This window comes from Tetrao urogallus, assembly GCF_951394365.1.
Source record: "Tetrao urogallus genome assembly, chromosome: Z".
NCBI classification, from domain to species: Eukaryota; Metazoa; Chordata; class Aves; order Galliformes; family Phasianidae; genus Tetrao; species Tetrao urogallus.
This window is the reverse complement of record NC_136816.1, coordinates 23822738-24066190: the sequence shown is the minus strand read 5'-3', so window position 1 is coordinate 24066190 and position 243453 is coordinate 23822738. Positions and strand designations below refer to the sequence as shown.

The 243453-nt window shown below is 38.7% G+C and overlaps 1 protein-coding gene across 1 annotated transcript; it reads left to right on the top strand.

The window, feature by feature from the left end:
* Positions 1-206: 206 nt before the first annotated feature.
* CHSY3 (chondroitin sulfate synthase 3) lies at positions 207-150604 on the top strand (the record flags this gene model as incomplete). Its single annotated transcript, XM_079548134.1, has 3 exons — positions 207-909; positions 2117-2400; positions 149039-150604. 3 exons carry the CDS (start codon positions 207-209, stop codon positions 150602-150604), a joined length of 2553 nt encoding a protein of 850 aa, XP_079404260.1.
* Positions 150605-243453: the final 92849 nt, after the last annotated feature.

Sequence of the window (243453 nt, the reverse complement as noted above, 5' to 3'; positions counted from 1 at the left end):
GCCAGCGAAGCCGAGGGGACGCTGCTAGGGCTCCACCGCCCACGTCGCCGCCCGCCCGGAGAAGTTTGCCTCGGGAGCAGTGCAACCGCCGGGGCCACCGCGGCCGGGCAGGGGAGCCGCGTCCGAAGCCGCCGCACCCGGAGCCGCGGCGGGACGGGTCTCGCCTCCGGCGGGACGCGGCGGGGGGACGTCGCCCCGCCTGCGCCATGGCAGCACGCTCGCGGAGACCCTGGCTGAGCGTGGTTCTGGGGCTGGTGCTGGGCTTCACTGCCGCCTCCTGGCTCATCGCTCCCCGGGTGGCCGAGATGAGCGAGAAGAAGCGGCGCGGCGCCAGCCTCTGTTCCTACTACGGCCGCGCGGCGGGGCCGGGGGCTGCCGGGGGCGCCGGCGCGGCGGTCGAGCAGCCGGCGGCCGCGGCGGTGCTGGGAGGCACGGGCGTGCGGAGCAGCCCATGGGAACTGCCGGCGGGAGAGGAAGGCACTGTGTTCAGCCCCGCCGCCGGCGGAGAAGCGGAGCAGGAGGAGGAGGAGGAAGGCGGCGAGAAGCGGAGCGGGCGGCCCGGCGGCAGCCGCAACGGGAGCGGTGACTGGGAAGGCGCGGCGGGCTGCGCCAAGCCTCGCAACTTCCTCTACGTTGGGGTAATGACGGCCCAGAAGTACCTGGGCAGCCGGGCGGTGGCGGCGCAGCGGACGTGGGCGCCCTCGGTGCCGGGCCGCGTGGAGTTCTTCTCCAGCCAGGGCTCGGCCGCGCCCCCAGGGCTGCCCCTGCTGCCTGTCGTCGCCCTGCCCGGCGTGGACGACTCCTACCCGCCGCAGAAGAAGTCTTTCATGATGATCAAGTACATGCACGACCACTACCTGGACAAGTACGAGTGGTTCATGCGGGCGGACGACGACGTCTACATTAAAGGTGACCGCGGGTGGCCCGATAGTTGGAGGGAGGCAGGGGAGCACTGGACGCTTCGCGGAAAGAGGCCGTCCCGTCCCACCCGGCAGCGCCCACCGCGGGGGCTATGGTCTGGCGCTCCTCGGAGGCGGTGTCTTCAGTTACAGTGAGAATTCTCACGTGGCTGAGTAGCACTGCAAGCCGAGCAGACGTCAAAGTCTACCTGTAAAGCTGCTGCTGCGCTTCGCAGCGCGTTCAGAAAGTGTTGGCCCAGGTGCCGCGTGGATGTTGTAACACCGTTAGTTAAGGACGTTCTGCAGCCTTCTCCCTTTTGGTATGTGCTTGCCACTGCCTAAGGAAAAAAGTTGCTTTCTGATAACAAGAGAAAAACCGCTGTTATTTGTTATTCCTAGGGAGGTATGGCCAAATGGCAGAGGCATGAGTCTGGGTTATGAGCGTGGTACAAACTGTAGAAATTTAACTTGAGGTAACTGCACTATTTGTCGCTTGGTTTGTCTGAGTCATTTAATAGGTTCCTTACTTGTCAGCTGTCATTCATCCCTGAACTGTTTACACACCACACCTACATGGATTTGGTTGCAGGAGTAAAAGCTGACACTGTTGTCTTTGGGCTTAGTTCTGAGTTGTAGTTAACCTGTCTTTAATCGGGTGCAAGTTAAACCTGTGTGCCAACTTTAAATTTCAGGTAAATGCTGAATTACATTTCTTGCAAAAAATTGGTAAGCCATTTAGAAGAAAACACTGGATTTTTGCCATGTTCCAAGGGGAAGAACAGGAAATTATTCTGTATCAAAGGTTTCTTCTAATTTAGGCTTGAGCTCATCTTTTCCAAAATCAATCTCATTAGAAATAATACCTGACATTTTTCCTCAGTGTCTCTTCCCCCTCAGCTTAGAACTATATTGACAAATTGTCTCGCATTAGAGTTTTAAACTACTGAGGGAATGATTTCCATGTGTTGGCTGAATAGTGTAAGGCTTTGATTATGTTCTCTCTTCAGGCTACATGAAAGTGCCATTGAAATATTAATTGAGGATATTCATTTTAAAAAATAGTCTGAGACATATGAAGTTGCCCAAGGATACTACACTGGAGGTAATTTCCTATGATAGTCTAAGGTGCCTGTTAGATTGCAGAGAACAAGCTTGAGATGCAGGAAAACAGATGGCTGACTAAGTAGACAGATAACAGTGGTTTTTTATTTTTTCAGGTGAAAAATTGGAGGAGTTTCTTCGCTCACTGAACAGCAGTGAGCCTCTGTATTTGGGACAGACTGGTCTGGGTAACATTGAAGAACTTGGGAAGCTGGGACTTGAGCCTGGAGAGAATTTCTGCATGGGAGGGCCAGGAATGATATTCAGCCGGGAGGTTCTGAGGAGGATGGTGCCACACATAGGTGAATGCCTTCATGAGATGTACACCACTCACGAGGACGTGGAGGTGGGCAGGTGCGTCCGAAGATTTGGAGGAACGCAGTGTGTTTGGTCCTATGAGGTAAGTGAAAGGATTTGTCCCACAGGGTTGTTTATTTACAGAGTTTTGCATCTTGCAGAGTATCTGCCATCTCTTTCCACTATAATTAGGTTTTAATAAATGCATTAGAACGTAAACTGCAGACTGCAAGGAAAAGTGGTAGGAAAACATTCATAGCACGTGGCTGCAACCATCTACTATTTCTACTTGTACTTTTTAGTTTTCATTTAGTGATGGTTACTGTAGCTTATATCTGTGAGCAGCCATGTTGTAAGTATTGCTATCTGCTAAGTTGCTAAAGCATTACCTGTAGGTTTTCTATAAATAATCCTTGGCAGGGTACTGCTCCATTTGGTGTATAATGTTGAAGTTGGACCCTTTCAGAAATCATTTCTACATAAGCATCTGGCATATCATATTTTTCTATGGCACAGATTCATAAAATATACTGTGCTATTTGAAGAGGAATTGCCTGTATTTTCTTAATTATTCGGATGCATTTGAATAGAAATCCTGATGGACAAATGTAGAAATTGGGACTAATTTTTTCCTTACACAGATATGAAATTTGTTGTATTGCCTGTGTCCCTGATACACTTTCAACAGTATTTTACTTAGTGAACGTATTTTACTCAGTGTTTAAATTTATGACAGACACATACAGCATAACAAATCTTAGTATGCTTAGGTCCTTCTGGGAAAAAATGACTTCATTCAGTAGCAACATTTTCTGAAGTAATAAAGATGTGTTGCAGTTCCAAAAAAGTTTGTTTGCGGTGCTGAGACTAGGAATCAGGGCTATTTCATTAAAAAACATTGTGGTTAATGGCAACATCATCTTTGCAGATTGAAATAGACTGAGTGTGCAGCTGGCAGGAAGGGTGAAGAGTGATAGCATAAAATTTTAGTTATTTTGACTGGTTCTTTAATATTAATCTTTGCTTGTCCTTGTGACGTTACCTCATAAAGCAGAAAAATCATTTAAATGGGCCACTGAAAGAGGTTATATGTTATTAAGGACAAAAAGTCAAGAAAAATAATTGTTTTTCTGCATTGATTTTTTTTTCGTTTTTTTTTTTTCTGAAAGGCCTGGAAAAAGGTGTCTATTTAAAAATGGGTTTGGTAGGCTGCACTGAATGAATGGTGAGAGAACTGTAAATCTTAAATTGCTAATATGGATTTAGGAGGTGGAAATCTTATCTCTTATTCCACTATAGAAATGTGTTTTTAAAGACTACTTCAACAAGTGGTTTGAATTAAAATGTGATAAAATACACCAGCTGCACTGCTAGACCAGGGAACGTATTTATTGTGCAGGTGAGGATTAATGTTATACTAGTAGTTCTTAGTCAGACTTTTAAGCATTGGTAGCTTAATTCTATATTCTGATGTATTTGGACTTTGCTTGTGAAAGTTCATTTTAAAATTCTTAATTCTTAAATGCCTGCTTATTTATATCAGATATTAGAATTCTAATTCTGGTCTGACAGTAGTATCTTGTTTTTTTTTTTCCTTTTTTCTTTTTTCTGTTTTGTCATCTTGGGAAGAAAAGTGATGATAACTTGCTTATAATTTACTATTGAATGTAAGTGGGATAGAGCAAAATTTGAGTTTGCTTTTTTTCTGTTTTGGAGACTTGTGTCTAGGATGGACTGCAAAGCGTGTTTCACATTTGTCTTGAAGGGGTTTTGTACTGAAGTACTGAACTTAGTCCTGCTGGGCTGCAAGGTTTTTATGAACATCACTACCTTTAGGGAGATTTTGAGGTTTGAACGTACAGCTGAAAACTAATGTGAACTGGGAACAATTCCATTCAGGTTTGTAGGAATAGAAAACCTCGAGAATAAAGTTGAATCTGTGTGACATGATTTTGTTACTGGATTTATTCTCTAGGAACGGGAACTGAAAGTCTTTTTTGTTGTTGAAGTTGAAGGAAGTTGAAGAACTCATGAGAAAACGTGATGTGCTTGATCTTTGCTGGGTGCCTCTGGTGGTGTAGGTGAACCTGACCGCCACTCAGGCTTTGTTTTGTTCCAGGTACAGCCAGAATGTTGTGCTTGCCTGTGTGCCTGTATTGATTTACACTTACACTGGCTGGCAAGGAAAGGACTACAGTGTTATTTTAAGAGTGTTTTTCTCCATCAGAAAGAACAGGAAAAGAAGAGGTATATGAACCTGCAGTAACTGTTGCTTAGAGAGTAATTTTCTGGACTTTAATCCTTCTTGTGCCCAGTAGGAAGTGCATGCCAAGTAAGTTATGGCTGAGGTGATCTGTCTCTCTGTCTCTGCTGACAGCACTATTCCTCTTTAAATCACAAGTTAGTCACTGGATTGCTGAGAAAGCTAGTCTAATAGCAGAATTTTTGGGGCACCTTGGGTGGAGCAGATGAGAAACAAGCCTGCCTTGGGGCTGCTGTTTGTCAAATGCCCACAGTCAGCATTAAAGGTGGCTGTTGCTGGTGTGCAATGGCTGCCCAGTACAGGTGTTCTGCTTCACCTACCATGCTGTGCATGCCTGTGGTGAACTGGATGGAGTGAGGGTGAACCATCCAAATCCATGTCCCTGTGTGACGGAGAGACAAAGGGGCAGTGGTGTTTGGGAGTGTCTGGGAGAACAGCATTAGGCAGGTCAGGAGTAACAGCTGAGCTATGGCAGCAGTGCAGTGCCCCAGCATGGGCAGGAGAGACTGATGGAGCCCTGTGTTGTGCTCAGATCGTTTTCTTCTTGCTTTTTGCAGGAAATCCATCTTTGTTCAGATGTGGTTTTCAATTACGTCTTAACTTATTGTCCAGTTTTGGCAATGCTATAGTGATTAAGGTGTGATTAAAACTGTCATGTTTGCAAAAAATGCCTCTCTAAAAAGTCTCAGAGATTTTTCTTTTTCAGCTTTAGCATCTTCTGCTTTCCCAGATCAATAATAATAGAAATTAAATAGGATCTTTTGTGTTCTCAGAGTCCGTATTTCAAGTGACCAACTCTCCTCCACTAACTTTGAAGCCTAGAAGAGCTTTGCAGTGGATGAAGAGGGTAGCTTGGCGTTAATGATTCACACTTTGTTTTATTCTTTGGAAAATAGAGATACAGTTGAAAAACAGACATTGTGTTCCATGCTTTGCTTTTTATGAGGATCTATTTTGTAAAGGGCTATTATGTAAATGAAAAAAACCTAAAACTCGAGAAGGCCGATTGCTTTATTCTCATCCCTTCCTCTTTTCTTTAAACTGATCTTTATGGTGTTAAAAGATAGCTTTGTAATAAGTAATCTAAGTACATAACAAATCAGAAAAGGAGGAAATAAATAAGGTGACTAACAATTCTAACAGAAACCAAACATCTTCAGAATACAGATACTATCAGTGACCCAGGAGATTTTTTTTGTTTTCCAGAAATGGAAAGGTGAGAAATGCAACATAAAACTAATTAAGATTTTGAGACTTTTATTCTAATGCTAAGTTTGTAAGGGTTGTCTTTTTGTAGACTTCATTCTACTTTCTACAGGAGAAAATAGGCATTAAAACTGCGTTCATAGAAATTGGCCTATACACTTTCAGTGTTTTGGTGATGCATGCTTTGATATTGAAAAAAAGTAATTTGACTGTACATACAAGCAATCCACATTAATGACTGCATATATATTCCCACTGTTTAATAGTCTTGTCTCATCAACTTTTTTTTTAATTTTATTTTAAATAGAGGAACTCTTTAGTATCGTATTTGTTTTCTATTCCCAGTACTTACAGTAAGTATCCTGCAAAGATATCTCTTTATCAAATTGCTTGCCCTGGCACTGTGACTGTCTCTTGAGATATAGGAATGCCTACTAATCATCTTCTGCTGGAAATACTTTCTTTAAATGCTGATTTTCCTTTCTTATGTCTCATGATTTTTGGTGAGGGACTTAGCTGTTTGTGTTTTGGTGGTCCTTTTTGGAGCCAGGGATTGGACTTGGTGATCCCTGTTCATCCCTTCCAGCTTGGGATATTCCATGACTCTCTGACTTTGTCTCTCTCTATTTTGAAGATGTCGGATAAAAGTGAAGCTTTCAGTTGAACACCATACAAGCATTAGGGATGTATTTGTCTTTGGTGAAGATAGGATGGTGTTTTATTGTTAGGATACTGGCATGCTTAATTCTGAAGCAGAGATACCTAAGCAGCTGAGCAGCTTGGGCTGAGCAGCTACATTAGATGTTTACTTAAACGCAACCATTATATTAAAAAGGCATAGAATAAGCTGTCAGTGATCCTAGAGAAAAAAATATATGAGAGTGTGAATAATTAAGGTAGTAGCAGTGTCTGAGGATGTGAGGAAAGGAATAGAATCACAGAATCACAGAATTGTAGGGGTTGGAAGGGACCTCCAGAGATCATCGAGTCCAACCCCCCTGCCAAAGCAGGTTCCCTACAGCAGGTCGCACAGGTAGGCATCCAGGCAGGTCTTGAACATCTCCAGAGAAGGAGACTCCACCACCTCCCTGGGCAGCCTGTTCCAGTGCTCCGTCACCTCACTGTAAAGAAGTTCTTGCGCACGTTTGTGCGGAACTTCCTGTGCTGCAGCTTATGTCTGTTTCCCCTTGTCCTGTCTCCATGTACCACTGAAAAGAGACTGGCCTCACCACTATGGCCCCCACACCTCAGATATTTGTAGACCTGGATCAGGTCCCCTCTCAGTCTTCTTTTCTCAAGGCTGAACAGACCCAGTTCACTCAGCCTTTCTTCATAGGAGAGATGCTCCAGGCCCTTCACCATTTTTGTGGCTCTCCGCTGAACTCTTTCCAAGAGGTCCCTGTCTTTTTTGTACTGGGGAGCACAAAAGAATAAATGATTTAGAATGATCACAAAGGCCTCAGAATGTGCTTTCTTTAACTATTTCTTATTTAAAGTTACCTTGGTACAGCAACATTAATGATAGATATCAAAATTGATCACTCGATATGGTTCTCACCGGATTAGAAGAGTGATTTGTATTTCCATACCATTTTATTACAGTGTTTCATAGAATCACAGAATGGCCTGGATTGAAAAGGACCACAGTGGTCGTCTAGTTCCAACCCCCCTGCTTTGTACAGGGTTGCCAGCTAATAGGCGAGGCTGCCCAGAGCCACATCCAGCCTGGCCTTAAATGCCTCCAGGGATGGGGCATCCACAGCCTCCTTGGGCAACCTGTTCCAGTGCGTCACCACCCTCTGTGTGAAAAACTTCCTCCTAATATCTAACCTAAACCTCTTGTGTCTCAGTTTAAAACCATTCTCCCTTTTCCTATCACTATCCACCCTCATAAACAACTGTTTGCCTTCATGTTTATATGCTCCCTTCAAGTACTTGAAGGCCACAATGAGGTCTCCCTGCAGCTTTCTTTTTTCCAAGCTAAACAAGCCTAGTTTCCTCAACCTTACTTCATAGGAGAGGTGCTCCAGCCCTCTGATCATCTTAGTGGCCCTCCTTTGGACCTATTCCAAGAGCTCTTTGTGTGCTGGGGGCCCCAGACCTGGATGCCTCACAAGAGCTGAGTAGAAGGGGGCAATCACCTCCCTCTCCCTGCTGGTGGCCACTCCTCTTTTAATGCAGCCCAGAACACAGTTGGCCTTCTGGGCTGCAAGTGCACAGTGCTGCTCATGTCCAGCTTCTTGTCCACCAGGACCCCCAAGTCCTTCTCTGCAGGGCTGCTCTCAAGGAGATCTTCTCCCAGTCTGTATGAATACCTGGGATTACGCTGGTCCAAGTGCAGCAACTTGCTCTTGGCTTTGTTGAACCTCATTAGGTTCTCATGGGTTCACTTCTGCAGCCTGTCCAGGTCCCTCTGGATGGCTTCCCTTCCCTCCAATATGTTGGGTGCACTGCTTGGCTTTGTGTCATCTGTAAACTTGCTGAGGGCGCAGTGGATTCCATCGTCTGTGTCTTTGATCAAGTGTTTCTGTGTGTACATGTTATCAGATTTATAAGAAGTCATTGAAGAAATACTGTTTCAGTAACTGTAGCGTTGAAATGACATTCTTCTGTCATTCCATGTGGTCCTCATTTGAGCCACGTGCTCCTATAGCACTGTGCAGACTTTGTGAGAAATCTACAGTCAACCATTCTTCCTGGGCAATTTGGAGACACATGGCTCCCTCCTTTGAGTTCTTCTTGCCCCACATCATTCTACAATGGGAGTTTGGCTGGCAGTTGAAAAGGTTTGTGATGAGAAGGCAAAGATATTCCTAGAATTTTCATTTTCAAAATCTTTTTATTTCTTGTATTCTGATGTATAAACTTCCTTTCCGCACTTGTAAGTTCTATCATGTTTATGGTTTCTGACAAAGTGTTTTGCTTTACTGTGTTACTTGAGCCTTTTTGCAGGTGAGTTATGTGTTGCAGACTGATTTAACTAAATTAAATGGTATAATGTTGCTCAAAGTGTGTGCAATATTTTCAAAGACTCTAACCAATCTGGTGGACTTTTATGATGGAGTGACAGAATTGGTGGACAAAGGAAAGGCAACCAGTGTCATCTACCAGGACTTGAGCAAGGCCTTTGACATGGTCCCCCACCACATCCTTATCTCCAAATTGGAGGGATGTGGATTTGATGGGTGGACCACTTGACGGATAAGAAACTGGTTGAAAGGCCGCAGACAGAGGGTGGTGATCAATGGCTCTTTGTCCAGGTGGAGGCTGCTAACGAGCGGCATCCCCCAGGGGTCTGTCTTTGGGACCAGTGCTCTTTAACATCTTAATCAGTGACATCGATGAGGGAATTGAGTGCACCCTCAGCAAGTTTGCTGATGACACCAAGCTGAGTGGTGCAGTTGACACAGTAGAAGGAAGGGATGCCATGCAGAGGGACCTGGAGAGGCTAGAAAGGTGGGTCCCGGTGAACCTGATGAGGTTCAACATGGCAAAGTGCAGAGTTTCACACTTGTGCTGGAGGAATCCCAGGCATCCATACAGACTGGAAGGAGCAGTCCTTGACAGCAGCCCTGCAGAGAAAGACCTGGGGGTCCTGGTGGATGAAAAACTTAGCATGAGCCAGCAGTGTGCTCTTGCAGCTTGGAAAGCAGATGGTATCCTGGGCTCCATCAGAAGAGGGTTGGCCAGCAGGGCCAGGGAGGTGATTGTCCCTCTCTATTCTGCTCTTGTGAGGCCCCATCTGGAGTACTGTGTCCAGGTGTGGAGCCCTCAGTACAAGAAAGACAGGGAGCTGTTGGAGAGGGCCACGAAGATGATCAGAGGGCTGAAGCACCTCCCTTACAAAGACAGGCTGAGGGAGCTGGGCTTGTTCAGCCTGCAGAAGAGAAGGCTGCAAGGTGTCCTGATAGCAGCATTCCAGTACCTAAAGGAGCCTATAAACAGGAGGGGAATCAACTCTTTGAAAGGGTAGATAACAGCAGGACAGGGGAAAATGGTTTTAAGTTGAGGGATGGAAGATTTAGATTGGATGTCAGGGGGAAGTTCTTAACAGAGAGAGTGGTGAGGTGCTGGAACAGGCTGCTCATAGAGGCTGTGGATGCCCCATCACTGGAGCTGTTCAAGGCCAGGTGGGATGGGGCTCTGGGCAGCCTGCTCTCATATTAAATGGGGAGGTTGGTGTCTGCTGTGGTGTGTGTGGGATTGGAGTTTCATGATCCTTGAGGTCCCTTCCAACCTGGCTATTCTGTGATCCTGTGATATTGTAATAGGCAGAGGCACTATGTCCCTGCTCCCTTCAACTCCAGAATTGATGAGTTTTGTTACTTTTTCTAGACTTTTTTTTAATGTCTGTTTTTGTTTGTATTTAGAAAATCTCATGATAGCTTTATTCTGACTTTCCAGCTTCACATCCTTTGATGAGCTCAAAAGATGTGAGATTCTGCTAAAACAGAAATGGCTCAGAAAAAGAAACTGGAAATTGTAAACAAGGAGAGTTTAACTGAAATAAGTACTAATTAAATGTACTTTTAGTCACTGAGGTGTTTTATATGAAAATATATATTTTGAGTTATTGTCCTTATATGCTGTTATATTATATGTTTATTTAAATATTTCATATTGTGACATAAAATATTTTAAAAGTATCTCTTAATTTGAAGTGTAGCAAAAACTGCTGACTTTTGATGTTTCTTACTAGTTACGACTAATAGTTTAAGCTCAGGACTAGTCCACAAGTTAGTTGCTTTTTCAGTATATATTAGAAGCTGGACAGCAAATAAATGTTGTAAGAAATCTTTCAAAACATACATATACCTAGCAAACAAAGAGCATCTTCAGCTGGAGGTATAATTTTAGGAAGTTCTGGAGGAGTAATGACATAGGCTTTGTGAATGCTGTTTTATGTATAATTTAGTCTTCAAACAAACCTAGGAAAGCAAAGGTTACCTTTACTTTTATTTTAGCTGAGTGCTTTGCAGTCACCTTCCACGTTGCTTGAAGTTTTATCTTTAGTAAGATAACCCCTTTTGAATGTTAAAAAAGAGTTTAAGTCTCTTCTGGGATCTGTAAGTTTAAACAAGCAATTGTAATATTGGGGACTGAGGGACTTAATAAATAGTTAGGTGGTTGTGTTTTTTTTTTTTTGATAAATTATATTGTGGTTAAATATTTTATTTAGAAACTTGCAGCATTCCTTTTAATATTTTTGAAGTAGGATTATCATTTTTTGTATGGGATAGTTTTTTCAATTTTTTTGTGCATTTGATACTGTGAAGTTTTTTTTTTTTTCGTTTTCAAGATGACATTAAAATCAGTAAGTTTTTGTGTTGTTGGTTTGTTGTTTTTTTTTTTATTATTATTTTTTTTTTAAATCAACTGGTCAAGAACAAATTAACATCTGAATGGATTTGCTATTGCCCTTTCTGGGTATGGTGCGCGTGAAGAAGCTCGCCATGTGATGAAAGCAGATAGGCTAAAGAAATATGGTATGTTCATGCCTGTAGTGCAGTGGAAGCTCCTTAAGACCTTTTAAGCTGTTCCAGGTATTTATTGCAGCCTCACTCCTGTAAAGCTTAGGAATTTATCTTTCAGTTTTTCTTTACAGTTATATCAGTGGAATTCTGTTTTTTATGTACATATATATGTTCTGGCTTCCAGATTCATTTTAGCTTTTTGGCTTTTCATTTTTCGTGACCATAGTGTGCCTGGTAGCATAATAACTTTTCATCACCAAAGGGAACTTTCTTACCAGTGAACTGCTTGAAGTACACGACTTCTTATTTTTGATTATGATAAACATCAGTGACTTTTTCAGTAACTTCATATTGGCTGTGCAAAAAATTTTCTGAAGTACACGAGTTTTAGTTATAGAAATCAGGGAATTTAACTAGAATAGATGTTAAGTGGTGACAAAACATTGTGTCAAATGAAACTTTTATTAAGCTTTTCTATTTTTTAAGTTGTTAACTGTTTATTAAGTATAAACCTTTGAACAACAAATGAAAACAGATTTTAGTATTTTCTGTTCTTTTTTTTTTTTCTGTTTTTAATTTGTCTTCATGTGGGAGAGAAGGGGGAAGCAAGGGGAAAATAATTGCACCTAACCAATTTCTGAAATGAATTAACAAGAACACAAAATATTGGAAAATGGTAAAAAGTAATTTTTCATAATATCTGGCCATGGAAATTTTGGAGAATGAGTTTTTAGTATATACGAGAAGGTCATATAAGTGTATATCTTTTGTGGTATCTTGGGGCTTTGAAGTTTGCTTAAAGCTGCAACGTGTGTTTGTTTACCTCTCCCAAACATTGGTTGCTCTTCCTACTTTCAGAAAGAATTCTGCACTGAAACTCTGCATTGGGCATCCTTACACGCATCTTGGTCATAAGTAGTCAGAGTTTGCTGCCCTCTTTGAAGTCAGTAAGCCATCATGTGTAGCATATGAAACATGAGAATGAACCTAACTTCAGATTTGCTTCGGTTTTCCTCTTCTTCTTGAGTGTAAGCATGTATGTTTGGTGATGGAAGCTCTGTGATGGGGACAGACATGGGAGATGTGTCATCTTCCTGTAGTGTCCACCTGGAATGGCTGGTTGTCAGTCTGAGTGTGTTCATCAGCTGTCCAGCCCAGTCCAGGCTTCCTAGTTCATCAGCATGACAATGCTTGGAGCAGCAGTGGTGGTGTTATTTTACTGTGCATGATGGTAGAACCAGGAGAGGAATGTGCTGAAAGAAGCTAAGTTGGAACAGTAGACTGACGTGCCTGCATTGAGGTCGGTGTGTTAGGAAGAACTTCTGTTGAATCAGCACTTTGTGTTTGGGAATTCTATCTCACAAGACTTCTCTTGTGACATATTGCCTTAAAACAGGCACGTTTGAGGAGTGTAAAAGCACTCATGCTCCCAGATTGATCTGAATAGGATTTATATTAGCTGTGGATGCTGTTGATAAAATGCTGACAAAAATTAATTAGCACAGAAGGGGAAAATCTAATTGACACCTTCAAAAGAGTTGTGTTAGTTATTTATGTTCTAAGATATTCTATTATATGCTATTCTTGGTTGAATTATCATTGATAAAATGGGAACTCTTACAGTTTTCTTGTATCTGAACATTGGTGATGCCTACTTCTGCATTTGAAAATACACATTAAGTGTCCCTGCGGGAACTTCCCATAAGGACTTAAAATAACTCAGCTGTTGGCAATTGGATTGTTGAGTACTGCATCATAATCACAGAATCACAGACTGGGCTGGATTGGAAAGGAGCTCAAGGATCATGAATCTCCAAACCCCTGCCACAGGCAGGACCACCAACCCCTCCATTCAGTGCTAGACCAGGCTGCCCAGGGCCCCGTCCAACCTGGCCTTGAACACCTTCAGGGAGGTGGCGGCTTTCTGAGCCGCAAGGGCGCATTGCTGGCTCAAGTTAAGCTTTTCACCTATCTTGACCGGGTCTTTCTCTGCAGGGCTGCTGTCAAGGACTGCTCCTTCCAGTCTGTATGGATGCCTGGGATTCCTCCAGCACAAGTGTGAAACTCTGCACTTTGCCATGTTGAACCTCATCATGCTCACCGGGACCCACCTTTCTAGCCTCTCCAGGTCCTTCTGAATGGCATCCCTTCCTTCTTTTGTGTTCTTTTTTTGTGTTCTTTTGTGTTCCTTCTTTTGAGTTGTGTTGACTGCACCGCTTGGTATCATCAGCAAACTTGCTGAGGGTGCACTCAATTCCCTCATCGATGTCACTGATTAAGATGTTAAAGAGCACCAGTCCCAAGACAGACCCCTGGGGGATGCTGCTCATTACCGACCTCCACCTGGACATAGAGCCATTGATCACCACCCCTCTGTCTTTGGCCTTTCAACCAGTTTCTTATCCATTGAGTGTCCACCCATCAAATCCACATCCCTCCAATTTGGAGATAAGGATGTGGTGGGGGACCATGTCAAAGGCCTTGCTCAAGTCCAGCTAAATGACATTGGTCGCCTTTCCCTTGTCCACTGACGCCGTTACTCCATCATAGAAGGCCAGCAGATTGGTTAAGCATGGCCTTCCCCTGGTGAAGCCGTGCTTGCTGTTCATGGATCACACACCTATTTCTCATGTCATCAAGCATGTCGTCCAGGAGGATCTGTTCCATGGTCTTCCCAGGCACAGAGGTGAGACTCACCAGCCTGTAGTTCCCCAGGTTCTCCTTGCTCCCTTTCTTGTAAATGGGAGTGACGTGACTCTTCCTCCAGTCATCTGGGACCTCACCTGACAGGCACAACTTTTCAAATATGATGGAGAGCAGCTCGGCAACCACCTCAGCCAGCTCCTTCAGAACCCTGGGATGCACGCCATCCGGCCCCATAGATTTGTACACATTCAGTCTCATGAGGCGGTCTCAGACTTGCTCTGCCCTCACAGTGAGTGGGGATTTACCACCCCCGTCCCCACCTAGAGGTTTAGGGATGCAGGGCTCAGGGATGTGAGAAGTACTGGAATCCTGGCCCCCAGTGAAGACTGAGGCAAGGAACTCATTCAGTACCTCAGCCTTCTCTTTGTCCATTGAAGCCAGTTCTCCTGTTACATTTACCACAGGAGGTACACTCGCTTTGGCCTGTCTCTTCTGGCCAGTGTTCTGGCTTCAAAATGTTTTTTAATGTTTTACGGTGTAATTAACAAACATTGTTCACTGAGGGTAAATACTTCATAAGAAGAAATGTTCGGTAGAGCTCTTTTGGCATCTGTTCATCAGCACGGATTATGAATACTTTTGTGTCTAACAGATTGATATTTCTGTTTATACCCGTATTCTTAGGAAATGTTTCTTAGTTGCTTAAGGTCTAGCTGGTTGCTGAAGGACAACCTGATGCAAGAAGCCCAATTTTGGGGGGGGATATTCTTGCACAGCTTACATGGGTTTTACTGTCTAAGCTCATGAAAATCTAGGGCTCTGTACTGATGTATTCCTGATGTATTGTGTTCTGATTGCTTTAAAGGATGTGTACTGGAGCGTATCATCTGACTATGTGTTGGTAAATCTTTCTTTGTAAATATGTTTGCAGCTCCTTACTGGGAGTTATTTAATTTTTCTAATAAAATTATGCATAAATATATAATGTACTGTTTTTAGAACAGTATGTATTTATCACATAGCAGCTCTTTGTTCTCATGAGCAACCAAAACTGACCCAGAAATTATTTACAAATAGTATTTTAGGGGAAAATCATCCATTTCTGAACCTGTATTCTGTGTGTTCTTTTTTCCTCATGTAAACAACAGAAATTCTCTCTCCATCTTGATCTTGAATATATGAAGATATTTAAAGGCATTATCGACTTTCTTGAATAAAATTCAATCTTTAAAATGCTGCTAATTAGTGCTTCTAGTGAGTGCTTGAATTATGGTATAGAGACATTTGTACTATCTTACTGCTTTTGTCTTGTTCATAGCTAACATACACATTTAATGAGTGATATTCTTTCTTTTTCAAAGTTTTTTTCTTGTTCTCTGTTAAGGCACACAAACTTTCCACCATATTTTCAAAAATAAAGAAACCCTCCCACCTTACAGGCTTGCTGATGCATGATTTATTTTTGTGTTCTTGGGCTAAACGCTCTCTAGCATTTACACCTGGAGACTTGTTCTTTCTCTTCGCTTGTGAAAATGAAAGGACTCTTCTGGGAAGACTTTTTATTCAGCTAGTATAAGCACCTCTTCCCAGCCTTCCCATTTATATTGTGCTACATTTAAACAGTAGATTTTCCCTTTTTACTTGTGCTGCGCCACAGGCAAGCTGTGCCACAGGGATACTGTGAAAATCTGACGGCTTCAGTAAGTAGCTTCTTTTCTTTGCCTCTGAAGTTGTGTTTGACAAATACACAGCCGTTTGTGCCTGTACCATGTTTTATTTACCTTAGAAGGCTCTGGTATCTTCCCTTGAGCTTTGCTTTACTTTTTACTGTGGCACTAAATTTTTCTTCTACTGGAATCTGCTTCATTCCTGCAACTCAGGATTATTCATCACATTGCACATTCATTATCATTCTGCATTTGGTTGGTACTGCTAGGTCAGTATCATCTTCAACCATTTTCAAATATTAAGCCTTTCACTAGCAAAGTATTTTATATATGCTAAAATTTACTAGTTTAGGGGTCACATGTTTAGTCATGCCACCATTGTATAACTGTGCTGTCTTCAATGTGATGTTTTATGAGATAAAAACTATATTTCCCTGTATAAAAAGAACAAACTTGGTTAGCCTAATGGCATATGCAGCAAAGGCAAGTGCTGCGGCAGTGGGAGAAGGAGTGTGCTGTGTTGTGTGATCACATCCCTATGGAAAACACACAGTTGTTCCAATTTCTACCTCCAGTGAGAAGAGTGATTAGTGAGTAAGAAAGATGTTAGCTTGCAAAGACTTTAGTCACACATGACATGAGCTGCTAAGTGCTGTTCCTTCTGACTATTCAGTGCATCTTACAGCATCTAATGTAAATCTTCCCTCCTTGAGTTAAAACCATCCCCTCTTGTCCTATCACTGTCTACCCTTTTAAAAAGCTGATTCTTTTCCTTTGGTCTCTGTGATTAGCCATTTCTTTTTAGATTTTGGTTATTGTAGGAAATATATAAGCATGTAACTTACTGTAAATCTTCACATGATCTGAAAGGTCTATCTTTAAACACTGGACCACATTATTAAAGTCAGTTACTTGAATCCAAAGCTGAACATCTATGGAAGATGAACATACAGTAGTTTCCAGTGTTTGCTATGCAGCCATTGCAATCAGGACAAATATTGAATGAATACTGGACCTCATTGGTAGAGTTGATATTTCTGGTTGAAGTATGTCAATCTTGTAGTGCAGAATTTTCCATGCCACAGTTTCTTACCTAATTTGTAAAAAATGAAAATCCTGTGTGTGCTGTTTATGAATTCTCTATTCTTAAATAAGTGGAAGACTCCAATTAATTGTTTAAGGAGCTGTTACTTGAACGAGTGTGTCCATATATAAATACATATGCGTGTGTGTGTGTGTGTGTGTGTGTATATATATATACATAGAAGCTGAGAATACTGACAAAGTAACTTGACGCGCCAGTGAGTTACGTCAAGCAGGTATTCCCTTGATTACAGCAGCACTGGGTGCATGGGCTTTGCTCCTGTTGGACACGCACACTGAGAGAAGCAGCGATAACATATTTAGAGGCCTAACATATGCATATTCATTGCATTCCAGGGACATAGGCAGAAATTCCAAGAAATAATTAACATCTGTGGTGGTTGTAGGATGAAGGATGAAGTCATTCTCTCTGTAAACTTCCAACCTCTTAAGGGGACGTAGCCCAAACCAGTTCCCACTGATATTGCATTGAGCTGAGGCATCTGTCTTGCCATCTTATCTTCAACAACAGGACATCTATTCTACTTTCTTATGTTCACTCGACAACAAGCTCCACGGCTTCCTCTGCATTCTGTTCTTGAGCTTACATTTACACAAGCCTCCTGTCCTTCAGTTTGTATCTGCTCAACTTATGCAAAAGGCTGTTCTTACAATGTAGAAATACTGTTCTTGTGATTCAATATGCTTAGGTAAATATATATAAAAGTTAACTAGGCTAGAAAAGCAAGCCAGTACTTTTAAATGTGGTAGCTAGAGCTAATTTCTTGAAACGTCAACAATGAAATAAAGATGTTATTTTTAAAAGACACTTTTGGTTATTCAAAAGTATGTTCTCTTGAAAACAAGGACTTGATAAATGTGAGCTCAAAAAAAACCATTGTGTATGGGGGAAATCACATCTTGAAAATGCACTGTTTAGGAAAGATGTTACAGCATCATGCATACTAGATGGATAAAATTGAAAGCAGAATGAAAATTTCTAGTCCTGCGTGGGTATGTTCTTCAAGTTTTCTGACTTTTTACATTTCTTTGTAATGACACTTAGCTGAACTTGCTGGCTGTTGTGAATGTGCATTTTCTTTTTACAGCTATACTGAATGAGCATTATGAAGAGACTTGCCAACATGTCACCCTGTAGCTGTCAGGAGGTTACAGTGATTTCCAAAGATTATATAGCCTTTATCTGAAATCAGTACTTTTTTTTTTTTCTTTTCCAACTATTATTTTAAGAGGCTTTTATAGTGTGTTTGTAGCATTTATAACCATTGTATTCAGTTGATCTATGGTCTAGTGCTGAGATCTTTATTCTAAAAGCAGATTTTTTTTTTTTTTTAAGTTAGCAGAATCCAGTTTATTTTTATATAAAAGAAGGGTTTTTTTTATCAGCCAGCAATGGATGATATGTTCCAAAAATAATGCAAGTGGAATATGAATGCCCTCTTTTTAAGTTTAGCAACTAGCTTAAATTACATTCATTAAATTCATTTAAATATGTATGTAATAAAGTATTAATGTATGGTCATGTTAAGCAGATTAGCGTTTGCTTTTAGTGTGAATTTCTTTGAAGTATGAATAAATTATACAGCATTTTGTAGATGGTGCTACACTGAGTAATTTAAGACAGGGAGAATGCTTAAGGAATGAAGAGTCATTCAGGATCTTATCTCAGATTTCACTATGGGAACAAGTCCATAGTTGTACTTCATTTGTAGTTACTTTAGTTTAAACATTTGTTTATATTTTTAAAATTAATTTCTAAAAATGCATACTTTAATTCTGAAATTCGGAGCTTTTCAGCTTCAATAATAAGTTGTAAATATTTTCTGTGCTAAATCTGTACTCCTTAAGCATTTCAGATCATGCCTATGTCTTGAGGGTTTGCATCAGTCCTGGAACTAATATGAAGCAAACAATTTGGTCTGCTTACCGTGTAAGTGATCTACTTCTGCTAGCTCTAGGAACTGTCTTGAAAGAAAAACATGAGTTTTTGCAGAATCCAGCTTTTCCTGAGCAAAAGATTAACTGAAGTTGTAGATATAAAGCTGTAATATCTTTTCACAGTGATGTCTGCTAACTGCTGTTCTGTCTTCAGTTACAAAATTTTGTGTTGTTGGTACCATTTTGGCATTGGAATGGTGACAACAGCCATGAAACTTGGGGTTAGCTCAGAGGCCATAGCACATGTAGGTGTTAAAACTGCTATGTGAACTGAGCAGTCCAACTGCTAGCTTTGCTCTGATCAAAATTTCTGTCTTGTTATGTATTTTTCTAGTAGCTGCAGTGTGAAGCCTTTGGCTTATGGGCCAGACACAGTCAATGAGTTTGTCATGAGCACTGGGTGACTTTTTTGTTTTCTGCTTTTGGGTAGCAGAACATCATCATCTCCTTTGCACATGCAGGAAAGGAACAGTCTTTATTCTTGCTCTTATCTTGAGAAGTCTCTGAAGTTGGATGTGTGGTTATATGCCACCTGTTGAACACAGGGACTGATTTTCTGACATGAATCACAGAATCATAGAATCACAAGGTTGGAAAGGACCTACAAGATCGTGTAGTCCAACCGTCCTTCCATTACCATTGCTACCACAAGCTACTAAAGCGTATCTCACAGCTCCTCATCCTGATGCCTCTTGAACACTGCCAGTGATGGCGACTCCCCCACCTCCCTGGGCAGCCATTCCAGTGCCTGACCACTCTCTGAGAGAAAAAGTTCTTCCTCATGTCTAATCTGAATATCCTCTGGTGCAACTTGGGGCCATTTCCCCGGGTCCTTTTTATTGCCTGGGAGAAAAGGCCAGACCCCACCTCATCACAGCCTCCCTTCAGGAAGTTGTAGAGTGCAGTGAGGTCTCCCCTGAGCCTCCTCTTCTCCACACTGAACAAGCCCAGCTCCCTCAGCCGCTCCTCATAAGACTTGTGCTCCAGACCCCAGCAACACATTCCAGGATCTCAATGTCTTTCTAGTAGTGGGGCCCAAAACTGAAATTGCCCCCTTCTGCAGGACTCCTGCTCGCCTTGTCTTCTGCCCTTTTCTGGGGCTTTGCCCTTCATATTCTGTTGCCACTTGTTTTTGCAATGTCTATTATCTCTGCTTTTAAGGTACTGGGAAAATCTGTAGGGGCATAAAGTATTGTTGTGTGTTACTGTGGGAGCAGAACTGTTTCATTCAGTGGGTTGAACATACCTAGAAAAGGAAAATGACTTTTTCAGTGCCTGAAACATGAGTAATTTCTGGAGGTTTTTGAGGTGAAGGTACTATTTTTTTGGGTGTTTTCGAACTGTTTTTTTTTTTTTTTTTTTTGCCTGAAGTCCCAGAAAAGTATCTCTTTGTCTCTATTTTTCTCTATTTGCTTGAATTAATAACTGTGTTCATGGATACTTCTCAACTACCAACTACATTCTCTTCCTCAAATTTTGGCTTGAGAAGGCTTTTTTTTTTTCTTTTTCTTTTTAAATCTTTCCCAACCAGTATTCACAGAAGAATCATAATATGTAAAATGTATCATTATGTTTCCAGAGCAGCTCTGGATAACAGCAGTAGTGCTGTTCAGTGCTGTTGCTGGAAGATTTGCTTTGACACAAGACATATTCAAACATAAAGTCAGTTGTGCTGACAGTTCTGCATACCTCTATCATTAACTTATTTTTAGTAAAATTTTTCTGAAGTGTAGAATCATACAACTATTGCTAAGTTCAATAGGTCACATAGTTTATATACACCCTTTCTGTTCACTGTCAAAAATTCATCTGTTAACTAGTCATGATAGACAGCATTTGTTATCATGAGTTTTCAAAAACTGAATAGTATGATCATCATGGGGCACTTATCTCAAGGCTTCGTCTAGAATGGGGTTGGGAGGAGCTTTTAGAAAGCATATTTAATGTTTAATAGTTTCATATGCATTAATTCTCTAATGCTCTCTAGTTAACAAAGTCACCCAAGCATGCTTTCAGCATGATAACGTATGTTTTCTTAGAATTTCTTCTTGAGTGCCAGCAGCCATGTTCTGTGTTCCAAATCTTTCAGATTTCATCAGTGAGATGTGGTTTGTTCTCAGCATTAATTGGATGAGAGATTTGTGAAAGATCTTGGGTGTTTGAGAGAAATAAGGTAATATCTTATGAAGTTCTTACTTTCCTGAATCCATTCTCAGTGAATTCTCAGTGAATGTCTTTGGATATTGCTGAATAGTGGGGCACTTAGGGTAGTTATTGTTGAGATGCTGTCTTCAAAAAACAAGCAGAGTTTTGGTTCTGTCAACAAATGATCCAAAGAAACTCCTTGTTAACTTACTTGACAGTCTTTGCCTAACTTGTTTTGTTTTATGGTCAGCTTATGTAAATCTCTCTACAAAGTGATAGACTATAATTATATAACGTTAGGCAGCTAATTAATTTTCATTTTGTATCTGGAGGAATTTTTGCCCTTTAGAAGAACTGAACTGATTGTACTTCCATCCAATGTTTCTGTTTCATTTTTTGTGACCTGCACTTATATATTCATTCTCAGTGAGACATTAAGCAGTCTCTGATAGCAATGTTGTTGTTTGCCAGGTGAGAAGGCCCTGGCCCCATGGGTGTTTTTGCGCACTCAAAACCCCTGCAGCAGTGCACATCTTGAGGGGATGAGCTGAAGATGAGGAAATGGAAGGCAAAACTATAAGGTCAGAGTGAGTGTGCTTGTTTGAAAAGTTTTGCAGGAGCTCTTGAGATGAGAGGACATTAAGAAGAACTTCATGCAGCAACATAAAGAATGTCGCCTTCTTGTCCAGTATGGAGGAGGAGAAAAGTATTCAGAGCAAAGTGAGAATGTGAAAGAGACAAAGAAAGAAGAGAAGAAGAAATATGGTCTTCTAGAAAGGGATGAAAACAAATGTATCAAGTCAGAGAATCATAGAATCATACAATCATTGAATGGCCTGGGTTGAAAAGAATCACAAAGATCTAGTTTCAACCCCCTGCTATGGGGACTGGCTAGAGCCACATCCAGCCTGGCCTTAAATGCCTCCAGGGATGGGGCATCCACAGCCTCCTTGGGCAACCTGTTCCAGTGCGTCACCACCCTCTGTGTGAAAAACTTCCTCCTAATATCTAACCTAAACCTCTTGTGTCTCAGTTTAAAACCATTCTCCCTTTTCCTATCACTATCCACCCTCATAAACAACTGTTTGCCTTCATGTTTATATGTTCCCTTCAAGTACTTGAAGGCCACAATGAGGTCTCCCTGCAGCTTTCTTTTTTCCAAGCTAAACAAGCCTAGTTTCCTCAACCTTACTTCATAGGAGAGGTGCTCCAGCCCTCTGATCATCTTAGTGGTCCTCCTTTGGACCTGTTCCAAGAGCTCTTTGTGTGCTGGGGGCCCCAGACCTGGATGCCTCACAAGAGCTGAGTAGAAGGGGGCAATCACCTCCCTCTCCCTGCTGGTGGCCACTCCTCTTTTAATGCAGCCCAGAACACAGTTGGCCTTCTGGGCTGCAAGTGCACAGTGCTGCTCATGTCCAGCTTCTTGTCCACCAGGACCCCCAAGTCCTTCTCTGCAGGGCTGCTCTCAAGGAGATCTTCTCCCAGTCTGTATGAATACCTGGGATTACGCTGGTCCAAGTGCAGCAACTTGCTCTTGGCTTTGTTGAACCTCATTAGGTTCTCATGGGTTCACTTCTGCAGCCTGTCCAGGTCCCTCTGGATGGCTTCCCTTCCCTCCAATATGTTGGGTGCACTGCTTGGCTTTGTGTCATCTGTAAGCTTGCTGAGGGCACAGTGGATTCCATCGTCTGTGTCACTGATAAAGATGCTGAAGAGCCCTGAAGACCGACCCCTGAGGGACACTGCTTGTGACCGGTCTCCACCCTGACACAGAACCACTGGTCACAACCCTTTGGCTGCGTCCAGCCAGCCGAATCTTAATCCATCATACAGTCTATCCTTCAAATCCACACCTCCCCAATGAATAGAGAAGGACGTGATGAGGGACCAGTCAGAGGCTTGCAGAAGTCCAGGTAGATGACGTTCACTGCCCCTCCCCCATTGACCGAAGCTGTCACTCCATCTTGGAAGGCCACGAGATTGGTCAGGCAAAATCTGCCCTTGGTGAAGCCATGCTGCCTGTCTCAGATCACCTCTTGATCTTATATGTGCTTTAATATAGCTTCTAGGAGGATCTGCTCCATTATCTTCCCAGGCACAGAGGTGCCTGTAGTTCCCTGGGTCTTCCTTTCTCCCTTTCTTAAAAATGAGTGTAATGCTTCCCTTTTTCCAGTAACGAAGGACTTCACCCAACAATCATGATTTTTCAAATACGATGAAGAGCGACTTGGCAGCCACATCTGCCATCTCTTTCAGAACCCTATGATGGATATCATCCATATCACATTCAATTATACACATTCAATTTCATGAGGAGAACTTGGACCTGTTCCACTGTTACGGTGGGACAGAAACCATTCCCCACACCCTCACCTAGAGGTTCAGGGTCCTGGCAGACATGGGAAGCCTGACCACCTGTGAAGACTGAAGCAAGGCACTCACTGAATAGTTCAGCTTTTTCTATGTCAGAGGAAGCCAGCTCCCCATTACTTTTCATCAGAGGGGGAACACTCTCCTTGGCCTGTCTCCTCCTGCCTGTGTACACCTGTAGAACCCCTTCTTGTTATCTTTCACATACCTCGCCGAGTTTGCCTTGGCTTTCCTAATCCTATCTCTACACACATGGACAACATCCCTGCATTCCTCCCAGGATATACAAGCCTGCTTCCACTTCCTGTACATTTCTCTCTTTTCTCTCAGTTTAAGCTGCAGGTCCTTGCACAGCTACAACAATTGCCTGCCTCCCCTGCTCGACTTCATTTGCTGGGGGATGAAGAACTGTTGCACTCTCAGAAGGGTGTCCTTAAAGAGCTGCCAACTGTTCTGTGCCCATGCCCTTAAGAACAGATTCCCAGGAGATTCCACTCAGCAGTTCCTTGAGCAGCCAGAAGTTTGCTCTTCTGAAGAACAGGGTCCTAGCTCTGCTTTTTTTCCAGGCCTGTATTCTTCAGGTATGGGTTTGAGGCAGGACCTTGACATTGAGGACTGCCAGAGTTGATTACAAGACGCTTTCCAGAAAAGGAGATCCAGCTGGGGTTCTTGTAAGTCTATGAAGAAGGCATGCAGCGACTAAATGCTAATAACTTCAAATGGCAGTCAGTTTAAAACAAAATGGTAATGGTGATGGGATGTTCTGAGCAAAACTGAAGTATCTGTAGTTAAGATGTGACATACGTTTTGGCAGACGAAGCTAGTGTGCTGTTTGTTATTCTTTGAAGGACTGTATTTAATGAGGGCATATAGCTAATATAAATGAAATGTGAACGAAGAATTTACTCAGTTGTAGTTTTAAAAAGAAAGTCATTTCCGTAAGAAGCTTTAGTAAATCAGGATTTTTTAAAATAGCTCTCAGATTTGTTCAGTAGAGGTTGTTATAGTTTTTACAGCAGCATTAATAAACACAATAAACACAATATAAACACAACAAAACTGTGCAAATAAAAGCAGTAATCCCTGAATGGAAGTAACTTGTTCATCTTTGAAGGTATGTCTTATAGACATATATATATATATATATATATATACTGTATATATATGCAATATATATACAGTATATATATATATATAAAGACTTGCCTTACTGATGTTTTCATTTTTATTGTTCTTTTTTTCTCTTACATTGCCTTTAATGGCATTTCATTATTAAATAAAAAAATAAAAACATTAATAGCAAGCTCTGTGGTAGGATGATGATGCAGTTTATTTTCTTCACTTTTAGAATGTTCACATATACTCGTTCACTTGTCAACTTTTAGTTTGAAACACCGGGTTGTAGCACCTGGTTATTTCACCAGTCACTGAATGTGTCCATTTTACTAGGTTTGCCTTTATGTGGGTACTGGATGTTTTCTTCTGTAAAAATTCATGGTGTGAGTCCGTTTGTAATGAACAGCAGAGAGAAAAAATGTACAAAATTGCAGCATTGTTGACTTCTAATAAACTCGTGGAAACCATTTGTAGGTAGACATTCTACTGAGTAACACCCATTTAATAAATAGCAGGCTCGTGTTTTCCTTCAGTCATTACTTTTCAGTCATGGTATAGAAATGAAGCTCTTCTGTTCAAATGCAGAGTCTAGGTCAGGAACATCTCTCTGTCAAGCCTCTTAATCCCACAGGCTTCCAGTGGTATGGGGCGTAAGACAGGGCTTGATCTCTGGGGGAAGATCTGACATTATGACGTCTCAGTTTATCCAGGAATTGAGTTAGAAGTGGTGGTTTAATTACTGTGTTTTTCGAAGTACCAGTGTATAGGTTTTCCATCAATGTGCACTTGTAGCCCAGGAGGCCAACTGTATCCTGGGTTGCATCAAGGGACGTGTGACCACCAGGCCAAGAGAGGTGATTCTGCCCTTCTGCTCTCATGGAGACCCCAACTGGAATGCTGCATCCAGTGCTGGGGCCTTCAGCACAAGAAGGGCATGGAGCTGTTGGAATGGGTCTGAAAGAGGGCTATAAAGATGTTCAGAGAGCTGTAGCACCTCCCCTACAAGGACAGGTTGAGAGAGCTGGGGCTTTTCATCCTAGAGAAGGCTCCAGGGAGATCTTTAACAGCCTTCCAGTACCTAAATGGGGGCCTGCAGGAAAGCTGGGGAGGGACTTTTTAAATGGACTTCTAGTGACTGAACAAGGGAAGTGGTTTTAAACTGGAGAGGGTGGATTTAGACTAGGTATTAGGAAGAAATTATTTTCTGTAAGGATGGTGCTCACAGAAACTGGAACAGGTTGCCCAGTGAGGCTGTGGATCCCCCTCCTCACTGGAAGCATTCAGGAGCAGGCTGGATGGGACATTGAGTGACTTGGTTTGCTTTTATCTTTGTCAGCTGTTTATGATCTCTGTGAGCACTGTAGTTATTAAGGCAAAAAAAAATCAAACATGTTTTTTGTCATCTGGATTTTTAAATTCATGTGCTTTTTTCCTCTGCTCATTAGATATGTTGTGCTGTGCATGAAATGTTTTGTTTTATTTTTACCTTTTTTGTTTTCCTCTTTCTATGGAAACTTATTATCAAAAGAATAAAGGATGCAAAATGTACTCCTGTTCATTCTGTCAGTTTTACTGTCTTTGCTGCATTAGCAGTCTCACTGGCAAACTTCATTCAGTTGTTGCTTCTGTGATTCATACTTTTTTGGTCATCATTTATTATTTTTAATCCAGTAGATGTTATGCTGCATGTAGTCCTCTTTCACAGATCTGTAGCGTAAATTACATATTTCTAATTGTTCTTTCAACAGCTACCTTCAGTAAGCTTACTGAAAAGCAGCTTGGATTTTAATAACCTGATATGTAGAACAAGTTCTAAAGTACTCTAGTTTTGGATTTGTTAGTGTGAAGAAATGTTGGGAGATGCAGAGAAGGGATTTTGAAATGCTGATCTTCTCATCTGGCTACAGAATACCAAAGTAAAAGCAGGATTCTTGTTTTTGGCAGCCAAAGAGGGACAAGAACATTTACACCTGGGAGCAGCTCAGGATTTTTTAAAAATCTGAAATTTTAATGTCTGAGTAGTTTAAAGTGTATACGATGTATATGACATGAAATGGTCTTGCTATTCCTTGCAGATCCAGAAAGAACTCTGAGCTGCCTTGTCTCAAAAAGTTTTAACAAAATGATCTGCGGGGTTTTGTTTGTTTTTTTGTTTTTAAATTACAGAAACTGCGTTTCATTGTTCTGGATTTTTATTTTTTTATTTTTTGTGTGTGTGTGTGTGTGTGTGTATAAATCTGACTATGAAACACAAAAGGAAAAAAATGCAGTATTTTGGTCAGCTGTAAGTTCTGATTCCATGTTCAATATTCTGAGCACGTGAGTTCTTCATGGTTACGTTATCTGACTGTTTCATTCATTCGTGTAAGCAAGGTTTTACTTTCACCTTTAATTTAAAGTTCATGTTAATTTTAACTGTGTCAGCTTTGATTTTGTGTAACCATAGTTTTAAATTTCTCTGTTAAGTAATTCAGTGTTTTTTACTAGATGCAGGATTTCTACATCTGTAAGTGGTAGATATTCTATTTTGTGCAGGTGCTGGAGGAGTGTGTATACACATGTGTTTTTACTGTTTATGAACATGAACTTCTCTGAATGCATATATAAATAGTTATTCTGTTATTTCTTCATCCAGCCTCTTGTTCAGACTTCTTTTCCACAGAATTTGCCTTGAACAGACATTTTAGGTAGCTCTTTGTGAAAAATAATTGTCCATCAGCTAATGATACATTGAAACAAATGTGATAATGGAATATATGGAAGAGTTTGGAAGAATCAAAGAATGGCTTGGGCTGGAAGGGACCCCAAGGATCATCAAGTTCCAACCCCTCTACCGTGGGCATGACCACCAACCTCCAGATCTGTTACTAGACCAGGTTGCCCAGGGCCCCATCCAACCTGCTCTTGAGCACCTGCAGGGATTCCATCCTCTCTGAGCAGCCTATTCCAGCACCTCACCACTGTCTGTAAAGAACTCCCTCTGACATTCAACCTAAACCTCCCCTCCTTGAGCTTAAAACCATTCCCCGTTGTCCTATCACTGTCTACCTTTTTTAAAAAGCTGATTCTCTTCCTTTTTATAATCCCCTTTTAAGTACTGGAAGGCTGCAGTGAGGCAAGAGAAGACTCCTTTCAGCCTTCTCCAGGCTGAGCAAGCCCAGTTCCCTCAGCCTGTCTTTGTAGGGGAGCTACTCCAGCCCTCTTTGTGGCCCTCCTCTGGACCTTCTCTAACATCTCCACATCTTTTCTGTACTGGAGGCCCCAGATCTGGACACAGTACTCCAGGTGGGACCTCTCAAGGGCAGAGTAGAGCAGGACAATCACCTCCTTGTCCCTGCTGGCCACCCCTCTTCTGATGGAGCCTAGACTAACATTGGCCTTCTGAGTTGCAAGAGCAAAAAGTTGTGATGTAAGTACTGTATTAATTTTCGCAGCCTTGCTGGTAGACTGAACTGGTGATTGTGGAGAGATTTCCCCCTTTATTAAAAACTATAGTTTTTACTTAACAGTATACTTAATTTGAGTAGAAATTGTGTACATTAACTACTTCAGCTTGTATTCATAGCTTCAGTGAGCTATACCGTAGTGGAATGATAGCTTTTGTCCTGCTTAATACTTAAAAAAAAATTTTATTGCTTCTGTTGACTCCTTAGTCTAAAGAACTGTATCATTTCCCCTCTGCTCCTGGAAATGTTCCTTTTGTTTCTTGGATTATAAATGTTTTCCTACTCTGCTTAATAATTTGATAGTAATGCAATAGCTTGCTGAGATTTGTAGAAAATTGGCTTGGAATCTGTTATTATAGCAATTCAAGCAAGAATGAATATCAAGTAAGATTTAAAAGACTTCCCTTTCTCTTATTTATTTTAAGGATTTATCAGTATTTTAGTTTGGCAGATGTTGATTTATTTTTTTAAACTTGGTCAAAAACGAGAGATGAAATCATTTTGTGATTAAAATGAAAGTGGAGATTGGTGAACTAAAGCCAGTAATTAGCATATATACTTATTGAAGGATACATTGATTCAGTTTCTTAGCTTTGATGGATGGAGAGTAAACTTAGTCATTTCATTAGTATGCAGTGAATTGTTATTAAACTCAGTTGAAAACTACTGGAGTTTGATAGACATTTCACAGTATACCTTCAGTGGTGGTAATCTTTTGAATTCTAACTTCTGCAAATAATGAAATTAATTACTGACAGTGATTTAGCCATTGAGATTAGATGACTTTGTTTCTATTGCATTCAATTCATAATCAGCAATTACTATGTGCCTTTTCCCTTCTGTTCTGAAAGATCACAGAATAGGTGAAATTGACAGGGACCTCTGGAGGCCATCTGGTCCAGCACTCCGTTCACACGGAATCCCCTAGAACACATTAACCAGGCTCATGTCCATATGGCTTTTGAATATGTGCAGGGAAGGAGATACTTACCTGGGCAGCCTGTTCCAGATCTCTGTCACCCTCACAGTAAATATCTTTTTGCTCATGTTCAGTCAGAACAGTTTGTGCCCACTACCTGTCATCCTATCTCTGGGCACCACTGACAAGAGTGTGGCCCCATCCTCTTGACACCCTCCCTTCAGATCCTTACGTACCATCAGTCAGATCCCTCCTGAGCCTTCTCCAGGCTGTTAGATGGTGTTGTCAGGGTGGTGTTATCATGGTGATGTTCTCTTTAAAGGTTGGTAGGCAAAACTATTCTCCTACTAGTTTATTTTCATAATCAAATACAATCAGAAAAGAAAAGATTAAAAGTAAAAAAACATTTTATATGTCATTTTGTGTAATTGCAACTTGTCATCTTGACAATTAATTGTACTTGTTTTAAAATATCCTATCCTATGTCAGTGTGTATGTAGTTCTTGTGTTTGCATGTCCATGTGTTGTTTGAGTAGAACTTTCTCTTATTAAATCACAGCTATGCAGAAAAGCATCTTAAAAAATGAAGAAATACTTCAAAAATACACTTTTGATACATTTTGAATTTTATTATGTTATTGCTGAAGAAGATGGAGATATTTCAGAATTTCAAAAAGAACAGAAAGGAAGATCTCCGACTCAGATTACCTATTTACTTCATGATGATATTCTTTACATTCAGAGAGTAATTGCAAGTGCAGATAATATGCTTTGACTGCATCAGAAATTGACCATGGTTGGGAAAAGTTCTCTTGGTTTCCTAAAGGCAAAGAATATTCAAATTAGTTTCCAAACTGGATTTCTGCATTCTTTGCTATAAACACTGAAACTTGTATTCATTTGCCTGTACAAAATGAATTGTATTTTAGTTCATTAGTAAGGCGAAGGAACAAAATAGATCCAAAAATCATTTCATATAGTGGTTTGAATTGGGACAGTTCTTTGTTATTGCAGGAAATACAGTAAAATTGCCTAATGAAAACAGTAACAAGATAATCTGAGTATTATATGTTTTCTCTAAGTGGTGAAATTGCTTCAGGCAATTCTAACACAGGCTTTAAAAACATATTTCCATTTGGAGCTGGATTGAGTATGCTCTCACTTTAGAAAACTACTTGATTTTTCTGTGTCATTCTCATGCTGAATACGTGATGAACAATATGCTAGGTAGCCTGGAAAATGCCTGAACTACTGTGCCTCATGGGCAGTAACTTATGGTTCTGTGTTTAATTAGTGTTTGGTGAAAAGTGGTGTACTCAAGGTGTCCAATACTGGATCCAGAATTGTTTATCAGAGCCTGGTTGCTGAGGAGGAAAATACCCTCTGCAAATTAGCAGGGAAGGGAAAAAGCGGGGTGCAGTACAGAAGAATTTTAAAGAGAAATGTAATGGCAGTCTTGAGATAGTTGAGGATTGGGTGTTGTGAAATTTCATGAGTTAAACAGAAATTATTGCAAAGTTCTAAGGGACTGGATGAGGAAGAGCCAGAAGAGGACTTCAGGTTTTTAGGGGATCCAAAGTTGAGCCAAAAGTATGCTCAACTTGCAAATTAAGCAAGCCACACTCTGGTTAGGCATGATCATTAGACTTATTGAAGATTTGTTATCCTCTGTTCAGTAGTGGAAAGATAATGCCTAATTTTGAGGGGAAGTGTAGTTGTAACCTATAGGTAATAGAAGGACAGTTACAGAGATGATGGAAGTGGGTTTGTGTCAATAGCTCTAGGCAATATAATGCATCTATCAATGCATTTTGCAGGTACAATGAATTTTGGGTGAATTGAACAGTCAGAAGATGTGTTTCTCCCTCTGTTCAGTATTACTATGGCCTTGCCTTGAATATTCTCTGCATTTCTATTTTCTGCAATGTTAAAAATGTGTTAATGGGTTTGAGTATGTCCAGAGAAGAGCCACAGAGCTGGTAAGAGGGCTGAAAGGCATGTCTTAAGAGGAGAAGCAGGGCATACTTGGCTGTCTAGTTTGGAGGAGGCCAAGAGGAGACCTCATTGTTCTCTGCAGCTCCCTGAGAAAGAAAGTAGAGGGAAATGCTCATCTGTTCTCCATGGGAACTAATAGCAGGATGTACAAAAATGGCAGAGAGCTGTGCCAGCTGAGGATCAGAATGAACATGAGGAGAAATTTCTTTACTGTGAGGCTGGTCAATCTCTAGAAGAGGCTTCCTGGCAAGTGGTTCATGCCGTAGACCTGTAAGTGTTCAAGAGATTTAACTGAGTTTAAATTTTACTCAACTCTGGAGTGTTCTGGCAGTTGGATGTGATGACATTTGAAGGTCCCTTCCAAAGGAAATGTTCTATTCCAAACTGTGGCTTATGAGGTTCAGGTTGTACAAGGGATGCTCTGAAAGTAGTCTTTCCTATTTTATTATGTTGGCCCAAGACGTTAGAGACAGAATGTGGCAGTATAACAGTAGAGGGTGAACCATACAATATGCTATTACTTTTTGTTGATGAGTGACAGATGGCAGCAGAGGAGTGGTCTGGCAGAATGGCATCTGACACAGAAGTGTTTGTGGATCAGAGGTGTGTCATTGAATTTGTCCATGCATAAAAAAATGGCACCCACTGACACTTAGTCACCTGCTGAATGTTTATGGAGACCAAGCAATGCATGTGAGCACAGTGTGACAGACAGTGGGCAATGCATTTCAGCAGAGATGTTAACGACTATGGGTCAACTCTGCTGGTGCAGATGTGTACGAGTGTGGTATGCAGGCTGTTGTTCACTGCTGGCAAAAATACACAGCTAATGGTGATGACTATGATTCTCTAGTTTAATGTAATTTCTCTGCATTTCAAGAAGGAAAATTTATTCTGAAATCTCCATTAAAAATAGTTTTGACTTTGTAATGTCCATTTCCATTCTTTGACAAATATCTATAGCCACTGGATTTCAACATTGAAATTTAGAAGATAGCTAATTTTATGCGCTGTCAGATTCCTGGTCCAGTAAGTAACAGCAGACAGCAGTAAAATTTTCCATACTTCATCAGGAAATGGAGGATTCATGAAAGTGTTCAGGTTCATGAAGTCTACAAAGGCAGAAAGTTTAAGATAGAAGAATGTGTACGAATCAGACTGATAGAATTGCTCAGATTGGAAAAGACCTTAAAGATAATCAAGTCCAACTGCAACCTAGCCATACGACCCTAAGAACCTTTCCCTAAATCATGTCCCTGAGCACCACATCCAAAGGGCCTTAAACACATCCAGGGATGGTGACTTAAGCACCTCTCTGGGAAGCCTATTCCAGTGCTTAACAACCCTTTCTGTAAAGAAGGGTTTCCTGATATCCAACCTAAACCTCTCCTGGCACAACTTGAGGCCATTTCCCCTCATCCTGTCACCTGTCTCCAGTGAGAAGAGACCAACCCTGTCCTTGCTGCAGTCACCTTTCAGATATTGGAAGAGAGCAATAAGGCCTCTCCTCAGCCTCCTCTTCCCAAACTAAACAGCCCCAGTTCCTTTAGTAGCTCCTCATAGAGCATATTCTCCAAGCCTTTCTTCAGCCTTGTTGCCTTTTGGACCTTTGGTCTTGTGTTTATCCTCTTGTATGCAGAAGAGTATAGTATTGGCTGCAAGGAGCAAATTAATGTAATATGGAAAGCACTTTTGACTGTATATGAAAGTAGGCTTGCTCTTTGTGCCTGAGCTGAATTAACTGGTAGAGTGACAAAACAGTAAGAAGGAACTTAAGGTTGCATGGATTGGAAATTAACTAGTGTAAGGAGTGTGAATAAAAGTGTGCAGCAATATGTATCTATTTGTTTATTTTTTGCAATAGTACAATTACTGAGTGTATGGAAAAGGTTTATTCTATTTCTATTACAAATGTAGGCTTAGTGTTTATTATTTAACTGGTGGAGTTACGATAACAGGGGCCTAATCCTCCTTGCTCTCCTCTCCTTGTCTTTTATTTTTTCTTTTGCCTTTCTCAGTAACGGTGGTTTTGAGGAGGACTTCTTGCCTGGATCATCCTCTGCTTACTCTGCTACTTCTTTCTGCTCTAGATGCAATGACACCTGTTCCCATTTCTGTCTCTCCTCAGGGACAACTGGCATTCATACTGGTGCCTCCTATGATTGATCAGGTTGTGCAATTCCAATGCTCTTTCCCTCTAGTTGGGCTTGGAGTCTTCTCCTGTTGGCTTGGATCTCAGCTCAGAAGCGCTCTCTCTCTCTCTCCAGAATAGTTTTATATAGAGCTTGGTAAGCACAAGCCGAACCACAAATAAGTCATGACTCCTCAGATCTACCTAAGATGCAGCATCCCTGACTTAAATACTTTCTTAGGTTCTTGGGGTTCCACAGGTGTTCAAGAATGAAATCCCATGATGTGTGGTCCTCATCCCTCTAAGGTTTTTCCTGAGCCCTTCCGTATTCCCTGCCACTCAATAATCTCTGGGTTTGGAGAAGGCTTCCTCTAGGTGGAGTGAATGAGGAAGAATACAATCAGGGAGGTTGGTAACGTAATCATCAATTTAGCATTCCAAAAATGTATAAGGAACTGAGAGATCCTGGAAACCTGTTTAAACATTGTGTTGTCTGTAAAATTAGCTATTTGCTCTGGGATGTAACTGTCAATACTCTGATCGTACAGCATTGCATACAGGTGCCAGGTAGATGACTCTGTCAGTGCTCTCAATTGGTTATGTTGCATATATAACTCCAATACAGAGAATGGTGAACTTAATAAGAAACCAGGTTCCGAGAGTAAAAATTCTGAATGCAATGGCCTTTAGTCGATTATATACTGTTTCTAAAATAAAGAACTTCATAGTTGGCATGGTACCAAAAGAAAAAGACTCGGTACAGTGTCCAGTGTCTAGCAGACTGCCTGGCCTGTCATCTGATCTATGAAGGTCAGAGCTAGCTACAGCACTATGTGACTCTCTGTATGGCACAGACCTCAATTTTGCTAATGTTAAAAAGCAGTTCTGTAGGCCCACCAGCCCAAAAAGGGGGTGGGGGAGCAAAGGGGAAGGGGAGCAAAGAGGAAAAGGAAGAAAAAAAAACAGTGGCAATGATTTTAGGAGGAAAGCTAATCTACTAATTATAATAGCAGAAATATAAGTTAATTGGGCTTAAAGCTAATCAAATAAATGAGAGAATTTCTGGGAACCAAGGTTCTCACTGTGATCCACCAGGGAGCAAAGAGAGCTAGTCTCATGATCTCCATACAGTTTTACCATTCCCAGCATCTGAAAAACAGAAACAGAACAGCAGAGTTTTCTGGGACTTGTAGTACATTTCTTCTCATCTGAGACTGCCAGTGTACTACGTGATGTGATGATATGGAATACTGATGACGAAGATCATAAAACCACAACGCAAATGAAAGAAGTGCTTCCCTTGATTCCTTACTGGCTTAATAATGTGTATTTATCTGCCTTATATACCGTGACTAGATTTTCAAGGAATGAAAATTAAATATTTTAAATGTTTAATTTGAGCAACTTAATAGCATTCCTTTTTTAGTAGTTCTAATTCTTTAATATTAAAGGATATGAAAGCTTTTGCCTATTCTTACAGGCATGAATAGCAGTTGTAAAGTATGTTCAACTTATCAGACTGTTCTTGCGTCTGTGCTGTATTGCCACAGAATGCTCACAAGTACTGTCTTTTAATTCAGAGTCATATTGTCTTCGTTTCATCTGTGGCAGAATTGTTTCCTTAGGAGTGTCTGGTATGATGCTGTTTTGGTTCTAGGAGAAAAAAAAAAAAAAAACAATGTTGATAACAGACCAATGTTTACAGTTTCTGCTAAGCAGTGATATATAAGGCCAAGGCCATTTGCAGTGAAGGGTCCAAGGAGCTGGGAGGGATCAGAATCAGTACAGCTGACTTAAACTGGCCAAATGGATATTCCATACCATATGACATCATGTGGAAGGAGTTTTGAAGAGGGTGGGAGTGCACCTCCCTCTCTTCTGCTGCTCAGAGAACCTAACTGGGCATTAGTCAGGGGGTGGTGGGCATTTCCTTGTGTATCACTAGTTATCTATATTGATATGTATATTATAAGTATTTTCCTTTTCCTTTATTTTAGTAAATAGTTTTATCTCAACCAGAGTTCTACTTTGCTGTTGTTTTTTTTTTGTTGTTTTTGTTTGTTTTCTCTCTCCCTCATTTCATTGTAAGGAGGGAGTGAATAAACGGCTTTGTGGTGCTGAGGCTCCTGTCATGTTAGACCGCAACACAAACAAGCTGTAATTTCAGAATTTGGGGAATTACATTGACTTGACAACAATTTGTGTTGTAAGAGCTATTTCAGCTTGTAGCAGAAGATAAGAAGGTGCTGACCCTTGCTGTTAATTAATCTAGGATGCTGTGTGTGTTAGTTAGATCTGTCTGGCTTATAAATTATTTGAGTGATGTGTCGTCACACTTATCTCATCTTCTACAAGTTTAGATTACTCCTGGTTATCACACCAGGCTGTAGAAATGTCTATGTAGTAATAGAAGAATTTCCAGAAGCACATTTGTCCTTAAGAAAACTAGTTCTGAATGAAGGTAGGAATTTACTGGAAGACAAAACAGTGGACAAAGTAGATGGTTTACCAAATTTCTAGCACTTTTTGAATATAAACTTACTACAGTAGCATTTTCCATAATATTTAGAAAAATTGAGTTTTTAGCACTTAAGTGACAAAGAAATATCTGACTTTTGACTACAATTTCATGTGTTGTATTGTTTGGTTTTATGATTAGCCATTTCATTTTCAGTTTTGTAACCAGGATGTTGGTACCTTTCAAATGTTCAAATGTGACACTGAGATTCATTATTTTGTATTTTTATCTAAGTTTTAGTAAGGAAAAATATAAAAGTTACATAGTTCTTGGACATGAGCATTTTTATATTGCAAAGTTGTAGCAATATTCTCTCTCTAAAAAGTTGAACAAAGGCTTTTCTTTGCCAGTTTGGTCTTAAGTCATAGAGCCTTGGGAGGATGACTTCTCTAATCTTTTGTAGCTTTTATTTCTGTTCCAGTATAGTGAAGAAACTTATTTAGTTTATAAGATTACTAGAATGGAGTCTGTTTTAAAATACGTTATAAGTAGCAGACACCAATTCTCAATATATGCAAATTCCAATGTATGAAAACGGAAATTGTACAGTTCCCAACTGAGTTCAGTAATGATAGTTGACAGTAAGTACATATTTACAGGTAGTGTGCTCTTACAGTATTTATGATCACGCAGAAGACTAAGAATAGCTGTTCTCTCCTTTTTGAAGTTGTTTTTATTTTCTGCTGATTTGGACCATAGTTAAAGTTCAGCAGACTTGGCTGAGGTTAAAACTGGAAAAAGCTCATGCTCACTGTTTTATAGTAGAAATAGGTATCTTTCAATTCTTTCATAGAGAGATTAACTCTTGATAATTTAGAATAATGATTTGTTGTATAAACTGAAATCTATTATAACTTAATTTCAGATGCTTATAAACTTTTTGAGTATGAATGAGCAAAAAAACTGTCAAATTGACTTGTTGTGCACGTTTCTCAGTGTTTCTTTAATTCATTTATGTGTATTAAAAATTATTGTATGAAGTGAAGAACACAAAGTTCTTTAAATACAGAAAAGAGCAGTTTTTCTGAAAATAGGAGTTGCGATCATTTAACATGTTGGTAGGAAATACTAATTAGTCAGAATATGATTACTGAATAGCTTATAGCTTTTTCAAAGATCATGTCAGTTACTTTTACTTTTCTGAGCTCTTAAATTGTTTGAAGCTGACTATGTGTTATTCATGTTATTATATACCCCAGGTGTAGACTGTAAATTTCAGCTGTTGCTTTCTTAAATTGAGATGAATGATTTGACATTTTTTACCACAGGAAAATTTTCACAGTTATTGCATGCTTTGTGTAATATATTACTTTCAGTAGACTTCAAAAACATTGTGCGCTCTGCTGTTTTCCTCTATTAACAGGTTACCTGCTCTGGACTTACTGGAGCAGTTGTGTAGGCTTGTTGGCTGTGCACAGCTGGTATCAAAGCCCTGACACAGGTCTAGATTTACCAATCACTGGCCTGGCTTCATCCTGTACAGCATGAACGCCATTCTGTCTTCTTCTTAACTCTTTGTAGCAACATAGTATTGGAAACGTTAGAACAGCTGAATGCTCTTACAGCAGAAAAGGAGTGGCAAGACTAGACTTCCTTTTAATGAAGTAAATGAAAGTGTGTGTGCACATATATGTATATATATATGTATGTATGCATATATAAAATACAGAACATAAATTAGTTTCCATACAAAACTTACTATATATCATCTTATGTATATGTAAAAGCATGCAGAAGCTGAGATGTGGTCCTGGTACTTCCAGCTGATATATACTTCAAATTTAGGAAAGTTTTAACAGACCAGTGTTTTAAGAGTTGATCCAACGGAAGGAAACTTTTTAGTATCCTTTTTTAAGCCTCTTGCAAGTAGGAAGTTGTTTGGGATGTATTTGAAATTTGTGTCTCCATTCTTGTTGCTTTCTTATTTGAACATAACATTGTGCAAAAATGTGACCAAGTAAAATGTGACTGAGTAAATCAACTTCTAAAATTATTTTGGAAAGGAGGTAATAGTCTGTTAGAAAATCCCTGATCTGCTACAGTTAAGAATTGTACATGATCTTCTGAAATAAAAACACACAATACAGTAGCTGTACGAACTGCAAGACCAGTAGTAGTAAGCTATCTGTAAATATGGTTAAACAGAAGAATGAACTGTACACTTCTGAGGACAGTAAAACATTTAAGGGATTCCTTTGTTACAGTTGCCTCTCATTATATATAAATCAGTGAAAAAAGAGACCATTTAATGAAGTGTGGTCAAATAATATGTGGATCATCTGACCTAAGGATCTGGAATTGTTTCAGAAATTTATGTAGCTTACTTTTACATTTTAATATAATAATAACTGGAACATTTTATAGGAGATGCATACTCAAATATTGTCCTTTACAAAAACAAAAACAGAAAAAAATGGAAAAGTTGCTTGCCATGCCATCTATGTGTCACGCTGTGTGTCTGGAAGGGGTGTATGTGACTAGAAGACATAAAGTACAGTGCAGTTTTGGAATTCAGTGTTACGAATGTGGTGATTCTGTGATTCTGTGATTGGACTGGAATGATTCTTTAGCACTGCTGCTTGCTTATAAAAGTCTAGAGGTATCTTCCAGGGTGGTTTTGTGCTCCTTAGTGGCAGTGTTCAGTTGCTACCAACCTCTGAGAAGAATCTATCTGAAAAGGCTCGCTTTTTTTGTTTTGTTCTATTTTATTTTTTGGACCTCTACACTAGATCCAGTAATCAGGGTATGTTGTAAATTTGCTGTTTATACAGTGAAAGGAAATTACCTAATGGAACTTGCTTCTGGAACTGTTCTGTGAAATTTGAAATAATTAGATTTCTTTCAAAAATACTTTTTCATTTGTCACTGAATTAAAAGCATTTATATAAAGCAAACTAAAACTGGGTATTTCAAAGCAGTAATGTTACTGTGTCCAGTACTTAAACACTAACACTTACAACACTAGGGTCCAATTTCACTGTGTACTGTTTGTGTTAGAATGATGTCATGGTTTCATGATTTGTGAGGCATTCTACATCACAACATTATGTATGCGCTAGCAATTGAAGAGATAATGCTGTAGTTCTGTAATTGTTAATAGTCAAGTCTGGTCACCTGATCTCAGAAGAGAGGAGTGAACTGCAGCTCCCAGAAAACTGCATTGTTCTGTTTCCGTTTTCTGTTTGGAGGGAAAGACAAAACTTACTGGGAGTTGTGAGACTGTTTCTTTTTGTCTGCTTTGCTGCATCTGCTCCTTGGCTGTTTCACCTTTAGAGTGAGGCCTTTGGTTTCAGATGCTCTGTAATTTTATTTGATTTGTTAGCTTCAGTTCCAATTATATTGTATTATCATAGAGTCGAGGAATCCTTAATGTTGGAAGGGACTCTGAGGGCCATCTAGTCCAGCTCCCCTGCAATGAACAGGGACACCATGGCTAAGATTGCCCAAGGCCTTATCCAGCCTCGCCATGAAAATCTCTAGGGATGGGGCATCAACTGCATCACTGGCAACCTGTTCCAGTGCCTCACCACCCTTACTACAAAAGATTTTATCCTTAAATCTCCCCCACATCTATCTTCTTTGAGCTTGAAGCCATTTCCCCTTGTTCTATCGCCACAGACCCTGTTTGTCCCCTTCTTTCCTGTATCTCCCCTTTAGGCTGCTATCAAGTCACCTTGCAGCCTTCTCTTACTCAGGCTGAACAAGTCCAGCTCCTTCAGCCCATCCTCACAGGTGAGGTGTTTCATTCGTTAGAATATTTCTGCTGCCCTGCTCTGGATCTGTTCCAACAGGTATGTGTCATCTCCTGTACTGAGGATGCCTCACTCCAGGTGAGGCTTCACCAGCACAGTGTAGATGGGCAAGAGCACCTTCGTCGACCTGCTGGTTATGCTTTTGATTTGGTATTATCTCATATTCTATTATTCAGTAATTTGAATTTTTCCCTCATTTTCTTCATTGAGGCCGACTTCCTACCTTTTCTCTTCCTCCCACCCCCCCTTTCCCGGTAGATCCGTGGGCCTTTTGTTCCCTGTCATGAAGTAGGCCCAACCAGGCGAACCATGAGAAGTAGAAATTTTTAGTCACATTGTTGCACATGCTCTTTCTTAATGGCTACATGTAAAACTTTGTTTTAAGGGATGTTTCTAATATTATATAAATGAAGTGAAATAATTGCTGTAAAACAATGTACTGACCTTGCTCATGTTGCAGTCTGTGTTTTCTTCTCTTTAGTCCAATACATATTTTGCTACAAATGAGACTGTGGTGATACTAAAAATGGGGTACTGTGAGGAATAGTATTTAATTCTTCTTTCTAATGCGCATTCCTAATACTCATGAATGTATTTTGTGTTCTATAAAATGGGCTATAATAGCTAAACTATATACTGTGTTTTAGATTTAGGCACAAGAGAGTATATAATGGATAGGTTGGCCTTGTCGTTTGTTTCAGCTGTTACTCTGGAAGTAATGCATCCTATGTATTTCCATGGAAACTACAACAAATGCAATTATGTTACAAGAGAACTGTCTTTTTCTCTGGCCTGAGGCTGTAAGTTTGAGCCTTCAGCTTAGCCAGAATTGTGATGTGGCAGTCAGAATTGATGGGTTTGCCTGGGTTCCAAGAAATCCAGAATGATTACCTTTCCTATACCAAAACACTGCACATCACTTTACATGATGAGGGCTGCATCTTGAACTTTTTCTTTGTATGTGGCCACTCCATGAATTGCATGAACTCTGACTCATAGTGGTGACACCACTTCTCTTCACTGGTGATGATGCGAGCCGGAAAACTATCACCTCTGGTCTTGTATTTGTTCAATAGATCCTAAGAAATATGCATACAATATTCTTTCTGTTCCTGCATGACTATGCGTAGGACTCACCTGGTGCAAATCCGGTGATATTCCAACATTGCCACCATTTTTTCAGTGCATTGAGAACACTGTTCAGATTTGTACACAGTTCCGTGGTGGTAACCTGCTAATCAGAGCGGATGAGCTGATCAAGACACTCTCCATTTCATGGTGTGGCAGTTGTGCATGGACATCTGGAAAGTGGCATGTCTTTCACGTTGCTGTTGCCATTGCTGAAACACACCACCCACTGACGCTTATACTGCTTACATCCACTGTTCTTCATAAACATTCAGCAGGCATCAGTGAATGTGGGTGCCATTTTTTTTCTGTATGGATGAATTCAATGACATGCCTTTGCTCCGTATGCTCTTCCATGTCAGACACCATTTTGTCAGACTATCTCTCTGCTGCCATCTGTCAGACAGCAAAAAAATGTAACAGAATATTGGCAGTAAGATTCAACCTCTACTGCCATGACTCTGATGTGGGCCAACATAATAAAAGAATAGGCATTACTTTTGCAGCTTCCCTCAGATACCTGTGCTTGATAATGACAACATTAGAGAGTGCAGAGTGAGTTTGGGTTTTTTTCGTTTGTTTGTTTGCTAAATGAGTGCACTTTTCTTTTCCTGTCCTGTTACCATTTTGAGATGTAAGCTTTTTAACAAAACTTATTTTCAAAGCCCTTCAACTAATTATGCTGAAACTTCAATAAAATGGCAAAAGGAATAGAAGGAGAGGAAAAATGTCACCTGGAACATATTAATGATACTGTTGAGCATAATAAGATTTGTGTGAGGTGATGCTGGACTACTTTGGAAGTTTTAGTGGATGTAATACTGTATAATAACACTGCAACTCAAAAAAGTGTTATTTTAGAAAATAGTAAGGCACCAGAAAAAGTGATGAATAAAAAGGGACTATGAATACAGTTTTAATGGAACGAATGCATCTTAATTGGACAGAACTGTACTAAAGTAAATCGTGAATTCAAAGTTGAAGATAGAGCACAGGTTAATACATCTTTAAAGAAATGTTGTGAGTGTAGCATTTGTATGTGTGTCTGCTGACTCCAGCTAACTCTGGTGAGGCTAGAGCAAGAAGCATGTAGGCCCTGTGTATGAGATGGCTGTGCAGCATCTTGTGCAAAATAGTTTACCAAAACACGGTGATAAATATATCATGACTTTATGAAGCGTTTTGGAGTAGCTGAGAATGTTGTCATGCAGAAGTGGATGTAGTGGTAGGTAGAGAACAGAGATCTGAGGAATGTCTGTTCTCAACATAAACAGACACAGTTTTGGCTGAATACTACTAGGTAGGTAGTGGATGATGCTCTGTGCTTGATGCCTTTTGAATAGGTTTGATTAACCAGAGAGTTCATTTACATTGGAAAGTGTTCTGATTTCCCATATGTTACATTTACAAGATGTGTCCAGATGTTTGAGATGGGAGAACATCAGACCATTAGGCAAATGTTCTATAGATCATTGGTTGTTTTCTAATCAAGTGCATCTTTGAGTAATAGAGAATAGAGAATTTGTGTAGATTTATCTACATGCATCCTCCTTCATTTCATTTGTATTGATGAACTTGAATGTTTATCTATTACTTTGTTTTGAACTTTGAAAAACATGGCTTTGTTGCAATGATGTGTATCAGGCTATCATTGCTGGCAGTGTAAAACTGAAGTGCTGCAGGTGTCTACATCTCAAAGTTATATGATAAAAACAACTTCTGCTTATATTTAGTTCAACTGAATTGCACTCCAGATCATGCTTTAAAAGTTCAAGAAAAATAATCATTTGTTACCACTGTATAGCATTCTCAAATGGCTATAGACATCACTTCAGAAAGCAGTGTCTTCAAACACATACAGTTCTGTTGCATTTAATTTCAGAGTTCTGTCTATGTCCAACTTGAAACTAAAAAATGATAAAACTTTTTGAGTGAAGTTATGGGAAACATTATCTGGAAAATTCAAGAAGATGGAAATGCATTTTTCCATTTCCTTGCTCATGTGATAAATTTGAAGATAGTTGACAAGGTTGTAGTTTTATTTTCGTCCTGCTTTCAAGCTGTGCTTCAGCAACCTTTAAAAACATGTAATACCAAAGGAGAAAATAGTTTCTTTTAACTGTCTTCTGTGGAGAGCTGTGTGATGACCCACTTGCTTGGTTGACATGACCTCTGTTATCCTGATGCTATAAGTCAGAGCAGATAGTCCTGAGGTATTTTTTAGTTGTTAACAATTTATGTGATTCTGCTGGATGGTAGTTTAGGTATAGATCATTCATTTAAGTAGGTATTGTCTTCACTGCAGCTGAATCACAGAATCACAGAATCACAGAATTGTAGGGGTTGGAAGGGACCTCCAGAGGTCATCGAGTCCAACCCCCTGCCAAAGCAGGTTCCCTACAGCAGGTCGCACAGGTAGGCATCCAGGTAGGTCTTGAACATCTCCAGAGAAGGAGACTCCACCACCTCCCTGGGCAGCCTGTTCCAGTGCTCCGTCACCTCACTGTAAAGAAGTTCTTGCACACATTTGTGCGGAACTTCATGTGCTGCAGTTTGCAGCCGTTAGCCCTTGTCCTGTCTCAACACACTGATGAAAACAGTCTGCCCCCCCACACCTCAGATATTTGTAGACCTGGATCAGGTCCCCTCTCAGTCTTCTTTTCTCAAGGCTGAACAGACCCAGTTCACGCAGCCTTTCTTCATAAGAGAGATGCTCCAGGCCCTTCACCATCTCTGTGGCCCTCCGCTGGACTCTTTCCAAGAGGTCCCTGTCTTTTTTGTACCGATGAGCCCAGAACTGGACGCAGTACTCCAGATGAGGCCTTACCAGGGCAGAATAGAGGGGGAGGATTACTTCAGTCGACCTGCTGGCCACGCTCTTTTTAATGCACCCCAGGATGCCATTGGCCTTTTTGGCCACAGGGGCACACTGCTGGCTCATGGCCAACCTGTCGTCCACCAGGACACCCAGATCCCTCTCTGCAGAGCTCCTCTCCAGCAGGGCATCCCCCAACCTTTACCAGTGCATGCAATTATTCCTCCCTAGATACAAGACTCCACACTTGCTTTTGTTAAACCTTATCCGGTTTCTTACTGCCCAGCTCTCCAGCCTGTCCAGGTCTCGCTGAATGGCAGCACAGCCTTCAGGCGTGTCAGCCAATCCTCCCAACTTTGTATCATCAGCAAACTTGCTGAGGGTGGCCACTATCCCCTCATCAGGATCATTGATGAAGGTGTTGAACAAGACCGGACCCAGCACAGACCCCTGAGGAACACCACTGGTTACAGGTCTCCGACTGGACTCTGCACTGCCAACAACGACCCTCTGTGCTCTGCCAGTCAGCCAGTTCTCAACTCACCTCTCTGTCCACTCATCTATCCAACACTTCCTCAGTTTTGTTACAAGGAGGTCATAGTAGACAGTATCAAACACCTTGCTGAAATCAAGGTAGACTATATCCACTGCTCTCCCCCCACCCACCCAGCCAGAGACAACATCATCGAAGGCTACCAGATTGGTCAAGCACGACCTCCCCCTGGTGAACCTGTGCTGACTACTCCTGATAACCTCCTTTTCTTCCAGTTGTCTGGAGATGACATCCAGCAAAATTTGTTCCATCACCTTTCCAGGGACAGAGGTGAGGCTGACAGGCCTATAATTACCTGGATCTTCCTTCTTGCCCTTTCTGAAAACCGGAGTGACATTGGCTATCTTCCAGTCTTCACGCACCTCCGCCATTCTCTAAGACTTCTCAAAGATGACCGAAAGTGGTTCAGCAGTCACCTCTGCCAGCTACCTCAGCTCCCGTGGATGCATCCCATCAGGTCCCATGGATTTATGAACATTGGTGGTACCTGGGCACTCTTGAACCGCCTCTTCCCTGACTGAAGGGAAGTCTTCCATTTCCCAGATTCTCTCACTAACCTCTGGGGTCCAGGATTCCTGAGGGGGAGCTTTTTCACTGAAGACAGAAGCAAAGAAGACATTCATTATCTCCGCTTTCTCAGCATCCCCCGTTACCAGAACACCCCCTCACTTAGCAGGGGAGCCACATTCTCCCTAGTCTCCCTTTTACTGTTAACGTACTTTAAAAAGCCTTTTTAATTATCCTTTATCCCCTTTGCCAGATTCAATTCCAGACGGGCTTTAGCCTTCCTCATCACATCCCTGCAGACCCTGACAACATTCCTATATTCTTCCCAAGTGGTCAGACCCTTTTTCCACTTTTCATGGACCTTCTTCTTTCCTTTGTTTTTGTGCATGAGCTCCTTGCTCATCCACACAGGTCTCCTGCCACCCTTTCCTAATTTCTTCCTCACAGGGACGCACCGATCCTGAGCTTGGAAGAAGAGCTGCTTAAATGCTGACCAGCTCTCAGTGGCCCCCTTACCTTCTAACACCCAAGCCCACAGGATAGCTCCAAGTAGATCCTGGAAGAGATCAAAGTTGGCTCTCCTAAAATCCAGGGTAGCAATCCTATTTTTTGCTTTGCTTCTTCCACTCAAGATCTTGAACTCCAGCATTTCGTGATCACTACAACCCAAGCTGCCCTCGACCTTTACTTCCTTGACAAGCCCTTCCTTATTAGTTAGAATAAGGTCCAGCAACACCCCTCCTCTTGTCGGTTCTTCCACCACCTGCATCAGAAAATTGTCTTCCAACACATTGGAGGAACCGTTTGGACTGCGCGTGCCTGGCCATGTTGCTTATCCAGCAAATATCTGGATAACTGAAGTCCTCCGTAAGCACCAGCACCTGGCATTGTCACGCTACTTCCAGTTGCTTGTGAAAGGCCTCATCAACCTCCTCCTCCTCATCCGGGAGTACACCCCCACAGCAGTGTCAACCATACCAGTCCTCCCTTGGTTCTCACCCACAAGCTCTCCACTGCTACATCATTCTCCCCTGATGGAGTTCAGTACATTCTAGCTGCTCTCTCACATAAAGAGCAACTCCACCACCCGCCTCACTAGCCGATCTTTCCTAAAAAGCACATAGCCCTCCGTGACAACATTCCAGTCATGTGAGCTGTCCCACCATGTCTCCGTGATTGCAGTGAGATTGTAGCCATGCAACTGCATGCAGATCTACAACTCGTCCTTGTTTGTTTCCCATACTGCGTGCATTAGTGTACATACACTTTAGGGAAGCAGCATCCCCCTGCCACTCTCCATCCCTTTGAACTCCACCCTCATCACCTGTCAAGCTCTGTTTTGAGCCTCGAACTACCTGCTCAATCCCAGTGGCCCTCATTTTGTCCCCTTCCCCTTTCTTACCTAGGGTAAAGACCTTTCAATGAGGCCCACCAGTTCCTGGGCTAGAATCCTTTTACCTCTTGCAGACAGGTGAGTTCCATCTGCAGCTGTCATGCCAGGAGCCAAGTAAATTGCCCCATGGTGTGGTCAGAAAGACTAAAATTCTTGTGCCTACACCAACCTCTAAGCCATTTATTTATGAGGAGGGCCTTTTTTTGATCCTCTCAGTGTCCTTCCCCGCTACTGAAGGAATAGAAGAGAAAACCACCTGCACACCCGCTCCATCACGTACCCTCAAGTCATTTTTGATAGCCCACAGGCTTCTCTCAGCAGCATCATCACTGCCGACCTGAACTACCAGTAAGGAATAGTAATCAGGTGGGCGAATAAGCCCAGGAAGCTTTCTAGAGATATCCCTGACCTGTACCCTAGGGAGGCAACACACTTCCCTCCAGGTGGGGTCATGCCAACATATCAGGCCCTCAGTTCCTTTTAGGAGGGAGTCACCTACGGCTGTCACCCTCCTTTCTGTATTGGAGGAGGCAGTCTTCAAGCATGGAGCCGACCGCCTCTCTTTAGAAAAGCTTGAAGGCTGTTCGTCCACCTCATTCTCAGCCACCTCACCCTCCAGTTTCAGGGCATCAAACCTGTTACTTAGAGGCTTCTGAGGAACCCAGGTAGGTCGGGATGGGCACTGCCTGCATCGCTGAGGTGGGACCTGCTGCCATGCCTCCTCTCTTCTCAAGTCAGCTCTCTCAGGTTGACCACAGCAAAGGAGAGGGTCCACCACAGTTTGGGGGTTGCAATCTCTGCTCCTTTTTCGCAGAGAGTCACACCACCAGCCTATCTCCTTCTCACACTCTCTAATGGTTCTTAGTCTCTCTACCTCCTACCTAAGCTCCATCACCAGGCTGAGGAACTCGTCTACCTGCTCACACCTTGTGCAGGTGGCATCCCTCCCATCCTCCCTTAGCAGCAGCAGGCTCAGGCACTCCCTGCAGCCAGAGACTTGAACCGCCACATTTCTGGGCAGGCCCTCTGGATCACCGCAGTTTTCTTGGAGTAAGCCCACTGTCTGGTAGAGATCATGTTTGAACCTGCGGTCTCTGGGTCAGACAGTAGGAGAGCGGTCTCCTGAGCAAAGACAAGAATATGGATGTGTCCTGCCATAAGACCCACCTCCCACACCTACTGGTGCAGTAATGGGCAGTGTGGGCTGCTCTCACACTCTTCCTTCTCTCCCTTTTATCTGTGGGCAGTAGCCCTCTTTTCTCACCTTTTCTCACTAGGCATATTAGGTGGGCAGAAGCTAGCTTTCTCCCTTCCAAGGGCTGCTTTCAGCCTTGCAGAAAAAGGGTCAAGGTTAATCTCAGAGATAAGAGTGAGCTGTACCAGCTCTAGCCCTGGTGTTTTAGCAGCCCACCCACAAGCTGCCAGCTGCTGTCAGCCCCCAGCACCGGCACACTGCTTTTGCTGGTTCAAAAATGCCCTAAAAAGAGCTTTTTGGTCAGCCTTTTTGCTTTAGGTCCCTCTCCCAGTGCCGTCTTACCTGTTCTGAGGCTGGTCTCTGCAGCTTCATTGTCTTTCTTCAAAATAGATGGTAAAAACAGAGTGAATTCTTAATGACTTTCCTTTAGTAAAGTCGTGAATGTATTGAAGTGTCACTACCTAATGGTTAAAAGGTTTGTGCATTTCTTCAGTTGTAATTTTTTTGTTGTTGTTTTGAATAGTCTTGAAGTTAGATAATTGATATCCCATAATTTTTCTGTTATGTAATTCAGTAACCTGAACCTATAGTGAGAACAGGGAAGTCTTATGGAATCATAGAATCACAAGGTTGGAAACAACCTGTGAGATCATCTAGTCCAGCCATCTCCTCATCACCATTGCCACAAGCACTAAACCACATCACACAGCACATCGTCCAGACGCCTCTTGAACACTGCAGGGACGGCGACTCCACCACATCTCTGGGCAGCCATTCCAGTGCCTGACCACTCTCTGAGAGAAAAAGTTTTTCCTCATGTCTAATCTAAACCTCCTCCGATACAACTTGCAGCCATTACCCTGTGTCCTGTTTGTTGCCTGGGAGAAGAGGCCAAATCCCTCTTCACAGCCTCCCTTCAGGAAGTTGTAGAGTGCAATGAGGTCTCCCCTGAGCCTCCTCTTCTCCAGACTGAATCCCATCTGCCTCAGCTGCTTCTCATAAGACTTGTGCTCCAGACCCCTCACCAGTTCTGTTGCCCTTCTCTGGACACGTTCCAGGGCCTCAATGTCTTTCCTGTAGTGAGGAACCCAAAACTGGACACAGTACTTGAGGTGCGGCCTCACCAGTGCTGAGTACAGGGGGATGATCACCTCCCTGCTCCTGCTGGCCACACTATTTCTAATGCAGGCCAGGAGTATAAGGGCTGAGAAAGTCACAGAATCACAGAATTGTAGGGGTTGGAAGGGACCTCCAGAGATCATCGAGTCCAACCCCCTGCCAAAGCAGGTACCCTACACCAGGTCGAACAGGTAGGCATCCAGGCAGGTCTAAGATCCAAGTCCAAGATCTACTCAGAAGACTTAATGTACACAAGTTTATGGGGCCAGATGACATGCATCCCAGGGTCCTATGGGAGCTGGCTAATATGGTTGCTGAGTCACATCTAAAAAAAAAGTTGGAAAAACTTTGTAGACAGTAATAGGCTGTACACTTTAATGGAGTTCGATTTAGAAGAGTGCTTTGTAAGATGACACCTAATGTCATCTACATAACTGTGTATTTGTTGATGTCTGGATACTACCATAAATCTAAATTGTAAACCTGTTAGCTGGGTTGAAGTCAAGATATGCTGTTTGTTTGATTTTTTTCCTTAAGAATTTCTTTGAAATTAGTGACTGAAAATATGAGGCTCATCTCAGGTTCTTTTCTGCATTAAAAGATGAGTAATTGTTTTTGTACAGTGTATCCTCTAACTTTTCTTTGTATCACCTTGTTATTTCAGAAAGCTGAGATAACAGCATTGCATTACTATGATTAAGAAGATGTTCTGCAAGCGTAGTCTGACTCGCCGATGTTTTTGGCAAGATGAATACTATCATATTAAATTCGAAGGATGTTATCTGATATCGCATTTGTAGAACATCTTGAATGTCCATATTTTTGGAATACCTTATTTATTGGGATGAGCACTGCAGAATTTATTGCATTTTTGTGCAGTCTTCTCTCCCACTCAAATCTTTTGGGATCCTAATTTATTTTAAACAATGTTTTCAGTAGAATTCTGGAAGATGAATGTTCATATCAAATGTTGTGTGAGTCAGTAACATGCAGAAAATTTCTGTCATCTGTGGGAAAGTTTTCAGATGAACCTTTTTTGAGGGAGAGGGAAAATCTTATCAAATCTTAGATAGTCTTTAAATTATAGCAGCCTTAAAAAGAGATTGCCTCAACTAGTTGATTTTGAAGAACAGAGTTTTGCACAATTAGGCTGAACTCGTCAATTATTGATCAGATTACACAATCAGCAAAGCTGTCTATACTGTCTAATATATTCAGTCCCAGTATAGTCCTTGTTCTTTTGTGATAAGCAAACCTTCTCAGTAGGTGCATCAGTAACTCTATACTTTGAGTATTGATTTACATAATTACCAGCAATGTTTTAATATTATGTGAAATGTAAACCATTTCATATTCTGTAAACTGTAGTTAACTCAATCTTTTCTGGGTCCTATATTTAGAATTCTGAAAATACTCATCAGATGCCAAGATTCTGCTTCATCTTCTTTTGTAGACTGTCACTTGAGGCAAGGCTACTTTTTTTTTTTTTTTTTTTTTTTTGAGACATTTCCAGTGAACAAACTTTCAAAACAAACAAACCCATTATTTATAACAGTGGTATATTCACTTTCCTCCGTTTTGATATTGCTATTTATTCATATTTAAATATGCACCTTGATTAGTATTCCTTCATTGCATTTTGAGACAGGTGTGAAAGACACAGAGGCTGAAAAAGATGAGGATATAAATACCAAAATACATGTATGTAGAAAACATAGCCTTTGCATTTTCTTCTACTCTTTTAAAGTATACGTTTATATAATATATATATATATATTTTATAATTAATAAAGTAAAAAAATATATATTTTTACTTCTGTGGGAAGGTCAGATTAGTCCCAATTACTGTTCTTGTAATTAATGATGTATATAGTGATTTAAATATTAATTTTATGTTACATTCTAGCAATTCAACTTTCCTCAAATGCAAGAAGCTTAAAAGGTGTGACCTTTGTAGTTTAAATGTCCAATTTTCAAAGTGTAAGCCAACTTCTGATTTGAACTGATCATTGCAGCCGCAGTATCCCACTGACGCAGCTTATCGCGCATTACCTCCAGAGCTGGAACTTGAGTAGATCAGTCACACATTCATACAGGATTCCATCTACTTGTCCTGTTCACGTGCTTCGCAGCCTCAGAAATTGGTGCCCCTGCCTGGAGAAAGCACAAGTCAAAAGAGGTGGAACAATGGATGAATCTTTAGCTTGTCCCCTAGAAACAACTGAGTTCTGAAGGGTGATGGTTTCTCCCTGGGTTTGGTTGGGGGAGTGACCCCCATCTTGGTTGGGGAGAGTGACTTACCTCTTGTACTTTTGAGAAGAGATGATGAGAGTGCAGAAATATTTGTGGTGTTCGAAATGTGCTTTTGTAATGCACTGTGCTTTTGTAAATACACTGCAGTTTTTCAGAAAGTCTCATTGGACCAATTTGTTCAGCACTGACACATTTCTAGATAGCAGTATTGTAACTCGTAGTCTTCAGTTTGGGCTCCCTTTGATGCCCTTATTTCTCATTATTTTGTGAACTGGCAGAAGGGACCGTTGGCAAGAAAAAAAAAGCAAGTGTGAACAACGCATACCTGTATGATTAGTTATCTGTTAGTAGATTGGTGTATGTCCCAAAGGCTGCTGTAAGAGAGATGTGCTGAAGGCAGGAAATTTAACTGAGGGTACTGTGTTTCATCTGCAGAGCAGTCACACCAGCTTGATAAAATTCAGTGATCCTTATTCTTATTGTATTTTCTCTTGGTCTGCCTTCAGCACTGTCACGTAAATATTTTTTCAGGTTTAATTTTCAGTAAGACAGATAAACTGTGTGAATACTCCTCCCATTTTCTATCACTGGCAAGAGGCAGATAAATTGCAGATGCATCTCAGAACTGTCCAGTCTTCTGTCACTCATTATCTGTTTTGCTGCCACTCTCTATTTGTCTGTCAGCACTTTCTTAAGGTAAATCAAATCCAGTCTATTTTTCCACTTATACAAGCAAGCACAACCTGTATATTTTCTGAACATACAAGCTGCAGTGAACAGCCTGGTGGTTCTCAGAAGAGTTTGATTGCTGCTAGATTTGACTTCCTTTAAAAGCTGTCTGCAAAAATGTTATAGAATGGCAAGAATTAAAATAAGAGATACATCAGTGATAAGATTTATGAAACTCATTAAACTTACATTTTATTTGGTATCAAAGATTAAATTGGAGTTTGCCTCATTTACAAATTTCTCAGATACTATTTGTTCCGGTGAAGTACTTGTCAAGGTGGAACTAATGTTGAAGGTTTGGTAGAATTTGAGAAAAATTCAAGGGAGAGACAACCCTGCTTTGTAACTGGGAGTGTTAGGAAGCTGCTTAGTGTTCAAGCAACTAACTGTTCCAAGCATCAGTGAGTAATTTTGCGTTAGTGTCAGGTAGGCAGGCAGTCAGTTAAGATCTTCACATGTATGTAGTCATATATATATATTATATGTGGTGTAAATATGCTTATGCATACTTCCTTTTAAGAAGGTGCACCTTCTAAAAGGTGCAGGTCAGGTACGTGGCTGTGTATTCATGCCAACTATAAGTGTAACTCTGCTGTACTGGTCTCAGCTTCTGTATTAGCAATTATAGGTTTAATTGCATTTTTTTAATTCATTTATTTATTTGGTTCTATGCCATCTAAGAGAATGGAAGAGAATCCACATTTGCACCACTGGGATAGTTTCAGAGATTTTCAAGCTGCTTCTGTTACTGTATTGGTGTGTCTCAGAGTCATTGTCTGAATAGGTTGTGTGCATGTCTGACATCTGCCACATTTCTCATGCCTCTGACTGTAGTGTTTTGTAAGATGCAGACTTCACATCAAGTTAATATTTGCTGTCACATAATATACAATGTTATTTGTGTTTAGAGTATTTTTAATCAGTTAATGTAATGTTCTGAGTTACTGATTTTTTTTTTTTTTGAAACAGTATTCAACCAAATTACTTTTCCTTCATACTAAAGGTTGTTTTTCAGGCATTTAAAACAAGAGTTTGAGTCAAAGTACAAGAACAAATGTATTTAACTGAATGGTCCCTTTCTAGGGAGTATCTTCAGAGCAATTCAAATAATGAAGAAGGGCTTCAAAGGAACGATTTTTGAATAACTCTTCCAATAAAATTGTGTTGTAGAATCTTTGTTGTTTCAGTTACTGGTGGTAATAAAACAGCTAAGAGTACTTGGCAGAATCCAAACATTTTTTCCTCCTTTTTTTACCAGATGTGTGTTAGTGAGCTATCACTCATTATACACTGCATTTTTATGCAGAGTATAATGAGTATACAATAATAACACAATAACGTATACAGTATTATTATGAGATAAACACAAAACTTGTTCTGTTGTCATGCATAGCTAGCAAGAAATGTATGAAAGGACATGAAATTCTCCAGTAGTTCTCTGTTGTCTTGTGTGGAATATTAGAAGCAGAATTGTACTGTAAACAGATGTTTTTATAAGAAAAATGTAACATGCTGTCTCAAGCAGGCTGTTGCCTTTCTCATCTTTCTATACTTTTCTTGTAGCATTCTGTGTCATTTTACTTGTCCTCTCTCTAGAAACACAACGTAATTCCTCCTGTTGTATCTCTGTGTTAGCTTTTCCGTTGGATTTCTAAACTTCTGGGAGTTATTCATGTGATAGTTTTATTCCCTATTGTGCTATATTTGTAGGATCCCTTTTTCCTCTTTCTCATTCTCCTCACCTTTCTTAGTTAGTGTCTGCACTCTGGATTGACTCAAGAAGCAAATCCTTTTCATTTTTGATATTTCTCTTTATTTCAGTCCCCACAATATTAAATTTCATGAACCAGTCCTGTCTTATATTTTTTTCTAGGCCTATATGAGTGGCAACTCCTTTCATTTCTGTATTTACAATCAATTAACTTAGATCTGATTAGTCTAAGTGCACTGTGTTTGTGCATAGTCTTAATCTGTCTGCATCCTTGTGTTATGAGATGTACTTTTGTGTAATGTTGCAGGGATACTTGAATCTTGCCTCTTTTTGTTCTGGAGTCTAGTGACATTTCTTAGCCAGAGATTTCTAAAGCATTAGAGCTTCTAAAATAAATGTTGACACCCTTCTCCCTTCCAAATGTAAAATGGTTCTTTTTGTTATTCACTGAGGAAAATCTTCTGTATTATTTTCATAAGTGTGATCCTGAATGTTTCCAGAGTCTTTGTATTGTGAAAGTAGTTGTCATTTCCTGAACGCTGCTCTTGATAATTACCTAGTTTAGATTCTTCTGGAATTTGTATGCTGATGACATTTTATAATACGTACTTTCTGTCATCCATTTCCAGACTTCAATTGACAGGTGATTCTGCTGTTTATTAGGGCAAACTTAATGTATTTGGAGCTTCTCAGCAAAAGGATGATTGTCATTATGACAGAATTCAGTAGGGACCTTTAAGCTTTTATCTGCATCTCATTAACTAGCTTATGATTTTCTAGAGTGGCTATTAATTATATAAGAGATGGGGTGACTATAAAGGATGGTTCAAAGACAGGCTGTCTTTAAACTTGTCCTTAAGAATTTTTTCCTATTTTATCCTTCCAGAATTGTACTATCTCTCTGACAGGTCTAAATAGAGTGCTTATATTTTGCAAGAAAAAATGTCTAAAGGACCACACTCAAATTTTTATTTGTATTTGGAATCTCTTAATTTAGTCCACTGCCAAATTCTGTACCTTCAGGTCTTAATTGGAGCCTTAGCGTAGCTGCAAAGCAGCTCAGGATGAATAAAATCTGACAAAAATGGAGATCTCTCTTAATATAAAATCTTACCAAGCTGTAAATGATGCTGGCAGGCTGTTAAAAAGTACCACTGTGAGTTACACTGTAATGTGTTACTGTGTTATAAAGGCATGTAGTTCAGGATATAATTACACATTTTATAAAGATGTGTCAATGAGTATGCTGTGCCTTGTTAACCACATCATTTATGAGAAATTTGTATTTCTTACTAGCTGTGGTTTAATGGCTAAACTCAGTTATGACTACATGCTTTAAAAAGCAAACAGGATACCTTTTCAATAACCTAATGATAAAATTGGTGGAAAATAAAATAAATGGTGTTCAACTAAAATTTAGAGAATATGTGTTGAAGTCTGTTTATCCTCTGCTTGAACTCACTGATGGTATCTCCACACTCTACAGATTTCTCAGAAGGCTCAAGTATTTCAGTAGCATGGCAAAAGGAGAAAGAGGTGAAAGATCTAAAGCGGAGGAGAAAGCAGATTGTTTTTGGTTGGGATCAGTAATGATATTTTATTCCCGCTTTAAGCTTTGATCTGCTATTGCTTTGCTACTCAATGCTTGAGAAGAAGAATCAGGGGAGGGGATGTGACACAGAGTAGACTGCAGCAAGAAACAGAAAATGAACTAATTTAAATTCTGGGCAAACGGAGTCTGTTGAGAAGAAAAAGTGAGGCAGCCATGTGGTCTACCAAAAAGCAGTAAAATCTTAATTAGTTATTTCTTGACAGGTTGAAGTTAAGAAACTCAGAAAATAGTGTATGGTATTCCACTTTGACATGAAAGATGATTTGCTGATGGGTTGTTGGTGGTGGTGGTAGTGGGTTTTTGTTTCGTTGTTTTTTTTTTTGCTATTGTAGCTATTGTAGGGAGAAAAATACAAAAAGTCAAAGAATAAAGAGAAATTCAGTAAAAGATAGGATGGTTTCCCTCTCACTCCTATTTTTTTCTTTTAAAATGAGGGCTGAATGGAAAAAGACTTGCTCATCATTTCCTTATCATAAGTCACTAGTAATGTAATTATTTACATTGCATAAAACATGATGAATCCATGTTTTGAAAGAAATATGCTCATGAATATCCTTGGCTAATGTAGTCTTTATTTCAGAGCCTTTTGTATTTAAATCTCTATAGTATCTTGGATCTTTAAGTTCAGTCAGAATTGTTACTGGCATTTCTCATTGGTTCTAAAGTTGGGAGAGGCAAGTAGCACACAGTCTCTCTCTTGTATCTGAGGTATACGATCATGGCTGGATTTTAGTGCTAGATTATATGTGTGTCTGTTAGGATAGCATTTTTTCTGCTTTGGATTGAGACAGAAGCTCAAAGGCATTGGTGTAGCAGCTGGGAGCTGGATCTGGACTTGCCAGAACTCAGTTATATTGAAGCCATGTCTGTTGGAAGGGTGTTTTAGGTGAAGACTGCTGTGTTACCTGAAGATTTAGGAGAGGTCTCTGAAGGTCAGAGTGGAGAAACAGAACTCTGATTTTAAGGGCCTTGTCCTTGGTGGGAGAAATTATTTTTTGATTCAGTGGATTACAGTAGGTTGCACAAATGTTACTAAATGGATAACTGTACCTTTAGATATTATACTTTGTGGTTACTTCTGAAAAGGAAAGCATTTATTCTGGGTCTGAGGTAAATCCAAATTTGCAGTACTGCCACTCGGGAGTGCGTTTTGTCTGCTACCTCAGCAAATTCTGCATTCACCTCAAATGTGAGACAAGAGAAATGAAAAACCCCTCAAATGCTTTTTATCAAGTATCTTTTTTAAACTAAGTCACATTTAAAGATTATTACTTTCCAAAGCACATCTATTTTAGAGGATTGCAAGTTAATCTTACCTTTCATGCAATAATTATAAGCATGATTCATATGGTCTTCCATTGTAAAAGCTAATATCAGGTTTAGTAATTAATTCTAGAGTATGAGTGGTCCTGTTTTCAAAAGTGCAGAAATGGTTTTAGCAAGCAAAATGGTGTAATTTCTGTTATTTTACATGTACATCTTACATGTATCTGTATGTAAAAAGAAAAAGAATGAATGATCTTACAGTTGATGAATACCTGCATGGGAAAGAGGACTGATGGAATCAGTGAAATGCATCATTGAATCAAGTCTGAAAACAAAATTGTGCAAACTTAGGTTTAAAGTGAGATCTAAAATCACACCAAGAAGGAGGAAAGACAAAGCAACTTAACTATCTCCCTAAGCAGCTGGTGTGTTTTCTTGATGAAAACTAGATCACTTTCTGTTATAGAACATTTACAGATATCTGTAAGCATATGGAGAAAGTGAAATCAAGATTCTAGTAACATTTTATAATCTGACATTGTACAAAAGATCAAGTGAAAGTAATACTTTTTCTCATGCTTTTGCAATTGTGGAAGTCTAATAGTACCTTAGGGATCTAAACTTGGTGTTAGTTTCATTTTGTGAAGAGCAGAGTATTTTCCTGCACTGAAACTTTGTCCTTACAAAGCACAGCCATTTTTTTAAGTTCCTCTTGCTGCTAGGGTGTTTGAGCTCACAATTTGGAACTTGCATAGCTTGTAGGTTCATTGCTCTCATGTTATTGCAAATTTAGAAAGAATGCACAAATTGGTTGTAGTATAACACAGTGCAGAGAAATGAGTATTTATAATTGTGAGTAAAGTTGTCAGAAGGATTTGCATCCTCTGAATTAACGTGTGAATGGTGTTGAAAGAACTACTTTAAACAATTCTATAGTCAGAAAGAAGAACGTTTTGATCAAATTTAAGTCTTTTTTAAGCAAGTCTGAATTTGGTCTGTATGAGGTACATCTGGGAAACAGAAGTAGTGTACTTTGCTTGCAGTTGGTGTCACAATGATTGTTGACTGACCAGGAACAACACGATAAACTTGATTTTCAATGCCGTTTAGTGGGGAATGTTTTTATATTTAAAAATAGGTGTAATATGACCTAAAATAAAGTATATAACCTGCAGTCTATACTTTTCATACAGAACTGGGTCTTTGAAAGACTTGATAAAGAGAGATGAGATTGCAAAAACTGGTTGACATGGAGAATGAGATCATTATGATATCAAAACTTAAATGGATTTTCCTGCCACATTACTCAAAAACTAAGCTGAAAAGTATTAAAATATCTTAAAAACGTTAGAACTGGGTATATTTTTTTTCAGTCAATCAGTGTAGCTACAGATACACAGCTTCTGGAGCATGAAAAATAGTGTGGTTTTCTTTTTTTTGGGCGATAGTTTGGAATGGAAGTCATGAGAAATTGTAAACTCTGTATTTTATTTTTTCTGCCTGTTTGAAAATAGACTTGGCATTAGTTAGATGGGAATTGTAGCAGACCTTTAAAAATATATTTCTGCTGTGCTTTTTTTTTTAATGTCGAAAATTTAATATAGCTAAGCATAAGTAGATTCAAACTTATTTGTGTATGAGAGAGAGAGAGACATGGGAATGAATTATTTCTCTGATGTTACACATCTCAATTGTTGCATTTTATTTTTATACAAAACACAGAACAATTCAGTCCAAGCATATGCAGTGCACGAATGCGTGCACACATATGCAGACATTTGTTTTCTAAATTGTGTATATGTATACATGTATTTTTATGCTTTGCTTGCATTGTTTTGTATGGTCTGCTGAATGGTGTGCAGTGTCTTTGAGATTTGCTTTCCAAAAATCTTAACTGCAGTAATAGACAAATATTATTCTCTAAAAAAGTGTAGAATATGCTAATTGTCCACATCCAGAATCTTCTGTTGTTTCATTGCATATGTGTGAGGTGTTAAAACAGCAACTGTTGCTAAACAAACACATGCATTTAATATTGCATGTGTTGTAATTGACCAGACAGTAGTACATTGCCATCAAACAAACAAACAAAAAGCGTTTATCTATCTTTCCCAGAGAGATATGGTTTTTTGCTGTTGTGTTGTTGCTTCGCTTTCGAAGTCTTCTCGAGATTAACTGGAACAATTTGCCCAGAAACCTGAGTGGTGGTATTATGCTCCAATGCTTGTATCTAGCTTTTACTTCATGGTGAATTTAAACATACTGACAAAGTTTTAGAAGATGGCATGGATGGACTTCATTGGAAACAAGTAAGGATTTGGTTTGGCATTTCAGTTAGAAAATTAGCTCTGGAACAAAACAAATTTGCTAGAAAAAGCTGAAGTGACAGAAACAGACAATGATGTATAATACAGCTGTGTTTGAAGGAGTTGTCTGTCTCAGTGTACCGGATTGCAGTGCTCATAGTTACTTGCGTTTGATGTTTACAAGGCCTGGAGAAATAAATGTGGAGCCATGCTTTCCACATGCTTACACAAAGGTTACCTGTGAAGCTGCTATTAGTGCCTGGACTTTCTGGGCCTGAATAACAGTGCTCAGGCCCAGCCTGTTTGTAGGAGATGCAGTGACACATCAGAAGCCAGCATGGCTTCTGATCAGCTTCATCAGCCTGGGTGTGCAGAACTACACTGGAACAGTACATGGATTGTCTGGGCTTTGTTCCCTCTTGCATTTTACATCTTAAGTTAGTTAGGTGTCAAAAAAAAAGTTGTAATGAGAATGTTTCAGAAAGGAGAAGCACAGATATCCTTTGAAGCCTTGAAGGGCTGCTCCCTTAACAGGGAAATACATTCTTGCATTTCTTTTATGGTCACTTCATTCTTAGTTTTCCTGTGTGGATGATCAGTACTTTACTTAAGTGATAATAAATGATTGAATGCTTTTAGTCTGTTGTGTTGTCAGAGAGTATATCCAAATGTATAGTAACCATGTACAGTCCTAAGACAGGTCAGACAGAAGCATCTCTGCCTCTCCTCCCAGCCAGTTACCCATCCTTGGGAGGACAGGCTTTTATGTAATTTATTTTAAATGTTATTTAAGTAGCCTAATTAAGTAGTTATTTAATGTTATTTAAGTAGCCAGTTCTTAATATGTTCACAAGGACAAGCATACATTCCTGGAAGGGATGGAATCCTGAAATTCCCTGTTGATGGCCACAGTGCTAAGACTCAAGGAGAACATCTGGCAGTATGGAGAGATGGCTCCTGGTGGAACCTGTAGAAGTGGCACAATCATCTTATGTTGGCCCAGGATGGAGGGCTTGGAAACAATCATGAACTGCTAGATTTTATTTGACAGGAATGTCCTTCTGATTAGGATAATCTTATGGTTATTATAAACCCAAAGCCAGCAATAATCAGTTATGTACTTGATTTTCCAAATAAATACATGAAGTACTTAAGAGTGAGTGTAACAGCAATTTTAGTCCTTGAGAAGAATATTGGAGTGCTATATCTGTGTGGCCTGTGTTTTGTTGGATTCAGCTGTTTATGACTGTTGCACTGTCCTATAAAACTCTCACAATAATGGTAGTACTCTCATGTCTCTATTACCTAGAGTAAAATCGTTGATAGCCTATAGGGCTATAGATTTTGTTAACATTAGTAGCTTATGAAAGTATACAGTGAGTGATGGTACATGTTCCATGGTGAATATTCAACATGTTGACTCCAACTTGTGGTAGTCTGTACAGTTGCTCACAGAGATGTTACAGGATTTGGTTTGATAGATCACAGATTTGGGTTAATGTTCAGGCATCACAAATCCAGATTAATTTTCATCCTTGATACAATTTGAAGCATATTGTGCTTTCTTTCAGCAGTGTCATAACAGAGACAAGATACTTAGTATACATATGTAATAGTTAGTCTATTCATATTTTGTTTGTCACAGAGGAACTGGAATATACTTTTAAAGCTTTTTTCATGTTGATTTTGAATGTGAAGTTTATGCTAAGCGAGGCTGTTATCTCTTAATTTTTACAAGTGCCTGATTTTTACAAGAGCATAGAAAACTCCTACACGTTGTCTCTAACCCTGCAGTCCTATTTTTTTTAACTGTTACTGAGGGCTGTAAGAATGTTTACTTGTTGAGACTGAAGGACATTTCCCTATCTTTACCTTCCTCATTTCTTGCTTTCTGATCAACTGACTCCTTGGATCTTATGGTCTGTCTGAATTTTCCTGTGCTTTTAAAGGCCTTTCCTCTAGCTTTGCTTTGCTCTGCTTATTTTACCTAACAGCTAAGTGAATGTGTTTCTTACAATACTGTGTGTCTGATCCTATGAAAATCATTGTTCCTTGTCCAAAACCTGTCAGCAGACACTTGATGAATGTTTTCTGCCTATCAGCACCAACATATTTAGCTTGAGGAGAATATGACATGCATATGGGAAAAGCAGTTGCACCTGTGATGAGTATCCAGTTCTCATAAATAGAAAGTATGTAAGGTCTAAGATTGGCTAAACTATGTGCCTGAAGTAGAGGGAGAAGTTTGGGTCTTCAAGGGATGAAGCTTTCATTTAGAAACAGCTGCAAATCTGAAGGCTTGTTCCTGGAATAGCTCACAGGCTATCAATTGTAGAGCGTTGGTGTCTTGGTCAGAGGTACTGAAATTTTATAGTCCACCCACTTAATCACTTGTGATATTAGAGTACAATATAAACCTAAGAAGGATGTTTTATTTGCAATTGCTGGCTTTAGATGGAAAGGTTACCCTGAGTGGCTGCAAAGAGATGCCTGTTTATGTGTCCGTAATAGTGACTTACGTTTTGCTACTAACTGTAGAGGGAGCTAAGTGAGTCCTGTAAGTATTTCCTGTTTCCAATTCTTTGAAGAGCTTCTTGTCACCTTGGTTGAGCTAACATGTCCAGTGTTTGTTGGTAGTTTGATATTTGTCAAGATGACAAAGGTGTGACTAAAATCTCACATGAAAAATGAAGGAAAAAGGAATGCTAATGCTTTTGTGGTTTTATTGCTAAGTTGTAAGGCCCGATCGCTGCTTCATTACCTATGGCAAAATTAATCTAAAGGTAACACATAGCAAACTTTCAGAGCTGGTAACAGAACAGTTTTCTGAGAAGAGAGGAAGGAGAATATGTATACTAATCTTGGGTAACATGGATTTGCTCTAAGATACTGCACCGTGTTCTGCTTCAAATGGTTAAAATTACAGCTTTGAATTATGGTTACTAAGCCACAACTGACTTTACTGAAGAGGTGTTCAATGTAGAAGTAGTAGTACTTATATATTAAAGTAAATAAATGGCTACTGTAAAAAATTTGAAAATAGAAATACTGTAAGTGCATGTGGCAGTGGAGGTCTGTCCTGACAGCCTCTAAGGAATAATTAACAACCTAAAATAACGATTGGAAGCACAAGCAGCTACTTGTTCTTTCAAGTAGTGCCTAACTTTGCTCAGACAGTTTTGTACTGTTTTGCTTTTAGAAAAGGAATTCTGAACTTAAATTTTACTATGACTTTTATGAAGCAAAATCTAGTTTCCAGCACTTCGATCTTGTATGCAGCAGAAAGAGCACTTGACACAGGATTTGTAAAACATCAGGATTATCCATAGAAGGCTGGAAACAGGTACATGATTGAAATTTTAAATTGATTCTAGAATGGCTACACTGCAAACTCACATTTTACTCTTAAAAGCTTACAGGCTTTGCCTTGAAAATGCCAATCAAACACAATCTCTTGCTTTTAACTGGAATTATCTGTTCTCAGTGATCTATAAATCAGTTGCAAATCCATTGTAATGTGGGCAGTAGAGTTATCTAATCCCCTGCATGATTTGGGTGTATTCAGGAAAGACATCAATTAAAGATCGTTAGACCTGCACGAATCACCGAGTAAATCACATTATTAATTGTGTGAATCATCCATACGGCACTTGTCTTTTATCTGCAGACGTACTGTAACAGTTGGCCATTTAATCTGGAAAAGGTGGCTTTATAAGTTATTTCTTCACTATCAGCCTTAAGGGAACTAAATCATATTCTGGTTTTCTCTGGGCTTTTGAGAAATTATGCAGTAGCTTCCAGACAATATGCAACTTAAAACAGATGGTTAGCAAATTTATATTAAAAATATGCAGTTTCTGTAACTTAATCCAGAAATTTCAGTTAGCACATGCTGTTCCACTGTGTTCAAGCTGTTTTCCTGAACACAGAAGTGCATGAGATATGATGATCAGAATCCAACTTGAATTTTCAATTGCAGTATTTAGTTTTTAAATCAAGTTGAGGAATAATGGGTCATTATTTTGAAATGCTTTGTGCTGAGTTTAAAAAAAAAAAAAAAAGGAACAAAATTAGAGAAAAAAATGCTTTATCAGTTACATAATACTTGTTATCTTTTCAAGCCATAATTGTGTTTCAAGTGTTAATTCCAGAATGTTTGTATTCATTTGTTTAGTACTGTAGATTTTTTGTTTATCTCATCCGTGAGTGGTATCAAATCTGGTATATTCTTTATTGCAGCATAGCTTGTTATAATAGAAAAACATAGAATCTCTGCATCTTCTAGAGATTTTGCTTGGATGATCACTATTGAGGACAAATGTAAGTCTTTGTTTTCAAATCTTTGGCCTAGCTACTTGAGGTTTGTTTGACAACAGATATTTTACATCTGTTGATTTATTTTTTAGAGAGTTTGATGATGAACACTGATGATGACTTTCAGCAAACAAAGCTGAGGTCCAGGTTCTGCGTTGAATGAACTTGGATGCTGAAAACTGAGAAGTACTTAACCTCCTGTGTCAGTGCAACAGCCTAAACACCTTGTGTCCACTGATTTATTATTATGTTCAGAAGATTTATTTTGGCAGACCTTAGCAGACCTGTTCTGCATTTAGGCTTTTTGGAGTTAAAAATGTTTTAACACTGTGAATTTTACATTAGTTGTAATGCGCAATCAGTCATAGAAGCACAGATAGAGGTTACATCTCTGCCTACTCAAATATATATTGTAGGAGCTATGAAGCTATGATCCTTTTCTGTCGTCATCAGTTTTACTTCTCTTCTTTTTCATTTGTTTATTTGTTTTTTGTCTTAATTATTCTTACTGCCCAAATTCCTGTGCAGCAGTAAAATCTCAGGCATATTCTCATTGAGGCCTTTTAGTACTTAAATGGAGCTTATAAACACAAGGGAAATCAACTTTTTGCACAGACAGATAGTGATAGGACAAGGGGAATGGTTTTAAACTAAAAGAGGGGAGATTGATTTAGATACTAGGAGGAAACTTTTTAGTCGGGGTGGTGAAGCACTGGCACAGGTTGCCCTGAAAAGCTGTGGGTGTTTGAGTCCAGATTGGATGGGGCCCTGGGCAGTCTGATCTGGTCATGGCAATCCTGCTAGTGGCAGGAAGTTGGATCTAGGTGGTCTTTGAGATCTCTTCTAATCCAAGCCATTCAGTGATTCTGTCATAATGACCTCTGACGGTGTCATTCTTTTGGCTGACTAAAGAACATATTAATGGAAGAGAAAGCAGGAATATTTTAAATGTTGCTGGTTTTAATTTTCTTTTTTTTTTTCTTTCAAGATATTTGCCTTTTTGATGAATTGTGTAGGGTTCTTAACAGAATAGCTTTGGCTAAGTTGTGTCTTTAGGCTGAAGAATCCTAAGAGTTACGCATGTCTGTGCTCAGTACATTCACGTGTTCATATTCTTTCTCTGTGTCTGATTCTAAAGCTTTATTTGTAGAAATCTGATGGCTAGAGCCTGATAGGGAAAATTTTCTTCCAGGTTTATCTCTTGTGTATTTATGTAGTTGGCACAGATTTCTGTACAGATAGCTACGTTATTCAGAGGTAAGTGATCGGATATCAGAAGTGATAGCTTCTGTTGCAGGAATGCAAATGATAAAGCAGTGAAAACAGGAGGAAGGAGGTAGGAAACTCATTATAGGAATCTTCTGCAAAGGATGAAATAGAAGGCACTTCGGTAGTTTCTCTGGAAGGATGAGATGCAGAAAGAGCTATGTGAAACTACTGTACTTGTAAATTACTGCAAATTCTTCATGACCTGTGGCTTCTTGGCCCTTGTTCTTCTTCTTGCAGGTTATATTTGTTTCTAATGTTTTCCTTTCCCCTCCAACCGTTGTTCTGTTACTCTTTTAATGGAGTGCTTTAGTCTGCTGTCTGCTATCTAAGTTGGAGCTTTTGTTATCTTTAACACTTTTTAATCTTAAATTTTTCTGAAGACTGTGAAACAATTTTGGTTTCCCACAGTATCAACTGCATGTCCTATTGGTGCTTCCAGAGACAGTCTTGAATTCTGCTGTGAAGAATTATGTTCCTCTTTTAGACCTTTTTCATGATATGTTTTATTATCTTTGTAGTACTGTCATGTGTCAACAAATATATACGGTCTCTCGGATAGACATGATCTGATCTAAAACAAAGACTTAAAAAGTGCAGTCTCACAGCCATGTCTTGTGACTGCTGGTTCCTTATGTGATGCTAAAAAAATGGTACGTGTATCTCATAAATGCAGGAAGGAACTGCAAAAGAAAAAAAAGAATATGGTATGTAAAATTTCGTTCTTGATGTTTCAAGGAAAGTATTAATTAACAAGGAGTGAAAAGTGTCTAATTGTAGTTGTTCTTAAATTGTAAATGTTGTAACACTAACATGGAAGAAAGGAAAATCAAAGGAAAAATGTTTACTATATGCTTAAGTTACATCTCTGACATGATTTGTTGATTTTGACCTAAAATATTTCCATTAAGTGAGAAAAAAAAAAAAAGTACTTTTTGAGTTTTGAATTTGCTGAGTGACTTTGTTTTCCATTAAAACTTTGTGCTTGCGCAGGATGAATTTCTTGTGACATACAGCTTACGCTTTTGCTTTCTGGATGGCACTTGATATTAGTACAAAGGTGCTTCCAGAAAAACAAACATGTAGCCTATCCAGAAAGTATAGCTCCAAGCCAGGCCATTTTCCAAAGGTCCACGATTTTCTGTAACATCTTGGATAAATTCATGGGAGCAAAAAATATTTTCATCTTGAAAACTGGAGACATTTTGAAGTAGAGGAGATGTTTTGAATGAAAAAAAGAAAATATTTTGTCTTTTATTCATTAGAGATTTCCTTGATATTAGAATAGAAATGTTTTCAACATGATTTCCCAGTCACAGCAGTGCAACATCATGCTACTACTATTATTTTTTTCTGTTTCATAATGAAAAGAGATTTGAAAATGCAGGGTTTTCATTTTCATCATATTTAGCTTTGTCGCATGCTAGAGTTTGCACACAGATTGAAAGTCCATCTGTGAATTTTGGCAAATAAAATTAGTGTCTAGCAATGGCAAATGAAAAATGAATTTTTAATTCAGTTCAAGAAATCTCAAGATCTCAAGTTGCACTCTGGGTGTATTAGCTTAGTGTTAAACTTTTAAGGGAGATTTAATATATCAGTTGTTTATTATAATTTAAAATAAATATATTAATAGGAGATTTAGCAGGAGTCCTTCAGGTTTTTTATAGAGTGAGATTTAGGATTTTCTTTTAACAGGTATAACATCACTTTCCTGTTTGGATTATAGTAAAGTATAGCTATTGACATAGAGCAACAAGCTGGATCCTCCTTTGTTCTTACTCAGCACATGTAAGTGATGTGGTTTTGATTTAACGTTTTGTTGCATCTCATCATACAATAACAAATAAGCAATAATTCTAGATTTTTCAGAGGAGTAGTTGAATTTTTAAATCTAGATTTAATTTATGGAGTACAGATTCTTTCTAGGATTTGCAAGGAGCTGACACTTCGTAAGCAGCAGAACTTCCTGGGGCTGGTTCTGTAAATAGGGTGAAAACATTCCTAAGTGGTGGTCCCTGCAGGCTTCATTCAGTGGTGTTTGGTTTTTGTTTCATATAAAAAGCACTGGTGAATATTAAGAATGTCATGGAAAAGAAATGAGAGTTGTTACTGTGACAATAAATACAAGATCTCTGAACATTTGTCTGACAGCAAAACACCATAGAAAAGACTGCTGCTAAATCTGTGTAGCTTTCACTGGAATTTGTCAAGTCATTTCCCTTTTCTTAATGTGAAGAAGCAAGTAGTTTATAATTTCAGCTTTGGTAAGTAGAAGGTTAGTCTAGATACTAAGTGTAGTAGTGACTATCATAGGAATTGCTGTTTAGTCTATTTCAGAAGTTTATTTTTCCTTGAACTTTTATTTTGTAATCATAATCTTGCCTACTATTGTTCTTGTATAAACAATTATAGTAGAGCTATGCTGATGGCATTGCTCTGAGCAGTACGATGATGTAATCTACCCTAAGACTAATTGTCCTTGCGCTACTCTTACAAGTGCTTAAGTAGAAATAAAGAGGTCAATTGTTACTAGTTATTTCCTGGCTTGAAGTAATTTCCCTTTTATTGCAATTAGTTGTAATGTTCATCAAGGGATTGCTCTGAATTTTAATGAGCGTTTGTAGAATTGGTAGCAAAATTGCTCACTGAAAGTTATGCAGGTGACTGCAGAATTTATTTTAAATGTGAAAAGTTATCGACTATAACATAGATTTTACAAATAATAAAAAATATTAGTAAAAGTTTCCATTATTTGGTGTAATTTTTTTATATTCATAATGTTTTTGCAGTGGCAGTTTTTTTGTTGATGCAGTTGTTATTACTACATATGAGCTAAGTCAGCATTTCTGCATTTTGAATAGAAAAATAATACTGCTAGAACTGAAGGCTAATCAGAATTAATTCTGTTACATTCTCTTTGTGTATATAAGAGCTTTTTATAATGTCTCCTGATATGTCAGTTTTCTCCTCTATTTACTTACTAATTTTGTTTGAAAATGCTGTGTCATACTAATTTTTTTTTTCTTTAATATCTATACCCTAGGGATTTAGTTGGATAGAGATGGAGTGAGAGTATATTTTTTATTTTCCTTCCTTTTTATTTCCTTCCCAATATTTGGAAGAAAATTTTGAGAGGCTATAATGACTTTTCTTCAAAGAGTCCTCAGTGGTTGCAGCTTGCTGTCCTACAGTAGTCTGTGTGTTTGGAAGTTAATTAGAAAGTTATACAAGGACCATAGACATTGTTTGAAATCAGATAGAGAAGAACCTGAAATCCTGCATTACTCTTGACATTGCTGTCTGGAGGGCAATCTAAGTAAAGTGGATGTTACCTGCACCTCTTAGAAAGAGCTCTGGATGTTTTCTCCTTTTCAGCCTGCTGACTCTCTCTCTTATATTGTCATTCTTGAGGAATTCAGGTTAGAAAGACATCCATTTCATTCTCCAGTCTGATGTATGTTAGCTGTAGATTCAGGATTCTTTTAATAGGCAGCTTCAGCCCTTTTCTGGACTGTATAAGCCAGGGTGAGTAGCTTCTGGTGTAACAATGCTCACCTCTGTACGGGACAATACAATAGAAATTTTGTTCAGTAAAACAGTATAATGGGAACCTGAAATGTTAAATGTATTTCTTCTTTTCTCATGTCAGAAATTAATTTGTTTCTTTAACTTTCACGTGTGTAGTGTGGACACCTGGATTTTGCAAACTCAGTTTTATTTTCAGAAATCTTAAATACTTGTGAGATTCTTTCATTATTCTTGGATGTGACCATCTATTGTTACTACAAGCATGGTTTTCTCTTTTCCCCTTTATTGGTCTTCCACAGATTATCCTGTAGTTGTTCTGTTACTAGCATTTGTGGTCCTTGTTACTTCAGGCATATCCCACTTCAGATTGTGTCAGTTGAGTTGTCTGTGTAGTTTTTCCAAATTAGCAAGGATGTAGATATTGCAGTTTTTGCTTGGTAGTGTATTGTAACTTACGCTATTTTATTTTCTTGTTTTGTTTTGTTTGTTTGTTTTTCTTTGAATGCTCCTCGGTTGAGTTAAAGAATTCGGTTTTTTCAGCTAATCAAAAAATTAATTTTAACAGTGTTTCCCAATTTTTGAAATACTGTTTCTTGAATATTAGTGGTTTAAATTCTGGATGAATAACTCATCAGTAAGAAAAAGATTTAGCAGAAAAATATGGGAAAACATTGCTAAATATAATTAACTAATCCTGTTATTTAATCTTGCTGCAGGTAAAAAATGAAGTAGAGTTCCCTTCTAAGACAGTAGTACAGTTATTATTTTTTGAGAATCTGATAATTTAAATCAGTGCTGAACTGTATGAACAACAGTGCTATAAAGATTATATGTACTGTTGAATTACAGAATCACAGAATCTTTCGAGTTGGAAGGCATCTGTAAAGGTTGTTCAGTCCAAACGCTCTGCAGCAAACAGGACACCCACAGCTAAATCAGGGTGCTTAGAGCTCTGTTCAGCCTGACCTTGAATGTCCCCAGGGACAGGGCATCTACTGCATTTCTGGGCAGCCTGCTACAGTGCTTTACTACCGTTAATGCAAAAAATCCAGCCTAAGTCACCCCACTTTTATTTAGAAACCATTTTGCCTTGTCCTGTCATCGCAGATCCTGCTAAAGAATCTCTCCCTTTCTGTCTTATTGTTCCCTTTTATGTACCGAAAGGCCACTCTCAGGTCTCCCTGGAGCCTTCTCTTCCCCAAGCTGAATAGCCCCAGCTCACTAGCATGTTCAATCAATTCCTTCTCGTGAATCATTTCTGTGGCCCTCCTCTGAGTGCACTTCAGCAGGTCCATGTTTCTCCTGCACCAAGAACTTCACGTTTGGATGTAGTACTTCAGGCAAGATCTCACCACTGCACATTAGAGGGGCAGGATCACTTCCCTCACCCTGCTGACTACACTTCTTTTGACGCAGCCCAGGATAATACTGGTTTTCTGGGCTGTGATGGCACATTGTCCTGTCCATTCACATGGCCTTTTCTGTCAGGGCCGTGTTCTTTTTGGTGTCTTAATCTCATGTAAACATCTTTATTCAAATCACTTCTAAGTTGCAAATATATTATAGTAGTTTTTAGCAAAAAGCTTTTGGAATCATTAAAAAAAATTGTATCTGCAATCTTTCCAGGAAAAATATTCCATTAAGGCTATGCAAGATTTCCCTTTTAAGTGAACTTCCACATTAACTTCACTGGTCAATGTAATCTCCAGGGAAATTAAAAAGCTTTCCCATGGACATACTGCAGAAGTATTTGGAGGAAACCAAGTCACTGAGGAAATTCAGAATTTTCGTGTTGACCGGGAATGTTTATCACTTGGTACCGTATTCTTTTTTTGTCATATACTTCTTTGGTGGCACAAGATTAATTCTATGAAATGTACTGGAAGGTAAGTATATATTCAGTACTCCTTCTGTGAAAATCATTAAAGAATTGCTCACATTGGAAAAAACCCTCAAGACCATCAAGTCCAACTGCAACCTTACCATACTACCCTACCTCTAACAACCCTCTGCTAAATCATGTCCCTGAGCACCACATCCAAATGAATTTTAAACACATCCAGGGATGGTGACTCAACCACTTCCCTGGAAGCCTATTCCAGTGCTTAACAACCCTTTCTGTAAAGAAGGTTTTCCTGATATCCAACCTAAACCTCCCCTGGCACAACTTGAGGCCATTTTCCCTCATCCTATCACCTGTCACCAGTGAGAAGAGGCCAGCCCTGCTCTCACTGCAATCACCTTTCAGGTAATGGAAGAGAGCAGTAAAGTTTCCCCTCAGCCTCCTCTTCCTCAGACTAAACAGCCCCAATTCCTTTAGTAGGTCCTCATAGAGCATATTCTCCAAGCCTTCACAAGCCTCATTGCCCTTCTTTGGACCTGCTCCAGCACCTCAGTGTCTTTTCTGTATTGAGGTGCCCAAAACTGAACACAGTGTTCGAGGTTGGGCCTCACTAGTGCCCAGTACATGGGCAGGATGACTTCCCTACTCCTGCTCACCACACCATTTCTGATATAAGCCAGGATGCCATTGGCCTTCTCAGTAAAATAGTGATCCCAGCAACATTAATATTTTGAAGTAGGTTAGTGAAGTTCAGGTAGCTTACATTTTGCTTGGAAGGATGTCAGAATTAGGTTAAGGTAAACAGTGAATACAAACAGTGATGAGGTGAGTTGTGGAAGGGAAGACAGAGAAAGAGCCCTTGTGTTTGATGGCAGAAAACTGTTAGTTCATTTCAGTAGTGAAGAGTAACTCATGTAATAAAATGAGATTGAAGAATGACAGGATTAAATTTAGTAAGGAAGAAGAGTATGTAGCAAGTCAGAAGAAATGCAGGTTTTAAAATCAATATGTTATTTACAATGACAGTTCATCGAATGTTTCCTAAGAGATTTCTGTATTAAACTGTGAGGCAAGTGTATGAGCTTGGGCACGTTAATAGTAATAATTTCATGTATGTTTCACTTATTTTTACTGTACTAAACTTGTTATGGTAATGTTTAAATTGTTTTAAGATACACTATAATAGTATCATTTATGATTTAGTGAAGATAAAATAACTAAGTATTTTCTTTAGCATTAAACCTGTTTGCAGTGTTACTATTTTAAAAGCAACTTGTCACATTCGGTGTAGTGCAACCTAAATTGCTGAGACTTTCACAGAATCACAGAATCACAGAATCACCCGGGTTGGAAGGGACCTCAAGGATCATGTAGTTCCAACCCCCCTGCCTAGCAGGGCCACCAAACATACACATTTAGATCAGGTTGCCCAGGACCCCGTCCAACCTGGCCTTGAACACGTCCAAGGACGGGGCATCCACAACCTCCCTGGGCAGCCCGTTCCAGGGCCTAACCACTCTCCTTGTAAAGAACTTCCCCCTAACATCCAACCTAAATCTTCCCTCCTTCAACTTGGATCCATTTCCCCTAGTCCTGCTATTGTCAGCCCTTTTGAAGAGTTTACTCCCCTCCTGGGTGTAGGTTCCCTTCAGGTATTGATAGGCTACAATGAGGTCGCCCCGCAGCCTTCTCTTCTCCAGGCTGAACAAGCCCAACTCCCTCAGCCTGTGCTCATAGGAGAGGTGCTCCAGCCCCCTGATCATCTTAGTCGCCCTCCTCTGGACCCTTTCCAAAATCTCTATGTCGAGAGACTTTCTGAAAATGCAAGTCTTCATGGCTGTGAATTGAAAGTAGCAGAGTTCTTGCAAGTATTCTGGTTTTGTAATGAGCTAGTGGATCATTGTGTTGTAGTTCAGTTTTACAGGGCATTGCTTAGTTCATTCAGCAGTTTAGTCTCTTGACTTTCAAGAAAATCATGGTGACTTCCAGTTTTCCTTTTGGTGAGCAGAAGCGCTTGAATACTGGAAAATGAACATGCTTACAAAATACAAGCTAACTGCTTGTATGGTAACTGCTGTCCTTTGTTGTTTCATTGCAAAATGGGGAGTATTTATACAGAAGGCTTTCTATAGTAACTTTTTCAATACCAAAGGTACAGGTAATGTTTGGAAAGTGACTTCATCACATCTGTCAACCTCTGTTTTAAACGTGATTATTTGTGCTGGAGAACTGTAATAAAGCCTCAAAGCAACTGTCAGGCTAGATATTGCAGTGAACAGTACCCATATATAACACTGAAGATTTTGTGTTCTAACCATCCAGAATGACTGTATTGGTTTCTAGTCACAAGGATTTCATACTTATTATGTTGTAGTGTTTTGGAAAGGACTTAGGGACACATGAGATAAATCTGCTGTGAAACATGAGACTTTAGCAACGTAAGACAGTGTAGCATTTATATTACTGTTATACAGCAGGCTATAAAACATAGATTTTTATGAAAATGAACAGTAATTAGATGTTGATGTTCTTAAAGATGACTGAAGCAGTGCAAGCATCATATGGATCTGTTAGTTTAACACTGAATTAAAGGAATCTTTTTTTACAGTTCTTCACTTTGTCTGAGCTACTACACTTAATTTCTTAGCTTTATGTTGTATAACGGCATTTAGTTTTCAAAAGTCTTCAGTATTTTGACTGTGTTAGGCACATTAGGGTTCGTTTTCCTGGATACTGTCAAAATGAAATGGGTAAGAAAATAGAATAAGCTAATATTGGAAAAACAATCTGACTTTTAAAAATCATTTATTTATTTATTTATTATTTTTTTATTTTGGTCTTTTTACCTAAATTATGATGATTTTCTTGACCAATGCTTCTGACTGTTTCTTTGGAAAGGAATGTGTGAACTTCTTCTGTTTCACAGTATGTTAATCACGAGCACAGGGAATTTACATGATTTCATGAAAAGAAGTATGGCTCTATTGGTGTCATCCACTAAAAAATACCACTAAAAATGCTTTTAAAACTTTTTAGTTTATGTAAGTCATTTCTATCATGTTCTGTTCTTACAAAATATGGTTGAAAGTAGGCATATTCTTAGAGACAAAGCTGTGGGGGTTTTGGAATTTCATAGTTCTGAGAGTATAGGCGCTTGCTGTCTATTTGAAGTGGCAGAGAATATGATTCAATGGATAAAGCTTTCTCTTTTGAAGCTGTGTCTATTTCTGTCTGCCCGTTTATTAGAATTTCTACCCATGAAAGGGGCTGCCACACTTATATAGTGTGTGTGCTTTTTCCATCTATTTTCTCATGTAAGCTAAGTTATCTTACGTAATAAAATTTTCCAGGCCATTTATTTTTGTCTTTGATCAGCAAAAGTATGATAATATCCATACTAACTTCCACTACTGTTCTTCTCTGTTTTAATGTATTCACAACTTCTTCAGGTCCACTATTTGTACTCCTTTTAATTCTAGTTGTAGGAGTTGCTTTAAGACTTTATATGCTTCCTTGTTTTTAATCTGTGTTGTTCATCAATTATATTTCCTGTCTCTCTCTAACTTGCCCTTTTTGGTTTATATCATTGTCTTATAAGGATGGGTTGTTTTGCTTAATTATTGCTCTCTCCTACATAGAAACATACCTTTTTTAATACTTTTTAATTCACACTGAATAACCTTTTCCCTGGATATCTTTTTCTCTGATGATTCTTTACTGCAGTCTCAGATACGTTTGTGTCAGAATGCATTTGCCTCAATATATTGTTTTCACCAGGGGTTGATCTTTGAGAAGAGTTGTTCAGAATCATTTTTGGGGTGTCCTTTCTTCATTCAGTTATGTATTTAAATCAGGCATTACTTTCCAATTATCCTGGATTTGTTCTTATTTTTCCTTGAATGTTTTCCTGTAGTTTTGTATTTCTTATTCTATCATACTCCTGTCAGTCTTTTTTGAAACCTTGTCTGTATTCAGTGTCTTGTGATTTCTCCTTTCAGCTTTCTTTAACTTCTCTATCAATATATTTTTCTCTCTTTTGAGTTGAACAATTTACAGTTTTGTATTGTGCCACTGTTTCTAGTAGTCTGCATCAGAATACTTCCTGTTCAGTTCATATTCTGGAAGACATCAGTCTTGTCTCATAGAGTCCATATACTCCAATTTTGAGTTGGAGAGCACAGATAAGATCTGTTCCTCCTGTGTGTTTTCTTTCTTTTTTTCTTTGTTTCATTAAAAGGTAAGAAGATTTGATATAAATTGTGAACATTTTTCATAATGTATATTGAACAATTGGAGTTACTTATATTCTTTGAATGATTTTTCCTTTTTCCTAAATGCTCTGTATTCACAGTACATTTTCTTTTAGTTAATTTGTTTTTCAAGTTCTATTCTAGTTGTGAAGTTTTATCCCTATATATGAAGATTCCTTGTATTGATAAAGTCATCAAAGCCCTTCCTGGAATCAGGGGCTGCTTTGACTTTAATCTGTTATGCCCTGAAGAGTCTGTGTTTATTTTTCACTACTGTCTTTTAATATGTGCATTTTTATGCCTTTTTAAAATTTTGATCTCTAGAAAGACTTTTTTTCCATGAGAGAACAGCCTTTTTTCAATTCTCATATTCTTCCTGTAAAGTGAGTGGAGTTGGAAACTGATTGTAGCTTTTTCGTACTTTCCTTTTAGATCTAATACTTTATAAATGCTTAACATAACACTGAGATCTGACAACGTTTGAACATACTTTCTAATCACTGTTTTTTATGCACATGCTTATTCAACAGGAATCAGAATTTCTATGTAGGCTCTGTAATAGTTTCTCACACTTAGTAATACCAAGAGGCTTAGGGTTTTTCTTTCTGATGCCTCCACTGTGGTGATCACCACTGTTGGTTACAGACACTATGCTACCATCTTCAAACAAGTTTTTTTTTGTGCAAAAATAGCTTATATTTAAATAGATAATTCTAAACTGTTCACACTCTGGATATTTATTGTTTTATTATGATTTTTGTTCCTCTTAGGTCTGATTCATCAGAAAAATATCATCTGTCTGGCTGTTTTTTTGAAAATGTAGCTTTCTGTCTAGTCATAAGTCATAGAGCATAAGTGAGAGACTGAGTGATATTTTTTTTCTGCATTAAGCATTCTAATCCACACCTTTTTCTGAGTTGTCCATTTAATCAGCTCTGACAAACTGCTGCTTATGGGAAATGAATCACAGAAATGTTCACTTTTTTTTTTTTTTTTTTTTTTTTTTTTTTCCCAGTGATTTTGTCAGGGTCATGTTCTTCCCAAATAGCTGATGTCAGAGCAGTCAGATGAGAAATTTAAGAGTTTGTTGCCCAGATACTTCTTCTACAGGATCACTCTGAGGATTTTAAAAGAGTTGTGAGCAGGCTTATCAGTTTCAACCACACACAACAGGGAAAGTGTGTTTGTTTAAGAGTAGTTGTTAAATGACAGATAAGTTGTTCTCAATAATTTAGACGTTCTTCGCTGTCTTCTGCACACACGCACTTGTTTGTTAAACTTTCCAAGATACTATCGTTTAAAAAAAATTCTATAAACAATCACAGAGAAATACATGAATAGATAAATAAATGAATTAAATACTTTGCTAACAATATGTGGTTTCTGGGGAGGCTGAGAGAAATTATTACTGCTTAAAACTTTGTGAATGTGAACAATAATCACATTTTCTACTGTTTCCTACTTTCTCCCTCAAATTTATATTTTTGAAGCATTTTAATAGATAATGTAGTCTCAATATAATATCAAAATACTCAGGTCTTGCTTAGGTAGAAAAAGAAATAAAAAGTTAAAAATATATTTGAAATCCTTGCATGTTGCACTGGAATGTTTTGGGTTTAATTTAATAGAACTTAGCGGAAGCTCCTTCATAAAATGGTTAGACAGTTGTTTTTTACTTCTGTTTTGAGATGGGGGTTTTTTGAACTTCCTTAATTTTTAATTAATTAATTAATTCATTAATTTGATTGTCAGCAACCTTGAGTTTTGGCTGCAAACTGCTTTATGTAGAGACTTTTATGGAAACAAGGAAGGTTGTGTGGAATGCATTTTAGAGAAGATTTTCTTTAAAGCATGCTTTATCTGGTTGTTTTACATAGATACAGCTTTGAGTGCTTTGGTGGGTAGAAGTCAGTCAGATTTTTACTTAATTTTTATTGCTGGATGTTAAGATAGAGCTGGGTTTATTTGTTGTTTCTCCCATTGTGTTTGGTTGTTTGGTTATTTTGTATGGCTATTTTGTAACTTAATTGGTAACTGTGAGATAGCAGACATGAGAGATAGTACTGAAACAAGCTGCACATTGTCTAGGTTGCCAAACACCTTTAAGAGAGTTCTGAATGTTCCTTCAGCAGTGTGACATTCACCTCAAGGACATAGGAGAGTGTGGCTGTGAGCTAAGTTGAGCTGCTGATGAATAGCTGCAGGGTTGGTTGTCTTGAATGGTTCTAAATCTGAGGGTAGACTAAGGTAAACACGAGGAACTGTTTCTGCCAAAGAGTATCTGGAAAGAATATATCATTTAGAATTTGTGTTTGTATCTACTCTAGCATTTGGGGTGCTTGTAGATTCTGTTCTTATTTTTTGAGCTATCAGAGCAGAGAGAAAATGCAATAATTATTAGATTATGATAAAAATCTAGTATTTGTCTTGAATTCTAAGATAAGCTTATACCTTGGACAAACTTGGAAGCTGTCAGCAGTCTTATTTCTCCTTCCTTTGTTGTTTCATATTGTTTTCATGGTACTTGTACATGTCAGAGCAGAAACTGGAAAGGGAAGACAAGAAAAAGTTTTAGAACAACTAAAGCATCTGTTTGATTCCAAACCAAATATTCTTTAATGCTGAGAATGCTGGTTTGAAATTAGGAAATTTCAGGGGTAAAAAAATCACTAAAGAAGTTAGTTGGCAGCATTGAAATGCGTGATTTTGTTCTAATATATCTTGTCAGAATCCTTATGAGCTCAGAAATTAATTTGCCATGGATTTTCTTATTTATAATTCCTGAAAAAGTTTTAGATGGAAATTTCATTCAGTTCAAATGAGAATGAAATTCTCTACCATAGTTGACAATTCTTGAGTAGCACCTTGGTTGAAAACACATCCATCCACATTTTTTTTTGTGTCTTGATCTGTCCTCTGGTAATCTTCTCGTTACAGACTCTGTTATTACTCTTGAAATAGTACTTTTCCTGAAGATTTTTCTGGCACTATACATGGTTACATCAATTCAAAAAAGAAAACATTATCAAGTTATTTTTTCAAATGCTTATTAGTTCTAAGTTGGATTGAATCTTGTTTTGCCTACACATTTTGGGATCCACTTTGTCTCAGCCTTATGAAGTTGAGATCTGCATTCTGTTCCGTATCTGTTTTGGTCTAGTACTACTTTAGTCACATAATCTCATTTCTTCTTATTAAGCTGTTTCCACTCTGGATAATTCAGAGATTCTGTATGTTTAACATCTGAAGTATGATTATTTTGCCATTTACTCTTTCTGTTCTCTTTACTTGATCTTTCTGTATTTTTGGCAGAGAGAAAACACTTACTTCTTTTTTTCCATACTATCAAGGTATGATAAATCATTTTGTGGCTATTTTTTTTTTTCCCAAGTGTTCTTGTATGAAAGTTCAGATAAATGAGCTAAATGGGATAGGATTTCATTCATTAGGTGTTTATTCTGAAAGGCAGCCTGACAGGTATGTCATTTCTTAAATGCTTGTCAACTCTTGTTGAATTTAATGGGAAACTTTTTATGATTTAATTTGGCCTTTAGTAGATATCCTTAAAAATACTAATAAAATTACTCAAATTTTTACATCTTATGTGGATCTGTATTAATATATAGTAAGTAAGATTTTTATGGCACCTACAAGAAAAATTTGCTCTCGCTTCTGGTAGAAGAGCTATTCTTGCACCAGAATTAAATGAGCTGACTGAAACAGGAGAACAATTCATTATTCTGACTGCTGGATTAAATTTTACAAGTGGGTAAAGGGGTAATGATTTTCTGTTGAGGTGTTTTTAGTCTAAATTCTGCCTTCCTGAATGTATGTCTTTAGGGTATTTCTTTAACTCAGTCTTTGCTTTTGTTGTTTCTTTTCCCTTTTATTTAAAAAAAAAAAACAACAACAACAACAAAACAAAATCCTTGGCAAAATGGCCTCGCAAGGATTGAAAAAGTGTTCTTAATTAAAAGCTGAAAAAGAATACTACTGCTATATGATATGTTTCTCCAGGTGATATAGTTAAAGAAGCTCAGAAGCATAATTTTTTCTTACTTCTCAGTGGAATTATTGATTAGAAAGTGCTATTGCCCTGAATTTATTGCAAGACAGAAAAAGCACTTATTAATTTTTTATTGCTTTTCACTTTAGCTGTCATCTTAGTATAATATTCAGATCTCATAGATCTAAAAGTGAGTTTACATATGAGTGAAAATTCAGATGTAATATTTCAAAGCAAAAAATAGTGCATACATTACATATTGTAAACTTCATCTCCTTGGGGTGTCCTCTTGATATTTAAATCCTGATTCAGATTTTTTGTTACCTATCTGTTTCATTGTCCTTTGCATCTTAAGACAGTATGTTGTAAAATAAACAGTGTTCTCCATCAATATTGATGTAACATCAATATTGGAAGAAAATTGAATTCAATAAGCAAGAAAAATGAATTGCCATGTGGAAAGTCAAATTTTCTATCAAGGATGTCAGTAAATAGGAGGTTTCTTTGTAAGAAGCTCTCCAGTTGTTGTCTTATTTTCCACAGGAAAAAAATGCTAATGGTAAAAACTTTTGATGATGTTTCTTACTAAACAAAAGTCTGATTGAACACTCCTTAGCTTAGTTTTGCTTACAGTTGTTGTTGCCTAGTTCTTCATGTTTAATCTGTGGAATGTGTAATAAGTTAGAATTTACATTTTCATTTTCTTAAGTGAAAATGTATGAATTTCTTAGCTCAGAATTGGGAAGGAAAGAACAATGGTGTCTAATGTGTATATATATTTATGGCAGGGTAATGGAGATGGTAGATTGGCATTCTAAGAAGCTATCAGTTCATAGTCAATAGACTTGGAATTCAGTTTATCACAAAACATGGTTACTAATGCGAAGCTGAGAAAACTGAAGAGAAGAAAGAAATGTTTTGGCTTTTTTCTTGCAAATGTATCATTTTATTTTCCCTTCATCCACAGGTTCTCTCTTCTTTCTTTAAGGCTAGGTGCATCTCTAACTATGCCATACCCCACTTCTGAACACCGTGTGCATGGGCACCGTTTGCATGGAAAAGGAACAGTAGCTGCTGGCCAACATCTTAATCAGTGTGCTTTAGGAGACTCTTTATTGTGATTGTCTTCAAGTAATGTGTCAGGAAATGTATCCCAGGTGTTCTTAAAGACATTACAGCTTATTTCTTGGCAGGACTTTTTTCCCCCTGAAAATTTTAGTTGACCTCCTAAGTTGCTCTCTCCAGATCAGTGCAGTCTCTTCATACTGACATAGTTGCGTAAGGTACATTGTTATCTTTTTCAATTACACCTTCCAGACGTTTTTGGTTTTGGGGAAAAGGGATTTCTGACCTATATTCAGTCTGTAGGAGCACGTTATGTTTTAAATAGTATCTTAAAATAAGTTCCAGAAGGAAACAGACTCCACATTTTGCATTGTGCTTCAACTCTTCATTTCACAGAATACTGAACATAAATATGAGTAGTCCCTATGCATTCAGATTCTCCTTCAAAGAATTTACCATTTCAATTTGGTAATAAAGATGATGTTCCTAGTTGCCAGAGTTTGAGAAAATTTTTAAGATGTTGAAAGATAGCACACCTGAATGAAATCTTAGAGAAGCAATGCAGTAAGAAATGAGCATAGTCAGAATCAGACAATAAAGCCAAACTAGTTCTAGAGTACGGCCTTAGAAACACTGTGTATTAACTCACCTTGGATCTCACTTGGTGTTCATACTCTTCCCTTCGCTAGGAAAGGAAAAAAATTAGCTGTGGTTATGTCAGAATTGAGCTGTGGCTACACCAATGCTTTTATAAATATAAAAAAGTTAAACAAGCAATTAATTTAAATTTGATGTTTTAGGTTTTTAATTGATTTGATACAAGTCTAGAAAATTAGCTGTTGTGTATGTCACAATAGCTCTGTTAACAATTGGTATACTTAAAATTTTCTATTTCTGACTTGGATTTGACAGAGTACCTGGTAAATGCAAATCAGCAGTTTATGTTTTAATGGAAAATTAAAACCTAAACCAAGAAGCTCCTGTTGTCTGACTCACTTCTGAAATTAAAACCTGAGTTGTTCCTCTTATTTCTGACCTTGTCCAAGATTTCAGAGCCTGATACCAGCCTGCTTATCAAAATCTTATTTGAAAGAACAGTGAGTTTTGGGTGCTGATTACATCAAGCCGTATATGAGAAAAAAAACCTGAACAAGCATTTTCCATCTGTATAGCCCATGTATGAAGTTTCCCTAAGGAGAAGATTGTGTAATCATGCTGTAGCTAAATTCAGCATCTGAAGGTATGATAATTGTCTCTTGCCCTGATAAGTGCTTTACACCACCTTCCTTTTTTTCTTTTTTCTTTTAATGTGCTTGTGCGTGGAATTTCTGGCTATTGAGACTTAAAGAACACTTTACCTTTGAAACTCTTTAACTTGTTTAAAAGTGCTGTACGCAGCCTTTTGCTGTGCCAAAGGCGAGCTGCAGTGCAGTGAGCAGGCAGGTAGATAAACTGTCAGGAGTTCAGATGTCTGGGCAGTGCCAAGCCCTGGCCTCTTTTCACCATCTTTCTGGATACAGCGGTCTATCAATACATTGATAGAGGCTCACAAAATCTCAAAGGAATCTGAGAGAAGAAGGAGAAGCCTTAATAATTGATATCAGCACTCCATCAGCAAAAATTGGTTCTGGCAGTAAGAAGACGGAATGGAATGAGTAAGTCAGAAAGTGTGTCATATATCATATTATAAAATAATTTATGAACTCATGCTTTTGGAACTACATAGCTTCATTTTATATATATCGGATGATTTTTCTTCCCTGTACACAGTGTTTTCTGTGTCACGTACAAATATTTCAGCAAAGTAATATTCAGAAGTTAAGTGATTTCTCCAACTGATCAAATAAAAGAAAGAATGTCCTTTATGTTAAATAGTTTCTGTGCGATAATGGGAGATGAAAAGGGAACGTGTAGACGTATTAGGTCAGATTTTGTATGTATTGTGTATTGAGTCAGTGGTAAGCTGCTTTTTAAAATATCCTCTATTTCTACCAATAAAGGGGTTTCCCCATTCTGGTAAAAAAGCGAAAATGGTGCCCATTTCTTTAATATTCGTATCAGTAATTTTAACTTTCAAACATGTTTTATTTTTAAGGATGGTTTGCATTATTTTCAGTTATCTTTTACTGTAACATTTTTATTTCCAATACATTAGTTGACAGTGGAAACTGAACTGAATTTCCTTAACAAAAAAGTTGGTAGTTGTATGGAAATGACTTGAAAAATCACGATAAAAGATTATAGAAAGTGATAAAGAAAAGGAACCAAAACATTGTGATAGTAGGGGAAAAAAAAAAAAAAAAAAAAGGATTAAAAGAGAAACAAAAACAACTCTCCAAAATAATATTTGACTTAGGATAATTAATTTATTTCTTATTATCATTTTTCATTATCAGAACTGGACAAAATAGCACTAGCAGACAAAATATTCCAGAGGGCAACTGAGTACTAATCTTGATCTTTAGATCTTCCTAGCAGCTGTCTTATTCAAACAAGTAGGAAATCTTTGGTAATTATCGATATTAGCATCAGGAGATCTGTTCATGAGTGCTTTAACTGTAACTAATATATATGTTTTTCTTGTTGTATAGCTTATTGTGAGAGAAAAAACGTGGAGGTTTTTTTGTATTTTTAATTTCACTTTGATTGACTTGAACAACTTAGCTATCTCAGTGCAACTGAGAATTGAAGAGAGAGTTTGTTACTGTGAAAGAAGCTTTAAGAATCAGCTTACGAAGAGAAGAGAGAGGCTGATGCCACTCTTTGATTGTGTCAAACAATCTGGAGATTGTTGCAAAGGATTATTCTGGAGAGGTCTTGGAATGCAGCATTTGGCTGGTAAAAAAGCAAAACAAAACTTGACAGCAACCCATCAAGTACCATAAAGAAAATAAATTTTGGATTTTAATCTTGAACTTTTGTCTTTTCCAGTAAGTATGTTCTTCACTTTCTGCTTGAAGTTATTAGCTATTGCGCGCAAGGTCAGATAGTGCAGTGGGCTCTTCCTGCTTCTTTCTGCCACCAGAGCTATTACAGCTATAGTTCTTACTTCAGAGAACCCTAAAGGCTTTAAAGCATGTGTGTAGGAATATGTCACAAAAGGATGATAAGGTAAATAGTTTTCATGAATTCAGTAGAATAAAATTAAAAAAAAAAAAAAAAAAAAAGATTTAAGCTTAATAAGGCTTAGGACTTTTGCTATAGAAAAGTTCATCAGCTGTACTGGCAATGTGTTTTCCAAGATAGCCAGCTGAAACTGGTGTGAAGAAAATTCAATTGAGTTTGGCTCTGTGTAGAGATTAAATGGGGAAAAATTCTCAGATCAGTTTTGATTTAAAAATAAACTTTATAAACAGTTAAGTTTGACGTATATACATATAAATGTTGCAAATATACAAAAGAAAAAAATTGCATTACAAAATCCTTAAGCTTTCAGAAGCACTAATTATAGTGATGCAGGCATATGTGGATAATTTCAAAATTTAATCTATATGAGATGAAGAGGGACTGATATGTTTGTTCATCTCTCTATTTTGTTTGTAGATGATCTTATTCTCTAACACTCTAATTTTAAGCAAGCTCATGAAGATTACTTGGATGCACTTAATTTTCATCTAATGGCCTGCATACAGTAATTGAAAGGTGCAAGATTGAAGAGTGTATTGTTTTTACATCTACCTGTGTGGTGTGCAGGATTTCTTAGTCCTCTTGATCTTGAAGCCAGCTGAATATCTACAGATGAAGGGGTATTTTTTAATATAGTACTTTTGTAAAGAGATTTGCAGGTAACAGTGGAGAACAGTCATGTTTACAGTGCTCAGTTCAGTGACATTTCAGTCCTGAAGGAGATGTTTAGGTGTTACCAAAATTGCATGATCTCAAGACTAGCTTCAGAGTATGTAGGAACTCTTTGCAGAACTGCTAGCTGCAGCAATGTCATTGAGTGTGGGTGGTAAGAAAAAGGGAGCAGGACTGCATCTGTTATTGTGTATATTCTTTAAATACTGCAGAGCTTCAGATGAGCTGAGAAAATTCAAATAGTGAATGATGTTTTATAACCTTCTTCTGACAGGTTGCAAGATGAACAAAATTCTTCTGTCTTAATTGTTTACTTCCAGGCTGAGGAATACAGCTTTCAATTGCACTGTTTGCTGAGAACATAGGTAGAGACATAACGATTTTGATATGGGTAAGTTCATTCAGGACAGATCTGAAAAAAAAACACAAGCCTTTTTAACATTCAGGAAAGCAGATCTGTATGGCAAGGGGAGAGGCCACATGAAATGGAAAAGTTAGAGTCCCAAGTCTGGCAAGTTCTGTCTGGAAAAGGTAGAGTCCACATGAAATATAATCACAGTAATATAGTTAGAAAAGCTAGCATTCAAACCTGAAGCATTTCATCATGCCATGTTGTGTTACCGTTGTTCACATGACAGACCACTAACTTCATTTCTACAGGATGGAACCATAAAATATTTTCCTCCCTAATTTATTTGCTGAGTGCATTATATTGATCTGAGGCATTCATAATAGCATGCAAGAGTTAATCTGTCTTCTGTCATGCTTTAATTTCTCTAAACGATATTCCTAGAAATTAATTTTTTTTCCTTCTTATTTTCAGAAGTGATACAGTTAATTTTATCTTCTAAAAATGGTAAGAAATTGTAAGAAATGTATTTATATGTTGTGGATATGTCTATGTACATACATACCTATGTAGGAGGGGAAGTGGAAAAAAATAACTTTTCTTTTAAAATAAAAATAGTCTCTGAAGCAGCTTCTTATGTTCGTTCATCTTGCAGATCATGTTGAGGTGCTGAATTTATTAGGCTTAGAAGTGAGAAGGCATAAAAGGTGAGAATCTGCCTTTTAAATAAATCTGTAGATATGCAGGCATAATGTAGATGTACACAGTGTAAATAATGAGTATTAGTATTAGGTATGAATATAACCTTTAAGAATGCTGACTGCTAATAAAATTTAGTCAGGTTTTATATACTGGTATAATTTTGTTCTTAACTTCCAAACTTGTATTTGTAGAAGACATTCTTCAGTTGTAGCCAGTTTGTGCTGCATGACAGTTAACTGAATGATAGGAACAAAGTGAGGTGAGTAGGTGATTGAGCAATTCCCAGGAATCTCAAATGTCTTAAACAACACAAGTAGTCTTTCCCATAGCAGTTACTGAGCCGTTCTGTAAAAGTTTACACAAAAAATAGATACTTACTTTAAATTCAGTGATTGTTACTTCCTTTAAGTTTTATTTAAATATGAATATTGTGTGGAAAAGTGGTTTGCACAGACCACAAGCTGGGCTATGTTGTCTCATATCTCAGCTTCTCTGGCCTCCTAATGACCTTCTGTGGATCACTGCTGTCCTGTAATGCACTGTGAGTCCCTGAACAGTGTTAGGGAGTGGTTTAAACCCATCACTCTGCCCAGGGAGGCTTACTGCCCTGGTCATGTAGTTTCTCTGTCTCTGGCTTCAAGAAGTGATGCAATGTGAGCATGAAACCACCTCATTCACGTAAGTAGTGAAATTTTATCTATATGTTGACAGTATCCTCTTTTCTAAAACAAGGCTCATGTCAGCAGCCCTACTGTATGTGACCTGGAGATGCTTTGTTGCCTTCTTATGATCGTCCCAAAGTGAGAAAAAAAATCCTGTCCTACTTTCTGTGGCATCTCATAGAGAAATAGTTGCCACAGTGACATTGCACTCCCACGTCATCCTTAAAATCATAGAATGGAATCACAGAATCATAGAATGGCCTGCCCTTTCTTTCCATTGAAAGGGACCCCAATGGTCATCTACTTTCAACCTGTCTGCGATGTTTAGGGTCGCCAACCACCAGACCAGGCTGCCCAGAGCCACATCCAGCCTGGCGTTGAATGCTTCCAAAGATGGGGTATCCACAGCATCCTTCAGCAACCTGTTCCAGTGCATCACCATCCTCTGAGTGAAAAACTTCCTCCTAATATCCAACCTACACCTCTCGTGTGTCAATTTAAAACCATTCTCCCTTGTCCTATCACTATCCTCCCTCATAAACAGCCATTCTCCCTCCTGTTTATACACTCCCTTCAACTATTGAAAGGCTGCAATGAGGTCTCCCCAAAGCCTTCTCTTCTCCAAGCTGAACAAGCCCGGTTCGCTCAACCTTTCTTCACAGGAGAGGTGCTCCAGCCCTCTGATCAATTTAGTGACCTTCCTTTGGACCTGTTCCAAGAGATCTTTATCGTGTTCTGGGGTCCCCAGGCCTGGACGCAGTGCTGCAGATGGGGCCTCACAAGAGCTGAGTAGAGGGGGACAATCACCTCCCTCTCCCTTCTGGCCACCCCTTTTTTAATGCAGCCCAGAACACAGTTGGCCTTCTGGGCTGCAGGCACACACTGCTGGCTCATGTCCAGCTTCTTGTCCACCAGGACCCCCAAGTCCTTCTCTGCAGGGCTGCTCTCAAGGAGATCTCCCGGTTTGTATAAATACCTGGGATTGCCTTGGCCCGATTGCAGCACCTTGCACTTGGCCTTATTGAACCTCATCAGGTTCACATGTGCCCACTTCTCCTCAGAATGGCTTCCCTTCCTTCCAATGTATTGGCTGCACTGCTCAGCTTGGTGTCATCTGCGAACTTGTTGAGAGTGCACTCGATGCCTTCGTCTATGTTGATGAAGATGTTGAAGATAAACCCAAGATCAATCCATGAGGTATACTGGTTGTGACCAGCCTACAACCTGACGCAGCACCAATGATGAAATGATCTAGTTTGGTATGTTCTCTTTCTTAAATGAGTGGCTGAGGATATTCAGAGGGATGGGATGGAAAATGCTAAAAATTTCAGTGTAAAGAAGTTGAAAATGGTAGAATATCTTTATGATTAAATTTGAAAAAAGCAGTATTAAAATCTAGTGAATGTCAATCAAGAATCAGTTTCACATATCCTGTATATTAAGCTTGTAATATCTTGCTGAGTTAAACTGAATAATTTCAGGTTTTGCTTTTTTTTTTTTTTTTTTTTTTTTTTTTTTCTCCCCCAAATCACTTTTTTAGAATATACTTCATGAAATTTTATGGCTGTAATTTATAAGTCACTTATTTTTTATCTTTGCCTGCATTATTTTTTATCTTAGCCTGCATTTTCTCAATTGAGCATGGTGATTATATTTGATGATATGCCAGGAGGCCTAGAATGATTTTTATGTTGACTTTCCAGGCATTGAAGCTTGCCTTTCTTCCACAAGTAAAGGAAAATTCCTTGGAATATTTTCAGAAAAAAATGGGTTTTTTTGGAAATTTTGAATGTATCTGTATTACATCAAATAAGTAAAGTCTGTTCTGCTGACCAGTATTAATTAATACTTGTCATCCATGTACACCGATGTTACTATAAATTACTCTGGAGGTAGGCCTTAGAAAACTTTTGCATTGGAGTGTCCCCACAAATAAACTTGCATACAGTGGAGTGAAAGGAAGGGAAAATAAGATCTTTGTTAATTATAGCCATTGATTTAAACCAAGCATCGTATGAATTTTTGAAATCAGGTCAGTCTTTAGATTCTTTCTGGTTACATAATCATCAAAAACTGGTTACACACAGTACTTCTTAAAGTACCATTACTTTCTGAATCTCTGATTACTGTCTGATTTGAAAATGGAAAATTGACAGTTGGTTACATGTGGGCAGGGACAGGGCTGGAATAGCCTGAGTTAAAGTCAGCCTGCAGTCCCATGGCAGTGTGGCCTCCAGGCCTTGGAGCCAGTGGAGGAAGCCTTCACAGGAATCCTTGGAGATTTGGCTGGTTTTGTCACTCTGGTCTTAGTTAACGTACAGACTTCTCAGTGTAGCAAACGAGCTGTGAAAAGGCCAAAGTGCTCAAGGCTAATAACTGTAAAATTATAAATGATGTGGTTCATATTCAGTTCATTTATTTAGGTGATTCTTAAAGGTAATGGCTGAAGTGAGAATAAATAGAAATGAAATAACTTTTCCTATTTTATTTCTGCTTTTTCAGTCTGCATCTGAGTTAAATGAGTGATTTCCAATGCTGTCAGTTGGAATGCTCCCTGGAGAGTATATTGATGATGCATAGTTGCTTTATTTTGTTATTCTTTTGGTAGCAAACTGAGAAGAATTTTCTTTGAAATGCAGTTAAAATCTGTGAAGAGTGTGCTATGCTGCATCATAATTTCATCTGTTAAAATGATTTGCAATCGTAATATTCATACACTTGCTACATTGAAATCATATTTTGAAATGTCTAATTGCAGGAAACTGTAGAAAGCTGCTGAAATGCTTCACGAATAATATAGTAAATATTGTATTTATTCTGCATCAAATTTTAGGCAGCGTTCCATAAGTCATTGTTTTCTTAAGCTCAGTAACACGTGTTTCAAGTTTATTGTAAGGACTTGCAATAAATGTAACAGATTCAGGTTCACTGCTTTTGATGTTTTCCTTTAGCCAGCTAAAATTTTACTTCGTAAGTTTGTGAGAAAATATATTCTCCTAGACTGTGATGAGTTCAACTTGATTTTTAAGAATCAGATGTAAGAAGATTCTTTCTGTAAGAATTTTGGCTTTCTAAGTTAAATTATCAAAGTGGTAGGAAAGAATTAACAGTACATTTTATATTATATGCATGTTTCTTATATTTAGGTAACTCATCATTCTGATCCATATGACGTTTAGATTTACTACATAAATCTGTAATCTATGAATAGATTTATTTTTTGTTGTGAAAGCAAGTTGTTTTTTTTTTTACACTTTAAAGATATGCAGACCAGTTTTTTTGCTTGTTTTTATTCGGGCAGTATCTTTTTTACATTCACAGAACAAAAAACTTTGAGAATGAATTAGGATAAGATATGTGTCATTTTGAATGGCGCATGTATGGCACCAAGCTGAGTGATGCAGTTGACGTGTCAGAAGGTAGTGAAACCATCCAGAGGGGATCTCAACAAACTCAAAAGGTAGACCCGTGTGAAGTTAGAGAGGTTCAACATACCAAAGTTTTATACTTGGGTTGGAGTAATTCCAGGTACATGTACAGACTGGGAGAACTCCTTGAGAGTAGCTGTGTGGAGAAGGCCCTGGGGGTCCTGGTGAATGAAAAGCTTAACATGAGCCAGTAGTGCGCTCTTGCAGCTCAGAAGGCCAGTGGTATTCAGGGCTCTATCAAAAGAGGAGTGGCCAGCAGGGACAAGGAGGTGATTGTCCCTCTCTACTCTGCCCTCATGAGGCCCTATCTGCCCAAATTTGTCACTGTAATTGTTTACTGTTTTGTTAAGAAATAAACTAGGATATTAGTTATGCTATGAAATTTTAAATTGTGTAAGTATACAAGGAGTGAAACAGAATCACTGAGTGCTGAATACATTACACCTTGAATTGTAATGACACTGCATAAAATATTTCCTTTGCTTTTTATTTCATACATATTTCATAGTGTGAGATTGAGTACTCTTCAGTAGTACTGGCTCTTCTTTAAGTAATTTCTTTGTATTATGCTAACTAATGCATGAAGGAAGTTTTCTTTGATTGGTCTGGCAATTCTGCAGCTACCCAGAGTGTTAGCACCCCAAAATAAGTGCACTATTTGTTGAGTTTGAGATTCGAACAAGGAACATCTTGAACAGATGAGAAGGATATGCTATGTAGATAACTGACATGGGTGAGTTCTTTCCTTGTTCTTAATTCAAAAGGTGGTAACTGCATATGCCAGTATCGTTTTTGTGACTAAGTGACTTCCTCAGAATTTAGAAGAGCCAAACAGCACTTTAGTTCATTGTTACCTTAAATTAGGTCAAGAGTTTCTACGCAAAAAGTTTTCTTCAGGCTGTGGAAGACCTTACTGAATGTTATTTTCCTGCTAAGTTGTGTTGCTATCTTCAAAATCCTGTGGTTTAGTTTAATTTCTGTGCACATCCTGGCATCAGTGTAGTGAACACATTAATTGACCCAGTCTGATGGCAGCCACGGGGCCCTTAGGAAAAACTGTCTGGCTCCACTTGTTAAAGTGTAACGCCTGACAGAATGGTCATGCACTCTGTTGATTTTGGTGCTAAAGGCCTTTGTCTTTAGAATCATATAATCATAAATCACACTGTTGGAAAGGACCTACAAGGTCATGTAGTCCAACTGTCCTCCCATTACCATTGCTACCACAAGCTACTAAACCATATCTCGCAGCTCCTCATCCAGACGCCTCTTGAACACTGCCAGGGATGGCAACTCCACCACCTCTCTGGGCAGCCATTCCAGTGCCTGACCACTCTCTGAGAGAAAAAGTTCTTCCTTATGTCTAATTTAAACCTCCTCTGGTACAACTTGGGGCCATTTCCTCAGGTCCTGTTTGTTGCCTGGGAGAAGAGGCCAAAGTCCTCCTTATCACAGCCTCCCTTCAGGAAGTTGTAGAGTGCAATGAGGTCTCCCCTGAGCCTCCTCTTCTCCAGACTGAATCCCATCTGCCTCAGCTGCTTCTCATAAGACTTGTGCTCCAGACCCCTCACCAGTTCCATTGCCCTTCTCTGGACACGCTCCAGGGCCTCAATGTCTTTCTTGCAGGATTTTAGTTTTTTCTGGTGCTAATTTTACTGCCATGATAGGCTTAGGCTATTAGCATAGTAGGTGTCTGTTCTTAATAATTTATTGAATTATTGAAATGATTACACAGTAACAAAACAATCATCACAGATATTATCTTATCGTTCTGGAAGTTAATCTTAACCATGTCAGTAGTAGAAGTTTGAGCTTTGCTTACAGGAAAATCCCATCTCCTTCATATGTGGAGTTATAGTTTTCTAGTTATTACATTATATTTAAATTAAGCCACATACTTGTGCCCATCCATACAGGTATTCTGTGGAAATGCACAATCTTTATTGAGTACTTCAAACTTAACTGAGGATAGGTTTGTGGAGCATACTTCTGCTCTGCATTTAGATTTTGTCTACTTGGTGAGTCTACTTTATTTTACTCACAGCACTTTTTCATCATGAATTAACTACAAAAAATTTTTAAGAACATAAATAAAATAGATGGTATAGCAAAAACTTCACACTTCGGCCCTGGACAATCATAGAATCGTGTAATAGTTTGGGATGGAAGGAACCTTTAAGATCATCTAGTTCCAGCCCCCCCTGCTATAGGCAGGGATACCTCCCTCTAAACCAGGTTGCTCAGAGCCCCATCCAACCTGGCCTTGAATGCTTCCAGGAAGGGGGCATCCACAACCTCACTGGCCAACCTCTAGGACCAAAGTTTTTGTGACTCTCATGCACGTCCATATTTTCTCTATGCTGCTTCTTTGAAATAGAAAATATACTGTTTTTAGAAGGAAAGTTGAGATTTTAATAAAAATTCAGGCAGAAGTCCATTGCTGTCTATCACTCACATTCTGTGAAATGACCATTCCATAGAAGGTCACTTCTGTCTGCCATTGTTGTCCCTGGAATTGCACTTGTTTTAATGAAAATGAGCTTGTTTAATTTAAATGTAAGGAGCCTGACTAATACATCAAGAGGCCAAAAGTCTGTCATGGTTGTGAACTGTTAAGTCAGCTGTACCTGATCCAGGTCTATAAATATCTAAGGTAGGGGGGCAGAGAGATGAGGCCAGACTCTTTTCAGCACTGTGTGGAGACAGGAAAAGGGGAAATGGCCAGAAACTGCAGCATAGGAAGTTCCGCACAAATGTGCGCAAGAACTTCTTTACGGTGAGGTGACGGAGCATTGGAACAGGCTGCCCAGGGAGGTGGTGGAGTCTCCTTCTCTGGAGATGTTCAAGACCTACCTGGATGCCTACCTGTGCGACCTGCTGTAGGGAACCTGCTTTGGCAGGGGGTTGAACTCGATGACCTCTGGAGGTCCCTTCCAGCCCCTACAATTCTGTGATTCTGCGATTCTGTGAATAGAGGAGAATCCCTTAAGAGGAGAATCTGTGATCCAGCCTTAAGGTGACGATTTGCTTCATCAGTCACAGAACAGTTAATGTGGAAAACATGATAAGTGGATTAGTTTAAATATACTGTGTTTGTACGATGAAAGCACTGATGAATATCTACAGTGCTAGACACTGTAAATATTAAAAAAATCCTCGTTCCTTCTAAAAGGCTGTAGTAAGTGTAGCTGCTAATTTCTAAGAGAAGATTTTCAGACTCTCTTCAAGTTCATAAAACAATGAGAGGGCTGTCTCACTGAATAATTTCTGTTCAGAAACATTGCATGTAACTTGAGATCTTCTCTCACAGGAGCAGGAAAGTTGGCCTTTTGGTGCCAGCTCAATAAACATTTAAATGGAAGCAAATGTATTCTTCTTCCTTAGCCGGGAGCTGTAAGATATCTTAAAAATTAAACATGGAAAATCAAACACTTGGTAAGTTGAATCCCTGCAATGAAGCCAGTTTTCTGTGAATAGCAGTTGGTGACATCTGCTTTTTATCAGTTATGGGTTAGTGCTGTGCTAACTTTACAAATGTAGTTCAGCACATCCTTGTTTAGGTTTCAAGTAATTTATTTAAAATGTCTATATTCTAATCATTAAAACTATCAGCTTGCATGTGGTTCAGTGAGTTATATAAGATAAAAAGTGTTGTAAATTACATAGTCTCTGAATTTGGCAGCTAGTTAAAATGGTAATTCAGATCATGCAAGTCTTATGGATTCCAATGGATGTAAAATATATTTCAATATCTAGAGAAAGATGAATTCTTAATTCTTAATTTACTCCTCCTCATTGTATCTGTGTATGTTTATTTTGCCCTGGCTTGGTCCAGTTTCAAACTGTTTCAGATGAAACTAGGCTCGTATATAAAAATGTGCACAAGTATGTAAGTATGAAGTTGGTACAACTCTTCCTTTTAAAATTACACTCAGTAAGTGACTTACAGTAAATTATGTAGGCAGGTTTCTGTATGGTACTCTGTTCTTTGTTAAAGAGGATCTGATCAGTATCCCATTTCTGTTAATTATTTTGCTTTATTTTGTGGCATTTATAAAAAGTGAGTTTATTTTTGTAAGATGTGCTTGTTTATAAAAAATTGCTAGAATGGATTACCTGATTTACTGTGCTGCTTAATAGAAGATGTTAGTGTTATTAAGATTGTTGCAACTTTCATTGTCTTGATACTATACAGAAGGACTGAGTAAATTTTGACTTTGGAAATTTAATGTTGCAAAGCTTTACCATGGAATAATTTAAAATTCTGTGTCAAAAAGTCAGTCATAACATCACATCATAATTTTTTCACATGCATTCTAATAAATTTTCCTTAATGATTTTTAGGCAAGTAAGTGTTAAGGAAAGTACACAAGCTTAGGATAGGGATTTCAAAATCTAAGAATTAGAACATTGCACAGAACTAAATGAATAATCTTGGAACTATATTCTGATTTGGATGATCTATTTTCATGGGGTTGTACATCTAAACGTTACTGTTGTTTCAGCTATGTTTTTTAACTATATGAGTAGAAAAGCTGCCAAGTGTAGTGTAAAATGATCACAAGTAATTTGCTGTCAGAGTAAGCCTTCATCTGGGCATCATCATCCTGCTCTTATCTAGAGCAGTCCAATTAATATGTGTGAACCTCTCGTTAAATAATAGTAGAAAGCAGTTTTGCTGTTGTATAGAAGATGATGTTCTAATATGTTTTTGCCTGTAAACTCTCTTTATGTTCAGCAACCATTCTGTTGAGATCTGTGGAGCACTTCTGTTGCTGTTACGTCACTACTTTTATTTTGTGAACATCACTACAAGCAGTCATTTCCTTTTTGAAGAATCCTGTGTGCTGAGAAAAGACAGTGTATGTCTAGTAACTTGCAAAGTCAAAAAAAGGGAGAGGAAGAGACAATTGAGAAAAGTAAGAATAAGGTGCTACTAAAGCAAGCGGATGAGAGGAGAAAGTTCAGACTCTTAAAGCTTTTGATGATGTGATGCAGATAGGTCTATGAAAGAAAGGATCTGCTGGGGAAATTGCAGTTATTTAGTTTTATTAATAACTGTGTGTTAATTCTTACAACCCAGTAGAAGTATTTAGTACTCCAGAATTGCAATGTTTTGCAGGTAGAGTGTATGACAAGAAAATCTTTTTTCAAAGGTGATTGAAGTGGCAACAGAGTTTTGTTTTTGTTTTTGTTTTTTTTCCCCTCAGTTTATATTTAAGAAGAATGGCTTTCAGTTCTTTTGGACTAGTTAAGTCTACAGAAATAAGGAGTTTGGATAATGACCTGCTCTATCAATGGTCAGATTTCTCTTCTGAGGAAAGGTACTCCAGCAGCTGTCACCTTTTCAGCAGCATATGGAGTCCAGTTGTATTCTTGTCGGGCTTTGCTGTCTTGCTGTGGAGGGTAAAAAAAAAATAAAAAATCACAACACCTAATGCAAGGTTGTACTGCATCAATTGTTACATTAAGCATTTCCTGATAGCTTTTCAGGCTCCATGACTTAAATACATGGAATATTGACCGTTCCCAAAATGCTGGTCTGCTTTTCCCAGCAAATCTGTCAACAGTTTGTCTTACGTAAGTCAGAGAAGCATGATTCTTCCTATGCTTTGGTGTTAGATAGGTTAAATAAATAAAATACTTGTACCTGTAGGACTAGTCAGTTATTTTTCCTTATTTTATACTGGTTTTCCATTAGTTTGGAAGCTGTTTGACAGAGACCACTTTGTCAGCATTCTATCTGTTCATTAATTTTTTTTAATTTTAAAAAGTGATAATATTAGAAATATGTTGTGGAGAAGGATGAGCTTGCTTTGCTTCTCAGTCTAACAACTGATTAAGAAAACTTGAAGTGATAGCATAAAAACACTGTGTTTATCTTGTTTGTTTGGTGGAGAGAAACTTTGCTTTGTATTTTGCTTATGAGCAACATCACGTCAATCTTTGTATGCTTGTGTGCCTGTGGCAATATTAAAAAAACGTGTCACCAGATTCAGCCAATATAATAAGAGGAAGAGACTTTTACAACTGTTCTTAAAAACGCTATTTTTTTACCTTCATTGTAAAAATTAGTTGTTGTGCTTAAGCAGATTTGAACATGAAATATTCTGTATGCAGTTCTTAATATAAGGTAATTTGTGCAGCATTTCTTCAACAGACAGATTGAAGGGGTCTTTTTAGAAGGTTTTTTAGAAAAGAATCAGATGAATTTATTATCGGTTCTTCTGTATCCCAAATGAGTCTATATTACTATGAAGTGCAAGAACGCCTAATAGAATGAAGTCCCTCAGTATCTTTCAGAGTACTGTTAAAAATTTCAAGTATGCTTTCTTCTCCAATTCATCTGTGAAGGAAATACTAGAAAATCATTTCATAATTAAATTAAGGATGCTAATTGTTGAATGGTACTGTCTGGACTTTTCCTCTATAAGCAGTATAAATATGTAACATTTTATAAAGTAGACCACTGTTCTGCTGCCTGTCAGTATTTTGTTTCTGAAATTGAGACCTTTGACTGAAGCTCCTTCTGTTCTGATGTTCTGTTCTGTTAAACTGTTACACTGTATCTCTCTAAATTTCTTGTTGAACCCTCGTGAGTGTTTGAAGTAAATACTTAGACTGATACATACATAAGGAGATACTACATAGGTTTGTGTTTACTGCCAAGATTTTAACATAATTGTTTCAGTGATGTTGTGAAATAAACATTAAAAAAAAAAAAAAAAATCCATCTTACTCTTCTACTGTCCAAAGCAGCAAACTAAAACTGAAATCATTTTATCATCTCTGGAATAATGCTACACAAATAGGGCCCAGGTTTCTTCTAAGAAACAGTAAAACTTAGAAATTCCCTACTAGCTTAAAGGAAACGGTAATTTATTGTTTAAATATATTTTATCTGTACAACATAAAATGTTCACACAGTAGGTAGTATTTGTTCCATTAGCTTCTATGCTGTGAAAGCTTTTAATGTGTACTGTTATCAAATGTAGAGGTCTTTTTTCATTATTTGTCTTGGGTTATGCTTTCTCTCTGCTTTTAAATACTTTGATATTAATATAGAGTTGGTTAGCCCAAGATTGCAATATTTTCTCAAGCATTATTAGCATGTGTAAAAAACTGTAATAAAATTACTAAAATTTTGCAGTTATATATTTCAGTGTTTTGATAAAATAATGTTAGTAATTTACCTATATTTTTCAGAAGCTTATACTGAATTTTATTTACTTGGAAACTTTTGCTTAAGCATATAACACCTGCAGATAAAGTGTAGAAGTGTGATGAAGATAGTTGTTTGAATGTGTGAATACTGTATTTGAAGATATGGTGTATGTTCACAGTTAAAAACATGTCAAAGTGAAGATTCATTATATCATCTCAATTTGCTTCCCTTTTTTTTAATGTGCATTATGGTGAAATTTCCATTTTTATATCTGTGTACTTCTATGCTTGGATATTTGAAAAACTGCAATTAGGAAATAATTATATGCAGCTCTAGCCTGTGGAATAAGGGATAGTACTTAATGAACGAAAAGTGATTGCAGATACAAAGTAGCTTTACACTCTAAATTGGTAAAAACCTTATCATTAGTTTCTCTGCTGTTCTTCCTTCATAAAAGAGAACACTATCAGATTACTCACATAGGGCATATAGAAGAAACTGCAGATTTCCCCATGGTACTGTCTGGTGTAGGTTAATAAATGTAGTTTGATAAAAGTAATTTTAATGGTGTACCACAGTGAATGTATGCAGTTCTAAATACCAAGAGTCCATTTCTATGGTGATTAACAGTAAGTATTTCAATCTTTCATCTCCTACCACTCAGATCTCTGTCAGCCTTGTTTTGTTTTTTTTTTTTTGTTTGTTTGTTTGTTTGATCGGGTGGTTTTCGGTCTGGAAAACTTTACTGGTCTGTTTAATTATGCAGGTATTATTTATTTCATCTTATTTCATTTTCTCTTATTCCAACTTTTGACGTATTCTGAACCTTTCCTATTTTTGTACAAGTAGTGTAGAAAAAGTGGTCGTTCATTAAAAGAGGAAAAATAGAAAATAGCATTTCAAAGGGAAAGGCCTAAAGGAACACAGAACTCAGTTTTACTTTAGCTATTCAGTTATAGTGTCTTGGTATTGATATACCAAGCACTCGTCAGGCCGCACCTCGAGTACTGTGTCCAGTTTTGGGCCCCTCACTGCAAGAAAGATATTGAGGCCCTGGAGCGTGTTCAAAGAAGGGCAACGAAGCTGGTGAGGGGTCTGGAGCACAGGCCGTATGAGGAGAGGCTGAAGGAGCTGGGAATGTTCAGCCTGGAGAAGAGGAGGCTCAGGGGAGACCTTATTGCTCTCTATAACTTCCTGAAGGGAGGTTGTAGTGAGCTGGGGGTCGGCCTCTTCTCTCGTGTCATTAGTGATAGGACCAGGGGGAATGGTTTCAAGCTACGCCAGGGGAAATTCAGGCTGGACATGAGGAAGTATTACTTTTCAGAAAGGGTGGTCAGGCACTGGAATGGACTGCCCAGGGAGGTGGTGGAATCACCGACCCTGGGGGTGTTCAAGGAAAGACTGGATGTTGCGTTGAGGGACATGGTTTAGTAGGAGCTATTGGGAATAGGTGAACGGTTGGACTGGGTGATCTTCTAGGTCTTTTCCAACCTTAGTGATTCTATGATTCTATGATTCTATGATTCTACTTTTGTTGATAGAAGAAATTTTGAAAATACTTTTTTGAATTAGAGGCCTCTGCTGTTGTGCAAAGAACAAAGTGTTAATTATATTCTTTAGAAGTTGTGTAACATAATTTTTCACAAAATGTTTGAATTCTGCTTTTCCAGAAGCTATTTGTACAGTTCTGACCTTTAGGTACCACTCCAGATGGGTTTTAACAAAATGACACAGGTGAATTTTACACATATTATTCTCCAAAATGCAATAAAGCCTTTCTTATTAAGATTTATGTAGTCTTGGGAATGAGTGTAACATAAATATTCATCTCATTCATAACTCAAAACTTTTCTCTATCCTTTCCAATAAAGAAATATTGTTCTTGCATTTCATTTTTCAATGGCCAGGTTGGAATGCTGTGCTAATGATATATATGATAGGCTGAAACTTTAGTATTTTATGAATTTTACTATTCATTACTTTACTATTTACCAAATTTTATATTTACCGAATTTTATATAGCCTGCTGTCTGTATCCTGTCTGGATGTGTTTTTAAAAGTTGTTCTATACGCAACTTTCACACAAAGTGGGAAATGAAGGTATGATGTAGAGGAGACACTTTAGTTTATGGAATCTCAAGTGTTTATGGGCAAGTCTTTTTTGTAGCACATACAAAGTATATGAGAAAAATAAAACAGCTGGGTTTATCCCAAATGTCATTAAAGCTACAAGTTAATAACCATGTCTCCAAGGATAATCAGGTCCATTTGGTTTCTTGTTGATTCCATCATGTTGATGCCATCTGAATTTCATGGAATACAGAGATTTTCCTGCTGTTCTAGTTTGAATGCATAAATTCAATTTCCTATCATACTTCTCATCTTAACTTGAATAAATATAATTCAAAGGCACTGTGTTTTTGTTAGCTGTCCACCTTTATGACTGGCTATCTGGATTTTGTCATGTTATGAGGAAAACATAGTTTCGTGTATATGACTTTTGTATATTTTCTGCATTGGTAAACAGCCAAATCATGGTTCACATTCTTGCAATCTTTTGTGTAGGAGAAACTTTTTTTTTAAACAAACAAACTTTGTGCTGTTGGATGCAATTTTGAAAAGCTAGATGAGAAAGGGATGCAAATATGGAGAAATTTGTATGTGAAAAATATTAAAGTCATTTGAGGTTTGGAAAACTTCAGAATATGGCTAGTTGGGTGACTTGTGTGATCAGATGTAAAAGAGTATAGGTATAAGTGGCCTGACAGTCTTCCTGTATGTTTCCTTTCCAGTACTGTACTTTCCAGCACTCTTTTCCAGTAAGTGAGGGGGAAGAGGGCTTGTGAGTTTTCAGAAGCAGGGGGTTCTTGCTCTGTACTTCTATCGATGCAGTAGGCTACACTCATGCACGTGATGTTACCTGTCATGACTGAGACAACTGCCTGAGTTTTCAGAAAGAGCAGAGCGCACATTTCGGAAGAAAAGTTGTTTCAGAAATTTCTGCATATGCACTGTTGCATGTCATAGGTGTAACTTTCTGACTACAGCAGGAGTGCTATTAATAGTGTGGTAATTTATCCAGGAGACAGCAAACAGCAAATTTAAAATTTTGTTTTAGAAGTACTAGTAGAATTAGCTGCTAACTGGATCAGTGGAATCCAGTTTTAATTTTTTATAATTACTGCGTACTCATTACTGTAACTTATGGTTGCTTCAGATCTTTTTCTGAGACAGATTTGGAATCAATTATCTTTGCCCTTCTGTGCTATGAATTTGCTGTGGTACAGTGCATTGTTTTCTGAATCTACCTTTGCATTTCAATTGCTTGCATTATCTATGCCTTTGATGGGGGCAAGAATGTAAAAGTTCAGTAAGTGTAAGAGCCCTAATTCAACTCCCGCACAAAGGGAAAGGATAAAAAGTGCTCTCCTTTAATTCACAGTGGAAAAAGGGAATTTCATACACTAAAAAGCTGTACAGTGCCTTTACATAATAACTGATGGAAATGGTTAGCTGGAAGATTTAAACTGTTTTATAATAATAAGGACTCCTAACATATCTAGATTTGTTTTTTAGAATGATTTTCTCAGTTTATGAGGATAATATTAGTTTCCACTGCAAATAGTTCATCAGATTTATCTGCCTCATTAAATCACAGTCCTTGCATGTAAGGAGAGAAGCTGTTCGTATTAAAATAATAATAATAATAATAATAATAATAATAATAATAATAACAATAATAAAAAAAGGCAAACCACACAGATCTGCAAAGACTACCTTGGTCTGTACAGTCAAAGAATAACAGAATGGCCTGGGTTTAAAAGACCACAACGATCATCTAGTTTCACACCCCCTGCTATGTGCAGGGTCGCCAACCACCAGACCAGGCTGCCCAGAGCCACATCCAGCCTGGCCTTGAATGCTTCCAGGGATGGGGCATCCACAGCCTCCTTGAGCAGCCTGTTCCAGTGTGTCACCACTCTCTGAGTGAAAATCTTCCTCCTAATTTCTAACCTAAATCTCCCCTGTCTCATTTAACACCATTCTCCCTTATGCTATCACTATCCAACCTTGTAAACAGCCATTCCCCCTCCTGTTTGTATGGTCCCTTCAAGTACTTGAAGGCCGCAATGAGATCTCCCCAAAGCCTTCTCTTTTCCAAGCTGAACAAGCCCAGTTCCCTCAACCTTTCTTCACAGGAGAGGTGCTCCAGCCCTCTGATCATCTTATTGGCCCTTTTTTGGACCCGCTTCAAGAACTCGTTCTTTTGTTGGGGGCCCCAGGCCTGGGCGCAGTGCTGCAGATCGGGCCTCACAAGATCTGAGTAGAGGGGGACAATCACCTTCCTCTCCCTGCTGGCCACTCCTCTTTCAATTCAGCCCAGAATACAGTTGGCCTTCTGGGCTGCAAGCGCACACTTCTGCTCATGTCCAGCTTCGCATTTACCAGGACCCCCAAGTCCTTCTCCACAGGGCTGCTCTCATGGGATTCTTCCCCCAGTTTATATAAATGCCTGGGATTGCCTTGGCCCAATTGCAGCACCTTGCACTTAGCCTTATTGAACCTCATAAAGTTTTCTCATGGGTTCACTTCTCCAGCCTGTCCAGATCCCTCTGGATGGCTTCCCTCCAGTGCATTGACTGCACTGCTCAGTTTGGTGTCATCTGCAAACGTGCTGAGAGTGCACTTGATGCCATCCTCTATGTTATTGATGAAGATGCTGAAAAGCACAAGTCTCAAGACCAGCCTTTTTAGGAATACCACTTGTGGCTGGCCTTCATCCAGACATAGAACCATTGACTGCAACCCTTTGGCTGTGGCTAGTCAACCAATTCTTAATCCATTGAGCAGTCCATCCTTCAAATCCGTATCTCTCCAACACAGAGAGAAGGATATGATGAGGGACCATGTCAAAGGCTTTGCAGAAGTCCAGGTAGATGACATCCATCACCCTTCCCTTGTCCACGGAAGCTGTCACTCCATCATAGAAGGCCACCAGATTGGTCAGGCAAGATCTACCCGTGGTGAAGCCATGCTGCCTGTCTTAAATTACCTCTTTGTCTTATATGTGCCTTAACACAGTAGCCAGGAGGATTTGCTCCATGCTCTTCCCAGGCACAGAGATGAGGTTCACCAGCCTATAGTTCCCCAGGTCTTCCTTTCTCCCTTTCTTATAAGTGGAATAATGCTTCCTTTTTCCCAGTCACTGGGAATTTCACCCAACAACCGTGATTTTTCAAATATGATGGAGAGTAGCTTGGCAACTGCATCATCCATGTGAACCCTGGGATGCATGTCATCTGGCCCTATGGACGTTCATGCATTCAGTTTCATGTAGAGGTCTCAGACCTTGTTCTTCTGTTACAGTGGGACAAAATCCACTCCTCTCATCCTCACCTAGGGGTTTAGATCCTGGCAGATATGAGGAGTCTGATCACCAATGAAAACTGAAGCAAAGCACTTACTGAGTACCTCAGCTTTTTCCATGTCTGAGGAAGCCAGTTCTCGCTTCTCATTTATCAGAACACTCTCCTTGGCCTGCCTCTTTCTGCCCATGTACCTGTAGAACCCCTTCTTGTTATTTTTCACATGCCTTGCCAAGTTCAGCTCCATCTGGGCCCTGGCTTTTCTGATTGTATCTCTACACATGCAGATCACACACCTGTATTCCTTCTAGGCTACACAACCCTGCTTCCACTTCCTATACATTTCTCTCTTTTCCCTCAGCTTAAGCTGCAGGTCCTTACTTAGCCATTCTGTTTGCCTGACTCCTCTGCTTGATTTCTTCTGCTGGGGGATGGAGAGCTCTTGCACTCTAAGGGCATCCTTAAAGAGCTGCCAGCTCTGTTGTGTTCCTGTGCTCCTAAGGACAGTTTCCTAAAGGATCCCATTGGGCAGTTCTTCCAGCAGCTGGAATTTTACTCTCCTGATGTTCTGAGTCATTGACTGCTTTTTGCTAGGCCTGCATTCCTCAAGATCACAGACTCCACCAAGGCATGATCACTTCAACCCAGACTGCCTCCAGTCTTAACCTCTCTCCTCTGCTTTGCTGAGTGTCAAGTCTAGTAAGTCTTCACCTCGGGTCAGTCCATCTAATACCTGAACCAGGATATTATCCTCAACAGACTCCAGGAATCTCCTGGATTGTCTGCCACCTGCTCTGCTGCTATTTCAGCAGATATCTGAGTGGTTGAAATTCCCCATCAGGACAAGAGCCCATGAGCACAACACCTCTTGCAGTTGAAGACAAAAGGCCTCATCAGCAGGCCCCTCCCCATCAGGTGGCCTGTAACAGACCCCAACCATGAGATGTCCTTTACTGAGCCAATCCTCGATTTTAATCCATAAGCTCTCAACCTGGTCATGGCTGTTTCTCAGACACACCTCTTCACAATCTATTCCATTCCTAGCATAGAGGGCAATTCCCCCTCCTCTCCTCCCGTCTATCCGTTCTGAAGAGCCTGTAGCCCTCAATCACAGGATTCCAGTCATGAGATTCGTCCCACCATGTTTCCGTGATAGCAATTAGGTTATAATTTTCCAATTGTGCCACAGTTTATAACAACTCCTGTTTATTTCCCATGCTGTGTGAATTGGTATAGGAGGTGCTTCAGCTTGGCTAGTGGCCTCATTGCCATTTTGGAGAAGCCCTCTCTAGTACCTCTAGGAGACTTTAATCAAATACTGCATTTGCCATACTTATTTCCTTTAGAAAAAAAAAAAAAATTAAAAGAAAAGTTTTTGGTTTTTTTTCCTATGAATGAACAATTTTCCAATAGCCATATATATCCAAATTAAAATTATTTTCAAAACTTAGTGAAACAAAAATTAAACATCAATGGTATCTAATCACCTCACAAAAACATTCTATGTAAAAATTTGTCCTTTTCTGGAAATGATTAATTGCCACAGATCTTCACAGGGTAGGGATGAATTATTATCAATGCAAAGTAATATTACGTTTGAACACATCTCTTCTTAAGGGATTCTGACTTTTATTCCATGAGATGCATTATTAGGATGAATAAACACTTTGGTTGTTTTGATGGGTTGATTGGTATGTGGTAGAATTGTATTATGGGGTGGAACTGAACATTCTGCTGCAGTTTTTAGCTGAAAATGCTTCTCATGATTCTCACGACTGCTGGTTTGATCACAAGATTTTCCAGTCTTTTAAAAATACTAACTGAATTCACCAGTGCTAAAAGCAGACAAACTCACGATGAAGACTTTTCTGAAAGGCATTTGATGTCAGATGTGCCTGCACATATGAGCATTATGAAGAATTATGCTGCGAGACAAAACTGGTAAAGTGCAAACAGATTGAACACAGCAATGAAAGCCGTTGAGTTATACTGCTTTGTACTCCTCTAGTGTACTAGACATATGTACTTTGCAGATTTTTTAACGCTTTTAGGAAGCTTTAACTACTTGTTTAACATCAGTTTGTTTCCTCTATCTATTTTTAAAGGTTCAGGTGACAATATATTTCCCAGTATATTATTTAAGAAGTCTAAAATGAAACAAAACAAAACAAAACATTTTCTCTGAATAACAATTCTTCAGTTTTCAAATGTGACCTTTCTTTTTTTTAATGTGATCATAGAAAATGAAGAAAGTAATCAACAGCTATTTCCAGAAAGCTTCATGTGCAGTTGTTATTTCTGTTTTAAATTATAAGTAAGCATGACATGTTGTGCTGAAAGCAAATCATATTCATTTAGTTGCAGAGGTAGTGACAAATGCTGCTTCTGCAAAAGTTGTATGTGCAGATCTGCTACGAACTTTCTCCTGCTGTTGTTCCACAGTGCTCTTTTTTTTTTTTTTTTCTAACAAAGATTTAATGTTGTCATCAGTTGATAACTTCATTTGAAAAACTTTCATTCTAACTAGAAGAAAATGGTGAAGGTCATTGACTTTTAAACACAGTGCTGTATCTGTTCAAAGAAGCAATGGGAATTTAAAGTTTTGAAAGCCTAATGTAGCTAGAAAATTTTTGTACAGGAATGGAACTAAACTATGTGACCATGATTTTTACATAAGCCATGATTGTAGAAGTGTAATTATGTCAGAATTCTGTGCTAAGCCTGATTTTTATTATGTTCAAAGTGCTTGGATTTTCATTAAAACAGAATGTCTGAGTAATGACTTACCTCACTAATTGATTGCGTAAAATGCTTGGCTTTATTTAAAGCCCTGATTATGCCATTACTGCTAGCAAATGTGTACAGTTTTTGAAATGTTAAAACAAATTATTTTTGTAATCAGATTCAGTATCAGTACACTGAAGGTTTGAGAACTAATTCTCTTTTATTAGTAAAAGTCTTTGCTATTCCCTAGTGATTATAATATAAATGCCTAAAATTAGGTAGGAATTAATTTGGACATTTTGCTGTTTAAGTCAACATAAATTGTTACTGCTGAAAGAGTAATGCTGTAGTCTCCCAATAGCTCTCTCCTATTTTTCCTGGTTTCAAGTACTATTGTGATATTTTAATTTTGATACACTTGGATCAACTGTAGCAGTTCTAAGACAACTGTAAATTGTGTGTCCAGTAGAGAAGAAAATATATTTTAAGTTTTTAAATCCTGCGTGGAGTCTAAAATAAATTCTCTTTGAATTGGTCTTCTTTTCTAAATTTTTCTCTTATTTTCTCTGTGTAACTGTAACTGCTGAGTGCATGCATATAAAACTATATCACTTATCATCATGTCTTTATATTTTAAAGTTGCAGAAGAGGTCTTTCTGTGTACCCATTTCATGACCTATGAAAGTGCCCTGTATCATTCACTTGCGTTTAACTAATTTTGGATAGCTACTATTATTTGTGTGTTCGGTCATTCCATACTGGAATACACAGATGTGATCTGTAATTCCACCAAAAAGAAACAACATAATCTTTGATGTCAAAATAAGTAAGGATTTAACACTGCCTGGCAGAAGGGTGAAATATTGCAGAAAAAGTACTAAGAAATTCATATACAGATCATGACATTGATAAATGCACATAAAGGTTTGGTGTGTTATGTGGAAACGGATGTTAGAGATTATTGTGACTTTGTTTTGATTCATCCTATTCCAAATGTGTGAGAGCTAATTAGAAGCACTTTTGTATGTTTTTAAAATTTAATAGAATAAATTATATTCTTTATGTATTTTAGTTATCTTAATGTTTCAGACAGACCCAATCTAACCAACAAATAACTCAGCCAACCCTAAATCTAAGTGGACCTAGACATTCTCAGTTGCTGTTGTATCGATTGTGCTTTTCTTGATCATTTAGGACAGTCAACAAAGTATTGCTCTAGCCAAACCATACTGTAGTGTTTCTATGGGTAAAAAGTATTACTAGTGTTTGAGCATTGGAGGTTTTGTTGTTGATGCTGGTGTAGTTTTAGTTTAGGCTATAATGGGAATAGTTACGAATGTTGATATACAACAACACATAGGAAGTATCTCTTGTATGGAATTTAAAATATTTTAAAATTAAATAGTATTTTATTTTAATATAGGAGCAGTTAAGTATCAGCTTTGAAAAAAAAGAGAAATTTTGGTACTATGAAAAATCTCATTGGGTTAAGACAGTTTATGTTGATGCATAAACGTTTATTTTCAATTTCTATGCAAATAGAGAAGTGGTTAAATTTTGGTGGTATTTGATATCCAATTCTCAAAGCCTTTGAAACAGTTTGTTTCCTATCAGGGTATTATTACTGTTTCCCTAGTATGTTTTGCGCATTACTTACTAGTATCCAAACGTTTTTCTAGTTTATCACAGGTATCTGACTTAGCTGTGTACCTCAACAGCGAGTTAATTCTGAAGGCTGAATAACCAGGATAAATTAATGGAGTGATACAATTACTCTTTTAAAACAGTGGCTTCTGTTCCGTTTGTCCTTTCAAAAGTACAGAATGATAGCCTTAATAAGCACATGGTAACACCTTTTAAGAGAGAAAGGTACAGATATGAACTTTGTGCTTACATAGCTGTGAGTCTTCTTACTAGCTTACTGCATATCAGCTTCATTAACTCATTGTCTTTGATCTTTCTATGCTATGTGGAAAAAGATGATTCAGAGATGGAGACTAAATTGGGTTCTTCATTTGATTAATTCAGATATTTGTCTTCCAGTGTCAGATGGTTTTTTTTCTCTCTTTTTTGCACTCCTGTTTTTGCATCTCTGTGTGTTATGATTTCTTCCAGTATCTGTCCAGTGAAGAATAATGAAGACCTGATCTCTTGCAGTGTGCTACTGACTATAATGGACTCTTGCTACCTCTGCTGATCACTGTTGAGTCTTGAAAAAGTGCTTTCTGTATGAACACCACAGTTCTGTGGGACCTCATAAAGTTCATACAACATGCTGTCATGTAGGCAACCTTTTAAATAAATAAATAAATAAATGCCATTTGATTTAGAGGAATTGTCGTTGCCTGACAATATTTTGAGAGTGAATATATTAAGAATTCTGTCCATAAGGATGTTCTATGACTTTGTCATCCAGCTTCTAGGCAAGTATCTTATGACCTGCTGAATTTTAATTATTAATGGTGTAATCCTCTGCTAGTAATTTTCTCCTTTTTTTTTTCACGCTCTTTTAATCCGTATCCCTCATAACTACTATTCTTGTTTATCTCCTCACTTCCTATCTCTACTTGTATGTCTGTCTCTCTTGTGTTCTGTCTCCTTTTTTAAATAGGTAGTGTCAAGCTAGAGAGCACTTACTGATGAGGATAGTTATGTTTTCTATTTTATTTGACCTTGTCCTTTTTGCTTGCTAAAATACCATCTGTTGTGTTTGACCACAACTTAGTATTGAGCTGATCTTTTAGTTGGAGTACCTAGTAGAATGTCAAGATGCTGTCTGTCATTGTTGATCATTGATTGAAAGCACACCAGAGTACTTGAAGACTCTTCTTTGTGATTTGAAAGTAATGATACCATGGTTTTATGATTTCTGGTTGTCGGTACTCCACATTATCACATCATGTAGTGCACTGGGACTTAAAGAGTTAATGCTCCAGTTCCAAGCACCTGTCCCAGAAGAGAAGAACTACATTCCCTAGATAGCTGTTTGCTGTTTCTGTTATCATTTTCGCTCAGAGGGAAAGATAAAAAAACTGCTTGTAGATCACTTGACCTTCCCTTTTGATCTTCTGGCTCATCTCTGCTCTCAGACATATCACCTCAGCTTACTTAGAGTAAGATCTTCAGTGTTCAGAAACTCTGTCTCATTTTATTTATTTGCTTCAATTCCAATAATGTTGTATTATATTATAGCATGTTATCTTGCATTTAGGTGTCTTATTTAATAAATTAGTTTGTTTCTCCTCTGATCGTTGCCACTGTTTTGTTTTTGGGCTCATCTCCTTACCTTTTCCCTTTTCCCTTTCCTAGGACAATGGTCTGGGGGTTCCCCATCCTGCTAGTCACAGAACTGGGCTGAACCAGCCCATAAACTGTTGACACATGGCAGGAAGCAGCCACATGATAGTTTGAAAATCAAGAATAAAAATGAATGAAAATTCTTAGTTTATCATCTGCATAAATAATATAAGTTCTTTTGGAGCTTAAATCTAATACTGAAAGTGTGGATAAAATGGCTGAGCCTTCTTTCATTAACAATCTTTTTATAAAAGAACAAAATGGAAATCATCAGACTGGTGTGTTTACCCTGAGGTGGAGTGACAGTGTCTCTGACTCATGAAATAAGTTTGAAGTGCTGACAAGATAAATGGGATTTGCAGGAATGCGTTCTTCAGTGGTCATGTTTTTTTCCCACCCAAGTGGAATTTAATGGTGCATAATGATACATGAGCTGTGAGTGTCATCCCAGTCCCTGGAAGACCGTTTCCTGTTCTTTATGTTTTACCAGTTCTGTTCAGACCTCAGAAGTCTAATCAATAGAATCTTACTGGAGCATAATGCTGCCAGTCACTTCCTGGAGACCTTGAGCTCTTCTGTCTTCTGTGAGGCGATGAAGTATCACAGCCTGTTTACCAGTTAATTATGTTATTATAACATAATATATTATATATTATAACATAATTATATATATTATAACATGCTGTCTGTCCCTGGGAGTGTTCTGAAAAAAAAAAAAAAAAAAAAGTCATCTTTTTCTCCTCTTTGCAAAAAGCATGTAAACAGTACCAAAAAGCAGTAAGCTTTATAAAATAAATTTTTTCACCTCTGAGCAAGTTCTACAATTATCTTCAAGAGGGCTAGCTTAAGTGAGCAAGACTTTTTGCCAGATTGATAAAAGCTGTGATAATTTCAAGAGCAGATGCAGTACTTCTCAGTTAGTAGGTAATTCTCTGAGGAAGCCATGAATGTTTTGACCTATCTTTGTATTTAGAGTGAAACAAAACATAGCCTTTGAGTTAGAAGTGATTTTTTTTTTATTGTTGAGCATTTGTTTTTGACAGTTTAGAAAAGTCCAAAATTACTATTTTTTTTTTCCCAGAAAAGAATTGATAGCTTTCCAGTTAATTTTGGTCTTGTAAGTGATTATGTTGGTATATTTTGGAATATATTATCCCAGTAATTACAAATTTGGGATTTTTGATTGTTGATACTTTCTAAAATGCAGGGATATTTACATTTCCTGTATATTAAAAGTAGATGTTTCTATATGTGTACTATCATTCCATGAATCTATAAAGATTTTTATAAAGGGTAATTTTTTTATCCTTATTTAATGTGAAATATATTGAATTTCTGATTTGTTCCTTCCAATATGAGTACATAAATCTTTGATTACTGAAGTAGCTATACAGGTCCAACTTGTTCAGGCAACTCAGATATATAGAAATGCAGCTATGTGAAGGTCATCTGGTTGTGCAGTCTGCTTACTGAACTCTACCTATAGACTATCCCTAATGTAAATCTGTCAAAAACATTTTTTAAAACCTCCTGAATGGAGCACTCTGGCATATCTTATTTAACGATGTCAAGAATTTTTTCCAATGTATGTATAGCTAAAAAGTTCAATCACCCCTTCTCAACAGTGATTCCTTGAATACTGGAAGAATGCTATCTTATTTTCCTTCATATTTCATTTTGGAGTTCCTTCATTTATTTTTTTTCCAGATCATTTTTACAGCATTATGTATTTTTATGTCTTTCCCAATCTCTATAAATTTTTGATACCTCCATGAAAAAATTAGGCCCTCTGGCTTCATTCAAATTGGATGATCAGTATTTGATGTGTCATCTGAAAGCTCTTTTTGTAGATGCAATGGCATCTTAGCTGATGATTTGCTTGAATTAAGACCAAATGGAAACAAAGTTTAAATTTTCTTTTGTCCTTTTTCCTAAATAACCAGCACGGATTTTATTTATACATAATCACTTCTTCCATCATTGTTTGTATTTGCTATAGGCCCTGGTAGAAAAAAACACTTAATATTAGCTCTTTGCAAAACAGGTACAGATATTGTAAGATCATCTAGCTCATGCTTGTGTCTTTCCAGGTGAGTCATGGCCTAAGTTCATTTTAGAAACTTATGAAAGTCATAACATCATCTCATTAGGCCATCTGTTTCAGTGTTAACAGAACTTCTTTTCCCTTGCTCTCTCTTGCTGCAGTTTTAGCTACTAATAATTGTGGAATCCCCTGTGGAGACAGACAGTACCACTTTGCATTGAACTGTGTGTTCTCCTTCTGTCTTTTCTAAACAACTTATCACAAACTTTTTCAATCACTTTTTGAATTATTTCTTCTAGACCTAGAAATTCTCATTATTATCCTTTGTTATAATTTCAAGTGCAGTGCCCCAAATTGAACAAAATTTGCAATAATGCTTAGAGAATTATTTACTATTTACATATATGCATTTATTAGTCATATTTACTTTGTTTTCATCTTCAGTATTCTAATATTTTCTGCTGGAGTTACATAACTGAAGCTGTAAAGCAGTTCCTTTTTATGTTCTCAGCACTTTGGATGGAAAGAATTAATAGGCATCAAGTTTGTGACTGTTTCAGTGTTACGAAGAAGTGAAGGAATAGAATCCTCTGAAAAAGGAAGGCCCAAATGTAGAGATTTTGTCTCAAATAGAATTTCTGATGTCTTTTCCTGTAGAAATTACTTTCTGCTCTTTGTCATTTAGATTTTCAAAAGATCTGTTGGAAAACAGATTGGTATAATAGAAAGTACATGATTGTACCTGGATCTCCATGTTGCTTGTTGCTTTCTTCTTCTCTTTCTACTCAGTGGAAAAGTGAGACATGAAGTTTAGTTAGTGAGAAAGTGGGAGGATAATGCATAGAGATCATGCTGTGTCTCTCATTTGGTATCTCATTTTCTTTGATGCAATATCTGACAACCCTGCATCAGCACAGGTTAGGAGATGACCTGCTGGAGAGGACTCTGCAGAGAAAGACCTGGGTGTCCTGGTGGACAACAAGCTGGCCATGAACCAGCAGTGCACCCTTGTGGCCAAGAAGGCCAATGGTATCCTGAGGTGCATTAAAAACAACGTGGCCAGCAGGTAGAGGGAAGTGGTCCTCCCCCTCTGCTCTGCCCCCTGGTCAGGCCACATCCAGAGTGCTGCATCCAATTCTGGGCTCCTCTGTTCAAAAAAGAGGGAAGTTTTCGAGAGAGTCCAGCAGAGGGCCACAAAGATGATGAGAGCCTAGAGCACCTCTCATACGAAGAAAGGCTGGGAGACCTGGCACTGTTCCCAGCACAGAGAAGGCTGAGAGCACTGTATGTAAATGTCAATAAATTGTTTATAAGTATTTAAAACGCAGGAGTCAAGGGATGGGATCAGGTTCATTTTGGTGGTGCTCAGAGACAGGACAAGGGGCAACAGACAAAAACTGGAGCATAGGAAGTTCCATCTGAGCATGAGGAAAAAAGTCTTTTTGAGGGTGACAGAGTCCTGCCCAGAGAGATTGTGGAGTCTCCTTCACTGCTTAAAAATCCTCTGGATGCTTTCCTGTGTAAACCAGTGTAGGGAGCCTGCTTTAACACAGGCTTGGACTTGCATGATCTCCACAGCTACGTTCCAACCCCTATGATTCTATGATTCTGCTTTGGAATTGAGAAGGTACCAATATTGCTCACCTAAACAGCGATTTCCTAAGGAACTACTGGTAGTTTTTACCTGTCATGTTGTATCATTGAATTCTATCTCTGAAGAGTGCTCTGCTAGTGTACCTATTTTGGAGATGAGAAGGTCAGCCCATTGCTCAAAAAACATATTGAGAAGATGTGGACTGAATACATCAGTTTCATCTTTGACTAATTTAAATTTGATTTATGTTTTCAATCTAAAATTTGGGCTTTATTATTATTCATCCCCTAGGTGTATTCTATCAGCCAGGTACTTAATGGGTTGTACTTTGTTCTAGAGCCATTTAGATTATTACTCAGATACTGATTTAGCTATCACTTACATTCTTACGGAATGTGCTCAGCCTAAGGGTATATTCACACTGGTATTCTGATCGTGTAGCTTGTAATTCTGCACTCAAGTTTGTTTGCAGCTTATTGGCTCAATGTCCTTGGCCGTATGTGTCCAGCATCTCTTCCAGACCAAATTAGAAAATTAGATCACAGAACAGGACTTGTAATGAAATATATTGTTGCATCTGCAGTGTACAAGGTGCTTGTGCTGAAAAGGGGCTTGGATATAATTGCTCTGGCTCTTGCCATTATAAAACTAGAAGGTGCTTGTTAAATATTTACCGTGTGGTGGTTTATCGTTGAGTAAGGTCCAAGCTTCCACCCAGCCACTCTCTCACTCTTCTGCCTCAGTAGGAAGTGTGGAGAAAATAGGAAAAGTAGAAAGGGGAAAGCTTATTGGTTGAGACAAGAGAGATCACAATTATAATCAAGGGCAAAACAGACTTGGCAGGCAGAAAATTAATTAAATTTATTGCCAATTAAAATGTCACCTCTTCCTCCATCTTTTCTGACCTTGATATTTCCCGCTCCTCTTCTTTCCTCTTCCTCTCTCTGTCCAGTCTGTGTCTTGTTCAGGCTTTCACAGAGGGGCCATAGACAGGGGTTAAATGATGTGGTTAAGTGGTTCCATGCGTGTGGGAACCAGATATACCCAGGACCCTGAAAACATTCTGTGTGCTGGGAGATACACATCTTATCTGTTGGTAGAATGCCACAAATGTAAGTACTGCCTGTTGATTGCAAATAACTCTTGTTTTACAATTGTTTTTCACTTGTTCAGTGGATTGCAAGCTGGATTGCAAGTCAGCTATGCGCTCTTGCAGCCCAGAAGGTCAACCATATCTTGGACTGCATCAAAAGAAGCATGGCCAGCAGGTCAAGAGAGGTGTTACTGCCCCTCTGCTCTGCACTGTTAAGGCCTCACTTGGAGTGCTGCATCCAGATGTGGAGTCCTCAGTATGGGTGAAACAGGGACTTGTTGGAGCGCATCCAGAGCAGTGCCACAAAAATGATTGGAGAGATGGAACACCTCCCCTATAAGGACAAGCTGAGAGAGCTGGAGCTGCTCATCCTAGAGAAGAAAAGGTTCTGGGGAGATCTGATAGTGGCCTTCCAGTATCTAAAGGGAGTCCGTAAGAAAGAAGGGGACAGACTCTTTAGCATTGTCAGTTGTGATAGGACAAGGGGACATGGTTTCAAACCAAAAGAGGGAGATTTAGACTGGATATGAGGAAAAGGGTAGTGAAGCTCTGGAACTTGTTGCCCAGAGAGGAGGTGAGTGCCCTGTCCCTGGAGATATTCAAGGTTAGTCTGGACTGGGCTCTGTGCACCCTGATGAGTCCCTGTTTGTTGAAGGGCCATTGGACTAGGTGCCCTTTCAGGGTCTGTTCTGACTCTAATGATGATGTGGTAAAAAAAGAAACAACTAGTTAACTGCAGTGGATTTTTTACACTGTGAGTTAATTGCAGAAAAAAAGACTGCACATGGGATGGAATTTTGTTTCAGATTTTTATTCCAGCTTAATCTAAATTTGTGCAATTTTTACACAGAAGAAAGGAAAACTTTTTTACGCATGTGAAGGTATGTTTGATTCTGTGCTTGAAAACTGAGCAAAAATGAACTCTTGTTCATCTTCAACATGCAAGTTGTATGTCAATTTAGAGCATTTCACACTTTCTTCACAAAAATCTATTTCCAGTTGTGAGTGTATTTCTTTCAGTGGGATGAGTATTAGGATATTCTCCACTGGTATCGCAGCTAACAGGGGCTTATTACTGTCTATAAAGTACTCTCTTCTTAAGTGTTGTTAATAACTTTAAGTTACAGTTGGTAACAAGATTAACCTGATTTATCGAGCTCTGTTCTTTATTAACTGAATATCCACTTTGCACTGGAACGCTTCTGCCACTATTGGAAGGCAGAATGAGATTTCATTTTGTCTCTTGTTTGTTATTTCAGTTCATTTAAATAAATTTAAACTTCAATATCCTGGCTGTTTCTTGGCTGAGAAGCCTGTTGTAAGCATGCAGAAATTGGCAGTGCTTGCATCTTTGGCATGTATTGTTATTGTGTGTTGTCATATGTTGCTGGGATCTGCAGATACTGCAGCTGCTGGTCATTCCTGGGGTACTTGCATGCCAAGATGAATGAAATTGAGGGAGGAGAACTGTGATTGGCAGAATCCTGAAAAAGCAGCAACGCAGTAGGATTACAAGACCATAACAGAGGAGGTCTTGTCCAATGATGTATACTTGGCTGATGTATTTCATGACATTGAGGTACAGTGCATAGTGTTTTGGAGGGTGTTGCATGCCATTTAAGACACTTTAGTGATCTGTGAAATTTGTCACTCTCTACAGTGAAACCAAAATCTTTGTACCTGAGAGCAGAAAAACAATCTTATTTATCTGCAGCATAAGGAGTGATATAGAGGAGCTGTGTATGCCACAAATGATATGTGGTTTCTGTGGTTATAAAACTTCTGCTTGCATAGATCATTTACTTTTAAAAGAATTGGTTTTTGTTCCTGTTTTTTGCATAAGTGATGGGTATTCTCTACATCATCATCATATATTTGACAGCAAGATAGATGTGATTATCCATGGATAATTTAAAAATAAAAAGAAATCATATAGGAACATAGAATGGTCTGGTTAGAATAGTACCGTAATGATCATCTCGTTTCAACCCCCTGCTATGTGCAGGGTCACCAACCACCAGACCAGGCTGCGCAGAGCCACATCCAGCCTGGCCTTGAATGCCTCCAGGGATGGGGCATCCACAGCCTCCTTGGGCAACCTGTTCCAGTGTGTCACCACCCTCTGGGTGAAAAACTTCCTCCTAATTTCTAACCTAAACTTCTCCCGTCTCAGTTTAAAACCATTCTCCCTTGTCCTATCACTATCCACCCCCATAAACAGCCATACCCCCTCCTGTTTATAAGCTCCCTTCAAGTACTGGAAGGCACATTGATTTATCTGGTGCTTTTTACAGCAATGCTTTATATATGAACTACAATTTTATAGCTGAAGTATTCTGATTGCCAGGTTCTTATACATGTATTTTTATGTTTAGGATTCTAGGAGCGATTTGTATATGGAAAGGGAACTGTGTAACATAAGTTCATATGTTATATGTACATATGTATTTATATTTGCATATATTTTTCTTTTGAGAGCTGAATCTCTTGGACCCTAGCAATTGTACCTTGAAATAAGCAACTTGGTATCTGTGTTTCCCTATAACGTCAGCTATATTGTTACTGCCAAGTGCTTAAACATATCTGAATCACATGGTAGGGTTAAAAGGTTAAGGTATGACCTAGTCTTCTATAAGCCTGAAATCTAACCTATGCAGAAAAACAAAAGCTGGGGGGAAAGTGGGGATTAGAAAAAACACATTTATTTATTCATTGCCATGGTCTTGGAAAAGAATTAAAATATGGTTTTATCCATGTTGGATGCTGACACTACTGGATGTTAGTTCCAGAAGAGGCTGGTAATCTTTAACCTCAAGGAGATTTATTTACAAGCTGTGACAGGGAAGAACATCTGGTAGAAAATTCAGGCAGAGGTTGCCCTACGTACTCTTGTCCTATGTTTACAAATAGGGCTAACCAAGAATGATTGATCTGTACCCAATCTTTAAAACTATTTTAGTTTTCAATAAGCTGAACAAATGGCAGTGTTTCACAACTTTCCAAAGTACGAATTTCATGAGTCTGTTTATTTTGCCATTTTATGTTTGTATTTGTTTGCTTTTTGTGAAGACAAGCTGAAGTCTGTATTATGCTCTTTACTACAACATATATGTACTAACATTATTCAGAGTTGTTTATATGTAAATAAGTAAGTGTAATGTAAGTGCAGTAAAGGCCAATTTGACTAAGCAGTATTGCATCCTCTTGTTACCTTATTCCTAATGTGGTGTTCCTTTTTTTCTTGGCTCTTTTTTTTATTCAGTATCTTTGCTTCTTCAGTTTCTTCAGTCTTTCTCAATCTTCTGGATGTTAATTATTCCTTATGCTGTTGCCTGAATTGAGTCAGTTTTGATCACTGCAGTAGAGGCACTCATGGCACCTTGTAATCAGTTCAATGTTTGTGACAATGTTTGTGCTTATATGAAACATACTTATTTACAGAAATTATTCCTTTGACATAGTATGCTTTCACAAACACTTATTAAAATTTCCATTGTAAAGGGCTAGCTTCTTAGAATTTGATCTTGGACTTGTTTTGTGTGGTTATAATAGAAGTTATAATTTGAGGTGAAAGTCAGGTGACTTTCCTGATGTCACCTGATGAAAATGTTTTATGCATTTGATGAACATTTTGTGGATTCTTTCTTCACTTCAATTAGAGTACAATTTATTTTAAAAAATCCATTGACTTTTCTGTCTTAGGTAACGTGCAGGAAGCACTAACCATATTTAAATGATTTCTGGTGGCTTAAATGGTGTTTCCTTTTATTTTCTGTGTATCTTATATTTGACACTAACGCTTCATTTATAATGGTATAGAGACCTTTTATATAACTGCATTTTATTATTATTTTGTAGTAATCTATACAGTAAATGGTGAAGTATAAAATGTAGTGTAAGATTTCAGGAAATAACTGCAGATTTTGTAAGAGCACATTCAGTCATTGATTTCAGCCAGGATTTTCAACCAGTAGTTCAAAAACATAGTAATAGTCATTTGGTAATAGGGTCCATAACTGTGAAATGACGTAACTTACTGTAAAAGTTAGTAGACTATTTGGTTATTTTGGCTGATGGCCTGAGCTGGTTATATTCAGACAGAAGGAACTTTGTTCATCTTGAAGGCTTAACTGTTGCAGTCCACAAAATGTGTACTACTTTCTGCTGTGGCTGTTCTGTTTGCTCATCTTTAGAATTCCCTGACGTGGATATTTCATGTTAGTTTTTCAGCAAAAAGTAAGAGATTACTGTGCTTGAAACCCACTTAATATGCACAGTACTCCCTGTAACCATCTACATAGAAGACAGAGAAGAATAATTTTAATCTGAATTTTTATCAGGACTTTTACCTCTTTCTTATTCTTTTGACGCTAGTGGGCATGCTATTGGAATAGCAGTGTAGTAAGACCGTAGTATTTTATAATCGATAACTGTATTAAATATTTTACTGTAGTTGATCACACCATGTATGTCATAGAATGGGCAGTTTTGCATTTGCCAGATAACTTTTTTGTATGTTACAAGTTATTTCCTCTCTGCGTCTCCGTAGAAGGATTCTTTGCTTTGTCCAACTGTTGTAAGATTGCACTTGGAAATCATATGGCTTGCAGCCTTTCAAACGAAACTTGGTAACAGAAAGAGAAAGGCCAAGCATGGATTTTATTTATTTATTTGTTTGTTTGTTTATTTTGCCCTGCTTCAGGGGGATTTTCCATGCCAGCAATTGATGGAGCAGAGTGATCTCACTTACACTAGAGCTGTACACTAGTTGTATGCTAACAAGAGTTAGTGGCTCAGGAATATGGAAAGAAAGCACTTTTTATAAAATGTGGTTGAAGGCTTTCTCTCTGAAAACAAATCTCCATACAGGATTCAGTGATCAGAGCAAGCAGGCAGCTGAGCCTGAACTCACCAGAGTTAGCAAAACCCCTGAAAATGTGCAATAATTAAGTAAAAAGGACGAATTTTTACTTCCAAGAAAAACCAAGAAAACTTGTGATTGGCAATGTTTTATGGGCTGGCTCAATGTAGATCCATGACTAATAGGGCAAGGTGACCCATGGACTCATGCCCCAGGAAAGGGGAATGAGCAAAAAGGGGGAAGGATAGGGAGATGGGCCTGAAAACAAAACAGCTGCAATGATCTGAGGAGGAAAGTTAATTTACTGAATAAAGTATCGCAATGCAAGATAACACAATATGATGCAATATAATTGGAATTGAGGGAAATAAATAAAATGAGAGAGAGTGTCCAAAGTCTAAAGGCCTGATTCTAATGCTGAAAGCAAGATGGCTAGGGAGCAAGCACTGCCAAGAAAAGCAGTAAGGAAAGAGGGACTTCATGTGACTTCTTGTGACAAAGTTCTGTCTTTGTGTCTGAACGGAAAACAGAAATGAAAAGTCCTCTGGGATATCAGGTACTTCTCCTCTGGGTGCCTGGAAAATTGGCAGTCCACAGAACTGGAGCATTATCTCTCTAACTCCCACTGCTCTATGTGATGTTATCATGCAGAATACTGATAACAAAGAATCATAAAACCACGACATTGTCATGTGGAGGTGTCTAGCAAATGCATTTTGAATTGCTTAGGTGTTGGAGAACGTGTAAGTGAATGAAGACAGGAGTTAAGTGATGCATATTCCAGGAAAGAAATGGAGATATGACTGGTTTATTTGAACATATAAATGAAAATGCTGTTACTATATGGGTCTTTTTCTTGTCAACATAAAACAATAATGAAACAAAGAACAACAAAATAAAAACAGAGAAATTCAAACTGAAAATCTTAGAAATTCTTTTAAAGGAAATATATTTAAATCCTGGAAGAGCTATTGAGGCAAATGGCAGGTTACCTTCCCTTTGGTGCCTTCAGATTAGGATTTGCCTTTTGAAAGTTAACATTGCCAGGGATAACACGTAGACTTTAATTCAAGGCTTAACTACAAGGTAGGTGAAAATGTGCTCTGTATAAACTTGACTGTGATGAATATTGTGATTTATCAGTCTGTCTATGAGTCTGAAAATGGATGACCTTTCTTGGCAGGTTGTTTGTTACTTAGTTAAATTAGATTTCTGAAATGAAGAAGATGGTAAGGGCACAATGCTTCCAAAACATGCAGCAGAGAAAAGAGAATGAAAGAATGCAAAATATGGCAGGAAATGAGGATGCAGTACTGATCTGGAAATGGAGTATATTAGAAGGGAAGTTGGCAGTGAGTAAACTATGAGCATGTGAGAAACTTCTAGAGTGAGACTGAGTTCTTGGGAGCAGTGATTAAAAGAAATTCTGAGCAAGAGCAACCAACATTTTTGCTAATGTGAATAAGCAGGACAATGTCAGTAATGTCCAAAGGTGCATACTAGACAACGTAATTGAAGATCTAAATTTACTTGTAGGCTAAAATAACATGACGATTAAAGTAAAATAAAAGAAGGTTGAAATATGTCAACACAAAGGAGAACAATCCAACAAGATTGGTACATGAAAGAAATAAGTGTTTGAACAGAGCAATGCAAATATGACATGCAGATACCATACTTTGGAAAAAACACCTAAACAGAAGAGTCAAAGGTGACTTCAGAGAGAAGCTGAGGCAGGATCTGTCTATTGGGCCCTGTGTGTTGCTGTGATCAACCAAGTGGACAGCTGCAATACAGAGGAGAGTTCTTCAGTTGCAGCAGTGAACTCGGTTTTGTACTGGTGACTTCTTCCAAAGTGTTGCTCTGGGATGATGGACAGCAGCTGATACCCATACTATACTGTTCACTGACATAGAAGATGGATTATGAAGGTGCAATGAGCAGGAAGATTAAATGACTGATAAAATAACAGAGCAGATGAGTTTTCTGTTCTAGGTGCAGTCAGGAGCTAGTCAGCTCAAATCTAGTGTGTGCACAAAAGTGTGTGAAGCAGCCAGTCAGTGACAAAAAACATACCCTAAACAGTGATGATATTTTTCTTCTAAAAGAAACCGTAAGCCAAACTAAATAAAAATTCTTAAGCTTTTTAGGAATATATTCTCTCAAGTCAGTATGTGGACATTTCTCAGTGAGATGACTAGATGAAATTGCAAGGTTGCTTCTTTTATTCTAGTTTTTTTCTTTTTGGATTGAAAAGCAGTTTACCAGGCTCAGGTTCAAATGATACACAGTTTGGCCCAAAACCAGTGCAGAAAATGAGTCATCCCTCCAAAACTGGACAGTTTTCATACTGACTGTATTTTATTTGAGGAGCTCTTTGGTTTCCATGAACTGTGAGGAGGGAAAACATGTCAATTTAAGTATGTTAAAAAGTGAGAATCTCTGGATTTTTCTTGTGTGTTGCAGATAGCAATTCTGTGAGGAAATGGGGGGATTAGCATTGAATGTGCATTTTACTTTAGCAGTCTTACCATTGCTGCTATTTTAAATCACACTTTTATGTATTAAGATACAGGAAGTGAGTTTGCAGATTCAGCATTCTGTATGTAGAACACCTGCTCCAAAAGTAATATCTCCTATTTTATTATGTTGGACCATAACATGTTGCTGCCCTGTGAGAGATGTCAGTAAAGGAGCAGTCTGACATGCTGGCATCTGACATGGAAGTATGTATGAAGCATGTTGTTGAATTCCTCTCTGCATAAAAAAATCGCATTCAGAGATTGTCATCCATTTACATTCATCAGCGCTTGCTGAACTTTTGTAGGGAATGAGCAGTAAATGTAAGCATGGTGTTGGGTGTGTATTTTAACAGTGGCAATAGTGACGTGAAAGACAAGCCATATTCCAGATGGCCATGCACAACTGTCAGATCATGAAATGCAGAACGTCTCGATAAGGTCATGCGTGTGAATTGGTATATTACAACCCAGGAACTGTGTATGGAGATGAATATCAGCTTCAATGCTTTAGAGACAGTGATAGGACTTTGAATATTGTAGAGTTTGTGCCATGTGGGTCCGACTAATGCTCACACAGGAAGAGAAAGATCACCATGTGCAGGTTTCTCAGGACATGTTGAATGAATATGAGGCTGAAGGCAGCCGTTTTTCCTATATTGCATCAGTAACGAGGCATGGTCACCACGGTGAGCAGGATTAAAAACAGCAGTCCATGTAGTAGTGACACGTGAATTCCCCACTGAGGAAATAGTTCAGAACACAGCCCTCACTAGGTAAAGTGATGTGCACTGTCTCTTGCAATAGGAAAAGGCTGATCCTTCTGGATTTCTTGGAACTCAGACAGGCCATCAGTTCTGACCACTACACTGCAGTGTGAAAAAACTGAAGACTCAGACTTCCATAGTCAGGCCAGAAAGGAAGACAGGCTTTCTCTCACAACACAACAACAGGCCCGTGGCAGTTTGAAGATCCTGGAGCACACTGCCAGTCTTGGCTGGACTGTGCTACCACACCCACACCAGATTTGACACCTTCTGACTTTCCTCTGTTCTTACTTATAGATGGTGGATTGTGTGGGCAACTTTTTCAATGCTGTCATAGCAGATGTGAATCAGCAGGTCACCTCTGCAAGCGGTGGAGGTACGACACTTCTTCATCATGGCTGAAAATGAAGAGCTAATGCGGTGACTGTTGAAAAATAGTATTTTAAAGCTGAGAATTTATCAGATAACGTTCTGCTCTCTGTATTGCAGCTTCCATGGTGATAAATAGGAGGCGTTACTTTCAGTGCCACCTATCTATTCTTTAATAATCATGCCAAAAACTGTGTATATTACATATTGCATTTAAAATATACTACAATTTTGTATATACAATTTTATATAGTAAAATAATGCACCTATATAAAATACTCTGTGTATTTGGTATGAATTCATTCATGTGCTTTTCTTACCATCATTAAAAGGAGAATGCTTTTGTTCACAATGTCTAAAACTGTATTTTAACACCTGCTGAACTCAGCTACAGTTTAAAAAAATATTAAAGAAATTATATCTTTGGTGAAGATTCAGTTTATCAAAGTGTCTCCAGTTAAAGTCAGAAAACACAGAAATATCTTGCTGTTTCAATCAAAACTTTCTAAAACAAAGTTCTAAGAAGGGACAGCTTACGTTTCATGTTATTTTTATAACTGCAGGTAAAACTAGAAAAATTTCATTCAGAGCAGTAACACAAACTGTCTAACTTTTTTCCGTATGGAATTGAGTCAATAATTATTAAAACTATTCCTTTATTTCTGTAGTTAATTACCTACGTGTAGTCAAGCCTTCAGATTTAGACACTTCAAATTTTTGACTTCTTTAGAAACTTGAAGCTCGAGCTAGCATATGTAAAAAGGGACCAAACTGAATGGACTACTGAGTGGAATTATTAATTATAACTCTATGCTTTGATTCAAAACGTATTTACTTTTTAGGTACTGGACATCTTGAGGATTTTTGCCTTCAAAAACATGAAATTCTCAGGCTGACTAATGATTAAAAACTTATTAGTTGGTTATTCTACCAGGATTGGCATAGCAAAGCTTCATGGTAGTGATGTAAAAATAACAAAAAGTGTAAATATCCAAATGTTTTCCATAATCCAGTTATTTCTTTTTAACTTGCATTTTTTTATTGTTTCTGTTCTGTACTGCATTGTGGTAATTTTCAAAGAATATTTTACTCTATGAATATTAAGCAGCTAAGACTGTAGAACAGAAACTAATTGTTTTCTACGGATGTGTCATTAGTAGGTTCATGTTTACAACACCAGCATCTTACAATAAATTATATACAGAAACTGTTTGAAGTGAAGTTATTCTTGCAGCTAAAAAGTAAATTTGCATATAAAGATTTTATGAACATTGTTTAGATTTTCTTTCCTTTTTATACACTGAGAAAATACAAAAATAAAGCTAATCTAAAAGAAGATTTTGCTTATTATGCGTGAAATACAAATGTCAAGTTTAAAAAGAAATAGGCCAGAGTATGAGAACAAAACAGCTGCCATTTTATCTAGTGCTTCCTAAGAGTTCTTGCATGTCTTTACAATCGTTTTCTGGGGTAGTTTTATGAATTCCTCTGTCTACACTGAAATGTATTTCTAGCTTCATCCATTTCTGATGTCCTCTTGCATTTTATTCTCCTTTTCTTGAGCTCAGTTTCTCTTCTGAACTAGGAATAGCAAACATTCAACTATTACAAACATTTATCTTCTTATCTTTTTTCCCTATTCCTTTTTTTTTTTTTTTTTTTTGCCTTTGCCTTTGCCTTTGCCGTCATCCCATTCCTGTTTCTTTCACATTGCCAGTACTCTTTTTGTCACAGTGTGATCTTTTGCCAGGTAGCCAGCTTTGTCTGTTACCTATAGAAACTTGAACAAATAGCAAGGTGCAGTCATCCAATATATGGAGTTTGAATAAAGGTTTCAAGAGACCTAAGAACAGTCTTTAGTATACAGTGATCAAAATTCATCCTTTTCTTTCCTGTTTTGAGAAGCATTAATTTTTGTTTACTTGTGTTGCTTCAAAAAATGGCCAAAGACTATTTGAAGACCAAAAGGTTGGCTAAGTCAACAGTGTTATTTTTTGATAAAATTAAAAATGTGTTGTGCTGCTTCCAAGTCATTGTTGTACAGGTTGGGTCAGATCTGAGCTAATGTGGGAAACATTAAAGAGTCTGATTTTTCTGCCTCTCAAATTACTGCTACATGTGGTAAAAAAGAAGGGAGAGGAAGAAAATAAATGATAAAATGTTATATACCCAAGTCTCCTTTAAACACTATAGATTACATACTTATAAGAAAGAACAAGTAGTATGTAAGCCTTATGTCTGAACTGTGAAATAGGAATTTGAACAGGTCTTGTATAGAGGAGAAAGTATAGAGGAGAAATTCTTTCTTCATTCTTCCTTTACCTCTTCACTCGTGCTTCACTACTCACTTCCTTTACTCACTCACTCTCAGAATGCTCAGTAATATTTACTTGTTTTCTGTACATAAAAAATAGTCTTTGTAAGTTGCTGTGGATAGGAGCATTTGAAATCAATGGAACCTCCTCCATGATACATTCTACCTTCCTAATCCCTGTTCGTATTTCAAATTTTGCATGGATAGGATGTTTTGGTTTGGTGAATACCTTTGTATGCAAAGGCATGGCACGATACAAAAGCAAACAGAAGTTGAAACAAGACAAATTTAGACAAGAAACAAGGCACAATCCTTACCATTTAAGACAATTAGCTATTTAACAGTGAAATAGTAGGTATGTAGGCTATTGTCTCTCTGTATCTTTGAACACTGACAGTCGTTTCAAAAGATGTGACTTAATCATAAGTTAAAGGATTGTTTCAGGATATTCACCATTAAAATGATGTATAATATGGCTTTTAACGTGTTTCAGCAAAATAGTACCTGAATCTCACTTTCAGTTTAAAAAGAGTATGTAGCCACAAGGCCTCAGAGTTCTTCACCATCTGTTTTGAAATCCCGTACTGTTTTCTTGTCCACTTCATTTCCAAGTGTGCATGTGATCACGACTGTGTTATAATTGTGGTGATTACCTCTGTACTACAAATAATATTAAGAGGAAAACTATGTAAGATGGTGCTCTTCCAAAAATGACTGTTTTCTAATTTGTTGGCAGAAAAACTGATCTAGAGAAAATGTATGATTCTGGCTGATGTCAGAAAATGCAAATACACCATGAAAGAATCTCAAAGATTCAATACACTGTAAGCCATTGGTTTATGGAGCTTTCTACTCCATTGGAAAAATCTCACTAACTTTTTATGATAACTGGCAGATTTTCTGTGACTTTTGACAAGTATTTTCTTAAAACACTGCATGTATCAAACAATTTACTTCAAATACGTTAATTTTTTTAGACTAAATGAGTCCAGAAATTCAACTGAATTAATGTAACACTCTCACTGAAAAATACTAAGTGGTCACTAAAAAATACTAAGAGTTTGAGATTTCACATGCAGAGACTTTCATCTGTGAAAAAAAATTGCAACGTAAATCTTTAAATTGGCTTCTAAAATAAAGGAAGGGGCAAATCACTGAAGTGTTTGAAAGACGAAGTTTTAAGGAAAGTTTGCATTCTTCACAGTCTCCTACTCTGTATGGTCTCTTTAACTGCATAGGGTGTTGTGAAGTTTTTTGGGTTTTTTGTTTTGTTCTTTTTGTTTGTTTGTTTGTTTGCTTGCTTTTATGAGAAAGACTGCTCTTCACATTCTTTTGGAAAGTTTAGTGGATGGATTTAGTTGGATTTAGTTGAACTGGCACGTGTTTCGATCTTACTTCTTTGAATACCCGTTTCTTTTCACTTTCAGAATAGACAAGGGACAGGCCAGAAAAAAAAGAGCTTTGCACAGTGAGGAAGAGAACAGGAAAGACAGAAAAATGGACCTTCCAAAAGCTGGAGAACGTGAATTGTTTTCAGCCTTTTAAAGATACATCTTTGAGCTGCTTGCTTGGCTCATCAAGTCAAATCCATTTCTTTTTTTCAACAAAAAAAGAAATCTTCTCACTGATGACAGGTGACAGGACGAGGGGAAATGGCCTCAAGTTGTGCCAGGGAATGTTTAAGTTGGATATCAGGAAAACCTTCTTTACAGAAAGGGTTGTTAAGCACTGGAATAGTCTCCCAGAGAAGTGGTTGAGTCACCATCCCTGGATGTGTTTAAAAACCCTTTGGATGTAGTGCTCAGGGACATGATTTAGGGGAGAGTTGTCAGAGTTAGGGTAGTATGGTTAGGCTGTGGTTGAACTTGATGATCTTGAAGGTCTTTTCCAGCCTGAGCAATTCTTTGATTCTGAGATTTTACTGCAGAGTAGCTGCTGGAAAAGCTAACGGTAGGTTGATGTCTTCTGCTAAAAAGTCCCTGGAGTAACACCAAAGCATTCTCTTTCTAAGGAAAAACTCCATAATTATATGTTCAAGGACTTCTTTTTTTTTTTTTTTTTTCCTTTCCTTGCAATGTAGTTAGGGCTCTTCTTTCTTATGTATGTTTTTGGCTTTTCTGAGTTGGAGTGAGTCTTATATAATTAATTTTCAGAATTTCCTTTATGACATGCAATATTAGAGCCCTGTGGGTAGAAAAGGTACAGAATATATGACTAATGATTTTGGGGTACAAATTGTTTATATTTTTTTTCCTCCTGGAAATGTAAGCGAAAATAAGGAATCTTATTTACAGTATTGATAAAGTAAATCAGTGTGGGACTACTCACAATGAAGATCAATTTCCAGATACATTCCAATGTACAGGCAAACAGTGAACCAACAGTTAAAGTTCTGCTCTGTAGAGAAAATGTGCTCATGATGTCCTTGACTGTAGAGAAGTGCAATAGGATATGAGACTAAAATTGATGTCCTCATTATGGCTTTGGTTTCCTATACTCTGCATTTTTTAACTGTGAAACAGTGATCTTCAGTCCTGCAACCTTAATTGCCCCTTCAAATACCCGAGGATAGGCATCCTTTAAAACATGCTAGCAAGTGGAGAGAACTGGCATTTACAAAATATTGTTGAGTGCAATTGAAGGGAAGAGTGATAACAGGAACTGTTCTTTTGCTTAATGTTCTGAGCAGTTCAAGTACTGAAATAGATTTCACATTAGAAGATATTTTCCCATTGTTGGTTTATTTTAGTACAATATATTGATAATGTATGCAATGGGAAGGCAGAATTCCTACAGCAAACAAACTTGAAAAACAGCATACCTTCTGTCTGACAATTTCATTTTGAATTGGCAGTGGACACAAATAGCAACCCTTAGGGTATTTTGTTTTGTTTTGTCTATTCTGATTTACACTTATTTTTCTTGCTGGATACTCTCCTATCAAGTGATGAGTTTAATCTAAAAATCTTTTTTTTTTTTCTTGAAAACTAGACTTTGAGTGTCGGAAGACAAGTCAAATAGCTTTTGATTTCTTTACTTAATTTGGAAAACATGCAAAATGGATAATCAAAATAACAAGAGGAAGGATTTATTTTTCTCTTCTTCCCTTCCACCACATAGATAGATGCTTGTTGCTGCACATTCAGGATTTAAGCAATGATGAGATAGGAGGCCATGAGAGGCAGTTTCCTACATCCCCTCAGTTGATTACACGTAACTGGGGCAGCTTTGCTGGAGAAAGGTATCTGCAGAAACATCTTGCTACCTTGCTTCCCAGTACTTCAGGGTAGCTGTGGTTTTATCCTTAATGCTTTTCACAGAATAGCGTCACAGACTGGCTTAAGTTGCAGGGGACTTCACATAAAGCCCACCCAGTACCAACCTCTTCTATGGGCAGAACTGCCACCCACTGGATGAGGCTGCCCAGGACCCATCCAGTCTGGACTTGAACACCTCCAGACATAGGGCATCCACGGCTTCTCTTTTGCTGAACGTGACCACTCTATTTACAGGAGGAAAATAGAGTGTGAGCCCCAGAGTCACAAAAAACAGTTATGTTTTTCTTTAAGTGTTTCTTGAGGAATGATTTTTAGATTGAAGAGGGATGAGACCTGGCTCATCATTCTTCTCAGATTTTTTGAATGCACAAAAACAAATGGTTGTGGTTAAGTCCTTAAAACCAAGTTTTTGTTAAGGTTTATTATTTTGTTAAGCTTGAAAAATATTTTGTCTACTATGTGTAATTCCCTTATTAGATATATCTGAATATGGGACCAAAGATGAGATACTATTCCATTCAATTCGAGTAATATGAGAACACACAAGAAATTCTAACCTATAACTAGAAAGCAGCAGTTTCTCCCTGAGTAATCCTTATCCTTTAATAAAGGTAGCACGCTTCAGCACTTAATGCAGATATTGTAACAATTTCTCTTCAACATATTTCTCAACCATTTTTTCTATATAGCACATGAATTGCTGTCTTGAGTCACCATTACAATCATTTTAATTAACATGGTTAAGAGCTGGAAGACAATTGTAAAAGCAAAAGTCTATCTCTGCTTCAGTATGAAAACAAGTTTTTTCTGTGAAGCATATTCTGTATGAAGCAAAAGACTATGGAAAATGAAGTAGACAGTCTTGCAGAATTAGTTGTGTTATTTATGAAGATACGACTGTCAATGAACAATTGTGTTGATAATGCAATCTGCAAGATTGCTTATAAAGCAATAAAATAATAATGATGGCTATGTTGTTATAGCTCTCAAACAGATTTTAGCTGAGTGGAAAATTCAGTTTGCAGAAAACTGCCTTTCTTACAGTGTTTCTTAAGTACAACACAAACTGGAAGAAAACATTAGCAGGTGGAAAAATAGGATGACAAAGTTCTGTTTTGATCAAATCTGGCAAATACTGCCATGTATCAGCTCTCACAGTACTGCCTAAAGTTTCTTAAGAAACTGTGTAATTTATTTGTAACAAACTTGATGACCATATTTAGAACAAGGGAACTAAGTAAAACACAACACGATGTATTAAGTGTAGTTTCAAAGGATATGTAAAGACAACTGACTCAGGAGGCTGATATTGCCTTGGTTAGAATTGGATTATTTTGGTCAGTCGAAGTCAAAGTCAAAGTCAGTACAAATTAGAATGATCTGTGCTCATGCTAAGAATGGTCTTAAGCCAATTCCCTAGAAGATACAAGAGTGCATAGCTTTCTATGTTTTTATATTCAACTTCATAGTAATAGCAATCACTAATCTAGTCTGCCTAGTCTGCCTATTTTATTTTGAGATGTTCCTTAAAGGATTTAGTAGTTTAGGGAGAGATTTATAAATACTGATATGTGTGACCCTGGGCTTAACCATGTATTACGGCACTGTTACTCCAGCAGATTACCAGCTCTGATGTTGTGGCTTAATTATTACCAGATAATAAGCAGTAAGTCAAAATAATTCTGTTAATGCTCACAACAAGGCTCCCTCTTCACTTTTAATGAGAGCTTCAATTGTAATTTTCTTTTTAGCATTTTTGACAGATGAAAGAAGAAAAGGCTGTTGAAAAGGCAGCTCAGTTCCAGGAGCCATTTCAAGTCAAAGCGAAAGAAGGGAAGCAGTGGTGAAGAAGTAATGACTTGAAAAGAGATTCATTAACTAGTTAGTATTTTAGACATATTAAAAATTTATCTTCATGAGGTCCGATCATATTTGTCTTGTACTCTGATTGGAAATTTCCTTCCTTCCTTCCTTCCTTCCTTCCTTCCTTCCTTCCTTCCTTCCTTCCTTCCTTCCTTCCTTCCTTCCTTCCTTCCTTCCTTCCTTCCTTCCTTCCTTCCTTCCTTCCTTCCTTCCTTCCTTCCTTCCTTCCTTCCTTCCTTCCTTCCTTCCTTCCTTCCTTCCTTCCTTCCTTCCTTCCTTCCTTCCTTCCTTCCTTCCTTCCTTCCTTCCTTCCTTCCTTCCTTCCTTCCTTCCTTCCTTCTTTCCTTCTTTCTTCCTTTCAAATGTTTTAGTTCCTAGCACAAAATACTAACCTTAGGGGGAAAAAAAATCTGATTAAAATTGATTCCTCCTTCCTTTAGCTTAGGGTTTTATTTTATAATTTTATGTAGTGTGTTCCTACCTGTTTCTAATGTTATCTTTTGAAAGTTTTACCTTTGGTCAAAATACAGTACACACAGTACAGCACAAATATAATGGTGTGAAAGCATGACTTAATCTAAAATTCTTTGGTAATAATTGCAACAAATTACAACAAAAGAGATAATGACTTGGTTAACATGAGTCCTGTCATCTTGTTCATTGATGCATGTTGACATGTGCATTCTATCAGTTCCTAGAGATGGAAATTTGCAACTTCTTGCATCTCACAGCAGTTCTGATCTAAATTAAGTAGAGCTGATGCTTGTAACAGTAGTAGCAAGTTGTTTTTTATTTGCTCCAGTTGTATCAGTGGTGATTATTGGTAGGTCAAATGTAAAAGATACACTTTTTTTTTGCATACTATTTGATCCCACTTGCATCAGCATATTAAAAAGTTACATACATTTGTAAAAGACATTTGAATCTGAATTGCTATATGCATCAGCCTCTGGCAATATTATTGCTTTTCTCTAGGCTTTGCACAAGTTTCTGCTTATAGTAGAATGTCAGCGCTGAAACATACAGTTATTTTTTAGCAGTTGCTCTTGGAGAGGAAAATGATTTATAAACTAGAGCGATAAATGCCTATGGAGCTTTACATTCCATTTGATTGGAAATATCTTATATATGTAGAGAAATTGTGATCTTTTAAAAAGTACTGAAAAGTATTGAATTGCATTTGTTAAAGCAACCTTGCAAGTTATACTTACTCAGGTGATCAATTCTATGGGCTTACAAACACCATTTTCCTAGATTTTTTATATTCACATAGGTAACTTCAATAATGGAGAGCAGGATCAATTGTACTATTTTTTACTATATTCATATGTGTCCTTTTGCTGGCTTAAACATCTGTGCCATTTGGACAGATTTGTGGTAAAATCATGAGAATGATCACAACCAGACTTAAGTTGTGTTTTACTGATGTTAAAAATGTCACAGACTCTTGGGGGCAGTGCTGATGGTTTTCTCCATACGTATAGAATTACATCAAAATGGGTCTGTCCAAGTTTGAACTGGGAAATGATACTGTTTCTGTCTTCATCTTCACTTCAAAGGAGGCTTTTTCAGAGACAACGAAATGGTGTGTGAATTTGCAGAGAAAGTTATAGTGCAGTTCTGAGCAAGAGGTATGCAGAATGAGGTGGAATTAGATGTTGAGTTACACGTCTTACTCTCTGCTGTTTCTTTAATGTTTTGGATTTGTTTTGTTTTGTTTTTTTTTTCATGACCTCTTACCTTTAAATCTTTGTGTTTTTAAATGAGACATCATCCCTTTCATTAAAAAAAAGAAATTATTTGCATTCATTGCTATAGACAGTAATTACGTGTATGGAAATTGATGTTGTACTAAAAAAGGAAATAAATCAGTGATTAAATTGCATAAATGGAATAGAGATAATTAAAATATATATTTAAAATGGTCTTTACAAACCATAAAAAGAAATCCATCTGTTTAAAAGAAAATACAACCAAGTGTAAAATTAGCTTGACTTGTAATTTTTTCTGTAGGCCTTAAACATCTGTGAAAATTACCTTGCTACTGTAAGTGATGGATTTTTGCTTTTATCAGCAAATATTTCATTCATACAAGTAGAAGACTATAAATGCAACAGGCACACTGCTGAGCAGGAAGGTGTAAGTTGGACTTCTTCCATCAAAGGTTGATCAGAGGGGTGCTGCAGTTCTGCTTTGGGGCTCTTATTAGTGCAGGTTCCTACCTTCGTACTGCATCCTTCTGGAAGGTCAGAGAGACAATCACAGTCTGCGTGGTCATGCCTTCTAAAGAAAATCTGCAGACTCAGTGAGGAAACAATAATGTAAGTACAAAATAGTATAAAAAACAGCAGCTTAATTCAGGGAGAGCTTATTGCATTATTGTGCTTTCCAAGTATTATATATATTCTTTTAGTCTTTCTATATGTAAATTTACCTGATCCATAATCCAAAGAATTTCCTTTCCTTTTTTTTTGTTCTTATTTAATTGTCTCATGGCGGGATTTTCTTCTGCGTTTTCAGTGTAGTTCAAATATTTAGTAGTAGATTACAAGAAAGATCCCCAACCCTCAGTTATGTGCCCACAGCACCATGTGTTCACTGTTCTGTAATACTCACCGTGCACCTTCAGCTAATGAGAATAGCTGGGCTGTGTTAGTACCTAATGGGCCTCCTATGAGAAAATGCCTGGCTCATACTGAGACCTAAGTTTTACAGTCAGCAATTATCTGCAGCATAATGCCCAGATATGACAGGTTTTTGGTTGTTAGAGGGAATGCTGAAGAGTGCTAGGTAAAATACAATACTTTCTGCAAATGAACATCTGCCTGCACAGTTACAAATGTCAAACTTAACATTTTTTTTACTAACTATAAATAGAGCAGCATTGGCTAATCTCATTCAAACACGGAATAACAATTTACTTCAAGAATAGTAATAACTTTTCTAATAGAGAAAAATAAATAATGTGCTTTCCTATTCTTCTTTTTGTTTTTTTAATTTCTGATGAGAAAGGAATATCAGATGGAACAAAATTTTGTTAAGTGCCAGAGTTTATTGTTTCTCTAAATGGGGAAAAAAGTCATCCATGGCTGTGGTTGAAAAGTAATAGGAAATGAAACAGTGTAAAATGATGGAAATATAGTTTTAAAAAAAAGTTAAAATTCCATATTTAAGCAAATTATTTAAAATCTGTAACCATGACATTAGTACTCAAACAGCTGCAAATCCCTGAGTAGCAGAACTCATTTATCAGACAGAGATACTATAGTAACAGGCGTGATAGGAAATTGTATAAATGAGAACACATCATAGAAACGTGGCTGTACTTGTAATCAAAGACTTTTATTTGTCTTTTGCTTTAGGGAGCAAAATGAAGGCTTAGTTCAGGGTAAGAAGCTCTGCTCTTCCACAGAGCTTATTTAGTATAGCCTAGACAGATCCTGCCATGTCCCTTACTTTTGATCCAGACATTTCTGGTGAAATAAAAAGTCAGAGAAGAGCAATTGCTCATGTTATAGGGATGGGTTAGCAAGTATTTGGTTTTAATTCTTGATTCTGTCAAGGAAAAGAAAAATTAAATCCAGAAGGCAGTAAAGAATTGAAGCACTGAAACTTCCATGCTCAGAAACTGATGAAAGTTGGGCTTAATTCTTCCCCTCCACCAATGCTTTTGATCTTTTATATGAGAAAAAAAGTGTAATTTACTAGACCTATAAGGTAGAGCTGGAAAAACTAGTATTTGGACATACAAGCTGTCTTCAGGTCTACCTGAATATCCAGTGAAATACAACTTGGTAAGAATTACTTGACTCCTTATTATATGGAATCTCTAAGCTCATCTAAGGAGAAACTGTAGTGAGAGGGAGGAAGCAGTGGCAGGGTAAGGAAGGTGATAAGTAATTTATTCCAATGAGATCCTATGTGAGCAGTGATTTTTGTGGTTACAGGATATGGGATTCAGACTAGGTTTTATTACTTTTAAAATACAATCACTTAGTATTTTTGTAAGGGGTCTTCTTAGTTCTAAGTCTGAATTTGCAAACTTAAAGTTGTTTAAATTTCTTTTTTAATTTCTTTAGTGTTTCTGAGAAACACATATTCTTGTTATTTGTGTTGCTAAATGTGAAATTTCTGAAAGTTTCTATTCTTCACAGCTTAGTTCACATAGAGATATTGAGCTTATTGAATTTGTAATCCATCTCTGGAAAGTAAATCTGTTGGTAATGGAGATACTTTTGAGTGTATTGATATGCTTGTAATTCTCAAGTGGCTGTAAAGAACAGTAGTCTTGGTATCATGAGGTTTAAAGTTAGGTGTACTGCAAATCTATTTGATTATGATGAGCATCCTTTATGTAGTGTCTGACCTGGTACTTGCTGACATTTTTTGCTGATTCCAAGGTGGAAAGATGCTTGTACATTTCAAAGACCTATTTCAGAGACTTTCTGAAGAAACAATACTGTGCTTGTTTGGAAGAACAATAAATGTACTTTTTCTGTACAACTAGATAGTAGATCTGACAAGCAGATGCATTCCGTGTACATTCCATGCAGTAATTATGTAGAAGATGTTTTCAATTGCTAATGAAGCCATTGCATTGACAGTTCTGCATGACTTCTGAATCTTCTGTGTCTGTGCATACAGTCACAAATAAACATTGTTCAGTCTGGAGGAAGCTCATAGGAGACCATATCACTCTCCACAGCTGTCTGACAGGAGACTGTGGTGAGGTGAGGGTCAGCCTCTTCCCTCAGGTAATTAGCAACAAAAAGAGAAGGAACGGCCACAGGTTGCACCAGGGGAGGTTCAGGTTGGATTTTATGAATAATTTTTTATCAGAATGCATTGGAACAGGATGCTCAAGGAGGCATTGGAATCACCTTCCCTGGTGGTGTTAAAGAATAAGGTAGATGTGGCAGAGGTTAGTGGACATGCTGGCAATGGGTCAGTGATTGGACTACATGATCTTAATGCTCTTTTCCAGCCTTAATTATTCTGTTCTATAAAACAACTATCTAACAATCAGATAGCTATCTGATACACTGGTCATGTCATTTGCCTATGAAAAGTGATAAAAAGGAATAATCTACAAAACCAGTTCACTTTGTACCTTGGAATATGTATCTTCCCTTAGTATGTATTCTAGTGTATGTGGAGAAAATGGGCACATTTGTGGATCTAGCCTTCTTAGTTTTGGTGGAGGTTACTGGTATCCAAGAAAAAAATTTTGTTTCAAATGAGAAATACCGATCCTCTGGTTTCTCTGACCTTATTAAGTTAAAGTGGCCTGATTTTTTGGCACATGCTTTTTTTTTATTTAATCTTTCTAAAACTGAGAATGATAATTGAAGAATTTCTGCTTTTCAGTATGGTTTTTGTTTTACAGTTTTGAGGCTTGCATAATGTTTGGAACTTGTAGCACTCCCAGAGTAGCAAAAATAATTTAAATTCACTTTTAAAAAGCTCCTGTGCATCAGCTTCCTGAGAGGTATGAAGATAGTTCAACTCTGTGAAGGCAGACTTCTGTGCCAAGTGGAGACATTTTAAAACTCCTATTCAAGGACCACTAGGAAGTGTATTTCATAAGAAGCAATGATTTTGCATCATTTCCTATTTTAAGTGATTCCATTTCTTCCCTCTCATACTTCTGATCTAAGCCAATTGAATGAAATTAATCTTTCAGACTGCATCAAAAATAAACGTTATATACCAGAAATTGTCCATGTTAAGGCAATGTTTAAACATAATTGTCTGTGGATCCTCCTTGCTCTGGGTGCTGCATCCAAATTATGCTCTGTGCTCCAGGTTTTCTATGGGAGAGATTGGATAAATTGGAAAATGGATATAATTCTGTGATTATCCTTCTGTATTTATTGTATACAATAGATTTCATGTCATTATGAGTCAAGGCTCCTTATGTGACTGTTTTAAAATTTGAGATCACTAAGGAATTACTTCATAGACACCTCTCTTGGAAAGAAAAGGGAGGACCAGTTCATACATTGGTTTCTATAAAGTCTGAGAGGAAATAAAACTGTAATGTGAAGAAACAGCTTTTTCAGTTTGTCACCAGGCAAGAAATGAGTTGATGCAACATACATGCTTCCTAACAATTTCCTTTACATAATTTACATAAATGCAGTAAGATCCTCTTAACTAGATTTTTCTCAAAGTTCTTGTTATATTAAACTACTCTAGGTCACAAGAGGAAGGCTGTATTATAGTTACTGTATAGTTACAGTATAGTTACTTTTGTGCATGTAGGCTAAGTATGTAAAAGACAAAATCTCAGTAACCGGCATTATTTTTGGCTTTTACAAATAAATTAATTATTTAACTTATTTGGTGAAAGACATCACTGCAATTCTAAATGGCGTCATAGCTTTATATTTACATCTGTTTTGGAAAGAAATGGCTTTTAGTGAAGGAAAATATGTTGATAAATGTTTTAGATGCTAAAGCAAATGAACAACAACAAAAACAAAACAAAACTAGCTGAAAGGAAAGAGAGAAGACCAAAGCTTCAAAGTGATAATGGTGAATTGATCAGTTCAGCACATTCACTGTAGTGGCAGCAAAAATAACGTATGATGTCTCCCCTTACTACTTACACTGTTTTTCCAGCTTACTGGAGGGAGATTCCGATACAGTATTTCCTTCTCCCTTTTCTCATAAAATTTGTGAACTCCATATATGAGAGAGGTCATTTGCACAGTATTCTGTTGTTTTTTTCTTTTTTTCTTGAAAGGCAAAAGCTACTTGTTTTTGAGCAAGACCTGGTGACATTTCAACCCACCTTCTTATCACAATGTGAGTGTAAATATGCACATGTCTAACTACTCATATCCCCACATTCCACATCTGTTGGCAGTCACAGAGCAGGAAAATCAATTTTGTTGTCTTCTATTTGAATAATCTCATTTCTTTGAAGTTCTCTTTTATTTTCCCCCGTTTTGTTTGGTGTATTTAATACATGTATAATTTTATTCTTTGATAGGTATTGGTATAAGTATGCTTGTAACAGAAATAACAGCTCCTTGTAGGCATATCTCCAAGAAAACAAATGTAATGGGATTATTAGGTGGGTTTCCCAAGGCTCTATCATGTTTTTTCAAGCTGATCAGAAAATGAAACTGCTTGAGAAAACTTTCCTTTCATTCTGTGTGCTGTGGACATTTCTATGAAACAGCACTTCCTCTGACAGAGGAACTGTTCTCCTTTTGTCATCCTTATTGTTTTGCTGGTTTTGTTGTTTGTTTGTTTTTTGTTGTTGTTCCTTAATCTTTATGGTTAGCATTTATAGCACTCTTTTCTCTGTATTTCAACATGTTGTTACAGTTTTGGCATAAAACAGAAATGTATGATCTATTATACATGATACAGTGTATGTAGATTATGAATACTTAAACAGGTTAATCACTGGGCTAGACATGTTTTATGATTTGTAATAAGTCTGTAATTTATTATTGAGGAGCCAGTAAGTACAGAGATCTTTTATTTTGAAATAAATTAGTTTGAATTTTGTGTCTTGATTTTGAAATTGACAATGGGAGGTAATACTACCTTATTCATAACATAAATATTCAAATGTATATTAGAAAAAATAACATTTTCAGCTGTAAAGACATATGAGCAGTATAAAGTGGATTTTGAATTACCACTCTGTAGCTGGAAGTCTTTTTGGTTTTACTAATGAGCAGCACTTACTAATTCGGAAACTACACAACCAAGTGTCCTGTTAATGAAATTTCATAATACCAAGAAAATGAGGAGTCACTATTTGGTGCAGCATGTATCATCATCATGAAGCATGTAACTCACTACACTTGGATTTTATTTTTAGCATAAGACTAATTCTCAGTAATGTGCAAACATATTCATTTTAATTAATTTCAATTAATTTTAATTAATACTATATTTTCATCTCGTCTAGTTAGAAAACTCTGCTCTGCCTGTGGAAAAGTAGAATGGCAATAAAATTAGGATTTCTTTAAGAAAAACATTGTAACAAACATCCTGCCATGCTTATGTTATTTTAATTGGATGTTTAGCTCAAGGATGGTTCATAACTTGTCATAAACTTTAATGTTAATAAAATCAGCTGGAAGGAAGCACTACTTAAGCTCCTTGATTACACTGTAAGGAGTGAAATCTTAATTTGATTTCATTTTTTTAATTTCTCCCCACCTTTTGTTTGTTTTTTTTTGTTTGTTTTGTTTTGTTTTTTTATTGACAAGGTAGGAAAGGGAAAGTTTGTTCATGAGGAGCTCACGCTATTCAGCTCAGCTGAGTAATGGTTCAGTGCAGTGCAAATGCACGAAATTAAATCAGAAACTAAGGCTGGCCTGTTATGCAGAGTAGCAGAATGCCAGGTGGTGAAGCAGGCTGGTCTTTGTGTCAAGGGACTGAGGAGGCATCACAGAAAATCATCATCAATACCATATTGATTTTGTGTGTTGCTTTTTGGTGGAGAATTCAGGCTGGATGATTCTTAATTTCTCTGCTTCAGTCTTTAATTCTCCAGCAGTTACTTATGGGAAACAACTGTGAGCATTTTATCAGCCACTGGGATAAGGTTTCAGTTGTTCCCAGATTTTGTAGAAGTTGCTGTAAATGTTAGAAGAGAGTATGTGATTGTAAGAAGAGAAAATTTAATCAGAAGAGATCGAAAAGGGAGCCTTGGGCCATGCTATATCAATCTGCTGATGCATGTGTTTTCTTATCTAAAAATGGGACTTGCAATACATTTGTTTCCAGGATGTGCTCACTGAGTTAAAAATAAAGAGTTCTATTTTCACTACTCCACACTGATTGTTTTGTTTTCCAGAGGCACTGAATCTCATTTGCTGAATGTTGGTATGATCTGTTTCACAAAAAGAATACTCGCCTGTCTTTGAAGATCTAGGCTTGCAAAAAGTCTCCACAAAGGAGGGATCTCCAGCAAGAGATCTTTCCTCAGTGGCAGTCAGCCCTGAAGTCTTCCAGTTATACAGGCGAATTGCCTCCATCTGTACTCCCATTTCTCACTGAGTCTCTCCTTCCAGGTGCTCAAACAGTGTTTCAGGCCTTGACTCAGCAGTTCTTATACACTCCATCTCTTTACGGCATGAACCAGTGATTGAGCTAGCTGGAGCATGAGCCTTCCCAAGTACAGGGATCCAAAGCATTGTGACTCTTATACAATTCACGATTGTATAAGAATCGTTGATCTTATATCAACAATAATATATATCGTTTGATCACGATATCAATGATCAAACGATTCATCATCGTTTGATGAATCACGATTCAGGTTGACACAATGTAAGACAATTTATGATCAGTTTGTGGCTGAGGTTCATGTTCTTTCATGGGCCAGTGCTCAGTGGTGTTACCATAGGCATGCTAGTTGTTTGGTGCAGATCCATTTTGTGTTCTGTCAGTCCCACATAGGTCATCACTGGGCGTCATTCTTGATCTCACAGTGACACAGGAATGCTTTGATGACATTTTGCTCCTTCCAGTGATCCTAGAGACTCCAAAGATTCATGGGAGTAGTACAAATGTTTCAGAGATAACGAGAGGGAAATCTGCCCTCCATGACAAGATACAGGCCATATTCCTGTCCTGGGTCAACACTTCACCTTGCACTGGGGCATGTTCCAGGTGTCTGTGTCACACTCTTTGGCCAGATATCTGTGACTGCATAACTTTATCAGGTACCAAAAGTGGGGTCCAGGTCTGCCACAGGGACATGATTAGGGTCCCCTTAGCAATGAAGACTGGAGTGTTGATCAAAGTGTCAGTAGACTGTGTACCAATTACTGGAGGGACTACCAAACTCCCCACCTCCAAAAGTCTCCTTCAAGGTGCACATAGGCCACATCACTTCAGTCCTACATGCACCTTCTAAGGCCATTTTATTCTATGGGTACCAGGTTCCAGATTCTTGGGCAGAGAGCAGGTTATTTTCTTTGCTAGTTTCACCTGATTGATAGTGCCCATAATTTGGATCCTAAGAGGGAAGACCCAAATAATCTGAAGCATCTTTAGGGCAGTGGGTCTACCAGACCTAGATCTTTCATTCAGATCCTACAGGGTTTCATGCAAGCTCTTTGTCCACCCCAGGGACCAAGAGTCTATCTTTAGAGCAGCCTTAAGGACACCATTATAACGTTCAATAAAGCCAGCTCCTGCAGATTATACAGCAGATGTAATTGTCATTCAATGCTGTTCTCTTGTGCCCATCATAGTACCATCATGCCTGTGAACTGTGTACCCTAGTCACTCTTGATGGCCTGTGAAGTCCCATATGCTGCCATTAAGTTATTTAAAGCCTTGATGGTATAGGCCTGGTTTGCTTTTGGTATGAGATAGGCCTGCATCAGTCCACTTGCTATGTTGATGACACAACATATCTAACACATATCTAGATGATATCGGACATTGTTATGGGCAGCCCCATGCTTTGGCTGCTGCCCACATAGTCTTCTGTTCAGCATGTTGCAGCTTCTGGTGCAGCCAGTGGGCGATGTTCTCAGAAGAAGAGTTCTCAATCCACTGTACTCAAGTCAATGTGTCGGTTTCATCATTTCCTGTTGACAGCAAGGGGTGATGTCCAGAAATGTGATAGACACATATGGTTCTGTGTTTAATCACATTCTATACATCTAACCACATCTGCTTGCCCCAAATCAGTCAGGTGTGGATGGTCCAGTCTTGGGTGGCCCACTGTGCAATCCAAAGAGCAAGCCTCTGATACACAGCCCAACTATCTGTGCAGATGTTCAGTGCATTGTCACCGGGTTCCTTGCTGATAACCATCCGCATGGCTTGAAGCTTTGCCCATTGGCTACTTTGACCATCCCCCTCTTCAAACCATAGGGTGTCAGTGGAAGGATGGTATACCTCTGCTCGCCACTTGCTTGGTTACCTTTGCTGGATCCATCTGTATACCAGGCGTCTTCAGGAATGGCATATTTCCCATCCTGAATGGTATTCTTTTCTGGTGGAGTGACCATTGTCTCTTCTGGCATGTCACTATGGTATGTCACTGGGACAAAGGTCTTCTGAAGTTCTTCCTTCAGCAGCGTTGAAGTTGGAGTACTCCTCTGGCTGAGGTAGACAACCCAACATGCCACAGTCTGGACTTGGGCTACCCCTGTCTTGGGAAGGAGGGTTAGATCTTTTACCTACCCCCAGAATGACAGGGAGCAAGAGAAAACATAAGTTTTTTTGGTAACGTTTCTGAAAGCAGTGTTAGAACTGTTATTAAATCATAAAATAAAATATGTATTCTTGTTAGTCAAACTAATAAATGCCTTGTTGTAGCTATGGAGTTTACTTACTTTAAAAAGTTAAAATCATCTCCAAAATAATTCATGTATTTGAAAATGTTTTTTTAGTATTTTTGCTTCTTGATCTTTCAAGATCTTTCTTGATAGTTTATCCCTTCTCATAGTGTTATTAAAAGAAATGAAAATCTGTTATCTAATATTTATTTCCATCTTGGCAAATTGGGATGAGTTGTCCCAACATGCTTTTTAGCACAGAGTAAATTACAGATTCTCTAATTCACAAGCAAAAACATTAAAATCTTTAAAATTAATAGTCACCAACATTTTATGTTAGAAAAAAAATGGAAAAAAAAAAAAACTTTAAAGATCATGCATTTAAACAGAAATATCAAATTCTGTTCATTGGATTCCAGAAAAAATGATGGGATGGTGATGTGATGACTATCAGAATTGTTTCAATGTGTCTTGTGTAATAACCTAGTAATTTTTTTAAATTATAAACTTACTGAAACAGAGTTGGATGACTGTATAGCTGATCAGAGATCTGAACACTGTAATTATTCTCCTGCGTTCATTGTTACCACAGAAGCTGATTTACAATTTACAACTTACAGTGAAAGTGAAAATGTGATATTTTTGTGATTAATAGATAACATTATGTGTAGACACAACATATCCCGTTTTTCAGAATTATACCAGAAACAATTTTTACTCAACAATTGACCTTTTGTTACAGAAAGTTTGAGCAATTACATTATTTTTGTGACAAGTTGGATTTCTTAAGCTTTCGATTTTTCAGTTCTGAGTTTTAATGCAGAGAGTTAAGCAGTGTTCTGTGGCTTGTGATATATGTGATATGTGATACCCAATACTGATGACTTCCAAGGGAGCATAAATCCAGCTGAAGAAGATGCGTTTCTGTATGTTGACTGTTGTCTTCCATGGAAACTGTACATCTTATGTTGCTCTGCAAAAGTTGAAAAGTTCTTCCTTAATTGATTCAATTCTGTATCTCCTTACTTTTGAAACACCTAATTCATCAGTTGTAGAAAACGTTGAGAAAAATAATACATCAGTTGGAAAAATGTAAAACATAAACATAAAATATGAAAGTCAGGTTCAGGACTGCAAACCTCTACTGAACCTACTGAGGTAAATTTCTTTTCTTTATAGGATCATTTTAGATACCTTGCTGTTCCTTTGCATACATTCTTCTGTATTTGAGTGTCAGTGCTGTATGATTTGTCTGCTGATAGGCTAAATTATAAGATTTTATGTCTTTAGCATATATTTTTTGTAACATAGGCATTTTCACTGTACAGATTTACTAGTCTGGTATAGCAAAGCGTTGGTGAAGTATCCGTATGAGGACAGCTAGCATCATGTGCAAGAAAAGCATCTTGAAGCATCCATCTTATAATGTCTGACCTGTGTTGCAGGAGAACTTGGTTTTTGTTTGTTTTGTGTTGTTGTTTTTTTTAATTCAAAGCTTTTCCAAAAAGAGATATAAAAAAAGTACCTGCTGGTACCTGCCAGTCTTAGCAGAGCAGCACTGTTTTATGAGAGCTTGATCTCACATTTTCTTGATAGAACTTGGCTTAAAGAGAGCAGATTTCAAACCAATGTCTTTGACTGTCACAGAGTTATATCTAGATCTGAATCCGTGACAGGGGCACAAGCCCAGAAGGAGACAAAAGAGAGAGGAATAAAAATTACCCTACCTTTTAACGGCGCGGCCGGCCCCGGCCCGTGACTTAATGAGGCATGGCACATTGCGGGCTGTGCGCTCCGGGAGAGGGGGAGAGGGGGAGAGGGGAAAGCGTTGGAAGATAGCAGATGAGTCTTAAAAAAAAAAAAAAACAACAACAAAAAACCCAACGGCAACGATGTGAGGAGGAACTGTAATTTACTAAATCCAACAAAATCCAACAAAATGAGGGAGAAAAGTGTCCAAAATACGAGGTGTTACGCTAGTAGACTGCAGGGGAACCACGTGCTTTTCTCCACGACAAACCGAGAGTCAGCGAGAGGGAGAGCAGCTGGTGTCATGCCATGAGCTACACCTTTCTTCTTTTGCCTCCCAGTCCTCCGGGAATGCCGCTCCTCTCCTCCCCTCCAAGATCCCAAAATACCCAACAAAGGCAGCCCACAGAACAAGAACATTAACTCTTTAACTCCCACTGCTTTACATCATGTTCTGATGTGGAATACCGACAACAAAAATCACAAAATCACAACATCGATTAATGTGAAAAAAAAAGCGGGGTTGATATTTACCTTTATTTTTTAATCAAAGAAGAGGGCAAACGAAAGAGTTATAAGTAATTAATGCACAGTTCTACTTTTTGCAAGAGTCCAAAAAACTTTTGAGCACTGCATGTTTTTTATTTTTATTTTGAACACAGTTTGGTTTTTTTTGTTTGTTTGTTTGTTTTGTTTTGTTTTTAGCTAGAAATTTCCCTTTAATTTTGTACCCATGCAAATATATGGCATGGTAGATTTTCTCTTGTTAATCATAGAATCATAGAATCTTTAGAGCTGGAAGGCCATCTAGTCTAACTCTCCTGCAATGAATAGGGACATCCACAGCTAGATCAGGTTGCCCATGGCCTTATCCAGCCTCACCTTGAAAGTTTAAAGGGACAGGGCATCAACCTCATCACTGCGCAACCTGTTCCAGTATCTTAGTGGCCTCACTGTAAAAGATATTTTCTTTATATATTATGTTTTTCTTAAGATTTTTTTGTTGTATCTACCCTCTTTGAGCTTGAAACCATTTCCCTCTGTTCTGTCACCACAGACCCTTCCGAAGAGTCTGTCCCCTTCTTTCCTGCAGCTCCCCATTAGGTTCTAAAAGGTCAGTATCAAGTCTCCCCAGAGCCTTCTCTTCTCTAGAAAGAATGAGATCACCTACATCTCTCAGTCTGTCCTCGTAGGACAGGTGTTTCACTTCATGGATCATTTCTGTGGCCTTCTCTGGACACACTCCAGCAGGTCTATGTGTCTCCTGTACTGGGGACTCATATCTGAACACAGTACTTCAGCTTGGGCCTCACCAGTGCAGAGCAGAGGAGCAGAATCATCCCCCTTGACCTTCTGGCCATGCTGCTTTTGATGCAGCCTATCATTGCAGGATAGGATCATGCAGGATATCATTGGCTTTCTGGGCTGCGAGGGCACATGGTTGGCTCATGTACAACTTGCCTTCCACCTATACCCCTAGCTCTTTTTCAGAAGGGCTGCACTCAATCCTTTCTTTCCCCAGCTTGTGTTGGTAGGAGGGTTGCCTTGACTTTGGTGAAAGATCTTGCGTTTGGATTTGTGAACTTAATGAGGTTCACCTGGGCCCACTGGTCACATCTGTCTAGGTCCTTCTATATGGCATCCCATCCCTCTGGTGTATCAACCGCACTCCACAGCTTGGTGAGAACGCTATCGACCCCACTGACAATGTCATTGATGAAGATATTAAAGAGTATCTGCGCCCTAAGCAAGCATCACCTGACACTGAGCCACTGACCACCACTCTCTGTACTCAGTGCTGCAGTCGGTTCTTTGTTCATTGAACAGTCCACCCATTAGATCCATATCTCTCCAATTTGGAGAGAAAGATGTTGTGAGGTACCATGTCAAAGGCCGTAGTGAAATTGAGATGAGATAGATTACATCAGTGGCTCTTCCTATGTCGACTGATTCAGTGACACCATCGTAGAAGGCCACTGGGTTGGTTAAGCAGGATTTGCCCTTTGTGAAGCCTTGCTGGTTCTCCCATGTCACCTCTCTAACTTTCATGTGCCTTAGGAGAGCTTCCAGGATGATCTGTTCCATGATAATTCCCAGCACAGAGGTGAGACTGACAGGTCAGTAGTTCCTGGGGTCATCCTTTTTACCCTTTTTGAACATGAGTGTGTGATGTTAACTTTTTTCCAGTCACCAGAGGCTTCACTTAATCTCTTATCTTATATATTTAATTTAATTTATGTATGTATTTATTTATTATTTATTTAATGTGTTCAGAGACAGTGCAATTCTTATCCTTCATTTTGCAAATTTAAACAAGCGAAATAACATTCATCTCTTCTCACAGAACAATTTGCAGTCCTGGCCAATACCATTTGCATTGATTTGGGCCCACATATTTCATGAAGATGTGGATTCCGATTTGACTGTAATTGTCTACTGTGTCTTTCAGAAATATTCTTATTGAAGCAAACACAGGATTTCATTTTTCTTTTTGGTGGAGGAAACACTGATGTTTTCCATTCACCTTGTCTGCTACCATGCTAGTGTACTCTTTATTTGTCAGTTATTTTCAGTTCAAACAAAAATCAGCATTCCTAGGATATTTGTTCACGTACCTCACATAACCATGAATGTACAGTTTTGTGTGCTGTCCTGAATTTTGCCAAGTTCTTTGCTACTTCTATTGGATGTTTCCTCTTCCCTCATTATGTCTGTGACTTTGTGTCATGAGCCAAGTTCTGAACTTTCTGCCACTGTCACTGAGTATGGTAGGGCTCCTTAAGGGCTTCTGTAAATGACTTCCCTCCAAACTAGCAGTTTCCTACTTCCTTGTAACTAGTTGTTGTCTTTCTGTTGTCCATTTACTACTATTTTGTAATTTTTTAAAAAGTCTTACTCTTTCAGTCCTGAACTAAGCTGACAGTTCTTCTCATGATACTACACCAAATTACTTGCTGATATGTACTTTCCTACCCAGAAATGTATGATCACCCACTGGAAAGCTGCAAGTTGGATTTTATTTCACTACAAATTATTGAGAACATTCTACTGCATATGTAGCTTTATCTGAAGCTGCACCATTATTGTTATAATATTTTTTTTTTCTCTTGTCTTTTGATTAAGATACTTAGTATGCTGCTGTTTATCCAGTTATTATCATCCCAGACTTAGATCTTGTGTAGATTCTTCATGTGGATGAAATGCCTCTTTAAGTCACTGGAAAATATTGTCTTCATATTAAGGAGAACAAAATTCTAAAAAAAAAGCAGCATGACTAAAGATCAGCAATAGTTCCTGTTGATCATGTTTCTAATTTGTTTAAAAGCTAAGTTTAGGTAAAATGTTGGGCAGTTTAGTAGTATTGTAGATTTAAGAATAGCTAGAGTGGCTGGCGGATTAAGTAGCATGTCTTTGCTGTTAAATGGCATCAATTGCTTTTAAACAATGCTCAAAGAAAAATTATGTTAATTTAAAATCCACCGTTCTCATTCCATTATTTAATATGCAATTGTCTTGCAATAATGTGTGTTGGTTTGGGCTTTTGTGTGTGTGGAGGAAGAAAATTTTTTTTTAATCACATCAGTAAATCATGAAGATTACAATTTCTGAGCTTGCAATGCAAATTACATTGTACTTATGTATTATCTATTGTTTTTCTCTGCTGCAAAAATCAAGTGTTGCCTTTATTCTAATTTGGTTCATCTCTTCCTTTTCTTTTTTTTTTTTTTTTTTTTTGGCCTTTTCCTTTTTGTTCCTGCTTGCATTTCAGAGTTCCATTGGGCATGATTAGATTATCTGTGTTTCTTGCCAACCTCTAATTTCAGCTGACATTAAAAGAGGCAAGCAGCAAGTCTTGCCAACTCTTCTATCAGTTCTGCTACAAGAATAGTTTAGAAGCCAGCGTACTCTTCAGGAAAATCACAAAGGCATGCAATATGAAAAATTAAAACGTTGTGCATACCTTTGTTGCACAGAAAATAACTTTTTCCATTCACCACTTTCAGTAAGTGATCAGTAAGTGATTGCATTATGTAATGGTTATGTGTTTGCTTGGCCAAATATTCTCTCTCTGCAGTAGCATGTAGAAGAAACCAAGGGAGAGGTAGAAGGGAATAAAGGCATATTATGACTCTGTCTCACCTGATTTGCCATCAGTCTGTAGCACTGAAATGTTCTGGAGAAACTGTACCTTTGTGTTGATCATATAAATGATAGAAATCTCCCATTAGGGTATGTGCTTAGGTTTTGCATGTAAAATTCTAGCATCCACAGCTTGTTGTTCCAGTTAATTCTTGAGTGTGGCAGTCCCCACTGTAAATTCAAGCTAGGAGATGCAGAGATGAAGCACGGCCCTCCCAAAAAGGATTTGAAGACTGGTGGATAGCAAGCTAAATGTGAGCCAGCAATGTGCCACAGCTGGAAGGCCAACCATATGCTGGGCTGCATCAAAAAAAGTGTGGCCAGCAAGGTGAGGGAGGTGATCCTGGTCCTCTAGATTTTGTAATGATATGTCACCTGGAATTCTGTTCCCAGATGTGGAGTCCTCAGTAGAGGAGAGACATGGACCTGTTGGAGTGCATCCAGGGAAGGGCCACAGAAATGATCCAAGGGGTTGAACACTTCCTTATGAGGACAGGGTGAGAGAGCTGTGTCTCTTCAGCCTGGAGATGAGAAGGATCGTGGGAGATCTGTTAGTGTCCTTCCAGTATCGAAAGGAGGGCTATAAGAAAGGCAGGCTCTTTAGCAGGGTCTGTTGTGATAGGACAAGGGGAAATGGTTTGGAACTAAAAGATGGGAGATTTAGCTGGGATATAAGAAAAATGTTATGTGCAGTAAGAGTAGTAATGCACTAGAATAAGTTGCCGAAAGATGTGGTGGATGCCCCATTCTTGGAGACACTCAAGGACAGGCTAGACATGGCTCTGATTGAGATGTAGATGTCCCTGTTGGACTAACTAACCTTCTAAGGTCCATTCCAACTCAGAATGATTCTGTAATTCTGTGAGTCTGTGATCTCTGGTTGATGTGTCAGTACCTTTCTGGTTTTGAGTCTTTTATGTATCAGAGCTCCTATATGAGAACAGATTGTGATTATTCCTATCCCCCTCCCTTGTGGGCCTACCTCAGAGCTACCTTCTCTAGAATACTCCCTTCCATCCTAGTCATCTAGTAATCTAACAGTACACACGAGTGATTGTCCAGTGTTTTTTTCTTCCTAAGCTATCAATTTTATTTGGAACAATAAGGTATTGACAAAGTAACTGCAGATGGTGTTCAAGGTTCAAGTATGCTCTGGACTTACACAGCTTTGCTGTGTAACTGGAAGCACAGTTATGCTTCTGAATCATTCTGGACTTGTTACTGAATCACAAAATAGCAGGGACTGGAAGGGACCTCAAAAGATCATTGAGTCCAGCCCCTCTACTAAAGCTGTTTCCCTTTAGCAGTACATAGCAGGTATCCAGATGTGTCATGAATATTTCCAAAGAAGGAAACTCCACAACCTCTCTGAGCAACCTGTTCCAGTGCTTTGTCACCTTCACTTTAAAGAAATTCTTCACATATTTTGTGTGGAACTTCCTATGTTGACTCTGTAGGTCCTGTTTGCTCACTACTGAACAGTGAAGTTACATTAGCACGTAATTGTCTACTGTACAATTGTGTAACATTACAGAGTCACACAATCAAACAACTGTCACACAATCTCCCATCATTCAGGTGTGATTAGAATTGCTTTCTTCACATGTAGTTTACATTTTTCTGCACGTAATTTAATCTGCTGTTTTATTACCTAGCCATTCAGTATCATGACAGCTTTTGAAGGCAGCTTTACATTTATCTAGCTGAATGGTTTTGATTTGAATATTTCCAAGTATCTGAATTGCCTCCTCCTAAGTAATTTCCTTTTCTAGATCACTTACGATAGCACTGACATGTTTACACCTTGCATAGATCCATTCTCTGAGAAGAATAGCCATCTTTCCCTTTGCTTCCTAGGATCAAACACCTTCTTCAGAAATTTCAAGAAGTTAAGATCATGTTGAGGTGATTTAATCTAGAATTTAATGATTTGAGATTTAAGAAGACTTTTTCGTTTCCTACAGTATTGAAAACAATTTTCTATGTGGAACTAAGATTAAAAAAAAAAAAAAAACTTAAAGGAGAAAAGCATTTTGATAATTTTCATAGAAATTTCAGATCTGAAATTCTAAGAAGTAAAAAAAAATGTTATTAAAATTTTTAAATGAAAATGCCATAGTGGTGTATTAAAAATAAAAAAGAGAAAATTGGTTCCACTGGATTAATTGAAATCAGCTATTTCAAACAAGTTATTGTTACAACTGCTATGGCTGCACTTTGCAAGGGGAAAAAAAGCATCATCTGAAATTTTCAGAAAGTTTATTTCTCTTTTATTTGTTCTCTGCGTTAAAGTGGTGTTTGGGAATTATGACTGGCTTTGGGCAAATAGTGTGTAAGAATGCTCAATACCTTTCTTCACAAAGATTTTATACATTCAGTATTATATATGTTCTCAGTTGTTTTCTTGTTATTGAGATAGATTAAAAATATTCAGTAACAACGATGCAGCTTTATATATGTGCGATAGTACTGTATTACTGAGTTGATAGCAACTTCTTTTCATTGCTGTTGTTAATCTATTGTTGATTATCAAAATTAAGTCATTAATATAATGGAATACATCTCGCTGTGATTTCAGTGGAGCATATCTAATAAAGCAAGGCATCTGAAATTTGAATGCAATAAAAATGCACTATTTATGTAAATAGAATATCCCTATTGAATGAATGCTGCTAGTGAATCTGCTGTGACGCTGAGCTTTTAATAAGTCAAGGTGGGGTTATGAAATGTTTGCACAACAAGAGAAGTGTTTAGTTTTACAGTGACTGTCAACTGCTAAAAGTATTTGTGGTAAAAAAAAAAAAAAAAAATTAATGTTTTTTAATGTTTAAAGCTCCTTTAAATGAAACTTGATGCCATAAGATAAATGTGTAACAGTTGTTATGATTGTTTCAATCTTACTCAAATACTCTTTTTGTGGAGAAAGAAGAGAAACTTGTGTGATAATGATCAGAGGATATTAAAAAAGAGAGGTACATTGAGGATTATGAAGAAAGATGCGGACAACCATTCAGCAAACAGCCTTTACTTCTTTCTTTTGTTTTCAAAGTTATACATTTTCTTTCTCTCCTAAAAGGAAATTTGAATGTGAAGTTCTGAAAGTGAAAATCACAGATTCAACTTTTCCCATAAATAATATAACCATTGGAATATATTTGTGATTAATAAAATACTGTTACTTCTGGTGTCTTATGAAAGCAGGCATAGCTGTTGGGAATTTGTTTCTGAAAGAAGAGTTGCCTTGCAAACCACACAGTAGACAGTTTTAATTAAAATGGAGAAGGAAGAGAGTGGAGCCTGTCACTGGAGAGATGGAAATGTCACCTGATCAGATGTTGTTTTTGTGTGATTAAAAATGTGAATCATAGGGGAAGAAGGGAAAATGACTCTTCCAAAGATAAAGCGTCCTCACCCAGGCCATACCCAGTCCATTCCCAGGAATTTTTCTCTAGAATTCGGTCCTCCATCATGTAACCTTTCTGTTCTGTCATTGTCCATCTCTCATCCACAAGGAATCCATGTTTTGATTTCACCAGTGATGCTGGTAACCCTCTCCCAGAGAGTTTGTGTGCCTACATTCCTGAAGGTCTTCACCTGTTCCAGCTTCCTCTGCTAGATCAGAGATTGAGCCAGATGGACAAAGGTCCCTTCCAGCCTCAACCATTCCTAGATTCTGGGATTCTTTAATTCAGTACTTTTAGTATTGTTGCATATTATCTATGACAGCAAGGAAATCGCCACACCATGCCCTTGGTTCAACTCATCAGAAGTAAGAAGAAAAATGCCTCTCTAGACAGGACAGTTTTAGACAGGAATTCTGTGAATGTGAATTGCATGAATTTTTTTTGTAACTAACATTGTCACTCTGAAATAATATCTGCTAAAGGCAAATTTAAGATTGGTGAATGGATTTTTTCATTATTAGTTCATTGGGGTTTTTTGTTGTTGTTGTTTTGTTGTTGTTGTTGTTGTTGTTGTTGTTGCTTTTCCTGTCATGATTAGGCCTGGTTTGGCCTGGTTAATAAAACCATGACATTTCCAGTGTAGCCTAAACATGCTCACTCGAATAATAGTACACAGGGATTTGCGGCCAAAATGGGATGGGGAGAGACGTTCTATAAATTTGTCGTAAGCCTCTGCATTTCTGAGTATGACATTATCTATTTTTTGTACATGCCAATTGTTTTTTGAATACTTGTTGTAGATTGTAGCTTGGTAAGAGTTACTGTATGCTTATTGCCTTATGCTTATTATTATTTCCTGTAGTAAAGTCTCCATTCTTTAAAGAAATGCAGTAAAATGGTTTACACGTTTTCAATCTGAGACATTGTGTCATTGGATGCCACCTATCTTGATTTCCTCAGTATATTAAAGACAAACTTCAATACTAATCTTAAAATCTGATTATACCTAAACTTACAACACATAATGGAACAAGATTTTCTGTCTCACTAGCACATCTTCCATTTATATTCGTTACTGACCAATCTGGTTTTAGATGAAAAAGATCAGATTCTTTATCTACCATTCAGTGGCAATTTCTATTTTCCTGTGGAATTAACAGGTGTTGTGGATCTTACATTTATTCATGGACTGAATGTTTTACTTCTCCATAATGCTTTTAAAGAATGAATATTCATAACATTAAATATATAGTGAGCCAAGCTTGCTTTTAAGCTGAGTCAGACGAAGTTTTATGATTTCTTTGTAGTTCAGCTGTTTGGACAGAAGCTTACAAAGACTAGATATTTTAAAATCCTAGACTATATATTTCTTCACTATTTAGTAGACATTACAATCAGTAATTTGTCAGAAGTAAGCTTTTCTTGCCACAGAAGTATGTTGAAAGTCAGTTAGGATGAGTTACGCTAGCAGAATCAGTAGTTTATTTGATGTACTATTGTATGTATCTCTCCTGGCACATAAATTCTAATTATTATGTATCTGTCCCTTAATTCTTTGGCCCTTGTTGGTCCCCAACAGAAAAAAAAGAAAAAGAAAAAAAAGAAAAAAAAAAAAGTTGTGTTGAAATGAAGTCCATTTGCTTAATGAATACTGAGTAGTACTATCCATCTGAGTGTGGGTGTAAGAGGTACAAGCACCTATGAGCTCTGTAGATAGAAATCCAGGGTCATGTTAAAAAATGCATCCTTTTAGTAAGGATCTGTGCTAATTAGGTTTTAGATGTATCTGAAGACTTGATGTTTCATGCATAACATCCATAGTTCAGCCTGCACATGAGAACTCGGAAAAATTACAAATAGACCTCAGTTACAGGTTTGATTAGTGTTGCAGTTAAATCATAGACTCGTAGAATGGCTTAGGTTGTAGGGGGTCTTAAAGGCTATCTATTTTCATCCCCCTGCCATAGGCAGAGCTGCCACCCATCAGATAGGCTGCCCAAGGACCCATCCAGCCTGACCTTGAACATCTCCAGGTGTGTTCCAGAAACTGGACATCCCTAGCTTCTCTGGGCAGTCTGTGCCAGTGCCTCACCACAATCTGAGTGAAAAATTTCTTCTTCACATCTAACCTAAATCTCCCCTTTAATGCCATTCCCTGTTGTCCTATCACTGTCACAATGTAAATGAAGTAAAGATGATCCCAAAATATCTGCCCTTCTGTTTAGTTAGGTTTAGTTACTTACTGTGGCTTGTACTGTAACTAAGACCAAAATCAATCAAAACCAGTAGCCTCTTGAATACTTCAAAATTCTGTGCTTAAAGACAGCTGTGATCTGTCAGAATTGCTAATGACCAACGGTACCAATGTAGATCATTCTGTAGGAAGAAGCAGTGTCTGTTAGTTAACGTCTTTCTTTTTCCTCTGTTTTCTAGATGCAGCAATTGTTCCACGAGAACTATGAACACAACCGCAAGGGTTATATTCAAGACCTTCACAACAGCAAAATTCACACAGCTATAACACTTCATCCAAACAAAAGGCCAGCCTACCAATATAGGCTGCACAATTACATACTGAGTCGCAAAATTTCCGAACTGCGCTATCGAACCATTCTTCTCCATAGGGAACGTGCCCTCATGAGCAAACTTAGTAACAGCAAAGTAACGAAGGAAGATCAGCAACTGGGAGTGATACCGTCTTTCAATAATTTCCAGCCACGTGAAAGATCTGAAGTCATCGAGTGGGAATTTCTGACAGGAAAATTTCTTTACTCGATGGTAGAGGGCCAACCACCCCGGCAGAGTGTGAGCAGTGTTCTGCGGGCTGCACTAGATGACACTGTGATGCAAGTCATGGAAATGATAAATGAGAACTCTAGGTCTAGAGGAAGACTGATTGATTTCAAGGAAATACAATATGGATACCGCAGGGTGGATCCTATGCATGGGGTGGAGTACATCCTGGATTTACTGCTCTTGTACAAAAGGCACAAAGGAAGGAAAGTTACAGTTCCAGTGAGACGTCATGCTTTCCTTCAGCAACTGTTCAGCAAACCTTTCTTCAGAGAAGCAGAAGAACTAGATGTAAGAAGCCTGCTGGAGGACACCAATGCTGACACACAATCTTTCTCTTTTCTTTCAAATTCTTTAAAGATTTTTTCTTCATCATTCCAAGGCACCAACGACGTTGTGGGACGCAGTGACAAGAAAATACATATTCTTGTCCCTCTTATAGGAAGATTTGACATTTTCTCAAGATTTATGGAAAACTTTGAGAAGACTTGTCTGATTCCCAGACAGAATGTAAAGTTGGCAATAATTCTCTTCAGTTCTGAGTTAGGACAGGATTCCAGTAAACACATAGAGCTGTTTAAAGAATATAGCAGTAAGTATCCTAAAGCAGATATGACCCTGGTTCCTATGGCAGGAAAGTTTTCCAGAGGTTTAGGTCTTGAAATGGCTTCATCCCAGTTTGACAATGGCACTTTGCTGTTGTTCTGTGACGTTGATCTGATATTCACACCAGACTTCCTACAGAGATGCAGAGAAAACACTATTCAGGGAGAACAGGTTTACTACCCTATCATCTTCAGCCAGTATGATCCAAAAGTAATATATGGAGGCAACCCTCCAGCTGACAGTAGTTTTATTTTCACAAAAAGAACTGGATTTTGGAGGGAGTATGGATTTGGAATTACGTGTATTTACAAAAGTGACCTACTTACTGCTGGTGGATTTGATACCTCAATTCAAGGCTGGGGTCTTGAGGATGTAGACCTCTATACTAAAGTGATAACATCAGGCTTGAAGGCTTTTAGAAGTCAAGAAGTAGGAGTTGTTCATATTTTTCACCCAGTTCATTGTGACCCCAGTTTAGATCCAAAACAATACAAAATGTGCTTAGGATCCAAAGCAAGTACATTTGCTTCAACCATGCAGCTCGCTGAACTCTGGCTAGAGAAATATTTGGGTGTCAGATACAATCGAACTGTCTCCTGACATCCCAACCCATTTGGCCTTTTAAGGGGAGTTTACCTCATTATTTTTTTATTTTGATGTTGTATTTTTAAACTCCCTTCTCTTTGTCTTCCAAAGACTGCTGACCTCAAACAAGATGAGTCTGCTGTTCACTGATGTTTCTTATACCTACTGAACTGATTAGGTGAACTCTTTCAGATTTCTTTTATTTGAAAATCAATCAAACCATGGCAATCACACGATCTCATGGAGCACATCCATCACAAGAGACTACATCAGAAGAATATTCTTTTTGGCTTTAGGATACAGTATCATCTTTGTTGCATTTTTCAGACTTGATGTGATACAAATATTTAAAGTGAAGGTACCACAAAAGTGCTTTATGCTTCTTCTGGGGATGGAACTTTGTTAGATAAACTTGAGTTTTATAATTTATATGAGGACTTATATGTATAAACACTACTTTTCTTCATCTTTAGAATTTTTAAAGTAAGCGAATAACTATGATTGTACCTTTATTTTTAAAAAGAAAGAAAAACCGAGGAGTTGCTTGCAAATGCAACTGGTACTGGCTACCAAGTTACCTTAAACGTCTTATTAGAGCACCAAACTCCTCCATGTTCTTCACTCTAAGTGTAAATGAACTTTATTTTCACAAGGAAAGGAATTTAATCTAATCCTCATATACATTTTAGGAGATTTGTGAACCAATGTCCTTCATTTGCAGACAAGAAGCTATGACATAACATGGTTATTTATGGTAAAGTGCAGGCTAACAACATTCTTTTTTTGAAACATATAAGTTGGTGTTTCTTTTTAGAATGGATCTCTAATATGTAATTTTCTTTTACATTCCTCTCATAAACTGCACTAGATAGAGAGCATTAGAAGTTAAAGCTGTATCTTTTTTTATGTTTTCTGTGAATATTGGTACTCAGAAACAATTTGTTGTTAAAATTAAAGTAATTGTAGGATAATTATTTAAGTTTCAAAATTTATAATTGCTGGTCAAAATTCCTTGCCAATATATTTATATTAGTGGAGGTTATAAGACTGTGTTAAAATCTATCTCTCTGGACAGCCTGATGTTGTCATATTACTGATTTATGGAGTAAAGTATTTAAAATGATATCAACTTAAGAAATAATGGAACCAACTTTTTGTATTTTAAAGAAATGTTTATATGGGGATCTACAAATGTGCAGTGTGTGTGCGGTGTGTGTGTATATGTCCCTCTATATACATACATATATATATATTTATATATGTATATATATATAGAGAGAGAGAATCATAGAGAATCATTTTAAAAGATGTTCCTTTTTTTTCATTTCAGGCAGTGAATTTGTTGTAATTATTTTTACCACATACTTGCAACATTTCATATTATACTGTGGTAAGAGTTCAAAGACATCCAAGAAACCATCAACCTTCAGTCAAACTTAAATACAGCGGGTACTTCTGATCTCAGTACTCTATTACTGAGTCTCTGAGTCTATTCTGATCTCAGTACTCTGCATTTCAAATTGAATTGGTGTCAAAGGTTTATGGGCTGGTTTGGCATGGTCGTGACTAGCGGGGTGGAGGGACACAGGGACCTGCATCCCGCAAAAGGTGTAAGGGAAAAGGGGAAAAGGAGAGAGAGATGGGCCTAAAAATAAACGAGCAGCAACAATCTGAGGAGAAACAAACTATTTTACTAAATAAGATATCAGAATGCAAGATAACACACCATAATACAATATAATAAAATACAGTTGAAACTAGTAAATCAAATTAAATGAGAGAGTGTGTCTGAATGCCAAAGCTCTTACTCTAATGCTGTGGTGAGACAGCACCCGCAACAGAGACTGGTAACCTAAGAAGGCCTTTTATCTTTTCCCGCTGAGCGGAAATGATAACAGAACAGCAAGTAGTTCTCTGGGGGACGTAGTAGTTCTCCTCTTCCAGGACAGGTACTCGGACCTGGAGCATTAGCATTTTAACTCCCAGTGCTATACATGATGTTATGATGTGGAATACTGATAACCAAACATCATAAAACCATGACAACTGGAAAAAAAACAACCAAACAACAACAACAACGAAACGTAAGCAATTGTTGAAGTTTTCTTATGCTTAAATACATTTTTCATAGTGATCCCCCTCTCACTGTCCTCTCTGTGTTTCCTTTCAAACAGCAACCAAGGGGTTGGAATTCATTGTCAAGTCTATTTGTGTGAAGATATCCTGATAAAATTTCTTAAGGCACCAGGAGGATACATAGGTCAATTAACGTCTCTTATTTATGAGTGGCTTGTTCTGGATTTACTGTACAAGGAAAAAGGCATCCCTGAAGGGTAATCGGTGTACTGGATAATAAAGGGCTGGCCGTAGCCTTTTTATATGCTTTTAAAAAGGCCAGGTGCATTGCCTCAGAAAAGCTAGTAATTGTAGTAGGTGAGAGCAGATAACTCATGCATGTCTGCCCTCCCAGAGGAGAGCTTCTTGCTTATCATTCTTCTGGAAATTCCTAGCCCAGTATCAGTAGCTCAAATGTCTGGAGAAAATAGAATTATTAGAAAATAAAAATATTTGTTTTGAAGGAATTCTTGCAGACTTCTCTTTGAATCTGCATGAGTGCAAAGCTCTTGCTTAGTTTGATTAGAAAGCCAAGAGCAAGGAACAGGAAAGTGAATTCCTGCTGATAAATGTTTGTGATGATTTCATAGAATCATAGAATCATAGAATGGGTGGAAGAGACCTTAAAAGATCACCTACTTCCAAACCCTCTGCCATGAGCAGTATTACTAGCCACCAGATCAAGCTGCACAGTGCCTCATCTAGCCTGGCCTTGAGCACCTCCATGGAGGGGGCATTCACAGCTTCTCTGGGCAGCCTGTGCCAGAGACTCACTGCCCTCCAAGTAAAAAAATTCTTCCTAAAATCTGATCTGAATCTCCCCTCTTTTAGTTTAAAGCCATTCCCCCTTGTTCTATCACTACTGGACTGTGTAAAAAGTCGGTCCCACTCCTGCTTGTAAACTCCCTTCAAGCACTGGAAGACTGCAATTAGGTGTCCCTGGAGCCTTCTTTTCTTCAGGCTGGACAAGCCCAGCCTTCTCACACCTTCTTCATAAAAGAGCTGCTACATCTGTGCATCTTTGTGGCCTCCTCTGGACTCGCTCCAACAGCTCTTCTTCCCTTGTGTGCTGGGGGTCCCAGGCCTGGATGTAGTGCTCCAGATGGAGCCTGACAAGGGCAGTGCAGAGGGGGACAGTCACTTCTCTCTCCCTGCTGTCACCCCTCTGTTGATGAACTCCAGGATACAGTTGGCCTTCAAGGCTGCAGGAGCACACTGCTGGCTCATGTCCAGCTTCCCATCTACTAGTAAGGCCTTCTCCACAGGGTTGCTCGTAGGGAGTCTGTATCTGGGATTGCCCTCACTAAAGTGCAACACCCTGCACTTGGCATTGTTGAATCTCATCAGGTTCTCAGGTGCCCACTTTCTAAGCCTTGGACTTTTTGAGTCCAGGTCCCTCTGGGTGGTGTCCCTCCCTTCCATTGTGTCAACTGCACTACTCAGCTTTATATCATCACCAAGGGTACATTTGCTGAGGGTACATTTGATCCCCCTACATACTTTCCTATTCAAAGGAAGATTCTTCTCTGAGGCCCTCTGCATGCTTTTGTGTGTTTTGCTCCAAGTTTCCTTACACATTTCATGCACATGAATGAAAACATGAGTGAAAATAATGTAAATAATGATTACAAACGTGTAAGGAAATCATTATCTGCTGAGGTATAATCCGGTGCTTATTTCAATTTTTTAACTTAGAGGCCAGAAATTATTTGCTCAGTTCAAAGTAAAATAGTAAAATAGAGCAAGAAATTAAAGCAATCATTCTCTGGGGATTGATGTATACAGAGGGCTTGCAGGATCAGGTCCAAAGCAAAAAGTTAGTATCCACCAGTATGAATATTTATTTAATGTCTGACTGGTTCATTTGTTTATATGATGACTTTGTTTAAAAAACAAAAAACAAACAAACAAACAAAAAAAACCCCATTATGTTTATTATGAATTATTGCATTGACTTTTAAAATAACTATCCTGAGATAACTTGAGTACTTGTGTTAGTTTGCTTAAGGAATAAATGCTTTATAAAGAGATCATATTAAAAAGGAAAAAAAAAAAAACACTGAAGTGTTAGAGTAATATTGTGGATGTATAGATTAAAATGGGAATGTCTCTGCTAACCATTTGCTTTTGTCTAGTCTCAATCACAGTCTCAGTTGTAAAATGAAGTTTCTAAATGTACATTGTCCCTTTGTAAATATGTAATTAATGGATTCACAATCGAGCAAAATGACAAGTCTTTCCAAAACCTCCTTACCCTGAAAATATGTTCCCTGAATCTTAGCAACGCATGCCTTAGCCCAATCCTGACATGATTTCCTGTTCACAGTACTTAATTTGAGAGTGCTTGCATCAGAGTATGCTTTTTCTCAACCTGGAGAAAGGCAGAGATGTTGGGGAGTCGCTTTGGAATCTCCGTCTTCTATCCGAGGCACTTCCTGACTGCTACCAGCACTGCTTGAAATGTCTCCTTGGGGCTGCAAGTAGGCAACCCAAATCAGCATAGAAGAGCTGGTTCTGCTGCTGAATTCTTTTGGGAAGCAGAAGGACAATTTTTATCAGGGTTTGTGATGAGTGAATGGAGGAAGTTAAACTGAAGTTTTACTGGGATAGGGTGGCATGGTGTCATGCACATAACCTCCATTTTCCTGTGGAAAGAGAGATGTGATCCCTCTGAAGTTTCTTACTTCCTTAAGGAGAAGGAAAGGAAGGGCAAAAACAGTAGTCCATCCACTCAGTGGGGCTAAACCTTGCACTTGAATACCTACTACATTGTGTGAGACCTGGGGAAAAAATGCCAAAGACTCTGTGCCAGAATTACAGAGAGAAATGCCTTGTGCACTCACCAAAGACTAGAAGGATGCACAGAAGTGCCTTTTGGAGCCTTAAACCACTGTGCAGTTTTTCAAGAGCCACACTGCTCTTGAAAAAAAGTTGCAGCAATGGTAAAATGGCTTAGGAGCGCTTTGTAGACCTTAAGGAAATGTGGAGATTTCCAGGCAAAATAACAGATGATTATAAATAGAGCAAATATTTGATTTAAATATATTTTGGTGTAGTAATTAGTTAACACGTACTTTTCCACACGGGGTATTTTGCACCAAAGAACAAAGCCAACTTCAAGAAACAAACAAAACATATTTATTGTCTACATCCTTTATTTTCCATATTTCCACCTTGAAGACAGTAAAAATTATTGGACAAAGCTAAGAATTTCTAAGTTAGTGATTAGAGGACTGTTTGTTTTTCTACTCCACTTTTTAAAAAGAGAAACAGGTGAGGTTAAAAAAGAGGACTGTAAGGTAAGCCACAATGTGAGGGTAGCAGTGATGATTATTGTCCTGAATTGCAGCACAGAATATTAGATAAAGGTCTAACTATTTAGAATAACTACTTAAAATAACTATTTAAAATACCACTGAAAGTCTTCCTCTGTTAAAAGTCTGCATATAACACATGAAGTTAAATCAATACTTTCTTAATTCATTTCTTTTTTAGAATAATATTCTGTAGTCTTCTTCTGTTGGCATTTATTCAATTGTTTAATGAGCTGGTTTAATATAACTCATCTTCTCCTTTCCATTTTTTCCTTTTCTTAGGTCTTCCCCTTTGCAATATATACTGCTACAGTAGTTGCATGTTTTTGTTCAGAGCCTCCATTTTCCTGTGGAAGGAGGAATACAGTCTCTGTCAAGTACCCTATTTCTTGTCAGGAATCTTAGAATCATAGAATCATAGAATTGCTCAGGTTGGAAAAGACCTTCCAGATCATCAAGTTCAACCAGAACCTTACCATACTACTAACTCTGAGAATCCTCCCCTAAATTATGTCCCTGAGCACCACATCCAAATGGATTTTAAACACATCCAGGGATAGTGATTCAAGCACCTCCCTGGGGAGCCTATTCCAGTTTATTCCAGCTTAACAACCCTTTCTGTAAAGAAGGTTTTCCTGATATCCAACCTGAACCTCTCATGGCGCAACTTGAGTCCATTTCACCTTGTCCTGTCACCTGTCACCAGTGAGAAGAGACCAACCCCGCTCTTGCTGTAAGCACCTTTCAGGTATTGGAAGAGAGCAATAAGGTCCCTCCTCAGCCTCCTCTTCCCTAAATTAAACACCCCCAGTTCCTTCAGTCATTCCTCATGGGGCATATTCTTCAAGCCCTTCACCAACCTTGTTGCCCTTCTCTGGACTTGCTCCAGCACCTCACTGTCCCTTCTGTATTGAGGTGCCCAAAACTGAACACCGTACTCTAGGTAGGGCCTCACCAGTGCCGAGTACAAGGGCAGGATGACTTCCCTAGTCCTGCTCACCACACCATTCCTCATACACGCCTGGATGCCATTGGCGTTCTTGGCCACCTGGGCACGCTGCTGGCTCATATTCAGCTGACTGTCCATCAGTACACCCAGGCACCAAGATGTCAGGCAGCTTTCCAGCCACTCTTCCCAAGCCCATAGGGTTGCCTGGGGTTGTTGTGACCAAAATGCAGGACCTGACAGTTGGCCCTACTGAAACTCATACAGTTGACCTTGGCCCATTGATGCAGTCTATCCAGGTCCCTCAGTAGTGCCTTTCTGCCCTCTGGCAGATCAACACTCCCTCCCAGCTTGGTGTCATCTCCAAACGTACTGAGGGTGGACTCAATCCGCTCATCAAGATCATTAATAAAGATGTCAGATAGAAGCAGTCCTACTACCAAGCGCTGGGGGGACACCACTAGTGACCAGCTGCCAGTGGGATTTAACTCCACTGACGACAACCCTTTGGGCCCAGCCATCCAGCTAGCTTTTCGCCCCATGGAGCGTATGCCCATCCAAACCATGGGCAGCCAGCTTCTCCATGAGGATGTTGTGGGGGACAGTGTCGAAGGCCTTACTGAAGTCTAGGTAGACCAGCCTTACCTTCATCCACTAAGTGGGTAACCTTATAGAACAAAATCAGATTTGTCAAACAGGATCTACCATTCATAAACCCGTGCTGACTGGGCCTGATCCCTTGGTTGACCTTTAATTGGTCCATGATGGCTCCCAAGATCATCTGTTCCACAATCAGGGTAAGACTGATAGGCCTGTACCTATCAGGATCATCTTTCCAGCCATTTTTTAAAGGTCGGCATCACATTTGCCAGTCTCCAGTCCACCAGGACATCCCCAGTTAGTCGGGACTGCCAAAGAATAATGGAGAGTGGCTTGGAAACCACATCCATCAGCACTCTAGTGTGCAAACTGTCTGGCCCAATGGGCTCATGAGCATCCAGCTTTCAGAGCGGGTCCAAAACCATCTCATCATGGATCATGCAGGGCTTATTCTGATCCCCATCCCTATCTACCAGTGCAGAAGGCTGTGTGCCCAGGGAGTAACAACTAGTACAACTCTTACTAATTAAAGACTGAGGCAAAGAAAGCATTAAGTACCTCAGCCTCGTCCTGATCCTTGGTCACCAAGTTGCCCTCAGTGTCCAGCAAGGGATGGAGATTGTCCCTACCCCTCCTCTTACTGTTGATGTATTTATAGAAATGCTTATTGTTGTTCTTGACATTAGTGGCCAAGTTCAGTTCTAGCTGGGCTTTGTCTTTTCTATTTTTCTCCCTGCACAGCTTCACTATGTACTTGTAATCATCATAAGTAGCTTGCCCACTCTTCTAAAGACCATAAACTTTTCTTTTGTTCTTGAGTTCCAGCCAAAGGTCTCTATTCAGCCAGTCTGGCCTCCTTGCTGTTGGCTTGTCTTCCGTGATTTGGGCATGGTCAGCTCCTGCACCTTTAAAATTCCTTAAAGTATTGCCAGCCTTCCTGGGTCTGGTCTCCCACACTCTCCAAAACTACTTCCCAAGGGCCCCTCTCAATGGTGGTCCTAAAGGGGATTAAATCTGCCTTCCAGAAGTCCACGGTGGCAGTTCAACAAGTCCCCTCTGTAGTTCAACAAGGATTGAGAAATCTACCATCTCATGACCACTGTGCCCCAGATGGCCTTCAAACTTTACATCCCCCACAAGACCTTCTCTGTTAACAAACAGCAGGTCCAAGTTTTCACAGAATCACGGGATCGTAAGGGCTGGAAGGGACCTCCAGAGATCATCGAGTCCAACCCCCCTGCCAAAACAGGTTCCCTATACCAGGTTGCACAGGCAGGCGTCCAGGCAGGTCTTGAACATCTCCAGAGAAGGAGACTCCACCACCTCCCTGGGCAGCCTGTTCCAGTGCCCCATCACCTCACCGTAAAGAAGTTCTTGCACACATTTGTGCAGAACTTCCTATGCTGCAGCTTATGTCCGTTTCCCCTTGTCCTGTCTCCACACACTGCTGAAAAGAGACTGGCCTCGCCACTCTGCCCCCCACACCTTAGATACTTATAGACCTGGATCAGGTCCCCTCTCAGTCATCTTTTCTCAAGGCTGAACAGACCCAGTTCACTCAGCCTTTCTTCATAAGAGAGATGCTCCAGGCCCTTCACCATCTCTGTGGCCCTCCGCTGGACTCTTTCCAAGAGATCCCTGTCTTTTTTGTACTGGGGAGCCCAGAACTGGACACAGTACTCCAGATGAGGCCTTACCAGGGCAGAGTAGAGGGGGAGGATCACCTCCCTCGACCTGCTGGACACGCTCTTTTTAATGCACCCCAGGATGCCATTGGCCTTTTTGGCCACAGGGACACACTGCTGGCTCATGGCCAACCTGTCGTCCACCAGGACACCCAGGTCCCTCTCTGCAGAGCTCCTCTCCAGCAGCTCATCCCCCAGCATGTACTGGTGCATGCAATTATTCCTCCCCAGATCCAAGACTCTACACTTGCTTTTGTTAAACCTCATCCGGTTTCTTACTGCCCAGCTCTCCAGCCTGTCCAGGTCTTGCTGAATGGCAGCACAGCCTTCAGGCGTGTCAGCCAATCCTCCCAACTTTGTATCATCAGCAAACTTGCTGAGGGTGGCCACTATCCCCTCATCAAGGTCATTGAAGATGTTGAACAAGACTGAACCCAGCACCGACCCCTGAGGAACACCGCTGGTTACAGGTCTCCAGCCAGACTCTGCACCGCCAATGATGACCCTCTGTGCTCTGCCACTCAGCCAGTTCTCAACTCACCTCTCTGTCCATTCATCTATCCCACATCCCCTTGTTGGCTCCTTCACCAGCTGTGTAAGGTTGCTATCCCCCACACATTCTAGGAACCTCCAGCACTGTTCCCTATCTGCTGTATCCAAGGAGAGAGACCTTGAGACCTCACCCAACCGTGTATAAAGTGTCTTTTCCACCTCTTCATTCTGGTTGGGTGGCCTGGAGCAGACTCCCATGATAATGTCCTATTGGTCTTCGCTTTTATTCTGACCCATAATCTCTCAACCTATCATCACCATCATTAATTCCCATACATTCATATTCTTTCTTAACAAAAGGGCTAAACCACCACCTTTCCTGCCTTGCCTATCTCTTTTGAAAAATCAGTAGCCATCCATCACAGCACTCCAGCTGAGTCATTCCACCATGTTTCCGTGATGGCAACTATATCATAGCATGGCTTTCTGACCTCTCAATGGCTTCCAACTCCTTCTGTTTATTACCTATGCTGTGTCCATTTGTAAAAAAGCACCTGAGATGGGCCTTGTTTTGAGTGGAAGTGTGTAAAACCCTCCTGACCATATACAGGTGTTTCCGTAGCAAGCAACCTCACACCAGCTCTTGTTTTCTTCCTACAAAAGTGTGACTCGTCCTCCTCCTTCACCAGGGCACAAGACTGTGGGATCTATTACATCCCTCTCCTACAAGCACTGTACATACAGGCTTGTTCTAGTGACCCCAGTTACACCCCCACCCTCCTTGGTACCTAATTTAAAGCTCTATCAATGAACCTTCCCAACACCCATCATGAGGCCTCTTTCCACTGGTGGGATAAGGTACTGCTATTTGTTGCCAGCAGGCCTGGTCTTGTGTAAAATGATCAGAGGTCAAAAAAACCCAAACCCGTCAGGCACACCAGGCTCAGAGCCAGGTACTAATCCTTTGGCCCATCATATTTAGTCCCTCATCATTCCCTATAACTGGAGGGACAGAGGAGAACATGACTTGTGCTCCTGAACCCTTGACCTGTCACCTCAAGGCTCTGAAGTCCTTTTTCATAGTCCTTAGGGAAGTACTTCCTATATAATCGCTGCCTACCTGAAACAGCAATAAGGCATAGTAATCTGAGGGCCATACAATGGAAGGAAGTTTCTTCTTTACATCTTTAACCTGGGGCCCCAGGAGGTAGCAGACTCCCCTGCGTATTTGTCCTTCTCTCCCCTTCAGCAGAGAGCCACCAATGAAAATGACCCATCATTTTTTCTTCGTGGGAAGGATTTTAATACTAACTGTGGTCCAGCTGGACTTTGGTGATGTCCCCAACTGGGGAGAACCATCATAACCACCATTGTCCAGCTGCCCCTGCAGAGTACTGTACATGTTCCACAGGGGCAGTTGGGGAGGCAGGAGAATCTCTGGTGCTGGTGCACCTGCATTGCCAAGCAGGGGTCTTTTGCCACTGCCCCATGCCCCCTAATTCTTCACCATTGTTGTTAGGCGGGAAGAGAGGACAGGGGGTTCACTGTAGCAGGAAGACCATCTTCCTGCTGGTTCCTCTCTGTTACCTGTTTGCAAGGTGGCAGGAGGTGATGTGCCCCATGTTGAGCGTCAGCTGGCTGCCAAGATCTCAGGTCGACAAGGACTGGTGCCACCAATCAATCTCCCTCCCATGTTCCCTAATGTTCCTCAGGCTCTCCACCTCCTCCTTCAGGTCAACCACAAGGCTGAGTAAGTCATTTAGCTGCATTTAACACAAGTGCTGTCTCCATCACCTCGCACTGCAAAGGCCAAGCTGTGGTACTGCAGCTTGTGCACTAGCATATTTTTTCGGGACTTAGTCTGAGTATCCACATTTTTCTCAGCCGCAGCTTTCTTTTAATGCGTGTGTGAGACCTCAGTCTGGATCTCCACCTTTCTCCAGGCTTCCTCCGGGCTGCAGCCACAGCAAAACAGCAGAATTAGGGTAGCGTTAATGGGGTGCGACTGATCAGTTCTGCCCGGCTGCCGGTAGTGCTGACACCGCCCTCGCCCCATTACTAGGCTGTTAACAGGTGCCCCCACACTCATCACTGGCTACACAGTGAGATAACAAGCCTTCTCACTGCGTAGTAATGTGAATGGATGGCTTACGGCTTCTCAGCGTTTGAACGGCTCACGGGAGTCACACACGTGAGTCTTCCTCTCTGTCCCTAATGTCCAACGACCCGTCCTTGCCCATCCCGAGGCGTTTTCTCGGCAGGGGGCGTGAATGCAGAGCCGTTGCCGCTCTCCGAGAACTTCTCCATTGTCTCAGGTTTCCTTGGATGAAGGAACTGTGTGAAGCCCCCCTGCACCTCGAGGTCAGTCATTGCGATTCTGGCTGGGACAGCTTCAGAGCAGTAATGTCAGCAATCAAGTCTTGGTGAAGGAATGGAAGGGCATGAACAGTAGCCCATCCACTCAATGGGGCTAGTGAGGTTGAAGCATGCACTTGAAGACAAACCACACTGTGCAAGACAGTACAGTAGCTGAATATTTTGAACATTTAACATGTTATTTCTGTTGTGGTTTTGTGACGTCACTGCCATGAAAATCTGCTGAACTAGAATATTTTGCTGAATAAGTTTCCAGTCCTGCTTCAAATTGTTTCCATTTGCCTATACAAAAATATTTATCACTATAATTTAAAACTGTTCTGAATATGTATTTTTTTCCTTTCGCTGGTCACCTTAATAGAATCAAAGAATGGCTTGGGTTGGAAGGGATCCCAAGGATCATCACGTTCCAATCACTCTGCCACAGGCAGGGCCACCAACCTCCAGATCTGGCACTAGACCTGGTTGTCCAGGGTCTCATCAGATCTGGTCTTGAACACCTCCAGGGACAGAGTACCCACAGCCTCTCTGGGCAGCCTAATCCAGCACCTTACCACTCTCTCTGTAAAGAAGTTCTCTCCCTGACATCCAATCTAAACCTCCCCTCCTTGAGCTTAAAACTATTCCCAGTTGTCCTATCACCCTTGTAAAAAGTTGATTCCCCTCCTATTCATAATCACCTTTTAAATACTGGAAGACTGCAATGAGGTCTCCTTTCAGCCTTCTCTTCTCCAGGCTAAACAAGCCCAGTTCCCCCAGCCTGTCTTCATAGGGCAGCTGCTGCAGCCCTCTGATCATCTTCATGGTCTTCCTCTGGATCCTCTCTAACAGCTCCACATCTTTCCTGTACTGGGGCCCCAGACCTAGATACAGTACTCCAGATGGGACCTCACGAGAGCAGGACAATCACCTCCCTGTCCCTGCTGGCCACCCCTCTTCTGATGGAGCCCAGGATACCATTGGCCTTCTGAACTGCAAAAGCACACTGCTGGCTCACGTTCAGTTTTTCATCCATCAAGATCCCCAAGTTGTTCTCCACAGGGTTAGTCTCAAGGAGTTCTTCTCCCAGTCTGTATACATTTTTGGGTTGCTCTGACCCAAGTGTAAAACCTTGCACTTTGCTGTGTTGAGCCTCATTATGATCACACTGACTCACCTTTCGAGTTTGTTATGGCCCCTCTGAATGCTGTCCCTTCCTTTTAATGTGCCATTCACACCATTCAGTTTGGTGTCATTGGCAAACTTGCTGAGGGCACCCTCAAGCCTATCACTGAAGTCACCGATGAAGATATTGAAGAGAACTGTCCTCTACCTGGATACTGTGCCATTCAACACAACCCTCTGTCTACGGCCTTCCAACCAATTCCTTATCCATTAAGTAGTCCACTCCTCAAATCCCTATCTCTCCAATTTAGAGATAAGGATGTGATAGGAGACCACTTCAAAGGCTTTGGACAAGTCCAGGTAGATGACATTGGTCATCTTCCCTTTGTCCACTGATGTCACGCTATCATAGAAGGCCACCAGATTGGTCAGGCACAACCTTTCCTTGGTAAAGTAATGCTGGCTCTCTTGGATCATCTACTCATTCCTCATATGCCTTAATATGTCATCCAGGAGGATCTGTTCCATGATTTTCCCAGGCACAGAGGTGAGGCTCACCAGCCTGTAGTTCCATGGGTCCCCCCTTCTCCCTTTCTTGTAAATAGAAGTGATGTTTCCTTTTTTCCAGTCCCCAAGGACTTCACCTGACAGGCACAACTTTTCAAATTTGACAGAGTGGCTCACGAACCACAACAGTCAGTTTCTTCAGAACCCTGGGATGTATTTCATCTGGCTCCTCATAGTTTTGCATACATTCAATCTCATTCAGACAGTCTCAGACTTGCTTTGCCCTTACAGTGGGGACTTGAAGGAATTCCCCCCCTCCCAATTCCCACTTAGAGGCCCAGAGATAAGAGCTTTAGGGACATGAGAAATACAGGAATCCTGACTGCCAGTGAAGACTGAAGCAATAAATTCATTTAGTACCTCAGCTTTTTCCACATATGATGTAGTCACTTCTCCTTCCTCATTTACCAAAGGAGGTATGTTCTCTCTGTCAAACCCAGACAGCATCCCTGTATTCTCTCCAGGAGACACACCCTTGTTTCCACAGCCAGTACAATTCTTTCTTTACCCTCAGTCTAACCACCACATCCTCACCAAGCTATACTGGTTTCCCACCTCCCCTGCTCACTTTCTTATTCAAAAGGATGGAGAGCTCTTGTTCTCTCAGAAAGGTGTCGTTAAAGAGCAGCCATCTCATCCAACAATTCCTTAAACAGCCTAAAGTTCACCCTCCCAAAGTTCAGGGTCCTGACCCTACTCTTTGTCAGGCCCACATTCCTTGAGATCACAGATTCAACCAGGGCATGGTTGCTGCAGCTTATGCCTTCTCCAAACTTATTGCCTTTAATGATCTCCTCTGCACTGATGAGCACCAGGTCGAACAGTGCTTCACCTCTTCAATAAATCAGGCACTTGCACCAGAAAGCTATCATCCACACATGCCAGGAGATTCCTTGATCTCTTGCAGCTCACCATGCAGGTACCTGAGTGGTTGAAATCCCCCATCAGGAAGAGTGCCTGCAAGCATGATGCCTCCTGCAGCTAAAGGAAGAAGGTTCATCAGTAGGCTCCCCTTCATCAGGTGGCCGTGGTAAATTCCTAGCAGCAGGTGCCCTTTATTACTCCTTTCCCTAATTCTAAACCAGAAGCTCTCAACCTGCTCCTCACTTTTTCTCAGAGGGAGATCCTCATAGTCTATCTGGTCTTGAACATAGAGGGCAACTCTCCCACCCTTCCCACCTAGCCTCTCTTCTGAAAAGGCAGTACCCCTCTACAGTCTTCATAATCTTTGTAATGGAATCTCTGCAAAACAACAAAATAGAAAAGCTTTCTAATTCTTTAGGAAAATGAATGTAATCATGAGAATTTCCTTAATCTCTTTTTTTTTTTTTTTCCTTAATAATCACTAAACTATCTTGAATTTTACTACTGCTTCCCTCTGTCTCCTTTCCTGACATTTTGAATTTCTTGGCAGTAAAAGAAACACAAAACCTTTCCAAACATCTTCAAAATTAGGTTTGAAGCATGTAAGAATCTCACTGATAGCAGCAGATGCTAAAGGGTTTGGTGACAGAAAAGTGAGCCCTCTAAAATGGAGAAATAAAACATGGAAGAAAGGAGAAGTGCTTCTCTCCTGAGACACATACTTCATGAGATCACGGTTTATAATAGCTTCCAATAAGAAGTAGCTGAAACTCATAACAAATACTTTGATTTATTATAGACTTAACTGCTAAGTATATTCTGACAGTAGAATTTATGCAATAAATTAAAATGTCAGGAAAGGTATTTGGAAGAGAAGCAAAAAGAAAAAAAATACACCCATCTGCCTCTACTCCAAAGCTGGCTCTGCTAGTACTCCCAAAGCAGTGAATCCAGAAAGGCCTCTACTGCTCACCATTCTTTTAAAATGGTTTGTATTTCCTGAAGAAAACTAAGTGCCTTACTGAAAACCCTCAGGCTTCTGTACTGCTCATATTTACGTAATGACACACAATCACAGAATGATTGAGATGGTGAGACCTCTGGAAACCATCAAGTCCAAAGCTCTATCCAAAGGAAAGTCCCAGGGTTGCATTAGACTCTGTTCAGTCAGGATTTGAAAATTTCTACAGATTGAGAGGCCGTAACTCCAAAGGGAAAACTGTGTCCTTTTTCAGTTGGAGCCACAGCAAAGATACATTTTGTTAATTTTCCTGTATTTCAGTTTGTGCTAGTTGCCTGTTTTTCCGTCACTGGACACTACTGAGAAGAGTTCAGTTGTTGTCTCCTTTATACTTCCATGAGGTAATCACACATATGGTTAAGATCTCCACATACATTCTTTTCTCCAGGTTCAACATCCCAACTCTCTTAGACTTTCCTTCTATGACAGGTGCTCCAAGCCCTTTATCATCTTTGTAGCTATTACAGGATTCATCCCACTATATCCATCTCTATCTTTACTGGGCAGCCCGGAACTGAACATAGGACTCCAGATGTTTCTCACTATTAGTGCACAGGAAAGAATGATCACCTCCCTCCTCCTACTGGTAATGGTATTCCAAATGCCGTGCAGGAGGTTTTTGGATTTTTTTTTATAAGATGACAAATTCAGGTTGTTGTCCACCAATTCCCCCAAAGCCTTTTCTGCAGTGGAATTTCAGTCCACACTGGTCTGATAAAGTCAATAAAAGCAATATCTGCTGCTCTCCTCTTGTTTGCTATGTCAGTCATTTCATTGTTGAGGGCTATCAAGTTGGTCAGCGATTTCTCCTTTGTAAGGCCATACTGACTACTCCACTCACCTGTTTGTCCTACATACATTTGGAAATTATTTCTGGCTTTGTTTGCTCATAGTCCATCGCAGAAATCAAAAAGGGACTAATTCTTGTCTGAATTCCCTTGAAATAAATAAATTCTACTGCTTTTAAAAAGGCAGTAAAATAACGTGAGAAAAATTGGGCAAATTCTTCAACATGTTTTATCTTGTCGGAACTTAACTCTGTTGAAAATCTTTTTCAAACACGCTGGCTGCCTCCCAGTGGAAACCACTGAATTATCTCTGAGTTTAGTTGGTAGCCTGAGAGTGAATTCAGATGCAGATGTACTGCTAAAAACTGCTGGCTTGCTAATTAAAAATCATCTACGGAGTAAGTAGATAGGTGCAAATCAGCTACTATAATCTTCTGTTCAGGGTCCGTCTTTTCATTCTGTTGTGCATGGGATACTCTGATACAAAGATGTCTGAGAGAAGACCCAATGTTAAGCAGGCAGAAAAGTTGTGGAATATCTCAGGGTACTTTTTAATTGGTAATTCCAACAGAAACTGCAGTGCTGCTCTTGTTAGGAAGGTAGTTACCTTCTTAACTGAGAACTGAACTGAGGTAGGAAGCTGGCAGATTTGACTCTCAGCATGGCAGAAACAACTGTTATGTGCAATATTGTATACTGATAAACTAAACCATCACGTGTTGGGGGGCTGAATACCTGAGAGAGATCCAACTACTATTCAATTACAAGCTTGCTTTCCTTTTCATATTCTTTCAAGATCGTCTATTATAATGCTAGGTATCCAGAAGCAGCATAAGTTAGGCTTAATTTCATTCCTGCAAGTCTATTCTAAAACATCACAGAGCAATAGCAATATGCTGATTGCCAAAGGAAATGCACTGAAGTCAATATCACTGACGTTGAGGGAAAATATTCTATACACAATATTGCAATTATAGAAAGGAGAGAATCTTCATTTTGGCAGTGCTTGACTTTAATTTTTAGACAGTGGTGCTTCCTCCTACAAAAGGGAACATATGGGTATATAGAATTTCTCACACAGACTTTCTAATGTTACCAGTAGTGGCAACAAGTTATAAACAAAATTGGGTTCATCATAAAGCCGTCAAAGAGATTTGTCCACCAACCCATGATTGTAAAAACTCCAGAGAGCAGCAAGTAGCCAATTAAATTATTGCTGGTGGTGTTCATCAGAAAGAGGTAGAGTTTTTTCTACAAATAAATGTAAATTGACCTTGCAATGGTAAAATGGCAATGATAAGTATCAGTTTCTGAATTTACAAAGTAATATCTGCAATGCAGAATGAGTTTTGCATGTTAATGGATTAAAGAACTCTGTGGCATATTCACACTACCTTTTCACATATGGTTCACATATATAATTTTGACATGAGTCAGACCATAAAAAGATACAATCAAACAAGCTTTGAGAATATATGAGTACTAAAGAAGGAAAGTAAAACTAGCATGATTTCTCTACAATATGGAGTACAGTGTCATAGAGTCGTAGAAACATAGTATAATTCGGATTGCAGGGGACCTGAAAGACCATCTTGTTCCAAGCTCCTGTCCACAGTCAGGGAAACCTTCCACCTAGCTGCCCGAAGATCCATCCAGCCTGGCCTTGAACACCACCAGGGATGGGACATGCATGACTTCTCTGGCACTCTGCTGGACAGGGTCACTACACCCTGAGTAAAGAATTTATCCCAAGTATTTAATCCAAATCTCCCCTCTTTTAGCTGAAAGCCATTACCTTTTTTTTCTATTTGTTCTGTTTTGTTCACTGCACTCCCTGGTAGAGTCCCTCCCCAACTTTCACGTCTTTTTTGTTTTGGGGGTCCCAGGCTTGAACACAGTACTCCAGGTGGGGCCTCACAAGGACAGAACAGAGGGGCATAACCACCTCCTTTGACCTGCTGGCCACCCCTCTTTTGATGCAGCCCAGGCTACTGTTGGCCTTCTGGCCTGCAAAAGCATACCTCTGGCTTATATTCAGTACCCTCAAGTCCTTCTTTGTAGAATTGCTCACAATCCACTCATCCAGACAGTTCCTTTTTTCTGAATTAGTCCATCAATCCAATCTGCGTCTTTCCTGTTTGTAGACAAGGGAGTTGTGTGGGACAGTGTCAAAAATTTTGCATGAGTCCAGGCAGATTACATTGGTTGCACCTCCCTTATCCATCACTTCTGCAACCCAATTGTACAAGGCCACCGAAGGCATCAGGGACTGTTTCCACTACTTTACGTAAGATCTCAATTGGTACCATAGAATCATAGAGCATGACCATAACGATCACCTAGTTTCAACCCCTCTGCTATGTGCAGGGTCGCCAACCACCAGACCAGGCTGCCTGGAGCCACATCCAGCCTGGCCTCAAATGCCACCAGGGATGGATACCCACAACCTCTCTGTTGTTTTTTTCAGCCAGATATATTTCATTGATCAGGCTCATAAGACAGCTAGCAGTAGGCTATATTCTATATAAACCATACTTTTTTGGTTCAATACATTCAGCGTTTTAAAAAATTAGCTTTTAAAAAAAAATATGAAATTTGTACTGCTTTTCTTCAGCTGTATAGATGAAGCATAATTGCCTCTTCATCTACTTTCACTTAGAGAGTAAGGTGGAAAGAACATCTGTTATTATTTCATGGCTCATTTACAGAAAATACAGTTTTGATGTAGGATTTTTGAGATTTTCTGAAGGTGGTTTTTTATTAAAATGTAATTATGCAAGGAAAACTTGAAAATGTACTGCTAACTGATTCGCATGAAAAGATAGGGATACAAATGCAGCTGTGTAACTTTAGCTAAGGAGCTTTTATGAGAAAAAAAAAAAAAAATTCTCCATGGTATTTAAGCTGAAATGGCTCAGAGGATGTTGCTGGCAGAACTTCAGTTGCTAGTGGAAAACTTCTCTAGTCTCAGGAGTTCTTCTTGAGCAAAAGCCAAAGGAATCAGACGTGACTCACTTTGTCAACTAGTATATTTTTGATCATTGGAACAATCAGTTTGCATCTCAATGATTAATCAAAGCAATGTAATTTGACAACCTGCTAAAACCTATGAGATCAGGATTCCTCTCCTAGAAATAGGATGCCATTAAACATCATCATCACCGTCACCACTGTTCCTGCAGAAACCCTAACGGTTTCAGCATTATCAGTATCACTTAACAGTAATAGTTCATGAAGGATACCTGTCTGGCTTATAACCTTTGATTGCTTGAAAACTCCATTTTGCATAATGCAATTCCCTTAACTTTTATTACAGATATTGTAACTCAGTAAGAGTGCACATTTTTGGGAAGGGCAGTTGTATTTATTGTGAAAGGAAAAACCTGGCAAGATTTTTATTCTGGGAGCTATTTATAATGGGTTTAATAAACTCAGAGGCAATGATGTTATAGCTTAACATGAGGATGAAAGCTCAAGCACACTCATACCAGGGTATGCACTAGTATTGTCTTTGTGATGTATTTTGAATAGACGTAAGTTAGAAACTGAGCATCATGCCAACCATCATCTGTATTCCCTACAATAACTACTGCTTTTCTGGGTGTTCAAGTCTCAGCTCACTGCTATACACATTCCCTTTCTAGAACTGAAAAACTATTAAGTTTTATTATTTATTATTAAGTTTTTAAACACGGCTCTTATAAAGCTGCCTGGAGTGGATCCTGCTTGCCACTTCTGATTAGTTACAAGTTTTGTTCCCCTTCTGTCTTGTTTGATACAAGTAGGTCTCTGGGGGTCTATTCAGTTTCTAGGCTTGTGATTGTATCAGACACATTAAGACATGAATGAATTTTTGGGCTCTGATACACACTAATAAAAAAAAAACAACAAAATTAAATGACTTTGCCTTATATTGTACTTATGCTTCATCTTTTATTATGAATATATACTGAATTTCAATCCAGTGCAGCCAGTTTCGCAGAGAGAATACTTTCATCTATATCAATATGATAGCCAAAAGATCTCCTACAAAATATAAATGCACTTTATGTAGAAATATAAGGTTGCATATTACAGAAAATTCCGTTAATTTATAATTTTCTCAGTTAATTTTTTCAGTTAATTTATAATTAGTACAGTAAAGTTTCTTTAATTTACATGTGTTTTCTGTCAGAAGAAACACACACAAAAAATCTCTGAAGAGCTACACACACCTTGAAGATACTGGCCATGCAATTAGCACTAAAATAGGTGAGCTTAGCAGCTAAGTCCCCATGGAGCCCAAAATTCTAATGAACGGTTCTGGTTTTAGAAGTCTATAGCCAGATCATTCAAAGAAAAAACATGCAAATCCAGAAGACTGTTCCTTGGGTCTGCTTAAAAGAGGCACAACCCTACTATTGCATAGATCTCATTTTAAGTAATTAAAGGAAAGGGAAAGAGGGAAGAGGGAAGAGAAAGAGAGAGATCTGAAGCCTATTCAGAAACAGACGGCAGACAACCATTGAGGACACTGAACTGAAGCCATGACCAGGTCCATTAAAAATACTATGATTTTTTTATTATTATTTTTTTTGTTCTTCCTTCCTGCACACGCTGGATGTTGGCCTTTAAAATCTTTAAACTATATCAAAGACTTAAAATAACTACCTGGGAGTAGGTGCAATGATACTGATTAATCATTTGTGTGTCGTTAGCTACTTTAGTCCTGTGTTTTCAAATACGGGAGTCCTCACCTTCAATTCAATAGGATGAAAACAAGAAAAATGGTCACTATGTGAGTTGTCGTGGACTATGGAAAAAAATACTGTAATTAAGAGCCACTGATGAAAGAACAAATGGTAAAACAAATGACAGCCTAAGACGAAAAGCATTTCCACATTCTCAGTAATCTGAGATGAGCTGACAACTGTAACAAAGGGAGAGGGGGAGGGGAAAACCTGTTGATTAGCGCTGCTTCCTGCTGTCATGAATCCCATCTTAGTCTCATCTTCCATGTTATTTCCGCACACAGTAAAGGAAGAAAACACAAATAATGCAATATAGCATATCCTGGTTGCTTTCTAGGCTGCTGTGCAGAACTAGTCACTTCTTTGTGAGTTTTCATAACAAAAACTGTGTGTTCAAAAATTACTTTGCTTGCATGGACCAGTAACTTTTCCCCAGCATTCCCAAAGATCTTGGAGTGCGCTTGAAGCCTGTAAAATCGTAGTCAATTGTAGTCAGCTACTGGGCAGCCTGAGAGGATCTCTTCAGAGACCAGATCTCATGGTGGTGCGTGAAGGAAAAGAAGGCTCTGAGAGAAAGAGCTGCTCTCTCCTCTGATCACTTCACCACTTCTGTGAACACAGCAGTTACATCTGACAGCAGCACTGGGACTCTCTGTGCTACCCTTCATGACTCCATAATTATTTACTCTTCGTTATAGCAGTCATTAAAACGGTAGTGAAGGCTATTTGAAAGTGCCTAGCAGTGAACATCTTTAAGAATTTCTAATACTATTATTTTTACATCCCCTCTTAAATATTAGAATTACTCAGAGTTTAAATTTAAACTGAAGCAGCTTCATTTGAAATCTTGATATTGAGGTGGAATTTCATTGTATGTTATTTCATTTGTTTTTAATTTTTTTTAATTTTTATCCCTCCCTCCAGCCCTCCTCAAATTAATATTTCTTAAAATTATTTTCTCATTCTACACAATCAAAGAAAGTACTCTATACCTTTTAAGTTCCCTCTTGACATTCCTCTAATTGTTTTAATGGAGTACATTTTTCAAGTCTTTACTGATCCACACAAAACGCTGCTGTTTGCTGTTTTGGAAACCATGCATTTTAATTTCAGGTAAGATAAGCAGGAACGGAAAATAATTGCTGTCTTATTTTCATACCATATAACATTCTACCTGCAAGATATACCTATAGTATATTTTAACTTCATATTTATAAACTCTCATGTATTTCAGATCTGAATGAATTTGCTTAAAATTTCTGTCTATGTTTAAAGATTTTCTTTGATAAGAATTTAAGTGTTTAAATATTTTCACTGTAAGTAAGATAAATGAGATGTTGTTATATTTACTTTCTCCCAAGGAAAGAGAAGATGTAACCCAGAGTATTTAATTTCAACATAAACATTTTGAGAGTTGCCATAGTAATTTGTGCTAGCAATTTTAGTGCTTACATGTTCCCCTAAAGTTTGACAGTCTCTGAATTTACCAGAAGTGACTCCTGAGAATAAATGTTCTAAGAGCTGTTGGTTTGACTTTCATTCTTTTCATTATATCACTCTGCCAGATGCGAGACTTCCTGGAGGAAAAAAAGAAGGAAAAAAAAATAGATTTGGGGACTATATGTCCTATATGCAGCATGTAGTTTCCTTGAGATGAGCAGCGGCCACATTTGTAAGAGGCGCAAGGTTCATTTTTAATTCTTTATTAGGACTGGAGAAGTCCTGAACAGTGGGACTCAGTATTCATACCAACCACTTTAACTCCTGAAATTTCAGCTGAGTACTTCTGGATAAAACAGTAAACATTTAAAAAAAAAAAAAAAAAAAAAAAAAAAAAAAAAAAAAAGATAAATCAGCCTAATAAAAACTGTGACTAAACAAACCAATGGCAAAAACAACAACAACAAGAAATTGAAATCTTTAGAGACATTGAGTTGAGGTCAAGTAAGAAAATGTAGCAAATATTAAAGTGGTTATTCAGCATTTTTTTTAATCTTTAACAATCTCTATTCTTCTTGTTGTTTGTTTTATTCACTAGACTGAATAATCATATGAGAGAGGGAAAAGGAATTATGGCATCCTTCTAGTCGCTGATGAGAGCAGGTATTCAGAGAAGTTGTGAACATCAAACATCTGCAACAGCAGGCTAATTTCTGAGTACCAACAAAAGCTTCTGTTATACAAGAATATACAAAATATATTCAAAATATATACAAAATACATATATTGTATATACAATACATATACATGTATATATAATACATATACTGTATATACAAAAGCTATGTTATACAAGGATTGTGTAAGTTACATTCATTGTGGCCACAGAAGGAAAATTTGAGAATATTTAACACATCATGGAAAAATTTGAAATTAACCTCCTATTGTTTATTTATCAGAAAATATTGTATAACATGCAACAGAGAACCTGTAGAAGAAGTAATGTTTCTTTTCTTCTCATACATTTTCTTGTTAACACTTAATTACTTCTAAGTTTCTATTGTATTTAACTGTGTCCTGTTCTTCAGCTGTCCTGAATTAAATTACTTGTACATAGAGGCTGTGTACATATTATACAGGTAATACATAATTCTTAGAGTACCTTGCATATATGCCACTGATCTTCAGTGTCACATTATTTGTCCAGAAAACTCCTGAAATTTAAAAAGAAAAATAAAAATATTCCTTCTTGATTTGATACTTTCAGTTACATATGTCTGTTTAAACTGCTCTGTGTCGCAGCAGAATTGCATGTTAATAACTAGTGAATGGCCAACCTCAAAATGTCACAAGTACAAACCAGGCACCTCATGCATGTTTACATCTGGTGCAAGGAGCTATTGTGCTTGTTTACTTATTTGCAAGGTCATGACTTTCTTTGTCCCACAATTTGTACTTAGTTTCTATCTTGTATGTCTTCATTTAGATTTATGTTGCTTCATAAATAATATTTCTCAAACCTATATACATGTATTTGAAAGATTTTTGTTTGTGAAAGATCATTTTTAGTCTGCAAAATATTTTATAAAAATAATCAAAAAGGAAGTATTAATGTGAGAGCAGTTAATTTCATGTTGTTGCTGAGAACTGACCTTTCCATTTTGGTTGAAACAAGGAGATGTCATTTATCATTGCCTTCTATTTTAAATGAATAATCATTTTAATATAGCAAAAAACAACAAAAACTCCCTTGTTTTTTTGTTTTTTGTTTGTTTTTTGTTTTTTTTGGCACAGAAGTCTGCGAGCAAATGCCCCTTGGACTGCAACCTATCAATAATTTTTCTTACAGAGTTCAGCACCATATGTGACTTGTGAAACAAATACAGTAGGAGAAAAATAATAATAATTTGCCACAAGACCTCATATTGTGCATCTGAAATACCTTCTAGAGCTTTCAACAATCACAACATCCTGTTCTGCAATATGTGAAGAACTTTTTTTCTGAATATCATTTACACATTTGTTAGTCCTGCCAATTTGTTAAGGAAAGTCTGAAACGTTAATTGTTCTGTTATGATACCCTAGAACTACTACAGATACTATATTCTTGATGTACTGTGTCTATTTTTAAATCCTCTTTTTACTGAAAGGAGAAAATATGATAAAAATCACTCCTGAAAAAAAACACCAAACTATCAGTGATTTCTGTCTCAAAGTCACTTCTGGTTTGATTGATTAATCTTTTTAGTAATACAATGTAAATTGCTCTCTCTCTGCTGGAATTCCCAGTCATGGGTACCCTCCGTGTATACATAGGTTGGGCACACTGAAACATCCATAAGATCTCTATAACAGTCTGCTTTCTTCCTATATGGGAGCAGCAGGTAGCAACCTTCTGTTGAAACAAACATGGTGACAAGTCCACACAATGGTGGTGTGGATAATGAGGTGGAAATTCAGATGGAGGGCCACTACCTATCCAGCATCCAGATAGACCTCCTAAGAAGCAACAAAGATGTGCAGATCTCCAGTTGCAAGGAACTCCATAATGAAGTCCTGTCATGGTTTTGTAATTTTTGTTATCAGTATTCCACATCATAACATCATGTAAAACAGTGGGAGTTAAAGAGTTAATGTTCCGGTTCTGTGGACTGCTTTTTTTGGGTATTTGGTTCTAGAAGGAGGGGGGAGGAGCAGCATTCCCCAGAAGACTTCACGCCAAGAGGAAGAAAGCTGGAGCTTTCTGGCAGGTCACGAATCTCTCTTTGTTTGCTGAGGAGGAGCACATGGTCCCTGATTGTTTTCACCTGCAGTGGTAGAGCAAGGCCTCGGTTTCAGACACTCATTTTGTTGAATTTGTTGCTCAATCACAATTGTATTTTTTGCTCTGTATTATCTTGCATTCTGAGATCATAATTAGTAAATTAAGGTTCCTCCTCCGATTGTTGCCACTGTTCTGTTTTTAGACCCATCTGTTATCTCCCTTCCCCCTCCCCCTGCTCCCAGGGCAGGACCCGCAAGTCCCCTGTCTCATTAGTCACTGGGCCAGGCAGGATCAGCTGGTAAACCACCTTTTTCTCTTTTCCCCTCCCTCTCTTTTTTTTTCCTCCTTTTTTCTTTCCAGGTCTGTGTCCCCTGTCACAGACACAGATCTAGAGGAAACTCTGCAGCAAGTCCCCCAAGCGTCTGAGTGCAGACAATGCTCTTGTGGGTGGAAGCGTTCCTAACTTGGTGAACTTTTTGAGCGAATGGACAGGTTGTATGAGGCAATTGCCAGGCAGTGCAGTATTCAGGAATCAGAGATACAAAGTGATGTATGGGTACTGTGCAGTGGCATGAGCAGACCAACAGACCTGTCTTAAGTTCCTGCAACACAGAGAAGCCAGATTTCAACACTGAGGAGACAGGCTGCAAGACAAGAGATACTAGCCCATCATTTCTACTCAGACAAATGCTCCCAAAGTGCCTCTACCTAACAGATATGAAGGTCTGAGGTTGGAAAAAGGAGAGGTTGTGGGTAAAAGTCAAGATTCAGGAAAGGACAACCAAATTAAGTTGGCCCAACCAACCATCCATTTTAGAACCACTACCACACACACACAAAACAAAAAACAACAGCAACAAAAACAAAACAAAACACTTCTCTCTCTAGAGAGGTTTTCTGTCTGCAAATAGACATGACAGGATATGGTATGGAATATCCCTTCAGCCAGTTTAGATCAGCTGTTCTGATTCTGTCCCCTCCCAGTTTCCTTCCCCCCTTAGTGCTTGTTGAGAAGCTGAAAAAAAGAAACATTCTTGGCTCTGTGCAGCACTCTCCAGCACAACTAAAACGTTGGTGTGTTATTAACCCAAAGACAAAACACAGAATCATAACGGACACAATGAAGAAAATAAACTCTGTCCCAACTGAAACCAGGACAAGATGAAATGTTACTGGATCTGGTGCTCACCGCTGCAGATGAACTCACCAAATAAGTTAATATTGTAGGGAGTCTGAGCTATAGCAACCCTGGTTTAATTTGTGATCTTGAGGATTATGGGCCTGGAAAACAGCAAACTGAGGATTCTGATCTTCAGGAGAGAAAACTTCAGACTGTTTAAGGAGTTGTTGGATAAGATCCCTTGGGAAGCTGTCTTTAGTGACAAAAGAATAGAGCAGAGCTGGCAGCACTTTAAGGATGCTTTTCTGAGGGCACAAGAGCTCTTCATCCGCCAGTTCATGAAATCAAGCAGGAGCAGCAGGAAACTGGCATGACTGAGCAAGGACTCACCGGTAAAACTGAGGGATAAAAAGAAGGTGCACAGGCTGTATACGAGTGGCCTAGGATAAACACAGATGTGCCATCCAAACTGGTAGAAGCAAGATCTGGAAAGCTAGGGCAGAAATTGAACTGAACCTAGAAAGGGATGTGAAGAATAACAAATACTCAGAGGGCTCTTGCAGCATAGAACAGCAAATGTGTGCAGAGCTGCATCAAAGGAAGGATGGTGAGGAGGACAAGGGAGGTGGTTGTCCCTCTCTACTCTGCCCTCATGAATCTGCAGTATTGCATCCAAGTTGGGGGCTCCAACACAAGAAAGTTGTGGAGTTGTTGGAACTGTTCCAGAGGAGGGCCACATATGTGGTCAGAGAGCTGGAGCACCTCTCCTATAAAGATACGCTGAGGGAACTGGGCTGATTTGGCCTGGAGAGGAGAAGACTCCAGGGTGACCTCATGTTGGCCTTTCAGGATTTTGAAAACAGGAGAGATATTTTCCAAGGTCTGAGAGTAGTAGAAAGGGGGTACAGTATTAAACTAAGAAATAGGATATTTATGTTAGATATTAGGAAGAAGTTCTTTACCCAGAGTACAGTGAGACACTGACACAGGCTGCCCAGATGAGCTGTGAATGCCCCATCCCTGGAGATGTTCGAGATCAGGTTGGATGGGTCCCTGAGCAGCCTGACCTGGTGAGTGGCAGCCCTGCCAATGGCAAGAAATTGGAACTTGTCCGGCTTTTAGTTGGGACAGAGGCAATTTCCTTAGTAATGATTGATATGATGCTGTATTTTGGCTTTGGGAGAAAAACTATGTTGAGAACACTCTAACTTAGTTTTAGTTATTGCTGAGCAGTGACTGCACAGAGCCAAGGATGCTTCAGGTTCTTTTACTGTCCTGACAGTGAGGCGGTATGGGGATGCAAAAGGAGCTGGGAGGGGACAGAACCAGGACTGCTGACCTAAACTTGATAAGAGGATATTCCATACACATACATCATGTGAAAAATCTAAACCGGGAGGAGTTGGCTGGGGGGAGTCTGCTTTTGCTTGGAGACTGGCTTAGAATTGGTGAATGGTGAGCAGTTTTATTATGCATAACCTGTTCTGTAAATATATGCATAAACATATATTATCTTCACTACTTTTTCTCACTTCTTTTTTAGTGAATAGCTTTTACCTCAACCTACAAGTCCAACTTTTTTTCTGATTCTCTCCCCCATCCCATTGGGAAGGACGGGTAGTGAGCAAAAGGCTGTGCAGTGTTTAGCTGCCAGCCAGGTTAAGCCACAACTGAAATAAACGGTCTTTAAGTCCTTTTCAACCCAAGCCATTCAGTGATTGCATGATGAGTGCATCTTCTATCTGTGTACTACTCAGACCTGACCTAGAACTACTGTTCAAAAATAAGTTGTTTTCCTAACTGCTCTTACCCTGGTCTCTGCTTTCAGACACTTCAGCCAGTGCGAATTTAGAGCTACTGATGACTAAATAAGTCACATGCTAACCAACTTGATCACAGTGGAGAATGGGTGGGTATGGCTATGGCATTTTTTCTTCTAATGTGGGACATCTTAAATAATATGTACTCAAACAGAAGAATATTGCTGCCAGTGTGGTCTGAACTCATAAGCAAAAACCAATGGTTTCTATCTTCTCTGATGCTCCAGGTCAAGGATGATGGTCAGTGTAACAAAAACTGCAAGGTCTCCAGGTTATGCTGTCATGAAGTGTTACATTGCAGGTGGAACCTGCCACTGGGGAAAGCAGATGGACAAGAATGTGTCTCAATAGCTCTGAAAGACCGCTGCGAATGTGGGCAACAGAATGGACAACATTAATTTCAGAAGAATCTTTACAATTAAATCTTCTGTCTTAAAAATGACTAATGACTTACTTCAAGTGCCATATTGCTTTATTGTAACAAAAGTTATGTGTGATTTTTGTCTTAAAAAATGGTTATTTCTGGTAAATTTTTCTTTTCCAAGTGCAAAAGATCCATCTGAATGGCAAAGGAGGTAAATATTATAATTGTTCATGAAGAAAAGCTGAAGAAATTAGGCAGACTACACAATCAAGTAAAGTGGTAAATGCTCTGTAGTATGTCTTACTTTTAACCATCGGTTTATGGGAATACAAGAAAAATTGTTTAGAGCAGCAGATAAACAGCATGAAAACCAAGGACACCTCTAGAAGAAGGAATGGCTCATGGCTCTGATTGGATAAGTGCCCTCATGCAAGGTTAAGCAGAATACTCTGTTGACATGTAATGGTGGATGGGAAAGTTCTAAGGGTGGATGGGAAAGCTGAAAGAAAAAAAAAAGAAAACTTGTGAATGTATATAAGTGATGTGAGAACTTGCAATAAATGATTTGGATTGTTCACATCTGAGTCTGTGCATCAGACACTGCATCAGTGTAACAAGAACTGTTCACATTGAAATTATATTTGAATGTTTGTCAGATCACAGCAAAGCAGTATTTCCAGGTGTATTCCTTGGAAGTATGAGTAACGTAAGCCCTTGTGTCCCCAGTGCTCTGTAGTGTTCATGTAATTCTAATAGTACTCCGTGAGAAAGGGAACAAAATATTGGAGAAGAGGAATTCTCTATTTTTAAATTCAGCATCTTATTGAATCCTCATTAAAAAAGTTCTTGGTGCACACCAGGGCCTATTTTTATGTGTCAGCGTTGATATGATTCTATTGATCCTATGATTGTCTTCTCTTCAAATCTGTTAGAACCAATTCTAGCATTAGACCAGTAATTTTAATTTATTTTGCAGCTGCTCTGGCCAGAAATCCCACATGAGATTTCTAAATTAAAAAATTATTTTCACGGTCATGGTTTGATTTAATGCGTAATCATAAGGAAGAGAGAGTGGTGAAATTTTTGGAAGAGATATTTATTGAAACAAAATTCTTGGCCCAGATGTCTAGGAAGTATTAATTAATACTCTTTACATTTATTGTTCATGGCTGTGGGGCTTCAATGAGGGAGAGTAGTCCATCAGCTTAGATTAATTGAAAGATACATAAAGTACTCTAGACTTTCCTAAGCATCCTCAGTTACTTATATCATATAAAACTTGTGGCCCACCTGTAAAATGCTGGCCACATGATGGGATGTCAAGGAATTTTCCTTCTCATGACAAGATTGTTTTTTTCTAATTTATCCTCACATTCCCTCACCTGAACAGCAACTCACCAGCCTGCCCCATTTAATTAATTAACTAAAGGGAGTGAATTTCAACCAAACAGCTTGTGCTGCCTTCAGTACCTGAGATAATGGCCACCCCTGGCAGAGAAAGGAAGGGAAGTCAGCTAACTAGTTTAGAAGCAATTGTACAGAGAAAAAAATGAGAGGCTCTTCAGCACCTCACACTAGTCCTGCAGTGTGTGGCCTTTATCTACATACCTGGGCATCATGGGCAACATTTATGATCTTTGTTATTGGCATTCCACATCATAACATCATGTAAAACAAGGGGAATTAAAGAGTAAATACTCCTGTTCAACTTTCTGGATGCCTGGTTCTATGAAGAGAACTACATACCTCAGAGGACTTTGCTCTCAGAGGGGAAGATAAGACCTGTAATCACAGGACTCACTGTCTCTCGCTGCCAGGCAGTGTATGGCTGTGCTCCACAGCTATTTCTCGTTCAGCTTAGAGTAAAGCCTTCAGTTTTGGGCACTCTCTCTCTCATTCTTTTAATTCATTAGCCTCAATTCCAATTATATTGTATTATATTGTGTTATCTTGCATTCCAATATTATACTTAGTAAAATCAACTTTTCTCCTCATATTGTTGTCGCTGTTCAGTGCTTGGGCACAGCTCCCATCTTCCTACTGTCCCCCTTCCCCTTTCCTTTTCCCTTTCTGGGCCTGCGGGCCTGCTGCCCACTGTCAAGGACAGAGATTGATCTAGATAACTCTGTGACACCTGGGAAGATGTGCCAGGCTGGAGAAAGGGAAACTCTTGGCACGCCATGCTTTGCAAGAGGCAGTAGTCACTCTCCTGCAGGAGACAGGGTGATGCTTCACATCACAAGGCAGGGCAAGGGGGTAAGGTAAAAATGTTGGTCATTGGTATTATTAATTCACCTAACACTTAAAAAGAAGTATGATGGTATGAATGACTTTCAGAAGACATACAGGAGCTGCCTCATAATTGCCTATCTTCACATACTTATTCAAGCACCAGGAAACCTGACAAAGTGCCACAAATTAAGCAAAACTCCAGATGTGGTGAAATTATCATATCATAAGTTACTTTCATGCAACCCTTACTTACTTTGAGGTCAGCCCAGGGTTATTGACACAATGAGACAGGATGTCGACCTCTGCATTATTACCGTGGCTGACACTGTACTGGATTTCACAACTGATATATGCTTTAGGCTGTTTCTATGGCTGTGGTTGAGGATCCAATGGCCAGGGCTGAATAAATGATTCAGAGACCTCTTGGAAGGTATCTAAAATGTCATATTGTAGACCTGGAGGAGCTCTCTCTGGGTTATGGTGCACAGAAAAGAACACCCGACCTTTAACAAATTAAATGCATGGCATAGAATTGTTAATGAAAAATTGAACTTGTCCTAATATTTTGATAGCATAAATGTACTGGTTATCTTGCCTGTCAGTCTTTATTTGCCATAGTAAAATGTTTATTAACAAAATAAAGCCAGCTGCTAGACATTTTAGTGCAGCTAAAATGGGCTGCTCTGTTGAGTGCTACTTTAAGAAAGGTGATCCTCTTCAAAATGTTTTTTTCTTGGAAAGATCCTAAAATGAAAAGTTACAAAGAATAAATTGTATTTGATCTGCTAGCTGAATTGTCTTTACAGTGGTAGTAATTCATTTAGCAGAAAAAGACACTAAACGGTATTTATATTTCTCTACCTCCTCCTCCCAACTTTGACCATTTGCAGTGATGTCGTAAAGCAGCTATAACACTTTTTTCCTTCTCTTTGCAACCCTGGCACTCATACAACCTAATTTGCAATGTATTCGGAAAAGGCACACTGTAGAAGGCCCTTGCTGCTTCTATCCAGAGCAGTGTCTTTGGAGATCACTCATGATATTGGACATCACTCTTGGTATTCCCACCTGTTTTGTTGTTTTGTCTCTGTTCTTGAAGCAGAATTACTTAAGGCTCCATTACCACTCCAGAGAAGGTTGTAATATTAATTCAAGGTGTGAAATGGATGGTTAATGATAATTCAGCAAACTACAACACACGCTGATCCTGTATTCATTTAATAGCCAAAATTCAATTTCTAGAGAAGTTTTTCTAGGTTGTAGTTTGCCAGTGGATTTAATCTACACTTACACCTTCTACTTTGAAAGTCTGAGGATAGTAGACCATTTCTAATGGGAGATGGAAGCTCAAAAGGATTTTGTATTGAGGGACATGGTTTAGTGAATAGTATTGGTGATGGATGGTTGGACTGGATTATCTTGAAAGTCTTTTCCAACCTTGGTTACTCTGTGATCCTGTGATTCTGTGAAAACATTCAAAATCCTGACATACATTTATTCAAAATACTATTAATCTTCTCACAAATTAATGCTTTTAAATATATATATATGTTTTTGTTCCCAGTCAACTACTTCTCAAATACATTCCAATTTCTTGTTTCCCGTTGTCTTACTTTCCTTTTTCCTTTCTTTTCTCCTTTTGTCTTTTCTCCACAAAAATTTTACTTTCAGTCATTGACTTACTCACTGGAAGGAAGATATTTGTATCCTACATGAAACATTGAGTCCACACTCCTTAATTGTGTAGTTAACTGAATGGTCTGGGGCAGTCGCCAGGGTCGACAGGGGCACCTCGGCCCCTGGGAAACCATGGCAACAAATGACCTGAAGATAAGAGAGAAGTACAGGTTAGACCAAATAAGGAGGAAACAAGAGATGCCACATGTCCATTGGTCAGAGATAACTGTAGTAGCCCTAAGGCATGGGGAAAGTTTTAAGAAGGGTGTACTCCTTGCAATTGACGCCATTTTGCCGCTCACCATATTGGTGTCATGAGAAGCGTGCGAAACTGGCCGGGGCTGTCGGAACACTTTCACAAGGAGACTTCAATCAGGGTCGCCGAAACAAAGGCGACAAATTGTTACCAATTACCTCCAATCCTCCCTTTTTTTCCTGCTATGAAGTGTTGTTACCAGAATACTTGGGCAGTTCTTCAAAGTTAAACTGATTTTGCTTGTTCTGCTTTGGAATGTAGTGAAAATGCTTAGGTTCTAGTTCAGTGAAGCCTTTTATTCAAGATGAAAATCAAGAAACTACATATTTCCACCTTTTTTTCCCATTTTAACAATATATTTTCTCAAAAAACATCAGTCAGAGGCTGCATGTTATGTGAACATGATGTGATAAGCAAGGAAATAATGCTGAGCCACAAATCAGTTTTTCATGAAATAGCGGTTCTCTATCTCTTTGGACTACCTTAGGATACACAATTACTTGTTATATTTGCTATGTAGTGGCTGAAAAGGAGTAACTGTACTTGAGCTGCTAGACAGATGCAATCTACATGGCTGGGAAAATGGTTTAAAAGTGACTTAATTATGCAGCTGCATAATGTATTGGTGGTATCTGAAACAGCCCTCAAACGATACTGGGATCACCATAGATATTAATCCAAAGATAATCCAAATACCTTGTCTCTTTATCTGATCTCTAAAAATGTGTTTTTCCTTCAGTTCAGCTGATAGATTTGGCATGCATTAATTTCGGTTGTATACTCATAATTTGTGTAAAATACTCCTGTTATTCACTGACTGGATTTTGATATAGATTGTAGAGAAATAGAGAGACAGGAGCAGTTGCTGTAACATTGAGGGTACTGGGATGCCTTTTTGATTAGTTGAAACTTGTGACAAAAACGATATAAAGAGCTAAAACCCATATCATTTTGTTCCATCTCTAGCTAATGATATGCTTCTGCAACTGATTTTTGGCAACTCGCTTGGATAGAAGTAGAGAAGCATATTCAACCAGTTTGCTCTTGCTGCATACAGTTAGTGTTTGTTTTATGATGAGAGAGGGCAGGGCAAGAGAAGTGCTATGGAGCTTCTCTGTCATTACCTTCCTTTAAAGAGGATGAAGCCATTGGCAGACCAGTTTATCCTCCAAAATTGAAAGTGATTGGTCATAAAGCATATTTCCAGGGAAATTTCAGGAAAGATTTAGGAAACATAAATGACTTCAGAAATTGGAATTGCTTCTAGTTTCTCTTCCTTTCATAGCTACAGAAGTACTGTGCTGAAAGATTAGAAGACTGAGAAGTCAAAGAACCAACAAGCTGCACCAATGTAGGGAATGCAAAATGCAGAGGAAATGTCAGAGGATAATTTAATTATGGTATTTATTGACTTTTGACACCACTCACCTGCCTCTGAATAAACAGGATACCTGGATGAAGGGAATTATGTAATGGAAAAGCAAGATTTTGTTCCAGAAAATAAATGATCTCCTAAGCTGGACAAAAATTTCCATGGTCTCTAAGATTTCTTTGTGTGCTTGTTTTGTTCTGCGTTTTTTTGTTTGTTTGTTTGTTTTGTTGTTGTTGTTTTTTCTTAAAATTTAATGGTAAGCTCTGAAATTAAAATCATTTTGCTGCTTCTTTGTTTAGTTAGAATATAAATAAAATGTGTAATCAGTATAAATATGATATGTAATCATAAATAAAAAATGTAATCAGTACATTTAATCTCCTTTATTTCATTATTTCTTTCCATGCTCTTGGCAGGAACTTTTTAAAGAGGAAAAAGTGAGATTGCTAATTGTTACAATTAGAATTACTGCTGCTACAGCAGTTATCTCTATAATTAAAAAAACACCCAATAACATTAACATTCCAATTTTAGCAAGCAGAGAAATAAAATTGCCTGAAGCTGCACTTTCGTATGTTCCATAAAGATTTGGGGGTCTGACATTAATCATTGTCACTGTATACATCCAGCCAAACTCCTGTTCACTTTATGAAGAGAAGTATTGTCTGCCTAAATTACACATATCTTTTTATCACTGTTTATTTCAGATTTTTATTATCATAGAAAATAGACAAATTGCTAATGATCTGACATCCCATTTTATTGTATTTTTTTGATGTGTTGATAGTTTATGAGTTGATGGATGAAGCTGAAATAAACATTTTAAACCATTGTTCCTGCAACTAAAGTATTAACTTTTGATTTCATAGAACAAAAAAGTCACGGAGGCTGGAAGAAGCCTCTGGAGACAGTCTAGTCTACCCATCTGTTCTCAAAACAGATGAACATTGGTCAAGTTCTCAGGGCTGTGTCTGGTCAGGTTTGGAATATTTCCAAATATTTAGATTCCAAAACTTCGCTTGGCGATTTGTTTCCGTTTTTCACTGCTTTGAATGCTGCTTTGCTTTTGGTGTACTTCTTTTTGTTGTCGTTGTTTGTGTAGTTTGGTGGATTCTGCCTTTTTTCTGTGCTATGGAGATAAGTCTCTTGTTAACTTCTTCATAATCCCATTTGGTAGTTGCACATGAGGTAAATGATTCCAGCTCTCTCAGCCCCTCTTTTTAAGATAGATACTCCAGGTCCTGCATCACCTTTGCAGCTCTTTACAAGATTCACTCCAGAATGCCCAAGGCTTCCTGTACTGCAGAGTCCAGAAATGGACCTTTGACTCTAGACATGTCTCACCAATGCTAAGCAGACAGAAAGGGCCATATTTTTCCAATGCAGTACTGAAGGCTGTTGGCATTATTTATTAGAAGAGAGCATTTCTAACCTCTGTGAGCATGGTACTGGAGACTGACAAAAAGTCAAAATAAACAACATCCACCACTGTTAATTAGTTACCTCATTATAGGGGGCTAGTTCAAAGATTAAGAAAATTTACCTGATGGAAATCTCTGCTAATTACTCATGATCACATTCTGGTTGTTAATGTGCCTTTATATGCCTGGAAATGGTTTCTGGGGTTAGCTCCATCATATTCCCAGGTGAGGATGACTGGCCTGTAGTCCTCCTTCTTGCCCTTCCTGAAACCAGGAGTGATATTTACCTCTCTCTAGTCCTCAAAATCTCTTCCAGTCACCTTATTTAAAGATTGCCAAAAGTGGCCTTATGATGAAATCAGCCAGCTTCCTCAATGATCTTGGGTGCAACCTGTCCAGGCCTATGGACTTACATGTATGCAGTTTTTAAAGTGCTCCCCCTGCCTATTCTCCCTCTGGAAAGATTGAGCATTCCTTTCTCTGCTTTTCCCCAGTGGTCTCAGGAACCTGGGATTCCTGAAGAACAATTTTTTTCTGCTGAAGTCTGAGGCAATGAACATACTGAATACTTTGGCCTTCTCCATTTCCTTTTTCACCAGCTTCCCTATACTTTTCAGAAGAGGACATACATGTTTTTTTTCTGGTCCATTTTTTTTGTTGTTTTCATACTTGCAGGGCTTTTCTTGTTGTCCCTTATGCCCTTTTTAGTATCAACTCTAGATGGACTTGGACTTTCCTAATCTTATCCCTGCATTATAGGAAAGCAGTTTTACTCCTTCTGAGTCATGCTTCCACCTCTTCTAAAACATTTTTTCTATGTCTGAGCTTTGGCAGGATCTACTTGTTCAACCTTGAGGGTTTCCTGTCACTTTGTGGAACTAAACTGGGCTTATAAAGGACATCTTTAAAATTATCCCTTAATATTGTAATTCACAAGCTAGTTCTTTTCAACACAGTGGTAAAAAGTTGTTTCGTTTTGTTTTGCTTTGCTTTGCTTTTGGTGTAATGGACATTTTAAAAAGTAACATCCCTGTATTTTCACTTTCTAAACATGACCATTTGGAAACTTTTCCAGAAAAAATTATGGCAAAATCACTTTCTGATTTAAATCCCAATCATTGAATAGGTATCTTTTCAGAGTATCTGTATCAAACAAACACACACACACACACAAAATGTTATTATTAAAGCTAGCAGAGGCAGGAAATCTCTCTAAGGTCATACATTGTTCTCTCTCCTTTTTTTTTTTTTTGTTGTTGCAGCAGCAATGTCTCTGACATCCTTGTCCCTAAACCCCTTTACATGTTTTCAAACACTTGTTTCCCATCACCTACCTTTTTTATTTCAAACTGTCAACATTTACTGACTGCATATCCCATTGTATATACACAGACATTGTATGTACATATAATATATACAAGAGTTTTCTAAATAAATTTTTAAAAATCTCATAAATATATCCCTTACCTCCACAATTGGGCCTACCTTTCCCCAAACCTCTGTTTCTCACCATTTGCTCTCTTTCCCTTCGCAAAATATTTACAAATAAATGCAATAAATCCCCCTATGCTGAAATACGACAGTCTGGAATTCATACAGACAGAATTTATGGCAGGTTTCCCATGAGTAAGGCTGGCAATATGGCAGGAAATAGAAAAAATATATATATTTGGTTTTTTCCTGTTAGTTTTAACTATTCATTCCAGCGCAGTCAGAATTTGAGAAAAGCACATCTGACCAGAAAGAAAATAAAGGCTGAACTTGGAAATGATTTTGTTGAGTTCAGAGCATGCTTAACTTCCAGTGAAGGAAGTTTCTATTTTATCTGAGTTTTGTTTCAGCTCTTGCTGTTATAAATTAATGAGTTGGGTAGAGGTGGGAATGAGATTATAAGAAGAGCACTAATACTTCTTCTTAATAATAGCTTACATTAACAGCTAACATTAGCTAATAGCTAACGTTGCCAGACAACTCCATAGTAAATATTCCTGATCTTTGTTTTCTCACATTCGGAACAAGAAATTGCTGTCATTGTACTGAGGGCATACTCTGAAAATAATAAAGCTCAGAAACTGCAACAGTCCTTGCTAAGGTTGTATGCCCAGATATTTTCATTATTCAATCAAATTGACAAGGGAATTTTTTCTCTTCACTCTTCTTGAATTGCCTTGCCTTTTGGTTACAATGCTGCAGCACTGCTGAAAAGATTCTTTCTTCAGCCTTCCCCACATTTCTACATCTGAAAATGAACTCTTCTAAAATGTGTTAACTTCAGCGTGTTGTAACAAATAGTTTAAAAGAAAAGCAGCTGCATTCCATATCTTTGACATAACTTCAATGTGCTATGAAAATGGTAGACATCTTCAGGTCTAGAAGTGCTCTTATTTGTGAAGTAAGATGTGGGATCAGGTGGGCTGGATGCATTCACACAGTTTCAGCCCATGCCCCAAATCTACACATGATCCTTCTCTGTCTTTAGCAAAATTTGCAGTCAGTGGAGGGGAGAAAGATTTTCCACATTTCTGTTGTTTTCCTCTGGGAGCATGTGTTGAGTTAGTTGAACTGGCTTGATGCCTTTCTTTGTAGCAAATACTCCACATTATTTGCACTGTAGTAAGCAGACAAATCAAGGCTGGCAGATTCATATGAAAATAAACCTGATTCTTTTCCCCTAGGAAGAAGAGAAATTTCCTGTCAGGTCAACTGAGTAGCTCTTGAAGAAATGAGGTGAGGGGGAGAAAAGAAAGAGGGAATTCATTGATAATTCAAGGTGTCAGCCTCTCTGGCAGCTTAGGAGCCTGGAGCTACCTGGTTATTTTTGGAAGAGAAGCATAGAGGGGCTCAGCTGTGCAGGACGCCATCTGACAGTGAGGCAGGGATGCCCAGGAAGGGTTCTGCCATTTGTGCAATGACACTGAGGGCAGCACTGGAGATGTAACACCAAGTCATTAAGTTTCAAAGTACTGGAAAGACTGTTAAGTCAGTCTCCTGGAAATTATGTACTGTGAGAATTAAAGATGGACATGAAGTTGTTTCAGCAGTCCTGCCATACTTTGAAGTGCTGTCTTTCTGACATAGCTACCTATTACCTTCTTACATTTCTTTATGCACTTTCCATCATTTTGAAACTATTTCCTTTTGCCTTTTCTACTTAAAAAAGAGACAGAAGGGAGTGGGATAAATTTGTGCGTTCAAAAACATGTAGTAAAAAAGTTGTAAATAGATGCAGGCAGATGGTCCAAGGAAAATATTTGTAAGATCAGAATAAAAGAATGAGTAAACTATGGACATTCTTGATATCTGTTTCTTCTACTTGGTGGGATCACTTAGTGTGAAAAGCAAGTACATTCCCTATTTCTAAGGTTACAGTCCTAGTATATAAGCAGATAGGCACTTTAAGTTTCAGAAGGTTTATTGCTCTGTTGTCATTATTTTTCCATAGACAAATGGGAAACACGTGTTTCTAGGGTGAGATTGTACGTTTTCATGTGGATCTCAGCACTTATCTCAATTGGGGACTGAGTTAAACCAGTACCAGCTCAGGTGGAGGGCAGGGTGGACCAGTTTATGTTAAATTGGATGCTGCTGTAGATGGATTGTCATCAAAACATGAGCTGACTGTTTTAAGGCTGCCTGCTGAAATGCAGAAATAAGAGTAACATAGAGAGGCTGCTCACGTGTATAAAATGATATATAAAAAGAACATCTACATTCTTTTTGTTTTGCTTTGAGAGTCCTTTTTTTTCTGATAAAAAGCTCAGTTTTCATTCTATTTTGCTGTGATTATTAGAAATGTTTTTACACATCTTCTGCAGTTAATTTTGTATATGAAGAAAAATAAATCTGTTTTTGCAAGCTGCTAAGAAGGAAATTTTTTTACTTAAATTACTTAAATTAAAAAATTACTTAAAATCGCGCATTAAGGAAATAAAAAAGAAAAAAAATACAAAAACAAGAAGAGAGAGGGTTAATAAAGCAGGTATTTAGTGGCTAATTGCTTTCCAACTGATACTGGAAAAATTACTGTGAGTCTTTCAGAAACATTGTACTTTTGGTAACATTTGAAATTCTGTGAAGTTAAGGATGAAGATCCTTCTTGTTTACAAAGAATCTGTCAAATCTTTCAGGTGTGTGCCCTTTTATTTCTACATGCTTCTTACATTTTGATTGTTTCACTTTGACATCTTCTCAATCTACCTGTTTTATAAATGGCAAGAACTGCCATCCATTGTGAAGTGTGCTGGGGTTTTAGAAGTAATTAGCCCAACATTAGTGATGTAGTCTTCTTTTCTTCTTGAAAAGCAAAGAATTACTGTTGTGCTGGAGAGCACTGACAAGGAAAAGAAGAGTAGACTTTCATCTCAAAGCTGGCAATATAATGTGTTCTTTTTTACATTGAAAAGGAAATAGGGGACAAGGAAAGGTGACATGAAATAACTAATGCATTTTAGAAAGTCAGTAACAGAAAGAAGGCTCTGTAGCTCTTGTTCACAAGCAAATCTATCCAGAGATGAGCATCTGGTACTGTCCCTACTTCACTGTGCTGAAAGATGTAGTGTCCTGTCATGTCCTTTTAATGCTGAGTCATAAAATCCAACATACAGTAGTACGCTTATGTCTCAGAATGTGATGTCCAATTCTGTGCACACACCAGAGCATTACTTTTTCTGACTAGTTCTGCCACACCAAGTAGCTGCAGCATCTACCACCACTCCACTGCTGAGGGAGTGGGGAGGGGGACAGGACCGGAGAGGAGAGGAGAGGAGAGGAGAGGAGAGGAGAGGAGAGGAGAGGAGAGGAGAGGAGAGGAGAGGAGAGGAGAGGAGAGGAGAGGAGAGGAGAGGAGAGGAGAGGAGAGGAGAGGAGAGGAGAGGAGAGGAGAGGAGAGGAGAGGAGAGGAGAGGAGAGGAGAGGAGAGGAGAGGAGAGGAGAGGAGAGGAGAGGAGAGGAGAGGAGAGGAGAGGAGAGGAGAGGAGAGGAGAGGAGAGGAGAGGAGAGGAGAGGAGAGGAGAAGGGAAAGGAGCCAAGCCAAGCTTCTGGAAGGCTCACACTGCCTCTCTGGACCCAGGAATATCCCTCCCCAGGACAGATTTATTGTAGTAGCACTAATACTGTGTTGGCAGTCACACTCGTGCCCCATCTTTCAAAAAAAATAGTGCTGCCAGGACAGCATAAGTGCTGGAGAGGTATCTCTGAAGCTGTTCATTTAGGAAGTTTGCTATTGAGCATTTGTGGAACTGGCTAGGAAGGGAATGCAAAGGGAAAAGTTTGGTGCTATTGCATTTTCTACAATGGTAGGTTGTCTGTAGTTGCAGCTAAACAACTACAGTTCTGACGATGCTGAAAACTTCTACTTTATTTATCTAGGCTCTTGTTCAGCTAACTTGTTAAGATTTGCCTTGACAGTTAGGGGGGTAATAAGGCAGTGCAAAGGAGCACTGGTGACAGATATATCAGGTGGAATTAAATAGTACAGATGCTCTTCCAATTTGCAATTGTAATAATGGCACTAATGAAAGATTTTGGCAAATTATTAACATCAAAGTGACACACGAGTGTGGGGAAGACAGTCATCATTTGTACGTACATATTTTTTGTGACAAACTTCTTCCACAACATTAAAATTAAAATACTGTTTCCTTGGATATTTGGAAAGGAATATCATGACTCAAATCAGGTCATCGTGGACATTTTGCTGTCTGCTGACACCTCAGAGAAGAGCGAACAAATAACAGAGGTATCTGATAGCCTCTAACGAACAATTTTGCATGTATACCTCATTTAATACTAGTACTAATATGTATATTTTTTCTGTTCACTAAGGTCTTTTTCACAGGAAAGTAGAAGAAAAAGAATAGAGAAATTCTGCTAAAAGAGATTTTACGAACACTATCCTGAGCATATTCAGGAATATTGAAAAGGGAGAGAGCAATAAATACAGACAGCCAATTAAATGCGCCTTTAATTTAGTATGTTTAATTCCATTGAGTGGCCCAACTGCTTTAGTGACTCATCTGTGGCTATGAAAATTGCCTTAAACCTGCATGCTAGCATATTTTATTTCAGTACTGCTCAGTTTTGCTTACTACCTTGCAATACTCTGCAATATATAAATTAAAACATGAATGAATTTCATTTTTCCAGCCTCATTTCAACAGGTTTACAGCAGAGCATGTGAGATTGAATCCTGCAAAGCAACTGAATAGCCATGTTTGCTCTAGTCAATATCTCAAAGCATCATGGTATTTTTCTTGGTTAATCTTTATTGCAACTTTCTTTCCTTTGTTTTCAGCCTTTATTTCTTGGAGATGTGACAGTGAGTTAAGCTGAATGTGTTGAATATATCTGCTCTAAAAGTGAGCACACCCTTTCATCAAAAATCCACTTCAGCTCCCCTTGCCCTTGTTACTTGTCAAATTTTCAGGGAGTAGCAACAGCAAGATTTAATTCATAGGGTGATGTAATTTTTCCCTTGAATTACTCTCAGTCAGATTTTTCAGTCTTTCATCAAAACAGAGAGAGGCTGGCAGGCGCACCATTAATACAAATAGCCAAGGTATATACAGTCTGTTTTTAACAAAAATAATGTCTAATATGTAAAAAAAAAAAGAAACAAAAAAACCAACCAACCAACCAAACAAACAAACAAAAACCCTCCCAGTTTCTACTTGTTTACTCTTTTCAGAACTTCCACTAAATAGTCCAAGACCTCAGCTATAAGGGTATCAGTTCTCTTTTTGTGCCTTGTTTTTCTTTCTAAACTATTACTTCCTTCCCATGGCTGGAATTTTTCTTTAAACGAATTTCCTAAAAAATGAATCTTAACTTTTACTTTGTGTTCCCTAATTCTGAATGAAAGACAATCACAAAAATTTACCAAATGATCGTCAGAAAGTGCAAGCATACATCTCATATAGCTTAGAGGTACAAACTAAGTCTGACAATAATAAAATAAAAGTGAGGCAAAGAAAGCAAGAAGGATCATTAAAATAAATAAAACATACTCTGACATTTGCTCAGGATATTCTTGTCCATTCACCAGACACTATCACAGGAGGAAACTCTCTACAGTCTGAAATCTTAACTGAAAATCTGTAAGAAAATTGAAGAATGAAATTCCTCTCTTTCAGTTGAAGACTTTAAACAATTTCATCCTGTTAGAATGGAGATTTCTCAGGGAATGATAAGCTGACTGGCGTGTGAAATGAGATGATGAGACAGAAATTTATTTGGTTCACCTTCATCATTACCATTGGTAAATTCTGGTGCAGACTGACGCTGAATACTTGACATTGCAGCAGTCCAGTATACCAATATATGATTTTTTTCCTAAGCTTTATATCTGTAAAAGATGTTTAAAACAAATAAGGAAAGAAAAAAAAAATAGGAAGAGGGAAGGAATTATTTTCCTATTCTTATTTTGAAATCCAGTTGTGTTTCATTTTAATCTTCCTGTTCACTAAAGGTTCTTTGAACTCATAGCTCTACTGGCAGTATTTAGATAAACTGGAGACTCCAGTCACTGGAAATCTTACATCTTTCCACCTCCTCATAAAATTAAGATTTACAGCTGCAGTTTTAACAGGTCTGGTTTGCTCTATGAAGATGACAGACTTCTGTTTCTCCAGCCAGTATGCAGTTAGTATGAAATGCCTTGAAACAATAGTTTTTTTCATGGTGAAGCAGGTAATTTAACAATTATTATACTGAAAATACCATATCTTTGATAATAAAGGTCTCTATGAAAGAAACTACTTTCCTTTTATTTATTTATTTTTGCGGGGAATTTCTAGTTTTTGAGTTACAGATTTTTCTGAGAATTCCTGTTTGACATATATAAGGAGTTAAATGTTTTCAACATCGTTTACCTAATAAATACCCATGGTTGCTCACAGTGTTGAAAAGTGTTCGTGGCTTCTACAGACAATGAATATGGAAAATATTATCATGAAGATACAAGTTAGGGAAAGTCGGGAAACTGAAAAGGAGTGACTACACTGGAAGTATTACTTCAGTATTGGTTACAGTGATCTGGTTACAGCAATATAATGATTTGCATAGAAGAACGATTGATGTTTTTTGGTTGTTCATATAACTACTCTCAAGCAAGGTGTTATACTTCATGTCAATGCATTTCAAAGTATAATAGAGAACAACTGTTACAGTTACAGAATTAAAGTTGTTATATGAGATGAACAAGATCTCCTTGACTGACTTTTGTAGTCAGCCCTGTGAGGATGGCGTTTTCACAAGCAGTATGTAGAAACTGGAACAGTATCAACCTCCCAGATATGAGGACATGTATCATGATTTACTTAAAATTAGGAAATTTACATTTGATGAGCTGATGCTGTTCTTTTCAGATTACGTTTAGTGTTGCACAAAGTCATGTTTTGTGCTTCAGCTCTATAACACATTCTGACAAGTGTATTTTCTTATGTCAGTATTGTTGTGTTCTTCTTCAGCTTATTAAAATTAGGTGAAAATGATTACTTTAAAATGCATAGACTGCTCGAAAACAGCAGTCATAGAACCACAGTAGGACAGAATCTCTGGAGATCATGTAGTCCAATTCTCTGACTTAAAGCAGAGGCAGCTGCAGCAGGATATGCGAGTTCATGTCCACTCATATTTTAATCATAGAATCATAGAATCATAGAATCACTAAGGTTGGAAAAGACCTAAAAGATCACCCAGTCCAACCGTTCACCTATTCCCAATAGCTCCTACTAAACCATGTCCCTCAACGCAACATCCAGTCTTTCCCTGAACACCCCCAGGATCGGTGATTCCACCACCTCCCTGGGCAGTCCATTCCAGTGCCTGACCACCCTTTCTGAAAAGTAATACTTCCTCATGTCCAGCCTGAATTTCCCCTGGCGTAGCTTGAAACCATTCCCCCTGGTCCTATCACTAATGACACGAGAGAAGAGGCCGACCCCCAGCTCACTACAACCTCCCTTCAGGAAGTTATAGAGAGCAATAAGGTCTCCCCTGAGCCTCCTCTTCTCCAGGCTGAACATTCCCAGCTCCTTCAGCCTCTCCTCATATGGCCTGTGCTCCAGACCCCTCACCAGCTTTGTTGCCCTTCTTTGAACACGCTCCAGGGCCTCAATATCTTTCTTGCAGTGAGGGGCCCAAAACTGGACACAGTACTCGAGGTGCGGCCTGACGAGTGCTGAATATAGGGGAACAATCACCTCTCTGCTCCTGCTTGCAACACTGTTTCTGATGCAAGCCAGGATGCCATTGGCCTTCTTGGCCACCTGGGCACACTGTCGGCTCATGTTCAGCCGAGCATCAATCAATACCCCCAGGTCCATTTCCTCTACGCAGTCCTCCAGCCACACCGCCCCAAGCCTGTAGCGTCGCCTGGGGTTGTTGTGGCCGAAGTGCAGGACCCGGCATTTGGCCTTGTTGAAACTCATCCCATTGGCTCCAGCCCAGCTCTCCAGCCTGTCCAGATCCCTCTGTAGGGCGTCGCTACCCCCAGGCAGATCCACGCTTCCAGCCAATTTGGTGTCATCTGCGAATTTACTGAGGGTGCACTCGATGCCCTCATCGAGGTCATCTATAAAGATATTGAAGAGGACAGGCCCCAGCACCGACCCCTGCGGAACACCACTCACGACCGGTCGCCAGCTGGATTTGACTCCATTCACCACCACTCTCTGCGCCCGGCCCTCCAGCCAGCTCCTTACCCAGCCAAGAGTGTACCCATCCAAGCCTCTGACTGCCAGCTTCTGCAGGAGAATGCTGTGGGAGACAGTGTCAAAGGCTTTGCTGAAGTCTAGGTAAACCACATCAACAGCCTTTCCTTCATCCACCAGATGGGTCACTAGATCATAGAAGGAGATCAGGTTGGTCAAACAGGACCTGCCCTTCATGAACCCATGCTGGCTAGGCCTGATCCCCCGGTCACCCTGCACATGCCGCATGATCTCCCTCAAGACGATCTGCTCCATAACCTTCCCTGGCACCGAGGTCAGGCTGACAGGCCTGTAGTTCCCCGGATCCTCCTTACGACCTTTCTTATAAATGGGAGTCACATTGGCAAGCCTCCAGTCATCTGGGACCTCACCAGTCAACAAGGAGCGCTGACAGATGATGGAAAGCGGCTCGGCTATCACCTCCGCCAGTTCCCTCAGCACTCTTGGGTGGATCTCATCTGGCCCCATCGACTTGTGACAGTCCAGCTGGAGCAGTAGGTCTCTGACTGTTTCTTTCAGAATCGCAGGGGGGTTAGTGTGCTCCCCGGCCGAGATTACCAGGTCAGAGAGAGGGGTATCCTGAGGATAACTGGTCTGACTTTTAAAGACAGACGTAAAGAAGGCATTCAGAACCTCCGCCTTTTCCTTATCCTCAGTGGTCACATTCCCAGCCTCATCCAGCAAAGAGTGGATATTCTCCTTTGTCCTCCTCTTACTGTTAATGTATTTATAAAAGAGTTTCTTATTCCTTTTCACACCAGCAGCTAGGTTAAATTCAAGCTGGGCTTTTGCCTTTCTGATTTCACCTCTACACATCCTAACAACTTCCCTGTATTCATTTTGAGTGGCCTGTCCCTCTTTCCACAGGCGGTAGATTCTCTTTTTCTCCCGGAGCCTCAGGAATAGCTCCCTATTCATCCACGCCGGTCTTCTTCCCCGCCGGCTCATTTTGCAGCTCAGGGGGACTGCCTGCTCCTGCGCCCTTAAGACTTCCTTTTTGAAGAGCAACCAGCTCTCTTGGACCCCTTTGCTTGCTAGGACTGAATGCCAGGGGACTCCCCCTATTAGTCCCCTGAACAATTCAAAGTCCGCCCTCCTGAAGTCCAAGGTAGCAGTATTACTATTCCCCCTCCAGGCTCCACCGTGAATCACGAAGTCTATCATTTCATGATCACTCTGTCCAAGACAGCCTCCAACCTCCACATCTCCCACCAAACCTTCCCTGTTTGTGAACAGCAGGTCTAGTGGGGCAGTTCCTCTCGTGGGCTCTCCGACCAGCTGTATCAGGAAGTTGTCCTCTACGCATTCCAGAAACCTCCTAGACTGCTTCCTCTGTGCTGTGCTGTACTCCCAGCATACGTCAGGGAAGTTAAAGTCCCCCATGAGGACAAGGGCAGGCGACTGTGCAGCTTGTGCCAGCTGCTTATAGAATACCTCGTCTGTTTCTTCATCTTGATTTGGGGGTCTATAACAGACGCCCACCAGGGTGCCTGTCTTGTCAGCCCTTCCTCTGATCTTTACCCATAGGGATTCAACATTATCATCCCCAGTCATAATCTCAGTAGCGTAAAAGCATTCCCTAACATAGAGAGCTACACCTCCACCCCGCCTTCCTTGCCTATCTTTCCTGAAGAGTTTATAGCCATCCATTGCAGCACTCCAATCGTGGGAGCAATCCCACCACGTTTCCGTTATGGCTACTAGGTCATAGTTTGCCTGCTGCACAATGGCTTCCAACTCTTCTTGTTTGTTGCCCATGCTGCGTGCATTAGTGTAGACGCACCTCAGCTGAGCCCCTCGCCTCTCACCTAATCCCACTACCACTTCCCCAGGCTGCTCTCTAGCAGGCCTGGCTTTATCCCCCTCCCCCTTCCTATCTAGTTTAAAGCCCTCTCTACAAGTCCCGCCAGCTCCTGGGCAAGTATCCGTCTCCCTTTTGGAGACAAGCAATTCCCATCAGACCTCAGGCCAGATGCCGAGTAGACCACCCCATGATCAAAGAATCCAAAATTTTTACGCTTGCACCAGCCTCTCAGCCATGCATTTATAAGATGGCTTTTCCTGGTCATCTCAGCGTTCATCCCTGTCACCAAGGGAATGCTGGCAAACACTGCTTGTATGCCCGCTCCATCAACTAACTTCCCCAGTCTCCTAAAATCATTTTTTATAATCCTCAGGCTTCTAACAGGGATCTCATCACTGCCGGCCTGAACTATCAATAGAGGATAATAATCAGAGGGGCGGATAAGGCTGGGGAGTTTTCAATTTTTTCAATATTTTGAATATCTCCAGAGATAAGAGAAGTCTTTTACGACTTAAATCTACGAATAATTATGAGAAGATTCTTGTTCCTTCATTTTCATTCTCTCCCACCTGGTACTTAGCACATACTTTTGAGCATTCCCTTTTTATTCAGAAAGAAAATGGTATCCCTCCATCAGAAGACGATTGGCCAGCAGGGACAGGGAGGTGATCACACCACTCTTCTCTGCCCTCCTGAAGCCCCATCTGGAGTACTGCATTCAGATCTGGGGCCGCCAGTACAAGAAAGACAGGGAGCTCTTGCAGAGAGTTCAGAGGAGGGCCACAAAGATGATCAGAGGGCTTCAGCACCTCCTCTATAAAGACTGGCTGAGGAAGCTGGGCTTGTTCAGCCTGGAGAAGAGAAGACTGTGGGTTGACCTCATTGCAGCCATTCAGTACCTGAAGGGAGCCTTTAAACAGGAGGGGAGTCAACTCTTTACAAGGGTAGATAATAGCAGGACAAGGGGAAATGGTCTTAAGCTCAAGGAGGGAAGATTTAGGTTGGATACCAGGGGGAAGTTCTTCACCAAGAGGGTGATGAGACACTGGAACAGGCTGCCCAGAGAGGTTATGCCCTGCTCTTAGAGGTGTTCAAGAACTGGTTGGATTGAGCCCAAGGCAGCATGGTCTAGTATTTGATACAGAAGTTGGTGACCCTGCCTGCAGCAGGGAGGTTGGAGCTTGATGATCCTTGAGGTCCCTTTCAACCCAAGCCATTCTATGATTCTATGATTCTGTGATTCTGTGATTCTATGATTCTATGATTTCTCTTCTCCAGGCTGAACAGTCCCAGATCTCTCTACTTCTTCTTATGTGGAAGGTGCTCAAGTCCCTTAATCATATTCATGGCCCTTCACTGAACTCTTGGTAGTTTGGCTCCTTATGTGACTCATGTTTCATAAACTGATTTATGAGGGTGTTATGGGAGATACTGTAAAATCTTACTAAAGTCCAGATAAGGACTTTAAAGTCCAATGTTTTTTGGTCAGCAACAAAACCAGTTATATAGAATGCTGATTGGGGATTGTTTGTCCTTCATTATCCAGTAACTTTTCCAGGGGCTGGTGTGAGGCTGATCAGCCTGTAGTTCCCCATGGGAGAGGTGCTGCATCCCTCTGACCACCTTTGTGGCTCTCCACTGGACTGTCTCCAACAGCTCCTTGTCTTTCTTGTACTGGCAGACCCAGACCTGGATGCAGTACTCCAGATGGGGCTGCAGGAGGGCAGAGAAGAGCAGTACGATCACCTTCCTGTCCCTGTTGGCCACCCTTCTGATGGAGCCCATTCCATCAGGATACCATTGGCCTTCCAAGGTTCAGGAGCACACTCATGTTCAGTTTTTCATCCACCAGGACCCCCAGGTACCATCTAACATTCCTTTGAATAAATTATTTTCTCCTATTTCACTTGGGTTTCTGCTTCTTCCTTCGCACCTCTTCTCCCTAGAGGAGGGAGGGATATTGTGTGATTAACTCTTCAAACTATGACAGGGCCACAGATCTACTTACAGCACATCAAGCTGAGCTTCAAAAGGGTTCACTGTGAACATGTCCTCCTCCCACACATCAATTAATTGGGTACATTTTTCCATGAATCCACATTTCCCCCCGATTTTTTTCCTTATGTACTGATAGATCTGTAGGAACACCTTGATGTCCTTCATATCATTAGCTAAGGACAGCTCCAGGTGGCTTCAGGTGTCAACCTCTATCCTGCACATTTGAACACTTGTTTCCCCATTTGTCCTGATCATCTTGTTACTGCTTCCACTTCTTGAATGCTTCCTTGTCATGCCTGTGTTTAATCAGGAGCTCCTTGTTCAACCATGCTACAGTCACTTGGTACATGCTACAGCAACTTCTACAATCGTTGCTTGATTTCTCATTCACAGAATTCCTTAGCTCAGATAAAGGGTTCCAAACCCTCTGTGGCCATTTTCTATAGGATATTTCCAACCAAATTGCTGCGCTGGACAAAGATTATTCCTTTGAAATCAAGAGCTGTGATCTTCCTATTTGCCTTGTTCTCTCCTGATTCCTGAAATTAATACTTTGTTGCTCCAGTCTATGCTGCTTTTAAATCTCTGACAAATTCTTCTTGCTTGTAAGCATCAGACTCAATAAAGTACTCCTCAGTCTTTATCAAAGTCCTCTCCTCTGTCACTTGTTTTAGGAAGGTATCATTAACATAAGATACCTACAGGACGGCTTTTGTTCTGATATGTTGTATCTGCAGCAGATTATTTGGATGGTTAGAAGTCCCCGCTGAGGACCAGGGCTTCTGAATGTGGAGCTGCTTCTAGCTGGTTGATGTAGGTTCATCTACACCTCCCCAATCAGCTGATCTGTAGCAAATATCTGTAACAACCTCAGCCACACTGGCAATCCCAAAAGGCTGATGCATAAGCTCTCACACCACTGATCACTTGCTCCTTGCAGAGCTCTGCACATTCCTGCTACTTTCCTGTGTTCAGGGCAACTCCATCTTCTTGCCATTCCCACCTATCCTTTACAGCCTAGATCCATCCGCTGAAATACTGCAGTTGTGAGAGTTTTCCTACATGCCTCAGCAGTTACCATGTAGGGCACACAGATCTCTGGTTCCTTCTGTTTGTTCCCTGTCCTACCTGTACTAGTATAAAGGTACTTGAAGTGAGGCACCAGGCTGATTTCTCAGGTGAAAGATAAGAGCTTCTCACATAACGCTTCATTAATGCTCCATGTAGTAAATAAACAAACAAACAAACAAACAAACAAACAAACAAATAAATAAATAAGGTGTGGGGTTTTTTGTTTGTTTGTTTGTTTGTTTGTGCATCCTTTGTAATTAAACAAGTCTATCTAGTTGTAACTTCTGGTAAAGCTTGTACCACTAAGGACTACCATTTAGAAATCAACTCCAAATATCTTAATTTAATGTTGAAACAAATACTTACATAGGTATTTGAAGATGAATCCTGCTACAACACTGACCTGAATCTGTGTGTGTATTTGAGCAGTTGTCCTGAGAAGTACTTGCCACTTCAGTGCGCTCGAGTGCACAGCTCTAAAAAGAACTTTCTATTGTTTCCCGAAAGATACGTTCAGGCAAGAGATGCAGAGGAATTCTATTTTAATGGAGAGATACTAAAAGAGAAATAAGATGTGCTATTACATAAAAAGCAAACATTTTATATTACTGTTTATAGGATGTGATGTGAAACAGCTGCTTGGCACACAAGTCCTGTGCCATTCTTCTTCACTTGGTCTTGGTTGTTTCTATGGCTCCCAAGCAATAAACTTGTATGGAATTACTGTATATTGCTAAAAACTCATGATAGTAGCAAGCAGGAAGCACAAGTTAAGATGCTGAGTCACAGTGTTGACTTAATAAATATGGAAAAAGACTTTCATGGATGAAACTGTACTGTAGAGATGCAATTCTCAGGGCAGAAGAGTTACCTAATGATGATGTTTGTCAAGCAATCTACTCAGACATTGTGTATTTTTTTACAATTGGAGTAAAAATACAAAATAAATTCAGAACCAAAGATCAACTACATGGAGATTACATTTCTTTCATATTTTTGGTAAAATTTAAAATTTATCTTCTATTTACCTGTAGAAGACTGCTCTACATACCTATTTATGAAGCAGAATGGGATACATTTGCAATAAGAAGTAATATCAAATAGATGAATAACTGACATCTTTTGCATGAATTTTGGTTTGGTTATTGATTTTGAGTTTTTTCTTTTCATTCATGTCTCTCTAGAACCTTTTCTAACTTTTTGAAAGGAATAATATTTAAACTAAGATAGATGTGGACATTAAGTGAGACTTACTGTTCTACCAGGTAGTATAAATGTGTACATTTAAACAGACAAACATACAAACAAACAAAAACCATTTTTTTTTAAAACCTTCTTTAACAACCAGTGTGAACTAAATGAGAATTAGATTAGTTTTTTGTATTTATTAGATAATCAGAGAAAAGAGTTTGATGATTTAGGCATTGATATAAAAGTGTCATTGGTGTCTTCGAAGTATCCTGAAGGATAAGGCTTAGTCTAGGCTTGTTTCTTCTTTTAAAGATGATTTATCACACGCAAATATTAAGGTTTTACCATTTGATCTGCCTTAGGTGAGATCCTTGGGCTATAGATATAAAATTATCTTTTGGCCATTTATACAGAAAATGAGTACAGTTTGAGGAAAAGTAAATCTCAGAGAGAAAAGAATTCAGACTTGTGTATGGTAGGACAAATATCATGAAAGAAAGATATATGAACTTCACATCTCCCTGTATCAGTGAAAAAAAAAGAGGTGTTTTCCTTAAAACAAACTAAAATGAAATCCACTACCCGATCCATCATACTAACATCAAAATTCTGTTAACTTTCAGTAGAATAAAGTAGTATGAGGAATTTGTCTTCTTTCTGGCCAGTTTGTAGTCTCAAGTAGACATTTATTTAACCTGAAATACTACTCCAGAACATATTACAACTCAGTGTGTGACCAGACACTGAGACACCATTCAAGTTCTAAAACTACTTTTGAAACAAGTGTTTGATTTAATGCCAAACACATGCTGTCTTCTACAACACCACATAAATATATATTAAAAAAAACTGTCAAAGACTTGTTGGCTGCTCTTAGATTATTTTTAATTACGGATGCCTGGACCTGCAGTGTTGAAATTCAAATTAGAGTAGCAGAAACACAGCAAAACGTATTTTACTCATCTTTGAGGATAGAAATACTAAACAACAGAAGATTTTGTGTAATAGCAATCAGCATTAACTCTCCGCTACACTAGTATTTTTTGACACCATAATCAAAGACATCGCAACTGCAGAAGCTAACAACTTCCATATTCAAAACACTCTCTGCTAGTGACCTGAACACATCCAAAAATGTGTTTGGCCTTTTCCAGGACTGGACATCTATTTTCCAATCTTGTCCAGTTTTTGGAGTGCAGTGTCTTATTTCTGCATGAGAAAACGTAGGCCATTTTATTTGAGGCTTGATATTCCATGAATTAATTTGGATGATTTATGAGAGCTGCTCCAAAGGTAAACTGTGTCCAGGTGGAGTCTGGTAACAAGCAGTGTCTCCAAAGGTTCCATCCTGGGAGCGGTATTCTTAACACCTTTTTCAGTGAAATAGGTTATGGGTTATAGCACTGAGTGTATTGTTAACAAGCTTGCTGATGACACTAAGCAGAGCGATGCAGTTGATACAGAAGAAGGAAGAAATGCCATCCAAAGGGTCCTTCATAAACTCAAAAGATGGGTGGTTGTGAATCTAATGAGGTTCAACAAACCAAAGTGAAGCATTTTGCAGTTGGGTCGAAGTAGTCACAGACATGTATACAGACTGGGAGAAGAACTCCTCAGTCCTTCTGGGAAGGACTTAGGAGTCCTGTTGAAAAACATACCATGAGCCAGCTTTGTGCTCTTGCAGCTGGAGGCCAATGGTATCCTGAGTAAAATCATAAGAGGAGTGGCTAGCTGGGAGAGGGAGGTGATTGTTCCCCTTTCTTGTACCCTAGCGAGGTCCCATCTAGAGTCCGTGTCAAGATCTGGGGCCCCCAGCACAGGAAGGATGTGGAGCTTTTGGAGAGGATCCAGAGGATGGCCATGAAGATGAGCTGGAGCACTTCTGCTGTGAAGTAAGCTGAGGGAGCTGGGCTTGTTCAGCCTGGTAAAGGAAAGGTTTTAGGGACAACACCTTGTAGTCTTCCAGTATTTAAAGCGAGTTTATAAACAGGAGGGAAGTCAGTTTTTTACAAGAGTAGACAGTGATAGGACAAGGGGGAATGGCTTTAAACTAAAGGAAGGAAGGTTTAGATTAGATGTCAGGGGGAAGTTTTTTACTGAGAGTGGTGAGGTGCTGGAACAAGTTGCCCAGAGGCTGTGGATGCCTTGACCCTGAAGGTGTTTAAGGTCAGGTTAAATGGGGCCCTAGGCAGCCTGATCTCGTACTTGATCTAGTGGTTGGCAAACCTGCTTGTGTCAGGGGGGTTGGAACTTTGTGATCCTTCAGGTCAATCTAAGCCATTCCATGATTCTGTGAGACTATGACTCTATAATTTCATGAAGCAAGCACAAAAGTAATGATCCTTCCAGGAGTTTTCCATGGGTATAAGGCCACTCTTTCTATCCTAGCTTGAATTTGGACTGGATAGATTGTTGCTGATGGACCTGGATTCCAGGAGTGCTTGCTCAGGAGATGACTGGCTACTGTGCTGCTGTTTGGAGATGAGCACTGCGTGCCTGAACACAGCGAAAGTGCAGCCCAGGAAATAACCTGCTTCCTCGCTTTCTCTGTCTCCCTCACCTCCTCCTTGCCTTAACACTAACTCATTTTGGGTGTAGAATTGGCTAGCTGGAATGTGCTGGTATCATTTGACTTAATTGGACAGGATAGGTGGAAACCAGGGGTGGACACTGCTGTTGCTGGTGGTGAGGAAAGCTGGAGCAGGGTGTAGAAGGCGGCCTCTCCTATCGGTTCTTCTATGGCTGCGTATGAGGACAAGAGATACAGGCTTGAAGAAGCAGAATAGGAGAAATTGAAGTTGGGAAAGGCGAAACCAAAAGTCTTCCACACTTCCAGAAACCAGAGCTTGGTTAAACCACACTAGTGGATTGGAACAAATGTCATATAAAATGTATGTGTATACAAACTTCTGGACAAGGGCAGAAAACAAAGATGTAATGGAGGAAAGCACAAATTAAAGCAAAAATGCAACTCATTTCCTGCCTTTCCCAGGTTTGGTGAAAACGCTTTCCTTTTTCCTTTCTTTCCTGTCTAGTGAGAGGACTGTGCCATGGATGAATGCTTCCAGAGCATAAAGCCATCTACTGTATGAGTTAAGCCCTGTCCTGACGTGAAGATTTATTTTCCTCTGTGATCAGAGAATGGGATTATATATTCAGAATTGTCTCAAGAAGGTGCGGTGTGGAGCAGAGACTTTTTGCCAAAGGATGACCATAATAAAATATCAGTAGGAATAGTATATCTCATCAAAAGAGTAAGTAATTAAATCTTCTGGCAAGAAGTGTCAAAAGCAAAACTAGTTTAATTATCTCAATATGAGCAAGCATATTTTAAAAACAGCATGGCACACATTTAGAAGAGTGAGTGGGTGAGAAACAGGAGCCAGGCTGCTTCCATAAGAAAATCTAAATTGATAATCAGCATTTCCTCAAATGAAGGGTAATAACATTGGAACATTATTAACAGTGTTATAATTGCTATTGGCAATTACCTGTTAATAAGGAGTTTTTTAACTGATATCATCTTTGTTGACAGTTAACAAATGTTAGCTATGTTAGCACTTAACAAATGATTTTATAAATGAAATGTGGACATGGTATGTTTTTTGATTTGAGTTTTAAATCAGTAGAAGAATATCAACTTTGAAAATCTTTTACTTTTGATGCTAACAGCATTATAAATTTTTGATACTTTAATAAGGCAGATCTTGATCTTTTCCTAATTATGAAAGAAGGGATAATTAAAAATGATGTTGTGAAGAATGGATTGTTCTTTTCCTTCATAGAATGATTGGAAAGTGTTTTTCATATTTCCTGCTGTGCCTCATTGTCTCCTTGATATTTTCCTGGGCACACTAACCACAAAACAAAACCACAGACATCACAGACCAAATGTATAAGCTATGCTTTGCAGGAAGTCCAGTCACTATAAAAGACCGAGGAGGATTCAAGGCACATCCTTGTTTTGTCCCTTGATGATACACTGAACAGTTACAAGACTGGAAGAACGGTTGGACAAACCTCATAAACACATCACATTAAATATATTATGGCTATGACACATCCCACACATCCTGCTTGCTTTGGACATGCATATCTTAGGGAGTTTTAAAAACTTATTTTGGCTGAAAAAATTTGATTTAATCTAACGTATTAAATATTCTTAAATCAACAACTGGAATTCACTCTTTCATGTTCTTTATTACTGGTTGAGACAACAGAATGATTTTATTTATAAAAATAGAAATATCTAGAAATAAGAATTTACAGAAGGAGAGATGCTTCGTATAAATGAGAAAGAATCAAACCATACAATAGAATATAACTGTGAATGGGCTTAGACCTTTCCTTCTAATCTCCTAGCTCCGCAAAAGTACCAATTCTTCTATTACTACAATCATAATAAGATTTTTTTCTTTGCAGAATGTGAACTTGAGTCAGTGCTCTTGCATTTGGAAGTAATGACAAATTGGGTCCTGAGCTCTTACTAATAATTCCTTCCTCAATTGAATGGAGTTAGGAGATAAGTATGCTCTTCTGCCTATTGGTTTACATTAATAACATTGGAGGATTTGGTTTAAATGAATATGAATAATGTAATGCATTAACAGTTCTGTGATGATCTGAAAGTTATTTAAAATTATAAAGTGATAATGATTTCATGATTTAAAATGTCAAGTAGATACATTTTAGGCAACAAGTTGGATACAATTCATCTAAGGCAAATTATCAAACAAATTTTAGTGAATACATCATCTCCCTTTTACACTGATGTGATTTGCTTTATTCAGTGATTTATGGGATAAAACAGACAGCTCTGAAGGTGAAACTTTTATTGTTAGATAAAATCACAGAAGTACAGAATCACAGAAACACCAAGGTTGGAAAAGATCACCCTACCAGATCACCCAGTTCAACCATCCACCTATCACCAATAGCTCTCACTAAACCATGTCCCTCAACACAGAATCCAAACGCTCCTTGAACACCTCCAGGGTCGGTGACTCCACCACCTTCCTGGGCAGCCCATTCCAGTGCCTGATCACTCTTTCAGAAAAGTAGTATTTCCTAATGTCCAGCCTAAATCTCCCCTGGTGCAGCTTGAAGCCATTCCCTCCAGTTCTAAAAGAAGTTACTCTAGTCCTCTAGAAGTTACTCTTAAGTTGGGAACAGTATGTTTTTCTGGAAAACTGATTCACTTAACTGACGGCATCATCTGGTCTCTAATTTTGTTCATTTATTTATTTATTTATTTATTTATTTACTTACTTACTTATTCTGTCTTCTATGCAGTATAAAGACTTCATAATTGCAGATTATTAAATGTAAGTCAGGTGTACATCTTCAGTTCTCTCCTTTTCTTGTAGGACAGAGACATGAGGTTTGGAGTAATACAAAGGTCTTCATTAGCCAATATTTAACGGTTTCTTTTTGTTAGAGCGTTTGATTTATTGGTTGTTTTTTTGGCTTGTGGGAATTGTTTTGTGTATTAGACCCAGAGCAACCTTCCAATATCTACTGGTCTGTTATTCTGTGATGACTAATGGTTTAGAATATTTCTTTGCTTAGTACATATAGATTAAAAAGTTATGCTTTCAGAAGCTATTTCTTGTAAATCTTGTAAATCCATCATATACTGCTGTCATATATCACCCACAACTGTAGACAAAAAAGTTATCTTCAAGATTTTCCAGAATTACTTTTGCCTGTAGGCACCCAAAAGGATTATTTGCAACCGTGGACAATCATTGTAGTACTTGTCATATTTGACTGAATTCAGATTAAGTTCATTTTCAAAAGATCATCAAATATTTGAGCATGAAAGTGACCTCTTGGTGCCCCCCGAAAGGTTGTTATGCATCCTGTCTAGATGAAGAAAAGGTTAAGTTACTGATTATGAAATTGAAAATGGCTTCATATGAAAAAGAACTGTGTTCTTTCTCACTGAGACTCCCCCTTACCTTTAAGAAAGCACAACAAGCTAGCTGGAAGAAAGGTATGGCAGAAACTATGATGACAAACTACCTTTAATTTTCTTCCCTTTATTAGTGTGGTCACTCTTTATTCTCTCCCTTGCCTCCTACAACAAAACCTCTGTGTTTACGTCTGGGCAATGTGAAGGCAGTGAGAGGAGGAGCCCTCTTTCTGTACACTCTATCAGTTCTACTTCATTCTTTATAAGCATCACTGAGCAAGTTCCATCTATCTTAAAGAGCCTTTTTGCTGCCTGCAGGATTTTCTAGGCAATTCCAACATTTTATAAATCATATGTTGTGAGAGATTCACCATATTTGCATCTGTTTCTATTCATAACCTCTAGGTTGTATTTGTTCTCCATGCACTTCGTGTGCGACAGTGATCATAAAAATGCTGCATCTGTCACTTGTATTAGTTTTCCAAAGGTTCCTACTCCTCTTTTGCAACCTACAGTTGTCAGAATATTCCCTATAATCTTGTCCTGAAATCACTAATTTAAATTAATGTGAACTAGGACACTGTAAAATACCTTTTTACTTGAAGCTATAAAAATAAAAAGATATACAACATACAGAGTGACTCTATCCAAAGTATCTACCACAAAGATTCTCCCAATTCCAGATTTCTTGTTATAGAGGAAGTAAATGAAACATATAAATGTCTTCAATTTTTTCTTTCAATTGAGTTTGTACTTCACCGTACTGCTAGCATTTTTTAACTGTAACTGTATCTTAAGAGTGTCTAATTGTACATTTGTACAGATTTTAACAGAAAGATGCTTACCAACAACTCTGAGATGTAGGTCAGTTTCCATCCATGATGGTTATTTGTCATCCGTAACACATTTTCCACTCTGCTTTTTTGTTGTTTACTTTGTTTGCTTAATACAAATTTAATGCAAATCTAGTTTACGAATTTGATACTATGCTTTCAAGATTGTACTAGTATTTGGAACAAATAAATCTCAGGTCCTAGAAGAGAGGTGACTGGGTAAGAAGTTTTTATTTTAACATGTATCCAGGATATTTCGTTTCATTTAACTAGTTGATTTTCAATCTTTGCTCCCAGGCATAACTATCAAAGCTGATAAAACACTCTGCTTACTGGCACTACCAAAACCAGTGCAAACATTGACAAGGGGAGGCCTTTAATCGCACCAGCACCAGGACCAATTAAATTTCAATGACAGTTAGTCTTAACACTGAACGGTTCATTTTTCAGTTGTTTTAAGATCACTGACAGAAGGTTACCATGACTGAATTAAAAGTGTTTGTAATCTTGCAACGATGCATGCTGTTCCTCTTGAATTGGCCATGCTATATTCAACACAGTTTGAGATATTTCAATTATATTAGCAGATTAACATTTAAAATTGATGTAAATCTGTAATTATCACTGCACTTGAATATGTTAGGGAATCAGTGTTCCAGATGGGATAATATTTTTTCCATTATGAAACTATTTACATGTTAGTATTTACTCATTTCTGTGTAACAGTTGTTTATAAAGGCATAGTTTATAAATGGAAAGGGCCTCCTGTCAACAATGGTTAATGTTTTGAGATTTTGTGGCTTTATCTCGTTGGGTCTTCAGAACTTGTTTCTCACAACAAGTCTCCCTTTTGCAGTTACTTCCTATAGGAACTGGTCAACGCAGATCTATTTCATGTAATTTTATTAAATTTCTTCTTATATCAAAACAGGCAAAAGTATTCACAGATAGCTGCCTAATACCTCCAAGGAAATAAGATGCCAGATTTATCACTGAGTTTCTGTGATCCATGTGATGCAGCTTGCTAGGAACATGAAGTCTACCTATGGCAGGGATCGTACAGCAGTATGGTGCTTGTGTGCTTGTCTGAGTATTTGTGTTTGGCCCTGGTAGCACATGTCTGACCAGAATTAGTGAAATGTTCATTCACTTCTGAGGGCAAATACTTTTTACAAATGTCTGTAGCAATGGCCATTTGCTCTCCTTGAGACAGTTTGGATTTTCACCATCCCTGCTTAAAAGCAACTGCTGCATCTTCCCTTTCAAATTCTCTCTTGCAGTGTTTTGGTGGAGTCTGATCTGTATTGAGTGGTACCAGACACTGATAAGATGGTTGCCTGCTATGTGAGGTGCAGAGAGGCAACCATCTTACATAAGTATTGTGCATTGGTCTTCCAAGAGAACCAAGAAGATTCTTCCTCTGCACTGTTCACAGGAACTAGGCATTGTGTGAAGGAGACAAAAATTTCCTACTTCTGAAGACATACGTTCAAACATGTGCTATGGATAAATCACTGAAGAATAATTAATATTCTTGGAATATTATCCACCTAATGCAGCTGATGTTGTTGCAATTTTTTAGCCTATGTCAGACTGAATTAATGACAGTTGTCAAAAAAGTCTTAATGTGAGGAACATTCACTCTCTTTATTTGGTTTTTGTGCAATAAAAACATGCAGCAATTTCAGAGAAATTATGTCAAGGTCATGCAAGACTTTTGATTTAAGAATTAACCTCATTCTATAAAATTGTACTAATATGGACTAACTAGGATCTATTAAGTTTAATTAAACAGTTAATTAGGGTTAACATCTCTTTTCTTTAAGGATATTCATGGTAAACTTAAAGTGCATATTTTTTTTAGTCCTTGGAATCTATTGTTTCTCTAGAAAATACTCCTTAAATTAATATTGCTGAGGCTAAAATTAGAGCATTTTCTCAACAAAGCCACCATGGTTTTTGGCTTTTATTCCAAGGAGGGAGGAAACAATGATTTTTTTCTTGTAATTTCACAAAAAACATATGGTATTAGCTGAAGTGTGCTTCCAGTAAGATGAATGTGAAGTTAACTGTACATCCCCTAGAAGTGAACAATTGCACTGTTCTGATGAATTACTTTACAATATATGCTCAGGAGATAAGAACCATTTAAAAATAAATATATTTTTTTTCTGTGAGTATTGTGGGAGATTATTCAACAGCACTGAATTTTTATATAGTGTGAAGGAAAATCAAATAATTCTTTTAGGGTTAGGAAAACCTAAAGAAATATGGGACATTGTGGAAACCACCCTGCAGAAAGGGACTCTGTGATATGTGTATTCTTCAGCTTGTCAGAATGAATATACATAAAAGAGAAAAGGCAGCTTAAGTACATATTTGAACAAATGTAATCACTTAAAAAGTTAGACACAAAATATTTTATGCTTCCATAGGCAATTAGAAACAAAGTGCTTGTTTAATTTTGAATGACACATTAGACTAGAGTTCAGTGGGCTTTTTGGTATTATTTGTCGTGTTGTCTTTCCTGCAGGACAGGTCAGGATTATGCTGTGCCTATATCAGTTATGATACATCACAGTATGCAGTACACAGGAATGCTCAGGCCCCTGTCCTCTGCACTAGTCACTCACTAAACTGCTACCAAATGGATGAAAATAATCCCATTCATATACAGACCAAAGAAATATAACAAATTATATACTGCCATGTGGTACACAGAGTCAACTGATAAAATAAATTTTGCACTCAGAAATTGCTCTAAAATTAAAAGAAAATCACTTCATATGCTCTTTTGGGTTCACTCATTGCATTTGCTTACACAGGTATGAAAGGAAATGTGGGCAATTGTTGGTATTAAAGGCTTACAGAGAACTGATAGAAAGTTATAACAGCAGCATTTTCACAGTCACAGGACGTCAGGGATTGGAAGGGACCTTGAAAGATCACCTAGTCCTATCCACCTGCTGGTGCAGGAACACCTAGATTAGGTAATTTTATGGTATTCTAGTCAAGTCAAGCTCTTTTAACATCCACGTGATATAATATCTCTTAGCTACTCCTGCTAAATTGACTTAACAGTAAATGAGATTTATTTATACCTATTCCAGTATATTCTGTAAATTTTCTTTAGTTCCCCCACCACTTTTGCAACTAGAGGGATTGGTAAGATTGATTGAATCCTGTGGTTAACATGTAAACTGATATTACATTTTTAACATACCTTTTTAAATATACCCTCTTTTAAATATACACCCTTGATACACTTGAAGGAAAGGACCTTGACAGGCTTAAGAGCTGGGCCCATATGAACCTCATAAAGTTCAGCAAGAGCAATTGATAATCAATAGATCCTACATCTGGTTCAGAGCACTTGCACTTGCAGCACAGGAAACCAACTGCATCCTGGCTGCATAAGGAAAGTGTGCCCAGTAGTTCAAGGGAGGTGGTCCTTCTGCTCTGCTCTGCCCTGGTGGGGCCACATCTGAATTACGGTGTACAGTTCTGGTCTCAGTTAGAGAAAGACACTACTGGAGAGAGGCTGGTGAAGGACCACCAAAGATATTGAAGGGCCTGGAGCATCTCCATTATGAAGAAAGACTGAGTGACCTGGGACAATTCTATCTGCAGAAAAGAAGACTGAGAGGAGATATCAGCTGTTTATAAACATCAAAAATGTGGGAGTCGCATGAATAGGGCCAGGCTCTTTTCAGTGATGTGCAACAACAGAACGAGGGGCAATGGGAACAACGTGGAACACATGAAGTTCCATCTGAACATGAGAAAAAAGTTCTTTACTCTTGGGATGACAGAAAGAACAGACTGCTCAGAGTGTTAGTAGAGCCTCTTTCTCTGGAGATATTCAAACCCCTGGTGGACACTTTCCTGTGCAACCTTCTGTAAGAAACCTGCTTTAGCAGGACATTGAACTGGATGATCTCAAGAGGTCCCTACAATTCTGTGATTGTGCAGTTTTTAGGATTTGTTGATGAGAAAAGGAAGTGAGAGAAGTTTACTTTTATTGTATCATAAGACTCACGGTTTTATGCAATCATACATCAAGTCTTTTCTTGCTGTAGTTCTTAGTATGCAAATCACAGATGAGAATTTCTCTTAAGTAAAGCCACAAAAATGCCTTTGTCTTCTAGACAGGTTACCCTTCTAGTCTTTAATCATTTCAGATCTAAAACATGTGCAGTGCACATGAAAGGATGAGCTGTTTGATTGCCAAATTAAAGGCAGTTTATAATCTTTGTAGAATTTTGCTGCAGAAAAAAAAAGACAAACTACACTGTACCCTCAATTTGTCAGGCTCACGAGGGAGATGTTGGTTCAAATCATAGCCTCACCAGGGTTTTGATTTTTTGTTTCTGATTATATTCATAACAAACTAAACCAGATTGACATTCCCTTCTGACACTTGAAAGCTTAAATGATTCACAGATTGTTTTTGTAACCACTGGGACTACACAGCAAAATTGTGTCATGTGTATGGTAAACGTTTAAAGAAGTAGTCTAATGGTGCTCCCCAAGATATCCAAGAAACAAATTTCTCAGAGATGTATTCTAGAGGAGACTGTGTGCATGTCAACGGATATAGATGTCAAATAGTATGTGACAAGAAGAAAAAGGTAGAATTAAAAAAATGAGGAATACTCTGATGGGAAACAGAGAAATTTGCTGAGAAGACTGTTCGAGGTAATGCTTAAAATAACTTATTAGCAGAGTAAGCATTCTGCAACTAGATTTGCAGCAGAGGAGTGAAGGTCATAAAGCATATTAGTTGAGTTCACAAGAAATATCATTAGGTGAAACAGTAAAAAAAATCAATAAAAGCAATTTATCGAGGAAACAAACAACACACAATGAGAAAGAGAAAGCAGGTTGCAGAAGAACTGCTACTTATTAAATTAAACTGTGCAAATAATGGAGTTTCAAATGGAAGACCAGCTCAGCTTAGCACCTGGTTGAGAAATGGTGAAACTATTTCAGATCAAATCCTTCCCAGACGTTTATTACAGCATGAATGTTGTAAGGTGGTTATAATGCTGACGGTAACTGGTCTCCGCTGAAGGAGAATACACTTCTCCTAAATTTTAGATATAGAGAGCCAAGCGACACTGCAAGAAAAAACATTCTATCTATTCTGTAGTCTTAATATAGCCCCAGTATAGACAACATAGAGTCTCTGTGTACCAAATATTTTCTACCTAATCCAGCATATTATGCTTCCAATTTGATGAGGGACTGCAAAATCAGATCACTGCAGTTCTCCTGAATTATTCACTGTGGAGAGGAAATGCTTCTAGCAGTTGGCAGCCCCTGGGTTCTCAAGAGGGTTTGAGGCTGCTTGTGGCACTTCTAACTTGATGACAGGTGCAAAGCTGCCAGAGTCAGAATGTGAGATGATGGTACCATTGGCAGGGGAACGATGACAGGAATCAGAAGCAAGGTCAACAAGGACTGGGTTCCTCCCTGGAGGTAGAGAGGGGAATGGGCATTTCTTTAAAATGATTGATTTTCAGACTTTTATGTTCCCCAGAGTGTCTTAGAATCACAGAATCACCAAGGTTGAAAAAGACATCTAAGATCATCCAGTCTACTTATCACCAATATTGCCCACTAAATCATGTCCCTCACAACATTTCATGTCCCGTACAACATTTAAGCATTTCCTGAATACCTGTAGGGTTGGTGACTCCACCACCTCCCTGGGTAGTCCTGACCACTCTCTTGGAGAAGAAGTATTTCGTAACATCCAACCTGAATCTCCCCTGCTGAAACTTCAAGCCATTCCTCCTAGTCCAATTACTAGGTTCATGGGAGAAGAGGCTGATCACCAGTTCACCACAACCCCACTTCTGGTACCTATGAAGACAAATAATGTCACTCCTAAGCCTCCTCTTCTCCAGACTAAACAATCCCAGTTCTTTCAGCCACTCCTCCCTGTGATTCCTCACTAGCTTCTTCACTGCTCTTCTCTGAACATACGCCAAAGGCCTCAATTTCATTCTTTCCTTGCATGCTTTGAATCTCTGCAGCTTTTAACGTTTTTTCCAAAAGTTCTGTGACTAAGATATTATTGCTTAAGCAGTGCAGTATGATAACATTACGTACACTTGCTCTAGTTCAAGAAAGTGTTTTTTTCCCATGAATAATTTCATCCAATATTACCAGCTAGAAATTGAAAGTAAACTAATATGTTGTTTAGAGTGAAATATCAGCTGGGGGACATGGGTTATATTAAAGACAAGAGGAAATATTAATTTCCATAAAAATAACAGGAATCCTGTTATCACAAAATAGATAGGGAAGTTTTCTTGACAGCATTAAATTCATGTACCCCACCAGGAATTGTAGTGACTGAAGAACTCAGTTAAGCTTCATCTGAAGTCTCCAGTCTCTAGTGGGAAACAGCCCCCCAAATCAGGACATCCCAGGAGAAAATGGATATCCCATGTGCTTGTACTACAACTATTACAAATGTCAGATCTGTAAATTGCACAGATACCATGCCTTCTTAAAACTGAGCTAAAGTTTACATCACATCACAAGGTCTGCCTGTAGACCTCATTTTATTATATATTACATATCACAGTGTCACTGGTGTAGGCCCAATATGGCAAATTGGGGTTACACAGCTACTTTTCATAAGAAGAAATACAGCCTTGAAACCCGTAATATTCAGCATTTTCTAGCTCAAGCTTTTAAGTTTTGTATAATCTTTTATAAAATATTTGCTGAAAAATGTGACAGAGGAATAAAAACTGATATGATTTAAATAGGAATCACTTTTGATTAAGCTGAATCTTTATTTCTTATTAGCTTTTTAGAAAGCTGTGCTTCTCATTTTCTAATCAAAATCCACTTCTTCCTTGGGCTGCATGTTGTAAAGATAATATTTATTTACATATTTTTAAACCTGATGTCTTCACCTATGAGAAGTCAAGTACTTCTCATTGCATTGACTAGATTAAAAAGAGAACACACACAGGATCTTACACCAGACTGATGAAAGCTACGTTCTTCATGAATGTTCTCTATGAAAGCACATTTGAGCCTGATGTTGAACACTGGATCCTAAGTTTGCTACTGATGAGCGAAAAGGTATAGAAAAGAGCACACATAATAAAGATTGTAGAGTTTTGGAGGTGAAATTTCTTTCTTGCCCTGATGAACAGATAATTTTCTTCCTCTAACTTTTGTCTAAAGCACTGTTTGAGTAATTTCACAGACACCACAAGTCCCAGGAAGGTAATGGTAATGGTGCATTCTCCAACTATGCTTTATTGCTGATTAGGTCTTCAACGGGGCACTGCTTTTGAAAAGTGACAGGGCTGGCTGTAGCAGACAAAAAGAGTTTTGCTGAAGTTTCAAGACAGGTTAACTTGGACTTACTGGTTCTTTCTGACTAATAGGTTCTTTGATTAACAAATCTCAGCATCAAAGTCTATTCAGTTACAACACAGGGTGCAATTTCTTCTTTCAGGTTGGCCATATTACACATTATTTGGATTAAAGCAGACAGAAGGCAGTTAATTGGTATTACATTACAAATATGAAGTGAATTAAAAGCAAGAGATAATCTAATTTTAAAAAATCCCTTAGGAGATTACCTTCAAGAATAATCTTAATACAGAACTATGTCACCTGTGAAGAGTGTTGCCATGAAATCATTCAAAATGTTTAGGGTTTCAGCTACACAGCTGCAGAATTTTGTGCACATTTAGAAGAATTGCACTATGAAAGATAAAAGCAATCAGTTCTGCTAAAAATAAAAGAAATAAAAGAGATATCTCTTAAGTTTAAATGCATGGCATAAATGAATTCATTAACCAGAAATAAAACTACTTTATCTGTAGAAAGACCCTACTTAGGAAATATGCATATGTATTTTAAGTAAAAACTGACTATACCTGTAAAAGTGAGTAAGTAAGAATAGTTTATGCCTTGGGAGTTGTACTGTATGGACTGAATCTTTATAGAGTAATGGAACAAAAAATTCCTGGATTTCAGCCCGAGCCTTAGGGAAGCAAAGAACAAAAGTTCAATTTCCAGCAGCAAAATCTAAGAGAGATGTCCTCATTTTCTGATGAGTCACTGGCACCAATTTTTTTATATTCACTGGCAACTTTTTCTCCCCAAAAGGACCTAGGATCCCCTAAGGTTTAGCCTGGGATCTTCAATAATCTATTTCCTTCCACACAAGTCCTTTCCTGTGTTTCTCTTGGGGGAAACTTTACAGAAAATCTTCATTGGCACAAATTACTTGGGAAGACAACACAGCTAGAAAACATTTCAGTGGGAAAAAAAGGCAAAACTGTAAGCTAATTATATCTCATCATTATTCAGTGTCTCACCTGGGGGGATACTACTTTTATCTCAGTGTTGGTAGCACTGAGAAAATGTTGAGAAAATAAAAGAGTACACTTCCAATTACTGACAGTCTTCTGCCTTGGAAGCTGGCATTCAGCTCGGAGCAGTTGGTGAAAGGTCCTGCCGCCTCTCTTTGTATTCAGTGAGGTTTCCAGGAGCTCTGATTTGATGTAGCATTATTCATGGCGTGAAAAGTTACTGATCTTCTGATAATGTGTGAAATGGTTTTTGCTCCAGTTCTCCCCAAGCTGAGTGACCCCATCACAAAGAACCTGTCAGTTTCACAGACATCCACACTGAAAGGTCCAACAGTGAAATGAGGACTGGCACAAAGCCCTTCTCCATAGGGAATTAGTAGCTGTGTACTAAGTTCACACCAGGGTGAGTATGTAGTTGTCCACAGAGAAACTCTGACTTGATCCATCTCACACGTTTCCAAAGAGCTCATCTTTGTGTGAATAAGTTCCTACAGTGAACCCTTCAGAATGATTCCTGTTACTATTATTGCTACAATATAGAAATTTGAAGTATATGTGAAAAGACAAAAGCAAAAACAGAGCCTTTATTTGAGACACAGGTGCCACAGAGCAAGATATCAAAGAAAGAGGAGCCAACTCACCCCTTCCAACAACAGCTTGGAAAAAAGGGCGAGCTGAGGAATGCAGCCCTCTTCATTTCAAACTCTGGTGTGCTGTGAGAAGGAAGCAAAATGGTGAGGGGAACCCATCCACAGACTTAGACTGCATACGCACTTCCAGAAGCACCTCTGAGATGGGGAGAGACGAAGGGGTGGATCTAGGCTTCCCCTGCTCCAGGCGCTCTTGTTGTCACTTTCTGGTTCAGGCTGTGACCTAGGAATTCCACTGCATTATAGTATTATTTTGCCATGCTTGTTTTCTCTCTCCCAAAATCACTTGATCTGATTATTTATCCTAAGAGAATATTTTCTATGTGCACTGAAAGTAATGCTTTCTATTTATTTATTTGGAAACTACAACAGCTACGAAGAGCACAATAACATTACTTGATACAGAAAATTCTCAGCTACAAAACACAATTTTTTAGCATAGTCATAATCTTTAACTTATCTGAGTGGATTGAGCTAAGGGAGATGTTCTTCATTTCACAGTGTAACACCTTTTCATGGCTGTTTGAAATACAGCTTGCCTTTCATGTTGCTGTCACCATTACTGGTACATGCCAGCCACCATCTCTCAATGCTCATCTCCAAAGTTTGCCTCCATAAACATTAACAAAGTGTCAGTTAATGCCATTTTTTTCTGTGTGGATGAATTTAGTGAAACACCTTTGCTCCGTACACACTTCCATGTCAGACACCATTTTGTCAGACTGTCTCTCTGCTGCACACCTCTCACCTCACAATAAAATGTAGCGGAATAGTGGCAGGAAGGTTCAGCCTCTGCTGCTATACCACAGACATCTGCCTCTGAACATCATGGACCAATGTAATAACACAGGAAACTTTACTATAGGAGCAGCCCACTATAAAAACAAAATTGTTAAACTGAAAACTGCTAAGAGACAAACATGCCAGATACTGGACGACTTGCTGATTTCAACAGCGCTGTCGTGATCCTGATGAGCGTTTCTTCTTCTGGATTAAATAGCCAGGTTACACATTTTAAAAAACATCAATTCAGGTGATAGTTTGCTTTTATTTTTAGTGTAAAATAAGCTTCATTCTGAAGTTTTCCGACTTCAGTGTGTTATGTGACCATTCAGTGTAATTATCAGTTCAATTAACTGCTATCCTGAAAGTCAGTCAGCACAAGAGAAGAGAACTCATCTCTTTCCCATCTTATTTCCATAATCCTTCTTTACATTTAATGCATAAAAAAATTTCAAACAATTTATCTAATCACACAATATTCACCCCTTTATCTTTCTTTTCTCTTCTTGCTATTATGCAGAGATGTTTTATCCTTGAGATGAATACCTTATTCTTTAAATACTAAAGGGTGAGCTTAGAAATATGAATAAACCAATAAAATACAGTTCAGTTCCTGCAGCTACTTCTCTTGTCAGTATCTGATTTGCCAGCACTTGCCAGACATTTGCTGATGAATATAAGAAACCAGTTCACACCATTGTCAGAAGAAATTTAAGGAAACAATAATCTGAAGGTATAACCTTGCTATCTCTATACAGGCAAATTTACTACAGCTTTTAAAATGAAAGCTTACCTGCTTCCTTATTAAATGCATTATAGCACATCAAAGGAGATGTTTCATAATTATGTTGATAAGAAAAATTCCAGGAAATAAGAAGAATTCTGGGAAGTCCAACTCCAGGATGAAGTTTGCTATCGCTTTAACATCATACACTTAACATAACTCCATAAAGTTTTAACATACTTGGTTTAACACCAGTCTTCGTAAATATGTTTGTTTCTGTTATCTAATGCTGTTAAAGAACCACGAAGTCCACAAAACATTTGGAAGCATATACTGAACACAGACTCAGCTCTTGTAATTAATAAAATTAAAAATTCACAAAGTGAAATCTCTGTTTTAATTTAAAAAAAAATAAAATTGATTACAAATCATTGAAACAGGCAAACAAGCAGGAAACTTTTACTTCAGACTCTACATACTGTCTAGAAAAGCCAGTGCATTTGCACTTGAGATATTTTGTTAGATTTGTTCTGAGCTGAGTTCTTTTACCTGCTGATTGGGACGACTGAAATGCAAAACTTGTTCTAGTGACATGTGAAAATCAAACCCTATATCCAGAACAAGGATATAGAGCAGGTATGTTTATTAGCAATGTGCCCTGGTGCAAGGGGGATAGCTCCTCCTGCCTTGCACCCCATAGAGCAAAAGCTTTGCACAGGTAAAGGCCAAACTTCTACATAATTAATGATTTTCCTGGAATTCAAAACCATATTCATTAAATTTCTGAAAACCCCTTAGCATACGGTCCCTCCCCCTTGTGCGTGCATCGTGAGCAGTGGGGGTCTCCTCCTGGTGGTTGTCGGATGAAGGCTCATTGTCTTCCTCTCAAAGACACATAGTCTTCCTTACTGTAAACTTCTGACCCTGTGGGAGAGGTAGCCCCCAAACCAATTCTAACTTGCCTTTTTATCACTTACTCATCAAATGTCCTCGAGCTGTTCTCAAAACTCTTATCTTCATGTTCTCCACCCCTACGTTGTCTTAAGCCCAGCTTGTTGCCATCCCCATTCTTTTAGCAGCCTCCACATATTTGCCCTATCTTTGTGCTTTGTTTCTGTGAACCATCTTTTACTCTTCACTATTACTTTGCTCTTGATCTGACTTCAGATGACTCTGTAAAATTCCTGAAATGTGTTGTTATGTACAAAAGAATACTCTGAAGGAAATCTGTGTTTAATTATGCCTATACATCTCAGTATGAAATATGGATTTGGATAAGGAATTGGCTGGATGACTACTGCCAGAGAATTGTGTTGTCAACATCTCCACACTCAGGTGGAGGCTGGTAACAAGTGGTGTTCCTCAGGGACCCATCCTGGGACCAGTACTGTTTAAATTAATGACATAGTGGGATTGATTACGCTAGCTGCAGTTTTGCATGTGATGCTAAGCTGAGTGCTGCAGTTGGTACAAGAAAGGAAAAGATGCCATTCAAAGGAACCTGGACAGGCTTGAGAAATGGACCCAGGGGATCCTAAAGAAGATCAGCAAAGCCACATGTAAGGCACAGCACTTTAATGGAGGAAAGCTCAGATATGTGTACAGACTGTGAGAAGAATTCATTGAGAGCAGCCCCATGGAGAAAGGCTTGTGGATTTTGGTGAACTAAAAGCATTGTGTGCTTGCAGCCCAGAAGGCCTAGGCTGCATCTAAAGAGACGTGGCTGGCAGGGAGAGAGAAGTGATTGTCCCTCTCTGCTCTGCTGTCATGAGGCCCCATCTGGTGTACTGTGTTCAGGACTGGGGCCAGCAGCACAAGAAAGATGTGGAGCTGCTTGAGCAGGGCTGAACAAGGGCCACAGGGATACACACAGAGATTTCATAGGAGTACCTCTCCTATGAAAACAAACTAAGGGAGTTGGATTTGTTCATCCTGAACAAGAGAATGTTCTGGGGAAATGATCTTCCTCATGGTCTTCCAGTATGGGGGCCAGTAAGAAAGGCAGGAAGAGACCATTTGGCTGCTGTGTGGGTCTCTGCACCACACACTATTGTGTGCAGTTTGAGCAAGTGGATGATCTACTCAGTCTGGCAGAGCTGCAAGAGAACGTGGGAAGATTAAGGACTATCAAGAAGAGTGAAAGGGAGATAGACTGCTGGAGCCACACCCCTTCATGAGTGCAAAAAGTGCTCCAGGGATATACTTCTCAACTGGTGGAGGATCCCCTGCTCACACATTATTAGGCAGAAAGAGGAAACCTAAGAAACACAGAGGAATGGAACTAGGTCTCTTCTTGGGGTGCCTGGTGAATACCCTTTCAGCCTGCTTTCTTTCTGAGGTGCCTTTGCACAATAGGTATGAGATTCTGGATGGAACTTGAGTTACAGGTAACTGAGAAAGGCCCATGAAGGACCATCCAAGGAGTGGTCTAGGATGCATCAGTCAACCCCATGCTTCAAGACTGCCTCTGAACAGGGGGCTTGATATGCTGACCAAAACCTTCTCACAGGGGAAACTGCTGCCTACCTGGGACCTGAGTCAATGATGTTACTAGGAAATTCCCTAGAGGCAGTTGCGCAGTTACCTGATTTTGGTAGTCGGCAAAGATTAAGCTGCAGAGAGAAGAGCAAAGGCTAATATAAGGGACTTTAGGGTACTGGGGCAATTAATTGAGGGAGTGGGAGCACAGGTTGTTCCCAAGCGGTACTCCTTCAGGTAGAGGGGGAAGTACTGAAAGGAACAGGAAAACCCACCTAATACTAGGCTAAAAGGCTGGTGCCAATACTGGAGTTTTGTTTTTGTTCTATAACAGGGCGACGTATATCACTAAGCCCAGCAGATGGGAGTTCACTTGCACAAATACACATAGCTTGGGCAACAAATAGGAAAAGCAATAAGTCATTGTACAACAGAAAAACTATGACATAGTTGCCATCACTTCAGCATGATGGGATCATTCTCATGACTGGAATGCTGCAATGGATAAGCTATTCAGAGGCGACAGGCAAGGGAAGGAGGGGTGCTGGCATAGCACTGTATGTTGAGGAGAGTTTTGAATCTGTAAAGCTCAGTGCTGTACAGATTATTAGGTCAACTCCCTATAGATAACTGTTAAGGAAAGGCCAATAAAGCTGACATCCCAGTGGAGGCCAGGATGCAAGCGCAGATGAAGCATTCAACAAGTAGGTCACAGAAGTCACACAATCGCTAACCCTTGTTCTTATGGAGGACTTAACTTATCAGATGTTTGTTGGAAGTACAGTGCAGCAGAGAGAAAATAGTCTGGGAGATGTGTGGAATATGGAGATAACTTCCTGACTAAGCTGAGAACCTAGCTAGGGAGGTGCCCCACTTAGACTTGCTTTTTACAAGCTGAGAAGGACTCATAGGAGATATGCTAGTAAAAGGCTGTTTTAGGTGTAGTGATCAAAACATGACAGTTCTCCTGACTTCTTGGTGAAGTCAGGAAAGAGGTCAGCAAAACTGCTACCTTGGACTTCTGGAAGACTTTGAACTTTTTAGGACACTGGTTGGGAGAGCCCCTTTGGAGTCAGTCCTAAAGAGCAAAGAGGTCCAAAGAGAGAGGCTAGACATTGCTCAAGAAAGAAATCTTAAAGATTGACTGCGTTAGCTGTAAAATGAGCCAGTGGCCAAGTGGCTGAAGAGGGAACTTTCACAGAGATTTCAGGGAAAATCATGAGTTTATCACCACTGGAAGAATGGGTAAGCAATTTGGTACGAGTACAAAGATGTTGCTACGATATGCAGAGAATATTACAAAAGCAAAAGCCCACTTAGATCTTAACCTGGCCACCACTGTAAAAAATAACAAAAAATGTTTTCAGAAATAGCTTAACAGAAAAAGGAGGGCCAAGGAGAATATTCATACTTTACTGGATGTAGTGAGGAAAATTATCACCAAGGATGAAGAAAAGACTGAGGTACTCAATGCCCTTTTCTTCTGTCTTTAATAGTCAGATCAGTCATCCTCAGAATACTCAAACCCTCCAGGTGGAAGACAAGGATGGAGGCAAGAGTAAACCCTCCATAATTCAGGAAGAAACAGTTTGCTACCTGCTACTCCACTAGGACTGTCACAAGTCAGTGGGACCAGAGAGGATCCACTCAAGGGTGCGGGGGGAACCAGTGAAAGCGGCCCACCAAGCCCATAGCATTCTCCTAGGGATGTAAATTCGAGGATTAGACAGATGTACTCTTAGTTAGACAATAAAATGTGTGGATGGTTGGGCTCAGAATGGTAGTGATCAATGTTAAATCCGACTGGCAGTCAGTCATGAGTGGTGTTCCCCAAAAGTCAGTATTAGGACCCCTCCTGTTTAATATATTTGTTGATGATTAGAATGAGGAAATTGAGTGCACCCTCAGTAAGTCTGCAGATGAAAAGGCCGGGAAAAAAGTTGATCTGCCTGAGGGTAGGAAGGTTCTACAGAGGGATCTAGACAGACTGGATCAATGGGCTGATGCCAGCTCTATGAGGTTGCTAGTCAAAAGCTGGCTGAACATAAGTTAGCAGTGTGCCCAGGTGACCAAGAAGCCAGTGGCATCCTGGCTTATATCAGAAATGGTATTGCCTGCAGGACCAGGGAAGAGGTTGTCCTCCTGTGCACAGAACAGTTGAGGTCATGTCTCAAGTACTGTGTTCAGTTTTGGACCCCTCACTACAAGAAACACATTGAGACACTGAGAGCATCCAAAGAACTGCAACAAAGCTGTGAAGGGTCTGGAGCACAAGTGCTGAGAAAAATGACTGGGAGCATTTTTTAATCTAGATGATCCTAGAGGTCTTTTCCAACCTCCATCATTGTATAATTCTATGATTCTAAGGTATGTAGTGATGTGGTAAGGGTAAATGATTTTAATAAAATGAGGGGGGATTTACATTACGTGTAATGAGAAAATTCTGTACTCAGAGGATGGTGAGACACTGGAACATAATGCCCAGAGAAACTGTGGATGCCCCATCTAGGAAGATATTTAAGGCTGTTGAATAGCATTTTTGACCATTTCATCTACTGGATGGTAGCCCTACCTACAGCATGGAAGTTGAAATTAGGTGATCTTTAATGTCACTACCAACCCAAGCTATTGTACGATTTTATACATAAATCTTTATATGTATTATAAAAATTAAATATCAGTCTATAATTGTCTTTTCTCTTTTTTTCTTTATTTTTTTTTCTTTTTTTGCTTTTAAATATCCTCAAATCAATTAATCTTACATGCTATTCATCAGCAAGCACTTTGCTATGGTAAGATTTATTTTTTCAAATGTGTTAAAAAAATTCTACTAGTGATTTATCTCTAGAGGTAGCAGTACATTTGTGATTGGCTTTCTTAATTCAAATCCATGGATCCCAGAGTCTAGAAGGCTGACTACCCTGAGGAAATCTTACATTACTTAATAATCTCTTAGGTCTTTTCCAACCTTGGTGATTCTATGATTCTATGATTCTATGAAATTTTGAATTTGTTACTGGAAGTTGCTTCTCTTGTAGTGTGATTGTGTTTGTTTTGTTTTGTTTGTGTATTTTTGTTTTTCTTTTCTTTTTTTTTGTTTGTTTTGTTTTGTTTTAATATTACAGATTGAAGTAACAGTTTAAATGCCGATTTTATTTATATTTTGTTCATTCGTATTTCACTCACATTAAGAAATGTGAAATGTTGTAGTGGGAATGGAAACCACATTATACAGGCAAGGCATTCCTGGGGTTTATGCTGCAATAACTTCCGAAAAGTTTTGTTATTTAAGTAGAAAAACTTCAGTAGTGCAATAACATCTTTCCTTCTGCAAGTTGTGTTCCCCAGGCTTTAATTTCTTTACTCATTACTGCAAGTTTGGAAGGTGTGTGTTTTCTCAATTAAAATGTCTGTGATATATCTCTTGAATTTTGATCCGCAACCAAGTACTGCTGTACACAATCATCCCAGAAGATCATTATTCTTGATTTTCTCACCTACTCATTTCCATCTGCCATCATACTAAAAATACCACTATTTTGTATCACAACTGTACATTAAATTTGCATCTCTCTCAAATTTGCTTATCTCTACTTCTTCACTATCTCACATGGGCTGTATGTAAATCTTGTACTTTCTTCAGAACATTTTAATGTCTGAGTTTTTCTTATGCACTGCATAACCAAAACTCATGACCAGTAGGTTCACATCTTCATGCTTTCAGTGTCTTCTCTGCTTTAACACAGGCCATAAACCTAAAAAGGACATAATGCTTCAGACAATAAAGTTATGTTGTTATGTTGTGTTATCTTTCTACTAATGTGACATTACAGTTCTAATTCTCAAACTGATCTTAATCGGAGGTCTTTTTACAGCATCTTCAATCAAAAAAACGTTCCTTTTTGGTACCCAATAATATGTGATTAGAAAGAGAGAAAAAAGACTTGTTGTGAGCTCGTGCCAGATTATGTACATTCAACTAAACAGCAGTTTTCAGCAAGAAAACTTGTCCCTAAATGAAGAACTTCAAACATAATATCTACATTATTTATGCATTTGCCTTTTCTTGGGAACACATTGCCCTTCTGGAGCAGTAAGACCTTATACTACGTTCTAAGAAAATATCTATTACATGGCTGAAGGTTGTTGGAAGTTTTTATGCACTTGCTGAGCTACATTTTTTCATCTGTTTTTAATTAATAAGTTCAGCTTAACAATTTAAACATTTCCTTAACTTTAGTTCTGCACACTCTTTTTTTTCTTCAGAAAACAGTGGAAAATCTGAAGACACTCCAATAATCTAACTTGTTGAACACTGACAATAGCATTTAGGTTGTGGTTCATTCTTTCACTGTTCTTTAACTTAGGAGTTCTGGACTGTGGTACTTTTCCCCGAAGAGCCCAACTTGTTACTTTCTATGTGCTTGAGGTGTGGCATGCTAGAGTGGAACCATCTTCTCCTGTTCAGCAGGGGCAAAGTATTTAGGTTGCAAGCTGAGTTCTGAACTTCCCAGACAATTCATCAATTTCTTTTTTAGAAGTGTGAACAGTGAAGAGTCACTTAGATTTTGTTACAGAATTATTTTTATTATAATTATTTTTTTAATAAAGTGGACAGGGGATCATTTTTTTTATTTAAAAACTTATTTATTTATTTATTAATAAATAAAATTTTGGACAAGGACAGAAGTTGCTCTAATCTTATTTCGTTTGGCAAAGTATGACATAAGCCAGTAGAGAATCTAACTTGAATATTTTATAGGTACCGTTGCTTTAGGATAATTAGTCCCTACATTCAAACAAAAATCTTTACTCCATTCTCTTGTTGGTTAAATTGATTCTACCATGGAACTTCTATTGTATACATAAAGATGAAATTGTCATTTTGCAATAACTTATGCACAGAGCACAATGACCTAGCTGTTAATTGTAGTAGTGTGTATATTTTTTTTCAGCAGGAAGACAAAAAGCCAAAGGAAAAGCTGCAGCTCAGAGTAACCCTGAGTCAAAAGTTAATTGTAAAAAAAAAAATTTCTAACTGTCAAAAAGTTATGAGGTCATGGTACGTAAATATTGTAGGTTTTCATTTTGTGCACATCCACAGGCTAATGAACTGATTTAACAGATCATTGCTTCCAAAATGGGAAACTCCATATCTCACACAAAGCTTAGTCTCATTCTTTTCTTTGTGTTGGTTATTGTGTTCAACAGCAGTCAAACGAACATTAATACCAATTGTAATGAAGAACAGTATTTAACCTCAAATTTGTAAAATACACGGAGCACTCTAACAGAAAAATAGTTCTTTTTGAAGTGGTCTTATTAAAGTTTAATCTCAGGTGAATTACTATAGTGGCTTAGTTGAAATTCCGCCCTACTTTTATTTCAGTTTTATTCCTTAGTTAACATAATGAGAATAACTACTGTTATTTCAACTAAACTTTCAAAAATCAGATATTTCATTGTAAAAGCACGATAACATTTTGTCTGACTGCATCTTCTTCACTCAGTTGTCTCTCTGCATAACAAACATCCAAGCATTTCTGTGTAGTGTTACTGAACTACTCTTACATGAAAAACAGTGAATAAATGCTCAGAATTCTAAATATAAGACTTTGGCAATATTATTCAAACCTTAACCTCAAGGTTTCTTTTCTATCTAGTTTTTTTCTTGCAAAACTATCTTCTCCTTCACGTGTTGATCTGAGAGATCCGTGCAGGTACTAACACTTCTGTGATGCAGAGATCTTCAAATGCACTGTCAAACATCTTAAAGTCAACAATAAAACTAATGGGAATGTTCATATACAAAAATCTCCTTCTGAAACAACAGGAAAGTCTGCTGCAAAGGAAAGTTTTCTGAGATTTTCCTCAATAAAAGAGGTTCTCAAGATGGGGAACTGGACTGAACTTTTACAATTTCTTCCACATTCTTCCTCAAAGTTGTTCTACTAATAAGATGGGGAAGATATTGTCTTTCATTTAAATAATCGTAGTTAGTTGTTAAGGAGGTATAATCTTTACTTACCAAAACAGCTGGAGTGCTGTTGGTGAAGAAGGCAATCCTTTTCTTATTGGGACACCAAATCTATTTTACCGAGGTTCAGTATTTACTGAATAGTCTATCAGCTAAGATACCCTGCCTGGTACCCCTGACTGTACCTTAAGGTGTATCTGATTTTTATTTTTGTTTTTCTGTTTACACCAGAAGATTGTGTTGTGTTGCATTATCACAGTTTACTGAGCAGGTTTGCTATCAGCAAGTATTCATAATGCACTGCATGCATCAGTGTTCCCTCAAAAAAGATTTTGGAATTTAATTAATTGAATAACAATTGGGGACCCATTATGATTACTACTTACACAGAGAAAGAGGAAGAAGATGACCCTTATTATTATTTTAAATGGTCCAGCATCCATATGTCTCAATCCAAGAATCATGATAATTCTACATATGTGGTAGCAATTTGCATGAGAACCTCCTCTTGCTTATTAGATGAGCTGCAAAAGGTCATTGCAGTGGTTATTTTTTGCATAGAAAGTACTTATGAAAAACAGGCAATGAAATTAAATTAATCATAATAAATACAATTCTGTTTGATATAATGATAATATTCATGGTTGACTAGCTATAGATTTATGTTACATTTGTCCAAGCATTTTGTAAGTAGTAATTAAATTTTATCTTTCTTGATTTATCTATAGTATTTACGCCTAACACAAATGGGCTTTAAATGCTTATTTTGCTATCGGTAATACTATGTCTATCCATCTATCAGAATATGGTTTTAAAAACAAAATAATTGTTACATGATGAAGTTTTGAAAGCTACTGGAAAACTGATCAGTGAAGGAATTACTGTGATTGCCTAATAAGATCATATATATCTAAAACAAATACTTGCTATGTGCCTGTCAATAGGTCATGCCTGTGTGGGATGTGAATAAAATATTTTTCCTGAATTTGATTGTGTAACTCATACATTAAAAACCTTTCCATATATATATACACTTTTAAAAATAAGAATGATAAATCCAAAATATAGCTTTCATCTTCCATGGACAATTATGACATTTATCTTGCATCTAAAAATTAAAATAAACACTCTAAAACAGTATGAAGACTAATGGCAGTAAATCCAGGAAAAATAATTAATAGTGGAAAACAGTAACTTAAGTGCTGGAAAAAAGAGTTCTTTTGAACTGGGGCAAACTCTAATTTCTCAGAATATCTGTACTTTACTGTGTTTAAACACTTAATTTTCCATGGTGTAAAGGACTGAAATGACTTCATATTGTTTGATTTTTGGAAAATATTTTTTAATATTTGAGGTAAAAATAGAGCGCATGGCAGAAATTGACTTCCTATCTTTCATTTCTTTTTCACATTACCATCAAGGTCTCCAGTTGAACAGATATTACTGATTCTTTGCCTCACACAAAATGTACCCAAGTGGATGTCAGTATGATATTAAAATTCAGACGATGTGTTAAGCTCACATTCTCTGTACCTCCTCATATATAAACCTCAAACCCAGTACAGCCCTGAAGCACTTCAAAGCAATTTGACTACAAGAATTAGAACTTATTTAACATTTTCAAATTTTAAAAAAGTATTTCTTAGGTAAGCCTCAAGATTTCCTCGGGATGAATGCTGAGAATTTTGAAGTTATTCAGACTACAGAGGGCCTACAAGACAGAGGGAGAGAGACTCTTTGTTAAGGAGATTAATGATAGGAAAAAGTTAAAGGTTTCAAACTAAAAAAGGTATGTCCAGATTAGACATAAGGAAGAAATTCTTTGTGTGGAGAGTGATGAGGTACTGTTACCAGTATTCCATATCATGATATCATGTAGTGTACTGGAAATTGAAGAAATAGTGTTCCAGTTCCATGGACTGACAATTTTCCAGATGCATTGTTCTCAGAAGAGAAGAAAAATATATCCCAGAGGATCTTACACTGTTTTGTTTCCATTTTCTGTTCATCAGGAAAGATAAAACTTTTTGCAAGCCCTGAGACATAGCCTTTTTTGCTGCTACTGCTCGTATTCAGTGTGCGCTCCCTAGCCATCTCGTATTCAGCAGTGGAGTAAGACCTTCAATTTTGGATGCTCTCTCTCTCATTTTATTTGGTTTATTACCCTCAATTCCGATTACATTGTTTTGTATTGTGTTATTTTGAATTCCAATATCTTATTTAGTAAATTAACCTTCTTCCTCAATGCTGCTGTTTTGTTTTTAGGCCCATCTCCCTACCCTTTCCCCTTTTCCCCCTTCCTCTTTTCCTGGGATGTGGGTATGTCCCCTGGCCCCGTTAGTCATGGAAGCAAGTCAAATCAGCTTGTAAACCATTGACAGGTACTTCACAGGCTGTCCAGAGAAGGTTTGGATGCCACATCTCTGGATGTTCAAGGCCAAGTTAGATGAGGTTTTGGGAAACCTGATCTAGTGGAGAATGTCCCTACCCATTGCAGGGGGATGGAACTTCGTGATATTTAAGATCCCCTCCAACCCAAAATGTGATTCTGGGATTCTATGGTTGTGGGAATACAAAAAAGTCTATTCAAAGCAGAAGATGTGGAGCAAGATAAACAGCATGAAAAAGCAATGCTGAGAAGAGAAAAACAAAGTCAAGTTAGCTGCGTGATGGCTGTGTGATAACGATCCTGATTGGAGAAAGAGTGCATGACTAGGAATGGCACATGACTCTGACTGGAAAAGTGCCTGCACGCATGGTTAAGGAGTGTTCGTGGAATGCTTTGCTGACACATAAAGGGACTTGGGAAAGTTACAAGAGAAAACCTGTAAATATATATAAAGGATGTTAGAACCTGCAATAAACTATTTGATTCATTTGCACCTGAATCCATGCTTCAGAAATTGCATACTATCAATTTCTAGCAGATATTTATCAAATGTAAAATTTTACTTATTTTTATTTAGTAATATACACTGAACATGGCACAGTAAATGACTTACTTTACTGCTACATCATTTAAGTATGTATCTATTGTGTATTCTAAATAATGAATAGCAGAGAATGAAATTTCTGATCCCAAATTCTTAATAAATCTGATTTTACTAAGTTTCTGAAAGATGCTTCCAACCTTGCCACCCATTTCTTGTTATAGGAATTTTCCCTTCATTTCCAAAGCACATTTATAAATCAGTTTTAACAACATAAGATAATCAGGATACTAGGAGCTGCCAAAGAACAGTCGATGTAAGTGGTTGTGACAGACTGTTTCTGATGTAGGCAAAGAAAAGCAAGAGAGCTGAAATCCATATTTTATCTACCAGTAGCCAGTATCCATGTGTTTCCCTGCTGGGCTTTGCCCATGAAGTTCTGACTCATTTTCCTGGAAGACCTTGTTAAGACAAGATCTAAACTGTCATAGAGTTTCAGAGACAGTATGAAATTCCAAATTTTTAGTGCCTGGGAGACTATGAACTATTCAGGTAGAGAAGCACACACAGAAATTGATTATCCATGCCACCAAGTTATTCACAATATAATAACCTTTGGAATGGATGGTAAGTTGTGCATGTACATTTTCTAAAATTTCTTTGATACAGAGAGGAATAAGCTCAAACAATAAGCTCAGACAAACATGAATTGGCTAGTCAGGTTTTTTTAAAGAAGATGGTTCCTGGAATTGAGTAACCTACAGCAAGAGGTTCTCCATGTTATCATTTTGTCAGAAGTTTAGTACAACCCTTTGCTCAGCTTTTCAAGGAGACTTTGGACACTTCATATAGAATACAGGATTGATTTGTTAAATATTTCATTAAGCTTTCAAAAGAATGCAGGTGATTATCAGAATGAGGAATACACAACAATCAAAGTAGCCTTCTTGGCCTACCATGTTTGGAAATTATGTTGTGAAGAATTCAGGGAGTAATTAACACTGAATCGTGAGAACAGCTTTTCCACATTTCAAGAACAGCCTTTTGCATAACTTGAGCAGATATAAACTGAAGGTCAGAGGCTTGTGTAGATGTCAGCTCAAGAACAGAGTGTGGAGGAGACTTGAGACTTGTTGTCAAGTGGAGAAAAGAAAGCAGAATATGTGTCCTGTTGTTGAAGATAAATTGGCAAAACAGATGCCTCAGCTAATGTATCATCAGTGGGAACGGGGTTGAACTACCCCCCTTCCCCCCCTCCCCCCCTCCCCACTTAGAAGGTTGGAAATCTACAAGGATGCATCCCATGACCACCAGAGATGTTAACCATTTCTTGGAGTTTCTGCCCACTGCCTATGTCCTTGGAATGTAATGAATATGTATACATTAGGCCTTCAAATATGTAGTCACTTTTTCTCTCAGTCTGCATGTTCAGTGGGAGCGACCTCCATGCACTGTAATAAAGGGAATATCTGCTTGACATAACTCATTGGCATGTCAAGTTACTCTGTCATTTTTCTCAGCTTCAACACAGACCTAGAATTATCTTCCAAAGAATACCAAGTCATCAGCAAGAATTTCTCCTTCTCTTTCCATGTTAAAATGCAACTTGAAAAAGATTTTGGCTCCAGATGCTGTTCAATTGCATGAGTGCCACCGTGACTTTTCCCCTTCATGTGAATGGCAGTAAGTATTTCTTTTGTAAGCTTTGTGTAAGTTTGCTCAGTCTCTCAAAAGTTAGGGTTTCTCTGACACCGGAAGATCAGTACACCAATTTAAAACTCTACCACAAAACTCACTTCTGATACGTAGCTAATTATAAGCTATTTTTGGTGCTTCATATGTGGCAAGTAGCTGACAAACACAATTTTCAATAGTCCTCGAAGCCCAAAGCCATAATAGAATATTATTTTTGAAAAAAATCAGCCTCTTGAATATTATTTTTGAAAAAAATCAGCCTCTTACTGACAGTTCTCAAGTGCAGCACATTAAAAATCAAAGTGATGTTAAAAGATTTTCTTGTCCAGCCTTTGAATGATTTTTTAATGTGCTATTTTTAACAGAAATTAAAAAAAAAAAAAAAGAGAAGGAACTGAGGAGTATGTGATTTACTGATCCACATCCTAGTTGTTATTAAAGTAGTTCAGAGACTTAATTCTAAAAAGTTTTGCCAAGCGATGTTTTGTCATCTGGGCACAAACATTGACCAAGACCATGGATAGAGATTTATTTATTCATATAACTACCTTACTTTGTAGTTTCAATTTGTTCATCTTCTTCTCATGAGGCTAAAGTTGATTCAGTGATATTAGTTCTGAGTTCAAACAAGAGGATGTAGACTGGAAAGATATATTAAGAAAGGAATTAAAAGTAATGAGAAGCTCTGCAGTTACAGGTTATTAGCCCAGAAAGTAGATGAAGTGACTTGACACACCAGTGAGTTATGTCAAGCAGATATTCCCTTTATTACAGTTCTGGGAGCATGTGGGATCACTCCAAACATGCACATCAAAGGGAGAAACAACTTCGTATTTAAAGGGATAGCATATACATACTCATTACATTCCAAAAAAACCAGGCTAAAATTCCAAGAAATAATTCGTATATATAATTAACTTATATATAATATATATATATTACCACCCTTCTTAGAATACATGGTAAGGGTCTCTGTCATGGGATGAAAGCTAGTAATCATTCTCACTGTGAATTTACACAGAACTCAGATTATCAGATTTCTACATTTCTGGAATAGCCACAACCAGCTCCCACTGGTGCTGCATTGAACTGAGGCATCTGTTATGCCATTTTATCTTCAGCAGCAGGACATCTATTCTACTTTCTTATTTCCACATGACAAGTTCAATGGCCTCCTCCACATTCTGTTCTTGGGCTTACATTTATGCAAGCTTCCTGTCTTTTAGCTTATCTCTGCTTAAGTTACATGAAGGTCTGTTCTCACACTGTGGAAAAGCTGTTCACATGATTCATCACAATAAATATTGTTATTGCTTTGATACAAGTTTTTTTCTTTTTGTTCTTTGTAGGAATAGTGCTTTATAGGACCCCAAAATGTAGTGAGAGCTTGGAAGAATGTATTTTAAGGTTTTAGAGCTCAGGACATTATATTTCTATTTGATTTCAACTAACTGCACGCAATAAAGTGATTATCATGACCGAGAGGAACCTGAGGAAACCGAAGAAGGCTGGAGAGAGTGGAGGTGGGGAAATAAACAGAATCAGGGGAGAGTTTTCTTAAGATAAAAAAAAGACAGATGGCCCTGCCTTACAGTTCTTTTCTATGTGTCTACTTGTCAATCTGTACTTACTTTTTATGCTTGTTTATTCCAGCCAGTCTTTTAAAACTTCATTTTCATTACTAAGGCCACCTACAGTTCTCACAGCAGTAATTCTTCTAAAATCATAATTTTCATTCTGATTTTCATGGTATCAAAATAAGAGAAAGCTCTACATTTCTTGTGCACTGTTCATTACCCAGTCTACTATCCCTTTATTACGACTGATAGATGTAACAGATAAACATAATATGGAGTCCAGTGGAGGGCCATAAAGACAATAAAAGGCCTGGAGCATCTCTCCTATGGGGAAAGGCTGAGTGACCTGGGTCTGTTCAGCCTTAAGAAAAGAAGGCTCAGAGGGAATCTGATTAATGTTTGTAAATATCTTAAGCGTGGGAGTCGAGGAGACATGGTCAACCTCTTTTCAGAGGTCTACGGGGACAGGACAGGGGGAAACAGCTGCAAACTCAAGCACAGGAAGTTCCACACCAATATGTGAAGGAACTTCTTCACAGTGAGGATGATGGAGCACTGGAACAGGCTGCCCAGAGAGGTTGTGGATTCTCCTTCTCTGGAGATGTTCAAGACCCACCTGGATGCCTACCTGTGCAGCCTGCTGTAGGGAGCCTGCTTTACAGGGGGGCTGTACTTGATGATCTCTGGAGGTCCCCTTCAACCCCTACAGTTCTGCAATTTTGTGATTACTGCAATAACCTGAGAAGTGCCAGTTTGTCACCATATTTTTCTGTGAGTCGGAGAACTCAAATAGCTGTAACTATCTAACTATGTTATAATCCCTTATGAATTTCTGGGATGAAGTCAGTTTGTTAATAAGAAACTTGGACTCGTAGAGTGTTGAAGCAATCAGTACAAAAATGGTCTTTCTACCAATCCCATCTGAAGATCATTCGACATTGAAGAACTCCTCTGTAGAGGGTAGAAAAAAAGGAACCTGAGAAGAGACTTTACTTTTTCTTCCTGGGGTATTCGCCATTCATTCTTTGATAGCAATAATAAGATGAGAAAGATGCTTCACAAAAACATCTAACATAACAAACTAGCTACTACAGGGAAGTAAAAAAAAAAAAAAATGTAACCCATGACTCAAGCAAAATTATTTAGTAGCAAAATTATTTAGTACCTAGCAAAATTATTTAGTAGTGTGGCTTTTCAGCCTGGCTGATAAGATGCTTTTTCAAATGATTTATGAACCTATCTACATTTCTATGGATGCAGCTTGCAATTTTTTTCTTTTTATTATTAATTTTCCCTGATTGTATTTTAATGTTTGTTTTAAAATCTTTGCCCTCTGGCATCAAATTTATTTGTCAGCTTAAATTAACTTTCTGTTCTTGTAAGACTTGTACTGTCTTGCCTTCTGCTAGCTAGTATTCTGACTTGACAGAATTCAAGAGAGTCATTCTGACTCTCACCCTTGCGAATTTTTTAAGTGGCATCTGAGATCCCATCTGCATCCAATTTTTTGATTGTTAGCTTATGTTAAAATTTTAAGTTTTCTTGAATTTTAAGCAGCCAGCTATAATCTGACAGTGTTTCTTTTCTTAGTCGCTTTCTAAACTAGTGACTGAAAGTATACATAGTATTTCTCTGGAACACAAGAATATTTCTGTGTTTAGTTCTCAAAGTCCTCAGAACCCAGCCATTTCATAACCACTGCTGAACAGGACCTAGTACCTATTGCTCATTCTTATTACAAATACAGAGCACAGTAGTGAAAATTGCCACTGTTCATTGGCATCAGTAACAATAATTTCTGTAATTCCAGCCAGGTGCATTGAGTAGACACTGTACTTCAAATGTCTACTCAGCAGGCCTAGAATTTTTTCTGTTACTAGAATTTTTACTATTTTAGGTAAAAGTGGGCTCCACATTCATTTTTATGTTACATACAGAGCTCCAGGTGCCCTAGAGGAACCCAGTGGCCCTGACCAGCTCCAGATGGACCCACACTCAGCTCATGGGTTTCTCATAAGCTCAGACAAGGGCACCTAGCTATTTTAGGTGTTCGATCTTCACCAGAGATGCCCATCTTCAAAAATATTTCTTGTGTGGATCCCTCAGACCTGTCCAGAGCTAATCCTGCCTAGATCTGTGGGTCTGGACATACGGAGCAGATCCATCGCCTTGCTCATGGATGGTTAGGTGCTCTGCTGCTCAAGATGGTGATACTGCTTTTATTTCTGCTAATTATAACTAGACTATATTTCTACCAAATTAAATGTACATACCTTAAATTACTGATCCTCCTTTCAAAAGGAACTGTGGGATTGTAGCAACAGCTTTGCTTCTGTTACCTTTCTACTCTACCCTCTATTACAATATTTATACTGTTTTGCCAATGCCTTTCTGTCAGTGCTGGTACAGATAAAAACACTGAATTTTCCCTTGTGTTTTTGGAGGTCTTTTTCACCAGTATAAACAGATATCAGTATGAACAGAAATACTAAAATCTTACGGACAGCAAAACAAATCAAAGCAAAAAACAAAATGATTTAAATACCACCCCATTTCTTATAAGAGCTATTTTTTTCAGGCATTTTCTGTTCTTATTGTCCTCTATAAACACTCTTTCAAATTTCTTCTTAATATAGTTTAATTTTCTGTTCAAAGTAAGAAGCAGAGTAATCTTTGTATGCTTACTACCACATCCATGTTAGGAAAGACAGTGCCTGGAGTATGTCTCTCCTGACTGGTCACTGAAGAAAAGCTGTAAAATAAACCAGCATAGTTTTGTAGCTTCCAGACGTCTCTGTTTTGCACTTCCTGAACTAGGAGTTGTTGAAACATTTAATGTATTTACTACTTCTAAGTCTCTCTACCGTTCACTTCCCTAACTGATGGTTAGCCTTCTTATACTCTGATATCCTAAGCTTCTTGCAGCAGTGAGCCTTACACGGTAATTCCACTTTCTAAAGAATAACTTAAATCATTCTTTCTTTTCTCTTTCAGGATGCTGTAGAACTCTGTCATAGTCTTCTCCAAATGTCTTTTCTTCAAATAAGAAGTCTTTATCTGTTCAGATAAAAGAAATTGTTCCACAACTCTGAGCATCTCTACTGTACACTTACTAATACTGTACTATTACTAATATAAGTTTTGATAAAGAATTATCAGATCAGAATTCACAATTTAAGATGCAGATGTAACTAGAATATATATGGCAGTGTACTTGTTTTGTTTTCTGGTATTTTTCTCTAAATTCTGACATTCTTATTTTTACTTTTCTCCAGAGTGATAATAGCCAGCGTAGAATTTTGAGGGCTAAAATTACCTCCTTAAAATTGAAACCAAATCTGTCTTTTTCTTGGACATAAAAAAGTCCTGGACATAGTAGTGTTAGGTTGACGATTGGACTCTAATATGTTAAACATCTCTTCCACCCTAAATGATTTTATGAATGCAATGGAAGCTTCTACAGACTTCATAATATCACAAGCAAAATGTATGCTTTCATTCTGTATTCTAATATGTGCTATTCTACTTTCAGAACTAGGAATTATTACACAGGTTATCATGAATAATTCCTTGATATTACAACTCCTATTGTGAAAAATATAATTTTTCAACAATACAGATGGCAAAAGTGTGTACTGCTTGCCTGTCATTAAATATTTGAGCTAATTTCTAGGATATTAGGGAAAACGTGTTCAGAAATGCCAATTTTTTAAAAGAATGTTTAATATTAAATGATATCTTTATATGGAAGTATTGAGAGGTAATGTTCCCTCTTAAATACCAAAAATGTATTTAAAGCAGCAAAAATTATGTTTTGGGGTGTATCTGTAATACCTTTTATAATTGCTCTTTCTCTCTCAGTTGGCAATTTTGCAGTGTGCCATACTGTGTGGACAGATGTCCACATAAATTTTTGTGCATATATTTAGTTTTTCTCTTTCAAAGCAGTTTTTTTTTCGCTTTCAAGGTTAGGTCAGTAGGTGTTGCTCAATCATCTTACTGGTATTATAGATCTATAAAGTTCCATCTATCACTTACTGGTACTTTGTTTTCACATACCTTGTATCAACCTTCTCAGTTCACAGGACTGAGGAAGAGATCACTTATGGGAGATTAAATGATATCATCTTGGAGAGAGAATATTGGGTCAGTAAGGTTTGCAACAGAATGGTGTTAACCACTGTGGTTAACTGGAGGAGGCTATCTTTCTATAACTTTGTTATAACTGAAATAAAAGACTAAGAGATAAATGCATTAAAAAATCTTAGTAACTTGCTGTGATATTTCAATAGGCAAACCAACTAATAGGGAATGTAGGCACAAGGAAAATTAAAAATATTGGATAACAACAGTGGTGCTAACACAAAACCTCCACTTAGAACAGTAGTCCATAATTAGCTATTTCCTTTAGTAACAGTTTCAGAGGTGTGCGTATACCCTCAGACAAAGTCTTCTCACATACAGAATTCATCAGAAATAGTACTACTACCACTAATAAAAAGATTCAGTGTCAACTCTAATTTTCTTTACTAGTTGATATTATTAAATTAAAAAAAATTAGAGCAGTGTTAGAATTTGATTTATAAGGCAAGCAAATTTAAGATTTGAGAATACGTAATCTATACGCCCAAAGATACAGAGATACTGCGAATTAAAGCTCTTGAGATATCATCTCAGCAGAATGAAAGAATTTTTTACTTGTGTAAATTTTCCTGTTGTCTTTAATTACAGAAACTGTGGCAGTTCATACAATGTGATAATCTGATCATGTGAAGTTAAATTCATTTGGAAACTAACATTCTAGGAAATGAAATCAGCACAGTTTCTGGTAATACCACTGTACTCAGGAACAAGGTTTTAAGTGAAGTTTTAGATGTGAATGGAGACCATATTTCCCAAGAAACTCTAGATGTAGAATATTTAGGGAAAACTTGTTAATGTCATGTCTCAACTACTACATGCCACAGAACAATTTTGAGTTATATGAATTAATATTAAATATCAAACTTTATAAGAAACAGTCTGTTTTTTAGCATGAAACATTAAGCTCACATAGTGAAGGACTACTTTTTTGCTAGCATTAACATTTCAGTTGTACATTAAACATCAAACAGCAACTCCTCCACTGCCTACTTCCTGTCTATGTAATGATTTGTCCTAGATAATAAACTTGAAGTGAGGAACCCTCACAGGGAACTAATCATTAAAATACACAATGTTTTCACAGCACCTTACTCCACTGTTTACCTCATTTGAACATAGGAAATTAAACAAAGATGAAAAACGAACTTTTGCTTAACCTCTGAAAGAAAATACCTCAGAGTATTGCAGCACTATTCCAATTTCCTCTATCAAGACAGGTGTATTTGATTAAATCAACACTTTCTAGATATGTCTTTCAAGTTTTATTAAGGAAAATATCAGAAGTGCATATTTTAGTACATCCCCTTAGAAACCAGCATCTGTATATCATAAATACAGCTATAATTTAATAACACAAATTTGTTTTTGTCTGTGGAATGCAAGTAGTGTATGTAAGGTTTTACAAATTGCTGCATGCTCAACAACTTAATCAGCCCAAATTAGCAAATACTCTGTAAGCTAATCAAACGATTTTTTTCATGTATAGTAGCAAGATAATTTACACCATTTCAGAGCTGTTAACACATCATATAATTCTGCATAATGTTACCATTCGAAGTTATATACTGCCATGTTGTGTACATTATTCTTAATGCATCTCATCCCATATGGATTTTACAACTTTTAATAATCATTTTTTCTCTGTTGTTCAGTTCCTAAATCTTGGAGTTGATATATCAGTGGCTGAAAGACTGCATGTCATGTGATTTAATCATTTCTTAGTACCTTCAAATACAATGGAAACAATATATTTACTACTACTATTCATGGTTCAAATTGTTTTCTTAGTAGTCAGGCCTAATTTTACATGTATGAGTTGACAGGTTGGATCTTTGCTGCTTTTCTCGAAGTGGAAACATGCATCTTCTTTCATAAAGAGGTTTTATTCAGTCTTTGAATTGGGATCACCCATTCCTGGATCATATGAATAAATACAGAATAAGTAGAGAGGTCTACAGAATGAAGATAAGATGTCCTTTCCATCAAACTTTAACATTCAGAATTCTCCCCATCACCAGACTGTCTCCTTTGCAAGTAAGAAATATATGTTCATAGGCCAAAGAATGTACAATCAGACATATTTTTACTGTTGTTACCAGTAACACCAAGCAAAAATAACTGGTATGCTTTAATCTGTGTCTGGGTTTGCTCTTTTACTGAGTAATGAAAAGATTTATTCATTCTGAATCCAGGTCATTTTTCTGCAACTTGCAGTGCTGACTATCACACTCTATTGGTGACTCAAATGTTTTTGATTTCTCAAACACTTGTACTAAAAACGACCGTTTAAAATTTATAGCTGTAGTCTAGTCCAATATGTTTTCCTGCTTTTTGAATCCTCACCACAAATTCTGGTAAACATGCTGAAATTCTAAATAAATACCTGACATAGATTGTCTTTTCATTCCTATATGCACTTCTAAAAATATATTCATTACTTTCAAAGTGCATTTCTCATAGTTGAGAAGTCACATAATGCCTGTTTTCCCATGACTATATGTTATTAAGATCGTTATTTTAGACCTCTCTGAAGCCAAACCAAACCTCACTCTTCACTTCACCGAGCCATGCTTTTGGTCTTCCAGAGATGAATTGAACTATTAAGTTCAGGAGTGAGGAAACTCTACCATTTTTTTGATGAGTATGGTCATCTGCTCTCAAGCCAGGGTGACCATAGCCTTCACTGTAGATGCCCAGTGACCAGGGCTGGTTAAGCACCTATTTCACAGGTAAGTTTCTCCAACAGCTGCTGGAGTAGATTCTATTACAGAGATTCAGCTTGAGGATGCAGTCCTCCAAATCCCAAGCAGTAGGGAGTTCCTGATTCCTCTCTATGATGCTGCAACAGATGTTCTTCTGCAATGAAGAGGTATGTTGCCTTGGAAGATATGGGTGCCAAGTTAAGGAGTAACAAGATGAAGTGGGCAAGAAGAGAAACAAAAAAAAAGATGAAAGGGGGATAGTTAGGATTTTCTGCGTGATGCACAACTTGAAGAGCTCTGGACCCTGTAAGGACAGTAGAGACATAGGCAGTATCCGCCTCTAGTATTAAAGTGCAAACTCTGAAGGAGAAGGATGAAAATTGATGACTTCTGGCATGAAGATGAAGGCTTCTGCCCCACCTAAGAACTTACAGTGACAAAATAGGTTCCCTGGCCTTACATTTGAAGACTAGCCAGATATTTGTTCAAGCAAAATAACTAGGCTGCCAGCCATGCAAGACCACAAGGAAGAAGCAACTATTGATCATCATGGGACACTCCCTGCTATGAGAGACAGGGACACTCTCATCTGTCAGTCTTGCACATCAACTAGATTTACTACCTGCAAGTCACTTCAGTCCTGGATATTCTTGGAGGGACAGCTGAAGCTCACGAAACCTTCTGACTACTACACTTTGCTCTTCTTCAGTGTAGGCACAAATAAGAATGAGAAGGCGTACATAGATAATGCAGGTCAATAACTGTGAGTGGAGCTGGTTTTGAGGACAGTGCTTTAATTGCTATGAGCATGAGAACCTATTTGCAGATATGTTTCATTGAGATGGACGGTATCTACCTCATTAAGCTGGGCAGTTATTTTTGCCAGTAGAATGACTAATCTGGTAAGGATTATTTGAAATGTTAGTGATAAGGATGGAGTGATGAACAGGTTCAATAGCAAAAGGACTGAAGGAATGTGATGGTAAAGGATTACAAAACCAAAGGAACCAGGTCTTTAGCAGGGCCACCTCCAACATATAAGGAAATATGAGCCTACAAGGTACCATTATGGAAAAATCTCAAAAAATGCTGGGGTGCCTATAAAATGTCTTTGCACTAATTCATGCACCATGGGGAATAAACACAAGTTAATGATGGGTATGCAGTTGCAGATCATGATTATATTGGGCTAAAAAGTAGTTCTGGACTTCAAAAAGCCGACTTGGTTTTTCAAATATGTTCATGGAAGAATTGTAGAATCATAGAATCATAGAATCATAGAATCATAGAATCATAGAATCAAAGAAAGGCTTGAGTTGGAAGGGACTTCAAGGATCATCATGGCTGCCAACCATGCCCCATGTGATAAGGTCCCAGAAGCAAGAGGGGTCCAAAAAGTTGGTCATTATTCAGGGATTCCTTCCTCCAAGCCCAGAAGAGTCCATTCTAGTCTATTCAAATGACTAGAAAGGAAGTAAAAAGTGCTGGAGGACTGTATAGAAAGAAAAGAAGCTCCAGAATGAACTCTAACACAAAAGTGAAGCAGGAACAGATCAGCTGGAAGAAATAGAGAGACAATATCCAAACACACAGGGATGACAGTAGGGCCATAGAATCATGGAAACATAGAATGATCTGAGTTGAAAATGGACCACAACGATCATCTAGTTTCAATCCCCCTCCCATGTGCAGGGTTGCCAACCACTAGACCAGGCTGCCCAGAGACACGTGCAGCTTGGCCTTGAATGCCTCCAGGGATGGGCCATCCACAGCCTCCTTGAGCAGTTGGTTGCAATGTGTCACGACCCTCTGAGTGAAAAACATCTAACCTAAACCTCCCCTGTCCTAGTTTAAAACCATTCCCCCTTGTCCTATCACTATCAACTCGAGTAAATACTCATTCCCCCTCCTGTTTATATGTTCCACTCCAATACTGGAAGGCCACTGTGAGATCTCCCTGGAGCCTTCTCTTTTCCAAGATAAACAAGCCCATTCCCTCAACCTTTCTTCATAGGAGAGATGCTCCAGGCCTCTGTTTGTCTCAGTGGCCCTCCTCTGGACTTGTTCTAAGAGCTCTGCATCTTTCTTGTGCTGGGGGCCCCAGGCCTGGACACAGTATTCAAGATGGGGCCTCACAACAGCAGAGTAGAGAGGGACAATCATCTCCCTCTGCCTGCTGGCCACTCTTCTTTTAATGCAGCCCAGAATGTAGGTGGCCTTCCAAGTTGGCTGCAAGCGCACACTGCCGGCTCACGTCCAGCTTCCTGTTTACCAGGACCCCCAAGTCCTTCTCTGTGGGGCTGCTCTCAAAGACATCTTTGTATGTATGAATACCTGGGATTTCCCTGGCCCAAGTGCAACACCTTGCACTTGGCCTTGTTGAACCTCATTAGGTTCTCCACAGGCCTACTTTGCCAGCCTGTCCAGCTCCCTCCGGATGGCTTCCCTTCCCTCCAGTGTATCGACTGCACTGCGCAGCTTGGTGTCGCCTGCAACCTTGCTGAGAGTGCACTCAATTCCATCATCTATGTCATTGATGAAGTTGTTGAAGAGCACCGGTCCCAAGACAGACTCTTGGGGGACACCGCTTGTGACCGGCCTCCACCCAGATAGAGAACCATTGATCGCAGCCCTTTGGCTGCACCCAGCCAACCAGTTCTTAATCCATCCAACTGTCCACCCTTCAAATTCACACCTCTCCAGTTTACAGGGAAGGATTTGGTGAGAGGCCACACCAGAGCTTTGTGGAAGTCCAGGTAGATGGCATCCGTCGCCCTTCCCCTAGCCACTGGTGCCACTGCTCCATCTTGGAAGGCCACTGAATTGGTCAGGCAGTGTCTGCCCTTGGTGAAGCCATGCTGGCTGTCTCAAATCACATCTTTGTCTCGTATGCGCCTTAACATGGTAACCGGGAGGATCTGCTCCGTGATCTTTCCAGGCACAGAGGTGAGGTTCACCAGCCTGTAGGTCCCACGGGTCATCCTTTCTCCCTTTCTTAAAAATCAATCTGCTCATGTAGCTAACTATAGAAAATTCTTGGTATCACTATTTAATGTGGATTCAAAGTAATCATTAAACACTCACACTCCTCTGGCATCTGTTTCCTTCTTTCTCATTTGTGATAAGATCATAACTATATATAAAGCATGGAAAATATGGCTGAATACAATTTTAATCATTATGTGTTAAACTACATTCATTTGAAGCTGTTTCCACCAAAAAAAAAAAAAAAAAAAAAAAAAATCTTTCCCTCTTCCCTACC